A 288,358-nucleotide genomic window follows, 5' to 3' on the forward strand; every position below is an offset into this window, starting at 1 on the left:
GAGATCGAGGGTGGATTAACAAAAAGGAATTCGAATTCCTAAATCAAAGTGAGGGGAGGATTCCATGTTTTTATATCCTCCCGAAGATCCATAAAAACACAAAAAAACCACCAGGAAGACCAATAGTTTCCGCATGCGGCTCCATGTTGGAACCTCTTGCCCAATTTGTGGATGTATTTTTGAAACCGTTTGTATTGAAAACGCCAGTTTATGTTCGGGATTCTATGGACATCATTAATAAGCTTGAAAATCTAGCATACAGTGAGGACAACCAAATTTTAGTCACCTTTGATATAGAGTCCCCTTACACCAATATTCCACAGGACGAGGCATTAGAAATTATCAGACAGGTGTTAAATGATAACACAGAACCAGTCACCGTTCCTACGGATTTTCTTGTGGATTTGGCTTCATTATGTTTAAAAAGTAATTTTTAAAAATTTTATGAAAGACTTTATAGACAAGTAAAAGGAGTAGCAATGGGGTGCAGCTTTGCCCCGGAAATTGCAAATTTGGTTATGGATTTTTTTTAGCATAAATGGATCTATGAGCAATCTAACCCTTTTCAAATTTACATCTCCCAATGGTTTAGATATATAGACGACATCCTAATGATCTGGCAGGGGACAGAAGATATGTTGGATACTTTTTTTGAATGGCTCAACCAGCGAGCTGTTGATTTCAGGTTTACCATGAGTAAAGACAGAAGCAAAATCAATTTTTTGGACTTGTTGATCCTGTCCAGGAATGGTAGATTGGAAGTAAGTCTGTATAAAAAACCTACAGACCGGAATACACTTCTACACTTTTCTAGCGGTCATCCGAGAACTCTCAAAGAAAATCTTCCATACGGGCAGTTTCTCAGGATAAGAAGGAATTGTACAGATAGGAACGATTTTTATAATCATGCTGAAGAATTGACCACTAAATTAACAGCGAGAGGGTATCCAAAGAAGCTAGTTAAAAATGCCGCTAAAAGAGCCGGGTGTACCCCTAGGGAAACACTCCTGATACCCAAGAAACAAACGTCTGAGATTCCACTTACATGTGTGTTGACTTTTAGTCCGAAGGCTAATAAGGTACGCACAATTATAGAAAGAAATTGGCGAATCATTAAAGATCTAAATATTGAGAAACCATTGTTCTCCTTCAAGAGAGCAACGAGTCTGAGAGATCAGTTGGTACACGCTTCAGAAAAGAAAATAGATAAGAAAAATCTTAGGACAATGCTTCAGCTGCCAACTCCTCAGGGGCACTTTAGATGTGGTAAATGCACTGCATGCCAATTTACACAAGATTCAAAAAAAGTAATAATAAACGGAAGAAAGCATACACAGTCTGATTTTTCAAATTGTAACACAAAAAATGTCATTTACTGTATCTCGTGTCCATGTATGAGAACGTATATTGGTCAGACTTCACAAATAGTTAAAAGTCGTATCCTCCAGCATCGATCGAGAATTAAATGCGCCATAAAAGGTGCACCGCTAGTTGAACATTTTTTGGAACTGAAACACAAAGCAGATGACATCCAATGGACAGTGCTGGCTGTTATCCGACCGAAGATGGATGGTCCTCCAACTTTGATAAGGCTATTGAAGTTGGAAGCAAGATTGATCGAGAAATTTCAAACAGCCAAAATGGGACTCAATGACTGTGATGAAGCGTGGTCCCTGATTAGGTCACCCAACGTGCTAGGACATTGAATTTGCCGTGGGGTGAATATCATGGCCGCAAGACTTTGATTTATATTTATATCTTACAATTTGACCGGTTGTACTATGGTAGATTGAAATGTAAGTGTAGTTCAAATGATATTTGTTGATACACTGTATAATGGAATGCATTTTTGATTGTCGCAAGATGTTTCATAAGTACATACTGATGAGTTTCTCCAGATGTATTAGGGTAAAATTTACCTTAATCAGATGCCAAGAAATAATGAAATAATAGTTAAGAGCCAGGCATACGTTCTCTGATCGGGGTTTGAACAGTTCCAAGATGGCCGCCGCAGTGAAGTACATTAAGATCAGGGGCTGAGTATGTATCTATAAAGCTTGCTCTACTGGGCACGTCCCGTCTGAACAACAGTATTCTTTATTTCCCTGTCTATTGCTGTCACGGCAAGTAAGAAGCTAAGATCTAGACTTTTGGCGAGTCTGGTGACAGGTAAAAAGTAGCGCAGCACTCACAAGATGGCGCTTATACCACTCCATCCAAATAGTTAGACGCGGGCTAGCGGCAGCCTGATGCGTTACTTCAAAGGCTCTTTCCGGTGAGCCGTAGCTTCCATGACCCGCAAGAGAGTTTGATAGCGTCATACAGAGATCGCTCACTAGTGCTGACCGGCATAATACAGGAAGTAAGTGCACACAGTCCACGGTTATCGAGTTGTAGAGGTTTTCGAGTGTATGTGTAGACCTACTAAAAAAAACTTTGATCCTCCCTTCATTTTGTTGTTTATAGAACATTCCGTAAATAACATTCAGTTGCTCGTATTTAAAACGAGTGGCACAAGTAAATAGGTAAGATGAGAATCAAGTGTTTATAAAATCACTTTGGATGATAAAGCGTTTATGGAGCTATGGGCTAATAAATTTCGGTTTGTGTGTTCCCTTTGACATGGTTCACAGCACTCGGGAACTGGGTATCGTAGTTTGGATACTTGCTTCACAGATGGAAAGGTATGAATTATAACCCGGGTTTCGCACTGAGGTTGCATGTTTGCATGCTTTATAACTTGAACCATCTGGCTGGGCACCCTTGCTTTGTGTGCAATTTGGAAATGTTATAATGTGTAGAGTAATAACTAAGGCATGAATACTGGCGACTAAAGAACAATATTGAGTTGTGAATGAAAGATTTATAGGATTTTAGAAAAGGGAGTTTGGGACTGATATCTGTCACTTTTGGTGTGAATTGGTGATAAGGTGGGTTTGATGCGATTGTCTTTAATGTATTGTTTCAATTTTTAGAGTGATGCCAGCGTTCTCCGACAGTCCTGATGAGGCCTTGAGTTGTTAGGCCGAAACGTGTCGACATATTTTGAATGGGTCCAAGGAGTCTGAAAAAGTTAATTGATTTCCAATAAGTTGCATAGCACTACTTACTACCGTTCTCCCCAAAAAAAATTGAGCTAGCATACAGCTGGGTGCAAGACACTTGGTCACCATGTGATTTGTGATCACTACGTTCACTGTTTTGTTGTGACTATCTTACTAAATGTTGGAGTAGGGCACTTGGTTTTAGATAGTGTATGTATTGTTTGTTTCATAAGCTTTATATTTATGTATATGTGTATATATTACTGTATATAGGTTCACCTTAGTGTCATTAGTTTATAGATAGGGATTTGTCCTGTGACTCTGTTGCTGCTGCGTATGATTAAATGAAATAAATAAGGGAAATAGTTTTACCCTTTTTGAACCAAGAGTCACTATTGGTTTTGCATAATTATTTGAATTTGTCCCTTTCCTGCTAATATTTTGTGTGCGTATTGTTAAGTTGGTATCCTAAGCAGGCAAGGGTTATAGGATACTCCCCCCTCTTCTTCTCCAGTAGATTTGTGTACACCTGTTTAGGTGTGTGGGATCAGTTTTAAGAGCTGGTATACAGCAAGGTCTCTCGTGCAGCATGACCTAATTAAGTAAATGAGACTACAGCAGACGCTTCAGGGCAGAGGCAAATTGTCTTACAAGAAGAGCGCTTTACATTTGAGCAGCTCCAAGCACCAGTATGTCAGAATCCCAAGCAGTCTGTTATACAGAACAGATTGCCAAATTGTTGGAATTACCTTCACTTTTAAGTGGTGAATTACCACTGAGTGACACTCCTAAACTAGATAAAATCGAAAAACGTAAACAACTGAAAAAAAAGAACACTAGAACTCAATTGCATGCCCAGGTTCTATTGGAACATCTCAAGAATAACACCATTCCACAGGGTTTACAAGTTAAAAATATCCCTGTAATTTTCACAGGTGACCCTAAGTATTTGTCCCAATTTAGTGGGGTAGGGACTAAATGCTCAAGAGATTGGCTAGCACTCTCGGTTGAGACAGCACTGAGGATTAGCGAAGCTGAGTTAAGGGAAATTGCTGATTTAGAAAATGAAATTATCTCAGACAAAACAATACAGAATGCTCAACAATTGTTGGAATCCGTTAATAAAACAATTTTAGAGTGTAAAACAAACACGATTAACCAAAAAATCACAAAATTGTCACGAGATATAAAAAAAATTGACATCACCTGGGTTTATCCCTATCTGAAAGCAGATTTTTATAGGAATAACAACCCTAGTAATCTGAATTTACAGTACCAAACACGATCACGTAAAAGATTTATTACTTTTTCAGACACCTCTTCTGATTCAGAGTTAGAATCCCAAGCGATATCCCATCCGACATACCCTTTTTTAGGCAGAGGGAATCGGAGAGGGACAAGAGGAGGAGGGAACCCCAGGGGTCAATTCCAAGAGCAGAATTTTTTCAGAACAAGGAGATGAGCTTACAGGAGGCAATAATGCAACCAGAAGACTCCATCCCTATTTACAACCTATCAGCGTATTCCCTATCACAGGTAGAAAAACAGGTTTTGAGCAAGGGATTGTCCTTCGTGCCAATGAGAAATCAGGACCCCATAGATAGCAAAATAGAAGTACTGAACTTTTTGCGTAAAGTCAGATTGCGATCATTCTTCAGTTCAACTAGTCCATTGGAAGTCAGCTCAAATAGCGGGCTCAAACCAAAATCGACTTTTCTGCCCGACAGAAATGAGATGCCTAGAGAAATCAAAGTGTTCGAAGATTTAGTACTTAAGGAATTAGATCTTCTGAACTCTAAAAAAACGTATTTTAAAGATAACTGTTCTAAAACAGAAAAAGTAGCCATTGCCCATCTTGCTGACAACAAGGATATTGTAATTAAACCAGCAGACAAAGGTGGAGGAATTGTAATCTGGGGATCAGAACAGTATAATGAAGAAGTGATGAGGCAGTTGAGTAACAATATACATTACCGGATTTTGCCTGATAATACACCTAAACAAGTTCAGCATCAGGTTACTGAACTGACACAGACAGCCAGAGATCGAGGGTGGATTAACAAAAAGGAATTTGAATTCCTAAATCAAAGTGAGGGGAGGATTCCATGTTTTTATATCCTCCCGAAGATCCATAAAAAGACAAAAAAAACACCAGGATGACCAATAGTTTCCGCATGCGGCTCCATGTTGGAACCTCTTGCCCAATTTGTGGATGTATTTTTGAAACCGTTTGTATTGAAAACGCCAGCTTATGTTCGGGATTCTATGGACATCATTAATAAGCTTGAAAATCTAGCATACAGTGAGGACAACCACATTTTAGTCACCTTTGATATAGAGTCCCTTTACACCAATATTACACAGGACGAGGCATTAGAAATTATCGGACAGGTGTTAAATGATAACACAGAACCAGTCACCGTTCCTACGGATTTTCTTGTGGATTTGGCTTCATTATGTTTAAAAAGTAATTTTTTTAAATTTAATGAAAGACTTTATAGACAAGTAAAAGGAGTAGGAATGGGGTGCAGCTTTGCCCCAGAAATTGCAAATTTGGTTATGGATTTTTTTTAGCATTAATGGATCTATGAGCAATCTAACCCTTTTAAAATTTACATCTCCCAATGGTTTAGCTATATAGACGACATCCTAATGATCTGGCAGGGGACAGGAGATATGTTGGATGCTTTTTTTGAATGGCTCAACCAGCGAGCTGTTGATTTCAGGTTTACCATGAGTAAAGACAGAAGCAAAATTAATTTTTTGGACTTGTTGATCCTGTCCAGGAATGGTAGATTGGAAGTAAGTCTGTATAAAAAACCTACAGACCGGAATACACTTCTACACTTTTCTAGCGGTCATTCGAGAACTCTCAAAAAAAATCTTCCATACGGGCAGTTTCTCAGGATAAGAAGGAATTGTACAGATAGAAACGATTTTTATAATCATGCTGAAGAATTGACCACTAAATTAACAGCGAGAGGGTATCCAAAGAAGCTAGTTAAAAATGCTGCTAAAAGAGCCGGGTGTACCCCTAGGGAAACACTCCTGATACCCAAGAAACAAACGTCTGAGATTCCACTTACATGTGTGTTGACTTTTAGTCCGAAGGCTAATAAGGTACGCACAATTATAGAAAGAAATTGGCGAATCATTAAAGATCTAAATATTGAGAAACCATTGTTCTCCTTCAAGAGAGCAACGAGTCTGAGAGATCAGTTGGTACACGCTTCAGAAAAGAAAATAGATAAGAAAAATCTTAGGACAATGCTTCAGCTGCCAACTCTTCAGGGGCACTTTAGATGTGGTAAATGCACTGCATGCCAATTTACACAAGATTCAAAAGAAGTAATAATAAACGGAAGAAAGCATACACAGTCTGATTTTTCAAATTGTAACACAAAAAATGTCATTTACTGTATCTCGTGTCCATGTATAAGAACGTATATTGGTCAGACTTCACAAATAGTTAAAAGTCGTATCCTCCAGCATCGATCGAGAATTAAATGCGCCATAAAAGGTGCACCGCTAGTTGAACATTTTTTGGAACTGAAACACAAAGCAGATGACATCCAATGGACAGTGCTGGCTGTTATCCGACCGAAGATGGATGGTCCTCCAACTTTGATAAGGCTATTGAAGTTGGAAGCAAGATTGATCGAGAAATTTCAAACAGCCAAAATGGGACTCAATGACTGTGATGAAGCGTGGTCCCTGATTAGGTCACCCAACGTGCTAGGACATTGAATTTGCCGTGGGTGAATATCATGGCCGCAAGACTTTGATTTATATTTATATCTTACAATTTGACCGGTTGTACTATGGTAGATTGAAATGTAAGTGTAGTTCAAATGATATTTGTTGATACACTGTATAATGGAATGCATTTTTGATTGTCGCAAGATGTTTCATAAGTACATACTGATGAGTTTCTCCAGATGTATTAGGGTAAAATTGACCTTAATCAGATGCCAAGAAATAATGAAATAATAGTTAAGAGCCAGGCATACGTTCTCTGATCGGGGTTTGAACAGTTCCAAGATGGCCGCCGCAGTGAAGTACATTAAGATCAGGGGCTGAGTATGTATCTATAAAGCTTGCTCTACTGGGCACGTCCCGTCTGAACAACAGTATTGTTTATTTCCCTGTGTATTGCAGTCACGGCAAGTAAGAAGCCTAGATCTAGACTTTTGGCGAGTCTGGTGACAGGTAAAAAGTAGCGCAGCACTCACAAGATGGCGCCTATACCACTCCATCCAAATAGTTAGACGCGGGCTAGCGGCAGCCCGATGCGTTACTTCAAAGGCTCTTTCCGGTGAGCCGTAGCTTCCGTGACCCGCAAGAGAGTTTGAGCAGCGTGATACAGAGATCGCTCACTAGTGCTGACCGGCATAATACAGGAAGTAAGTGCACACAGTCCACGTTATCGAGTTGTAGAGGTTTTCGAGTGTAGGTGTAGACCTACTAAAAAAGACTTTGATCCTCCCTTCATTTTGTTGTTTATAGAACATTCTGTAAATAAAATTCAGTTGCTGGTATTTAAAAAGAGTGGCACAAGTAAATAGGTAAGATGAGAATCAAGTGTTTATAAAATCACTTTGGATGATAAAGCGTTTATGGAGCTATGGGCTAATAAATTTCGGTTTGTGTGTTCCCTTTGACATGGTTCACAGCACTCGGGAACTGAGTATCGTAGTTTGGATACTTGCTTCACAGATGGAAAGGTATGAATTATAACCCAGGTTTCGCACTGAGGTTGCATGTTTGCATGCTTTATAACTTGAACCATCTGGCTGGGCACCCTTGCTTTGTGTGCAATTTGGAAATGTTATAATGTGTAGAGCAATAACTAAGGCATGAATACTGGCGACTAAAGAACAATATTGAGTTGTGAATGAAAGATTTATAGGATTTTAGAAAAGGGAGTTTGGGACTGATATCTGTCACTTTTGGTGTGAATTGGTGATAAGGTGGGTTTGATGCGATTGTCTTTAATGTATTGTTTCAATTTTTAGAGTGATGCCAGCGTTCTCCGACAGTCCTGATGAGGCCTTGAGTTGTTAGGCCGAAACGTGTCGACATATTTTGAATGGGTCCAAGGAGTCTGAAAAAGTTAATTGATTTCCAATAAGTTGCATAGCACTACTTACTACCTTTCTCAAAAAAAAAATTGAGGTAGCATACAGCTGGGTGCAAGACAATTGGTCACCATGTGATTTGTGATCACTACGTTCACTGTTTTGTTGTGACTATCTTACTAAATGTTGGAGTAGGGCACTTGGTTTTAGATAGTGTATGTATTGTTTGTTTCATAAGCTTTATATTTATGTATATGTGTATATATTACTGTATATAGGTTCACCTTAGTGTCATTAGTTTATAGATAGGCATTTGTCCTGTGACTCTGTTGCTGCTGCGTATGATTAAATGAAATAAATAAGGGAAATAGTTTTACCCTTTTTGAACCAAGAGTCACTATTGGTTCTGCATAATTATTTGAATTTGTCCCTTTCCTGCTAATATTTTGTGTGCGTATTGTTAAGTTGGTATCCTAAGCAGGCAAGGGTTATAGGATACTCCCCCCTCTTCTTCTCCAGAGGAAATGTTTCAAAGCTTTAAAGAGTGCCCTAAGGGGAGATACATATATTCCAACGAGAATAGGAGAAATTACACCCACAGAAGGTACACCGGCCTATATTGTATTCGAAGAGCAGGGTGCTGTGGCATGTCTTTGGGTGAAACAATGGTGCAAAGTGACAGAGAAAAATGGGAGTTTAACATTTCCTGCCCATGGAACATTTAATTTGAGGAGCTTAGGGAATTTGAGGGGGTACCATATGATTTTAAACCTCCTCCGAGACCAGCACAGCTCAAATCGTTAGCTATTTGGGAACAAGTGGCTAGACAGCAACAGCAATTGAAATTCGAGAAAAGAATGAGAAAGGCTGAGAAGACACTAGCAGAGGGTAGATGGGATAGTGATCAGAAATTTTGAAGAACAGAAACTTTACGGGGAATTACGTTTTTTCCTGCAATTACACAAGAGAATGAGAATGAAGCTAGAAAAAGCACCAGAAAGAGGAATTCATATCCTTCAGACGACAACGAGCAGAAATCTACAGGATCTAGGTAGTCCTTGACACATGATGAAGAGTCAGATGATTATGAATTCAGTTTACAGTTATTTAGAAATCGTCACCCACCCTATGAGCACATGAGAGAAGTTCAAACACCAGTACAGCCCCAATATCAGTTGAATCACCTCAGCGCCAGATACAGGTTAGTCATAATTTTCCAGTTACTTCGGCAGGCCTATGCCGCAAATGAATATTTTCAGAATTTACCCTGATGTACCCATTGTAGATACTGCAACAAGCTTGATAGTGCCGACAGGACAAGTTTACCAGAAGCCAGCCCCGAATATGATGTCCCTGATACAGTCCCAGACAGTGCCACAATACACCCCCATAACAGGATCACAGACAGAAATGTTCACCTTGATAAATCAGAATACAGGAGTAGTGTACACACAATACCCAAATGTTAGACCAAGCACAGATGCAGTGTCGGTACCAGTTACCATAGGTCGAGTCATACTATTGTTTGCCCAGGGAAATAATGAGAACAGTTAGCAGAAATCTCTGAACCTGAGTGTAGAAAGGGAGATAAGCAATGTGAATGCTAGAATGACAACTCCCATCAGACCAACATTTGATGGGACAGGTCCATTAATTGATTTAAGTACTTTCAGGACTCCTCCAAACAATAAGGTGAAATCATATATAGGTCCAAATACAAGCATGGTGACACAAGAAACCCCGAATCTGACATTACAGCAAGTGCCAGGTGTAAGTCACAACAACGTTACGTTACAAGGGTTGACAGCTCAGCAATTAACTGACTGGATAGAGAAGTTGAGTAGCACTCAAGGAGATGCTAATGGAGGAAGTGCCCTTAATTTGACCAGACTTAAACTGGAGGCAGAAGACCTTATTGAGGGCACATGGGGTTAGACAGGATTGGTACACTCAAGGAAGACGAGTTGTGATAATTATGCAAGCTGATTACTAACAAAGCAGGATTAGTGCACTAGAAATTAGCAGACCTAGCAGAGAAATATGACATAAAGGTTGAGAAAATGAATGCAGGGACATTTTCTACAACAGCAGCAACAGGGAAACGTATTGTTTCAGAATCAAGCAAGAGGTAGAGGTTGTGGAGGAATTGGAAATGGGAATCGTAGTCCTTTTTTTAATACTGTGGTGGTTCAGAATGATGTGCAGGGAATGAAGAGATTGTTGCCATTTCATGCTTGCAGAGGGCTCGGACATTGGAAGCGGTAGTGTCCTCTGTTGGTAGAGGAAGGTGTTGTTCAGCAAATGAGTGACATCAATTCTTTTCAAAACATGAGAATACCGAGAATTAGAGGTCATAATCCAAATTTTCAAAGTAATACGAATCAGATGCAAGGTTTTCAGCCCATGCAACAAGTGCAAGTGCCACGTTTACAGATGCCCCAGTTGCAGTCAATACAATTGCAAGTTCAAGTGGTATCTAGACAGCAAATTCAAGTACCTCAAGCCCCAATGGAGCAGCAGCATGTGATGCTTCCTCAGCAGGTCACAGGTCAAAAGTTTAATCAAAGTATTAACACAGTGCACCAATTCCCATTACTCAGTGAAAATGGAATAAACGATGATTGGGTGAGTGAGAGTTCGGATGAAGAATAATGTGTGCTTGCAGCTTTCCTAGAAGTAGATTGGAAAGGTCCATATGTAAAGGGAAAGGTAATGGGTCACAACGTTTCATTCTTGGTTGACACAGGAACTACTAGCTCTACAGTAAGAACTGCAGAAGTTCCAAACTTGCCCCTTTCAAGTAAAACATTCCAGATTGTAGGAGTCATGAATCAATACTTGACCAACCCAATTACAGAACCAGTTCAGGTTAAAATTGGCAACTTTAAAGGATTACACAAACTCGTAGTTTGTGGCTCAAGTCCAGTATCCTGACTAGGAAGGAACTTGTTGTGTAAAACAAGATGTTAAATTATTTGCTCCAATGATGGAATTGAAATTCAGACAAACAGTGATGATGAGGATGACCCGACTCCAGAGACAGATTGTGAGATTGTGAATGAGGAGTACCCTTTGATTAGCTTCTTTCTGGTTTTCACAGTGAGAGATCTTCCTTTTGATTTAAAGGGAACAGTTAAGATGAAAGTGTGGGATTTTACAGGAAAAGACATTGGTCTGATAAAAGGAGTTGAGCCAGTTAAGGTCTCATTCAAGCCCAATGCGATTTTTCCCAAGATTCCTCAGTATCATATGGCGCAGGATACCATTGAAGGGATTGCACCTGTAATTGCAGAATTTGTAAACCAAGGAGTTTTGAAAGACGTGTTGAGCAGTCCATGTAATTCACCAATAATGGGTTTGCAAAAGCCCTGTGGGAAATCTCGAATTGTTTAGGATTTGAAAAAAGCGAATGACATCATAATTAAATGTTGCCCAGTAGTGCCAAATCCAGTAGTTATTTTGTTTCAGATCCCATACGATGCTGAATGGTTCACCATAATAGACCTGTCCCAAGTATTCTGTTCTGTACCTCTTCATGAGGATAGTCAGTTTCTTTTCTGTTTCAAATTTTTGGATAGAGTCTACTGTTGGTGTAGAATTCCTCAAGGGTTTTCAGAGTCACCTTCTATTTTCAACCAGATCTTTGAAAAGAATTTGGAGTCATTGGAAATGCCTTTCCAATCAACATTGGTGCAATACATTGATGATTTGTTAATCAAATACAAGATGAGAGAAGCATGCAAGTATGATACAATTGCCTAACTGAATCATTTAGGGAAGAATAGACATAAAGGCCCTCATTATGACCTTGGCGGTAAATACCAAATACTGCCGTGCTGACTCCCTATAGCATACCGCTGCGGAGTCAGACATCCGTTTGCCACATTATAACACACATTCAAAATCGACAGAAAACAGCCACAACCACAAATCTGCCAGATCCACTGAATGTGATAAACTGTCGGTACTACCATCCTTACCATTACACCACCAATACTACGCCCTCCAAATAATGTCCCACCAATCACCACAGTGGACATTCATCAACGGTAAACCATTGGCGGTGAACACCGCCACAGCAGATAAGGCCATCCAAAGACAAAACAAGAAAACATTGGCCAGAACAAAAAACCCACACCTGACACAAATACACACACCCAACCACAACAGCACTATAAAACAAACACCCACATCACCCACAATCCTTTGCTAACACGAAAAGACAGCAATAGCTAGCCACGCTAGCACCACAACCACCCATTCATCCGTCACGCACCACACCCCACACCCCACCAAATTGTACAACACCCTCTGCACAACACACACAACACCCATGTCCACACAAAGGCACCCCCATTTCACTGATGAAGAGTTGCGGGTCGTGGTTGAGGAAATAGTCAGGGTAGATCCACAACTTTCTGGAGCACAGATCCAGCAGATATCCATTACCAGGAAGATGGAGCTATGGCAGAGGATCGTGGACAGGGTAAACGGCGTGAGACAGCATCCACGAAGAAGGGACGACATCAGGAAGAGGTGGAACGACCTACAGGGAAGATGTGTTCCATAGCAGCAAGGCTGACGGTGGGCAAACCTCCACTCCTCCCCCACAGCTAACAGCATGGGAGGAGCAAGTCTCGGGAATCCTGCATCCCAAGGGACTCACTGGAGTTGCAGGAGGACTGGACATTGGTGAGTCAACATTTACTACCTATCATCCCCCCATACCTGCATGCCACCACCCCTCACCCTGACACCCATCACTCCACCCCATCTCACACAATGCACCACCACAATTAACAAACCTAAATGCCAAGCCCTGAATGCCATATCACTGCATGCACATCCCTTCCAGCCCTGCATGTACACCTACCCCCAATACATGGACAGCATGAAGAACTAACAATCCCACAATATATCACCACACACAAACAAAGGTGGCAGGGCAGCAACAACAATATAGGGGAAGCTAGGGATGCCAATTATGTCACATACATGTAGCATAATACACCACTTACTTCCCCACAGGTGCCCCAGCCAATCCCAGTGGCAAGGAGGTGCCACGACTAACCAGTCCCCCACCAGAAGATACCCCCAGAGATGACAGCAACTCTGGAGTTCTGGATCTGCATGAACTCCCTTGCCCATCAAGGACCACTTGTCAGTCGGCTACCCCAGCCCACCCAGCGTCCCCCCTCAGTAGCCAACACCACAGCAGCCACCCAATGTCCCCAGACCCCTGTCCTCAGGACATGTCAATCAGCAGTGTGCCCACCTGTACAGGGACCCCAGTCTCCACCTCACAGGCAAGACAATGAGGGTCCTGGGGTCAGTGGCAGTGGGCACACCGTTCAGGAGACACTTGCACAGGGGTCCAAGGACACTAAGAGGACAGCTGTGCACCAGGGGGAGGACAGGCCCAGGGAACCGACTGTCCAGGAGGCACTCACTAATGTCCTGGGGGCTTACCAATAATCCCAGGACAAGATGGGTCAGGTGATAGACATCATGCAGGAGAACCAGCAGCTGCAGGAGAAACACCACCAGGAGATCAAGAAAGAATTGCAGGCCCTGAACACCACCATGGCCTCCATTGCAGGGGTGCTGGGTGATGTGGTCAATATCATGAGGGAGTAAACATCACATCACCAGGCACCTTCCAGTAGCCAGTCAACTGACCAGCCCTCCACATCTGATGCAGATAGTGGACAGGAGGCCCTGCCACAGGGCCCACAGGGGACCAGCATCCCTCCCCCTGCAGAAGGTGAACCACCTTGCAAACGTTCCCTGCAATCCAGACAGACCCCAGAGTTAGTTGCCAAGACCAAGACTACTGCCAGGAAAAGAGCCCCTCCTGAATGTCCCTCTTGTGTTCCACTGTGTCACCTTGTCCACTTTGAACTGCCATTGCTCCCCTTCCTCTGGCCCTTTGGACACTGGACCTGTGCTACAAACAGACTGGCCCATTCACTGGACTATTCACAACCATCACCCCACTCTATTACACTTCCCATTGTAGAACAATTTTCAATAAACACCCTTGGACACAAATTGAGTAATAGTGCTTTATCTACAGCTAATGTACAATGTAATGAACTTCATGATCCTGTGCATATGTCCAGTAACATGCTGATCCATACAATAAATGTCTCTCAGCAGTCTGTACACATCACAGCAGTACACTGTTGGAACAACATCAACATCTGCAATAAGGGAAGGCATAGGTGACAGTCAGGTAGGATGCAAAGGGAATGACTGGCATTATGCTGCAGTCACACAGTACAACACTAAAATGTAGAAATGTTTAATTCAACAGTCTTACTTGAGTGTAATTGGAAGTACTGCTGGATCAAATGTGACCTGTTGTCCACATCCTCCTCCTCACTGTCCTCAGTGTCCACTGCTGCCACAGCTCCATTGTCACCCCCTCCTCCTGCAGATAGGGTACAGGCCGTCTGAGGGCCAAATTGACCTCCCCTTCAGCAACATGAGCCATGGTAGATTTGGGTAGCCAGAATCACCTGCAAGAAGTAAGGGATACACATTAGCCATGCACAATGGCATGGGATATGACTCCTGAAGGCATACACTCACATACATTGGGTGGGGACACAGGCTCACCTATTAGCCACACTCTGTGCCTCTGTAGTTGTGCTATCAGCTGTGAGACACTGCAAAGGCATTATGCACTGACCCTGGATACTTGGCAGTGATGTGGGAGATGTACTGGTCAGCCAGGCACACCATCTGGACATTGAGTGAGTGGAAACTCTTCTGATTCCTTTATATTTGTTCATTTGCCCTGGAGGGGGGAGCAGTGGGTTAAGGCAATATCGGTCCCGTTGATGGCCACTATAACATAAGGTATATGCCCCATTGCATAGAATCCAGCCTTCACAGTGGGTAAATCATCTACCTGGGGGAATGTGATGTAGATGCATATGTGTTTGAGCAAGGCAGACAAAACCCTTCCAAGCACAATTGAGAACATTGGCTGTGACATCCCTGCAGCCAAGCCCACTGTCACCTGGAAAGAGCCTGTTGCCAGGAAATGGAGCACTGAGAGTACTTGCACAAGAGGGGGATTGTTGTGGTGCTACGGATTGCAGGTAGCAGATCAGGCTCCAATTGTTCACACAGCTCTGTGATTGTGGCCCTGTCCAGACGATAGATGTGTCATAGTTTGGACTCTTGCTCTAGGCAAGACTACTGGTTAAAGGATGACAGTACTTATGTTTGTAGGCGACTACGTCTTTCCTACAACAAGTCGCAACTGTTGTCCCAACCTTACCGGCTCACTAGCAGCACCTCACCAGAAACACAATAATAAAAGGTGATTTGTGGCAGCCTTTACGCATGGACTCGAGAGTAAGACATCTCAGGGAGTGTCGTGGTTAAACGGAGATTGCCCCTTTCTCACAGATGTATCATGTCTCATACAAACACAGGCAATGACAAAGATGCAGTAAAGTTTCAATAGTTTTTATTCAACATAACTGCAATTTGCGATAAGTTGCATGGGCTGCAATGATTAGGATAATGAATAATGCAAGTAACAGAATTGTGAAGACGAGAGTCTTTATTACAAAGACCCCCACCATCTTGCAATGCATAGAAAAGACATCCGAGATGTAATATGCCCTAATAACCTAATGTGAAAGGCCTAGCTTCCTACCTAAAGGAGAGCTGGGTTTGTTAAACCTAATCTGCCAATGCCATGTCCATGAGAGGAGCCACCAACCCTTGTTACCTTGGAATGAGGTCTCTATCTCAGACTACGCAGGGACACAAAGACTGGGTCAGCATCAAGACGACTGCAGCATCGATATCAGCGATGGTGGCGATGCCCTCTGGTCAGAATCCCTCTGATTATCTGTCCAAAGAGCAATATATTAATACAGATCTTCAAGGACCCCTGACGTAGGTGTGTTCCCAAACAATAGATAACAGGCATGCTTGGGACGACAATTAATATAAACAATCCCTTAAAAGTATGGAGAGGGAAAATCCCTAAGTGTGAACGTCTACTGTTTTTTTGTCTTTGGAGCTTGTTATTGACGCCTTAGCGCGGTGACACTGATAATGTAACTCATAACAAGTGGCCTAACTCTAAACAAGGCAGCCATTTTAGAAGAAATAAATAATTAAATGTGCTAAGACAGAGCAAGCTAAGTAGGTTAAAAGTCACTAGGTGACGGGGGCACGAATCTGCAAGCCAAAGGCTAAGCTAACTCCTGTTATCCCATTAAAATGAAGTAGGATTCACTACACCCTCCCCATTGCCGTAACAGGTATGATGAAGGAATAGGAACCCGAACGCTAAAATTGCTCTGAACTAAAAGCTAAAAGCATAAAAAATCAGCTCAAAAAAAAAAAATCTTAAAAATGTGTTAAAAAGATAATAAAAACAATGTCACTAAAACACATACAGAGATGTTAATGTCAACCATGACAAGCACAGCGTGCCAAAGCAAGTTAATTGAAGTGTACAATTTTACACGGGAATGACAAACCAAATTATGTGATGTACGCATGATCTTGAAGAGTGTCACAAAGTCACCAACCAAGGACCTAAAAAATGAGTCAACATCATCTGATGTAAAATCGAGTGATGGGCAGACAAACGGATCCACAGAGCAATAGTGAGCAGTATTTCCTGGTGTAATGTTATCCGTTGCAGTGTCCCCATCCGTGGTAGATCTCAAAACGGAAGGCTCATAGGTGGCCTCGCGAAGCAACCTCAGTCTCAAGGGGCATGACCGTGTATGAACCCTCATCGGGGACATCAGCAGTGCGTGGTCCACAGGAGATGTCGGTGCAACAGCAAGACAGACCATAGGCAGCTGTTCAAAGAGACACCATTTGCAGCGGAAGACTGGTTGTACGCACCAGAGAAGGGGACGAAATGACAACGACCAGTCATGCTCCAATTCCACCAGCAAGGGTGCACCGAAGATCCGAACCATACGCTCACGGCACAGTGGAGTTGGTGGGAGCGGCTCCATTGCTCTGCGTAGCTGGAAAGAAACAACCACTGCAAATCAGAAGAAATAGCAGTAGTAGTCCGCCAACCAAAGCCAAAATAATTGGAAAGCCACCAAACACACTTGAAAAGAGCGAGTGGGTGGCTGACGAGATGACTCCGAAGACAGTCTGGAAGATGGATACGAAACCAGACCGACAGCCTTAAAGAAGTGAACAATCCCAGTAGTGCTTGAAGCATTGAATATTCTGGATACCAGCTCTCCAAAGTGCTTGGGGAAGTTGGTATTTAATAGGGATTTTATCTCGGCTGATGATCTCGCAATCTAGAGTGCATACGTCTCTTTTGCGGATGTCAAGGCGACCTGTTTTTGAAACAATAGTGCCTTTAGCCTGCTCAGCTTGTCATAGTTCAAATTAATAGTATCTATGTGGGGCCACATGTCAGATACTTTTATCTCTCGTGTGGGGGGAAACAAAGCATGTCCGCAACACGTAACGACCTTCGAGACCGAGATTGCGTAGGCAATTCCTGGTCGCATGCCGCAACAACTTTGATCATTCAGTACCACATAACTTCCATTGGAAAGTACATGAAATACCGGGCGAATCAAAGGGACGGGAGTACCTCTCAACAAGCAGGCCAAATTTGCGACCCCTGCATTGCAAAGACCGCGAAGAGACACCTGCTTGCATATCATTGAATGACGAACAGCAGTCTCACATTCGCTTCCGCTAAGAAAGACCTCTGTTTCGCTGTTCAGACATCTGTAGTCAAAGGGCAACTCCTACTCTTCCTTAATATAACTATCTCCTAGTTGCTCCTACCGTCCCACTGCAAAATGTTTCAGGCAGCTCGAGAAACGAAAGGTCGAAATCGGCAAATTAATTATGCCATGTAAGAGCCAGTTAGTTGAAGGACTCTCTGCTACCGTGAAGGGCAATTTATCTAACTTTTCTATGCGAAGCATGGTGAAACTAGCCCCTTTTTAGTCATTGTCTGTTGTTCCTTGGAAAAATTAAAAGCAGTGAATAATTCACTCCCGTTGATATACTTCCCTGAAATGCAGCCATTTTTCAGTGTCTGTAGTGACCAACCAAGCTGCATGATGGAACGTAGCTGTGTTTGCCCATGATATAACCGAGACAAATATGTCTGAGTGATATCAATAGCAGACGACACTATATTTGATAGTGAATATATCCTGTTGGACAGTGTATTCATGCCGTTGTCGACAACAGCTAATGCTTTTTGTAAATTTTCTTTATCCAATTGCCTTAAACACGCAGCAGCCTCAATCTGGGAAAGTTTCCAAATTTCATTGTACATAGCATATAAAAACCTTTTTGAGCGCTGTTTCCTAGGACCCAGCAGAACATCCTGCAGGTCTATATCTTCAGAAAGAGTGTTCAGATGTTTTTTAACTGCGGCTAACGTGTTGGTCTGTACCCATTGCTGGCAGAGCTTACCCACACTGTATGTCGTAACTATACCTGTATGTTGACCCGATACAAAGCAAGGGTCTGGCCTGTTAATTGAAAAAAACCCTGAAGAGTTAAAAAAACACGCTTGACACTCATTTGTGTTAGTGGGCCATATTAACTACCTGCCGGGACTGGAAAGTGAAGAATTATAAGTACCAGCCTTAACCATTGCATCTAGCTTGTCCTCGGTGATATTGAGGAAGTATTGCCAATCTTTAAACTTTGCCAGGGTGGGAATGCTGGGCGTATTCAAGTCTTTAATTTTTGCTAACCCCACACAGGATGTCTGCTGAGTTGTTTCATTTAAGAAAATCATTTGTACAGGAATCAGGCATGTTTGGAATAAAGCCTGCCTACCCTGTATCTGCCAATCTTGTGTTCCCCATACACTTTTCAAATCAATAGTGCTCTTCCAGTATTCGTAACCTTCAACTGTGAGCCGGGAAACAAAAGGATCTGAATAAATCAGTTTTGTATCAGTTAGCAACAATTTCCTAATTTGTGCCGGAGGTAACTTAAAATAATATGACTCTGCTTTTCTTGTGTCATGCCCAGAAAAGTATGTAAATGTATCACTATAATACTGTGGGCTCCCCACCAGTGGTGTAGAACAGTGTTCCCACTGTGTGTAGTTTAATTCTGGCCTGTATCTAGTGGCACAGTGTAGGTAGTAATGTCCCCATTTGTTATAGCAGAACATTTCCCCATAATTCATTGTATATTCATATACACCATCACTTTCAAAGCGGAATAGTCCTTCATTTCCGTTAGCATGGAATCAACTGTTTGGACATCCGAATCATCAGAGACAACATCAGGTGTAATTACATCAGTCATTGAAATTTTGAACACGTATGGTATTTGAATAATTTCAGTAGGCCCGTATATATCGAATGGAACTTTGTCCCACACAATCCAATCAGAAATCGGTATTGCTGTAATATTTACAGGGGACAAATCTCTCCGGACCTTATGTGAAGAATGATGTGGAGTTAAAACTTCATCAACAGGCGATCAGGAATATAGTGACCATTTATAAGCAAAAAGAAAACAGTCACAAAGCCAATCCATAAAAATAAAGAAAAAAATGTCAAACAGAACCATAAATAGTTCCATGGGTATTTCAAGCATTGATACAGCTGACTTCTTTTTGAACCATTGTCAATCACAGTAATGGATGAGTCTGAAGAAAAATCATCAATGTCAAAGAAATAGCCAGAGGCAGTCTCTGCAAACACGGGAGCTGGTGCACCATCCGTACTTTGGCCCACTTCACGTGGGGGTTCTTGATAGACAGGGTTGTTAGTCTGTGATGTGTTTGTGTAAAAAACAGCTAGATCTTGAACTGGGGTGGTCACTGAAGTAGTGACTGGAACCAACAAATGTTCATTTTCCACCCTCCCCATGGTCAAGGAGGCGTCTGGAACAGCAGTTGACATTGTTGCATAGTCTGTAGTAGTGATGTTCATCCTACCATGTAGATGTATGTCCTGTTGGGTAGTGAGAGGGGATCGGGAACCACCCAAGGGACCTCTTGTTCCACTGTGAAGGATCGGCCACATGGTGTAGTTTGATGTCATCAATGGAGATGAATCTGTTTTCTTAGAACCAGACAGTGGTGGTAAGATGACAGTCCTGGTGCCTTTTATTCCCAAGACCGGTACAGGTGCTCTGTATGATGGACCGAATTCTTTCTTCACTACGATCTTCTCACAAACCAGATCCCCGACTTTAGGAATCCAGCCAGTCGAAGTTTTCGCTAAATCCCGTGTTCCTAAGGTGGCAGCACTTGCAGATGATTTATCATCACGAAATTGCTGAAGCTCCTGTAAAACAGTGAGATGTTCATTTATGTCAAATAGTGTTTCTGCTGCCACCATACCAGGGTCATCAAGATCTCGGACATACATAGGTATCCCAAAGAGAACCTCATATGGAGTGTGTCCCCCCAAGGACAATCTTGGCAGAATTTCAGTGCTCTCTGGACCCCAAATAGGTGATGTAACCAACTGCGGCCTGAACCTAATACTCGAGCTGTTAAAGACTGCTTTAGATCACGATTCCGCCTCTCCATGACCGAATTTCCCTCGGGATGGTATGGTGAGGAGTAATGGAGTTCAACACCCATCGTCCCCATGGTATCCCTGAATGCCTTAGAGGCAAATGCAGGGCCCTGGTCCGAATGGAATGCTGCAACCGCATATGTACCGATAAAGATCAGCAAGTCTTTTATAACAGTCCGGGCGCCAGCCGACCGCTGTGGCCATACCCATAGGAATCTAGGACAAGAATCTACAGCGACTAAAATGTACTTGTATGCACCATCAGGCTGTAAGGGACCACAATGGTCCAGGTACACACACTGCAGTGGCCTGTTGGACACTAAGAGGGATGTCTGCGGTGGGCGTTTGATATTAGAACCCTTTATCTGCTGGCAAATGTCACAACAAAGGATATACTGCTTTGTTCATCTGCATAGACCAGGCCACCAGAAGCGTTTCTGTAGGAGTGTCATCGTGGCCTGTACACCAGCATGTGCAGAAGCGACACCCTCATGCGCTGCTCTAATTAGATCTAATCTCTGGTCTTCATTAGGAATCACTCGATCTCCAACCCCAGGAATTGTTGTGTAAGCAACATTCCGCGCACTGAAATGGTACGCATAGTTTATAGGGTACCCTTTAGGAAGGGGCTTGCATGCAGCCGAAGCTTTAACGGCAATCAATGTTTCATTATCCAATCTCATCTGAGAGCGAGTCACTGCAGCCACAGAAGCCGTAGCTACTGTTGGTTTGGCCACTTCATCAGCCAATGTATTATCGGCAACGTGTACTCCTACACGTTGGTGTCCCAATGTATGGACTACAATGGTTTCGGGGCCTAACCGCGGTTTGCGGTCTAGTGGTTTGGTCCCATCAAGGGGGGATAAATGTCGGCTCAAACACGGCCGCTTTGGACTGTGGTGAGCGCGTTTTTCGTAATTGCTGCAGTTTTTACCCACTGTTAGCCGAAAAGTTCCTGCTATCTTGCGATTTTACTGCTCTGTTTGAATCTGAATTGGCACTTATTAATCTAGCTTTTATGGAACTGGAAGTTACTGTTTGCTTGTTTTATAAAAATTTATAAAAGTTTTTTTGAACGTCAGAACTTATTTAATGTATTTTAACTTGAAGGGTTGGGATAAGCAACGCCCCTCCTTACCTGAGTAATACCTGATAGAGAAAGGGGTTTTCTTTAATTAATGGTGCTCTGAGACTCCGACCACTCTCTGTGCAGGAAGTTGGGACGCTTAGAGCCCACTTCCGGTTTCGGGGCCTAACCGCGGTTTGCGGTCTAGTGGTTTGGTCCCATCAAGGGGGGATAAATGTCGGCTCAAACACGGCCGCGCAGCGGACGCGCGCAGCGGGTGTGCCGCTGGCACGCCGAAGGCACGGAGGGCCAGGAAATTAGTTACACCATATGATGGGAAAGCAGAAAACCCAGGGTGTTTGGGGTGCTGGGGAGAACAATTTTGACCATGCTTTGGATGTAATTGTAAGGGAGGGCAGAGCGGGGGGCTCTCTCGCTCTTATAAATGTTAGATCCCTCCCTAAACACAAATTTGAAATTAATGAGCTCATTCTTACTCTCAACATTGACTGTCTCTTCCTAACAGAAACTTGGGCGAGGCCTGACTCGGACCCCGATTTTATTGAAGCAACTCCTACCGGCTTCTCCTTTTACAGGGTGGACAGGAACACAGGCAGAGGAGGAGGCTTGGCCATTATTTGTAGGTCTGAGCTCATCTGTACCTGGACTAGTGCCAGTCACACTCCAGAGGTCTGTGAAGCTATGGCCTTTAAACTACTCCGTGATAAATCTCTAGTTTGGGAAGGCCTGCTAATTTACCGCCCCCCCCGGCCCTGTTTCGAAGTTTCTTTCGATATGGTCCTCAGTATTGGAACCTCTAATCATGGCCCCTAAAGCCATCATATTGGGTGATTTCAATATCCATTTTGATAATACGCGTGACTCGCAGGTTGCGGAATTCCTCAATCTTATGATGGTTCTGGATTGGGTCCTAAAGGATGGGATGGCCACTCATAGAGCTGGGCATACCCTAGATGGGATTTTTACCCGTCCCGAGGAAGCATTATATCTTTCTACCACCCCATTAGAGTGGACAGATCATGCCCTCCTGACGTTCAAATTTCTGGCCAAGCAGCAGCCCATAATATCCATTCCCCAGAAAAAACTGCTAAGACCCTGGAGAAAAATTGTAGTAGAACCACCGAAAGCTACACTTCTACACAATTGGAATGATCCAAAGGTGTCCATGCTGTCTCCGCTTGCTAGATTCAATCTGGGCATTAAACAAGCAATGGACACGCTAGCACCGGCAAGAATCTCTGCTTCCCGTATTAGGAAGAAACTTAATCAAACTTGGTTCTCTCAAGCCCTCAAAATCCTACAGAGGAAATATCGGCAGAAGGAGCGAAGCCGAGAGGGTGGATCTCAAGCTCGCACTTAACACTTATAAAGAAGCTTGTCGGGTAGCCAAATCGGACTACTTCACATGTAAAATCAGCGAAGCAGCCAACTCTTCTAGAGAACTATTTAGAACTGTTAATGCTCTCACCACTCCTTTAGGCTCTCCCAAAGTAGAAAATTCCCAAGACTTCTGTAATAAAGTAGCCAAATATTTTGAATGTAAGGTTCTTGATATTTACTCCAGCTTTAGGCTGGAGAAGAAACTAGCTAGCCCGTCCCCCTGGCTGACTGTTCATCTGCACCCTGAGGTGACAATGAACGGGTCGCCAGACAAGCCACTCCTATTTTCAAAATTTAAGATGCCCTCTCACGAGGCTCTGTGTAAACTGCTCTTGGAGGGTAAATCTGGCTCCCCTATGGATCCCTGCCCCCCGGCTATCCTCCAATTACTACCAGAGCTAGTGGTTTCTATGCTGGCCCCTATTTTTCAGAAAGTGCTAGCATCGGGCTGTTACCCCAGGAAAGAAACTACCATTATTCCGCTAAAAAAGAAGGCAGGTGGTAAACCCGATGACTTGACGAATTTACGCCCAATAGCCCTTCTCCCCTTTGCGGCCAAAATCTTAGAAAAACATCTTAATAAAGAATTGGTTGATTTCCTGTCTGCCTCTAAAGGCTTGGACAACTCGCAACATGGTTTTCGGAAATCCCACAGCACTGAATCAGCTCTTATTGCATCATCGGACACCATACGCAGATTGGTGGATAAGGGGCAGGGGGTCTTTCTGGTGTTATTGGACCTGTCGGCAGCTTTTGACACCATTGCTCCCCATATCCTGCTTGACCGCTTATATCAGGCAGGCATTAGAGACCAGGCCCTTAAATTGATCGAATCTTTTCTATCTGACAGGTGGGCCACAGTTAGCAGTGGCGATTTTAGATCCTTTTCCTACCTTTTGCCGTGGGGTCCCTCAGGGCTCCTCTTTAAGCCCGACGCTATTTAACGTTTATGTGGCACCGCTGGCAGAGCTGGTTCGCTCCTTTGGCTTTATTCCCACTTCATATGCAGACGATACGCAAATTATTATCCCTATTGATAAAAATCTTGAAGAAGTGGCTATCCGTTTCAGCGCCTGCATGACAGCAGTCAATCACTGGATGAAGTCCAACTGGTTGAAACTCAACTGTGAAAAAACTGAGATTCTGTGCTTTGGAATTGAAAGGGTACATTGGTCTTCTAGCTGGTGGCCTGAGGAGTGTGGGACGCTTCCTGTTCCACGGTCTACCTCAAGAAATTTAGGAGTAGTATTTGATGAGCAACTGTCATTTAAACCTCAGGTCAATCTGACAGTTAAGTCCTGCCTGTGGATTATGAAGAAATCAAAAAAAATATTTCCTTTTATTCCACAGACCTGTAGAACCACTGTCATTTTGGCTTTAGTTATTTCCAGATTGGATTATGGAAATGCACTTTTTCTAAATCTGGATAAAGAATCTTTACACAAACCACAGTTGATGCAGAATACTGCTGCCAGGCTATTAATAAAATTGCCTCGTGGGGCCTCTGTTAAGAGCTGCCTTAAAGATCTACACTGGCTGCCGGTAATTCATCGGCTCTCTTTTAAGGCTCTCTGCATCACTCACAAGGCTGTCCATGGGATTGGGCCTATGACACTTACCACCAAGCTGCAATGGCACAGGCCGAATCGGCTGTTGCGCTCGGCCTATGCCTATCAAATTCAAATATCCCGCACTAAGAAAGTAAAGTGGGGAGACAGAGCATTTACCATTGCAGCTGCTAAAATCTGGAACTCTTTACCGCTGAATATAAGGCAAGAACATAACTATTTAACATTTAGGAAATTGGTCAAGACCTGGCTGTTTCCTCAATAAGTTTGGGAGATCTCCGGTCTAGTTACCCCGCCTCACCCAGTTAGCGCTTCGATGCCCTTGGGCCGGAATGCACTTTATAAATACTCAATACATACATACATACATGGACACACGGCAGCTTATCCTAAAGATCAGCCACCCTCCCCCACAGTATTTTGTGTTTAATGGGGCTCAGTATGTTAGAGCGCTAGAATAAGAGCTTTAAGCTCAGCCAACTGGGCTGTGCAGTCCCCTAAGGTCTGCGTGTAGGTATTGTGAGAGTGGAAAACTCCATCTTCCATGACTCCGCTCACGGCTGCGCAAGCTGCAGAGTATTGATGTTTAGGATCTACAGCCGGTTGTGCTGAACCATCAGTGTATACGACAGTATGGTAGTTGTCTAGTGGCAAAATATTTAGAGGTGCGCGGTACTCTTGTTCGTACTGGAGAAATTCTTGTGTCTGAAGTTTTGGATCAAAAATGTAATCAACATCAGTGGCGGTCAGAGACGCTGCCCATTGAATCCAACGTGGATGTAATGCTTTAGCATTGGGAACACTTGCTTTGGTGACAGCCTCTAGAGCCGGTACTGGGGAGACAACAATATTACGCTTCCCCTGGGCAAGTGGCCTCTCTATCATGACGGCCATCTGAACTGGCGTCAAAATCTTTTCTGTAGGTGCAAATCGCTGCTCACCATTGGAGTATAAATGTGATGTATATGCTATGGGTACCGTGTCATCCTCATTAAAGGTGACATAAGTAAATCCAATGGCACCAGCAATTATTCTGATGACCAAATTTATTTTATTGTCACGTGTGTGCAAGTGTTTAGCTTCTAGCATGTCCCGTTGCATTTCCCTAAGGATGTGCGTGTGTTCGATTGTCCAGTGTCTGCTAGAAAATTTGGGCTGAACCAAGTGGCTTGATCCATTGTGCATAATCTGGAATGTATGTTCTGCCAAAATTAAAGAAACCTAGTAATGACTGGAGTTTCTTCAGCGAGTTAGGATGGTGCAGTTGAGCGCATTTTTCTAGAAAGTGCGGGGCCAGGCTCTTTCCCTCGTTTGATAGCTCATATCCCAGGAATAATACACTAAGAAAGGCTATCTTGCTTTTCTTAAAATTGAATTTGTAACCGAGATCTGCAAATCCCAAAATGATCCGATCGACCCTCGCAAGATGAATGTCAAGGACATTGTCTGTGAGATATATGTCATCCACATAGGATAACGCCTCAGAATCGATATCGTTTAGTATCGATGTTACACGGGCTGAAAATAGCCCTGGGCTATTCTTATAGCCTTGAGGTAAACGACAAAAGCGTTTCTGCGAGTCAAATGAGAATGCACTCTGGTCCCGACTTTCATGTGCTAAATTCTGGCAGAAGAATCCATTAGAAATGTCCAATGTCGCTTTATATTTTTTATGCACTTAGGGCCAGATGTAGCAAAAGATTGCGAGTCGCAAATGGCCCGATTCGCTATTTGCGACAGTGCAAATTCGGAAATGGTATGCAAAAACCCCATTTCCGACTTGCAAAAAGCGATGGGAGCCGTTTGCGAGTCGCATCAGTTGCGACCCCATTTTGTGACCCGCAAATAGCAAGACGCAATTTGCGAGTCGCAAAGCTTATGCAATTGCAACTCGCAAATTGCGACTAGTCGCAAAAAGCCCAGTTTGCATGTCCCATTTACCACTCACTCAGAGCAGGTGGTAACCAATACCAAAGTATAAAAGGAGACCCAGAAAGCATCTGAGTTACTCAAGATGGCGGAGATATACCTGATAGCAGTGAGGAGGAGAGTCCACGCCGCACAGCAGAGGAGGAGGAGGGGCCACAGACAGGAGAAGATATATAGAACAAGGCAGACTCTTTTTCAGCAAACTGAGGATGAGATATACGATAAATACCACCTTAGCAGCGCAGCCATACTAGAATTAATTGAGTTACTGAAACCACAGCTAGAACACCAGACTCTGCGTGGCTGCGCCATCCCTACGCATGTGCAAGTGCTATGCTCACTGCACCTCTTGGCCTCAGGGAGCTATCAGGGGGTCATTGCTGTGGCAGGTGGGGTATCCCAAAGTGCAGTGTCAAGGTTCCTCAGGGCCTTCCTAGATGCCTTAGTCACGCACATGTCTCACTTCATATACCTACCAAGGAATGAGGCAGAAATAAACAGCACCAAGCTGGACTTTTACCGCATTGCCAACTTTCCCCATGTCATAGGGTGTGTAGATGGGACACACATTCAAATATGCCCCCCTGCAAATCTGGAACATATTTTCCGCAACAGAAAGTGTACCCACTCACTGAATATTCAGGTTGTTTGTGACGCCCATTATGTCATCACCGACATTGTAGCTACGTTTCCAGGCAGTACCCATGACTCATACATGTTTAGGCATAGTGGGATACATCAACGCCTGGAACGTGGGGAATTTGGAGACGGATACCTCCTAGGTAGAGCTACAGACACCTTGCAGACATACACACAGGTCACTGTGCACAACAATCAGGACTGCCTAACAGTGTACTTTTTGTGCCCAACAGGTGACAGTGCATATGCTCTAAGGCCATAGATTATGACTCCGTTTTTAACACCCAGCAATGAATGTGAGAGGCGATACAACAATGCACATAAGAGGACCAGGAATATGATAGAGCGCACCTTCGGACTCCTGAAAGCAAGATTCAGATGCCTCCACCGCAGTGGAGGTGCCCTCCAGTATACCCCCATTACAGCATTCAAAATTGTGGTCGCATGCGCCATCCTCCACAACATAGCCACCCGACGTGGGCTACCTCTCACCCCTGCAGACCCAGATCCTGATGATGAAGAGCAAGAACTACCACATCGCCATCATGGGGATAGGAGTATAGCTAATCAAGGCAGACTGAGACGGGAACACATCGCAACACAATACTTTGGAAGGTACGTGTCAACTCCAACCATACTCACCTATTGCCAAAATCTCCATTCGTTAAGTGGAACAAAAAAATATATTTTATTAGTGCAGAAATGAAACTATTTACAAGTACTGAAAGTCCATGGGCATGAAAATGCAAACCAGGCAAGTGGCACATTGGCGTCATGTGCCACTTCTAATGGTCCGGGGTAATCTCTATGACCTTCTGCCCCTCCTGCCAGCCTGGCTGGTCCCTGGTGCTTCCGTGGTGCTCTGCCTGCTACTCCTGAGCACCCTGCTGTCAGTGGCAGAGACACTGCTCACTGTCAAGCCCTCCTCACTGTCCTGGGGTGTTTCCCCTGTGCCCCTAGACATATTCTGTGCCTCCATCAAGTCAATTATGTGGGTGAGACGTCCCAGGCCCCTAGCCACATCCCCAGCGAAATGGCCCATTTCCACCTGCAGCCCAACTGTCCTCCTCAACAGGCCTGTGGTGTTCATGGCGAGCCTGCCGATGGATGTGGCCATCCTGTCCAGTCTGTGCAGGAGCTGACGGTCCCTGCGCCGCCCACCCTCGGCCTGGGCCAGTAGTCCTCCCGCCAGTTCCCTCATGTCTAGGGCAAGGTCCCCAGTGTTCGTGCAGATCATGTCCATCCTGGAGTTCAGTTGCTGCATGCTGGCCTGGTTATTGCGCACGAAGCTAATCCTCCCTAAAATTCGATTTTGCAGGCGCTGACTATGCAGCAGCTGTACCTCACTGGTGCTGGGAGGTAGTTGGCCGGATGCAGACTGCAGCCCTGATGTCCTGGACCTGCGACGCCTGCGCAGCAGTGGCTGCCCTGTGATTTCAACTGTCTCATCCCTGCCTGTTGCTGGGGCAGCCTCTTGGGATACTGTTGCAGCAGGTGTGGATACTGCAGGGATGCTGCTGACCGTGCAGGTGAGAGTGCTGGCGGGTCCTGAGGTGTCCTCATGGGGCTGGCTGATTGGAGTAGTGGTGGTGTCTTGTTGGAGACCTGTGGGACATGGGGAACAGACTGTCAGTGTCTACTATCTGTTGCACACTTCCTAATAAACATTTGCTTATGAACTGCCTACTTGACTACATTTCCTATAATGCATCATTCTGGCATTTGCTACCCTGAAATGGAGCTATCTTGGTTGTGCATGCCCCTGTGTACATGGTGGGTGGGGGTATGGCATTGATAGTGGTACAGGCATGTCACATGGTACTCACCGGTTGATATGCTGGGCTCTGAGGTGTCCAGGTCCCCAAATCCAGAAACTGCCTCCTGCTCCAAGGTTTCCTCCACCCTTTCTTCCAGGGGTGTGGGTGGTGGCACAGACGATGGTCCCCCTCCTGTGCCTCTCATCTCCCGGAGCCTTTCAGTCACCCTCTCCTTGGTCCGGGAGCGGAGGTCATACCACCTTTTTTTGATGTCATTTATGCTCCTGTGGCTCACCCCCAGGGAATTTATTTTGTCCTGGATGTCCTGCCACAGCTGTTTCTTGGTGGCTTCAGGAACATTGAGGGCTGATTTTCCAAACAATTCGTCATAGTGCTGACAGCATTCGTCTGTCAGCACCTCCAACTCCCTCTCAGAGAACTTCAGCTTCCTCTTCCTTGGAGTTCCTTCCATGGCAGCTGCTGTTTGTCCTGTGTGTAGTTCAGCAGTTATAAAAGAGTGTGGTCCTCCCTCCTCCCAGGTGTATTTGTAAACTTCCTGGCTGTGATGTCATCATCATGTGCCAGGAAGTGTTTCCAGAGTGTTCTGGAGTGGTTTCTGGAGTGTTCTGCTGCACCTGTAATCAATTAACAGGCTAATCGCAATTTGCGACATCCACTCGCTAATTGCGAGTTCGTTTTTTGCTCAGTCGCAAAAAGCGACCTCGCAATCGGCGGACTCGCACACTGCGTTGCGAGTCCGGGTGCGAGTCGCAATTTCGGCACTGTTTTTTTGCCTGCATTCCGATTTGCTACTCGCATTTTGCGAGTCGCACCAACTCGCAAATTCCGAGTCGCAAATTTTTTATTTGCTACATCTGGCCCTATATTATTTATTAGTGCTGTACTGTGTGAATTCTGTATAGCAAATGTACGTGTATGACTATTTAAGTGTCTATAATCAATGACTATTCTATATGAATGGTCCGGCTTTGCAACTGGGAATAACGGATTATTCATTGCAGATGTACAGGGCTCAATCACTCTCTAGTACTCAAGTTGGGTGAGTATTTCCCTCACCAGAGCTTTCGCTTCATGTTTGACAGGATATTGTGGCTGCGGTTGGGGTGTAGACCTAACGGGAATAACATGACAAGGAGACTCCTTGTCCCAACCTACATGATTGGGGTATAACGCAGGTGCTTGCACTAAAGCCCATTCAGAAGTATAGGCTTCTTTGTCTGCTTCCGGAACAAGATCGGAGAAAGAAGGCAAAATGACATCTTCCCCATGCGGGAGCTTGCGGATGTGTTCAGGTGGCCAGTCTCTTTCGGCCAATAGGATATCACTAATAAGTTCATCCCAAAATATCAAACTAATAATGCGCTCCACCTCTCCCTCTATCTGAATTTTTAAATCATAAACTCTATCGGGGGGAGTACCCGGCCATCCGCTGTTTCAACTACGATAAAATCGCTAGCTGCTTTCGCATCCAGATGATCTTTCAGACTCTGGAGACGTATCGCTGTCTAACAGAGTCACTGCCCACGTCTTGTTCTTCAACAGTGTTCTCAAGTATACTGGCCTTCTTAGCTGTCAGTGCTGCCACCTTCTTCTTTTTAAACTGTGGCTTTTGCTGAGGAGTCTTTTCTTCTTTTTTAATGGTAGACTGCGGAGAGTCTTTCTTTTCTTTCACGTACTCAGGATGTCGATCTTGACAGCCCCCTCTCTCGCTACGTCTATCCGGTGCGTCCTGAAACGAATGAGAGGGACGTGAATCAGTATATCTATCTGGAGTTTTTAATATTCTCCCTATTTCTGAGATTATGGCCCTCATTACAACTTTGACGGGCGGCGGAGGCCGCCCGCCAAAGTTGCGCCGCAGGAATACCGCACCGCGGTCTGAAGACCGCGGCCGGCATTCTGAGTTTCCCGCTGGGCAGGCGGGCGGCCGCCTTAAGGCCGCCCGCCAGCCCAGCGGGAAACAACCTTCCCACGAGGACGCCGGCTCGGAATCGAGCCGGCGGAGTGGGAAGGTGCGACGGGTGCTACTGCACCCGTCGCGTATTTCACTGTCTGCTATGCAGACAGTGAAATACAAGCGGGGCCCTCTTACGGGGGCCCCTGCAGTGCCCATGCCATTGGCATGGGCACTGCAGGGGCCCCCAGGGGCCCCGCGACACCCCCTACCGCCATCCTGTTCCTGGCGGGCGAACCGCCAGGAACAGGATGGCGGTAGGGGGTGTCAGAATCCCCAAGGCGGCGCAGCATGCTGCGCCGCCTTGGAGGATTCTGACGGGCAGCGGAAAACCGGCGGGAGACCGCCGGTTTTCCTGCACTGACCGCGGCCAAAGCGCCGCGGTCAGAATGCCCTAAGGGGCACCGCCAGGCTGTCGGCGGTGCTCCCGCCAACCGCGAGCCTGGCGGTCACAGACCGCCAGGCTCGTAATGAGGGCCTATATCTCCTTTCGGAGTTCTACGGGTGTGGAGAATCAGCTCTCTTATTTCTTCTTTCTTTGAAATCTTTTTGTTTGTCCCAGCGCTTCTTAGAGCCCTCTTGTGCCTGCTTTGTACCCTCCTTATGGGTGCTACCTTGTAATTCCAATTTCTTTGGTTTGGCTCCCAAACTATCCCATCCTATACTGGTATAGGTATCGGAAATAATTTTCGGTAGCTGTCTCTCTTGTTCCTGGTGTGGAGTTTCCCGGAGACGCTGGCGAATTGCCAGTGCTACTGCTTCCCCTTTAAAGTTACTGAGTATTATCAAGGATACAGCGTCAAAGTTACGCTTAATTTCATCCCCAAATCCAGGGCTGGTGCAGCCCCATGCTCATTTTGTATTTGTTTTAACACTTCTGGTAAACTGGCAAGTGTCGGCGTACCATGTGTGGTAGTATATATGGCAGCGAAGACTGTACCCCATGTGGCACAGTCATCCACCGAGGGAACCATCCCAAAGGGCAAGCAGATAGTGAGCAGTCTATGTTTTTCCTGTGATCCCGTATGGGGAAACACAGCTTCCAGCGGATTAGTTTTCTGGGCAATCCAGAACGGTATTTTTTCCCGTTCCACGGGTACTTTACCCATAATAGTACAGACTATTTACGGATTAATCCCAGTAGCCAATTGATAACCACCAGGTGCTGGCGGTGCTGGACCCGCTGGTGTTGTGTTTAATGTTCGCATTACGAACTGAACTAATCATCTACATAATGTCACTAATTCATTATATAAATCTCGCAGATCTGCTAGTGGCATATTCTGTATGCCTGGGTGAGGTGTGTATGTGGCAAACATAGGCTATGTAGGTCCGTCGTTACTTAAGGGACCTAACCTCACTCTTTGTAGTACATGTGGTAGGGCGCCTTCAAACCAGTTCTGATGCGCTTGGTATGTGAGCGATATTTCATGATACTGGTATGTTCGGTACCGCTGAGGTACGTTTGCAATTTCATATGTGTGGAATGTATGTGTTCTTTGGTCAACCTCAGGAAAGGTGACCCAACAGTAAAATGTTTCGGTTCGGTATGCTTCATTAGCTTCTATTCTGAGAGTAACATCCCCGCTCTCATCTGTAAGGTCATGCATTAATAAATGTTGTGTTAGTGCTTGTCTAGCATTTTTAAGAATGTCAATGGCGTTAGCCATCTTTGTATAGAAAAACGGAACACCAAAAATGGGGAGTAAAGTCCTTTTATGAGTTCGAGCTTGAACAACCTACAGCGTAATCAGGTGTTACCTTTTCAGCTGAGGAGGATTTTCCCAAAGACCACGAACGTCTCCGTATAACGGTACTTAGGGTACCTGTTGTCTGTGAGACAGTGATAGTCGGGGTATCCGTAAATTAGTGCCTAAACACCATCGTTGGTGGTGCCATGTCGTAGTTTGGACTCTTGCTCTAGGCAAGACTGCTGGTTAAAGGATGACAGTACTCTGAGGGCTCTGACTTTGAAGCACTTGGATGAACAGGGATGGGAAGTGGAATCAAAAAAATCTACAGTAATGTCTAACCAACTAATTCTGTCGATGGATGCAGTCCAGCCCTACTTAGTAAGCGTGGTAAATCCCTGACATCGATTTGTCCTTACAAGATTCCGCTTAAATATCTTCCATCGGCTAGTAACCTTTCCGATTATGTGCGACTGGAGTACAGTTTTAAGAGTATGTCCATGTGATGCAAAAGCTCCCCAATCTACAATGCATGTGGTCCTCTTTTGTAAATTTTATGATATTCCAAGAAAACGTATTTTATTGCCTTTTTTAAGATCGACTAATTTGCGTCAGTGCCGCGACGCGTATTTCAGCTTACAGATTTTATCCTCTATTGAAATGTGTGGAATTTTAGCAAACTTTTTATGTACAGTACTCTCTGTAAGGAAGTCTATGGGCGTACTGAACTAATTTTATTTGAAAAATTTGGAATTTCCGGTAAACTCCTCACTCTCCAGAAAATACTGTAATTGAACTCGATTTTGCACTGATGTAAATTTATCAAGTTTTATATACCTGTCCTTGAATGAATTAACGATGTGTTTTATTATCTTCCCTATTTATTTATAATTTTTCTTATACATATTTATCAATGTACTATTACTTGATACTTTTATGGCCTGTTGAAAGCCGAATAAAGTCTGTTTGATGATGATGATGATGATGATGACAGTACTTTTGTTTGTAGGCGACTACGTCTTTCCTACAAGAAGTCACAACTGTTGTCCCAACCTTACCGGCTCACTAGCAGCACCTCACCAGAAACACAATAATAAAAGGTGATTTGCAGCAGCCTTTATGCATGGACTTGAGAGTAAGACATCTCAGGGAGTGTTGTGGTTAAACGGAGATTACCCCTTTCTCACAGATGTATCATGTCTCATACAAACACAGGCAATGACAAAGATGCAGTAAAGTTTCAATAGTTTTTATTCAACATAACTGCAATTTGCAATAAGTTGCATTGGCTGCAATGACTAGGATAATGAATAATGCAAGTAACAGAATTGTGAAGACGAGAGTCATTATTACAAAGACCCCCACCATCTTGAAATGCATAGAAAAGACATACGAGATGTAATATGCCCTAACACCCTAATGTGAAAGGCCTAACCTCCTACCTAAAGGAGAGCTGGGTTTGTTAAACCTAATCTGCCAATGCCATGTCCATGAGAGGAGCCCCTAACCCTCGTTACCTTGGAATGAGGTCTCTATCTCAGACTCCGCAAGGACACAAAGACTGGGTCAGCGTCAAGACGACTGCAGCATCGATATCAGCGATGGTGGCGATGCCCTCTGGTCGGAATCCCTCTGATTATCTGTCCAAAGGGCGATATATTTATACGGATCTTCAAGGACCCTTGATGTAGGTGTGTTCCCAAACAATAGATAACAGACATGCTTGGGACGGCAATTAATATAAACAATCCCTCGAAAGTATGGAGAGGGAAAATCCCTAAGTGTGAACACCTACTGTTTGTTTGTCTTTGGTGCCTGTTCTTGACGCCTTAGCGCGGTGACACTGATGATGAAACTCATAACAAGTGGCCTAACTTTAAACAAGGCAGCCATTTTAGAAGAAATAAATAATTAAATGTGCTAAGACAGAGCAAGCTAAGTAGGTTAAAAGTCACTAGGTGACGGGAGAACGAGTCTGCAAGCCAAAGTCTAAGCTAACTCCTGTTATCCCATGAAAATGAAGTAGGATTCCCTACAGATGAGTATGATGTGCTGGTCCTCCAGTGTAGCCAAGTCCACAAGGGGTCTGTACACCGGTGTGTGCCTCTTCCTATTCCTCCACAGTGGTTGGTACCTAAGGGACCCAAATGTAAGAAAGGAGTGACAACAGGAACTATGAACACACTACAGCAGTGTACACAGAGCATGCTTGTATGCTGGACACTGGAATTGTGAAGGTGAGTACATTTGACTACAATGACGCACTAATTAATCTGTGCATGTGTACCAGCAGTAGAAAATGGCACCCACCTTTCCTGTATTCAGGGACAGGTGGAAGTGACCTCACTCTGCTGGTGTTCGGGTCGGGTCACATGACTGCCATTTCCTTTCTACCACTTCTCTTGATTCCCGACTTTCCACAGGATGACATCTCCACTGCGTGTGCTGCTGTGACCCGTGTCTGGAACCTGACATGGTTCATGCAACAGGGGAAAGGGCCACTTCCTTCACGTCGGAGGAGTAAGAGTGCCTCATGGACAGGGTCCTACCCCAGTATGGGCCTGCAGACCAACAGGTGAGTACATCATGGTTACGATGCATGCGACATGACTGCTTGGAGATGTGTGTGTGTGCTGGCAGGGTGTCAGGTGGGGGGTATGGCTGGTGGCAGCGTTAATACAGAGGTATGGGTTATGTGTGTGCCTTATAAGGGGAAATTATTTTTGTGGGCCATATGTGTGACAGGCTGGATTGTCAGGTTCATAGTTTCCCACCTTATGTGTTTCCTCTGCAGGTCAGCACCCATCAGAAGAAGGGGTTGTGGCGTGCCATCGCCAAGGACGTGCGGACCCTGGGGGTCTATAGCAGGTGGGGCACCCACTGCAGGAAACTGTGGGAGGACCTGAGATGCTGGGCCCGGAAGACCGCAGAGGCCCGAGATGGGGATGGCCTCCCAACGAGGGAGGGGTGCCTGTCGGAACATGACCCCCCTGATGACCCGCATACTGGTGTTGGCCTACCCAGAGCTGGATGCGACCTAGAGGGCATCACAGCAGCCACAAGGGGGAGGGTACAGTGTGTCTGTCAACCATTTCTGTTGCCTGGCATGGGATTTGGGAGCATGGTACTAGTCAGTGGATACCCCGATATGCCAGTTCAGACATTGCTGCGTGATCCAGCTCAGGTTAATAGGGTGGAAAGCATGTATTAGATAGCTAGGTAGGTGGCTTCCCATCTCAGACAGGGCTTAGCTGGTCCCAGTTGGTGTGTAGTTGGCAGTGTTTGGCTGCTACCTGCTGTAGTACTTAGCCAATGGTATTCCAGTGTGGTCCATACTGCCCATTCTCAGTCTCAATGTGTGACAGTGATGTGTCTGCCATCTGTTCTGTTGGTGCTGAGATTGACCCTGTGCTCCCTTTCTCTCTCCCCCCTCTATCTCCTTTTGTCATCCTGACCATGTGTGTATTAGCATCATCTGGCGAAGGAGCAGGGGCACTGGCAAGTGAGGGAGCTGCAGCGCACGGGGCCCAGGAGGCAGAGTCCACTGGCGCCAAGGAGACCAGTGGGACAGAGGGCGAGGGGAGCACCATGGCGGGGACAGGAGGTGACACCACTGACTCTAATTCGTCCTCTGATGGGAGCTTCCTGGCGCGACCATCCCAGCTACAGGTTCTACTGCCACCCCGTACCAGCACTGCCCTCCCAGTTGCCCCCCACCAAGTTGCCTGTGCCCGCTCACCCAGGAGGGTGGGCATCCCCTTTGCCCCAGGCACCTCAGGCCCTGCCCCGGTCAGCCTTGCGGAGGCTAATGACCTCCTGAGATCCATCTCAGTAGGGCAGTCAACCATAATGAATGCCATCCAGGGGATGGAGCAATGAAATGCCTTCCTGGAGGGCATCCACTGTGGGTTGGCGGCCCTACAGAGATCGTTTCAGGCTCTGGCCTCTTCACCGATGGCAGCCAGTGTCCCTGTTTCATCTGCCCCCCCTCCAAGTACCACTACCCAGTCCCAGTCTTCTCACCCCAACCCATCTCACGCACACATTCAGACAAGCATGCACCCAAAACAACACACAAGACTCTCGCAGACAAACACACGCATCACACTTCAGTCCACAAGCACTCACACAGCCAACACACAGTTGCACACACATCATCCACTGCCTCCACTGTCTACCCCTGCTCTCCTCCCTCACAGTCAAATCCACACTCATACCTGTATGCACTGCATCAACAGTCCCTGAACCTGCCACATGCACAGCCTTGCCAACAGTCACCACAACAGCAGACCTGCAGACATTCACCCCACACACCACATGCTCAGTCACCACCACCACCACCTCATGCAGCACACCCACCTCACTTGCAGGCACCCCCTCAACATACATCAACACGTCCTGTTTGTCCTCCCCACCCTGTCTGTCCCCCCCAGTGACACACACGCGCTCACACTCAGACCCCCCAACAGCTATCCACCTCACACACACACTGTCCATGCACCTGCACCCAAGTCCAGCACATCTCCTCCTCATACAACCACTCCCTCTACCTCCACACCCATGCCTCCTCCCACATCCGGCCCCATTGTTCCTAAGAAGCTTTTCCTTGCCCACCTTGATCTCCTCCCTACCCCTCTTCCCCGTCCTGCCCGGAAGAGGAAGGTCATACCAAGCCAGCCCAGTACCTCAAGCACCCAGTCTGACAGAGATCCACCCCCGAAGTCTCCAGCTGCCACTAAAGGGCATATGAGTGCAAAGCCGGCACTCCGCACCAAGGACACTCATCCCCCCAAAATGGAGGGCTAAAGTGCAGCTCCCTCCCAAACAGACTGGCAAGACCATAGGGCCACCTCCAAAACCTAGGGCCAAGGAGGTCCCACCCAAAACCTAGGACAATGAGGCCCCACAAAAATCCAAGGAGGCCTCACAGAAATCCCTGGCCAAGGGGGCCACAACAAAATCCCTAGACAAGGAGGCCCCACTCAAAACCATGGCCAAGGAGCCCCCACTAAAAATTGCACCCAGGGAGCCCCATCCAGAACCAGAGGCAATGAAGCAGCATCCGGTACCAGATTCCATGGAGCAGCATCTGGAACCAAAGGCCAAGGCACAGCATCCAGAACCAGAAGCCAAGGAGCAGCATCCAGGACCAGAGGCCAAGGAGCAGCATCGAGTACCAGGTACCATGGAGCAGCATCCTGAATCAGAGGCCAAGGGGCACCTTCACTAACCAGTGGGCAGGCAGCCCCCTCCCAAACCAGCTGGCAGGAAGCTCACTACAGAACTAGTGGGCAGGCAGCCCCCTCCAGAACCAGTGGACAGGCAGCCCCCTCCAAAACCAGTGGGCAGGCAGCCCCATCCTGAACCAGTGGGCAAGCAACTCCCTCCTGCACCAGTGGGCAGGCAGCTACTTCCAAAACCAGTGCGCAGGAAGCCCCGCTCCAGAACCAGTGGGCAAGCAGGCCCCTCCAGAACCAGTGGGCAGGAAGCCACCTCCCAATGGGTGCCCTCCCACCCCCTGAGGTGCCTACCCATTTCCAATATGATGCCCCAGAACAGTGGAGTCCCGTTGTTGTCAGGAGTCAGGTTGCTGCTTGGACTATGCCCTGTGGGCATTTGTGACTTTGGAATGGCCTTTGGGCCTGCATGTATGTATTTCTGCAGTTGTGCATGTTTTTGCATTTTACATACTCATACAAAAGGAATACAATGGTTGGAACTGGGTATGTGTCCTGGGTTTCTTTACTCCAGGGTTTTGTTACTGTTATCTTCCTGTGCATCTGGTTCTGGGTGTGTATATGGTGTGTCTTGTGGGGGTGTGTGTCACTCTCACTCTCCTCTCTCCCTCCCTTGTGTGCTAGGTGGCTTTACTTACCGTCTTCGTCGGCGCTCCAGGACTGCCTTGGCGTGGTACAGCATTGGGAAGACTTGCTTCTGGTTCCATGGTAGCCGCGGACTCCTGTGTGTCCCCGGAGGTGAGTGTTTCCTTTTAAATGATGTGTTTCCACCAGGGTTTTGGTGTTGTTGCTACCGCCCTGGAAATTGTGGCAGTGTGCTATGTCATAATATGGTGGGCGGATCCTTGTCTACGGCCTGCCTGTAGGTGGCTACCGCTGTGTTCAGTGTTTGTACCACGCTAGCGGTTGGTGTGGTGCATTGGGTGTCTATGGGAGGGATCACCGCCATGGTCATTATTTGACGGTCATTACCGCCAGCCTATTGGGGGTGATACCGCCACGTTAGCCCTGAAGGTCAGAAGACCCCTAGGGTCATATTGACCACGAAAGTATCCCCAGCGAAATTACAGTACTGTCAGAAAGAAGTGAAATATTTGGGTCACCTAATTAAGAAAGGAATTCGGAAAATATCGAGAGAAAGGGTCACAGCCATATTGCAGATGAGATGTCAGCATGTTTTTGGGAATGGTAAGCTATTGTCGCCAGTGGATTCCCAACTTTTCAGTCATTTTCGAAGCCATTGCAGATGCTGACTCACAAAGAAGTCACTGATCCCTTAGTGTTAGATCAAGCCTTTATGAATGCATTTCCGGAGTTAAGAGAAAGTGTGTGCAAAGCCCCGGTTTTGGTAATGCCTTATTACACAAAACCCTTTACGTTGTTTTGTCATGAGCGTGATGCATGTTCATTGTCTGTCTTGACTCAAGTCCATGGTGGTGTAAACCGCCCAGTAACATATTTTTCAGCTACTTTGGACCCAGTTGCATCAGCTTTACCAGGATGTCTGCGTTCAGTAGCCGCGGTTGGATTGACCCTCACTTAGAGTGAGAGCATTGTGATGGGACACCCTCTGATTGTTATTGTACCTCACTCCATTGAAGTTTTACTTACAAGGACCAAAATGAAGTACTTCATAGGTGCCAGGCTGACTTGCTATGAAATGAGCATCCTGGGGTCCCCCCTAATGTGTCATTTAAAAGGTGTTCAGTGCTTAACCCAGCAATCTTACTCCCGAAAGAGAATGCTGAAATTAACAAATTGGAAGAAGTTGAACGTGATTGTCTTGAAGTAACTGATCTGTGCACCAAACCGAGACCTGGTATTAGAGATGCCCGATTGGAGGAAAATGACCAAATTATTTTTTTCGATGGTTCCTGTTTAAAAGACAACACGGGAACACTGAGAGCATGATATGCTGTGTGCACAACTTCTGGTATACTTGAAGTATCCTGGCTTTGAGGAGTATATTCGGCACAAGTGTTGGAACTGGTAGCCCTTACTAGAGCATGCCATGTTTTTACACAGCTTAAAGTTACCATCTATGCAGACAGCCAGGATAGATTTGGAATAGTCCATGATTTTGGGCAGTTGTGGTCACAAAGAGGTTTCCTGACCTTTTCTGGTTCAGCAGTCAGAAATTGTGAAAGGATTCATGAATCGTTACAAGCTAATCAAATGCCTGACATTGCCGTGGTGAAATGCAGTTCACACCTGAAATCACAAGATTTTGTGTCAATGGGAAATGGATATGCGGATCAAATCGCAAGGTTTTGTGCATTGAACTGTATATCGTTCAAAGATAAATGGGAATTGTTATGTGATGAAGACGAGATGTCCCCAAGTTATGCATTACATGTTATAGATACCGTAGAAGAATTGAAAACATTTTAGGTTAATGTTGAAAGGGATGAAATAAAGACATGGATTAAATTGAAACGTGTCCAACGTGAAGATGAACTGTTGGTTTCAGAAGAGGGACAGTTGGTGTTGCCAAATAGTTGGTTGACTCAAATGGCAAGGTTTTACCATGGTCAAGCACATGTTGGGAGTGATGCTATGATTCAAGTGTTCAAACAAAATTGGTTCAATCCAAAGTTTAGACAGGTTGCCGAAGCAGTTTGCCATTGTTGCGTCATGTGCCAACAAATGAACATGGGCAAAGGGACAGTGGACAATTTGAGCCACATTGGAAAAGCAGGAGGTCCATTTAGCAGAATGCAGATGGATTTCATTAAGGTGACTGTATGTGGAGGATTGAGATATGTGTTGGTGATTGTCTGCATCATTAGCCATTGAATTGAAGCTTATCCTACACAAAGAAATGAAAGCCTTATAGAAGCGTAGTTACTACTTAGGAAACTGATACCAAGTTTTGGGTTTCTGGTCGTTTTAGAAGCAGAAAGAGGAAGTCACTTCAACAATGAAGTAATTAAATTACTATGATCAGCTTTAAGCATTGAGCAGAAGTTGCATTGTAGTTACCGCCCTGAAGCATCAGGACTTGTGGAACAGATGAATGGTACTTTGAAATCAAGAATGGCCAAAATGTGTGTGTCCACGAATCTGAAATGGCCAGACGAACTGCCATTAGTTCTGATAACTATGAGGAACACACCCGACAGGAAGACAGGACTGTCACCCCATGAGATCCTAATGGGCAGAGCAATGAGGTTGCCAGCAGTTTCTGCAAATGCTCTTGTGAATATAACAGATGATATTGTGTTGGACTACTATAAAGGTATGGCTGATGTGGTTCAATTTTTTTCTCATCAGGTGGAAGCTACCACACTGCAACTATGTCAAGATCAAGAGCACAACCTGAGAGCAGGTGATTGGGTTATGATCAGAAAGCACACGAGGAAGACGTGTCTGGAGCCTCTGTGGAAGGGTCCCTACCAGCTAGTGCTGATCACTACTACAGCTGTGAAATGTGATGGAGGTCTGACCTGGATCCACGCAAGCCATACAAGGAAAGTGGCATGTCCTTTTGGACAATGAAGAGGAGTTGTTGAGAGTACTAACAATGCCCAGACCAAATCCAGAATTGGAGATGGGAGAAGGAGAAACTGAGACCGAGTCTGAGCAAATTGAAAGCAGTTCAGCCACTCCTGTGAGAGACGAAGGAGAAGACCCACAGGAAAGTGAAAGTGAGCCAACCTCAACTGAGGCAGCAGGAGAGTCTAGTCAGAAGAGGGCTCTCACAGAAGCAGATGGTCCTGAGAGACAAACAGAGCAAATGACAGACCCCGAGGGGGAAAGAGTTGAGGCAGATCAATGCCCATCTGGCCTGACTCTTCCTGAACCAGTTGAAGATCTGTCAAGAGAAAATCCTGCAGAGCAAGGAGAAATTACAAGTCCAACACTGAAAAGAGCATTAACGAAAGGTCCACTGAAAGGAGATAAGTGGCCAAAGTCACAAGTAAGGAGAAAAGAAGCAATTAAAGAGACAACAATTGAGGAGGAAGTAGGCACAACAAGGAAATAAGATTTGAGTGATGGGCAGTTAAATGGAGATCGAAGATTTAAAAAAAAAAAAGAGATTGCAAGTCGAAGGTACGCTGGTCCTGAATGGGCATATGCAACAACAACTAAATGGCAGAGTGAATTTCTGTCTTTTTGTTTCGATCAAGACATTCAAGGTCAATATTTTGGCACTTGAAGGAAAGCAATGAACTGAACTGTTGAGAATTTTAAAGTGAGAAAAGTGCACGACAAGACTATAGAAAGCAACAGGAAAATATATATTTTTTGATACCCTGATGTGACAAGCTGCTAACCCGATTTTGACAACTTACTAATTTTTGACAGAAGGGTCCTGAAAGAAAGACTGAAAGCTGTAAATAATTGCTGGAGAAGATTGAAGATTTGTTTTTGATTTTTGCTGCATAGTTATAACTTTTCTCTTCTACTTTCTGATTCTTTACAGATCAAGAGTAACCTTAGCCAGCAGGGTAGGAAGAGTAGGTGCTGTAAATATACGAGTTCTGGTTTGGCGATTGTATGCATGATATTGTGTCTGGTGTTGATTGTGAGTATGACTGTTCTTGACAAGAATAAAGGCAACCATACCTCAGCTTCAAAGATTACTGCACTCACAGAAATGGAGAAGTGTAGGTTATATAAGAAATATCTGCATATAGATGGCACACAAGGAGAACTTTCTTCTATTCTTTTCTATCGCTTATTTAGTAAGTTAGTTGTGAAGATGGATGCGAGCGATTGTTATGTTTGCACACAGATTCCTCCATCAGTCGAGGAAGGGGTTACTTATCATAGTTTGCCTTTACTTACGGGATAAGTTGTAGTCTAACTAACAAGATTCTATAACCAGGAGTTAATTCAGTATTTCTATTCCAATTACGACCTTGTATTTTCGTTTGTCCCTATAATAAAGTACCTGAGTAGTGTAGCTAAGGAGAACACTATAGAATTAGTGAGAGGATTCTTTGAGCCTACGTTGACCTTTGGCACAGCTTACACACTCCGTAACAATTTAACATGCTTGCTTACCCCCCTAGAAAAGAGCCTCTTAAATCAGACAGATGATAGAAGAAAGGCATTAAAAGAGAAATTAGAAAAGTGCTTAGAGAAAAGGACATTTAGAAATGATTATGCAGTTAGTGAGATAAAGACAAAAGGAAGGTTAGCTTTAGATGCACAACATGTAGGAAAGCTTTGTGTATATAAGCCAAAATCTAGAAATGATGCATTGTTTGCGGGACAGAGTGCATGCAGACATATGTTTTTGTTTCAGAGTAAATGGACGTTCATGTTGAATGGACAGGATCTGGCAATTCCAGGAGTTTATTACATCTGTGGACCAAATGCATATTCCCGTCTCCCAAGAGGATGGTATGGCACATGTTACTTGGGGATAGTTTTCCCAGAGATATTTCAGATAAACACTTGGGTAAATTACCTAAAATGACTGAATTATATCATGTTAGACAAAAGCGAGAATCATACTCTGGCATAGATGGAGCCATATTTGGAGCAATCATTCCTTCAGTAGAAGTTGTTCTGAATTAATTGAAAATTTGGAAGCTGGCTACTATAGTGGATAACATGCTGATAACTTTTTCAGGGGCCATGATCCTGATGGATACAGAAATGGCTGCGGTAAGATGTATGATTCTTCAGAACCACCTTGCATTAGACATTCTTTTAGCAAAGGATGGCGGAGTTTGCAAATTGTTGAACTTGAAGCAATGTTGCTGATATATTCCTGATAATACTAAAGAAATTAGAAGCTTGATTAACAATCTGACTAATGACAGTGCTGATTTGAAAGAGCTGAAAGAACCAGGAGTTTAGGAAAAGGTTGGCAAAGGATTTGCTTCAGTGGGAAATTGGCTTGGCAATCTAGGAAAGGGGATAATATTGAAAATAATACAAGGGGTATTGATTATTGTGATTTGCATTATTGGAGCCTGGGTAAATTATATCATGTGATTAAACTGAAGAAAAGAAAAAATGATCAGAGGAGGCCAGAAATTAAGATGGAACAATTATTTAGGAAACATTTGAAAGGAGAAAGAAGTAGCAAGGACAAATTTTAGCAGAAAAAACTTTTGTGTGGGAAGAGGTAAGTGTGATGACATACTAGTCATCAGAGGAAGGATTGTGAAGGCTGAATTTTTTACTAATAAATATTCATGTATTCTGAATGATAAATCTGCATAGAAAATGAATTAATATAGAGACTAAATGCACAGCTTTGGAAATATGCCTACGTGAGTGGTCATCAGTAACCATGAAGTGTCCTTATTAACTGCTTATTAAAATGAAATGACGTGCTCATGTTTAGATTAACGTAGTAGGCTGTTATATTAATGAATGAAATGATGTGCTCATGTTTAGATTAATGTAGTAGGCTGTTATATTCATGATTACTTATTATGTATTTGCTTTATTAAATTGTAGGCCTTAAGTTAGTGAGGTCTCTGGCTTAGTTACAAAGCCTCGTGTTAAGCTGCGCTGTTAAAATAATACACATAAAATGGCTGTTTAGAGAAATGAATACTTGCATTGTTCCACGAAGTTGATCAAACGCTAGTAGATGGTTTCTTTTCCAATGAGAACTGCTTGTTAGAATATGCTGTATTAGTTATTGATACATTGTAAAGTTTAGTGTGTGAGAAAGCAATGTTCCCAAGAGCCAACAATGGATGCACTGACTGAAAGACAGAGAGATACAAAATTGTTACCTGATGAGTCCAAAGATGGAAACAGGAGAAGAAGAGCCAATCATTGACATGTGAAAGACAGTTTAGTTATATCTTAGATTTGAAATTTTACTTTCATTGGACTAACTGTAAACATGCGATTCTTTATTCAATAGCAACGTGGGAAGAGTTTTCGATGATTTTAACTTAGCACGAGACCACAGAGAGAGAGGTGCTCATTTTCGTAACCCCTTTGCTAAGAAGCGCGCCATTCCGATCATTCTCACCTGTTGTGATCATTCTTATTTGATTCCTTTACTTGAAGAATTCTTTCTTTAACTTTATTGCTTAGACTTTAGATGCCGAATGCTGATCCTTAAACCTTGCTTTGTAAATGGTTTGGATAGTTTAGAGTCCCCTGTTCTGAACCATTCCCTTTCATGGTCCGATGCTGATGCTGACCGAACAGATGTCCAATTGACGAAGACAGTCACAGTTTACTGATCCATACTGAGGAGAGGTATTAATCAAATTTTATTGTTTGATGTAATTTGTCTTTGGTTTCTAGGTACCAACTGCTAATTTTGATAGAGCCATAGCCAGATATTTTTTCCAAATTTGTGTTGACTAAATTGTTTTACATGAGACCCAAACATGCTAATCTAATTAGAAGGTTAGCTAGGAGACACACAGAAAATATTTGCAAATTAACAACAGTTGATGTTGTTTTCTGCTGAATCTAAATGTATGCTATTTCTGTTGCGCAGTTATTCTTGGTATTGATTTGTACTGTAACTCTAGCATGCGTAGTGATCCATGCATTGGTTATACTGAGTTTTCTTAGAAGATTTGGTCAACCAGTATTGTTTCTGTATGTGTATAATTTGATTCTGAGACTAAGTTATGTGATATTTGCATTGTTAATATAGGGAAATAAACATTCTAACGTTTACAAGAAATGTGTGGTTATTCATGGCCAAGGGGGTTATGGTGTGTGGAATTACTGACTCCAAAGATTATTGATACTATTGATTGATATTGTTATTGATTGGTATTGAAATTGAGTCCTATGGTGGGATTTACTCTAAGAGCAGTCGAAAGGTCCATCGAACCTCTAACATGCCTCCTTATGAATTAAAGATTCGAAACCAAATAAGGTCAGACATGCTCACACTACTAGTGATCACTGTACGATATGCTGCCACCAGTGCACTTGTGCAGTTTAGCTCCTCGTTGAGGTGTTAGCCTTCCACTATGAGGGTAGCTCAGTGGATGCCCCCCCTGGTCTAACAAGATCCGCAATCCAGGAGACAGGCCTATGTCATGGCGTGCACACACATGACCTCTGCTTGCCTATGACAAATAAATCAGCATTAGGGATCCAGACAACAGTATAGTTGGGCACTTAGGGTAGGGGTCCACATTTTACCATGCAGAGGACGTTTCCATCCCAATACTGCTTAAAAAAGACTGAGGGGTTGAGGGAGCAACAGAGATTCAAGTGGGGGGGGTAACAATAGGGCGTGAAGTCAATAATAAAATAAAAGCAAGCATTTGCAATGCAATAAGCCTCGCGTTTTCTTGAGTTAGAGCTATTAGCTTTGTAAATTTCTAACTGAACTTTTCTTGCCACATAAATTGAAAATGAAAAGTAAAACAGTTGACATAAGCGAACCGATTCAAATGCCATAGCCGCCATGAGCGCGAAGGAGAGAAACAAAAGGAAAAAGAAGTTTGCTCACAGTCAAATGTATCAGCAAACATGAAATTATCCATGTAACAGGGTTGATGCCCAAGGTGGTAACAAAATCACCCCAAGGAGCGCAAACGTAATGCATTTACCAATGATGATAAAGGATTTTTGAAAAGCAAGTACATGAATGAGTGATAGTAATGGGCGTACGGTGTGCATAGTTAAAAGCCCACAGATAGATTACAACAGGCCAGAGCGCTTATGCGCTCGACCTAAAGAACGGGAAACATATGTTGACGCATCATCATTAATTACCTGTAGGTTGTGTTAACCCTGTACATAAAATTTGTCAATGTTTCATGTACAATTAGTGCTCAAGAATTGCAGCATGAAGAAACCGGATAGGAAAGGAGAGATGTGATGAATATAATAGGAATATTTCATTTCTAACGGTATGAATCCATACAACATTGTTTTAAATCTGATTCCAGTGTAGAGCGTTACCGCTGGTAATGCAGGAAGTTATTTCACTTTCTGTAGCACATTGTATGCCTTGTCGGGAGAATGGGGAACTAAATAATGCTCTACAAGAGGACTCATAACTGGAACCTTGAGGAAAACAGCTTAGGACAAACGTGTGACCTTGAGCAAACTGCTCGATAGGCGCTCGATTTCCCAGATATAAACTTGTTGCACCTGGATGATGACAGTGAACAGTTTAACCACCCCCTCACTAATGGAGAAGGATTGCAGTGCTCTGACTTTTTGAGCACTCCAAATCTGCGCTCCCCATGGTGTCTTACTTCAGAGTTAGTCCTCCGATCCCCGCGTTAACTGCGCAGTGAGAGTGCATGCCTTCATGACCTCTGATAACCTATCCAAACTCTGTGTATTTCTGTAAAATGTTTTTTTTCAAAATGACAATCATTAGGGTAATTTTTGGAACAAAGACGGCTGTGGACTGTTTTCATTTCCGTACTTCATCGCTTTGGCTGCTAAACAGTGGAACTGTGACTGTAGCTGAGTAGAATCACTCTCAGACAAGCTCTATCATGGTGCATGCAAGGGGGCAGCCACTCCACGAGAGCGGAGGAGCGCTTCCCCACTAAGAACAAGCAACAGTGGAGAAAAGAGACAGCCTCGTCATGATGTAAATTACGTCTTTGCGCATGACGTGCATCAGCCATTTTGAATTGGAGAAATATACTTTAAATTAATTATCGTAACGGTAGCTATATTCTCTATACATCGGCAAAGCGTGAGAGAATCAACTGTCTTTGCACTGGGAGGCAGGGGGCAGAAATAGGCACCCACATAAAACAGCCTCTAACATTTGACCTCAGTCTTTAAATGCACAGCACATGTAAGCAGAGAAGAACATGATTTATATCCCTGTTGACAAAAACAGACTGGAGCCACTGGAAACATCCAGTGATCTGGTCAAATGCTCTTAGCTCCAGAAAAAAAGTAGTCCCCAAGCACATGCTATATTGGCACAAGTGGAAGGGTAGAAGTACTAGGGCCATGCTCCAGGGGAGTGTACAACTGTGGAAAAGGTGGGACAAACAGCAAGGACTGACCACTAGCAAGAAATGATTTTTTAAGAACACTGAAACAAACCAGTGAAAAAGCAGAGATCCCACAAAGAAGTATAGAAATGTATACTGAAGTATATACAAGAGGTCTCAAATGCTAGACCTAATAAAGCTGTGTGGGGTGTGGTGTTTTGTAGTGCGCGGGCCTTCTCACACTGCGTAGAATGCATGAACCACTCTGACACGTATGGTGAGATACTGGCTGTAGTGTCCTGCTAGACACGTTCTAGTGTTTTGCCTGCCACTCGGCTGAGGGCTGGCCTTCTATCTACACCCCACACCCACCCAACACAGGCGTCACCGGTCAGGTGACCCTGCCAATAAAAAGGGCCGGGCGCACGTGCCCAGGACCAGTTCTACCGACCATACAACTGTGTCTGCGTGACTTCTTTTAGTAGCATGAGGGCCTAGGGCCCCAACACTACATTGGCGACAAAGGTGTGTACAGCAACCCCATGTGGCCGCAGACTACTATTTCTCTCATAGAGGGAACAGGACAGTAACCCGGTGGAGAGACTGGTGCCTGCCGTGAACCCTGAAAAGATGAGAGAAACGGGAGCGCCGTCCGGCACTCCACCGAGAATCAGGTGAGCCCGAGGGTACCCTCCACATCGAGGTAGAAAATGGTGCTGCTACACACCACAGAAAAAATAAATGTGGTAATGCCCAAGGCCGCCCCCCTTTGGAAAATGCTTCTGGCAAACGCACGACCTGCAGCTTGTGAAGAACCGAAAAACCCATAAAACAATAGCCGGGGACGGCCGGCCCCGAAATGCTGGTGTGGCCGTGCGCAGAAGTTCTGAACTGCGCCAAAAACTAAAGAGAAGTGCCCAGTGCCGCCCCCCTTCACGGAGCATTGTGCAGTGTGCCTGCCTCTGACCACGAGGAACAGTAAAGAGCATGGCGGCCTGCAGCGCTAAGAAAGGACTGCTGTGGGCGCGAGGGAGAGAAGCACCGGTGGTGCTGATATGTCCCCTGCCCCCTTAGCAATATTCCAGGAATGGCCTTGGAAGGCACACACAGCCCGCAGCGCAAGAGAAGGCATGCTGCGGCCATCGTGTGAGGTGCAGAGGTGCTGCCTCGCACTAAAATGGAGTCCGGATTAGTGCCTGGGGACGCCCCCCCTGAACCTAGAAATGCTGCAGACCAGCTCGCAGGGTCCGGAATGGCTGCCCCAGCCCCAGAAGTGGAGGAAAGTGCGAGTGGTGCAGCCACGCACCAGAGTACAACAAAATGCCCAGGGCCACCCCCTCTGCAAGTGAATCAATCGAGCGGTGCTACCATTGCACCAGCAAAGGAAAAAAAATACAAATTTAAAGTGCCCAGAGCCCTCCCGACCTGCAACCTGCTAGACTCTTCCAACGAGGCTGCCTTTTGCCTGAAAAAAAAAAAGAAGAAAAGAATAAAGAAAACTGTAGAAGTAAGAAAAAGGCACTTACCTGCAGCTCTGGACACCAGCAAAAGCCCCCACCAGCCTGAAGAACTCTTCCCGCAGCATGGCTCTTCAGCATGGCTTCACCGGCGTCTGCTTCAAAACAAACAAGGCCGGTAGGAGGAAAGACTGTCTTTCAAGTTGGGAAAGAAGTGCACTAGTGGCATCCAGTGGCCAAAGTAGGTACTGCACCCTATTTCTATTTTAAAGTTGAAAAACAAGCTTTGTTGAAAGAAAGTCTACAGCAACACCCCAGAGAGTGATTGTGTCAGACCAGCAGCACGCCCACAGAGGAAAACGGCACAGAAGATGTAAACGGCGCAGAAGATGGATACGACACGTGCGCCACTGCACAGGGAAGGAGAGGACCGCAGCTGTCCCAGCCAAGCTGCAGCGATGAGGAATGGACATAAGTGCTCCGTGAGGCACAAAGAGAGCGCGCATGGCCTGCGCTACCCCTGGCAGCTGTCCGCCACCACCGCTGAAAGAATGCCACATGCCCCAGCAGTGATGGACATCACTGTAGGACAGACAGGGACATGCCAGGAAAAAAAAGAAACTATGTCACAGGTGTGCAGAGAGCTGCGCCATCAAAACGTGACGACACGGGCAACGCCCGCGAAGATGGAGAGAGCACCCGAGAGCGTGACGTAACGCACAGGACAAGAGGCCGTGCCAGCCGGCCTTTCTGCAACACAAGATGGCCACCGTTGGCCCATCACACAGCAGGTCGAGAGAAGCGACCAACCCCTGCAAAGCACACCCAGGTTCAAGCAGGACCCAGTGCCGAGAAGGCACTGCCTTAAGGCGCAAGCACTGCGCCCTCCAGTGAAGAGGAGGCAGGAAAGAAAGTGTCCCGCCGTCACTGCCCTGCAACAGGCCAGAGACTAACCAAGGAGTGTCCTCCCCACACTGCCTCAAGACGGAGTCAGCAGCAACTCACAAGAGACAAGAGGAGAGTAGCACACCCTGAGTGGCATGATGCCACCACTGCAACATGGGGAAGAGCCCCTAGTCCTTGCACAGGACAGGACTTTCGAAAGGTCCACACAAAAGGAAGACAGGTGGCCAGACGCCACAACAAAGGAGAAGAAAGCGTGGCACAGCACCACGCTATGAAGAAGGAAGAAAGGAGATTGTGTGACATCACTTGTCACACTGCAACACCTGACGACCATAGAAGAATAAGAACGGAAGATCAACAGTGTGGAGAGATGGAGGACTCCTGCCACAAAGGAAGAGTGCACACACAGACAAGACTGCCACCGGGGTGCGGTGACGTCACTGGAGACAGCTCAGCGGGAGTACCATATGTAATACGCCATGCGCAAACCACGTATTTGCCCCATGCTTCACAGTGTGACCGTCCAAGCCACCTGTCACCGGCTGCTTAAAGCAGATGGCATCACAGCTAGCATCTGCACATGAGGAAAAGAAATACTGCACTAGCTATGGCGAAGTCCCTCCAATCACCCTCACTCCAGCAACATCACTTGTCGTCCAGGTCTCCGAATGGCAAGCACCCTCATTGCCATGTGCATCACGGTATCCATCAACGGAGCAGTTAAACAACCAGACTGGAGTCCTACATCGTTGCTTTGATGCTATGAAGAACCAGTCAACCAATGATCACCTGCTCACCCTGCCTGTATCCTGCTCTTGGTGGCAAGAGCAAGTTGTGACCTAGATCCATCTACCCCTGTGATGGCACAAGTGACTAGGCAGTGGCTCCTAGGAGGTCTTGCAGCTGCCCTGATGTGGCACACAAGCAGCCCCTGCGCAGACCACAAGCAGTCCTGTGGCAACCCAGGCAAGGGACCTCCCAAGCGCGAGAGAGGACTTGACATTGCCCCACCGATGAAGTCAAGGAAACAGCAAGGCTGTGCAATGGAGACTCCAACAGGTCACAGCACACCAAGACTGTCTTCAGTGAATTAACACAACACCAACTAGACGTCCTCATGGCAACATGAGACAATTTCCCTGAGACCATCTGAGAGCCCAACTACACCTGGTCCATGTTGGCAAGCGCACTGACGGCAAAACATCCACCCTTGCGTTTGCACATATGACTTGACCGTGGCTTCTGTTGGAGAGCCTGCAGTGGCCCGGAGATGGCACACATGCAGCCCAGCACAGTCCACGCTAGTCCCGTGGCAAACCCATTGAAAAGGCCTCAAGGAAGTTCGAGAGTGAAGAATCCACAAACGAGAGGTGGTCTGGAAGCAGCTCTGTCAACAAAGTGTCAGGATGTACAAAGGTTTCAGAGGAGGACTTCACACCATCACAGATGTCATCCGTCTTCGAGGGATTAGACTTCATCAAGCCAGGATGTCTCAACAAGAGTATTCACAGCGGATTCCACGAATGCTCTTGATGCACCCAATTCGAATGACGCGCCCAATTCGACTGACACACCCAATTCGAATGATACGCCCAATTCGAACAAATTGAACTGTAAACACCACCAGCCTCGCCACGAGTGCCCACAGGACTGAACCACAGTGCATCAGTGGACACTTAACCATCTGACCGTCAGAGTCTGGACTTCTTCCACACAGTGTTCGTGCCCAGCTGTACCTGGTTAAATCATGGACTCGTGCGGAAATGTCTGTGTGCTCCCAGCTGCACTTGTCCACTGCAATCCTGCGGCCTGCCTTCTCGAGGCCGAGAGACTGATGGTGGTGTTTTTTGTTACTTTGTTTTCTTTTGCAGGTTGGACTTTGTTTCGTTCTTCAAAGTTTTGGAGGAATGTAGTGTCCTGCTGGACACGTTCTAGTGTTTTGCCAGCCACTCGGATGAGGGCTGGCCTTCTAGCTACACCCCACACCCACCCAATACAGGCGTCACCGTTCAGGTGACCCTGCCAATAAAAAGGGTTGGCGCACGTGCCCATGGCCAGTTCTACTAACCATGCCACTGTGTCTGCGTGACTTCTTTTAGTAGCATGAGGGCCTAGGGCCCCCAACACTACACTGGCCACGAGGATAACCTCTTCAGCCCCTTTATTCACTCTTGTTTTACGTCACAGGGCATACCATCTAGCTCTAGACCCACTGGGAGATTCACAGATAAGCCACTCCACGATCGTGCATCATAGATTAGCCCATGATAAACACAAAATGGGGGAGGATGGCAAAAGTAGCACACGCACAAGGGCTACTGAGCAGCATGTGAGGCAAGGAAACACACGGAGCCTGATTAGCATTAGATGCCGCCGGTGACTAAAAAGAAAACATGTCCAGGCGCTCTTTATTAACTCTCCAGCGTACGCCGGAGTGAACCCTTACAGTACAGGGCAAACTCTAAAAAAGTAGGGCAAGCTATAGAACAAGAATCAAGCAAATAAGACTGATAATAAAGCCAACCAAGGGTAAACCAGAATAGAGCTTTGGCAGCCAGACAGCTTGTGTTAATTGGAAGACGATATCTAAATACACAGACTGTCATTGAACAGCTTCCCATGGCGGAGACTCTTCTGCTGAATGCCCTCCCGCCTTCTTTTGTAGTGTACTGAATATTTATTTTCTTTTCCGGCACTTCTATGACACACCGTTCATTGGGGAAGATAAACACGCCCTCCTGCTTCTGAGGGCTGTATTTGTATTCAGGTTCTTTCTATAGCAAGTTGTGCTTCTTTTTTTCAGTAAGGCAAAGTGACAATCAGCTGTCATAAGATATTTCGAGCGGCAGCCGGGAAGCGACTGTGGAGAACGCACCATGTGGTTGATTCTGGGCTTCTGCTTGGCCCTCTTATTCTGCCTGCTGGACTGCTGGTACTGGCTGCGGACCACGTTTTCTGTGCTCAGAGCCCGGCGTCAGCCTGTGGTCCGGGACCTGCTGGAGGAGCAGACAGTACAGGGTCTGGTGATGCCCACGGACCTAGACTTCCTGCTGCACATGAACAACAGCCGATACCTGCGCGAGGCGGACTTCGCGCGCTTCTCGCACTTCACGCGCTGCGGGATCTTCGCGGCGCTGCGCGCGCTGGGAGCCGGCTTGGTCATGGGCTCGAACGTCGCGCGCTTCCGCCGCTCCTTGCGCCTGTTCGAACCCTTCGAGGTCCGCACGCGCCTGCTCTGCTGGGACGAGCGCGCCTTCTTCGTGGAGCAGCGCTTCGTGAGTCCCAAGGACGGCCGTGTGTGCGCCGTAGTCCTCAGCCGCCAGCACATTCTGGGCAGCTCTCCGGAGAAGATAGTGCAGCACTTATGCAAGCGCAAGGTAAGAATGGAGTACGGCTTCCTTCTTAAAGTGGTATCAAGAACTGTAGGGGATATTTGCAGGGGGCGAACACACGAGGCCAAGGACCTCTTCTGCACAGCGGGGCCGCGAAGTCCATAACAATTACGAGGCATGACCTATTTATTCTTTTGCACTTAATCTGTTACTGCTTGTTGTCCCTTAACTAAACTGAACTTTGCACTCTGACCTTGCTGGGATGTCGAAAGTGGATTAGAGCTACGTGTTATCACTAAGCGGAAGACATTCCGCCAGAGAACCGGGGGTTATGGCATTGAATCTGAAATAAGTGTGTGAGAAGCTGGCCTGGTTTGTAGTGGGTACCAGAGGTACCTACTTCTTATACCATGTCCAGTGATCCACCTTAGTGAAATGTAGGCAGTGTCTATCTAGCAGGTTAGGCTGTCTAGGGTTAGCTGTAGCAGAGCAGCCAAGGCTGAACTAGGAGACATGCAAAAGCTCTTGCAATACCACTATAGTCACACAGTACAGATACACAAGAAAGACAATACTCAGTGTTACCAAAAATAAAGGTACTTTATTTTAGTGACACAAGGCCAAAAATATTTTATAGGTAATACTCCTACTGGAGGTACGTATTATACACAATACATACACTAGTAACCAAAATCAGGAAACTAAACATGCATAGAAAAGTGCAAACAGTGAAAAATTGGGCCTAGGGGCAACACAAACCATATACTAAAATAGCGGAATGCGAATGTCAGATTTCCCCCCTAGGCAAGTGTAGTGTGTAGAAGGGCTCTGGGAGTGTGAGAAAACACCAAAGGTAAGTAAAATACCCCACCCCAGAGCCCAGGAAAATAGGAGTAAAGTACAGCAATTATCCTCAGAACACACTAGAATTTGTGGTAAAGGATTATGCAAGAACCAAGCAAGACTGCCAGAAACCAATGATGGATTCCTGGACCTGAAGACCTGTGGAGAGAGGATACCAAGACCAGAACTCAATGAAGAGTCCAGGAAGAACAGGAGCCCCTGTCAACCTGGATGAATGAGCAAAAGTGGATTGTCCGGTTAGAAGAAAAGTACAGAAATGCACCAAAGAAGACAGCTGCGGGTTCCTGCTTGGTACAAGAGATGTCCCCCGTTGAGTCGTTGGATGCAGGCTGTTTTTGTCGCTGGATTCTGCCAACAAGCCTTGGTTCACACAAAAATGTGTTTTGTGCCAAAGAGGCGCTGCCCGGGCCCAGGAGGGACCTGGGGGTCTCTATTTGGACTGAGGAGACAGCGGGGACTCTCAGTATTTCAGAGAGCCCTCAGAAGACCAGGCAACGCCCCCAGGCATCCCAGGAACGGGGACAAAGGAGTTGCAAATTGCGGTCGTCGCAGCACTACACAGAGGGATCCCACGCCGCCGGAGAACAACTCAGGGAGCTAAGCGTCGCCGGATAGAGTGCTCCAGACCTGAGCTACGCTGTACACAAAGAGCTTTTGGAAGAAGTGCACAGAAGCCGAAGGAGCTGCAGAAGACGTGGTGCACGGGGAGGCAAGCTCTTACATCCCCCAATTTTGGACAGCTGGACCTTTGGACAGTCAGGATCACTTCGGTCCACTACCTGTGTTCCAGGGATCAGGCTCGTCGACAGGAGAGGAGTCCCAGAGTACCGGTTGTCGTTGCAGAGAGGTGCCTGCTGAAGCAGGGAAGTGATTCCATCACTCCACGGAAGATTCCTTCGGTCCTTCTGGTGCAGAATGAAGTCAGGCAGTCCTCGGAGTGTGCGCAATCTGGAAACTGTTGCAGTTGCTGGCTGGAGCTGAAGTTGCAGGGTCACAGTAGCCTTTCTGGATACTTTGTTGCAGTTACAGCGGTTCCTGGAGCAGTCTGCGGTTGATCCGACGGTCAGAATCTGAAGCAGAGGATGCATAGGAGTCCTGGTGGAGTCTTGCAAACCGAATCTGAGGAAACACCCAGAGGAGAGACCCTAAATAACCCTGATAGAGGGATTGGCTACCTACCCAGGTATGCACCTATCAAGAGGGGTCTCTGACGTCACCTGCTGGTACTGGCCACTCAGATGCTCCCTGAGGGTCCCCACACCTTGGAATCCAAGATGGCTAACGTCAGGGCCAGTCTGGAGGAGCTCTGGGCACCACACCTGGGGTGGTGATGGACAGGGGAGTGGTCACTCCTCTTTGTCCAGTTTCGCACCAGAGCAGGGTCTGGGGTCCCTGAACTGGTGTAGACTGAATTATGCAAGGAGGGCACCGTTTGTGCCCTTCAAAGCATTTCAGAGGCTCTGGGAGGACACCCACCCATGCCTGTAACACCTATTTCCAATGGGAGAGGGTGTAACACCCCTCTCCTAAAGGAAATGCATTGTTCTGCCTTCCTGGGATTGAGCTGCTCAATCTCCAGGAGGACAGAAACCTGTCTGTGAGGTGGCAGCAGCTGCAGTGGAAACCTCAGAGAGCTGGGTGCATGGAATTGCCCCCCCAATACCAGATTTGGATTGGGGGATCAATTTTGCAATCTTAGACACACCTCACATGGCCATATTCGGAGTTACCATTATGAAGCTACATATATGTATTGACATATCTGTAGTGCATGCTTATAATGGTGTCCCAGCACACACGAAGTCTGGGAAATTGGTCCTGGACAACGTAGGGGCACCTTTGCTAGTGCAAGGGTGCCCTCACACACAGTAACTTTGCACCTAGTCTTCAGTAACTGAAGGTTAGACATATAGGTGACATAAGTTACCTCGTGCAGTGAAAGTAGCTGTGAAATAGTGTGTGGACTATTTCACGCAGGCTGCAGTGGCAGTCCTGAAGGAGTGTTTGTGTGAGCTCCTTATGGGTGGCAAAAGAAATGCTGCAGCCCATAAGGCTCTCATGGAACCTCAATGCCCTGGGTACCTAGGCACCATATACTAGGGACTTATAAGGGGGATCCAGTGTGCCAATGTGAATTGGAAGATGGAGTCACTAAACTATAGTGACAAATTTGGTAAACAGAGAGAGCATAAGCACTGGAGTTCTGGTTAGCAGAACTCCAGTGACACAGTCAAGCTACTGACAACACAGTAAAACACTGACATATAGGCCACAAACTATGAGCACTGGGATCCTGACTCGCAGGCTCCCAATGAAACAGTAAACACACAAGGACAAATGGTGTTAACCATGCTAGAAGAAAGCCACCTTCCTACAGAGAGTCTTCAATACTACGAACTGGAAAAGACCATGCCCAATAGTACTATCAAGACTTCTTGGATCTCTCCATTTTATATTTCACTGTCTGTCTTGTGTGCCTCACTACTATTCCCTTCTCTTTATGCTTCACTTTTCTATAATTTACTTCTGTATTTCAACTTCTATTTTGTTGTAGCTCATCTCTCGTTACCTCAGCAATCATTAATTTGCTCCCTTCTCTAGACCACAGTTCTCTATCAGGCTCATCCCTCTTCTTTTCTTCATATCTCTTTACTTCATCAAACCTGTTTGACCTCATCTGCTCTCTTTACCTTGCCCCCGTCCTATATTAACATCTCCTGTGCCCAGTCCTCCAATTTCTATAACTGTGCTCTCTCTACCTACTCTCTGTCTCAGTAAATCCATCTCTGACCTTCATCTCTCTTTCTCTCCTGACCCCACTTCTCTCTACCACACTATGCATATATCCACCTCTCTGTCTTGTCCCTCAACTATAACCCTCTATCCCACCTCTCTCTCTGCTCGTCGGGGCTCTTCTTCCTTCTCATCTCCCTGCATGTCTCCTCTCACTCAACAACTTCTCTCACTCCTTCTCTCTAAACCTCACCCCTTTTCCATCCTCACAAATTACCCTCCCCTCATTACACTTTATCTTAAATCTCCCTCCCTCATTTCTTTCTCTGTCACATTCCTCACTACCTAACCTCTCAATTTACCTTACTATTCATTTGTTGCCTTACCTCTCCATTTCCTTTTCCTTGCTTTCTACATGTTTCCTTGCGTTTATCGCACCTTAATCCTTTCTTGTTATCTCTTTCTCTACCACGTATGCTGTATCCCTACTTCCATTCTCTCTGTACTGTTGTCTCTCACCACACTGAACCTGTCTCCCTGCTCTACCTCACCTTTCTTTGTTCCTCTCTCTACCACACCACCTTCTCTTCTCACCCCTCAGTGTATCCCAACCCGCTCTCCTTGTTTTATTTGTTTCTCTCTAGCTCCCTCCACCAAAGTTCTTCAATCTGAAACCATACTTCTCTGTTTTTCCTCTTTCACTGCCTAGCACTCTTTCAACTACCATGGATCTTTCATCTCTCTTTTCTCTTTACTGTTTCTCCATGTCAATGCCTGTGAGAAATTGGGTTTTTGGTTGTGGGAGGTGAATTTCTACTGCAGCAACAACCATGATCCTTGTCAGGGTGAACCATTAAAAGTCACTAATGTAACCAGTGCTTTCCCCTTTGGTAGCTTGGTACAAAAGCAGTCAGTCAGGCTGAACTTAGAGGCAATGTGTAAAGTATTTTTTCAGCACACAAAAAGTAATAAAGTGAGAACACAACACGCACATTTAGAAAACGACACTACAACTTAATAAACAAGTTGAGACCCAAAACAACAAAACTCCAATCAGTAAAAACAGAGTTATACAGTGTCAGAAATTTCAGGGAAAATAGCACCTAGAAGCAAATAGCACCAATTATGGTTATCTTTTTGTGCTGGACAGGGTCAAAGTCACAAGTTCAAACCACCCATGATAGATTACAGGACCAAGGTGCTGTTGAAGCTGCTGATCAGGAACTATGATGCTGGCATCAGTTTGATGAAGCCACCGGTCCGGCGCTGCGTTGCAAAGACCTGCGTTGAGATGTGTTGTGCAGGTGAAGTCTTCGACCAGGAGCTGCTATGCAAGGTCTGGCATTGAGTTGCAGCGTCTGTTCCAATCAAGTGGCCAGACAGGAGCCTGTTGGGACTCTGTAGCTCAAAACAGGAGGCCAGTCGACTAACCCTTGAAGAGACACTGGTAGTACAGCGGTCAAGCAGAAAGGCAGGTCTCAGCATCACAGCAGTCCTCAAACAGTCAGATAGTCCTCAGTTAGCAGGGCAGTCCTCAGCAGCTGGGCAGTACTTCTTGAAGAGTCCGCAGATCTAGGAGTGTTCTGAAGAGTGGGTCTTGGGGTCCTATTTTTATACCTGTGCCAGCTTTAAAGAGGGAGAAACTTCCAGACCTCCTTGCATACCTGGTTCTGAAATTTACTTTCTTCCCCTGCCCAGGCCCAAAGTTCTCTGTGGCGACAAAAGGCTAATGTGATTTTCTGTGTGAGTGAATGAGGCGACCTCTATTGAAGTGTGCCTCCCCCACACATCCTGCCAACATCCAGTCCCCCTTTGTGACACTTTGCAAGGAATATACAAAGTCCGGTTGCCAACTACACCTTGTCCTGTGACCCAGGATATAGGCTGCAGGCCCCAAATGGTTAGGACAAGAAGGGGGCAACTTTCTAAAAGTGTCATTTTTAGTACTGTGACTTAAAACCCGACTGTAATATTAAAGAGGGGTTGAAGTTACAATTAATTTGAGTGTAACATGACATTTCTACCTACTCCCAAACAAGAGTTATCACTTATTAAATGTAATAATAGTAGTAGAAAGACTTTATTCGACTTTCAGCAAGTCATAAAAGTAACGATATTTTACATTTTAATATACAATATACAATAAATAAATACAATAAATAGGGTAAAATCTTAATGATTTACAATAATAAAAGGTCTAAAATAATTCAAGTTATGTTACTACCCCCATGCGCTTTCTTGTGCTTAGTACGGAGCATAGAAAATTGGCCAAGGTTCCGCACATCTCTATGGATGATAGAACCTGGAGGCTAGCGTACGCAGTACGACACTGAGGGAGGTTGATTAGCCTTAAGAGAGGGGCTACTAGGCGCTTTCTTTGCTTGGCGTACAGTTTGCAAAATAAAACCACGTGGATTGTGGTTTGTAGTGCCTTTGCGTCACAAGGGCAGGCCTTCAAGGTGGTGCTCCAATCATTCATGGTTGGGAAGGTCACTAAACAATGGAATGTATCCAGTCTCAGTCTGGTGAGCACAAAACGATGGCGGGGGTTTGTCACGTTCATCAGGTAAGGCTGGATAGCCTCCGTTGACAAGATTATATGATTGTGAATGACTGTGGGCTTTTTTGATTCAGCCTCCCATCGTAAATCTTCTAAATATTTTAATGCCAAAGCGCTCAGGTCCTTCCTAGAGATTGTTTCCAGGAGAGCTGGATTTGTGTAATAAGCTTTGTTGCCCATGTTTAAAAAAAAAAAGTCATAATGTATTTTAGCCAAGGCACCCTTGTTGCGTATATAGATTCCATACAGTCGGTCAAAATGGCCTTATTTAGTTCAGTATGTTCCGAGGGCCAGATTTTGTGCCATAACAGTAAGGGTTGAATCTTTATCAAGTCGGTAATAAAAGGGGATCCCAGTTCTGAATGAATTATGTATGATGATGTACCTTTTGGAACCATCAGTAAATATCTTAAAAAGTCGTTTTCAACCGTCTGTACCAGATTACAATCGGTGTATCCCCAGATACCGGACCCGTACGTGACTGCTGGGATGCACTTTGCTTTGTAAATTTTTATCATATTTGGCGGGGTAATCCCCCCTATTCTTTTAGAAAAAAACCTTAAGGCCATCGTTGTTTTTATAAGCTGGGCTTTTTTTGTCTTCCTACAATTGGCCCAAGAGCCCTGATTGTCAAACATTAAGCCCAGATAGGAAAAGGTGCGCGCAATTTCTACTCTCCCCTCCGCGGTTGTAATGTTATAGGATTTGCCGCATTTCCCACCACAGTTCATAATGAATGTTTTTGAGTGGTTGACAGTAAGACCCAATTGTGACATAAATGTGATACAAGTTGTTAATAATTTTTGTAAGGCTAACGGGGTCCTGGCCATTAAAACTGCATCATCTGCATAAAGTAGGACCGGGACAGCGCGATTGCCTATTTGGGGTAGATCGTTGCAGTTAGTAGCCAACACATTTTCTAAGTTGTTTATATACATCGAGAATAGGAATGGGGCGAGAACACAGCCCTGGCGCACACCTCTAAATATGCCAAAAGGGCGAGTACTCTCCCCCTTTAGGCCGTACCTCACTCTTGCTCTGCACCCTGAATACATGTCTCGTATAAACTGGATTATAGCTGGTTCTACCCCCAAGCTGGTTAAAATGTCCCATAACTTGTCGTGTAGTACACAGTCAAATGCTGACGATAGGTCAATAAAAGGCAGGTGCAGATTGCCTTCTTTGATCCTTGTATATTTTCCTATAATAATACTTAGATTCAGGCTTTGTTCCACTGTCCCAATGCCTTTCCGAAATCCGTATTGGACAGGGGATAAAACCCTATTTTCTTCTGCCCATGTTTGCAATCTATTCAAGATAATTCTCCCTGCTAATTTAGCTGTTGAGTCCAGCAGAGAGATGGGTCTATAACAGGCTGGGTTAAGACGGTCACCTTTTTTATATATAGGAATTATATTAGAATCTCGCCAAGATGGTAGGGGACCTTGTATGCAAATGGCCCTTAGTGACTGCGTTAATACAGGGCCCCATAGATGGATGTTGGCCTTGTATATATCTATCGGAACGCCATCGGGGCCCGGAGCTTTTCCTGATTTGCTTAGAGATATGGCTTCCTCTACCTCCTCAAGGCTAAATTGTGGGGTTATTAACAAGCGTGTGCCTTCCTGTAGGGCTTGATCATATACAGATAATGTAGGGTTCTCTACGCTGACTCGCGCATATGTTTTGGAAAAGTGTGCGATCCAGTCTTCTTCGGAGATCGCTATTTCCATTCTGGGGGGGTCTCTATCCCCAAGCATAGGTGAGTTAATTGTTTTCCAAAAAAGAATATTATCTTTTGTGCGGCTAGCTGTATGTAGAGTTTCCCACAAAGTTCTTTTTAGGGACAATTTCCTTCCCTTCATTGCTGCTTTATATTCTTGTCTACACTTACGTATCTCGGTTAAAGATCTTTTTGGGGCTTTTAAAGCTTTTTTCAGTTTCCTATGTGCTTGTGAGCAATTATAATCAAACCAACCAGTGGCCCTTTTTTTTTCCTGATTACCCCTTCTGGTGGTTAGGGCTTTCTTTATAGATTGCATGATCAATATAAAGGCGTTCAAACGTCGCCCTGGGTCTATGTTCTCACTTAAACAGTCTGCGAAAGCGTGCTTGCAGTTACTTAGTAGCTGTTTGAGGAGGAAGTCGGGGTCAATCTGTGACCATTTCCGGATGTATCCGTTACGCGGCGTTAACTCAGTGTCATCTAACAGGGTGAGCCTGTCATCTCTATCAGCTGTTGTGGGGGTTATTAGGAGGTTAAGGCTCTGGGGGTAGTGATCGCTAATTGCGATGTCGTGCAGAGTATATTTCTTGAGGTAGTGTGAGAAATGAGTTGACATTAAGACATAATCAATCACAGTATTTGCACCCCTTCCGTTGTATGTTGGATTAAACTTTGATTCAGCAGTGTGTAATTCATTTGCAAAGGATAAATTATGGGTTTGGGCCCACTGCCTCCTTATCTAACAATCCAAGTCGATAGGGAAAGAGCCAGAAAGAAGCCTAGTCTGATTGAGCAGCTCAGATACGTTCCAGCTCTATAAGTGGAACTATCGAAGGAGGGTTAACCCACCCCTCTTCTCCCTCCCCCTTATTATTTAGGAAGGGTCTCCCGTAACCATAAAACATGGGTAAAAGGAAGCACTCCAAAACACATAACACAACAAACTTAAAAGATAGCACATCTATATTAAAATATATCTCAGGGGCGATGGGCATGATAGACAAACAAATCACCGCTGTGGAAGAGAAAATGATGGGGTCTAAAGACCATTCCCTTGAATCATTAGTTTCCGTAGAATTAACTAACAACCCCCCGCAGAGCAAACATGGCGACGAGCACATAGAACCAAGATATATTAACGGATGTATTAAAGACACCTCTAATTTAATCTCCTCCTTGGACGATACTTCTCCTGTGGCCAAACGACCAAGGAAACCAGAGGTGGGCTTGGAGGATAAGAACCATATGAAACCCTCAGCGACAGGTACAACAATTACCCCAGCCACAAAGCTACCTAAGAAATCAGTTAGGAAGAAACCTACAAACAATGTAGGATATACGACTAGATCACTCCTTATAAACCTTAATGAGCTAGTAAATACTCTGAAATCATCCATAGGACTCACCCTTGACTCCATGTTGGAGCGCTTAAAGGGAGTGGAGAATAAACTCGAGGCAGGACTAGGACTAATAGAGGCCATACAACGAACAGACACACATTACGTACTAAAGGATCCTAATATACCATCTCCGACCCTAGCTCAGGGAAACAATACCCAATTTCTCCCGCAAAATAGGGCAAAAGATACACACCCGAACGTAGACCCCCTGAGAAAGATATCAACGCAGCCACAAGTATCCAATTCATATCCAACTCTCAGGCCTGTATTCCCTACTGCTACAGCTCAACTTTCCCAGCTTGATCAAGCAGTTTCAAAACCTAGACTAGCTAAGAGAACAGACAATAGCACATTGAGGACAATGACCTCTTACCCTCATGTAAACCCAGGGAGGAACATACAAAGTAGAATTGAATCCCCAAATACATGTTATCGCCCAAGTGATCTATTACATCTCCCTCCAGAGGCTACTCCTTATGTAGTAATTTTGGCCAACGTTCCATCCCTAAATGACCAACAGACAGAATCATGGATAGCTCTGAGAAATAAGGCCCTCAATTGGATAGGTGTCCGTCTGGGCTCAGGAATGGCGGGGCCTCTCTTTGAAAACATAAAAATGGTCAGGAGAATTAAGTGGATAGGTAGCAGCAGGAAAGTGCTGGAAGGTGACTGTGTGGTACTTTCATTCCGGTCAACAAATTTAGTGGACAAAATCATCCACAATCTAGGAGCCAAACAGGTTACTTCACAAGGAATCTCACTACTACCCTTAGGTTTCTTTTACCAAAGCCCAGAGGGACGTAACCCCATAGGCCCACAACCAGTAAGAGTACTCTCTAACACACCAGATTTCCCAACAGGGCGCAACAGATTTCATACCCTCACGGCCCTAGAAGACACTGATTGACTCAATAAGAATCAGACACCTCCAGATGAACAAGTCCAGATAGAACACAAATCAGGGCGGGCTTCAAACAAAGAACATACATCTCATACAACAGATTCCATAGCAAACAGGCCTCATATTTACCTAACCCAAAACAGTGTCCCCAGAATTTCACCCCAGTCATCAGATGACATCAAACCTCCCGGTACACCAGCGGACCAGCAAGGTATCTCTAAACAGAAAGCAGAGATTGCTTTACTATTCTGGAACATTGCAGGTTTAAATAATAAATTAGGCAATGAGGCTTGGATGAACTTTATAGAAAAATATTCATGCATATGTCTCCAAGAGACGTGGACGACGAGCCCCCTTCACATTAATGGTTATAAAACATTTCACTCACCAGCTGCCCCGTCTAGTCACGGCAGATCAAAAGGGGGTCTATGCACATACATCTCTAACAAGCTACGACTACAAAACTTAGAGATGAAATTCACGAGTCTATACTATCAAATGATAGAGGGCAACATGGATCACAAGACTCACCTAGTCCTCATTAACTTTTATAATAATGCAATCCCAGGAGAGTTTGCCAATATTCTAATGGAGATGGGTAATGATCTTAAAAAAATAACAAGCACTAACAGCCGGGAGATCTTTATGATCTGGGGAGGAGACTTCAACGTCCATCCCTGTAAAGAAACCTCAGATAAGGTTTGTGGTTGGGATTCTGAGGGCGTTGGCTTTAGTCTCCATTTTGCACACAACACCCAAGGAGACGCATTGAATTTACTGGCACAAACCCATAAATGTAATAAGGTAACCCAATGCTATCCTATTGCAGAGGCTGGCCTTGCAGCAGTGAAAAATGAATTTAAGCCTTTTTTTTATACCAGGACATGTAAACGTTAAAAGTACATGTCCACCTTTTTAGATATGATGCACTCTGCCCTACGGACTGTTTAGGGCCTACCCTAGAAGTGACATATGTATTAAAAAGATAGGTTTAGGCCTGACAAAAGGTTTATTTTGCCAGATTGAAATGCCAGTTTAAAACTGCACACAGGCTGGAGTGACTGGCCTAAGGCCTATTTTGAAGGAATGCTTACTTGAGTCACACACTAAATGTTGCAGACCCATAGGAAGCATTTAATTTACAGGACCTAGGTACATGTAGCACCACTCATCTAGGACTTACAAATAAATTAAATGTGCCAATTGGTTGCAAGCCAATTCTACCAGGTTTGAAGGAGTGAGCAGAAGCACTTTAGCACTGGTTAGCAGAGCTAAATTACACATAGAAGCCAATGAAAACGTAATTCAGAAAAACAGGAGGGGAGAAGGCAAAAAGTTAGTGGGAAGACCACCCTAAGGCTGATGGGTCTAACACCTATCTAGCTCTTTACCTCATCTCGATCTTCCTTCTCCCTCTACTTTACCTCTTGCGCTGTATTGTTCTTTTCCTAATGCCTCCATTCCCCTTCTATTTCTGTTAGAACCAGAGGTCACTGTCTGGCTAGAGAAGTACACCCATAGAAAGAGAAGGTTCGAGACAAGGCAGTGGAACAGAATTAAGGAGAAAATTGTCAGATTTCTCAAAAAGGAGTGATGAAATTCCTTGGAATAGGGATTCGATTTTCGCAGATGCTGCAAGAACACCAGTTTTAAAGGGAAATTAATGTATTTATGACTCTCCAGCAATGAAAGTACACATTTCAAGCACTATGTCCATAGGCTGTATTTTAGTATTATGTACCAGCTCAATCGGTCACCCTTTCTGTGTCTTTCCTTTATCAATGTTTGTTGGATTTGCTTTCTTTTGGTTCAGTTTAGCCGATGAGCTGTTGGGCTACTTGTGCGTTCATCTGTTTTGCATGCTCACCTTTCTTAAAATGTACTGCGTAGTAAAATATTGTAGGGCATTTTGAAGGCTTGAATTAGCTGAAAATAGGAAATCTTTTCTAAGTTGTTCCAAAAAGTAGCCCTGAAGTATGTTTTAGCCAGTCTCCAAAACTCAATAGGGTGGAATAGGATGGTCACTTGTCCACTGGGAGTTTAAGGGGATGGTTCTCCATGGCTTAGCTATACTGTAGGAAGTTGCTGTGTGTTGCAGCGCAACCTTCCACAAGTAAAGAATTGTTACAGTCAAACAAAGTCCTATTTGTCCTTCAAGTGCCCCTCCCTGCTCTTACAGACACACTGTTAGATGTCCCTTTCCTTGTGGTTGCTCTTTTCCAGTGCACCACTTAGGGCCATGCCTCATTGCCTCCTCCTTCTGCGGGAGCCTAAGTCCTCCTCCTTTCCTACCTTTACACCTCCTGCATGGAAGTGATAAAATCCTCTGTGCCATTTTGAGTAATGAGCATGTCTCTGCATTTAATGGTACAAGCAACAGGAAAACAGAATGAATGAAAATCTGATTTTAGTTGAAAGACAGTGCTCTATGTCACTGGTATATCTTTTTAAAAATCTTTAACCAAGTACGTTTATATGTGAATGTTACCAAGTACGTTTATATGTGAATGTTTGCTGAATATAGCGATATACAATGAAAACCGAATTACATAAACCTATTTTGACCTCTACTTGTGTCAATCATCCATTTACTTTTATATTATTGTTTGACTTGCGGATGTGTACATTAAATTTAATTTTGACAATTTGTCCTGAAGTTTAGGAGTCACTACCCATACTCCATGCCAAGTGGTCACCTTATCTGTACCACCTCCCATGTCCAAGGGGTTTTTAATTGGAACCCAGCTGTGCAGTTCGATTGCACCTGAGCTATAAACCCCCTCTGTGCAAATGTTTCCAGCTCAACATGTGACTGTGTCTCTTTATCATGTGGTCGTGATGAGACATGAATCCGTGTCTCACAGAATGGTACTGTCTGAGTTGGTAGGCCTGTTTAAGTATAGCAAGGTATTTTTGGGTAAAGGTGCTTGCGAGTTTTTCACTATTTACACATATTTGTTTTGCATACACTAAGTGTAAGAAGACAATGGAAGAATTTTTGGTTAACTTGTAAATGAAACAGTGGTAGGCAGTCTCCGTTTGTCAAAACTATACAAAAATATGATGCCTAACCAGTACTACTCCTGTGGAACATTGTTTTGTGCTTTGAAAGACTTTACTAGAGTAGTCAGGAAAATTAAAAGATCAGGAATGCTGTTTGAGGAACCAGAAGTGAAGTTCTGAAAATTATTCTATGAGGGGCAACCAGCCACAAGAAATAGGGAGCCGAAGAGTGACAAGTCAGCAGCAGCAGCCAGGAAATAAGTGTCGTAAAAAATATAGTGAGGATCTATAGCACCCACAGGCTTGTGGCCAGAAACATCCATAGAGAGAGACCATTATCACCCAGAGAGAAGGATCAACAGGTGAGGTGGGGGTAAATGACCATCAAGTTTGTAGCCCTAGAATAAAGTGCTGTTGCAAATGTGTTAGCTGGAGCCAACATAAAGGAAGTTTCAGTGTGTTGTATATTCAGTTCTTAATTCCTACCCTCTGCTACCTTTCCTTTTGTTTGCCATCTTCTTGGAACCCTCCTTCAAATCACAACTTATGATGGTGAAGTCAGATTTTAAATTCTAATGCTGAAAATGCCATCTTTTGAAAGTTGGCATTTTCTCACTAGAGTTTTAAGTATGGCCAAAATTATATGAGAGAAGAGACTTAGACTTTCTTGTGCTGGTGTATCTAGGTAATGTAAAATATCCTTTTTTTAAGGAAGAAAGAGAAAGAAGACATGAGCAAAAGTTTGGTATGTGTTGTAGATATTGGCATTTTATTTAAGACTGTTGGAGCAAACCTAGGATGGCCAAGTGTCTGACTTCTCCAACCTCACATTTAAGAAAGATACAGCTTGCGTAAAACTCAAGTCCCTGACCAAAGAGGAGAGATGCCTTGCCGAGCGAGGAAGCTTAAATCTGTTGCATAATGGGTAGGGAATAAAATCAGTTGCTTACATTGCAGTTCCTAAAAAAATACTTTGCCAACGAGTAGGAACAGATTGTTTCGGGATCTTTACATTCATGAGCTTCAGGGAATTTTATGGATACTATGTCTGCACAATCCTTACAGATACCTGTGATTAGGCAACGAGCTTACGGCAATAGATGGTTCTACCTTGTCTTCAGAGTCTTTCTCTACACCTATCTTTTCTATGTTTTGGAATGTCATGAAAAATAATTTCGATTTGTGTACTGAACTTCACTGTGAAGTGATTTTAGATATGTTGTTGTTGAAACTGCATAATCCTAGCATTGATTGGGCAGTGTTACAAGATAGGGTCTCTAGTTGTCAGTCAGTTTACACCCTGTCCAAGTAGGGACCCTCACTCTAATCGGGGTAAGGAAGTGTTAGACCTGACAGCCTTAGGGTGGTCACCCCTAACATTTTGCTTGCCTCCCTCCACTTTCTGGACACTGTTTTTGCTGGTTGTAGGACTTTGTGCACTTTACCACTGATAACCAGTGCTAAAGTGCATGTGCTCTCTCCCGGAAAAACATGGTGACATTGGTTTACACCCAATTGGCTTATTTGATCTACTTGTAAGTGCCCAGTAAAGTGCACTAGATGTGTCCAGGGTCTGTAGATTAAATGCTACTTGTGGGCCTGCAGCACTGATTGTGCCACCACCTAAGTAGCCCCTTGACTATGCCTCATGCCTGCCATTGCAGTGCCTGTGTGGGCAGTTTCACTGCCACTTCGATTTGGCATTTAAAAGTAACATATAAGTCACCCCTAAGGTAGGCCCAAGGTAACCCATAGGGCAGGGTGCTATGTAGGTAAAAGGTGACACATGTACCTGTGTAGTTTGTATGTCCTGGTAGTGTAAAACTCCTAAATTCGTTTTTACAGTGCTGCGAGGCCTGCTCCTTTCAAAGGGTTAACATTAGGGCTACCCTCCTATATTGTTTGAGTGGTAGATTCTGATCTGAAAGGAGTAACACAGTCATATTTAGTTTGGCCAGAATGGCAATACAAAATCCTGCTGACTGGTGAAGTTGGATTTAATATTACTATTTTAGAAATGCCACTTTTAGAAACTGAGCATTTCTCTGCACTTAAATCCTTCCGTGCCTTACAATCCATGTCTGGCTGGGTTAGTTGACAGCTCCCTTGTGCATTTCACTCAGACAACCCAAAACACAGGATGCTCAGTCACATCTGCATGCTGAATGAGTCTTCCCGGGATGGGAGGGTGGAGGGCCTGACACTTACATGCCAAAGGACAGTGGCCTGCCCTTGCACAATGGACTGCCACACACCCTACTGGGACCCTGGCAGACAGGATGGAACTGAAAGGGGACCTTGTTCACTTCTAAGCCACTCTTTGGAGTCTCCCCCACTTCAAAGGCATATTTGGGTATTTAAACAGGGCCTCTGACCCTACCAACTTAGACACTTCTGGACAAGATACCACTGGAGAAGAAACTCTGAACCAGAACCTGCAACCTGCCAAGAGGAACTGCCTGGCTGCCCAAAGGACCCACCTGACTGCTTTTCTGCAAAGGACTGCTGCCCTGCTGTTACCCTGCTGCCTTGCAGCCCTCTGGGTCTGATGAGAAGTGCTCTCCGAGGGCTTGGATAGAGCTTGCCTCCTGTTCCTTGAAGTTTCAGGACCAAAAAGACTTCATCCTGCAAAGATTCCCTTGTGCTGCGAAAATTCGACGCACAGCCTGCCAGAAACGACGCACACCCTGCATTGCGGTGAGAAAATCACTGCACGCCGAACCAGAACAATGTAGCCTTGCTCCCCAAGTGGAGATCGACGCAGCGCCAGCATTGCGACCCGAACTTCGCACGCCCCACGGAATTGACGCATAGCCGAGCCGGGATGACGCAGCCCAACTTCCTGCGAGGAACATCGACGCAGCGCCTGCCGTGGGACAGAAATTTCCCTGCAACCCCCACTGGATCGACGCAGCTCCTGTGACTTCTTCCTGCACGCCCAGGATTTCTCCACATCATCCCCAGGGCATCCAAATACCCTGCAACCCAAAGAGGATCCAAGTCTTGGCGCCGGAAATCGCCGCAAAGCCTGCCCTGCGTGAAAACTTATCGACGCATCGTCTTGTGTGCGAAATCGAGGCACGCCTCCCCGCTTTCAGCGCATCTCCTCTGCAGTCCCTTGCCGAGAATTTTAACGCAAACCAGGTACCTTGTGCTTGCAAGAGACACTTGTTGCTTTTTAAAGACTGAAAGACTCCTTTTATCATTTTCTAAAGTGATAATTCAACATCTACATTATTCTAAACTCTATGTGGTGTTATACTGTGTTATTGGGTGATTTATTGCACAAATACTTTACATATTGCCTTCTAAGTTAAGCCTGACTGCTCAGTGCCAAGCTACCAGAAGGTGGGCACAGGATAATTTGGATTGTGTGTGACTTACCCTGACTAGAGTGAGGGTCCTTGCTTGGACAGGGGGTAACCTGACTGCCAACCAAAGACCCCATTTCTAACAGGGAGTCACACACCTAAGATAACCCCTGCACACCCCCTTGGTAGCTTGGCTTAATCAGTCAGTCTTATCTCAGAGGCAATGTGTAAATTATTTGTACACACACAGTAACAAATGTACTCCACACCAGTTTAGAAAAATAGCCATTATTTATCTGAATAAAATAAGACCAAAACAACAAAAATCCAACATACACAAGCAATATCACCTTTAAAAATGTGCAAAGAGTCTTAATCTAGAGTAATCAATGGTTCTTTTTTTTTAACATACAGTACCTTGGATGCGTCAAAAATAAAGACGATGTGGGCCGCAAGGGAGGTGATATGTTGGAAAAGAAGAGGGAGGTGTTGGTTCCTCACTGGCAGGGGAGGTGATGCATTGGTCCTCTCCTTGCAGGAGAGGCGATACGTTGGTTCCGTACTGGCAGAGGAAATGATGCGTTGGTTCTTTACTGGCAGGGGAGGTGATGCGTCAGTTCTCTCCCCGCAGGAGACATGATTCCTCGGTTTCCAGTCAAGCAGCCTCAGTTCCTCACTGCGGTGCAGGGTTGATGCAAAAATAATGCCTAGGGAATATGTGTGGAAAATCCAGACGCACAGGGATGATAGAGCTATGGTGGAACAGGCGCTGCGTCCATCCTACAGGCACTGTGTCAGTTCTTCCACTGCAAGGCAGGCGATGCTTTGATTTGCAGCTGCAGCATTCAGATGCGTGGACACCAGTTTCCACTTCCATGGGCCCAGGGACTGGATTTGGCACCACTTGACAAGTCAAGGCTCTCAGCAGAAGAGCCCAGGCACTGGCAGATGAAGTCTTTGATGTCCCTGAGACGTCTTAATAGGAGGCAAACTCAGTTTAAGCCCTTAGAAAACCCTGGAAAGCAGGATGTAGAAAGCAAAGTTCAGTCCTTTTCACTCCTAGACAGAAGCAGCAGTCCACCTCAGCAAAGCAACAGGCAGAGTGGCAGTTCCTCCTACAGCATCCAGCTCTTCTTCCTGGCAGAATGTCCTCAGTCCAGAAGTGTTCTGAAGTGGTGGTCTAAGAGGCCCAATACCTACCCTCATTTCTGCCTTTGAACAAGGCAAACTTCAAAGGAAAGTCTTTGTAGTGCACAAGACCCTGCCTATCCTGCCCTTCCCCCAGACACTCTCCAGGGTGTTGAAGGCTGCTTTGTGTTAGGACAGGCACAGCCCTATTCAGGTGCAGGTGTCAGCTCCGCCCACCTCTCTAGCCCAGGAAGCCCCATCAGGATATGCAGGTCACACCTCAGCTCTCTATGTGTTACTGTCTAGAGTGAATTCACAAACAACCCAACTGTCATCTTGACGCAGGTGTGTATTCCAGCAGACAGACAGAGGCACAGAATGGCTAAGCAAGAAAATGCCCACTTTCTAAAAGTGGCATTTTCAAACTTACGGTCTAAAAACCAACTTCACCAAAATATGTAATTTTAAATTGTGAGTTCAGAGACCCCAAACTCCACATCTCTATCTGTTCCCAATGGGAAATTACACATAAAAGATATCTCAAGCAAATTCACATGTTAACCTATGGAAGAGATAGGCCTTGCAATAGTGAAAAACGAATATAGCAATATTTCACTAGCAAGACATGTAAAACATACCAGTACAGGTCCTACCTTTTAAATACACTGCACCCTGCCCATGAGGCTGCCTTGGGTCTACCTTAGGGGTGACTTACATGGAGTAAAAGGGGAATCTTGGGCCTGGCAAGTGGGAGATCTTGCCAGGTGGAAATGGCAGTTTAAAACTGCATACACAGACACTGCAGTGGCAGGTCTGAGACAGGTTTACAAGGCTACCCATGTGGGTGGCACAATTAGTGCTGCAGGCTCACTAGTAGCATTTGATTTAAAGGCCCTGGGCACACATGGTGCACTATACTAGGGACATTCTAGTAAATTAAATATGCCAATCATGGAGAAGCCAATCACCAGCACAATTTACACAGGGAGCACTTGCACTTTAGTACTGGTCAGCAGTGGTAATGTTCCCAGAGTCCTAAAACCAGCAAAAACTAAATTCAGCATAGGATCAAAACAAGAGGTCAGAAGCCAAAAAGACCAGAGCTATCACGCCAAGAGCTGACGGGTCTAACAGGCAGTAAGAACAATACAATTGATTCTATTAATTCTATGAACCCTTGTTTGATTCATGGTGAATCATCCCACAGTCACCCTATAATGACATTAGAAAGAATAATGACACATCATGTTATTGGTTGTGTGAGTATTTTGCCTTTTTGTTAAGAAACTTTCCATATTGTGTTTGATCAGAAAAATTTGGTGTATTGCCTCCTCATAGGAACTGTGATTGTAAGATAAACATGAGGCACCTACACCTTAAAGCCATTTTTATGTGCTCAAAGAGTGTGAGATAGAATATATTAGTCAGTATACAGATGCAAATTTAGTCACCGGATTTATCAGAGCATTACAGTCTCATGCCTTTTCTCCCTTAATTTGTTCCTTAATGTTTGTGTCCAAGAAGAGGGGTTAGCTGAGAAAATCTATTGCTTTATACAGGAATCAACCAATTTACAGTAAAAAAAAAAAAAAAAATACACACATTACCTTTAGTTGCACCACAGTCCGAAATAACTATAAATGAGAACTGTGTTGCAAGGTTTTCATTATTTGGGTGTTGCCCTTCAGACTGCACTCCAGTTGCCTTAACTACTAAGTTGATGAGGACCTGGATTATTGTTGGGGATCTGTTCTTTTCAGCGCTCGAAAAATCCACTCCACCACTCCCATTGTAATACTTACTCACACCTGTTCAGTTGAAAAGCAGAGATGTCTTTAAATCTTGCTCTTATGTCACTTTTGCTCTGTGTTCACAGACAGAGGTCAACAGTCAGTTTTTCTTCCAATTAAACTTCCTTTTGACTGCAGAGTTCCAGGACTTTGTAAGGTGAACTGTGTGACCTGCTGCTTAGAATGTAAAATAAAAGGATATAGGGCATCAGGTTTTTCCTAACACACAACGTTTAAATGACTAAGCCAATTGTGCAAACATTTCAAAATATATTTCTGTAGTTGTGAAAGCCCTTTTTTTATATTTTTGTGTGATGAAAAAATATTTTAATAGGATGAAAACAAAGCAGAATACTTTGTGTTTATGTGCAAAAGATATGTTTTCTGAAACCCAATTTTTAAAGAGTGTTAATACACTATATAGTTTTATCAGTAAAGCTGCAAGTTAGTTGAGAGGTTTTTAGACATTTCTTGGAAAGTTGCTGTGCGTAGATGACCATATGTTACCACATCATGCTTTAGTAATATATCAATTAAAATTGAGTGTTTAAACAAATTGAGAAACACTCCTGCCCTGATGTCAATGTTGTTAGTAAACTAAAAGAAGTCCTAGGTTGTGTGGGCTAGACGTCATGGGTATGTGGGCTAGATTCTTGTGATGCATGCAGCAAACTCTAGTCTACTTAATCAAACAAAAGAGGTTTTTTTGTGCTGCAGAAATTCTGAGCTCACATATTTGAAGGTGCAATCATATGTGAGAATGAAGAAAAAGGCAACTCTGTAAACTATTTGCCTAGGATCACACAATTTGAGACCCGTTTATGGGTCAAGTACATAACTGGTCTAGTAGATTAGTTAAGATACTCAACCTGCAGGTCTAGTAACACTTCATTGATTTGTTGAGCCCAGTGTTTGTCTAGATGACACTTGATTTACTCAGATCCCTTGGAGATATTGTACAACATGTTCAATGCAGAGATTAAGAGAATGCCATTTTTGCTAAATTAGACAGGCATGTGTTTGACATCACTTCAGTAGAATATGTAGGTTATATAATTAACCCTTAAAGTATTCAGATAAAAGTTACATTTGCAGCAATAATCCAGTAGCCTTCACAAATATCTTTATAGTCTGTAAAGGGTTTTCCAGGCCTCCTTCTCCTTTCTCTTTCTCTTCCTTTTTTCTTTTCTCTTTTCCTTTTTCTCTTTTCCTTCTTCTCCCACCCCCGCATCATGCAGTCGGAAGGGTTTGTCCCAAAGGAATCCCGCGACTGGACAGGTACATCCAGGGTCTAATTATCACTGAATTTTTCCCCAGCAGAAATAAATTATAAAGAGAAAAAGAACATTTGGCAATTAAGAAATCTTTTGCGAAAAATGAGACATCAGAAATTGGGGTATTAGTTGAAGGGGGTGAGAACTCACATCAAATGATAATCCCAATCCTTGTCAGGGTGAACTATAAAAGTCAAGTTACTAAACAAACTTGCCCTATACCTTCAGGTAGCTAGGCACAAAGCGGCCAAGCTTAACTTTGAGGCTATTTGTAAAGCATTTACGCAGCACTCAAACATTGACCAAGTGAAAACACAAGAGAAATCCCAAACTTGTTTAGAAAAACCGTCAATTTTAATAAATAAAATTACACCAAAACAACAAAAATCCAAAAATTGGCACCAGATTTATGAATTTATTAAATTTAAGCGTTCAAAATATCACCAAACAGCATTAACTGTGGTCATCTGGTTGTGCTAGACCGGGACAAGGTTAATATTAAAGGACATGTATGATGGAGTGCTGGTTGGAAACAGAGACCAGGTTCGTCCTGGTGAAAAGATGTAACTTCGGTGTGAGGTTATGGGATGGAAGTCAAACTTCTTCGGCAGGGCAAGCCAGCAGGCTGTGGATGAAGAGAGCACCATGTCATCAGATAGCAACTGAACCAGGTCATGTGAAGCTGTTGACATTTGGTGAGAAAGCTTGGAGTGGGGAAAATGTTAATTTTGCACCCAGAGGAAGTCCCTCACCAGCCAGATACTTTTGCGCCTTCACCCAGTTGCAGGGTAGGCACACTTATAAGTTCAGAAAGGGGGTAGGCACAGCCCGGGCCATCCTTCTCAAAAAGGAAAACCACCTTTTCACACGTTAGCCTTTTGCTCCTTGTCTGGGAGCAATCCACATTTCACCACAGGGAAGCCATTCAACCGTCAGATGACAATGGACACTGGCAGAAAGACATATGTGGCTTAGGAAAAATTACAACTATATACAAGTGTGATTTCCAAAATATTTATATAAATTCCAGCTTTTGCATTAAGTTGGATTTTAAATGACTAAATGAGTCCTTGGATCATCTTTCTGTTTCTAGCTGCTCCCAAAGTGAAATTAATCATTATAAGTTATAATGTAACCCAATGTTTCCCTATGCAAGAGCCAGCCTTGCTGTAGTGAAAAACATCTTTGGGGTTTTGTCACCATCAAGACACGTAAACCTTCAAATATACTACTTTTTAAATACCATGCACCCTGCCCTAGGGACGTTTAGGACCTAACCTTTGAGAGACATATAAATACTGAAAAAAGGAAAGTGTAGGCCTGGCAAAAGGTTTATTTTGCCTGCTCAAAATGGCAATTTTAAACTTCACAACCATGCCTGTAGATGTGTTACAGTGCTAATTTAGTAGAGTCACAATGAGGAATGCAGTCCACTTGTAGCATTTAATTTACAGACCCTGGGTAAATGTAGTACCATAAATGAGGGATTTTTAAGTAAATTAAATGTGCCAATTAGGAATATGTCAATTTGACCTTGTTTGAAGGAGAAAGCATGAGCACTTTACCAGAACTCGTGCCTTCAGAGACTCATGGCCAACAAAAAATCGTTGAGTAAAAGAAGGTGATAATTAAGGTGGTGATCCTATGGGGGAGGACACATTTAAACATGTGTCTAAAAGCAGTGAAACACAGAGTAGTTTGTACTGTTCTTGGGAAATTACAGTTTCTAAAATCCACTGGAATATTGGCTCACAGACAGTTTACATGGATTTGTTTTTGTTTGGTTGTGACAAATAAGGTTAGGCCTCACAAATGTAGGGTGGATGCCTTTTTTCAACAACATCAACCTGAAAATCAGAATAAGTTGTTAGTGAACCTCCATTGATTTTTGACAACTGAAATTCAAAGTAGTCATTCAATAGCTGTGATCAGTGTTGAAGCATAGTACACATAAAGTTACAGACAATAGACATATTTTTTATAGATCACATCTATGATCCAGCAATAACCAATATTCCCATTTTTGCTTTATTAAAAACATTATTTATTAGAAAACTTCTAAAAGTATTTCACAGAGATTTAGGCTTCATGATCAGATCATCTGTAATACAAAATTGTCCAATCAATCATAAGTAACCATTGTGTGTAACAAATAAAGATATTATGCAATTCATATTATTTTCAAATTCATTGAACAGAAAATAATCATCACAACACATTTAAATTGAGACACTGACCCCCCGCCAACCTCTCACTTCATTCATTCAACCATGCATACCTACAGACTGATTTGGTCATTAAAACGAGCGGCCTCAAACTTTCAGCCTTTCTTAGTGCACATTTTTCTCCAATCTTTTACTTCTGCACTTTTGGTTAGCACTTGGTCAGTCTAAAAACTTGGTTGAAGTAGCCCATGGAAAAATAAACTTGGCTGAGTAAACAAGAAGGTAGAAATGAGAAGGATGTTATTGTACCAAACGGATGCCTTGTATTTGCCCTGGGCTCAGTTAAAGCAGGCTATGAGTTGATTCTAAAACTGCTGCACATCCTGGAATAGCTAAAACATTAGTGAAGTTTGACATTATTTTTGATTGTCAATTCTGTTTGCAGATGTGCAGTGGGTTTTTCAGACCTGTCCTGTTAATGATCATCTGCGGCGTTCCCCAAGGTTCATCCCTCAGCCCTACACTTTTTAACGTCTACATGGCCCCCGCGTCGCCCGGCTGCACAACCTCAACATCATCTCCTACGCCGACGACACCCAAATGATCCTCTCCCTCACCAAGGACCCCCTCACCGCCAAATCCAACCTCCACGAAGGAATGAAGGCCATCACCGAATGGATGAGGAACAGCAAACTGAAGTTGAACTTAGATAAGACGGAGGTCCTCATCTTCAGCGCCAACCCCTCAGCCTGGGATGACTCCTGGTGGCCGACTGCTCTGGGAGCAGCCCCAACACCCACCAACCACGCATGCAACCTGGGCATCATCCTCGGCTTAACACTCTCCATTACCAAGCAAGTCAGCGCCGTCTCCTCAGCCTTCTTCAACACCCTCCGCATGCTCCGCAAGATCTACAGATGTATCCCCACAGATACAAGAAAAACAGTCACCCAAGCCCTCGTCAGCAGCAAACTTTACTATGGAAACACCCTCTACGCAGGAGCCCCAGCCAAACTCCTCAAACGACTGCAGCGTATACAAAAAGCCTCCGCGCGCCTGATCCTCGACGCCCACTGCCACAGCCACATCACTCCCCTTCTGAGAGACCTACACTGGCTCCCTGTCAACAAAAGGATAACCTTCAAGCTCCTCACCCACGCACACAAGGCGCTCCACAACACCGGTCCAGCCTACCTCAACAGACGACTCACCTTCTACACCCCGTCCCGCCAACTCTGCTCAGCCGACCTCGCCACCGTCCCCCGCATCCGAAGAGCGACTACCGGAGGCAGATCCTTCTCCCATCTCGCCGCCAAGACCTGGAACACCCTTCCCTTGCCCCTATGACAGACTGAAGACCTGCTGACTTTCAGGAAGCGTCTCAAAACCTGGCTATTTGAGCAGTAGCAGCACCCTCCCCCATAGCGCCTTGAGACCCTCACGGTTGGTAGTGCGCTCTACAAATACAATGATTGATTGAAGAGTTCACATAATGAACCTGAGTCTTTTCTGGGTCTTTTGAAACCATTACCTGTTCTGCCTAAGCCTTGGCATACAGACTTGATAATAGAGTCAGCCAAAAGTCAAAATTGTACTGTCGTTTTAGTAGTTGCCCATCATTGTACAAATATGGGGCATTCATGGCGTTAACTCGGAGGCCGCCTTCAAAATTGTACACTTTATTATTTTATTTTTTTACAAACCATATTAGTTGTTTACATAGGATTCCACAAGTTTTGTTAACTGAAAGGGGTTTTCCATTTACCTCTGAATTTTTGGTCTACATGATGTAAAAAAAACTAGAAATGGAAGCCAGTCTTTATAATAGTTATCCTCAGACAGACCAAAATGAATCAATGTGTTGAATAATATTTGATATATGGTGCCTTGTTACATGAAAAGGATTTGAATAAGACATTGTAGTTGGCAGAATTCATCTACAACAATACAAATCTCACTGCCTTTGGGATGCCACCTTTCTTTTGTAAGTATGGACATCATCCTGCAACATTGCTTAAGTTAGTTTACATCAGTTACCTCAATATAAAGATTAGTTGGACTCGACGAAATCCCTCAGTTTGCCTAAGTGGTGTTGGAATACAAAAGTCCAGAGCATGACGACAGACATGCACCCCTGCCCTCAATGCCTCAGGAGCATCTGGATCCACTGTACTGATTTGTTTTGCTTGATGGTGCACACAAATCATGTGTGCGCACCATGACCCAGGCCTGTCTCCTGTTAGGGCTAGTCTCCGTACCTGGAGTTAAGTGACACGAGCACGGTGGTGGCACCATACCTGTTTTGTGTTCAATAGAATCAGTAATGTAAACAGGCCTTATAACCTGTGTCACTGGAGCAGGGCCTATTGCTCACTTGTGTAAAGTTCTGTGATGGTGTACTTAACTCACCCTTGGCCAGTATGGAGTGTGTGCTTGCCATACAGTGTGATTCTTGGGTGTGCGTGCTGGGTTGCATGTGTATGCCTGTGGATGGTATATAACCTGCAGACCACTGTGTTCCGTTTTGGAAACCCTGGGCCTGGGAAGTTGGAGAGGTGAGAACTGCATTCCCTTAAACAGTAGATGTGTATTGCTGACATTTATGAGGGCTGTGGTGGACACACACACATTGAAGGGAGAGCAGCAGAGCAACCTCTATGTAAATCAGTAGGCTCTTTGATTCCAGGAAGAGCTACTGGTTGTTGGGACCTGGCCTCATTGTCAGCAGGAAGATGATGGGAGTGATGATCTTGGTAGTACGAGAGAAACTTGATTGAGAGGAAGGTTTGGTCCTCTGAACCTTTATGAGGCATATTTCAGTGAAGGCTGACCGGCCAAATTAGTTATCAGGATCACACCAGGCTATGTTGTGGGTCGTTCAGAATTGTATCTGCTCCTGTTGTAGAAAGCTGTCTTTTTGACATAGGGCAGTGCAGAGGAGAGATCACTTCAGAGGAACTGACACAACACGAATTTCAAAGGCCAGACACTAAATCAAAAGTGTCTGGATTTTGACTATAAAGGTAGGAGCATGAGCCCCACCATTTGTTGAACAGCACTGTTGCATTAGAAGAGGGATGATCGCCAAGACTTCTTGCTGCTGGAATGAGGACTGGGTGACAAGGTCTGCCAGTCTCCCTGATGGGTGAAGAGCTAGAACAATGCCACCATGTCCACGGTGGCGCCCAGCAGGCACACTAGAGTTGCCGGCTCCCTCACAAATAATGGTCTTGTATTCATGGTGGCCCTCTCATGGCACATGGGGTCACAGACTACAGCGTGCACCACACTTCATGGTTGCCCTTCAGGCACACAAGGTCATTGACTACAGCACTCACACACCAGAGTGGCGACCTTAGCTTCTGCGGGATTGGCTGGAAAACCTACACTCCTGCAATTTTCCCAACCAGAGAGGCAGTCTCACACTTCACTCATGTGATCTATTCAACAGAATCCTCACTGGGACTCACTCCCTCCAGGCACTCTCCTCCTCCTTACAGGATATTCTGGTCTTAGCAGACAGACCGACTCTATTTTGCTCACAGTAGGCCAATGTTCTTGGCAGGCAGGCAGGCAGGCAGAAGCTTGGTGCTCCAGGATCAGGGCAAGTGGTCTTGACTTCTGGATGATCTGAAAAGATCGGACTGGAAGAAGAGGGTAACTGATTGGCGTGGGTGTATTGGGAAGCCAAGCCTCTCCTGCACTACTAGTTGGGAAAGCAAAAGGAACCAAGTCCTTCTTGGCCATAAGAGGTAGATAGATTCACCAACACACTCTACACTTGAATCTTTCTGCCCCTTGTAGAGGAGGGGGGTGGGAGGAAAAGAATACAGGAAAACCTTTGACCACCTGAAGGACAGGACATCCATCTTTCAGCCTTTGTGGTGTCTGAACAGAAATTCTGTGGGACTGCATTGCTTGGGAAGCAGAGAGGTTTAATCAAGGGAAACCTCTCTTCTCCTCAGATTCATCAGAAGGGTAGTCAATCTGGTGGTAAAGTATGAGAGAGCTGTCTCTATAGCTGCCAACTCCTTGCAATTTGAAGCTTGAACTGCTTCCAAAGTCAACCAATCTCCTTTCACCTCTTTGAGGGTCGCAGGATGTATTTTATGTGAAAATATGCATGTTGACCCAGCGTCCTCATTGAATCTCCTTTTGTCATCAATGCAATCACTTCGTGAAGGGACAACATTCGAAATTGAATTTTTAGAACACGTCGGTTCAATCGTTTTAAATCCATCACTGAATAATCAGATTCTTGGTTTGGATCCAGGAACAACACTGAATAGAAACTTAGTTTTTTCCTCTGGTACAAGAACTTCCGTTATTGCACCTTTCAAAGAGTCTATTCCTTTTAGAAGATAGGGGTCAGAAAAAAAAAAATGAATAGGGAAGAAATTACTAGTGATGCACCTTGGGTGGACTTACAAGCAGGTTGGTGGCTATCTGGGCACCTTTAGCACCACAACCAAGGGTCAGGACTTGGCTTGGCCCAGGTGCGGGTACAAGATGGTGGGAGCCTTTTATGTCCCTGTGGCTCTGAACAGGAACCAACAAACTATCCCTTAGAGTCACTCTGGTAGCTGTGGGTTCACGTGAAGCTACAGGGCTCAAACAGTAGGGCTGCCCTCTGAGGGTTCAAGGCAGACTCCCGGCAGCCAAGCAGACCTTACAGGTGCAGAAAAGCAGTCTTGTGGAGTACACACCTGGCCACAGCAGCAGGCAGTCCTCGGAGTCCTCCTACAGGTCCAGGAAGTGAACTAAAGAGTGGGTCTGAGGTTTCCATTTTATACCTGCTGCCTTCTTTGAAATAGGAGAGGTTTCTGTTTGAAGTGCGTGGAATATCCTGACTCACCTATGGAGGTGACAAGCCCTTTGTGTGAAGGCAGAGAACCGCCTATTCAGTTTCATATGGGGCTGTGCCTGCTTCCAGCCCCCCATCCTTCCAGCATATGGCCCATTCAGGCACATCTAATAACTCTATTGAATGACTGTCTGAGAGGAATTCACAAAGGGCCCGATTTAGATCCTGGAGGAGGGAATACTCCATGACAAATGTGATGAATATCATGTCCACCATATTATGATCCCAATAGGCCAGGGTTCGGCAAAGCCGGTCCTGGAGAGCCGGGTCCATGCCAGATTTTTAGCATATCCACATTTAGAAAAAAGATGTTTCGGAAATCTACATTTTTCTAACTGTGGATATGCTAAAGATCTGGCATGGACCCAGCTCTCCAGGACCGACTTTGCAGAACCCTGCCATAGGCTATAATGTGATTGTAATAAGGCGGACAGGATATTCGTCAGTTGTGATGAAGTAACCCCTACCACCAGGATGTAAATCAGGCCAAAAGTCTAACTGTTGGTTACCCCGTCATGTGACCAAAGACAGGCTGCAGGCACCAAAAGGCTAAGGGCAAGAAAATGCTTTCTAGAGTGGCATTTTCTAAATTGTAATTCAAATTCCGACTTTCCCATTAAAGAGGATTTTTAAATACTATTTCATAGATGCCAATCATGAAATGCTTTTCTGTCCTCAATCAATATTTAATAATTCTTAAATGTAATATGGTCATCCAATGTTATCCTACGGGAGAGATAGGTCTCACAGTAGTGAAAAATAAATTAAGGAGTTTTTCACTACCAGTACATGTTAAATTTAAAAGTACATGTCCAACCTTTTAATTACAACGCACCCTACCCTATGGAATAACAACGGCCTACATTAGACGTGACTGATCTGCAATAAAATAAGTATCTATCTCCAAAACTGCAAGGGGACAAAAATGGTAAACAAAGACAGTTACCAGGCATGGAAACTGTCTCAGCCCAGCATATGGACACAGAATGCTGGAACAGCTTGGCTGCACATAATTATCCTTAGGAGTGTTGGACCTGGCCCCCTCTGCAGGTCCAGCTCCAAACTGTCTGGCTTTTATGGTGAGATTTATTTTGTGTTTGCATTTTGACTCTGTGCACTTTACCAATGTTGATCAGTGCTAAAGTGCTTGTGCTCACTCCCTTAAACATGGTTAAATTGGTTTACACCTGGTAAGCTCATTTAGTTTCCTTATAAGTCCCTAGTACAGTAGTATACCAAATACCCCTGGGTCGGTAAATGAAATGCTACCAGTGAGCCTGCAGCACTTATTGTGCCACCCTCTTAAGTAGCCCCTTAAAACATGTCTCAGGTCAACCTTTGCAGCCTGAATGTGTTCTTAAACTGCTAAGTTAACTTGGCAATATAACCCCTTGCTAAGCCTTAAACTCCCTTTTTGTTGCTGAAACTTTACCTTCTCAGACCATTTTTCTTAAATTCTTCTCAGTCTGAAGGTAAGTGCAGACGGGCCCAAACCAGTGCTTGTATTCGATCCCTGCTCCATTGCGGTTGGACATATTTTTCTACTTTGACCCGGTCTTGCGCGACTAGATGTCCGTGGTTGGCACTTCGATCTTGTAGGTGCTTGTTTTTACTAAAAACTTTAAAAAGTCATACCTCTGGTTCTACTGATTGGATATTTGTCATTTTGGTGTAAAATTATGTATTAAAGTGTACTCTATTTTTCTAAATTGGTGTGGGATTTTTCTTGTGTTGTGCTTTCACTTTATTACTGTTTGTGTGCTACACAAATACTTTAGACATTACCTCTAAGTTAAGCCTAACTGCTTTTTTGTGCCAATTTACCCAGGTTTAAGCACAGATTCATTTAATGACTTTTTGTGGCTCACCCTGCAGGGGTTTTTGGATGTTGCTTGACCAGGGCTCACACCCAGTCAACCACCAACCAAGTTTCTCACAGGCAGTAAGTATTATCAGGAAATACACACTGATGTTTAGATAAACAAACTTGCATAGAGTTAAGAGCGCTCAGATCTTTAAAATATAACCATAGCCTTAAGTCAGTAAACGTGTGCTCCCTTTTTATACATCCCCGCAGGCATTTAAGTGTTCAGGCAGTTGTAAAATAAACATTTGCCAAGACGTTATTTGAAATGCTAAATGTGTTTATAATTAAAACTTTTAAAGCTCACAATTTATACAATTCCGCTTACCTTTTTAAAGCAGGATCAGAAAATGTCTGAAACACAAACACGATGATAAAAGCATCAGAGCAAGGGTGCAGGAAGGGCAGCTATACGAGTGAATGAGGGGAGTGTTTCTGGAATAGATATTGTAGAAACACTTTTTAAGCCGACTGAGGAAGCACACCTACTCATAGAGTAAGACCTGGGACGATGTTAGATGTTTTTTGGGCTAATGTCCCGCTGTTTACCATTCACAGAGGCAGAAACAGGGAAATGCTACCTTGAGCAATTGAAGGACTTCTCTCTCCTCTTTCATGCTGTTATCTGAGAAGAGGTGGCTGTCGGCAGCCAGAGCCTTTTTACATGGTGGATGAGAAAGAGGAAGTGCAGTAGCAGGTGTGTCCTTCACAAGTATTAGAGATGTTACTAGAGAGGAATTCCAACACCTATTTTAAACTGGCCAAGATCCAACAGGATACACTACCAAAGCCTTTGTGGCAACCCCTAGTTATGTCTTAGTAAACATGAGTTAATGGTTAGTCTATTCAATGTACAACATTATCCTGAGGTAGTTAAGTTTGGTTTTGAGTTTTCACATAAAAGTTTAGGGTCTGTTGATAATGGGGAAAGTACGATTTACTGATGGTTAATTGGTTTGATAAAGTTGAACTGAGACTCTTGCTAGTGCTGCTTGCTTCCAAGGTGTAGCACAATTTGGTACACCATGGGACAAGGGACTGCCTCCCTGGCTAATATCCAGTAGGTGTTGAGGCCAAGGTTTATTTTTTTAATCACATGTTTACTAGTAGCTTTTTCTGTGATTTGTTGTGTGAGTCTTGCTAAAAAATTAATAGAATTCGTAGTTCAAACAGTCATTGCCTAAGAGCAAATAGTGCGGAAATGGTGTGTCTGGGATTCCACAGTTTCCAACCTGTCCACTGAACCACAGCTGGGGCTGAAGTGTGTCAGATGTTAAGGGTGAGGGACTACTATCCCAGTGATGTGTCTAGAGTTCCAGATGTGGTAAAGCCAGACACTTATGTACAGTATAGTGAACTTTTGTACAACCCTCTCAGGCAATGACTTGTTTGGGTCAGCCCCTTAAGCTAAAGCTTTGAGGCATTGTCAGTCACATCATTGATCTGCCCAGAGAAATATTTCTGTATCATCATCATCATTCTATTTTTTTGCCTCCTGTGGGGGGTGCTTTGTTTGAAGTGCAAGAGACGGGTAATTTTCAGGAATGACAGCAGTTGGAATGTACTACTTGCTAAACGCAGACCTCACCTCTAAAGAAGCTTCCAACCCACACTAGAAGCAACACATTCAAAGGGATAACCAAATGCTTACTTGGAGTAGAAACTAAGTGTTTACTTTTAAATTAGGTAATATCTTTCCAGAAAATGTTTTTGTGGCTAAGTGACCCTACACCACAAATTCCAAAGAAGTTCTTTGCATCTTAAAATGTAACTTCGTAAATATTATTATGGGTTTGCATACATATCTAGCATACATATCAAGTGAGCATTTGTGTTTTTTTTTTTTTCTTGTTCAGATTGCATTGGTTTCAGTAGGGAAAGCCATATTTTCAAGATTACGTTAGTGCATTTCTTGTTTTTGTGCCAGGCTACTAGAAGCAGTGGGTGCTCCCATTAAAATGCCCCAGTCTTTTTTTTAGTTCACCCAAATGGAAAGTTATCCTTACTTTTTACTTATTTCCATTAGTACACAACCACCGGGACCACCAAGAGTTTTCAAGAATAATATAAAAAAACACATACCACATTCTCATCTGTAATACATTCCATCCTTATTTTCCAAATCATGTGGATGTAGCGTTTGAAAATTCACAATAACCAGCACCCATTTTATTGCCTTGGCAGCATGTTGGTGGTAGAATGATGTCTGAATGCAGTTCACATGGAGATGTGCATATTCAGTTTTGAAATGGAAGCTGTGTTTAGTTTTAGCTGAGGCTTTCAGTTCTTTTTAGTTTTGCTCTTAATTATTTGTGGTGCTATATATAAGGTGAACACCGCACCTTCAGTGTTAAAGTGCTCTTAAACAATAAATAGCTTCAATAACAAAGTTTGAAAAGCTAATGGTAACAATAGGAAAACAAGAGAGCATAGTCAAAAATGTATAGCTGAAACGTGAGTGAATAAGAAATCATAACTATAAGTAAAAATCATAATCCGTTAATAATGTACTGTAATTCAGTTGAGAGTGAACCAGGTCTTGTACTAATGCGTTATGATCTTGCTCATGAACATACTGACCGACTCTCTATAGCAATCTAGGTTAGTAGTGTGTGATCTTGGTCATGGCATTAATTTGAATTTGTTAGTTGAGCTTAGTATTCGAGGATGAAACCCAAAGATTTAGCTTTAGCTACAAGTTCAGGTTTATGCAATAAGATACCGCAGCGGTCGATCCACAGCTGTAAGAGTAAGTTGTATTTCTTTTTGGAGAGATTAGCCAAAACGTAGGGCCTCATTACGACTTCGGTGGAGGGGATTACTCCGTCCCAAATGGGACGGATATCCCACCCGTCGAATTACGAGTCCATTATATCCTATGGAACTCGTAATACGGCAGGCGGGATGTCAGTCACATTTGGGACAGAGTAATCCATCCGCCAAGGTCGTAATCAAGCGTTTAGTTTCCAAGGAATTGAGTTTTAAATTATGAATAGCCTTCCATCTTTGAATGGTCTCCAGAGTACTGGAAAGGAGAGGGATATTGTTGGGAGAAGAGAATTTAAGATACACCTATTTATCATCCGCATATGGTTGATGGTAGATACCACAGTTCCTTAGGATAACCTCCAGTGGTGCCATGTATTTACAGTTTTAAAGCAGTCGGAGCACACTGTGTGCTAGAGAAGAATTGAGAAAAGTGGTTCTTTAGGCGAAGATCTTAATGGCTGAATCATTGGATATGTTTCCAGACACTGCAAAAAGTGTTTAGAAAAGGTTTACTTTGACTGTAGTGATGAGTAAATTAAACTCCATAATGTAACATCACACTCTATGGTATCTGTAAAGTGAGACCATATACTGTAGACTTTACAAGTTAAGTTGCGATTGACAGGCAAGTCTGACTCTAGAGGTAGACGGATCCCCCTGGAGTATACCTCTTGTGTTAGCAGCATCCAGGCTGCACTTCAGGTTCTGTTTGACAGCACCCAAACTCCTGCTACCAAGTCAGAGAAGGGCTTCTTTATGTGGTCTTGGAGACTAACGACAGCCATGTTACTCAATTAACATGAGCTGGACGTACCTTACAAGAAGGTGTTTGGCATTGGATACAACTTGGTTAACAAAGTTTAGACACATTTTCTGGTGATGAATGCGCCAACAAGAACTTGGAGACACGGGGCATTTGCTGACAGCACCATGTTATCTGTCTATGAACGGACGGATTTAAAATAATTCTTTCTCACGTGACCAAGACAGGGTCCAAGAGCAATTAGTTGAATGGTAGCAGGGGGTTAGGAGCTGTGGGTGACACAGTAGGCTTTCCCTCAAGATGTTGGACCTTGTCTGAACAGTTGGTATGTGCAATTAAACACCTCCACTGCTTCCTATAGCATAGGAATAAATGAACAAACTTCCTATAAAGGCAGGTAAGATGGGTATGAAATGTCACCCTATTGAGATGTACCACGTCCACTAATATTTTGAGGCCAGCATCTGGATGATGATGATGATGATGATGATGATGATGATGATGATGATGAGGTGGGAGGAGGTTGTCGGTCTATAAATCTTCTTCCTTACTGGGACTATGTTAGATATTGAGTTGATTGACTGGGGTGGAAATCTTAGTCAAGCAACAACCACAATTCTGTTCAGGGTAAGTGTCGGGCACATCCTAAATTAGCCTTTACCCACCCACTGGTAGCTTGGCACAGAGCAGTCGGGCTTAACGTAGAGGCAGTGTTTAAAGTGTTTGTGCAACACTTCAAATACTGAAAACACCACACAAAGTAAATACACACTGGTTTAGAAAATGGAGTAAGATTTAATAAATAAAACAAAAACGACAACAATCCAACAGGTGGAACTTGAGTTATGATTTTTTTAAAGATTAACTGTAAAATAGCACTTATAAGCAAGAAGAGCCTACCGTGGTTATCTGGTTGTGCAGGGACAAAGTCAGCATTTCATGCCGACTATGACCACACAGTAGAGGAGATGCGTCGTTTTCTCCTCTCCATGCAACAGTGGTGATGTGTCGATTCCAAGATTCAGCAGAATTAGGGTGTGAGCTCCTACTGTGTCGACATTTGGGATCCAGGTGCCGGGGCTTGAGATGCGAAAACCGTTGTCGGGGGATGCGTTATGCAGTTGAGGCGATGCTTTGGTTCCAATGAGCGCAGAGGCTGTGATGCAGAGTTTCATAGTTGAGGCTTCCATCGACGGGGATGCGAAGACCTTGCACCGAGAAATGCATCACAGTGACAGTTCTGCAGGTAATTCTGCTTCGACAGCAGAGATGTGTCTGTTTCGGTGGAGCAAACAACTTAGACCTAACGGGGGTAGCACCACTTGGCAGCGCAGACTCACAGATGGCAGAGTCCAGGAGCAGGGTGGTCGGAAATCTTTTATGTCGCTTAGACTTCAGATCAGGAGGCCGGCCAGCCAGCTCTTGAAGACACTGGGTTTGAGTGATGCAGATCCCGTCCTTTTCACCTAGGTAGGGGAGCAGAGCAGCAAAGCAGCAGTCCAGCAGCACAGCAGTCCTTCTTCCTGGCAAAGTATTCACAGGTCCAGCATTGTACTGCGTAAATAGTGTCTGAGGTACAGTACCTACACCCTTTTGGGCCTTTGAAGTGGGGGAGGCTTGAAAGACAGGCCTTTGAAGTGCGCAGAGGTCCTGTCCTTTCTGCCCTGGCCCCAGGCTCAATACAGGGGGTTATGCAGCTCTTTTGTGGTAACTTGACACACCCTATTCGGATGTAAGTGAGGCTGTGGCCAGTTCCTCCCTCCCATCCTGTCAGGATGGCCCATTTAGACCCATCAAGTCACACCTAAGCTCCCATTGTGCGTGGCTGTGTGGGGGAATACACACAGCCCAGCTGTCATCCAAGTGATTAGAGACAGGCAGCAGGTACCAAATCGCTAAAGTACGAAAATGCCAACTTTATAAAAGTGGCATTTTCAGAATTACAGCTTAGAATCTGACTACACCATAAATTGTGATTTTAAATTGTGATTCCAGAGACACCAAGCTCAAAACGTTTATCTCTTCCAAATTGTGAATTACACTTATAAAATATAATAAGATAATCCAAATGTTATCCTATGAGAGGGATAGGTCTTGCAGTAGTGAAAAACGACTCTGGGAGTTTTTCACTACCAAGACATTAAAAACTTGAATGTTCATGTCCTGCTTAATTAAGTACATTGCACCTTGCCCTCTGGGTTTGTCTAGGGCCTGCCTTAGGGATGACTTGTATGTATAGAAAGGGAAGGTTTAGGGATGGCAAAAGGGTTATTTTGTCATGGTGGCATGGAAGTGCAAAACTGCTCACACAGGCTCTGCAATGGCAGGCCTGAAACATAGTTAAAGTGCTACTAAAGTGGGTGGCACAGTCAGTGCTGCAGGCACTCTACTAGCAAAATAGGCTTTGGGCACAGGTAGTACCACTTTACTTGGGACTTATAAGTAAATTATTTAGGCCAATTGGGGAAGAGCCAATGTCACCATGTTTTAAGGAGAAAGCACAAACACTTTAGCACTGATTAACAGGGATAGAGTACACATAGTCCTAAAGCCAGTAGAAACAAGGTCAGAAAAGTGGAGGAGGTAGGCAAAACGTTGGGGGAAGACCAACCACCCTAAGGCTGTCTGGTCTAACAGACTACATTATCTTTTAGTCAGGTATGCAGGGGTGTGGAATTTATTAAAATATCTACTTGTCCAGGGGACAGGTTGCTTCTCAAATCTACTTGTCCTGTAAAAAGATCTACTTGTCCCTTTGGTGCCATGTAGTGTGGCGACAAATTATGGCAGCAATCTCATTATGTAAGAGCTCTGATAACAGCCTCTCTGATTATGCCAGGGCTACTACCATAATAGGGCTTGAATACTTGCAGTTTCAATCCCTACTGTAGCAATTTCCTTATTTTGCCACCTTTCTGCAGATCTGCATACTGGGGCTGGAGGAAGCAGTAAGCAATAGTTCCAGGGCTGGAATGCCTTTGAGTCTGCAAACCTACTAACCTGCACGTTTTAAAGATTTTCACCAGCTTCTCTCTAATATTTTCCCATAATAAGAAAGGTTGGACATTTACTCCGGACAATGGCAGAATTAGGACTTCTTCCAGGGTTGGGAAGAAAGTGGCCGGAGGGAAAATGAACTTGCAGATGCTCAATAGATTTTCACATGAGCAAATCTACACATGCGTATTTACCCATGCTAAAATACAGTTCACAAATATTTTATAGGGGTACGACATATACCATGGGTGCACTTTTGTGACTTTCGTTAAGAATTTGGGGCCACATGTAGGTAGGTTCAGATTTCCGACCTGCAAATTGCGAGTCGCAAATCCGAATGCAGGATGGTGTCCCTGACACCATCTGTGATTCGCAAGGGCTTCGCAAATGCCCACCTAGTGAATAATCATGAGGTGGGTCGCAATTTGCGACCCCCTTGCGAATAGCGGCCCTCACAGGGATGGTGGCCTGCTGGAGACAGCAGACCACCATGTCTGTGACTGCTTCCTTAAAGGAAAACGAGATGCATTACAAAAACGAAAAATGAAACGTTTTTGTTTCATTTTTTCAGAGCAGGCAGTGGTCCGCAGGACCACTCCCTGCTCTGAATTTTTTTTTACAGTGACATTCACAATGGGGAAGGGGTCCCTTGGGGACCCCTTCCCTTTTGCGAAAGTGTTAGCACCCATTTGAAATGGGTGCAAACTGCGATTGGTTTGCGCCCGCGTTCGTGGTCACAAAACAATCCTACATTGCACTGCGAGTCGCAATTAGGAAGGGAACACCCCTTCCTAATTGCGACTCGCAAACCCGTTTTGCGATTCGGTAACCAGGTTACTGAATCGCAAAACTGGGTTTGTGCATCGCAATGTGCTTTTTGCACGTCGCAAACAGCGAAAGTCGCTGTTTGTGACATGCAAAAAGCTACCTACATGTGGGTCTTGGTCCCTAATTAGGTCTGGTGTTAACAAAGACATTTTGTTTAATAAAAATTTCTATTTCTCTCTCTTTTGGCTGGCTTTACTGTGAGTGATTGCATTCTGCTCTTCCACAAGGAGCATATTGGCACACAAAGTAGTTTTGTTCAGTGTCAGGAACTACAGTGGCAATCAGTGACATAACGAAACTGGAGGTTGCCCCTTTGCAAAGAACATGGAGGAGCCCCCTCTCCAGACTCACTCAGGGCAGGTGCTGTGCTAAAGGGGCCCCCTGGAGGGCGGCTGCGGGGCCTTTGTTATGCCACTGGTGGCAACATGTGCTTTTAGAGTTCAAAAAATGTGTTTGTTTTTTTGGCAGTGTTTGTTACAATGTTGAGGGCCTGGTAGCTCCCACAACAATAAAGTGTTACAAAAGCCATGTCAAAACAAGACACGCATTGATGAAACTAAAAGACTTATAAAAATATGTCAGATCAGTTGGCTTTGTCAGTGTTTGTTTATTTTCATGCTTCCCATATTCGTGTTGAAAATTGTTACACTGATTTTCCATTAGAAATATTTTTGGGAAATACTAGCATGCATCAACACATTTTACTAAATGACACTTCATTTGCATCTAATCAGAGAGCATTCTGGGAGCATTATACTTAGCCTCATAGCCTAAAGTTTTCGAACATGTGTATACACAGCTGTTTTTTTTTGTACTGGAACCAACGTCAGTAGTGAAGTGTGACCTTAAAACATTTATTTACAGCACTCACCCTAATAATCAAGGCTTTCAAATAATGAACCATAAATACAAGTTCGAACAGCATTATCTATTGGAAACACATTACCTCAACTGCAGAGAGTTCCACTCTCTGTAAACAGGTAGCCAAAGGGTTTGTGCTGCAGAGGGTTGGGCCTACTTGTCCCAAGGACAAAGTAAACATAAAAACTTGTTGCCCTTGACCCCAAACAAGATGTGTCGGGCGATAGGAATTCCACATCCCTGGGTATGAGGTGTTATAATGTGATTAGAAGAGCTTCTCCGTTCAAGTGAATATGTGCTTTAAGGAGACATTGCACCAGGAACATGTCCCAAAGGGAGCAATGGACATTTTCTCTTTTTACTCTGATAATGTCAGCCAACTTAATTGGCTGTGGTTGAGTTGAGAATGGCTCTGAGGGCAGCAGTGAAAGGGACATCACCATAGCAGGAAAGGGCTTCTTCAGAAGCCATGCCAAAGCCAGTCATTGGAGAAACATAATTTGGTAACATCTGCTTTGGAGCCGTCAAAATTGCCAAACCTGAAGGATCAGGCCAGGCTTTGGGAAATGGTCTGAAGGATTGTGGGGCCATCCAACAAATGCAAAACATAGCCTGTCAAGAGACTTGGAGCTGGGAAGGCTCAGCATAAGGAGTCAGGAACTCTGGCTTCATGTTTTTCAGAACCGGAATGGGCTCCACTATTAAGTTAGAAACCAGTGCCCTAGTATGTTGCCAACAAATAAGAAGAGGACCTCTCTTTCCTGTGACGTTTTTTGTTAAAGTATTCCTTGGGGGGGGGAATCGCTCCTTGTCAGGGTACTAGCCTCAAGCAGAGGACAGCGGCCACTTTGGAGTATTCTTATGTTCCCAAGCTAAGAATAATTAGGCTTCTTGCATCCTGATAAACTTTGGGGGCATCACAGCAGTCACAGGCTGAGGGGCCTTGTTTGTATCCCAGGCAGCACATGCAGTTGTTTTGTGGATCCGCTAAGGAAATATTTCAACATAGTTGACAGGATTTAAACCTCACGACCTTAAGAGATGACTTTTTACCTAGTGCTCTGAGCCCATGTCAGACAGGCACAGAGAAATGGGAACTAATGCCAGTGCACCAGTCCGTGCCATACAACATGATATTGTCAAGTCCAGGATAAAAGGAGTTGCGACTTAAGGCTCGTGGATTCTCCTGTTGGCTCCGGAAAGCTATTGGTGTGGAAAACATTTTGTCTCAAGTCTGGCACCTGGATGATTTTCAGAAGGTGACAATGCAGGGAAGGGTATACCTCAGAATCTCTCATACCGAGGTTCACTAAGCAATTATGCTTCATCTTACAACATTCATTTTATTGTGAGATATATACATGTTAACTGCAACAAATGTTTTACCCCAAGTCCGACGTTCAAAAGTAAACTTTAGGTGTTCAGCCACAAAAAACCCTGAAAGTCAGTCCTTAGATTGAGATACTTGGCAATTCAAAGAGTTTGAAGTAGTGTCTGTTACAGGGTTAACAGTAATACTTGTTAAAAAAAAAAACTAAGCTACCTGTCCTTAAGCTTCCCAAATTGTGGAGTACTGGTCTAAAAGACATTGACAGAACTTCTCTTAAGTGACTGAGCTTATTGTTCCAAGACTGGACATTAATGGTGATAATAAAAGATTCAGATTTCACTCTTTTTTTGATAGGCCATTGTCTCTGTCATTGCTGTATCTTCTCCTGTCTATTGTTCTATACATACATCGGAGCCCGTTGGTGAGTCATTAGGATACTTCAACTTATTTAGAAGTCAATATTTTGATGGTACTCAACTTTGCCTCAAGGACACAACTTGACCTCCCTCCATGTGATGTAGAGTTTTATACTTGTTTATTATCCAAAATTTAACCTGAAAACATGGAATTTCGAATTCGTTCTTCATCACCATCTTACCTCTCCCATTCACATTGCAATAGGGGTTTTACTCGCCTCTCAATGTCTTCAACAGAAACTGCAGGTGCAATATCAGCAGGTTTTAGTCTTAATATTAGGTTGCAGTTTTTCTTCCACTTGAAAAATGGCCACATCCTTATAGATCGATTGTCATGGACAGCATGCTCCCGTTGCAAACCCACCTCACCCTCTACTACCTGCCAAGAAAAAAGGTCCAAGATACTGCAGGACTATTGGTTCCCAGCAGCAGCAGCCCCCTCCCCTACAAGTTCGGCCACAGCATAGGTACTTCATCCACATAGGCAGAATGATGAGGGCCACCCCTGCCAAGACATAAGGGATTTACCACAGACTTGTGGTAGGACACATAGTCAGATAAGAAGCAGGGAAGAAGTGCTCAGCAGTCCCCACTGCCCCCCTTCCCCCACCAGGGCACTCCCTTTGTCCTGCAAGACACACAGATCTTCTCCCTCGATCCTGATACATTCCCACTATCCTCCTCCTTCTCCTTGCAAGCCATACAGGCCACTCCTGCTTGCTCCCACCTTTCACAGGTGCTCTGGCTTGCTTCGTCTCTCCCTCCCCCCTGAGGCACTTCCACTTGCTCCTACTTCCAGGCCCACCAGAGACACTAGGGTTTGCCCTTCCCACCCTCTCAGATCAGGGCTGTGTGGTGGAGGGAACAGACAGCCTGGAGCACAAGCAGTCGTCAGCTTAGCATTCAAACGTAAATATTAAAAAGTCTTGAATGTGCACACATGTTTGTGTCCTTGTTTGAGAATGTGTGAGGAATGTGTATAAGTTTTGTACCCATTGCCAACCTGGTAGAATGCAGGCCATGGTATGATTATGGTTAGCAGGCTGTGGACATCTGGGAAGATACCCATGGCCTACTCCTGTTGGCAATACCATAATAGGGATAATTCTTGAAAATCTGTGGGCATTAATAGCATGAAGCTCATCCTGGATAAAAATACTGTTCCTGGCTTTATAGTAATTGCCGGCATATTGTGGGCACACTAAATTTGATGATGCCTAGTATAATGCTGGCCCTATAAGAATTAATCATTCCTGGCATGTTGTGTGCCTCTCCGGCACATTGGTGCCCACCCAGGCCATAACAGCAGGCCTAGGTCTATGGGGCTGATTTTTCTGGTTTTTTTACCATTTTGTGGTCATCCGTTGCACAATTTTACACTATTCATCTTGGCACATTGATGGAAGTTCCTGACATTTTATGGGTATCCATGACGATGCATAATGATGGCAAATTAAATTTGTAAATTCTTGTTTCTCAAGTTACTTTCTACTTTATGCTATGTGCTCTCTTCTTTGTCCTTATTACCTTGGTTATGTTGAAAATGTATGACTTTATTGTGGAGGTTGACTCGGCATCCCTCCATCCGTCGTTGCTGAAGGCTTATAGGCAGCTTCTTTTTCCTGTGTTCAGTATGTGAATGACTTCTCTGTGGCTGGTTGCTCCAAGGTGTATGCGCTCCTTGGGGGTGGCCAAATAGAAGGCTTGTTTGCCTTATCCGCTGTGCTGCTTCTCCTGTGTTTTACTGGAATGGCTTGCTTGCCCTTTGCCTCACTGAGCAAGTGCCCAACCTCCCTTACTAAATGTTCTTCCATCTTCCTTTATTTGTTAAATTGTTTATTCTTGTCCCTATTAGGAATTTTCTATACACAAACATTTTAGCTCAAATGTGGAATTGATCACTCATTGTTAGTGAACATATCCCTCATGCCTTCTTTCTGATAGTAGGACAGGAGGAAGATACCTTTGTCAAACTCTTTAAAAAGGTCTGCTGTTACAAATCTGCCAGTAACCAAAGAAGGCAAATGCTCTGTGAAACTGTGCTTACAATAATGGTTTATAATGTGCATATCATACTGGTGCTTATGCTATTGAACTTAGAAGGACGGAATTTACCTTAGCTCACCTGGTGTTTGTATAGGATTCTCCTGTGCAGGGTAACCTGGTGTTTTGCCCTTTCCCTGAGTGCCCAACTCCATGTATCTGTTATCCTGACTTGTTATTTAGGCCCTGGTGTCACACTAGTTTAGCATGTGCACAGAGGCCTAGGCCTGTCCTGGACTATGAGAGGTTCTGGACTTCCCCATGACCTGGAGGGGTGCACCAAGCATGCCCTCAGTTGTGACAAAGGACCATTGTCCCTGCCATTGGGCTTCGTTCGTAGAGCGGTGATCGCAGCATACATGTTTAACGATCAAGTGGAGTTGAAGCCTACAGGTGCACCAGTGTAAAATTCTGCCTCTATGTGCTTACCAAGTTCATTGTGCTAACATCCTGAGTGTGTGTAAAGCATATTGGTGTATATAGCCCATGTGGTACACACATGGTGTATGTGAGTGGGCCAGCGTAATGGAGGCTAGTGGGATCCTTTTTGTATAGATCTGGCTTCACCTTGCAGAAGATGGAGGATGAGGACAGTGCTTCCACACAGTCAATCAATCAATCAGTAGATATTTAGAGCGCTCTTGTCAACAGTGAGGTTATCCAGATACTGGAAAGGTCCAGTTGATTAGCTGAATAGCCACATCTTGAGGGACGTTTGGAACTCTGGAAGAGATGGGGCGGTCCGGAGATAAAAGGGTAGTTCATTCCATGACATCGCTGCTAGGTAGGAGAAGGAGCGACTTCCACTTCTGTGACGTCTGATGCGGAGGGTGAGGGTTTGAGAAAGGGAAGCAGAACAGAGGTGTCTGGTGGGCTGACGGACGTTCAGCAGTGGTTCAAGTAGGTGGGTCTGCAGTTGCATAGGGCCTTGTATGCATGGGTCAAGAGCTTGAAATGGCATATTTTATGTACAGGGAGCCAATGGAGATCCCTGAGTTAGAGGGTGATGTGGGTTCATCTAGGAAGATCCAAAACGAGTCTGACTGCAGTGTTCTGTATTTCTGTAGTCGTCAGAAGAGATGAGCTGCTATACCTGCCTAGAAAGCATTGCCATAGTCCAGTTGGCTGGAGATGAGGGACTTGGTGATTGTGTGTCTTGAGCTTTGGGGTAGTCATTTGAATATATATGCAGGGGATGAAGAAGCAGGAGGAAGTGACAGAGTTGACCTGAGTCGTCATAGTTAGCTTGTTGTTCAGAATGATACCTAGGTTCTTAGCATAGTAAGTTGGGTAGGAGTAGGTTTGAGTTCTGAGGGCCACCAGGATGTGTCCCACGGGGGGTTGTTTCTGAAGATCAGTACCTCTGTTTTGTCCTCGTTGAGCTTCAGGCAGTTTTCCTTCATGCAGTTGGCGACATCTGTCATGCAGTTGTGGAAGTTGGTCTTGGTGTTGGTGGTGGCACAGTGGCAGCGTATTGCTTGCATTTCTGCAGCTGAAGGGTGGAAACTTAGACACTGAAATGAGGGGAGTGGCAATAGTGCTCCTTCTCTGTGGCCCTTTGGTTAACGAGAAGCTGCTGATGAGTCTTCCTGAGCACTGCCATATAATGGAGGGTAGGGGCGAAGGGTGGGACGCAGACTCTGTTCTGAAAGGTGGCGATGCATTTAGGTGAGGTCTACCATCTTTTCTTTCCTGAATTACTCATTCAGTTGGGCTGATGACAGCCAGGTGCAGGAACCTCGCACCGCTTTGTGCCTCTGTTGTGGTTGCTGTATAATGAAGATAACTGTGCTGTAAGGCACATCACTCTACACACAGGCTGTCCGGAGAATAACCCGGAATGGGCACTTGAAATAAGAACCGTGCCAATCCAGTTATACAGTTTGAGATGGTGGATACACATCTCCTGTTTGCTAGTGATGTATGAAAGGGGGATCCAAATCACCCTAATATGCTCCAGTTCCAAGTCCTCTATGGCTTAGGAAGGTAATGCTCATCAAAGTGCTCAGAAGGCTGCTATGCAACCATGGTTTGGTGAGAGGATATCACGTGAAGTCTGATTCTCCTTCTGTAAGGGCTGTGTATATGTCCTAAAGCTCCTAGAAGCCTGCCTCACCGTCTAATCAGAGGATAAATGAAACTTCCTTGCCTTGCAGAAGAAACGACTGTCCTGTTAGGAGTGATGTCAAGCACCTCACTGGTGTCTGTGGGGTACCCAGAAGAATGAAGACCAATCACAAGGACCTTCGTGCCAAATGGCCTTCCAATCCCTTACATCTTCCCACCACCCCCTAACACTCATATCAATTCCAGGTAGAAACCGTGATTCTGTGATGTGATTGCCAAAGGCTCAGCCAGGGCTGTGAGTTGGTATCTGTGAATGGCCCTTGCAGGGCTGCATCTGCTGTATTGCCGAATGGACCGTGTGGGGCTGCACCTGGAAATATTGCTAAATGGCCCAGGGGTTGGATCTGCTAAGGGCCCAATCCTACGCTATACCTGCCGTCCAGTTGGTCCAGGTGTGGGCTACAACTGCACCTTCCTACTGTTTGATAGCGACTACATCATCTCAGAATGGCCATCCTAGGCGACAGCCTGCGTAGGTCACACTGCTGCTCCGTCTAGGCCACGGTGACTGCAAAATGAAGGTTAGGTGAGTGATGACAACTGTAGCCTTGTGCATTGTGCCAACGGAACGCCACTGAATAAAGCCAATAGGCTGCTGGTTTCGGGAGTGTTCTTATGAGATAATATTGGAGCTTTTTGGACACCTATGGTTGGGGGGCCAGGGCGCCAGATGACCCTGAAAACCCTGAGAGGGCTTGCTCTTCTCGCGAAGGGTTGAAATTACTAGGCTTAAGACTGAGCGCATATGTGATTGTACTGCGCGCAAACTTATTCATGCTACCTCCTAAATAACCCCCTGCAGGGAAAGGGTTTGTCCAGGATTAGAGTAGAGAGACTGGGAGACTGCTAACAGAGGGGAAAGGGGGTGGGTGCGCCCATAGACACTTACTTATTATGACTATTTTGGTGTGTGATATGAATGATGCTGCTAAATCTAATGAATTGCTCAATTCTAGAGGACCTCACAAAAATGTTTAAACTAATACTTTGTTGTAAATTCGAAGAATTGTTAGATTATCTTAATTTGCCTGCCAGTAGAGGACAATAGATCTCATTCAGATTGGATATGCCCCACTATTAACTTTCACAAGCAAATGGTTGATTGTCGATCCCAAGTCTGGACTATGATTTACATGTACCTTTACTGATGGAAAGGATGGGCATGTACTATTTTTCTGTGTTGCTTACAAGAGAACCAGACTAAAATGGATCAAACCACTATGTCCCATTTTGGGAATCGTGCTTTATTGGAAAGCATTGAGGATACGCAATACCGATACTAGTCCCCTTGTCACTTATTTAGTGTCAAATGTCTTGCAAGCTACCGGGTTTATATAAACGATCTTACTGAAAACTGTAAAAATATTGCACCCTTTACACTAATATTCGTTACCTTTCACTATATGTTAAATCAATTTAAGCTGTATTTTGATTTAAGCTGTATTTTAACGCGTCTTTCTTCATGCATGTACATTTATTTAGTTATATTCCTCATATTTTATTGTAACATGCCACATGATTTTCTCCTTTTTGACAGCACTGGTGTGGGGTTTTATTTTTCTGAACTAACAATAAATGAAAATGAATCATGGCGCTGTGTGACTACACCACTTTTGTCTTGTGAAGATAAGCCTTTACTTTATTGGGTCTATTGGTTATTGCGCTTTGAACTCGAGCATCCCCCACACTGTCTCCCTGAAAAGCCTGTGACTGCTTACCCTCAGCATCCTGAGGTTCAAGTGCAGAAGAAGTTTTACTTGGCCCAGTTTGCAGAGCTCTATTAGGACATGCCCCTAAAAATCCGAGGCAAATTACCTCAACCTTAGAGAGGTCTGATGCCTAGGACTTGCTCCTTTCACTGTTGGGTTGCACGCAGCAAGAGCTCAACCCGCCGAGTTATCTTCTTAGCTTAGTCATCGAATATAGATAACAAAGTGCCCAATCGGATTTACACACTGGTATTAGATTATAGTCATCAGTACTCTGGCACGCCCTCTGCAGTGACGTATCTTCTTGCTATTGACTATGCTGTGAGGCTCTTTGGGCGTCTGAAGAGGGTATTCCTAATACTTGTAAAAGCTTGAGACATGAGATCATATTACGTCTTGAAACTACATTTGTTCTTTACAAATATACCTTTTTGTTGGCTGCTTTATTTACAGATTTTTTTATTATAGTGATCCTTCGCACACCGCAGTCTGCCACACTGCAATTGCACACCACAGTCACACTACAGTGACCCCATTTAGGTTAAAAGGGTGATCCCAGGATTAAGGATCATTCAGTTTGGAGAAGTTTGCAAGTACATTTTCACTTCTCCCTGTGTTACACATTCCCCATACTTCTCTGCCTCTTTGAGAGTGGATGGACTGAACTGTTGTAGGCTGCCTGCGAGATGGAGTGAGCTGGGTGGGCAGGAGACATGGCTCCTCCAAATAAAATGTTCTTAGGAACACTATCCATCTAGTAACAATGTTTATTGTTTGCAGTAGTGGAATAAGGTCAGCTCAATTCGGTCACTGGCTCTCTTGCACTATGAGCGACAGCATTTTGCTCGGTCACATGTGAACATCTATGTAAAAAGATCATTTCAGTGGTGCTGCAGGCCATCTATGTACTTTGTCACAGTTCTATTCAGTATATTTTTCCTTTTTCATTTTAGGTGTCCCTGTGTGTCTAAGCTTATATCTTCAAGCTACAGTAATTTAAAGCCAATTGTAAGTTTGCTTTTGGTCAGTAAGCATCCTATTTTTCTGTTGTGTATTATTATGAAAAAAACCGGTTTTATACCTGTTCTAAGTACATATGTCTTATAGAAAGCATCAGTGCCCCTCTAGTAAAATTGTATGCAATTATGTTTTTTTTTTTTAATGTAGAAAACATAATTACAAGCATATAACCACCACATTAGGCCTGGTATGTTTTCTTTTTGTAATTCTTTATATTTTGTGCTATATCCATGCAAGTAAAAAAAATTGCACCATCTAGCCAAGACCAGCCCTGTTGGCTTTGCCACTGCTGTTCTCCACTAGATTCCACGACCCCCAAAATACACTTTATTAAAAACAAAAATAGCAAATGTAATCCCCGGATAAGTTTCCTGGTCCCTTCCCACCTGCAGTTGCATTTGAATAGAATCCGTACATGGTACTGAAAACTGCACAAGTTCCAGATATGAAAGATGATCTCTTACTCTCTGATTTATAGCCACGTTATGGCCATGCACGTTTTCAGTAGTAAAAGGAACACAAGCATTGTCAAAGTCAGCTGGTCCCGCCAGTGCGTCTTCACTGGTGCCATTGACTTTGAAAATGTTTGTAGAAATGAGGTACAATCATTTACCAAGCAAATAGTGTTGGACGGCGGTTCTCGATTGTTGCTTTGTGCACCTTCAAAATGGCTTTGAAGTTGCGTCTAGTAACCGCTTGAAGCCCATCTTGAATGATACAACAAACAACAAGCCGTCTTGCAAACGGGAGGCATCTGTCAGTTTAGCGTGTGGCGCAGGCAGTCCGTTGAGCTTGAGTACACTGCAGCCATTTATGGAAAGGGCGAATGTATAAATGCTCCGAGAATTCAGATGGAAAAAAATAAATGCTTATTTTAAATAGATTTTCCCCCCAACAAATTCCCTGGGGAGTCGAAATCCGAGTATGATGCCTGATTCCAGCTAAGTGCACGAGAAGCCCACAGGTGAGGCGTGCAATGCTCTGCACGGGGACAGGAGGCGAGCCTGGTGCCGAACTGCACTTCTGGGAACACTGCGGCTGTTCAGCAACAAAGTGACATTATGCATCTTCAATAACCACAATAGACCCTATGAAAGTGCATATTCCCAAGAAATATTCTATGTCCTTGGGCAAGTTATTGCAAACAGTTCTGTAGCAGTCAGAAGTAAAGGGCAGCAACTTAGCCACACTGATTAAAAAATGGCAGAAACCTTGATGAAAATGGCCGCGCTTTAGGTGTGTATATTGGCACTGATTTTTTTTTTTTTTATGCAATAACTCCTGCAAAGATTGTTCAATCTCAAATGCTCCGTGCAGTTACAATGAGATTTCAAGAGGTGTTAACACAAAGAGCCCGCGACACGCGGGGCTGCGCAAACATAGGAGACGCACAAGGAAGCCTGAAATCGCGGTGGTTCGGCATTTTGTGAGGTGCGACAGCGCGGTGAGGGCCGTCTTTCCTAATTCAAACACGCGTACCACTTGTTGATAAACTCCTCCTGACGTTGCACGTCTATTAATTTTCAGCCATGACCTTTTCACAGTTATAATTATCGAAAGAGTAGGTCTTTCAGCGATGTCCCTCTGAGCTCCGTGCTCTCGCCTTTCTGTAGTTGCTCGCCCAGTTTGTACGCAATTTAAAGACATTCCAGGTGATGGTTTACCGTACTGGTGGTAGACCTCTAACTTCGTGCCCCCATGTAAAACACGGGGGCGGGGAGGTGGGGAACATGATAGGCTTTGTGGCAAAATATTACCTTCCAGGCACTTTAGTGCGCTTAGAGACCCTACATTGATCGAAGACAAGCTAGACAATCTATGCTGTGTTGTGTGCGAGCAAGAGAAGTTTATTCATTTGTCTATTGTGCATTGCCAACATTTCACATTCTTACACTTAAGAGCTGGCCGCAGCCCTGGACATAAATCTTTAAGGTAAATGGGCCTACTCATTTATTATTCATTAGTGCTTAGTGTTTCCTTTGGGCTGATTAGACCTCTCCAAGACTCTGGGTGAGCAGATATGAATCATATACACATATTCACTTTACAAAGCACCAACATGTGCACCTTAGAACGCCTCGAGGTCTTAGAGTGAGAAAGGAAGAGCTGGGTATCATGCATAGATAGTCCCACGTGAATGATCCCTGCTCTGCACAGCACCTGCAGTTTGCCTTTGACAACTTAAGAGTTCCTCAAGGTGTAGGACAATGAGAAGAAATATTAGGGCTTCAGTAGTGTCTCTTAACCGTTTGACTTCTGTGGACCCTCATTTAATCATTACTGGAATTCGGGCACCCTGACTGAATCCTTATTGGAATCCAGTGATCCCGGCCTAAGCAACTTCAATGATTTGAACTGCAAAACAATACACAAAAATACAGTAATAAGCAGTCATTAAATAAATGCACAAATTATTAAATAGTTTCTGTAATTCATAAACAAATATTAAAAAGAAGAAAAGAAAACTCTGGGAATGTTGGAGATTTTCTCATTTCAATTGAGACCACTCGTTGTCAATGCTATATTCTATTGATACACTTGCATTGCTCCAACAAATCAATACAATACAACCTTAAATTTTTCTCCAATATTCAATTCCTTCACATTTACACAATTTGTTTTATTTTTTCAATTTTGTATTTTGTTTTCTTATTTTTATAGACCTTATTATTCTGTTAACACTATTTAATTTTCTGAGCAGTTGTGACCCTCCTGAGTATGCGTTGAAAGTTCTTTACACAAATGCTCATAGTTGCTCTACTGCCAAACCTTTTGTTGATACAATTTTTAGGGAAAAAAACTTATACGCAACACTTTCTCACATTTTTCAAAAACAACTTTTATTATAGTTTTTAAAAAATATTTGTGAGTACCTAGCAGCTCCTCAGATACTGCAGCTGGGCTCTTGCCGCTATTTGCACTGTGCCACATCCTGCAAGCACACTGCGTGTAACCGCCATTTTTTTAAATGGGCTTCCAATGCATACTAAAGTGGTTGTCCTTTTGTTCGCATGTTAACAGTTGGGTGGCTATATTTGCAAATGAGCTTCCAACCGATTCAGAGATTGTTGCCCTTATGCATGCGTGCAAGTGAGCTATTTAAAAAAAAATTGTTTTATAAATAAAAACAATTAAAAACTGAGGCCTGGTCGTGTGCCTGTGTATACTCATGGTCGCTTGGTTTTTTAAAAGTATTTTTGGAATAAAGATTTACAAGTTGTGATGTTCATTTCTAACGTGCTAGGCAACTTTCGCTTTTGCATGAGTTGTACATGGAGCCATGGAATGTTCAAAAGCGTGGCAGTTGCCCGGCCTTCTGATGATTTTGCTGAATGAGGTGATTGGTGCTTAATTGACCTGTGTCCTCAAAGTCGACCTTCTCAATCGATATTGAACTAAAATATACACTACTAATGACCTGGCTACGCACTCAAGAACAAAACCATTTATTAACATGGAGAGAACAACAATGCTAAGGGAAATGTACTCAAAGATACATTCAATGAAACAACAAAGTGCGCGGCTCAACAATATGCAAAAGAAACCAGTTATGTCATAAGAATATTTTTACACCAGTCCTCAGAAAGAGATTAAAACATCAAACTAGTTCTTAATGACATCAAATAAACTTGCTGTAGTGTGACTTCAGAGAGATTAGATTAGTTTACAAGAGACCTGCAGATGGTACAATGCAGGGACGGGAACATTTGAAAAGAGTTCTTCCCCAGCAGAAATCCCATACCGATTTAGGTTATTTTAGTTGCAACATTACAAGAGGAGTCTTCAAGACATTTAAGACAACATACCATGAACAAAGAAGAAACACAAACAATTCAACAGAGTAAACTCAATGAAGCATTTGCCAGAGCTGATAAGCGAAGGGGCAAGCACACCCAACCAGAAGCAGAGAAAGTGAGAGAACAAACCGCAGAATTTGGTACATATATGGAAGTATCACACACACATATAGCAGAACGTGCTTGGCTCATGATTAAAGGTAAATTGTAGTAGGTTTTGTTTTGTGTTTTGTGAATTTTTAACCGATTAGGTGCCTCTAAATACTTTACATCATTTCTTATGTTAAGCCTCTCTACTATGTGCCATAGGTTCCAGGGGTTGAGCTCAGGTTTAGTTTTCTGAAATCTTTAATTGGACCTAATAAGATAATGACCTTATTAATTGTGGTGGACTACCATCCACCCCAATTAATCCTCCACCCCCTGGTCCACAACTATAACTCACATGAAGCCAAGAAAGGGGCTTGCGATCAGCCAGAGACCTGCAAAAACAATGATGCCTGGATACCTGGACAGATTATGGATGATGACTTCCACTGCTGTCTAATGCGGTTGTGAACTTAATGTGAGAGTACTCTCTGCCAGCACGTCTCATTTCCATGAGAGATAGGGAGAGACAGTTGCATGCAATGAGACCCTGTCTTCATCGCCCAAGGAACAGACTACTCCCTGGTGAGGTGAGATAAATTTGGCATAACTGAGCACACCAACTCATAAGAGGGGTAACTCTGTTTCTGTGCTGGATACCTGCCCAAGAACAAACTCAAACCCTGGAGAAAGAGAGGGAGAAGGGAAGAGGTCCCTTGCTTTAGAGAAGCATTCGTATCTGTGACTTGTAGTGCATAGTATTGAGTTTTCTATCTGTAGTAAAGAGCTTTCTCTTTTTCAAAGCCAAGCACTGGGTTGATCAATCCGGTATTGATCCACTGGGTGATTGTTGAGCTCTGAACTTGAAGCCTCTCCTACATAACCTCCCTGAGAAATGTGTGGCTGCTCACCATCACCACTATCACTCAGAGTCAAGAGCTAGAGGGGCTGTACTTAACCCAGTTTACAGACCAATAGTATGAGGGGACCTGAGGTATTAGAAGCAAACTATCCCAGCCCCCATAGCTGCGGTCCAGCAGCCTGGACTTACCCTTTGACCCCTGAATGGGGTCTGATGCGAGATCCTGGTAAGCCCGTTCCAACTTTCAACAACAGAGCAATAAATTCAGCCTTCACACCTTAAAACCTACTCTGCAACACGTTAGGTAAACGGTTGGTTATGGTAGACCTTGACACCTTGTGATTTAACATTCGGGGGAATCTGTTTTGACAAGGGTGGAGGGTTCCCAGCAACAAGAAAATAGAGGCCCTTGTGCATTACATTAGAGACCAGTTAGAGAAACTGGAGTGGAGAAAAACATATGACCCTGGGGAAGGGTACCATGATAAGAAACAAAGGAGGGAGTGATGTAGTATCAGGCTCCAGAGACATATGTAGTTTGTATCCCCAGGTTTACATTCCGGTGTTTCCCCAAGACAGCCAGTACTGCCGATTTCTAGGATACCAGTGTCACTACTCCAAGAGTTATTCCTTTCCAAGGGCTACGACGACCCTGACCTTGCAGATGGTTCCCCAGAAAGGTAAGAATGAAGAGAAGGCAAAGGAGTTTGAACCAGAGAAGGTGAGATTAGCATGCTAGGAACAAGTGGAAGGGAGGAGGGAAACATAGGAAAAATGAACACATGAGGAGAGAAGAAGGGAAAGTGAATAGCAGGAAATGGAAATGTAGAAAGATGCAGGATACCTTTAATGACTCAAAATCTCAAGATGGCAGCGGAGACTGCTACATCTGAGAAGTAATTCCACTGCCAACTATTCAGGAGTCCCTGCCAAAGTTCCATTGTAGCTTGCACCCATGTATGTTAAGAGACAAAGTATTTTTAAATGATTTGTGAGTTTTGAAATTGGTGGTAGAGCTCAGGCTTTGAATGTGATTTGTTTGCCCATATACGGTATGGAAGTTATGGGAAGGATGCAAGTGAAATAACAACAATTAAGTACATTGAAGAGGTGTATAGTAGGAAGGAATACTACATGAAATAATCACTAACAAAGGTGTGCAAACAATTCATTTTGTAGCAAATATGAGAGAAAACGTAGAGTTTAAGGATGTAAAACACAAAACGACAACAACCTACTTCCCTCAAAGTAATGGGCTGGTTGATTCAATATATCCTAATGTAAAGGGGACCTTACAGATGGTATTCCCTTGAAGCTTAAATGTAGAAGTAACTACAATTTGTGCGAAAGTCATACAGAAGCAACGTCCGTGAGGTTAATGGCCTATTGCCCTTGGACATATGAATGAGTTCAAACCATGCCACAGCTTGAACACATGGTGGTCATAGGTGATAGCCAAAGAAATGTCACAATAAAGATCTAAGCTTAAGGATAAAAAAGAGCAATGAGAACACCGAGAGAATGTGGAAAAACTGAATCTCATCAAGGTAACGCTGAAAGGCACATACTGCTAAGATGCAGACAAGCATGGCACACCCAAGAGAGTATGAACGTGTGATGAGTCATAGAAAATGGATAAACGTGGAATGCATAAGCGAGCATTGTTTAGGCGAGTGGGATACAGTAAGCAAAATGCTGCTAGAAAAGATGATGTCAAAAATGAAAGCAGAATTGTAGTCCAACTTCGAGATGGGCAAGATGATTTGGCACTGACTTTTGCTATATACTATTACATTCCTATTGCTCCTCTTTATTTGCAGAATCGGGAATGCAATTTGATCCCGTTCATTTGTATTGTGCCACAGACCTCCCTCTAGGAAGCGTTAAGTGGGGTTGTGGATCATTCACGTCGGAGGCAGGCAAATTGCTTTTTGGTGGACAATGGTGAATTAGGTGTTTGGCGCCCTTAGACCTGCGCCCTTTGTGTTGGGCGCCTTGATTGATATTGAAGTAAAATAAAGCATAATAATCCCCCCCCAAAAAAAACTGTATGCTGCCTGTCGCTTTATTACATAAACATTAAAAAGTAGGCCTTGATAAGGCAAATAAGCTAAGAACCAACAAATATCCATTGACTTTAATAATGCTAGTTTATTATGTTTTTGTTTTATGAGTGTGGCGAGAAAAGGTCACACCTAAAATACTTTTTTTTCTACTATGGATTTGCACAATTTTGACTTGACAAAAAAATGATCACTTGTAAAATCTGTGTTAAATCATAATTTCATGCCTGATGGTAGGCACGTTAGGCGAATAGCACTTATTTTACTGTGATGGCTAGCGTACCTTGCGGTGTGCTTCGTATCAGTTGCAATTTTTTGTAAAAAAATAATTGCGAGTGTATGTAGCCAATTAAATCGCCTCCATTTAAATGCATGCATTATCATAACTGTTCTGAACCTGTTAGGGCTACATAATCTGCCATCCTCCCGTTTGGGAGCTGAATTTCAATTAAGCGTTTTTCTAGAGCAGGTTGCGCTTATTTTAGAACATCAGACATCGGTAACTGTCAAACTTGACTGCAGGTCTGAGCGAGCAGAAGGATGGATGCGGAGCTAAGCCAGTGGCTATCGGTGGGCCTGTGCTTGACAAGCTGTTTTTTCGCATTTATAGACGGCTGGTACTGGTTGCGGGTACCAACGGCTGTGCTTGCAGCGCGGCTGAAACCTGCCATGGAGGACCTGCTGGCGGTGCACACCGTGAAGGGCTGGGTGATGCCCTCGGACTTGGACTTCATGTTTCACATGAACAACGGACGCTACCTGCGCGAGGCAGACTTCGCGCGCTTCTCCTACCTGACGCGGTGCGGCATCCTCAAGGCGCTGCGCGCGCTGTGCGCCGACCTCGTCATGGCCTCGTGCGTCGCGCGCTTCCGCCGCTCCCTCCACCTCTTCGAGCCCTTCCAGCTTAGCACGCGCCTGCTCTGCTGGGACGAGCGCGCCTTCTTCATGGAGCAGCGCTTCGTCAGCCCAAAGGACGGCCGTGTGTGCGCCGTGCTGCTCAGCCGCCTGCACGTTCTGCGCTGTAGTCCGGACAAGGTTTTGCAGCACATCTTGAAGAAAGAGGTAAGGGCGGAACTCCCTTTGCAATTACAGGACACATGTTCATCCGTGACCTTTTCACTGGATGAGCAACATGACATCTTTTAGTACTTATTGTGCCTCTTTAATCGGATTCCTTAAGGGAATGGGTCACGTCCCATTGTATTATGTATCAATTAAATTATGCCTCATTGCATAACTCGTTAAGTCATACAAAAAGCATATGTCATATCATGCAGCTATTCGTTAAACTATGTGTTTGGCACATCAGACACTAAAGCAGTCACTCTAGTTTAGCAGCGCTCCCCTTCCTTCTACGTCTTTTAAAAATGCTCCACTAGGTCAGTAAAATGTTAATCGCTAATATATGCTCCGATTACAACTTCAGCAGGGTGGGGGATGCTGGCTCTTGTGGCGTGCTATTTGCATGCGTTTCAAATAAGCCTTTCTAAAGCCCATAGCTCTCGCCCATGCGAGAGCTATTGGCTTTCCAGTGTCTCTTCTACATGTTTTAGAGTGACATGGCTGTTGTGCAGGGCTAGTGCGCCTGGTCCTTAGTAAGTAAACTTACAAGGGGACGCGTATAGATCGATGAACCCTTTTGAATCGCATGGAGTATCCGAGTCATGCAGTGACCATTAAACAACAACATCAACAATCATGAAACAATTATAGTTAATCACCTTCAAAACCCATCTATTCATGAATAACCAAAACTCGGTAGAGAGTTAATAATTTTATTACCCTATTGCTTACAATTCTAAATCATCTTTTAGTTCAAACTTTATTCAGTCTGTTAATTCATTAATAAAACACCATCACTTATGAAAACTTATGCGAAAAGGTAATTCCATAAGCCACAACATTATCATTGATAATGAAGTTCAGCAATTAAGTTTGTCAGTCGATTGTCACTGTCAACGTCACCCTTCAATAGTCTACCTAACCAACATTAGCATGTGGGTCTTCATGCAAAAACAATTTGGAGAAAACATTAATTTGGAAAAATCTTCCTAAATGAGGATATTTATAATCAGCGCAGTTGGTACCTAGAAGAAAAGGCATAAACGTAGTCAGTCACATTTTCATAGCTACCTTATCCAGGATGGATCAGCAACAGATCAGTCTTCGTCTTCAGGTCATCAATTAGTCAGCTACGAATCAGGCCCACAGTATGAACCCAATATCAGCACCTCGGACAGCGTCTCCTGACGTCATCAGTTTTCTTCCCGCGACTCTCCTTAATTCTAAATTCTTAGCCACTTGTCATGACTTTTAGGGTCTCCCAGTTCATTCCCCTAATTGCTAATTGGTCAGTCAGTCAGCAGATATGACTTTAACCTATAGTTTTTGTTTACCAAATCTACTAATTGTCATATGTTCCAAGTCACAAGAAGCGGATTGGTTCTTTATGCGATGTCCTCATCATCCGGCCCTTCAGGTATCAAAATTGTTGCATATGTCTCTTCAGTCAGTGCCTCTATTGTTCAAGTCCTGGGAAAGTACATTTAGCCTGCTCTACGCATAATTGTAGCAAATTGTCTTTCTCATCTCCTGTCCGCCGGTACTGTTAGCGCATCAGAGCCCTAATAAGTAAACTTACAAGGAGTCGCAATCAGGTAGAAAAACCTTTGGACCACGTTTGGGGACTTCCCAGTACGGAAATATTCTAGAGGATGGTTTTTAACCATGCATACTAATTGAATTTCAGAGGATGGTTCTCTAAACCAGTAGCTAAAATAACATTACAAAGGATGGTTCAGTTTGGTAGGAGGCAAAGTATAGATGCAGAAAATGGAACAGAGGATGGTTCTTAATGAAAAGAACAACTCAAGGATGAGTCCGAGAATAAGTCTCTCGGCAAGAATGGCTACAAGCTAATAGCAAAATGGCATAAGTCAGCAGCGGAAAAGATAATGACAAAATGGCTACTGGACAAAAGGTATAATGGCTATATCTGATTTCTTTTTGTGCAACGCGGTTAAATTGAATCTATCAAGTTGCTTCCAAGTTCTCTATTGGCTAAATTTTGGTGCATCAATATCTCTGTCCAATAATTCACTATCAGGTTGCTAAAACTTTCGACAAGGTACAGTTCCCATGTCACGGATTGGTCCAGTTTATTGACGTCTTCAACGGTTTGGAATGTCAGGTGACAAATGTTACATTTCGGCTCCCTTCAGTGTCTTCATTGTCTTCTCCTAGCACAGTTAACCTTGCACCTGTTACGAATTACATTGTTGCAGACAAGTAGAACATCGCCTTCTCACCAGTCGGTTCTCATAAGAAAGAATTTACTACAATAGCACACACATAACTTCTGGAAAAGTACAGCCTCGCGTCCTGCAGCATGTCAAATGCATTAGAAATACAATTCAAATATGAGGCCAGGCTTCTAGGCCAAAGCTCTCACTAAGTTAGGCCTTTTATTATTAATGAAGCAAACTTTTAACATGAAACCTTAATTGTGATATACTACTACAAAATTAAAACCATATTGCATAACATTTCAACATTAATAAGTATTTTCATTAGTCTTCGTATATATTTGTAACCACTCCCCGTGGGCACATTTCAGATGCGTGCGTTATTTTTCTACGTTAAACACATTTTCTAAGCAGTTTTATCACACTGTATAAGCAACTTTTCATTAGTAAATCTTTAATAAAACACACTCTCCAACAGTACATTGCAAAAAATTCTAGCTAAGTAACTTGAAATTCGAACAGGTCAAGGTTGCATACAGCAGTTTCCAGTCCTTTGCAAGGTGTTCTGGTTTTCCATGTTCAGAGTGTGCGAGACCCAGTGGAACTAGGCCTTTAATCCAGCTAATTTAAGACTACAAATTAATGTAAAACATAGGTTATACATCTCATTATGACATATTATTAAATTTTTCTCATATTTTCATTATTGCATACAATTTCAGTCGTTTTAGTACACATGGTGATCATACCCTGAGGGCACATTTTTCAAACGTGCACATTATTTTTCTACAATTAATTTCTCTACACATTTTCTCATTAGGAATAACATATAAATCATTAATAATTTTCCTAATTAGCATATCTGCTTCAACAGCAGCATGACTAAAAATGATTAAAATAAAACCTGTGAATATTTCTTTACGTTCCTGTGTCATAGCTCTATTTAATAACTATAGCACTTTTTAATTAACTTTTAGCTATGCTGCACAGCAGCCAATCTGCTCCACAACATGGCTAAAAGACATTAGCAAAGCCTGTAGCTCTCACATAGGCAAGACCTATTTGCTTTGCCAGTGCCTATGAGTACAGACAAACAGCGCACAAGTCCTAAAATGATTTTTCATTGAGTGCAGGTCTATGCAGAAACATATCATACCAGATTTGTTAGGATCTATTACCACTGCTGTAACTAATTCAGAAGAGTTTGTTGTCTCTGTGAGAAAGTAGCCTCTTTCTAGCCTTGTTACCCCCACTTTTGGCCTGTTTGTGAGTGTATGTCAGGGTGTTTTCACTGTCTCACTGGGATCCTGCTAGCCAGGGCCCAGTGCTCATAGTGAAAACCCTATGTTTTCAGTATGTTTGTTATGTGTCACTGGGACCCTGCTAGTCAGGACCCCAGTGCTCATAAGTTTGTGGCCTATATGTATGTGTTCCCTGTGTGGTGCCTAACTGTCTCACTGAGGCTCTGCTAACCAGAACCTCAGTGGTTATGCTCTCTCATTTCTTTCCAAATTGTCACTAACAGGCTAGTGACCAATTTTACCAATTTACATTGGCTTACTGGAACACCCTTATAATTCCCTAGTATATGGTACTGAGGTACCAAGGGTATTGGGGTTCCAGGAGATCCCTATGGGCTGCAGCATTTCTTTTGCCACCCATAGGGAGCTCTGACAATTCTTCCTGCCACTGCAGCCTGAGTGAAATAACGTCCACGTTATTTCACAGCCATTTTACACTGCACTTAAGTAACTTATAAGTCACCTATATGTCTAACCTTTACCTGGTAAAGGTTAGGTGCAAAGTTACTTAGTGTGAGGGCACCCTGGCACTAGCCAAGGTGCCCCCACATTGTTCAGGGCCAATTCCCCGGACTTTGTGAGTGCGGGGACACCATTCCACGCGTGCACTACATATAGGTCACTACCTATATGTAGCTTCACAACGGTAACTCCGAATATGGCCATGTAACATGTCTATGATCATGGAATTGCCCCCTCTATGCCATCCTGGCATAGTTGGCACGATCCCATGATCCCAGTGGTCTGTAGCACAGACCCTAGTACTGCCAAACTGCCTTTCCTGGGGTTTCACTGCAGCTGCTGCCAACCCCTCAGACAGGTTTCTGCCCTCCTGGGGTCAAGCCAGGCTTGTCCCAGGATGGCAGAACAAAGGACTTCCTCTGAGAGAGGGTGTTACACCCTCTCCCTTTGGAAAATGGTGTGAAGGCAGGGGAGGAGTAGCCTCCCCCAGCCTCTGGAAATGCTTTCATGGGCACTTTTGGTGCCCATTTCTGCATAAGCCAGTCTACACAGGTTCAGGGACCCCTTAGCCCTGCTCTGGCGCGAAACTGGACAAAGGAAAGGGGAGTGACCACTCCCCTGACCTGCACCTCCCCTGGGAGGTGTCCAGAGCTCCTCCAGTGTGCTCCAGACCTCTGCCATCTTGGAAACAGAGGTGCTGCTGGCACACTGGACTGCTCTGAGTGGCCAGTGCCACCAGGTGACGTCAGAGACTCCTTCTGATAGGCTCCTTCAGGTGTTGCTAGCCTATCCTCTCTCCTAGGTAGCCAAACCCTCTTTTCTGGCTATTTAGGGTCTCTGTCTCTGGGGAAACTTCAGATAACGAATGCAAGAGCTCATCCGAGTTCCTCTGCATCTCTCTCTTCACCTTCTGCCAAGGAATCGACTGCTGACCACGCTGGAAGCTTGCAAAACTGCAACATAGTAGCTAAGACGACTACTGCAACTCTGTAACGCTGATCCTGCCGCCTTCTCGACTGTTTTCCTGGTGGTGCATGCTGTGGGGGTAGTCTGCCTCCTCTCTGCACTAGAAGCTCCGAAGAAATCTCCCGTGGGTCGACGGAATCATCCCCCTGCAACCGCAGGCACCAAAGAACTACATCACCGGTCCCTTGGGTCTCCTCTCAGCACGACAAGCGAGGTCCCTCGAATCCAGCAACTGTGTCCAAGTGGCCCCCACAGTCCAGTGACTCTTCAGTCCAAGTTTGGTGGAGGTAAGTCCTTGCCTCCCCACGCCAGACTGCATTGCTGGGAACCGCGACTTTTGCAGCTACTCCGGCCCCTGTGCACTTCCGGCGAAAATCCTTTGTGCACAGCCAAGCCTGGGTCCACGGCACTCTAACCTGCATTGCACGACTTTCTAAGTTGGTCTCCGGTGACTCCTTTGTGCAACTTCGGGTGAGCACCGTTTCACGCATCCTCGTAGTGCCTGTTTCTGGCACTTCTCCGGGTGCTACCTGCTGCTGAGAGGGCTCCTTGTCTTGCTCGACGTCCCCTCTGTCTCCTGGCGCAATTTGCGACATCCTGGTCCCTCCTGGGCCACAGCAGCGTCCAAAAACACTAACCGCACGATTTGCAGCTAGCAAGGCTTGTTGGCGGTCTTTCGGCGGGAAAACACTTCTGCACGACTCTCCACGACGTGAGAGATCCGTCCTCCAAAGGGGAAGTCTCTAGCCCTTGTCGTTCCTGCAGAAACCTTAGCTTCTCTTGTCCAGTAGAAGCTTCTTTGCACCCACAGCTGGCATTTCCTGGGCATATGCCCATCTCCGACTTGCTTGTGACTTTTGGACTTGGTCCCCTTGTTCCACAGGTACCCTCGACTGGAAATCCATCGTTGTTGCATTGCTGATTTGTCTTTCCTGCAGAATTCCCCTATCATGACTTCTATGTCCTTTGGGGAACTTTAGTGCACTTTGCACTCACTTTTCAGGGTCTTGGGGTGGGCTATTTTTCTAACCCTTACTATTTTCTAATAGTCTCAGCGACCCTCTACAAGGTCACATAGGTTTGGGGTCCATTCGTGGTTCGCATTCCACTTTTGGAGTATATGGTTTGTGTTGCCCCTATCCCTATGTGTCCTCATTGCATCCTATTGTAACTATACATTGTTTGCACTGTTTTCTAAGACTATACTGCATATTTTTGGTATTGTGTATATATATCTTGTGTATATTTCCTATCCTCTCACTGAGGGTACACTCTGAGATACTTTGGCATATTGTCATAAAAATAAAGTACCTTTATTTTTAGTATAACTGTGTATTGTGTTTTCTTATGATATCGTGCATATGACAGTAAGTGGTACTGTAGGAGCTTCACTCGTCTCCTAGTTCAGCCTAAGCTGCTCTGCTAAGCTACCATTATCTATCAGCCTATGCTGCTAGACACCCTATACCCTAATAAGGGATAACTGGGCCTGGTGCAAGGTGCAAGTACCCCTTGGTACTCACTACAAGCCAGTCCAGCCTCCTACAGTCTCTATAATACAGTTCGTACATCGATTGTCCAAATGTTCTTTTTAGCTTTCCATAATAGTCAAATGTATGGGCACACTTTATGTACTACGGGCATAGCATCATGTTTAATCTTACTTCTGTGTTCAGATCCCTTCACATATCAAATGTGAGGTTCAAAAACTATTTGTTTTTTCTTTCTAAATTTCATCAATACTCGTTACATCGCTGATGGTATACACATGGCAGGACTTCCCCAGGGGACAAAATCTCACTAGGTACCAGGAATATGGACAAAAAAGACAAAACATAGGGGTGGGGGCTGCCCACCATGGGTGAAAAGGGTGCAACAGTCTTACTGCCCCACCTCCCACACCAGGGGATGCAGATCAGAGGTCTGCCCCAGTCTCCCTCCTGGGGGAGGGAATGAAAGGGAGACCGCATAGTAGACCCGGGGATTTCAACTTGTGCCAAAACAAACAAAAAGATAGGGCTTACTCTGGAATCGAGCCATGCCCTTGCCTCAGTAGGGACAATAGTGCCTTTGAGCTGCCCCCCTCCCTGCAGGGTAGATAGGAGGTTTGTTCCAATGGGGGAGGTTGTCTTAAATCTGTCCCCAAGTGGGGCAGGGATAGACAACCAACTAGGCACCAGGGATTGGCATTTGGGGCAAAAGAAAGGGATGCAGGTGTTACACTCCGCCATTGGTCATACCCCCTCCATAAAATGGACAAACCAGTCTTTCTGCTCCACCAGGTCACACAGGAGTTTGTACGGATCCCATGACATGTTCTTACCCACAAATCTCTGTATACTTTAAACTCTGCCTAGAATCACACATTTCCTTGCATTTCTGTGATGTAAACTTCCAAAATACATAGGGATCCACAACATTCCTACTGCTCAGACTTCCATACTTGCTCTGATAAAAGCACTAGCCTTCTTGTATGAGTGGGCCTAGTGTCTGTGACACTAATTTGGAGATATCAAGATTTCATTAAAAAAAACAGACCTGAATTGGCAGGCTCAGCCCCCACGTAAGAAAACCTACCAAACCCAGACACTTCTGAAAATTCCCAGCAGATTCTAGAACTTCCATCACAGAAATGTGAGAAATATGTGAATTTTTAGCCAACATTTGAGGTGTGCAAGGGCTTCTGGGTAAGAAAACCTGGCGAGAGTTATACAAATCACCTCCCCCAGGATTCCCAATGGTATCTTGTTTTCAGCATTTTGAGCCCTTTCCTGTCAGTCGCTAGACCCACTCACACAAATGAGGTACTGTTTTTATCAGGAGACGTGGGGTAACGCTTTGTGGTAGTTAATTTGTGGCTCCCTGCAGATTGCAGAACTTTACCTCATGAAATTTGAGGTAAATGTGTGTTTTTAGCCAAAGTTAAAGGTTTTCAAGGGCTTCTGGGTTAAGACAAACCTTGGAAGACAAGTCACACCACCATGGAAATGCCCAGGAGTTTATTTTCCAGAAATGTCTAGGAATGGAAGGTGTTCTTGGGTGATGTTAGAAATGGGGTCTTTGGTTTACAGTCAGGTTTCCCCCTGTTCAAGCAAGGACCCTCACTCTAGTCAGGGTAAAAGAGAATCACCCTCAGCTAACCCCTGCTTAGCCCCTTGGTAGCTTGGCAGAGCAGTAGGCTTAACTTCAGAGTGCTAAGTGTAAAGTATTTGTACCAACACACACAGTAACTTAATGAAAACGCCACAAAATGACACAACACAGGTTTAGAAAAACAGGAAATATTTATCTAAACAAAACAAGACAAAATGACAAAAGTCCGACATGCATAAGTCAAGTTATGAATTTTTAAAGATTAAACTCAAAAATAGCGCTTAGAAACACAAAATGCTTCGAAGAGGTGTTAAAAGGGCGTCGTAACGGAGTAGTTCCCAACAATCCGGCACTAGCGGCGCCGGACGTGGAGTCGCGTAGACCCCCAGGTACAGTACTCCGGTGAAGAAATGAAAATGAGCCGATGCGCGAAGTCGGGGATTGAGGCATCTATGCGAAACGTTGAATGCGCGCACTTTGATCAGCGTCGGGCATGACGTGGTGCAGCGACTTCCACTGAGTCGCGGACTTCGGGGCTGCAGCGATGTCGGGCCTGCGAAGGTTGTCGCATTCCAGCGAAGACCACGGAGTCGGGTGCAGGTGGCGTCACCGGATTCAGCAGCGGCACCGGTCCGAAGTCGATTTCCTTGAATTTCCACCAGCTTTCCTTTCAAGGGCCTAGGGACTGGATATGGCACCATTTTTCAGAGCAGGAGTCTCTCCAGAGACTCCAGGTGTTGGCAGAGAGAAGTCTTTGCTGTCCCTGAGACTTCAAACAAAAGGTGGCAAGCTTTAAATCAAGCCCTTGTAAAGCAAGATCCAAAAATACTTACAAATGGATTTACAAAGGAGTTAGAAACGAGGGGTCGGAGTGAATAATCAAGACCGAGGTCTTATTTATTATGCTGCAGCAAAGAGGACAGATTTACAACAGGCATCCCCAGCCCGAAGTAAAGTGTGCTAACTTGGTGTATCTAACTGCAATATTTATACTCATACATCAAAGGAAAATAAGTAAATGATGATACATGTCATACAGGAATTTAAGGAGGGAATCAGTTTACACACACTGGTTCCCGTCCTTGCTCTGTTCTCGACTCCCTTCTGCAGCTGTCTGGCCTTGCACATTCTTGGAACATTTCAAAAGGATTTCATGGTTCAAAGATACAGATATCACATTCAGGCCTTCCTGACATATATTATCCTCCTTTCCCTCCCCAGAACACGACAGTCAAGGGCAGTCAGTTTATATTTACCACACAAATATAATGAGTAATGTATCCCAAATAGGGAAAGAAACCAGCTGCAAGCCCGTTGTAGAACCAGGCTTTTTACTAAACGAATATATAGTAATAAAACATGCTATATGTTGTGCGTTTAGAGAGAGGACTCAAACGAAATGTCACTTATAAGAAAAGAAACAATACAAAATAGATTTGTACACCCTTGGAGATTTCTTGGAAGGCACACAAAATCCAGTCTTTGCTCTCTTACTCTGGCAGAGGCAGCAACTGCAGGATAGCCCCACAAAGCACAGTCACAGGCAGGGCAGCTCTTCTTCCTCAGCTCCTCAGCTCTTCTCCAGGCAGAGGTTCCTCTTGTTTCCAGAAGTGTTCTAAAGTCTGTGGTTTTGGGTGCCCTACTTATACCCAATTTCTCCTTTGAAGTAGGCCTACTTCAAAGCAAAGTCTCTTGTGAATGTGAAATCCTGACTTGCCCAGGCCAGGCCCCAGATACTCACCAGGGGTTTGGAGACTGCATTGTGTGAGGGCAGGCACAGCCCTTTCAGGTGTGAGTGACCACCCCTCCCCTCCCTCCTAGCACAGATGGCTCATCAAGGTATGCAGGCTACACCCCAGCTCCCTTTGTGTCACTGTCTAGTGTGAGGTGCAACCAGACTAACTGTCAAACTGACCCAGACAGGGAATCCACAAACAGGCAGAGTCGCAGAAATGGTATAAGCAAGAAAATGCTCAATTTCTAAAAGTGGCATTTTCAAACACACAATCTTAAAATCAGCTTTACTAAAAGATGTATTTTTAAATTGTGAGATCAGAGACCCCAAACTCCATATGTCCATCCGCTCCCAAAGGGAATCTACACTTTTATCATATTTAAAGGTAGCCCCCATGTTAACCTATGAGAGGGACAGGCCTTGCAACAGTGAAAAACGAATTTAGCAATATTTCACTGTCAGGACATATAAAACACATTACTGTATGTCCTACCTTAACCATACACTGTACCCTGCCCTTGGGGCTGCCTTAGGGGTGCCTTACATGTAAGAAAAGGGAAGGTTTACACCTTGCCAAGTCGAATTTCCAGTTAAAACTGCACACACAGACACTACAATGGCACGTCTGAGACATGATTACAGAGCTACTTACGTGGGTGGCACAACCAGTGCTGCAGGCCCACTAGTAGCATTTGATTTACAGGCCTTGGCACCTCTAGTGCACTTTACTAGGGACTTACTAGTAAATCAAATATGCCAATCATGGATAAGCCAATTACATACACATTTTGTAAAGGAGCACTTGCACTTTAGCACTGGTTAGCAGTGATAAAGTGCCCAGAGTAACAAAAACAGAAAAATCAGGGTCCAGCACACATCAACAACCTGGGGAACAGAGGCAAAAAATTAAGGGAGACCACACCAAGGATGAAAAGTCTAACGCGTGGCTGCTAAGCAAGGGCACAAAATCTCCAGCTAACCAGGTAAAAAAAAAAAAGTGTGAATTTTGCTGGGTGAAATCTGATGTCTCCATGTCGGGTTTTGGGGCTTTTTGGGTCACAAGCTCTAGGCCCAGCTGTGGCTCATTGTTTTATCGGGACATGTGTAGGAACAAGGAATAGAAGAACGTTTGTTAAATAGAAATTGGATTTATATACATTTGTGGTGTCCAAATGTAAACCACTGTGCAAGAAAGAAAACATTTTACAAAATGCCCTCTGAATCACATGATATAATTGGGCAATCCCCAAATCAGAGGTGTATAACTAACCACTGTTCCTAAACTCAGTATCTTGTGCACATTTCAGAAATACACAGGTTTCCTTTAAACCCATTTTTCATACTTTATAGTTTGCCATATAAATTGCTGAATAGTCTGTACACTATGAAAAATCATTGTAAGGTGCAGCGCAGTTGCTGGCTCTGAGTATTGCAGGGTCTTGGAAAACTTACAAATCCTATATATATATTTCAGTGGTGACCAGAAAGGTCTGTCAGATGTAGTGGTGCATTGCTTTTGTGAATCCGCCATTGTGAAAAGATGTTATAGATGAAAATGTTGACACAAATGACAGCTTTTTCCTACTAGTTAATTTTTTTTCTGTCAACAGTTAGTTTATTTGTGAAAACTTTGAGAATGTTGTCTACTTTTCAGAAATGTATAGCTTTCCAAGATCACCCATGGGTTTCACACCAGTTTCCACCACAAACTGGAAGAAGTTTGGTAGTACAATGGGCCACCTCTTAGAAAAAGAGCAAAACTGTGTTTTTTGTTTTCTTTTTGTATTCAGCTCTGATTGTTTTTTAAACCTGGGAAAATGATGATTTTAGCAGAGCAAGCCTTTCGTTAATGTAATTTGTCGGAAAAAACAGACATTTTCTTGAGCAGCACTCTTATTCACATTGTTGGCCAAAAAACAAAAGTTAGCTATATTTTAGCTATTTTCTTCAGTCCCCTTCAGGGGAATCCACAAAACCCATGTACTTTTAGATTCCCCATTATGGTAGGGGGAAAAGAACGCACGTTTGTTATGGATACCTTATGTGGGGAAAAAAGTTATGGCGGTCTCTTTTATGAAAGTTGCCTCCTTTGATTGATGTTTTTCACCCTCTATTTGTGATTTCTTTTTTTTTTTTTTTTTTTTTTTTTTTTTAAAAGGCTGTTGTCTTGATATTGTTTAATTCTAATTATAGTTTCAGCTATCTTGCCACAGTTAAGAATATGATTTCTCACCCTAATCTTGTGCAGTGGTTGGAAAAGTAATTTTAGGTTAGCTCCTATTATACTTATTATCAGAGCAGTTTGGAGCGGACCGTGATCATACATCTTAGAAGGAAATTTGTTTCATGAGTCAGATACCACTAGATCTACTGGCGTAGTTACACTTTGTACATTAGTTGTACCTCATGGTTGAACTATCTTCTGTAATTCTTCTCTATATTGACACTGAGCACTGAGCGTTTCAGTTGTTCTGCCTGCATACTTTCGTGGTATACTTTTCTTGGCCAGCTCCTTTATCTACTTGGTTCACTGCTTTATTACTAACTGAAGTAGTTTGGAGATTGTGGTGTGATATCTGCTCAAATGGGAGTACTTGTCGGGAGGGGTTATGCCCTTCAGTTTGCTCTATCTATGTGTCAGTTTCAATTTGCTGATCCTACTGCTGAAATGTTAGAGTTTTTTCCGGAATATTATTTTGAGCAATCTCTACCACAGGTTGCTTTTTCCATATATCAAAAATAGGGAAGCTTTTTACAGTAGCTAGTTGGTGCCCCTCTTACTATGTTATTGATAGTTTAATCTTCTTATTTTGTTCTTTATTCAGCCTTCTCAACTTTGTCTTATTTGTCCTTGTTAAAGGTGGTGACAGAATTCTGAATCATCCATTTCAAAAGACGCTATTTTCTTTTTCTTCTGTAGGTTGTAGGATTTAGTTCCCTCATTGCCCTAGGGCGCTGTAGGAATGTGGCCATTCTGAGCAGTTTGCTAGGAAAGTTGTCTGCATTGTGACGAGAAATTATAGGTGAAAATGTTGACAAAATGACAGGTTTTTCCTACAAAGTTTTCAATATTTGTTTTATAGCAGCTGTTAGTTTCTTTGTGAAAACTATGAGGGATCTATAGAATGTTGTCTACTTTTCAGAAATGTATAGCTTTTCGAGATCATTCATGGGTTTCACACCAGTTTCCCCCTGTAGGAAGTTGGCTCTGTATGTACTATTTCAAAGTAAGAAATAGCCTGGACAGAGTCCAAGGGTTCCCCTTAGAGGTAAGATAGTGGCAAAAAGAGATAATTCTAATGCTGTATTTTGTGGTAGTGTGGTCGAGCAGTAGGCTTATCAGAGGGTAGTGTTAGGTATTTGTTGTACACACACAGGCAGTAAATGGGGAACACACACTCAGACAATTCCAGGCCAATAGGTTTTTAAATAGAAAAATATCTTTTCTTAGTTTATTTAAAGAACCACAGGTTCAAGATTTACAAACAATACTTTAAATGAAAGGTATTTCGCTTAGGAACTTTAGGAACTTTGAATTAGCAAAATAGCATATACAGTTGCCACACAAATGGCAATAAGCTATTTTAAAACTGGACACTTAGTGCAATTTTCAACAGTTCCTGGGGAAGGTAAGTGTTTGTTAGTTTTGCAGGTAAGTAAACCACCTACAGGGTTCAAAGTTGGGTCCAAGGTAGCCCACCGTTGGGGGGTTCAGAGCAACCCCAAAGTTACCACACCAGCAGCTCAGGGCCGGTCAGGTACAGAGGTCAAAGTGGTGCCCAAAACACATAGGCTACAATGGAGAAGGGGGTGCCTCGGTTACAGTCTGCCAGCAGGTAAGTACCCGCGTCTTCGGAGGGCAGACCAGGGGGGTTTTGTAGGGCACCGGGGGGGGGGCACAAATCAGCACAAAAAGTACACCCTCAGCAGCACGGGGGCGGCCGGGTGCAGTGTGCAAACAGGCGTCGGGCGTGCAATGTAGTTCAATGGGAGACCCAGGGATCTCTTCAGCTATGAAGGCAGGCAAGGAGGGGGCTCCTCGGGGTAGCCACCACCTGGGCAAGGGAGAGGGCCACCTGGGGGGGTCGCTCCTGCACTGGAGGTCGGATCCTTCAGGTCCTGGGGGCTGCGGGTGCAGTGTCCTTACCAGGCGTCGGGTTCTTAGAAGCAGGCAGTCGCGGTCAGGGGGAGCCTCTGGATTCCCTCTGCAGGCGTCGCTGTGGGGGCTCGGGGGGGATCAACTCTGCCTACTCACAGGCTCGCAGTTGCTGAGGAGTCCTCCCTGTAGTGTTGGTTCTCCACAAGTCGAGCCGGGGGCTTCTGATGGATACAACTACCTGTGGATTCCTCACCTCATGAATACTCCCATGGCGCCAGCATTCTACGGAAATCTTCTTACTAGTCTCTGCACGTCGACGAGGACGTCACTATCTCGCACGCGACGCCGTCTGACGTCATACAGGCAATAAGAGGTCCTCGACGACGTGCGGACGTCAGTTCCCTTTTTTCCGTGCATTCGAAACGGTTATCTTCGAGGGAGCAACTGTTACTCTTGCGGTTACAGTGTATATCTTGCTGCGTACTCTTTCTCTGTGGAAATAATGTCGCAGAGAAAGTCTGGATTTAAGCCTTGTCGTGAGTGTGGAGGCAAGATGTCGGTGACGGATCCTCATTCCGATTGCCTTTGGTGTTTGAGCTCCGACCACGACGTCTCGACTTGTGATTCGTGTCAGCACATGAATCCGAAGGCCATTAAAGAACGCGAGGCGAAGCTGTTTATGGCCAAGTCAAAGGAGAAGCATCACAAGAAAAAGTCTTCTCCAAGACATCGGCGTCATCGAGACTCCCGGCGCCGTAGAGAATCTCGGCGTCATTCAAGGGAGGCTCGTTCCAGGTCTCCGGATCGGCGCCGGAGGACATGGGAGGTCAGCCCCACGGTGACGCCGCATCCTTCGACGCCGTTGCTCTCTCCGACGTCTCCAACTTCGCCTGGACAGGCGTCGGTGATTGAGGTATTGGAGCCTCAGGTGTTTTCTCCGGCGCAGACGCCGAGGCCGGCGTCGGGGTCGCCTCCGAGTCAGGCACCCCAGTATCCGGCTTTTCCCACCCCTGGAGCCGATAGTTCCGCATTCTTGAATGCGATGTATGCCATCTTCCAACAGATGGCTCCGGGGGGTGCTCCGGCTGGGCCTTTGGCCTTTTCTTTGGGTGATCCTGCGCCTCTTCGGCCGGCACCCTTTATGCCCTTTCTCCCGTTTGGGAACGTGGGCTCGGCGCCAGTGTCGGCGCCGGTGGCCGCTCCGATGGCTTCGGAGGGATTGGCCCCAGGGATTTCCATCCCGTCGACGTCGAGATTTCGGCCTGTGACTCCGGTGGGTCCATCCGTTTCATCTGCTCTTCAGTCGGCGCCGAAGTTACCTGTGGCGCCGGATGCGGCGTCGGTGGCTTCGGAAGATCGGCGCCGATCTCCGACTTCGGCGGAGGTGTTGTCGACTCCGCGGATTGAGCAACGACTGCATTCAAGGAGGCGTGCTCTCCGGGTACTAGAGGAGCAGGAGTACCAACGAGCCCTAGAGGAAGGAGAGCTAGAGGACTCGGGTGATGGGCTGCGTGGACTGGAGTCGGCCAGTGGGCTGGACACTTCCCCTGAGTGGGACCTTTCGTCCCCGGGGGAATATACAGAGGAAGCTGCTTCCTTTCATACAGTGGTACGGAAGGCAGCTAGTTTTTTGGACCTGCCTTTGCCGGTGGTGGAGGCGAAACAAAACCTTTTGACAGAGGTGTTGCATCCGGCCTCAGCCGCGGCGGAGCCTCTATTACCTTTTAATGACGCTCTGCTGGATCCGGTTTTAGAGGTGTGGAAGAAGCCGGCATCTTCCCCAGCAGTTCACAGAGCCGTGGCCAGGAGGTATCGGACGGCTCCAACTGATCCTGGTTTCCTATCTAGGCACCCTACGCCGGAGAGCTTGGTTGTGCAGGCCTCCTGTTCGTCCAAATCAGCGCCTGGTTCTTTCCCGACGGTGCCTGGGGACAGAGACTCAAAAAAGCTAGAGGCGCAGTCGAAGAAGATTTTTTCGTCCTGCAGTCTGGCGTTAAAAGCCACTAATGCGACCTGTATCCTGGGGCGGTATATTCATGATCTGATGGATGACATCTCCTCTTCGTTTACAGAGCTTCCCCAGGGTCTTTTGGATCTTGTCTCTGATGCCCAGGCTGCTGCGACCCAAATTATCCAGACGGGACTGGATACCACCGACTCGGTAGCCAGAGCAATGGGCACAACTGTGGTGGAAAGGAGACAGGGCTGGCTACGTAACTCGGGCTTTTCGGCAGATGTACAGTCCACATTGTTGGATCTCCCGTTTGATGGGGACAAACTGTTTGGGGCTAAGGCTGATTCGGCCTTGGAACGTTTTAAGGAGAGCAGGGCCACGGCTAAGTCGTTGGGATTCCAAGCTCCTTCTTCCACGGCCTCTTCCAGATTCTTCAGGAGGTTTCGTGGATTTGGGCGTGGCTCTTCCTCCTCTTCCTTTCGGGGAAGATATCAGCAACCTGCCTCTTCCCACCCCTATAGATCTTTTAGGGGGAGGGGTAGGGTCCGCACCAGGGGAGCCTCTCAGCAGCACTCTGCCTCTTCCTCATCCTCTGGCGGGGTGCAGCAGGGGAAGCAGCCTTAGGCTTCCACCATTTCCCACTCACTCCTCTCCTGTAGGGGGAAGATTACAGCATTTTCTCACCAAATGGGAGACTGTTACGTCGGACACTTGGGTTCTCAGTGTTGTGGGAAAAGGCTACACCCTTCCCTTTCGGGAGTTTCCGCCCCTCATCCCGCCCCGCCCTTCGTATTGTTCACAAGAACACCTCCTGTTGCTAGAACAGGAGGTGGAAGTCCTCCTTTTAAAGGGCGCGGTGGAGTTGGTCCCGGAGCAGGAAAGGGGTCAAGGAGTTTACTCAAGGTATTTCCTGATTCCCAAGAAGGATGGTCGTTTGAGACCAATTCTGGACCTGAGGATCTTGAATTGGTTCCTCAAGCAGGAAAAGTTCAAGATGCTGACCCTAGCACAGGTGCTTTTGGCGTTGAACATGGAAGACTGGATGGTGTCTGTCGACTTGCAGGATGCTTACTTTCATATCCCGATACTCAAGTCACACAGGAAGTATCTCCGGTTTGTGGTGGGATCGCAACACTACCAGTTTGCGGTCCTTCCGTTTGGTCTTACTTCAGCACCTCGAGTCTTCACGAAGGTGATGTCGGTGGTTGCGGCAGAGCTCAGAAGGAAGGGGATAGCAGTATTCCCTTACTTGGACGATTGGTTGATCAAAGCCAAGTCCCCGGAGCTTGTGTTGCGTCATCTGCAGTCAACAACCCAGTTGTTGTTCGACCTGGGCTTTTCGGTGAACGAGCCCAAATCTCACCTGGAGCCCTCTCAGTGCCTCCTGTTCATAGGGGCAGTACTGGATACGACATTGGGTCAGGCCTTTCCTCCGCCTCAGCGGATTCAAGATATTCAGGATTTGGTTCCAATGTTTCGAAACGGAGCGGTAGTTCCAGTCCTCAAGGTCCTTCGTCTGCTCGGTCTTTTTGCCTCCTGCATTCTGTTGGTCACGCATGCTCGCTGGCACATGAGGGCTCTTCAGTGGTGCCTCCGAAGGCAGTGGTCTCAACACAGAGGGGATCTAGAGGGTACTGTCAAGATCTCCAGAGATGCTGCTGTGGATTTGAAGTGGTGGATTGCAAGCAACAATCTTTCACAAGGAAAACCGTTCCAGCAGTCGCCACCAGTGGCCACAGTCATAACGGATGCTTCCACTCTAGGGTGGGGAGCTCATCTGGGGGATCTGGAGATCAAAGGTCTTTGGTCTCCAGAGGAACAGATTTTTCACATCAATCTGTTAGAGTTACGGGCTGTACGTCTGGCTCTCAAGGCCTTCCTCCCTTCCCTTCGTGGTCAGTCGGTACAGGTCCTAACGGACAATACTACCACGATGTGGTACATAAACAAGCAGGGAGGAGTGGGGTCGTACCTTCTCTGCAGAGAAGCTCTTCGACTATGGTCCTGGGCAAAGGACCATCGGATTTGCTTGATAGCAAACCATCTGGCCGGAGTCTTGAACGTGCGTGCGGACAGTCTCAGTCGCCACTTCTCGGCAGACCACGAGTGGCGTCTCCATCCAGATCAAGTCCGTTTAATCTTCCAGAAGTGGGGGTTTCCTCGGGTAGATCTGTTCGCCACTCGAGAGAACGCGCATTGTCCGTTGTTCTGCAGCCTTCAGTATCCGATGCAGGAAGCATTGGGGGACGCGTTTCAAATGACCTGGTGCGGCCAGTTGCTTTACGCGTTTCCTCCCATACCCTTGATTCCTCGAGTATTGAGGAAGATTCGCCAAGACCGGGCTCTAGTAATCGTAATAGCTCCGGATTGGCCAAGGAGGGTGTGGTACTCCGACCTTCTCCAACTCTCAACGTGCCCGCCGCTCCGTCTCCCTTTCAGGGCAGACCTCCTCTCGCAGTCGCAGGGGCAGGTTCTACACCCCAACCTCCAGAGTCTGCACCTACATGCCTGGAGATTGAACGGGGCAACCTGAGTTCCTTCTCTCTCCCGCCTGAGGTAGTGGATGTTATATTAGCGGCCAGGCGACACTCCACTAAATCTATCTACGCTAATAGGTGGTCTAAATTTGTTGCGTGGTGTGGAGAGAGGCAGATTGATCCTTTACAAGCTCATCTATCTGACGTTTTGTCTTTTGCTCTATCTCTGGCGCAGAAAGGTTGTGCAGTGGCTACCATTAAAGGTTATTTATCGGCCTTGTCAGCCTTCATATGTCTTCCAGACCAACCATCTTTATTTAAATCCCCTATTGTTATCAGATTCTTGAAAGGTCTTCTAAATCAATATCCTCCAAAGCCATTCGTTATGCCGCAATGGGATTTGTCCTTAGTCCTGACTTTCCTTATGGGGTCCCCTTTTGAACCTATGCATTCTTGCCCCTTAAAGTATTTGTTTTTAAAAACAGTCTTCCTGATAGCTATAACATCAGCAAGGAGAGTGAGTGAGTTGCAGGCCTTATCAGTAAAACCCCCTTATACAACTTTTTATGGGGATAAGGTGGTGTTGAGGACCAAGGCTGCTTTCCTCCCGAAGGTTGTTTCACCCTTCCATTTGGCTCAGGCAATTACTTTGTCCACGTTCTATCCTCCGCCTCATCCTTCCAAAGAGGAAGAAAGACTGCACCGTCTGGATCCAAAGAGAGCGTTGAGCTTCTTTATCAATAGAACAAAGGATTTCAGGCTGGAGGATCAGCTGTTTATTGGATACGTGGGCAAGAGGAGAGGAAAGGCAGTCCACAAGAGAACACTATCCAGGTGGGTTGTTCTTTGCATTAAAATATGTTACTCTTTGGCAAAGAAGGATCCTCCTGAGGGCATTAGAGCTCATTCCACCAGAGCTAAGTCGGCCACTTCGGCCTTAGCCAGAGGTGTTCCTGTGGTCGACATCTGCAAGGCCGCAACTTGGTCGTCCCTTCACACTTTTGCAAAACATTACTGTTTAGATTCTGAGGTTAGAAGGGACGGCCATTTTGCACGGTCAGTGCTGCAGGATTTCTTGGTTTGACCATTTAGGCACCCACCGCCGGGCGTGGTACTGCTTTGGGACTCTATTCATGAGGTGAGGAATCCACAGGTAGTTGTATCCATCAGAAGAACGAGTTACTTACCTTCGGTAACGACTTTTCTGGTGGATACATTAGCTACCTGTGGATTCCTCACGGTCCCACCCGCCTCCCCGTTGCCTTTATGGTCTTGCCAAGTAATCCTTGAGTGCGCTCCTCTTGATCTTTGAGGGTGCAATAGATGTATATATATAATATATTTATATATATATATGGGTATATGTGTATATATCTTTATGTATATACTTGGTGTGTGTATATATTTTTAAAAGAAAGAGTTTTATATATATATATATATATATATATATGTACATAAAAAAGATTTACAGTTATTCATACAATGTGGTGTATTTTTACAATATAATGGATGTTGCTTTGTTCTTTCATTGCATTGCCTGGTTGTTCTCATGCACGTAAAAAATGATTGGTACTGACGTCCGCACGTCGTCGAGGACCTCTTATTGCCTGTATGACGTCAGACGGCGTCGCGTGCGAGACAGTGACGTCCTCGTCGACGTGCAGAGACTAGTAAGAAGATTTCCGTAGAATGCTGGCGCCATGGGAGTATTCATGAGGTGAGGAATCCACAGGTAGCTAATGTATCCACCAGAAAAGTCGTTACCGAAGGTAAGTAACTCGTTCGTCGGGTGTAGAGTGCAAAGTCTCACGCTTCCGGCGGGAAACGTGTGTTCTTTCAAAGTTGCTTCTTTGTTGCAAAGATGCTTCTTCCTTGGAGCAGAACCGCTGTCCTCGGGAGTTCTTGTTCCTTTTAGATGCAGGGTAGTCCTCTGAGGCTTCAGAGGTCGCTGGACCCTGTGGAACGCGTCGCTGTAGCAGTTCTTTTGAAGTGGGGAGACAGGCCGGTAGAGCTGGGGCCAAAGCAGTTGGTGTCTCCGTCTTCTCTGCAGGTTTTTCAGCTCAGCAGTCCTTCTTCGTCTTAGGTTGCAGGAATCTAGTTACCTAGGTTCTGGGAGCCCCTAAATATTAGATTTAGGGGTGTGTTTAGGTCTGGGGGGTTAGTAGCCAATGGCTACTAGCCCTGAGGGTGGCTACACCCTCTTTGTGCCTCCTCCCTGAGGCCTCCTCCCGCTCTGGGCCCCCGGCGGTGGTCTGCCTTGGACACGGGCTTGAACCCCGTGGGTGGTTTGCTTGCCTGCAGGGGCTGGCAGACTCTTGCTCCCCCCGGGAGCTGTTGAGGGTTGCAGTGGGTGTCTAGTTTTGAAGTGGCTATGTGTCATTTATGTGAAGACTGTATGTGCTGTTTTGCTAATTCAAGGTTCCTGGGGTGCCTGCCTGCGGTGCCTTTCATTTGAAGTATTACATGTAAATCCTATTGGCCTGGAGTTGTCTTTGGGTGTGTTTTCCTCATTTGTTGCCTGTGTGTCTGCGGCGGGTGCTTGGCACTGCTCCTTTGGTGGGCCTGCTGCTCGGCCGCGCTGCCACGGAGTGGAGCGTTGGTGTTGTCTCTTTTTGCCACTGTCTTGCCTATGGGGGGGCCCTTGGACTCTGTGCGTGCTGTTCCTTGCTTTGGGGTGGTGCATGCAGAGCCAACTTCCTACACAGGTAAAACACACAAGAGAAATAAACGTACATTTTATATGGCTCCCTTAGCTGACCAACTTTGTGAACAGGCTTTTCAAAATGCTTTATTTGCTGCAAAAACAAGGTTGTTTCTGCTGCTGTGACGTAACAGAAACCAATTCGGACGTTTGCTTCCATCAGTCTAATTTGTGTGTGAAATACGCAGTTTGCAAATTATCTTCATAATAGTGGGTAGGTTTAGAGCCAATATTTAAGATAAGATATATCGATATAAATTAGAATGCACCGGTCAAATTTAGCCCTACTAGTCACAGTTACCACAACTACAGACCAATCACAAATGGACCTTTCCTGGGCAAATTGATAGAAAGAGCAGCATTCGCCCAGATGTCACAATTCATTGAAGACAATTCTATACTTTCAGACTTCCAAACTGGATTCTGCCCAGGAAGAAGCACTGTATCGGCACTCATGGCAATCTGGGACGATCTTAAAAACACAGTCGACCGAAATGGAGTTGCTGCACTACTTCTCTTGGACCTCTCAGCTGCCTTTGATACAGTTGACCATGACATCCTAACTCAAAGACTCCACAAAGCCGGCATACAAGGGATTGCTCTCGACTGGATTACTTCCTAGCTTCAAAAAAGATCGAATATCATCCACTTGCCCCCCTTCTCGTCCGAACCCTACCTCACAAAAGCAGGGGTCCCCCAAGGGTCAATCATTTCACCTTTGCTTTTCAACATCTACATGATATCTTTACCAGAACTGATACAATGATTTCCATCTCACATGCTACAACTATGCAGATGACACACAAATACTACTTAAATTAGAATGCCCCAATAACATTGAAAACTCACAAATCTTCAGTTGCCTCAGAGCCGTTGATCAGTGAATGACCTGGAGCCATCTCAAACTAAATACCTCCAAAGTGGTGACTTGAAAAATTATGACCCTCTGTGCGTCTGACCTGACGATCTCGGACCACCTCCTCAATTATCCAAGGCAGTTAAAAACCTAAGTTAACTATGAATGCCCAAGTAGACAAATTAGCACGCACAAGCTTCATCACCTTGAAGACTTTACGACGCATCTTCCCCACATCTCCCCTGCCTTGAGAGCACTACACTGGTTACCCGTTGCCAGAAGATGCACTTTCAAACTGCTTTGTATCACCCACAAAGCTATACATGGAACAGGACCTCTTTTAATCAGAAAGAAAATTACCAAATACATCCAACAAAGAACCCTCCGCTCAAGATTGGCACCCTGCCTTAGAACGCCACCATACAAGAAAGGCTATAGGTGGTACATCCTTCTCCGTCCACGCAGCCAAACTATGGAATTCATTACCCCCAACTATAAGAGCCACAGATAACTTTCTTGTCTTCAGAAAACTACTCAAGAGTTGGCTCTTTCCTTCATAACCACCATATTCAAACAACTATGAACTGCATATGCCTATGTTGATAAATATTTTTTCAGATTATATGTATATTTCTATTTATTTATAGTTTCTTTAGAAAATATGTATTGCTACTATGTCATAACAATAAAATACACACACACTCTTTAAACCTGTTTGACTAAGTATTTTTTACCCATGGTTCTAATTATGTATTGTGTGTGTGTGTGTATATATATATATATATGTGTGTGTGTGTGTATATATATGTGTGTGTGTGTGTGTATATATATGTGTGTGTGTGTGTGTATATATATGTGTGTGTGTGTGTATATATATGTGTGTGTGTGTGTGTATATATATGTGTGTGTGTGCATATATATATATATATATATATATGTGTGTGTGTGTGCATATATATATGTGTGTGTGTGTGCATATATATATATATATGTGTGTGTGTGCATATATATATATATGTGTGTATGTGCATATATATATATATGTGTGTATGTGTATATATATATATATGTATATATATATATGTGTGTGTATATATGTTTCTGTGCTTGGCATGTTCGTGGATCATTGCATGGCTCCTGGGTGGGTTGTTATACTAGATATCTATGAATTCCTGCTCTCATCTTATCACACTTATCATCATATGTCAAGTCTCTATCAAACTATCCTCCATTCTCGCTCTGACTCATCCCAAATCCCTTCTACTACTTTCATCTCCTAAATAACTCTGCCTAAGCTCTTCCCTCCGCTTCCACATCTAACTCACCAAACCTCACTCTACTACTGTTACCTCCCACACAACCCTACTAAATTCTCCTGCATTTATCTCACCCTGCTACTATGCTCTCCCTAACCCTTTCACATACTCTTCCCTCCTCCATCCCCCTTTACTCATCCCAAGCCTTTGGGTTGAGTAAATGAAGGATATACTCCCAATTAACACTTCTGGATTTCTTTCCTCCTCCATTACTCCAGTAATTCTAACTAACAAACTCTCAGATCCACGGCTCAAATTAAGTCATAATAATACTAAAACTGTACTTATTATTTAACGATATTAATCCATCACTAATTCTTGTTGGGTTCCAGAGTAGCGTGCTCATCGAAAAGCGCTTTGATGCCTCGTCAGGGGTAGTAAGCGCTATATAAATATGATTACAATACAATACATCCCTAATCCTATTGGGGGAATCCTCCATCTGCAAGATGGAGGATTTCTAAAAGTCAGAGTCACCTCAGCTCAGGACATCTTAGGGGCTGTCCTGACTGGCCAGTGACTCCTCCTTGTTTTTCTCATTATCTCCTCCGGCCTTGCCGCCAAAAGTAGGGCCGTGGCCGTAGGGGGCGGGCAACTCCACTAGCTGGAGTGCCCTGGGGTGCTGTAACAAAGGGGGTGAGCCTTTGAGGCTCACCGCCAGGTGTTACAGTGCCTGCAGGGGGCGGTGAGCGGCACCTCTACCCAGTACAGGCTTTGTTACTAGCCACAGAGTGACAAAGGCACTCTCCCCATGTGGCCAGCAACATGTCTGGTGTGTGGCAGGCTGCTAAAACTAGTCAGCCCACACTGGACGTCGGGTATGGTTTCAGGGGGCATCTCTAAGATGCCCTCTGGGTTGTATGTTACAATAAAATGTACACTGGCATCAGTGTGCATTTATTTTGCTGAGAAGTTTGATACCAAACTTCCCAGTTTTCAGTGTAGCCATTATGGTGCTGTGGAGTTCGTGCTTGACAGACTCCCAGACCATATACTCTTATGGCTACCCTGCACTTACAATGTCTAAGGTTTTGCTTAGACACTGTAGGGGCATAGTGCTCATGCACCTATGCCCTCACCTATGGTATAGTGCACCCTGCCTTAGGGCTGTAAGGCCTGCTAGAGGGGTGACTTATCTATACCTATAGGCAATGTGAGGTTGGCATGGCACCCTGAGGGGAGTGCCATGTCGACTTAGTCATTTTATCCCCACCAGCACACACAAGCTGGCAAGCAGTGTGTCTGTGCTGAGTGAGGGGTCTCCAGGGTGGCATAAGACATGCTGCAGCCCTTAGAGACCTTCCCTGGCATCAGGGCCCTTGGTACCAGGGGTACCAGTTACAAGGGACTTACCTGGATGCCAAGGTGTGCCAATTGTGGAAACAAAGGTACAGGTTAGGGAAAGAACACTGGTGCTGGGGCCTGGTTAGCAGGCCTCAGCACACTTTCAAATCATAACTTGGCATCAGCAAAGGCAAAAAGTCAGGGGGTAACCATGCCAAGGAGGCATTTCCTTACACCCCCCCAAAGTGAAAGACGTTTGGTAGCACAGTTAGGAAAAGTGGGCCACCTCTTAGTAAAAGATCAAAACTGTGGTGATTTTTTTAGTTTTTTTTGTTTGTTTTAATGCCTGCATCATATAACTGACTCCACCGATTAAATTCTAAGCATCAGGAAGACAAAACAACATTCTATGCACTCAGCAATGTGCTATATTCAGACAGCTTTGCAATGTTCCATAGAAATCGAATTAACCATATGTTAAAGTTGGGAGATACTTGCTAGCCACAACTTTGATAGCTGCACAGCGTGCCGGACTGGATAGTTTGTTGAGCAACCAGCCTAGAATCTGGTCTCCTCTTCTCCTTTATTATTGCTTCCTTTAATGGCAGTCCCTTTTGTTGTTTCTCCTTCCCCTTTGTCTGCTTACTTCTGGGCAAGCTGTTGTTGTCCATTGCTTTCTTTAGGTCTAGTATCAAAGTTGACATCATCTCCGGTAGTGTTGCTGGTTTATCTATTAACACTACTGGTTTATCTATTAAGAGGGCACATATACAATTTCCTTCCATCGCATTATTTCTTTTATAACGCAGTGTGTTAAATTGTTCAGTCATTTTGTGTCGGTCACTAGAGCAGTGTTTTCCAAACTGGCTCTCGCAGGCCGATTTTGGTGAGCCGCGAAAGTCCAACCACGAAATAAAGAAGCCTTAAAATTTTGTATTTTTCTGATGGATACAACTACCTGTGGATTCCTCACCTAATGAATACTCCCATGGCGCCAGCATTCGACGGAAATCTTCTTACTAGTCTCTGCACGTCGACGAGGACGTCACTCTAGCCCACGCGACGCCGTCTGACGTCATACAGGCAATAAGAGGTCCTCGACGACGTGCGGACGTCAGTTCCCTTTTTTCCGTGCATTCGAAACGGTTATCTTCGAGGGAGCAACTGTTACTTTTTTGGTTACAGTGTATTTTTGCTGCGTAGTCTTTCGCTGTGGTAATAATGTCGCAGAGAAAGTCTGGATTTAAGCCTTGTCGTGAGTGTGGAGGCAAGATGTCGGTGACGGATCCTCATTCCGATTGCCTTTGGTGTTTGAGCTCCGACCACGACGTCTCGACTTGTGATTCATGCCAGCACATGAATCCAAAGGCCCTCAAGGAACGTGAGGCGAAGCTGTTTATGGCTAAATCGAAGGAGAAGCATCACAAGAAGTCTTCTTCTCCAAGACATCGGCGTCATCGAGACTCCCGGCGCCGTAGAGAATCTCGGCGTCATTCGAAGGAGACTCGTTCCAGGTCTTCGGATCGGCGCCGAAGGACATGGGAGATCAGTCCCACGGTTAGGCCGCATCCTTCGACGCCGTTGCCCTCTCCGGCATCTCCGACTTCACCTGGACAGGCGTCGGTGATTGAGGTATTGGAGCCTCAGGTGTTTTCTCCGGCGCAGACGCCGAGGCCGGCGTCGGGGTCGCCTCCGAGACAGGCACCTCAGTATCCGGCTTTTCCCACACCTGGAGCCGATAGTTCCGCATTCTTGAATGCGATGTATGCCATCTTCCAACAGATGGCTCCAGGGGGTGCTCCGGCTGGGCCTTTGGCCTTTTCTTTGGGTGATCCTGCGCCTCTTCGGCCGGCACCCTTTATGCCCTTTCTCCCTTTTGGGAACGTGGGCTCGGCGCCAGTGTCGGTGCCGGTGGCCGCTCCGGTGGCTTCAGAAGGATTGGCCCCGGGGATTTCCATCCCGTCGACGTCGAAGTCGGGATTTCGGCCTGTGACTCCGGTGGGTCCATCTGCTTCAGCTGCTCTTTTGTCGGCGCCGAAGTTACCTGTGGCGCCGGACGCGGCGTCGGTGGCTTCTGAAGATCGGCGCCGATCTTCGACTTCGGCAGAGGCATTGTCGACTCCGCGTATTGAACAGCGACTTCATTCCAGGAGACGTGCTCTCCGTGTATTAGAAGAGCAGGAGTACCAACGAGCCCTGGAGGAAGGAGAGCTAGAGGACTCGGGTGATGGGCTGCGTGGACTGGAGTCGGCCAGTGGGCTGGACACTTCCCCTGAGTGGGATCTTTCGTCCCCGGGGGAGTATACTGAGGAGGCTGCTTCCTTTCATGCAGTGGTACGGAAGGCAGCTAGTTTTTTGGACCTGCCTTTGCCGGTGGTGGAGGCTAAACAAAACCTTTTAACAGAGGTGCTACATCCGGCCTCAGCTGCGGCGGAGCCTCTGTTGCCATTTAATGACGCTCTGCTGGATCCGGTGATAGAGGTGTGGAAGAGGCCGGCATCTTCCCCAGCAGTTCACAGAGCCGTGGCCAGGAGGTATCGGGCGGCTCCGACTGACCCTGGGTTTCTATCTAGGCACCCTACGCCGGAGAGCTTGGTGGTGCAGGCCTCCTGTTCAGCCAAGTCAGCGCCTGGTTCTTTCCCGACGGTGCCTGGGGACAGAGATCCAAAGAAGCTAGAGGCGCAGTCGAAGAACATTTTTTTGTACTGCAGTCTGGTGTTAAAAGCCACCAATGCAACCTGTATCCTGGGGAGGTATATTCATGCTCTGATGGATGACATTTCCTCATCGTTTACAGAGCTTCCCCAGGGTCTTTTGGATCTTGTCTCAAATGCCCAGGCTGCTGCGACCCAGATTATCCAGACGGGACTGGATACCACCGACTCGGTAGCCAGAGCAATGGGCACAACTGTGGTGGCAAGGAGACAGGCCTGGCTCCGTAACTCAGGCTTTTCTGCAGATGTACAGTCCACATTGTTGGATCTCCCGTTTGATGGGGACAAACTGTTTGGAGCCAAGGCTGATTCGGCCTTGGAACGTTTTAAGGAAAGCAGGGCCACGGCTAAGTCGTTAGGGCTCCAAGCTCCTTCTTCCACGGCCTCTACCAGATTTTTCAGGAGGTTTCGTGGATTTGGGCGTGGCTCTTCCTCCTCTTCCTTTCGGGGAAGATATCAGCAACCTGCCTCTTCCCATCCCTATAGATCTTTCAGGGGGAGAGGTAGGGTCCGCACCAGAGGAGCCTCTCAGCAGCACTCTGCCTCTTCCTCATCCTCTGGCGGGGTGCAGCAGGGGAAGCAGCCTTAGGCTTCCACCGTTTCCCACTCACTCCTCTCCTGTAGGGGGAAGATTACAGCATTTTCTCACCAAATGGAAGACTGTTACAACGGACACTTGTGTTCTCAGTATTGTGGGAAAAGGCTACACCCTTCCCTTTCGGGAGTTCCCGCCCCTCATCCCGCCCCGCCCTTCTTATTGTTCAGAAGAACACCTCCTGTTGCTAGAACAGGAGGTACAAGCCCTCCTTTCCAAGGGCGCGGTGGAGTTGGTCCCAGAGCAGGAAAGGGGTCGAGGATGTTACTCAAGGTATTTCCTGATTCCCAAGAAGGATGGTCGTTTGAGACCAATTCTGGACCTGAGGATCTTGAATTGGTTCCTCAAGCAGGAAAAATTCAAGATGCTGACCCTAGCACAGGTGCTTTTGGCGTTGAACAAGGAAGACTGGATGGTGTCTGTCGACTTGCAGGATGCTTACTTTCATATCCCGATACTCAAGTCACACAGGAAGTATCTCCGGTTTGTGGTGGGATCGCAACACTATCAGTTTGCGGTCCTTCCGTTTGGTCTTACTTCAGCACCTCGAGTCTTCACGAAGGTGATGTCGGTGGTTGCGGCAGAACTCAGAAGGAAGGGGATAGCAGTATTCCCTTACTTGGACGACTGGTTGATCAAAGCCAAGTCCCTGGAGCTTGTGTCGCATCATCTGCAGTCAACAACCCAGTTGTTGTTCGACCTGGGTTTTTCGGTGAACGAGCCCAAATCTCACCTAGAGCCCTCTCAGCGCCTCCTGTTCATAGGGGCAGTACTGGATACAACATTGGGTCGGGCCTTTCCTCCGCCTCAGCGGATTCAAGATATTCAGGATTTGGTTCCAATGTTTCGAAATGGAGCGGTAGTTCCAGTCCTCAAGGTCCTTCGTCTGCTCGGTCTGTTTGCCTCCTGCATTCTGTTGGTCACGCATGCTCGCTGGCACATGAGGGCTCTTCAGTGGTGCCTCCGAAGGCAGTGGTCTCAACACAAAGGGGATCTAGAGAGTACTGTCAAGATCTCCAGAGATGCTGCTGTGGATTTGAAGTGGTGGATTGCAAGCAACAATCTTTCACAAGGAAAGCCGTTCCAGCAATCGCCACCAGTGGCCACAGTCATAACGGATGCTTCCACTCTAGGGTGGGGAGCTCATCTGGGGGATCTGGAGATCAAAGGTCTTTGGTCTCCAGAGGAACAGATGTTTCACATCAATCTGTTAGAGTTACGGGCTGTACGTCTGGCTCTCAAGGCCTTCCTCCCTTCCCTTCGTGGTCAGTCGGTACAGGTCCTAACGGACAATACTACCACGATGTGGTACATAAACAAGCAGGGAGGAGTGGGGTCGTACCTTCTCTGCAGAGAAGCTCTTCGACTATGGTCCTGGGCAAAGGACCATCAGATTTGCTTGATAGCAAATCATCTGGCCGGAGTCTTGAACGTGCGTGCGGACAGTCTCAGTCGCCAATTCTCGGCAGACCACGAGTGGCGTCTCCATCCAGATCAAGTCCGTTTAATCTTCCAGAGGTGGGGGTTTCCTCGGGTAGATCTGTTTGCCACTCGAGAGAACGCGCATTGTCCGTTATTCTGCATCCTCCAGTATCCGATGCAGGGAGCGTTGGGGGACGCGTTTCAAATAACCTGGTGCGGCCAGTTGCTTTACGCGTTTCCTCCCATACCCTTGATTCCTCGAGTATTGAGGAAGATTCGCCAGGACCGGGCTCTAGTCATCCTAATAGCTCCGGATTGGCCAAGGAGGGTATGGTACTCCGACCTTCTCCAACTCTCAATGTGCCCTCCGCTCCATCTCCCTTTCAGGGCAGACCTCCTCTCGCAGTCGCAGGGGCAGGTTCTACACCCCAACCTCCAGAGTCTGCACCTACATGCCTGGAGATTGAACGGGGCAACCTGAGTTCCTTCTCTCTCCCGCCTGAGGTAGTGGATGTTATATTAGCGGCCAGGCGACACTCCACTAAATCTATCTACGCTAATAGGTGGTCTAAATTTGTTGCGTGGTGTGGAGAGAGGCAGATTGATCCTTTGCATGCTCATCTATCGGACGTTTTGTCTTTTGCTCTGTCTCTAGCGCAGAAAGGTTGTGCAGTGGCTACCATTAAGGGTTATTTATCGGCCTTGTCAGCCTTCATATGTCTTCCAGACCAACCATCTTTATTTAAGTCCCCTATTGTTATCAGATTCCTGAAAGGTCTTCTAAATAAATATCCTCCAAAGCCATTCGTTATGCCGCAATGGGATTTGTCCTTGGTCCTGACTTTCCTTATGGGGTCCCCTTTTGAACCTATGCATTCTTGCCCCTTAAGGTATTTGGTTTTAAAAACAGTCTTCCTGATAGCTATAACATCAGCAAGGAGAGTGAGTTGCAGGCCTTATCAGTAAAGCCCCCTTATACAACTTTTTATGGGGATAAGGTGGTGTTGAGGACCAAGGCTGCTTTCCTCCCGAAGGTTGTTTCACCCTTCCATTTGGCTCAGGCAATTACTTTGTCCACGTTCTATCCTCCGCCTCATCCTTCCAAAGAGGAAGAAAGACTGCACCGTCTGGACCCAAAGAGAGCGTTGAGCTTCTTTATTGATAGAACAAAGGATTTCAGGCTGGAGGATCAGCTGTTTATTGGATACGTGGGCAAGAGGAGAGGAAAGGCAGTCCACAAGAGAACACTATCCAGGTGGGTTGTTCTTTGCATTAAAATCTGTTACTCTTTGGCAAAGAAGGATCCTCCTGAGGGCATTAGAGCTCATTCCACCAGAGCTAAGTCGGCCACTTCGGCCTTGGCCAGGGGTGTTCCTGTGGTTGACATCTGCAAGGCCGCAACTTGGTCGTCCCTTCACACTTTTGCAAAACATTACTGTTTGGATTCTGAGGTTAGAAGGGACGGCCCTTTTGCACGGTCAGTGCTGCAGGATTTCTTGGTTTGACCATTTAGGCACCCACCGCCGGGCGTGGTACTGCTTTGGGCCTCTATTCATTAGGTGAGGAATCCACAGGTAGTTGTATCCATCAGAAGAACGAGTTACTTACCTTCGGTAACGACTTTTCTGGTGGATACATTAGCTACCTGTGGATTCCTCACGGTCCCACCCGCCTCCCCGTTGCCTTTCTGGTCTTTCCAAGTAATCCTTGAGTGCGCTCCTCTTGGTCTTTGAGGGTGCAATAGATGTTGTATATAATATATTTATATATATATGTATATATCTTTGTGTATATACTTGATGTGTGTGTATATATTTAAAAAAAAAAAAAAAAAAAGAGAGAGTTATATATATATATATATATATATATATATATATATATATATATATATATATATATATAAAAGATTTACAGTTATTCATGCAATGTTGTGTATTTTTACAATATAATGGGATGTTGCCTTGCTCTTTCATTGCATTGCCTGGTTGTTCTCATGCACGTAAAAAATTATTGGTACTGACGTCCGCACGTCGTCGAGGACCTCTTATTGCCTGTATGACGTCAGACGGCGTCGCGTGGGCTAGAGTGACGTCCTCGTCGACGTGCAGAGACTAGTAAGAAGATTTCCGTCGAATGCTGGCGCCATGGGAGTATTCATTAGGTGAGGAATCCACAGGTAGCTAATGTATCCACCAGAAAAGTCGTTACCGAAGGTAAGTAACTCGTTCGTCTTGTCACAAAGACAGAGGTCAAATATCGGGCTTTGTCTTCCGACAAACTGTTGCTTTTTAACATGGGGATTAGTGTTTACAACTCCCTTACTATGCAGTCAGAGAAAGAAAAGTGAATTATGTGACAATCTTGCTGTGGTACAGGGAATTGACAAGGCTACAGGATGTCATTTCTTGTAACACAACAAAATGTAAATACCTATAAATGAACTGTGCACATTCAACAAGCTGGAAAGCAAAAATTAACCACTTTTCTTTGTCTAAATCTGTAGTATGATGGAAACCAACATTTAAATAGGATCAAAACAAGCAAGGTGCTTGACTTGGTGATGCACAAATCATACGTTTTTGCTGAAACCCGATTTCCACTTATTAACATTTGTGCGCAGTATAGATTTATTAGTAAATCTGTATGTGTGTGCAAATGTAGTGGCCGTTTCAATGGAAAATGTGTTGTCAGTTAATGAGGCTGCCATATGAGACTTTAGTTACATTACAATTGGCCTGCCTCATCTACATTAAGGCTAGGTGGGTCACAAACGTTTGTTGTTCTCAAAATTGGGTTGTGGTTCTTAAGTTTGGGAAGCATTTTACTTGAGTATAGGTTACTAGACACTGCAGCAGGTCCACGTGAACCTTCATTTTGTCAGCATGAAGATGTACTTCTCTGAAAACTGCGTATGGTGCTTTATTTATGCCAATTTACAGCTGTGGTAGATTATTCAACATTGCTTTAGAAATCCCCTCCCTTGAGGGTTTCTATATGGATTCCCATAGCTGAGACAGCTGGATGCTACTGTACATTTCTTTGGAGTTATTATTAAAAAGCGTCTTGCTGGATTATTATGCACTCTGCTGAATAGGTGCTGTTATTTAATTTCTTAGTTTCTGTCTCAAAATCAATAAAAGGTTCTATTTTGGCACCATAATGTGAATTCGATTGGGTGCAAAGTTTGGTGCCCTGTGTTTGTGCTTTCAGATTTATGTTTTGCTTGTTGACAATAATATATTGTGCGAGAGGAGGGGCCCTTTTCTGTTGCATTTGTTTCCTAGTGCTGGTGTGTTTTTGCTATTTGGCAAGAGATCCTATGGGGTTCTTATGCCGCTGAGTTCTGTCAATTCTACTCCTACTTTAGGCATACGCTTGAGCTACTGGCATTGATTGTTCGTCCTTGCTTAGAGGTGCTGTTGTTGCTCTTTGTATCTAACAGTTACATGCTGACATGCTTTCCTCTTTGCTGTTGTTGTCACTTTCGTTTAGATTAGAAATTTGCTGTTTTCACAGGAACCTCTAGAAATATTATCAAATGTGAAATTCATTTAACTTCCACGATCTTGTCTGAAAGTGGAGTTTAGCTAACTATGAGAAGGACATTTCTCCAAAGTTCAAATTTCAGGTCCTGAGAATAGCCACAAAGGTTTAAAAAAATAAATAAAAAAATTAAGATGGCATTTCCTCACCTCCTCTAGACACCTCTAGGCACTATATTGTGCTTGTTACTATCACTCCTCCTTATTTACTTTCTTCCATTTCTTCCACCACTTTACACTAACTTTAATTCGAATGTAATAAGAAATAAGGAAACTTTTTTTATTCTGGGTAACTTAGCTGATGACTGTACTCTGTCACTGTACTCTATGGACAGTGTTACTCTGCACTTCTAATCTCCGTCACCCCCCTCACTCTCAGTCTCCCTAATATCTGCCATCAGGCCTAGATTATAATGGGAAAATAAATGTAAGACACCACTAGACATCTCAAAAACAAGTTAGTTCCTGCTTGGTATTACCAGGCCTTCTGCTGACCAGCAGTACCACTTGTTGTTCATTATGCCCAAGTCAAAAGCATTACACTACAGGGCATGGAGTTCTAACAATCGAGATTTATGTCACAGTGTGAAGGCGGCTATTGTATGTTTCTAGTAAAATTGGCACAAGAAGTTGACCGTGTTCTTGTCTGATGTGCTGCTCGGTGCTACCGGATCTGCTAGTAAATAGTTGTGCTATTGGCTATTGCGCCTCGGTTCTGTGCCTGAAATACTTAAACTGGTGGAAAGGGTTTTAAAAGGTGATTCCTTAGTCAGTATCCAGTGGATGGGGCCAACTGTGTCCCAATATGGCCAGGCTTCTGTATAGCTACCAATCGAGGCGGTAGGTCTTTGCCTGTTCTGATGGCTGGGTGTGCAGAAGTTAGCTAAGATGCCTGGACCTTTACAGAAGTATCCCTTTGTCAGGTTGGGAAGTGGGATGGGGACTATAGAGGTGGGCACTGGGATATCCGTCAGGGAAGATTAAAGCTGTAACACTGTGTGTGTCGCACCCCTGCCATACTATTGCAGTTCTTAGTATGTCTGGTGGTGGAGAACTCCACTCTCTCTGATCCTGGAGTTGAGTCGCTGGTAGACCTGGAGTTTTCCGGTGCTCGTAGCCTTGCCATGTAACCAGAACAGCGGGTGTACACACAGCTCTTGCTGCCTTTGTGTGAGGGGAGGAAAGAGCTGAACAAATCTATTACCCTGAGGATGCAGCACCAGGACTCTTCCCAAAAGACTATGCAGAGCCCCCAAATGTGCATTCTTCTAATTATCTCTCACACTGTAAGTTTACCATATGGAAAGCAAGAAGCATAACTGCTCCTACAAGGTCCTTTTGGTGTCCTGCTCTGCTTCCATCCATTTTAAAGATAAACATGGCTGGGAAGACGTCCAAGCAAAGTAAGATTTTTGTTCAAACCATCTGCATCTTCAGTGGTGCAAGAGTGACAGAGATACTGGTAGGTGAATGGGGACTATAACTGAGAGGGTCCAAAGACCTATAGCAAGACAATGCTTGAAATAAATGAATTCAAGTAGATAAAATAAAGCTTGTTATTTCATGAGAGAATTAAAGGGGTGAAAGAGTGAAGTCTACGGAAGACAGAGGAGCATCTGGAGTGACAGAAAATGCCCTGTACAAAGATGCTGGATTCAAAAGATATGCTTTTGAAAACACAGGGAAACAAGAGCACAACTGCACATTTGGTGATTGATTCCGTGAGTTCTAGCAGGGGTCTTTGCTGAGTATTTACATGCTAAGTAGGGTGGGATGTTTGTTCTTTGTGTCGTTATAAATGGTGGAGATTTTTGTCTGGTACATTCATCCTACTATCTCCAACAAGATGCCGTAAAACTGCTAAGCAGGATGGCTTGGTAATGATGGTATAATTGTTGGCCTCTGCACTAAGTGACAACATGTTGACCACTGACCTACTAGTTTTCATTCTGTTCCATTGTCAGGGAAGCAAGCCCTTCTTAAAAGGAAACATGATTGGAATTGATTGTTATTTACTGTGTTGCTGGGTTTCCCCCAACTTACACAGATTAAAGTGGCTCACATGTATTTGTCTACCATGAAAGGTAAGGCTACATGACTTGGTCCCTCTTCTAAAGGATTGGTATAGCATGGGCCGGTAAGATGGTAGGTTGCCGGGCTTTTGTCACCAAACCTTGGGGGGTGCTCTCCTGGGGGAGATGGCATGAGAGCTGGGTTTAGAGCTGTGGTATGGTATTTACGCTGTTCATTTTCACTTCTATCCACTGACCTTCATTTTATACCTGTTTGCAGCTAGCTCCCAGTTCTTTGAGAAATGCAGCCTGATGCAGGCAGAGGCCATCTAGTAGTGGAAGGCATAGCTCTTCATGTTGCTGGCCGGCGACAAACATGAAGCCCTTCACCACTCCAGGTGTGACTGCAGGTCTTGTCACAAAGGTTCACACTGAACAGGTAAGCCTTTGAAGCAGGCAGTTTCCAAAGACAAGTCATGATGTTGATTCCCGCCTGTGGAGAGGACTTCCATTTTGTTGTGTTGTACCCAACTCTGGTTCTGACATCTTTAGAGTCTCTCTTGGTGAACATAACCGCCACAGGAATGGGCTTGGAGCACAGCAATCCCTTTAGGAGTTTCCACTGCCTGGAGTTGATGGTGCTCAGATTGCTACCTTCACCAGTTCTCTGCTTGCCATCTTCGACTCCATTTTAGCTCCCCTTGGTGTGTCTTCAGTCAATAAAGAGCCTTCAAAACCTGTGACTCCGTTTACACCAGTGACTCCTACCCCAATTACGGTGAGCTGTATTCTGCCTCATTCTGATGCCACCCAGGCAACAATAGCTCTGAATCTACCATCTTAAATATTACTGGCTGGGGTTCCGGCACCCAGTTTCAGATCCAATGCAAAATGTGTAGAACTTTCTGAAAAGGAAAGCCATTTTGACTGGCTCATGATGTATGGTTTAGAAGGCATCAGAGTCTGAAAACAGCCCCTTACTTCTTGATGAGTACTTTGTTCAGTTGGGTGAGATCTTTGGCTATGAATCTGATCACATCCAGATGCCATTCATAGCTTACTGTGAGGATCATAGCAGTAAGGTGTGTAGTCTTCTCCCCCCTGCTGGCACAGACGTTGGGAACTAGATGGACTTGCAGGTACTTCTCCTGAAGTGGACCTGAAGTGTCTTTCAGGGTCCCCCAGTGAAGAGGTGGCTCTTTTTCGACTGTTTTACACAAGACTGCTGAAGTCATGAAATTGTGTTTGATGGTGGAAGAAAACAAAGCAAGACTTCTCATAGATATCCTGCAGCATACCACCTCTTCCTTGAAGCCATTGCTTCAGTTCAGCAAAGATTTTGTGGGTTCCACCTTGGCCGCATGTGGCAAACCAGCTTCCACTCCTTCAGTGAAGAACCACCTTGCCAGTCTCCATTGTTCAGTACCGAGTGATCCAGAGTTCTTGGCAGATCACTTTTCCACGGAACGTCTTGTGCGTGCTGATATAGAATCTAGGCATATTGAAGTAATGGGTAAAAAGGTCTTATCTTCAGGCAGTCTGGACCTTTGTTCCACTAACCCAACATATTTTCTGGCCTTTTATTCCTGTGCCTTGTGGGAGATGGCACAGTTCCCAATCATCCTGACCAACCTCTTCGTTATTTCATAAATTGAAATGTGAGGGCCGGATACGGTCATATAGATCCTCCACTCTGACCTGAATACAGTGGACCTAATGACTAAGTTAATTGCTTCATCTATGGCTATCCCTCACCATTGGCTATAGGACCGTAGTTTTAAAGCTGTCATTAGCCAAAGCATCATTGTACTAGAAGAAGTAACAATAAGTAGAATAAAGGAACTAGCTGGCAAATTATAATATAAATGTCTTGAAGTTTCTTAAAGTGTAATGGATTAGGTTCCACTTTGTGAAGCAATGTAGTTCTAAGTTGTTGCAGCAGTAACTGAGAAAGTTCTGTCTCCATAGGTCACCATGCAAGTTGAGCGAAGAGTTTGATTGGGGACAAATAAACATCTTTGCTAGGAAGGTAGGGCATCCTTGGCAAGTGCCTGTCTAAAATCACCATGACTTTGAAGATAACACTGGCTATAATATATAGCCAGTATGGGTTACATATGTGAGTGTTTAGGCATATGAGAGATCCGCCGAACAGCAGTATTCTGCTGAAGCTGCCGTAGAAGAATGTCAGGAACCGCTAAACATGTAGCATTATTATAGCTCGACCTAGACTAGACTAAGATGTTGACTACCGTCACCTTATGAGAAGAGTCAATAAAGGGTAATGGGGTCTTCAGGGTTCTAAGCTGCCCAAACCAGTTTTAAATACCTTAATAACCTGACTCTTCAGCCAGGGGTTAGAATACAAATTGGTATTGATGAGGCCTTCTGCGGACTGATGCTCCCAAGGAAGGTCAAGGGCTCATTGTGTCAGGGCCAAATCAGGGATCCAAATGTTAATGTATTTTGGGCCAAATAGGGAGCTTAGTTTTAGCAGAGTTAAGTTTCAGAAAGTTAGCAGCCATTCACCGATAAGTGATGGAAAGACACAGACACCTCGCGTGAGCCAGTTGAGTTGACAAGACTGAAAATCAAAATCAAGTGTGTCATTGACATTTATGTTGAATTCCTCTCCCAGCTGATGGACTGGTTTAGCTGAAGGCACCATATAGATATTACACAGAATGGGTTATCAGATGGAGATCTGGGGGATACCACAAGTGAGCGAATCGTGTAGTCGACTTGAAGTTGAAAGGTCTCTGTTTAGTTATCACCTTCCAGCAACATCTTGATCAATTTTAAGACTGGTCTTGTGATGTCTACGTCTGAATGTGAGGAGATAAATTCAGGGTGGTGGGTGGTGTGGAAAGAAAATCAGTGCCTGACCTACATCCACTATTCTTTGCAAATCATGCAGGACAGGCATAACGAGATCCATGCTTCTGCATGTGCAAAAGCCTGCTTGGAAACAGTCCAGGACGGTATTACTTTTCAACATGATTTTGCAGTTAGGATAAAATGACTTTCTTCATTATTCAGAAAAGGCAGGAATGAGAGAGCTCTGTAGTTACTCAGGCTTTCTGATGGATACAAACTACCTGTGGATTCCTCACCTTATGAATTCGTCCTTGCGGTAGCATCTGACGGAAAGTCTTCTTCCTAGCTCTCTGCGTCGATGAGGACGTCACCATTGCACGGCTCCACGCAACTCCATCTGACGTCACTGTGCCAATAAGAGGTCCTCGCCGGCGTGCTGACGTCCGTTTCCTTTTTTCCGTGCCTTTGACGCTAACGGTTTTTTGCTGGCTCATTGGGTAGTGTGTAGCTTTAGTAGTTACAATATCTCCCCAGAGAAAATTGGGTTTCAAGCCTTGTAATGAATGTGGCGGTCGAATGTTGATCACTGATCCACATGGGGACTGCCTTTGGTGTCTTAGCTCTGAGCACGATGTCGAAGGGTGTGGATCGTGCCAGAGCATGAACCCTAAGGCACTAAAAGAGAGGCCAAGCTTTTCTTAGCGAAGGCTAAGAAGAAGGGTCATAAGAGGGCTTCATCTCACGCTTCTTCCAAGAGGCACAAGAAGCGTCGTCGTCATGACTCATGGCGCCGATCGACACGGAGCTGGTCGAGGTCTCCATCTGTTAGACGTTGAAGTAATTGGGGGTAGAGACCTACTGTGACTCCGCAGCCCCAGAGTCCAGAAGTATCTCCGACGCCGTCAGTCTATGAGGTGGCTCCTCACAGCCCTCAGTTTTCACCGGCGCCGCAAGAGCCTGATGTGCAGCAGCAGGATCAAGATCAGAGATATCCTGCCTTCCCGGCTCCGGTAGCGGATCCGGCTGCATTTTTAAATGCCATGTATGCTGTTTTCAAGTCTATGGCCCCTGCTGGTGCACCTGTGGGTCCATTAGCATTTTCACTGGGCCGCTCGGCTCCATATAAGATGTGGCCGTTTATGCCGTTTTGCCCGGTTGCGGGTGCCGGGTCGACACCGATGATGTCTCCATGAGGTATGGCTTCACCATCTAGATCCGTGGCGCCGCTGCCATTACCTGCGTGCCAGCCGACTACGAAGAAGGCGCCGTTGCAGTCAGTGTCGGCGCCAGGTCCGAGTGATTCTCGGATCCATCCATCTTCTTCTATGCCCGGTCGGGACTCGGAAGCGGTGGCTTCGGCGTCGGTGGATTCGATGTCGACGCCAAGGCTAGAATCCCGTTTGAGATCTCGGAGGAAGGCCTTGCGTCTCCTTGAAGAAGAAGAATACCGGCAGTTGGAAGAGGGCAAGCTTGTAGAGCCTTCTGATGAATACCAAGGACTGGGGTCAGCCAGTGGGCTGGATACTTCCCCGGAATGGGACATTTCATCTCCAGGGGAGTTTACGGAGGAGGCAGTGTCATTCCATTCGGTCATTAGAAAGGCAGCGGACTATTTAGACCTACCTTTATCTGCAGCAGAGGTGAAGACAAATCTGTTAACTGAGGTGCTGCATCCCTCTACATCCTCGGCTGATCCTTTGCTGCCCTTCAACGAGGCATTGTTGGAGCCTATTATGGACTTGTGGAGGAAACCAGTTTCGTCTCCGACTGTGTATAGAGCTGTAGCAAGGAGGCATAGGGGAGCACCCGGGGATCCTGGGTTCCTTTGACGCCATCCAACCCCAGAGAGTTTAGTGGTTCAAGCGTCTTGCTCCACAGAGTCTGCTCCTGGTTCGTTCCCTGTAGCCCCGTCTGATAGAGAGTCCAAACGAATGGAACAGTCTTCAAAAAAGATCTTTTCGTCTTGCAGCATGGTCCTCAAGGCTGCAAACGCTACCTGTGTGCTGGGCAGATATGTCCATGCCCTTATGGTCTCAGCCAAGGCTATGGTCGGGGATCTGCCACAGGATGCACAGAGACCTTTTGGAACACTTTTTTCAGACGCACAGGCTGCGGCGCAGCAGATTATACAGTCTGGCCTTGATACAACAGACTCAGTTGCCAGGGCGATGTGGACATCTGGTGCTACAAGGAGGCACGCTTGGCTGAGGTCCTCCAGATTCTCCTCGGATGTTCAGACCACCTTACTAGACATGCCCTTCGATGGTGAAAGGCTGTTAGGGGAGAAAGCAGACTCTGCCCTTGAACATTTTAAGGAGAGACGGGCTACAGCAAAGTCCTTAGGCTTACAGGCTAACCCTGCTGACCCTTATAGGTCTTTTCGCAGGTTCAGAGGGTTTGGTTGTGGAGCAGTTTTTCGGAGGCCCCAGTACTCGGCCCAACAACCTGCCAATCCCTCTTATTGATCCTTTAGAGGGTGTGGGAGGGCTAGAGCTAGAGGGGGAAGCACAGCAGCACCCTTCATCATCATCCTCTTACTCTGGTGGACAACAGTAGTTTTCCCCACTCTATCGAACATGCCTCTCCTGTAGGACAAAGGCTTCATCTTTTTCTCCGCGAGTGGGAGTTGATAACAGACTCCTGGGTGTTGAATATTGTGGAAAAAGGATGTGCTCTCCCCTTTCAGGAGTCCCTCCCCCCCCACCCCCCCCCGTCCCTCGTTTTGTTCAGAAGACCATCTCCTGTTGTTACAACAGGAGGTTCTGGCCATGTTATCAAAGGGTGCGTAGAGTTGGTTCTAGAGCAGGAAAGGGGTCAGGGTTGTTATTCAAGATATCTCCTGATCCCCAAGAAGGACGGTTGCCTGAGACCGATCCTAGACCTGAGGATTTTGAATGGGTTCCTCAAGCAGGAGAAATTCAAAATGCTGACTCTAGCGCAGATACTTATGGCGTTGAACAAAGAGGATTGGATGGTGTCTGTCGACTTGCAGGATGCGTACTTTCATATCCCTATACTCAAGTCGCACAGGACGTATCTCCGGTTTGTGGTGGGGTCGCAACACTACCAGTTTACGGTCCTTCCGTTTGGGCTTACTTCAGCACCTCGAGTCTTCACAAAGGTGATGGCGGTGGTTGCAGCACATCTCAGGCGGAAGGGAATAGCGGTATTCCCCTACCTGGACGATTGGTTGGCCAAAGCCAAGTCTCCAGAGCTGGTGCTGCATCACCTGCAGGTGACAACCCAGTTGTTGTTCGATCTGGGGTTTTTGGGAAACGTGCCCAAGTCTCACCTGGAGCCCTCTCAATGCCTCCTGTTCATAGGGGCAGTACTGGACACAACATTGTATCAGGCCTATCCTCCACCTCAGCGGATTCGGGACATAAAGGCGCTGATTCCAATGTTTCGAAATGGAGTGGTTTTTCCGGTCCTCAAGGTCTTACGCCTGCTTGGTCTGTTTGCTTCTTGCATTCTGTTGGTCACTCATGCGCGCTGGCATATGAGGGCTCTTCAGTGGTGCCTCCGCAGGCAGGGGTTTCAGCACAAAGGAGATCTTGAGGATTCGATAAAGATCTCCAAGGACACTGCAGCGGATCTCCAATGGTGGGCAGTAGACACCAACTTTTCCCAAGGAAGGCCGTTCTCACTACCACCTCCAGTGGCCACAGTTGTTACAGATGCCTCCACTCTAGGGTGGGGTGCTCATCTGGGGTATCTGGAGATCAAGGGTCATTGGTCTCTGGTGGAACAGATGTTTCCTATCAATCTGTTGGAACTACGGCCGATACGTCTGGCTCTCAAGGCCCTCCTCCCTTCCCTTTGCGGTCAGTCGGTTCAAGTCCTCATGGACAACACTACTGCGATGTGCTACGTAAACAAGCAGGGAGGAGTAGGGTTGTACCTTCTTTGCAGAGAAGCTCTACGGCTCTAGTCCTGGGATCAGGACCATCTGATTTGCTTGATAGCAAGTTATTTGGCCGGGGTTCTGAACGTACGTGCGGACAGTCTCAGTCGGCATTTCTCGGCGATCACGAGTGGCGTCTTCATCCAGACCTAGTCCGGTATATCTTCTAGATGTGGGGGTCTCTGCAGGTAGATCTATTCGCCTCTCGGGAGAACGCGCACTGCCTTTTGTTCTGCAGTCTCCAGTATTCGTTGCAAGGAGCGTTGGGGGACGTGTTTCAAATACCCTGGGATGGCCAGTTGCTTTACGCATTCCCCCACCCCCATACCCTTGATTCCTCGGGTCCTGAGGAAGATTCGCCAAGACAGGGCCCAAGTCATCTTGGTGGCACCGGATTGGCCGAGAAGGGTGTGGTACACAGACCTTCTGCAACTCTCAAAGTGCCCTCCACTCCGTCTCCCGCTCAGGGCAGACCTCCTCTCGCAGTCGCAGGGGCAGGTTCTACACCCCCACCTCCAGAGCCTGCACCTTCATGCCTGGAGATTGAACGGGCCAACCTGAGTTCCTTTTCTCTCCCACCGAAAGTAGTGGATGTTATTCTATCGTCCAGGCGACACTGCACTAAATCTATTTATGCTGGTAGGTGGGCTAAATTTGTGATTTGGTGCGGAGAGAAACAGAAAGATCCCTTGAATGCCCACCTTTCAGATGTTTTGTTATTTGCTCTTGATTTAGCAAAGAAAGGCTGTTCAGTGGCTACAGTTAAAGGTTATTTGGCTGCTCTATCAGCTTTTCTTTGCCTCCCGGACCAGCCCTCTTTATTTAAATCTCCGATTGTAAATAGATTTATTAAGGGCTTGCTTAATAAGTTTCTTCCCACACCCTTTCAAATGCCTCAGTTGGATTTAAATATTGTTTTAACATTTCTGATGGGTTCACCGTTCAAGCCCATGCATTCATGTCCTTTAAGGTATCTGGTCCTTAAGACTGTCTTCCTAATTGCTGTAACTTCTGCTAGGAGGGTTGGTGAGCTTTAAGCCCTTTTCGTAAAGCCCCCTTTTACCTTGTTTTTCCCTGTTAAAGTGGTACTGAAAACCAGGGCAGCTTTCCTGCCAAATGTTGTCACTCGTTTTCAAATAGGGCAAACTATTACCCTTCCCTCTTTCTACCCTCCTCCCCACCCCTCTAAAGAGGAAGAGATTGGACCCTAGAAGGGCTCTAAGTTTTTATATGGAGAGGACGAAAGACTTTCGCCTGGAGGATCATCTGTTCGTGGGGTATGTTGGTCAGCGGAAGGGCAGAGCAGTCCATAAAAGAACAATCTCCAGGTGAGTCATTCCTTGTATAAAAGTTTGCTACTCACTGGCAAAGAAAGTTCCTCCTGAGGGTATCAGGGCCCACTCCACCAGGGCTAAGTCGGCCACTTCGTCCAAGTGGTGGACATTTGCAAGGCGGCAACTTGGGTGTCCCTCCATACCTTTACAGTGCATTACTGCTTGGATGCTGAGGTTCGGAGGGACGGCCATTTTGCACGATCTGTCTTACAGGATTTCTTGGTGTAATCAGATGGGCACCCACCTCTGAGTGCGGTACTGCTTTGGGACTCTATTCATAAGGTGAGGAATCCACAGGTAGTTTGTATCCATCAGAAGAACAAGTTAGTTACCTTCGTTGTCTGTCTGATTGCACTACGATATGTGGTTGTATAGATATATGTGTATATTTATATTTTGTTTCTGTATATATAAATGATGGTTTTTGATTATGTTGCATCATGAAGGTTTTATGTATATATGTATTTATTGGAAGTCGGTTCTCACCTGTTCGCCTCAAAGGCACGTAAAAAATGGGTGAAACTGACGTCAGCACGCCGGCGAGAACCTCTTATTGGCACAGTGACGTCAGACGGAGTCGTGTGGAGCTGTGCAATTGTGACGTCTTCGTCGACGTGGAGAGTTAGGAAGAAGACTTTCCGTCGGTTGCTGGCGCAAGGACGAATTCATAAGGTGAGGATTCCACAGGTAGCTATTGTATCCACCAGAAAAAGCGTTACCAAAGGTAAGTAATTTGTTCTTCTGGATTTGATGTAGGCTTTTTTTCTGAAGTTTTTTCACAACTTTTGTTTTCCACAAGGCTGGCAATATGCAAGCCTCAAAAGAGTGATCAGAATTTCCAGGAGTGATGCCATGTCAATATTTGTGGGTGATGTCCAGAAGAGATTGATGGTCCTCATCTCTTTACTTAAAAGGCTGATTCGGCTGTGGAGCTTTTCAGGCCACTGTCTGCTCCTTGGGACTGACTTCTACTGCTCAGCAGTTTCACCAGCAATTGCACAAATTCGCAGGTTATTCCCAGTGCTTGACTGTTCGTCCATTTCTGCCAAATTGCATTAGTTTGACAGGAGGTTCTCATGTTGTTGAGCAAGCAGGCCTTAAAGTCCTTTCCAGAAATGGAGTCCGCATGAATGTTACAATTTTTTTTCCAGCTCACAGGAAGGATGAGGGTCTTTGCCACATACTGGGTCTTTATGTCTTGAACTCTTTCCTTTGGAAAGAGAAATCCAAGATGGTTTCCTCTGTGCAGGTCCGCTTTGCTCTTGAGCAAGAAGGCAGGAAGACTGAATGGTGTTCATCGACTTGCAGAGTTTCTTGTACCAATCCTACAGTCGCACACAATGTTCCTGTGTTTTGTGATGGACTCCACCAACTATCACTTTTCAGTCCTTTCCTTCGGGCTGACACCTGCACCTCATGGCCTTTGGGTCATAGTGTCTCCCCCTAATCTCACATAGTCCAGTTAGTCTCTTTATCAGGGCAGGTTGAGTTCTCCACTGCCAGAAATGGCAGGAACTGCAATAGTGTGGCGGAGGGGTGACACGAGTTACAGCTCCAGCCTTCCATGATGCATTTCCCTGGTGTTCCTCTGTTGGATATTTGTCGAGCTGTAAGGTGGACTTTGGTCCACTTTCACCACAAATTACTGTACTGACTGATACGTTCACTTACAGTCATTTTGGCAGATCCATGCAGGACTTCTTAGTTTGGGCATCCTCCTGGGAGATTCTGCCTGGTTGTTGTTGGAGGCGGCACAGTCTGGTTGGCTGAGATAAGGCCCTAATCAGTGGTGGGTGATTACACTCACTGTGTAACCTGTGCTCACCCTTGGGTAGCTTGGCACTGAACAGTTAAGCTTATCGCAGGGGCAATATGCAAAGCATTGGCACAGCACACTTGCACAACAAATACACTGAGTATCACAAAAAAGACTTCATACGTGGTATGTGTAAAGAAGATTTGTATTGAACATACACAGTAATTAACACAACCTGAACATGATGTAAATCTGGGCATAAATCACACATTCAGAAAGATCACTAGCAGTGCTAGTACCAGCTGTGTCAAGAACAATATTAGCAATATGTACACTTGGGGAAAATCCCAGCACCCTCATGCGGTGCAAACCGTTGTCGGCACAAGACCCACCCCAGCAATTATCCAAATTCTGTATCACACAGTTTTAGGGTGCACCCCGGTTCACAACGTTAGCAGCAATGTGTACACATAGATAATTCCAGCACTTTTAAATACCTCCTCGGCGTAGGCTACACAGGTAAAAAAACAATGTCAACTGTGTAATCTTTTGGTAAGAAAAACAATGTGTATTGCAACACTGCAGTCCGGTTGGTCACAGGCAGCCACTCCCATACACTCACTCCACGCCTCTACACAGTGCTAAGGATATCAGGCAGACTCGAATAGCATGCACTCGCACACATTCGCTCCTAGCATCCTAATGCAATGCACTGATAATCCAGCAGGTCAGTTGCCACTGTACTCTCAGACCCCGTGGGCCCAAACCTTCCTTCTCCATCTTTCAACCCAATACCTACTACCCCGCCCCTATGGGATGGAGGTGAAAAACACCTTTCCCCAAGTATTAGGCTGAACACGGCCAGAGTCACAATTATTCAGGGTCCCGGGGAGAAGAGAATAGATAACAGGCTGATAATCCGTCAGTCGCCAAATGGAGGTTTGGCCCCAGTCAGGGAATTTGCTCAAAGGTCTCCGCTCCGTGCCTTCTGGCACAAGGCCCAGTCTGCAAAGCTGGTCACCATGACACACTCTGTTTATAGGAGAGCTCAACCAGGCCTGGTACTCCAGTACACAAATAGTTACCCATTCCGTACCTCCCTGGGATGAGGCACAACGTTGGGTGTGCAATGACTTGAGTCCCACCAGAAAATTCCATTCGCACACGAAAAGTGCTCGATGCCATTCATACCAGGAAGGAGGCACAACGTCTGGTGTGCGATGATTTGTCGCACCAGACCAATCCGATCACACACACCCAAGTTCAGCAGTGCCACACGAGGTAGGATGCAGCACCACTATGGGTACACCCCCACCTACGAGAGTTGCAACCTGTGAATCGGACACCGCACACAATGAGCGTGCAGTTGCTGTGTCGCACAAGATAAATTCAGCACGATCGATGAAGCGGGCCACATGGGTTCCTGCAACCGGTGAGTCCACTCACTACCAACAAGACGCTTAGGCGTGTCATGGCCCCATGATGAGTGGCAACACTACTTGAATGTAGACAGTACTTTGCAGGATCCGCACCAGGCAATCCGGTCTCCAGGCACAATACTTGGTTCCACGCTCACACCACTGCTACCAGATGGAACTAGCAGACAATGTGAGCACTTCAGAGGACACCGCTCTCCAGATGTCACGGGTAGAAGGTGTAGGTAGGTCCCTCGTGGGAGGTCTTTGATGTCCCTGAGGCCTCCACCAAAAGAACAGGTGCCAAGCCAACAAGCCCTTGAAGAGCACACTTCGGAGTGACACACAGCAGCAGGCCATCAGTCCAGGTCAGCCACGATTTAGGCAGAGTGCGCGGTCCCTCCCCTGGGCAGTAATTACTCCTGGTGCACAACACATTGCTCTGGCAGTGTGCACAATGCCGTCTGGAACTCTGGTTCTGTGTCTCTGCAAGCGTATCTCTAGTTTGCTGCAGTATGGCACCAGTACTTACACTGTAGTGTGCCTTTGAAGTTGGAGGAGGTTCAGAGGGTTCCCCTTTCACTCACAGATGTCTCCCCTGAATTTGAGCCCTGTCTGCCATGGGGCTGTGGAATGCAGATCTTGATCTTTAGTGGGGCCATGATGTGGGTCCGAGAGGCCAAGCGTCAAACTCTCCCTACAATCTATCCAGCCAGGCCCACAAATGGCAGATGTCTTCAGTCCAGTTGCATGTCCAAGTTTTACACAGTTTAGTTCTGTGGGGAATATTGGGTTACCCTGTTTATTTGTAACAGGTTTTATAGCTGTAATTGGGGAATGCACAGATGTGCTCCCACCCTCCTCCAGTGTGGACTCAAGTCGAATTAAAAGGCACACAAAGTGTTTCAGGGCAGAGAAATGCCCACTTCCTAGTAGTGGGATTGCTCAGTGATTATTGACAAGGATGAATCCAGTTATTGTTAACATTATGAGGCTGCTCTGCTACAATACACTGTTGCTGCTTGAAGTAATTGTAACACTTCCCCTATGTTAACCTATGGGTAAGAGCAGCTCTCGTATGCAGTGAAAACACACATGGGTATTCTTCACTCCCTGGGCATACATGCCCTTGCGCATACACAAGCCTGAATTGGCAGGCTGGACACCTGTTTAAAAGCACAATAGGTGCAGGTGCGCACACAGTCCTGCAATGACTGGCTGGATACATGTTTAAACACCAGTGGGCATGTGTGCGCACACAGGCCAGCGCCACATCCTAACTTATGTATGAGTGCACGTGTGCACTTTCAAACTGTACTTACAGTGGGAAAGTGCCCAGGGCAACTCAGGGAAAATCAGCAGAATCTTCTAGAAAAAAAGCAAAAAACTTTGGGTATACTACCTTAGCTTGTCAGGTCTAACAGTTGTTGATTCAGGAGGTGAGGAATCCGCAGGAAGATGGATTCAATAAAAGAGCCTTCAGTAATGATCTTCTTGTGTATACTCCAGATACCTGCAAATTCCTTACTGGAACTGTATACCTCCATATTCTAAGGAGTGACCTTGCAATTTTAATAATAATTTGTTCCTGCGCTTTGCATTACCTGCCAGCCTTGCATCCTCATCTATGCTTTGGGAGTGGGGAAATAGTCCCAGTTGGAATGGAGCCATACACTACTTTGTGGAGCCTTGTCCAGTGTTGGTCCCTGAGCCACGTTTCAGCCAAAGGGCCACCTGTTTTCTCAGCAGAGGTATTTTAGCTTTTCCAGATCCTATCTAGTGCCTGCAGGAGGCTCAAGAGATGAAGAACCTGCAGGAACATGTTTGCAGGGAATGTCCTCGCTTACACAGCAAGTTGAACTTTACGTGTACACTCTCTGTGCAGCTAAGAGGGACAAAACGTAGTCTTGGTTATTAATGGCCTGATTTATTAACTGTTAGTTAATGTCATAATTCACCTACCAATATTTGGGTAAAAATGATGTCTCATTTTGGTCATACTGATCGTAAATCGGAGCACGTTTTCAATAAAGCAATTGCCACATGTTGTTGTTTCATGAAATGTGGTTGACTAGCATACAAGAACATCTAATTTTGAAATCTTAGTGTGTCCAGCAATAGAAGTGTAGCCCAGAATATGGTTGTATTGGGATTTGCTTGAGAGCTGTGCAAGTTGTTTGCCACCTATTCTTCATTTTCACTCTTTCTATTACTGTTGCTTTGCCAAGCGGTGGTTATTATTTATATAAATTTTGTTAACTCTTATTTCCATCAATGGAACAAGGCAGACACTACTTTTTCAAATAAATTAGCATAGCTATGTAAAAATCTATTGCTCCTTATTATTGTGAAATTTGCATTTGGGCAGACAACGTTAGCCACTTGGTTGCCCTGCAAGTATTTATGCTAGTTATTAAAGGGTACCTATAGGACATTCTTATGTTATGTAGATATATATGTCAGTGGCAGCCAAGCACCACCATGCCCTTGCCCACTGTAGCTTTTTATGCCCCTGATTGGGGACAATCTCCTTGTGCAGGGGTGGGGGAAAGAGGTTTGCTAGAGCCTTATCATTCTTGGACACCAGCAAACTCTCTAATGAGGGAGACCAGTGCTTGCTTCTGGACCTCTTCATTAACGTGTGTCATTAGTAGTGTAACACACACAATGGATGGACCTTTGAGAGATTCCTTAGCCCTTTCAGGATAGCAATTGAAAGGATTCTAGATCCAATCTGGTGCATGGGCATATTCAACAGGTGAGGGATCTACAGGTCAAAACAACTAGCAACATAAAATAAAAGAAACCCTGTAGCTTTTTTTAATTGACTATAAAAGTTACGTCATCATCAAGTTCTGATGGATACAACTACCTGTGGATTCCTCACCTAATGAATACTCCCATGGCGCCAGCATTCAACGGAAATCTTCTTCCTAGTCTCTGCACGTCGACGAGGACGTCACTCTAGCCCACGCGACGCCGTCTGACGTCATACAGGCAATAAGAGGTCCTCGACGACGTGCCGACGTCAGTTCCCTTTTTTCCGTGCATTCGAAACGGTTATCTTCGAGGGAGCAACTGTTACTTTCGTGGTTACAGTGTATTTTTTGCTGCGTAGTCCTTTGCTGCGGTAATAATGTCGCAGAGAAAGTCGGGTTTTAAGCCTTGTCGTGAGTGTGGGGGCAAGATGTCAGTTACGGATCCTCACTCCGACTGTCTTTGGTGTTTAAGCTCCGACCACGACGTCTCGACTTGCGATTCATGCCAGCACATGAATCCAAAGGCCCTCAAGGAACGTGAGGCGAAGTTGTTTATGGCGAAGTCGAAGAAAGAAAAATATCATAAGAAGTCTTCTTCGCCAAGGCATCGCGTCATCGAGACTCCCGGCGCCGTAGAGAATCACGGCGCCATTCGAGCAAGGAGACTCGTTCCAGGTCTTCGGATCGGCGCCGGAGGACTTGGGAGGTCAGTCCCACGGTCACGCCGCATCCATCGACGCGTTGCCCTCTCCGGCGTCACCGACTTCACCTGGACAGGCGTCGGTGATTGAAGTGGTGCAGCCTCTGGTGTTGTCCCCGGCGTCGCAGACGTCGAGGCCGGCGTCGGGGTCGCCTTCGATACAGGCACCCCAGTATCCGGCTTTTCCCACCCCTGGAGCCGATAGTACCGCATTCCTAAATGCGATGTATACCATCTTCCAACAGATGGCTCCAGGGGGTGCTCCGGCTGGCCCTTTGGCCTTTTCATTGGGTGATCCTGCACCTCTACGGCCGGCACCCTTTATGCCCTTTCTCCCTTTTGGGAACGTGGGCTCGGCGCCGGTGTCGGCGCCGGTGGCCGCACCGGTGGCTTCGGAGGGATTGGCCCCGGAGATTTCCATCCCGTTGACGTCGGGATTTCGTCCTGTGACTCCGGTGGGTCCATCCGCTCCGAGTGCTCTTTCATCGGCGCCGAAGTTACCTGTGGCGCCGGACGCGGCGACGGTGGCTTCTGAAGATCGGCGCCGATCTTCGGCTTCGGCGGAGGCATTGTCGACTCCGCGTATCGAGCAGAGGCTTCATTCGAGGAGACGTGCTCTCCGTTTATTACAGGAGCAGGAGTACCAACGAGTCCTGGAAGAAGGAGAACTAGAGGACTCGGGTGATGGACTGCATGGTCTAGATACAGCCAGTGGGCTGGACACTTCCCCTGAGTGGGATCTTTCGTCTCCAGGGGAATACACGGAGGAGGCTGCTTCCTTTCACGCAGTGGTACGGAAGGCAGCTAGTTTTCTGGACCTGCCTTTGCCGGTAGCAGAGACAAAACAGAACCTTCTGACAGAGGTGCTTCATCCGGCCTCAGCTGCGGCAGAGCCTCTATTGCCCTTTAATGACGCTTTGCTGGATCCGGTGCTAGAGGTGTGGAAGAGACCAGTATCTTCCCCAGCGGTTCATAGAGCCGTAGCCAGGAGGTATCGAGCTGCACCAACTGACCCTGGCTTTCTTTCTAGGCACCCTACACCGGAGAGCTTGGTGGTGCAGGCCTCCTGTTCATCCAAATCAGCGCCTGGTTCTTTCCCGACGGTGCCTGGGGACAGAGACTCGAAGAAACTGGATGCGCAGTCCAAGAAAATCTTTTCGTCCTGCAGTCTGGCGTTGAAGGCCACCAACGCAACTTGTATCCTGGGGAGATATATTCATGCTCTTATGGATGACATTTCCTCATCATTTACGGAGCTTCCCCAGGGTCTTTTGGATGTTGTTTCAGATGCCCAGGCTGCTGCGACCCAGATTATTCAGGCTGGGCTGGATACGACCGACTCGGTGGCCAGAGCAATGGGCACGACTGTGGTGGCAAGGAGACAGGCCTGGCTCCGTAATTCGGGGTTTTCTGCAGATGTGCAGTCAACCCTATTGGATCTCCCTTTTGATGGGGACAAGCTGTTTGGCGCCAAGGCAGATTCGGCCTTGGAACGTTTTAAGGAGAGCAGGGCCACAGCCAAATCGCTAGGACTCCAAGCTCCTTCTTCCTCTGCCTCTTCCAGGATTTTCAGGAGGTTTCGGGGATTTGGGCGTGGCTCTTCCTCCTCTTCCTTTCGGGGGAGATTCCAGCAACCTGCCTCTTCCCATCCCTATAGATCTTTTAGAGGGAGAGGGAGGGCCCGCACCAGAGGAGCCTCTCAGCAGCACTCTGCCTCTTCCTCGTCCTCTGGAGGGGTGCAGCCTTAGGCTTCCACCATTTCCCACTCACTCCTCTCCTGTAGGGGGAAGATTACAGCATTTTCTCCGCAAGTGGAAGACTATTACAACGGACACTTGGGTTCTCAGTATTGTGGGAAAAGGCTACACCCTTCCCTTTCGGGAGTTCCCGCCCCTCATCCCGCCCCGCCCATCTTATTGTTCAGAAGAACACCTCCTGTTGCTAGAACAGGAGGTACAAGTCCTCCTTTCAAAGGGCGCGGTAGAGTTGGTCCCAGAGCAGGAAAGGGGTCGAGGTTGTTACTCAAGGTATTTCCTGATTCCCAAGAAGGATGGTCGGTTGAGACCAATCCTGGACCTGAGGATCTTGAATTGGTTCCTCAAACAGGAAAAGTTCAAGATGCTGACCCTAGCTCAGGTGCTTTTGGCGTTGAACAAGAAAGATTGGATGGTGTCTGTCGACTTTCAGGATGCTTACTTTCATATCCCGATACTCAAGTCACACAGGAAGTATCTCCGGTTTATGGTGGGATCGCAGCACTATCAGTTTGCGGTCCTTCCGTTTGGTCTTACTTCAGCACCTCGAGTCTTCACGAAGGTGATGTCGGTGGTTGCGGCAGAGCTCAGAAGGAAGGGGATAGCAGTATTCCCTTACTTGGACGACTGGTTGATCAAAGCCAAGTCGCCGGAGCTTGTGTCGCATCATCTGCAGTCAACGACTCAGTTGTTGTTCGACCTGGGTTTTTCGGTGAACGAGCCCAAATCTCACCTGGAGCCCTCTCAGCGCCTCCTGTTCATAGGGGCAGTACTGGGTACAACATTGAGTCGAGCCTTTCCTCCGCCTCAGCGGATTCTAGATATTCAGGAATTGGTTCCAATGTTTCTAAATGGAGCGGTAGTTCCAGTCCTCAAGGTCCTTCGTCTGCTCGGTCTGTTTGCCTCCTGCCTTCTGTTGGTCACGCATGCTCGCTGGCACATGAGGGCTCTTCAGTGGTGCCTCCGAAGGCAGTGGTCTCAACACAAAGGAGATCTAGAAGGTGCTGTCAAGATCTCCAGAGATGCTGCTGTGGACTTGAAGTGGTGGATTGCGAGCAACAATCTTTCACAAGGAAAGCCGTTCGCGCAGTCGCCACCAGTGGTCACGGTCATAACGGATGCTTCCACTCTAGGGTGGGGAGCTCATCTGGGGGATCTGGAGATCAAAGGCCTTTGGTCTCCAGAGGAGCAGATGTTTCATATCAATCTGTTAGAGTTACGTCTGGCTCTCAAGGCCTTCCTCCCTTCCCTTCGTGGTCAGTCGGTACAGGTCCTGACGGACAATACTACCACGATGTGGTACATAAACAAACAGGGAGGAGTAGGGTCGTACCTTCTCTGCAGAGAAGCTCTTAGACTATGGTCCTGGGCAAAGGACCATCAGATTTGCTTGGTAGCAAATCATCTGGCCGGGGTCTTGAATGTACTTGCGGACGGTCTCAGTCGCCAATTCTCGGCAGACCACGAGTGGCGTCTCCATCCAGATCAAGCCCGTTTGATCTTCCAAAGGTGGGGGTTTCCTCGGGTAGATCTGTTTGCCACTCTGGAGAACGCGCATTGTCCGTTATTCTGCAGCCTCCAGTATCCGATGCAGGGAGCGTTAGGGGACGCGTTTCAAATAACCTGGTGCGGCCAGTTGCTTTACGCGTTTCCTCCCATACCCTTGATTCCTCGAGTATTGAGGAAGATTCGCCAAAACCGGGCGCTAGTCATCTTAATAGCTCCGGATTGGCCAAGGAGGGTGTGGTACTCCGACCTTCTCCAACTCTCAATGTGCACTCCGCTCCGTCTCCCTTTCAGGGCAGACCTCCTCTCACAGTCACAGGGGCAGGTTTTACACCCCAACCTCCAGAGTCTGCACCTACATGCCTGGAGATTGAACGGGGCAACCTGAGTTCCTTCTCTCTCCCGCCTGATGTAGTGGATGTTATATTAGCGGCCAGGCGACACTCCACTAAATCTATCTACGCTAATAGGTGGTCTAAATTTGTTGCGTGGTGTGGAGAGAGGCAGATTGATCCTTTGCATGCTCATCTATCGGACGTTTTGTCTTTTGCTCTCTCTCTAGCGCAGAAAGGTTGCGCAGTGGCTACCATTAAGGGTTATTTGTCGGCCTTGTCAGCCTTCATTTGTCTTCCAGACCAACCATCGTTATTTAAATCCCCTATTGTTATCAGATTCTTGAAAGGTCTTCTAAATAAGTATCCTCCAAAACCATTTGTTATGCCGCAATGGGATTTGTCCTTGGTCCTGACTTTCCTTATGGGGTCCCCTTTTGAGCCTATGCATTCTTGCTCCTTAAGGTATTTGGTTATAAAAACAGTTTTCCTGGTGGCTATAACATCTGCAAGGAGAGTGAGTGAGTTGCAGGCCTTATCGGTAAAGCCCCCTTATACAACTTTTTATGAGGATAAGGTGGTGTTGAGGACCAAGGCTGCTTTCCTCCCGAAGGTTGTTTCACCCTTCCATTTGGCTCAGACAATTACTTTGTCCACGTTCTATCCTCCGCCTCATCCTTCTAAAGAGGAAGAAAGACTGCACCGTCTGGACCCAAAGAGGGCGTTGAGCTTCTTTATTGATAGAACAAAGGATTTCAGGCTGGAGGATCAGCTCTTCATCGGGTACGTGGGCAAGAGGAGAGGAAAGGCAGTCCACAAGAGAACACTCTCCAGGTGGGTGGTTCTTTGCATTAAAATCTGTTACTCTTTGGCAAAGAAGGACCCTCCTGAGGGCATTAGAGCTCATTCCACCAGAGCTAAGTCGGCCACTTCGGCCTTGGCCAGGGGTGTTCCTGTGGTTGACATCTGCAAGGCCGCAACTTGGTCGTCCCTTCACACTTTTGCGAAACATTACTGTTTGGACTCTGAGGTCAGAAGGGACGGCCATTTTGCACGGTCAGTGCTGCAGGATTTCTTGGTTTGACCATTTAGGCACCCGCCACCGGGCGTGGTACTGCTTTGGGACTCTATTCATTAGGTGAGGAATCCACAGGTAGTTGTATCCATCAGAAGAACGAGTTACTTACCTTCGGTAACGACTTTTCTGGTGGATACATTAGCTACCTGTGGATTCCTCACGGTCCCACCCGCCTCCCCGTTGCCTTTCTGGTCTTACCAAGTAATCCTTGAGTGCGCTCCTCTTGGTCTTCAAGGTTGCAAAAGACGTTGTATATATGGATACGTGTGTATATTATCTGTGTATATATGTATATATCTTTGTGTACATACATGATTTGCATATATTTGTTCGTTATATTAAATTTACAGCTATTCATTGCAATATTGTGTATTTTACAAGGTTATGGGATGTTGCCTTGCTCTTTCATTGCATTGGGTGGTTGTTCTCATGCACGTAAAAAATGTTGGTACTGACGTCGGCACGTCGTCGAGGACCTCTTATTGCCTGTATGACGTCAGACGGCGTCGCGTGGGCTAGAGTGACGTCCTCGTCGACGTGCAGAGACTAGGAAGAAGATTTCCGTCGAATGCTGGCGCCATGGGAGTATTCATTAGGTGAGGAATCCACAGGTAGCTAATGTATCCACCAGAAAAGTCGTTACCGAAGGTAAGTAACTCGTTCATCTGGAATGCTAAGTTACAGGGCATTGAAATTAATAATGTAGTAAAGCATGTTTGCGGAAGAGGCATTTATCAGCCCTAGTAATCTGTCAACAAGCCTGAAGAAATTTGGGTTAACTGTCACTTAGTTATAGGGTGCTCTCATGAGTGGACTTTAATTCTTTGACGCTTTTGAGCTGCAATAACCTCATCCTGTATTTATCGATTGATAGTGAAACTTATTCAGGAAAGCCTTCTGTGTCTGTCCAAAATGATTACTGAACACTGGCCTAAAGTTAAATCTGTTATGGTGGACAATCATCATAATATCACTCATTTTTTTCTGCATCAAGTGCCTTTACCTCACAGCTAGTTTAGAAGAGTATTGTTTTGATCCTTGAAGCTATGCAGAAAATAAAGGAAACACCCTTAAAATTCTATGGTTTTAAGGCATACCTGACCTGGAGGTAGTGCTCACCAAGTCCTAAAATTAGATAAATGGTTAACAAATAACGCACACAAATGTCAGCTTATCATTATTTATAGCCCAGCATTTTGAAACTCCTGAAAAAGCAAGTGTACCCTCACTGAGTGTATATAAATTAAGAAAGTAATTAGAAGCAGGTACTACTGTTGAAGTATGCATATGTACTGGATCATGGGAAGTGCTGCCACCTTTGTTAAAAGTCCGAAACTGTGACTTTAGTCTGGAACTTCCAGGTTTGGTCTGCAGCATCCATGCTTGTGGCGACTTCTGGTGTCTAGCTCACCTTTATCCGTGACAATAAAAAATCATTGCTGCTAATTTCTATGGGAAACTTAATATTGTTTACAAACAATATGAGACCATCATTCCACAGTGAGAAATGTTATTTAGGCATAATTTAGTTAATTGTTTTGTCAGTGTACCCAAGAGCAGGTGTCCCAACAAATTTACTGAAAGATTAGATTAGATGAGACGAGATCACAAGTAGCCTTAAAACTACACCAACGGATGTATGGGTCTGTCACTTAAGTTAACAGTAGAGTTCAAGATTCGGCTTTTACAAACTATTGAGAAGGTACGACTTTTATGGTAGGGTGGTCAGGGTCAAACAACTGTGCTCCAAAAATAGCATTGGTGAATGGCTTAGGTTTGCACAAAATCACAGAAATGAACCACAAGAATTCTAGAACAGCGCCCTTTGAACAGATAAAACCTAAGTGGAATTGTGTAGCAGTAGTGCACAATGACATAGGCAAAACCAAAAAGCTGCTTATTAACACAAAATCTAATGTGAGCCATCAAGTGCACTGATGGATGTTTAAGGATTTGGATTTGGCTTTGCTTTGTGGCGACAGGACCTGTATGCCTCACAATCATTTAGTCCAACCTAAAACTTCTTTACCAGCATAGAGAAAAATGTGAGATCATTTATCAAGCAGTTAAACCTTAACCGAAAGTGACTCAAGCAACAGAACAGTTAACCAAAGCAGACCATTAAATCTATGACTGAATAGCTGTAAAAGAACTAAAAATAGGATTTTAAAATTGCTGTATCAAAACCCACAACTCTGCATCATTGAAATTTCCTGGAGGGATCTAAAGAGACCTAGATATTCTACGTCACTGAGCTTAGACATTTTTGTAGGGAATGGCTTTCCTCACAGGGAGTTTGAGAGACTGAAACTCTTGCAGAAAACTTTTACTTAAACTTATTAAACCACCAGGCGGGTTTATTTATTCTCAGAAGGCTACTGAATGTTCGTAGTTTATTAAAAAATGATAAAGTATACTTTATATGGTCTGGCGTGTCCGGGACTTGGTTGGGAACACTTGTAAGGCAGCACTGGCTTCACATGTAAACCCATGTAATCGTAAAATGTAATTTATTTTTCATATCACTGTATATTCATGAAAGGCGGCTAGTCCAATTTGCCATATTACTGTATCTGCGCAATGTTATGCTCCCTATCAAATAATTTGCCAAGATGTTCTGGGATGAGCTGAATAGGTGGTTTGCTAAGAGTGTACATCCAACTATGCAGACGGGATTTCTAAGTGGTATATCAACAATGTACAGTGCCATGATAACGCTTGCTAGCAAAGCACTAGTTTAGGGTACTGTACCATTGCATTGTTGCTTTTTTGACTTATCCATGCTATTTGATAGTATAAAGCAGGCACCACTATAGAAACAAGCATTTGCAATGCACTAGGGTCTCACATTACTCCGAGTTACAGCTATTAGCAGTTGTAAACTCCCTACCGGATATTTCCTTCCACATTGAAAGAAACACTAATGTTATGCAAAGCGCTCGACTTCTGCCAAGCGAGATCGCACTGTTAACAAAAGATAAAAAGTAGTCCACAAACTGGACGGGAAACAGCGAGCCTCACATGTTTTCAGTACTTGGTCGCTGCGCTCGAGGAGGGCTAACCACCGGAAAAGACATGACGTATGCGTGCCTTCAACTAATGAAAGCAAGCAGATTTAAACGGGCAATCCCACGAACCAATGAAAGACAACTGACGTGACGTGAACAGGGCTCCGGGCCCTTTTCTAACTCCTAAAGCATCTCGCGAGCGAAACACATGCGCAAGTGCATGCGACGCAGGCTCGACCCTAAAAACATCTGGACTAATGGATCACTGAACCATTACTGTCCATACTAGGAAAGCTGCACTTCAGTATTTTGGACATGTGTTCTAATGGCTGTCCCTTTTCAAGTATGGTTATACTTCGTCTTATGACCATAGTGTACCAAGCCTGTGTACTTTCCAAATGCTTTTCAGTATTTACTTAAGCGATTTCCACACTGCTCAAGGTGATCTCTACTATTCTCATTACTATGTGTTCTAGCAAAATTCCTTATGTTATGTCGACAACTGTGATACTGAATCCCTCCCATTTTGGTATGAGCGATCACTTGATGCCCTCCGTATGCAGAAGGATGCTCTGTTCTGATCTTAGCACAGCCCAGAGAGTAATTGGCACTTTGGAGGAATATGCCTCAGAAAACATGAGAGCACTCCAATTTGGGAATATATTCTGATCATTCATAATATAACTTGTGGGGTGGGGGGCTGAGGGGGCCGAGTCCTCACTGTGTTTCTCATAAGAATTTGTTTGGCGTTTTGATATATGCTATGGAGTTTCTTCGCAAAGACCACTCGTTTGTGTGTGCATTGCAAGATGGCTGCTGTTCATAGTTATAGTTCTCTGCTGTGGTTCCTTGTTCTTCCATCCTTGCCGCTGTGGTTAAAGGTCCTGCATGTCCGAAACTCCTGGCTTAAGAGGAAATCTACAAGTGTGAAATTGATAAAACTGAAATTATGGCTAAAGTCCAGTTGTGCTGTTGCACACGCACCGGTATTGCACTGGCTTTTCATTGGATACTGTTATCCTATCGGGCGTGGGCTGCGCTTGATGCCGTTGTTGAATGCAATTCATTTTAAGTGCCTTGGCTTCTGTATGAGTCAGGTTGCCTACCTCACCGTCTTTTTTTCTCAAGCCTTAATTTTGACTAAAGCTATTAGTGTTGCCACAAAAAAATGAGTGTATAAACTATCAATTAATGCCGACTTTCAGGAATAGTGATGCCGACTTTGAGGCCATAAGCAAGAAAATTGTTTGTGGCGAATATGGTGATTGTTCTGAGGATAACTATTGTCTTGCATACTTCATATGATTTGTGTTTTTTTAATTGCTTGTGCTGGTAAGTTTTTATGAACGATACTAAAAAAATATGTTTCTGATGGATACAACTACCTGTGGATTCCTCACCTCATGAATACTCCCATGGCGCCAGCATTTGACGGAAATCTTCTTACTAGTCTCTGCACGTCGACGAGGACGTCACTCTAGCCCACGCGACGCCGTCTGACGTCATACAGGCAATAAGAAGTCCTCGCCGACGTGCCGATGACAGTTCCCTTTTTTCCGTGCATTCGAAACGGTTATCTTCGAGGGAGTTACTGTTACCTTCGTGGTTACAGTGTATTGTCTGCTGCGTAGTCTTCTCTGCGGTAACAATGTCTCAGAGGAAGTCGGGTTTCAAGCCCTGTCGAGAGTGTGGGGGCAAGATGTCAGTTACAGATCCTCACTCCGACTGTCTATGGTGTTTGAGCTCCGACCACGACGTCTCGACTTGCGATTCATGTCAACACATGAATCCGAAGGCCCTCAAAGAGCGCGAGGCCAAGTTATTCATGGCAAAGTCAAAGAAGAAGGAGAAACATCATAAGAAGTCTTCTTCGCCAAGGTCTCACCGGCGTCATCGAGACTCCCGGCGCCGTAGAGACTCACGACGTCACTCCAGCAAGGAGTCTCATTCGAGGTCACCTTCGGCTCGGCGTCGGAGGACTTGGGAGGTCAGCCCCACGGTCACGCCGCATCCATCGACGCCGTTGCCCTCTCCGGCGTCACCGACTTCACCTGGTCAGGCGTCAGTGATTGAGGTGGTGCAGCCTCTTGTGTTTTCTCCGGCGTCGCAGACGTCGAGGCCGGCGTCGGGGTCGCCTTCGATCCAGGCACCCCAGTATCCGGCTTTTCCCACTCCTGGAGCCGATAGTACCGCGTTTCTTAATGCGATGTATACCATCTTTCAGCAGATGGCTCCAGGAGCTGCTCCGGCTGGTCCTTCGGGGCCCTTGGCCTTTTCGTTGGGTGATCCTGCGCCTCTTCGGCCGGCACCCTTTATGCCCTTTCTCCCTTTTGGGAATGTGGGCTCGGCGCCGGTGCCGGCGTCGGTGGCCGCTCCGGTGGCTTCGGATGTTTCGGCCCCGGAGGTTGCCCCTCCGTCGAAGTCAGGATTTTGCCCTGTGACTCCGGTTGGTCCATCGGCTCCAAGACCTCGTCCTCCGGCTCCTGCCTCGGCGCCGAAGCTGCCTGTGGCGCCGGACGCGGCGTCAGATGCTTCTGGAGATCGGCGCCGTTCTTCGACGTCGGCGGAGGCCATGTCGACTCCGCGTATCGAGGAGAGACTTCATTCGAGGAGGCGTGCTCTCCGTCTTTTAGAAGAGCAAGAGTACCAGCGAGTCCTAGAGGAGGGAGAGATTGAGGACTCTGGAGACGGACTGCATGGTCTGGATACAGCCAGTGGGCTGGACACTTCCCCTGAGTGGGACCTTTCATCTCCAGGGGAATATACGGAGGAGGCTGCTTCCTTTCATGCTGTGGTGAGGAAGGCAGCGAGCTTTTTGGACCTGCCTTTGCCGGTGGCAGAGGCAAAGCAGAATTTGCTGACAGAGGTATTGCATCCGGCCTCTGCTGCAGCTGAGCCTCTCTTGCCATTTAATGAGGCTTTGCTGGATCCGGTGTTGGAGGTGTGGAAGAAGCCGGTGTCTTCCTCGGCCGTTCATAGGGCTGTGGCCAGGAGGTATCGAGCTGCACCATCTGACCCTGGCTTTCTCTCTAGACACCCTACGCCGGAGAGCTTGGTGGTGCAAGCCTCCTGTTCCTCAAAGTCAGCGCCTGGTTCCTTCCCGACGGTGCCTGGAGACAGAGACTCCAAGAAACTGGATGCGCAGTCCAAGAAAATATTTTCGTCATGCAGTTTGGCGTTGAAGGCCACCAACGCCACGTGCATTCTGGGGAGGTACATCCATGCGCTGATGGATGATATTTCGTCTTCATTCACGGAGCTTCCCCAGGGTCTTTTGGATGTGGTCTCGGACGCCCAGGCTGCCGCGACCCAGATTATCCAGTCTGGGCTGGACACGACCGACTCGGTGGCCAGGGCGATGGGCACGGCTGTGGTGGCAAGAAGACAGGCCTGGCTCCGAAACTCAGGGTTCTCTGCGGATGTGCAGTCGACCCTGCTGGACCTCCCGTTTGATGGGGACAGACTGTTTGGAGCCAAGGCAGATTCGGCCTTGGAACGATTTAAGGAGAGCAGAGCCACAGCCAAATCGTTAGGACTGCAAGCTCCTTCTTCCTCTGCCTCTTCTAGAATTTTCAGGAGGTTTCGGGGATTTGGGCGTGGCTCTTATTCCTCTTCCTTTCGGGGGAGGTTCCAGCAACCCGCCTCTTCCCTCCCCTATAGGTCATTTAGAGGGAGGGGGAGGGGTGGGGTCCGTACCAGAGGAGCCTCTCAACAGCACTCTGCCTCTTCCTCGTCCTCTGGAGGGGTGCAGCAGGGGAAGCAGCCTTAGGCTTCCACCGTTTCCCACTCACTCCTCTCCTGTAGGGGGAAGATTACAGCGTTTTCTCCACAAGTGGAGGTCTATCACAACGGACACTTGGGTTCTCGGCATTGTGGGAAAAGGCTACGCCCTTCCCTTTCGGGAGTTCCCGCCCCTCATCCCGCCCCGCCCATCTTATTGTTCAGAAGAACACCTCCTGTTGCTAGAACAGGAGGTTCAAGTCCTCCTTTCAAAGGGCGCGGTAGAGTTGGTCCCAGAGCAGGAAAAGGGTCGAGGTTGTTACTCAAGATACTTCCTGATTCCCAAAAAGGATGGTCAGTTGAGACCAATCCTGGATCTGAGGATCTTGAATTGGTTCCTCAAACAGGAAAAGTTCAAGATGCTGACCCTAGCACAGGTGCTTTTGGCGTTGAACAAGGAAGATTGGATGGTGTCTGTCGACTTGCAGGATGCTTACTTTCATATCCCGATACTCAAGTCGCACAGGAAGTATCTCCGGTTTGTGGTAGGGTCGCAGCACTATCAGTTTGCGGTCCTCCCGTTTGGTCTTACTTCAGCACCTCGAGTCTTCACAAAGGTGATGTCAGTGGTTGCGGCGGAGCTCAGAAGGAAGGGGATAGCAGTATTCCCTTACTTGGACGACTGGTTAATCAAAGCCAAGTCCCCGGAGCTTGTGTCGCATCATCTGCAGTCAACAACCCAGTTGTTGTTCGACCTGGGCTTTTCGGTGAACGTGCCCAAATCTCACCTGGAGCCCTCTCAGCGCCTCCTGTTCATAGGGGCAGTACTGGATACAACATTGAGTCGAGCCTTTCCTCCGCCTCAGCGGATTCAAGATATTCAGGAATTGGTTCCAATGTTTCGAAATGGAGCGGTAGTTCCAGTCCTCAAGGTCCTTCGTCTGCTCGGTTTGTTCGCCTCCTGCATTCTGTTGGTCACGCATGCTCGCTGGCACATGAGGGCTCTTCAGTGGTGCCTCCGAAGGCAGTGGTCTCAACACAAGGGAGATTTAGAAGGTACTGTCAAGATCTCCAGAGATGCTGCTGTGGAATTGAAGTGGTGGATTGCGGGCAACAATCTTTCACAGGGGAAGCCGTTCGCGCAGTCGCCACCAGTGGCCACGGTAATAACGGATGCCTCCACCCTAGGATGGGGAGCTCATCTGGGGGATCTGGAGATCAAAGGGCTTTGGTCTCCAGAGGAACAGGTGTTTCATATCAATCTGTTGGAGTTACGGGCTGTACGTTTGGCTCTCAAGGCCTTCCTCCCATCCCTTCGTGGTCAGTCGGTACAGGTCCTGACGGACAATACTACCACGATGTGGTACATAAACAAACAGGGAGGAGTAGGGTCGTACCTTCTCTGCAGAGAAGCTCTTCGGCTATGGTCCTGGGCAAAGGACCATCAGATTTGCTTGGTGGCAAATCATCTGGCCGGGGTCTTGAATGTACGTGCGGACAGTCTCAGTCGCCAATTCTCGGCAGACCACGAGTGGCGTCTCCATCCAGATCAAGTCTGTTTAATCTTCCAGATGTGGGGGTTTCCTCGGATAGATCTGTTTGCCACTCGGGAGAACGCGCATTGCCCGTTATTCTGCAGCCTCCAGTATCCGATGCAGGGAGCGTTGGGGGACGCGTTTCAGATAACCTGGTGCGACCAGTTGCTTTACGCGTTTCCCCCCATACCCTTGATTCCTCGAGTGTTGAGGAAAATTCGCCAAGACCGGGCCCAAGTCATCTTAATAGCTCCGGATTGGCCAAGGAGGGTATGGTACTCCGACCTTCTCCAACTCTCACTGTGCCCTCCGCTCCGTCTCCCTCTCAGGGCAGACCTCCTCTCGCAGTCGCAGGGGCAGGTTTTACACCCCAACCTCCAGAGTCTGCACCTACATGCTTGGAGATTGAACGGGGCAACCTGAGTTCCTTCTCTCTCCCGCCTGATGTAGTGGATGTTATCTTAGCGGCCAGGCGACACTCCACTAAATCTATCTACGCTAATAGGTGGTCTAAATTTGTTATGTGGTGTGGAGAGAGACAGATTGATCCCTTACAGGCTCGTCTGTCACATGTTTTGTCTTTTGCACTGTCTCTAGCGCAGAAAGGTTGTGCAGTAGCTACCATTAAGGGTTATTTGTCGGCCTTGTCAGCCTTCATTTGTCTTCCAGACCAACCATCGTTATTTAAATCCCCTATTGTTCTCAGATTCTTGAAAGGTCTTCTGAATCAATATCCTCCAAAACCATTCGTTATGCCTCAATGGGATTTGTCCTTGGTCCTGACTTTCCTTATAGGGTCCCCTTTTGAGCCTATGCATTCTTGCCCCTTAAGGTATTTGGTTATTAAAACAGTATTCCTGGTAGCTATAACATCTGCAAGGAGAGTGAGTGAGTTGCAGGCCTTATCGGTTAAACCCCCTTATATAACGTTTTATGGGGATAAGGTGGTGTTGAGGACCAAGGCTGCTTTCCTTCCGAAGGTTGTTTCACCCTTCCATTTGGCTCAGACAATCACTTTGTCCACGTTTTATCCTCCGCCTCATCCTTCAAAGGAGGAAGAAAGACTACATCGCCTGGACCCAAAAAGGGCGTTGAGCTTCTATATCGACAGAATGAAGGATATCAGGCTGGAGGATCAGCTGTTTGTCGGATACGTGGGCAAGAGGAGAGGAAAGGCAGTCCACAAGAGAACACTCTCCAGGTGGGTTGTTCTTTGCATTAAAATCTGTTACTCTTTGGCAAAGAAGGATCCGCCTGAGGGCATTAGAGCTCACTCCACCAGAGCTAAGTCGGCCTCTTCGGCCTTGGCCAGGGGTGTTCCTGTGGTTGACATCTGCAAGGCCGCAACTTGGTCGTCCCTTCACACTTTTGTGAAACATTACTGTTTGGACTCTGAGGTCAGAAGGGACGGTCATTTTGCACGGTCAGTGCTGCAGGATTTCTTGGTTTGACCATTTAGGCACCCACCGCCGGGCGTGGTACTGCTTTGGGACTCTATTCATGAGGTGAGGAATCCACAGGTAGTTGTATCCATCAGAAGAACGAGTTACTTACCTTCGGTAACGACTTTTCTGGTGGATACATTAGCTACCTGTGGATTCCTCACGGTCCCACCCGCCTCCCCGTTGCCTTTTTGGTCTCTCCAAGCAATCCTTGAGGGTGCTCCTTTTGGTCTTCAAAGTTGCAATACATTTTGCATGTATGATATTTGTATATATGTGTATATGTATATATAAATCTATATATATATTGGGTATATACATGATTCGTATGTATAAATATATTTATTTGTTTAAAAAAAAAAAAAAAAAAAAAAAAGGTTATATTAAATCTACAGCTATTTTATTGCAATGTTGTGTGATTTACAATATTAAGAGATGTTGCTTTGCTCTTTCATTGCATTGGGTTATTATTATTATTCTCATGCACGTAAAAAATGTTGGTACTGTCATCGGCACGTCGGCGAGGACTTCTTATTGCCTGTATGACGTCAGACGGCGTCGCGTGGGCTAGAGTGACGTCCTCGTCGACGTGCAGAGACTAGTAAGAAGATTTCCGTCAAATGCTGGCGCCATGGGAGTATTCATGAGGTGAGGAATCCACAGGTAGCTAATGTATCCACCAGAAAAGTCGTTACCGAAGGTAAGTAACTCGTTCATTACCATTGCTTAGATGTCCTGCGACAATAGTAAAGTATATGAGAAATGTATTTGGTCATCTGACTATTACATTTGACGTGTGCAGAGGCTAACGCTCCTATTTTTAATAACGTGTCAATTTCATGTCTCTTAAGTCGCTTCAGCATTTGTTCTCATTTGACATTTTGCAGTGAATTTGGATGAGTTATGACGATCACCTATTTCACCTGTTAGGATAGCGTAGCCAAGTGTGCATGATTTCAGATAACAAATTGGTAATTATTTTATTGACTGCAGTGATACGTTACAACATGAATTATTTATTTACTTGATTTACACATTATTTGCTAGATTTACACATTACAGTTTCAATATTTTTTCTTAACTACATAAAAATAGTTTATTACTATTGGACAGACAGAGTTAACATACACTGGTAGTGCAGGAAATGGGCAAGGACTAGACATTTCGGGAATACTGCCTAGGTGTGATATCTTCACGAGCGAGTTCAGAACCTTATACTTGGCTTTCATTGTTTTAGTCTTACCGTTTGTGATTCAAATGTCAGTCTGCATCGGCCTCCTGTGTCTTTGGTCACTCGTAGGCGTAGTGGTTCCATAGGGGCAGCTGTTACAAAAGAGCAAACAGCTGAAGATGGCTAGCAAAGGTGTTTGCGGTTGCTGGAACACACTTGGCTGCAGTTCTTGGGTGAAGAAGAGCACACTGCATTTTTGAACCACAACGGGGAGTTATGGGGTCTAACTTGCTCGAATTGAAATCTGCAGTCATTCAGGGCAGCACACGTGAGCAATGTACAATCATAGCAAATTCCGCACACAACCTGGGAAAACCCAAATGGGGGAAGGGCGCGTGGCTGAGGGTTGAAAAAGAGGAGTCTTGGGTAACACACTTTTTGGCAGCAGTTTGCACCACCTGCTGTTAGTAGTGGTACCCTTGAGGCTGAGGCTCACTCTCTCCCCAATAAAGGAGACCAACGGACATTGCTCACAATCAACGTACTGACATATTCATATGCCTTCAGTTACGCAGGCATGCTGGGTGGCCCCCACTTTTAGTAGCCCTGCTTCATACATTAGGGTACACTGAGTGCCCCTTCACCTCCTGTGACCGTGTATCACGGTCTCAATTGTACAGCTGACATGCTTTATTCCCTTCAGTTGACCAGGCTTGCCAGGTGGCCATCCACTTCCAGTAGCTCTGCCTCAGACCTGCAGGCACAGAGTGTGAGCCATCACTTCTGCTGGCTGTGCTTCAACTGTCTCCTGCAAGCATATGTTCTCTTTCATTTGGCTTCATGCAGCCAGGCATGCTGGGTGGCTGTCCACTTCTGGTAGCCATTTTTCAGGCAGTGAAGTGCTCTGGGTGGCCTTCCAGTGTGCTGTACCTCACTAGCCTTCACTTTGAACAGGGCTATTCTGATGGATACAACTACCTGTGGATTCCTCACCTCATGAATACTCCCATGGCGCCAGCATTCGACGGAAATCTTCTTACTAGTCTCTGCACGTCGACGAGGACGTCACTGTCTCGCACGCGACGCCGTCTGACGTCATACAGGCAATAAGAGGTCCTCGACGACGTGCAGACGTCAGTTCCCTTTTTTCCGTGCATTCGAAACGGTTATCTTCGAGGGAGCAACTGTTACTCTTGCGGTTACAGTGTATATCTTGCTGCGTACTCTTTCTCTGTGGAAATAATGTCGCAGAGAAAGTCTGGATTTAAGCCTTGTCGTGAGTGTGGAGGCAAGATGTCGGTGACGGATCCTCATTCCGATTGCCTTTGGTGTTTGAGCTCCGACCACGACGTCTCGACTTGTGATTCGTGTCAGCACATGAATCCGAAGGCCCTTAAAGAACGCGAGGCGAAGCTGTTTATGGCCAAGTCAAAGGAGAAGCATCACAAGAAAAAGTCTTCTCCAAGACATCGGCGTCATCGAGACTCCCGGCGCCGTAGAGAATCTCGGCGTCATTCAAGGGAGGCTCGTTCCAGGTCTCCGGATCGGCGCCGGAGGACATGGGAGGTCAGCCCCACGGTGACGCCGCATCCTTCGACGCCGTTGCTCTCTCCGGCGTCTCCAACTTCGCCTGGACAGGCGTCGGTGATTGAGGTATTGGAGCCTCAAGTGTTTTCTCCGGCGCAGACGCCGAGGCCGGCGTCGGGGTCGCCTCCGAGTCAGGCACCCCAGTATCCGGCTTTTCCCACCCCTGGAGCCGATAGTTCCGCATTCTTGAATGCGATGTATGCCATCTTCCAACAGATGGCTCCAGGGGGTGCTCCGGCTGGGCCTTTGGCCTTTTCTTTGGGTGATCCTGCGCCTCTTCGGCCGGCACCCTTTATGCCCTTTCTCCCGTTTGGGAACGTGGGCTCGGCGCCAGTGTCGGCGCCGGTGGCCGCTCCGATGGCTTCGGAGGGATTGGCCCCAGGGATTTCCATCCCGTCGACGTCGAGATTTCGGCCTGTGACTCCGGTGGGTCCATCCGTTTCATCTGCTCTTCAGTCGGCGCCGAAGTTACCTGTGGCGCCGGATGCGGCGTCGGTGGCTTCGGAAGATCGGCGCCGATCTCCGACTTCAGCGGAGGTATTGTCGACTCCGCGGATTGAGCAACGACTGCATTCAAGGAGGCGTGCTCTCCGGGTACTAGAGGAGCAGGAGTACCAACGAGCCCTAGAGGAAGGAGAGCTAGAGGACTCGGGTGATGGGCTGCGTGGACTGGAGTCGGCCAGTGGGCTGGACACTTCCCCTGAGTGGGACCTTTCGTCCCCGGGGGAATATACCGAGGAAGCTGCTTCCTTTCATACAGTGGTACGGAAGGCAGCTAGTTTTTTGGACCTGCCTTTGCCGGTGGTGGAGGCTAAACAAAACCTTTTGACAGAGGTGTTGCATCCGGCCTCAGCCGCGGCGGAGCCTCTATTACCTTTTAATGACGCTCTGCTGGATCCGGTTTTAGAGGTGTGGAAGAAGCCGGCATCTTCCCCAGCAGTTCACAGAGCCGTGGCCAGGAGGTATCGGACGGCTCCAACTGATCCTGGTTTCCTATCTAGGCACCCTACGCCGGAGAGCTTGGTTGTGCAGGCCTCCTGTTCGTCCAAGTCAGCGCCTGGTTCTTTTCCGACGGTGCCGGGGGACAGAGATTCAAAAAAGCTGGAGGCGCAGTCGAAGAAGATTTTTTCGTCCTGCAGTCTGGCTTTAAAAGCCACCAATGCAACCTGTATCCTGGGGAGGTATATTCATGCTCTGATGGATGACATCTCCTCTTCGTTTACAGAGCTTCCCCAGGGTCTTTTGGATCTTGTCTCTGATGCTCAGGCTGCTGCGACCCAAATTATCCAGACGGGACTGGATACCACCGACTCGGTAGCCAGAGCAATGGGCACAACTGTGGTGGAAAGGAGACAGGCCTGGCTCTGTAACTCGGGCTTTTCGGCAGATGTACAGTCCACATTGTTGGATCTCCCGTTTGATGGGGACAAACTGTTTGGGGCTAAGGCTGATTCGGCCTTGGAACGGTTTAAGGAGAGCAGGGCCACGGCTAAGTCGCTGGGACTCCAAGCTCCTTCTTCCACGGCCTCTTCCAGATTCTTCAGGAGGTTTCGTGGATTTGGGCGTGGCTCTTCCTCCTCTTCCTTTCGGGGAAGATATCAGCAACCTGCCTCTTCCCATCCCTATAGATCTTTTAGGGGGAGGGGTAGGGTCCGCACCAGGGGAGCTTCTCAGCAGCACTCTGCCTCTTCCTCATCCTCTGGCGGGGTGCAGCAGGGGAAGCAGCCTTAGGCTTCCACCATTTCCCACTCACTCCTCTCCTGTAGGGGGAAGATTACAGCATTTTCTCACCAAATGGGAGACTGTTACGTCGGACACTTGGGTTCTCAGTGTTGTGGGAAAAGGCTAAACCCTTCCCTTTCGGGAGTTTCCGCCCCTCATCCCGCCCCGCCCTTCGTATTGTTCACAAGAACACCTCCTGTTGCTAGAACAGGAGGTAGAAGTCCTCCTTTTAAAGGGCGCGGTGGAGTTGGTCCCGGAGCAGGAAAGGGGTCAAGGAGTTTACTCAAGGTATTTCCTGATTCCCAAGAAGGATGGTCGTTTGAGACCAATTCTGGACCTGAGGATCTTGAATTGGTTCCTCAAGCAGGAAAAGTTCAAGATGCTGACCCTAGCACAGGTGCTTTTGGCGTTGAACATGGAAGACTGGATGGTGTCTGTCGACTTGCAGGATGCTTACTTTCATATCCCGATACTCAAGTCACACAGGAAGTATCTCCGGTTTGTGGTGGGATCGCAACACTACCAGTTTGCGGTCCTTCCGTTTGGTCTTACTTCAGCACCTCGAGTCTTCACGAAGGTGATGTCGGTGGTTGCGGCAGAGCTCAGAAGGAAGGGGATAGCAGTATTCCCTTACTTGGACGATTGGTTAATCAAAGCCAAGTCCCCGGAGCTTGTGTTGCGTCATCTGCAGTCAACAACCCAGTTGTTGTTCGACCTGGGCTTTTCGGTGAACGAGCCCAAATCTCACCTAGAGCCCTCTCAGCGCCTCCTGTTCATAGGGGCAGTACTGGATACAACATTGGGTCGGGCCTTTCCTCCGCCTCAGCGGATTCTAGATATTCAGGATTTGGTTCCAATGTTTCGAAATGGAGCGGTAGTTCCAGTCCTCAAGGTCCTTCGTCTGCTCGGTCTTTTTGCCTCCTGCATTCTGTTGGTCACGCATGCTCGCTGGCACATGAGGGCTCTTCAGTGGTGCCTCCGAAGGCAGTGGTCTCAACACAGAGGGGATCTAGAGGGTACTGTCAAGATCTCCAGAGATGCTGCTGTGGATTTGAAGTGGTGGATTGCAAGCAACAATCTTTCACAAGGAAAGCCGTTCCAGCAGTCGCCACCAGTGACAACAGTCATAACGGATGCTTCCACTCTAGGGTGGGGAGCTCATCTGGGGGATCTGGAGATCAAAGGTCTTTGGTCTCCAGAGGAACAGATTTTTCACATCAATCTGTTAGAGTTACGGGCTGTACGTCTGGCTCTCAAGGCCTTCCTCCCTTCCCTTCGTGGTCAGTCGGTACAGGTCCTAACGGACAATACTACCACGATGTGGTACATAAACAAGCAGGGAGGAGTGGGGTCGTACCTTCTCTGCAGAGAAGCTCTTCGACTATGGTCCTGGGCAAAGGACCATCGGATTTGCTTGATAGCAAACCATCTGGCCGGAGTTTTGAACGTGCGTGCGGACAGTCTCAGTCGCCACTTCTCGGCAGACCACGAGTGGCGTCTCCATCCAGATCAAGTCCGTTTAATCTTCCAGAAGTGGGGGTTTCCTCGGGTAGATCTGTTCGCCACTCGAGAGAACGCGCATTGTCCGTTGTTCTGCAGCCTTCAGTATCCGATGCAGGAAGCGTTGGGGGACGCGTTTCAAATGACCTGGTGCGGCCAGTTGCTTTACGCGTTTCCTCCCATACCCTTGATTCCTCGAGTATTGAGGAAGATTCGCCAAGACCGGGCTCTAGTAATCTTAATAGCTCCGGATTGGCCAAGGAGGGTGTGGTACTCCGACCTTCTCCAACTCTCAACGTGCCCGCCGCTCCGTCTCCCTTTCAGGGCAGACCTCCTCTCGCAGTCGCAGGGGCAGGTTCTACACCCCAACCTCCAGAGTCTGCACCTACATGCCTGGAGATTGAACGGGGCAACCTGAGTTCCTTCTCTCTCCCGCCTGAGGTAGTGGATGTTATATTAGCGGCCAGGCGACACTCCACTAAATCTATCTACGCTAATAGGTGGTCTAAATTTGTTGCGTGGTGTGGAGAGAGGCAGATTGATCCCTTACATGCTCATCTATCGAACATTTTGTCTTTTGCTCTATCTCTGGCGCAAAAAGGTTGTGCAGTGGCTACCATTAAAGGTTATTTATCGGCCTTGTCAGCCTTCATATGTCTTCCAGACCAACCATCTTTATTTAAATCCCCTATTGTTATCAGATTCTTGAAAGGTCTTCTAAATCAATATCCTCCAAAGCCATTCGTTATGCCGCAATGGGATTTGTCCTTAGTCCTGACTTTCCTTATGGGGTCCCCTTTTGAACCTATGCATTCTTGCCCCTTGAGGTATTTGGTTTTAAAAACAGTCTTCCTGATAGCTATAACATCAGCAAGGAGAGTGAGTGAGTTGCAGGCCTTATCAGTAAAACCCCCTTATACAACTTTTTATGGGGATAAGGTGGTGTTGAGGACCAAGGCTGCTTTCCTCCCGAAGGTTGTTTCACCCTTCCATTTGGCTCAGGCAATTACTTTGTCCACGTTCTATCCTCCGCCTCATCCTTCCAAAGAGGAAGAAAGACTGCACCGTCTGGACCCAAAGAGAGCGTTGAGCTTCTTTATCGATAGAACAAGGGATTTCAGGCTGGAGGATCAGCTGTTTATTGGATACGTGGGCAAGAGGAGAGGAAAGGCAGTCCACAAGAGAACACTATCCAGGTGGGTTGTTCTTTGCATTAAAATATGTTACTCTTTGGCAAAGAAGGATCCTCCTGAGGGCATTAGAGCTCATTCCACCAGAGCTAAGTCGGCCACTTCGGCCTTAGCCAGAGGTGTTCCTGTGGTCGACATCTGCAAGGCCGCAACTTGGTCGTCCCTTCACACTTTTGCAAAACATTACTGTTTAGATTCTGAGGTTAGAAGGGACGGCCATTTTGCACGGTCAGTGCTGCAGGATTTCTTGGTTTGACCATTTAGGCACCCACCGCCGGGCGTGGTACTGCTTTGGGACTCTATTCATGAGGTGAGGAATCCACAGGTAGTTGTATCCATCAGAAGAACGAGTTACTTACCTTCGGTAACGACTTTTCTGGTGGATACATTAGCTACCTGTGGATTCCTCACGGTCCCACCCGCCTCCCCGTTGCCTTTATGGTCTTGCCAAGTAATCCTTGAGTGCGCTCCTCTTGGTCCTTGAGGGTGCAATAGATGTATATATATAATATATTTGTATATATATATGTGTATATGTGTATATATCTTTATGTATATACTTGGTGTGTGTATATATTTTAAAAGAGAGAGTTTTATATATATATATATATATACAGGGAGTGCAGAATTATTAGGCAAATGAGTATTTTGACCACATTATCCTCTTTATGCATGTTGTCTTACTCCAAGCTGTATAGGCTCGAAAGCCTACTACCAATTAAGCATATTAGGTGATGTGCATCTCTCTAATGAGAAGGGGTGTGGTCTAATGACATCAACACCCTATATCAGGTGTGCATAATTATTAGGCAACTTCCTTTCCTTTGGCAAAATGGGTCAAAAGAAGTACTTGACAGGCTCAGAAAAGTCAAAAATAGTGAGATATCTTGCAGAGGGATGCAGCACTCTTAAAATTGCAAAGCTTCTGAAGCGTGATCATCGAACAATCAAGCGTTTCATTCAAAATAGTCAACAGGGTCGCAAGAAGCGTGTGGAAAAACCAAGGCGCAAAATAACTGCCCATGAACTGAGAAAAGTCAAGCGTGCAGCTGCCACGATGCCACTTGCCACCAGTTTGGCCATATTTCAGAGCTGCAACATCACTGGAGTGCCCAAAAGCACAAGGTGTGCAATACTCAGAGACATGGCCAAGGTAAGAAAGGCTGAAAGACGACCACCACTGAACAAGACACACAAGCTGAAACGTCAAGACTGGGCCAAGAAATATCTCAAGACTGATTTTTCTAAGGTTTTATGGACTGATGAAATGAGAGTGAGTCTTGATGGGCCAGATGGATGGGCCCGTGGCTGGATTGGTAAAGGGCAGAGAGCTCCAGTCCGACTCAGACGCCAGCAAGGTGGAGGTGGAGTACTGGTTTGGGCTGGTATCATCAAAGATGAGCTTGTGGGGCCTTTTCGGTTGAGGATGGAGTCAAGCTCAACTCCCAGTCCTACTGCCAGTTCCTGGAAGACACCTTCTTCAAGCAGTGGTACAGGAAGAAGTCTGCATCCTTCAAGAAAAACATGATTTTCATGCAGGACAATGCTCCATCACACGCGTCCAAGTACTCCACAGCGTGGCTGGCAAGAAAGGGTATAAAAGAAGGAAATCTAATGACATGGCCTCCTTGTTCACCTGATCTGAACCCCATTGAGAACCCGTGGTCCATCATCAAATGTGAGATTTACAAGGAGGGAAAACAGTACACCTCTCTGAACAGTGTCTGGGAGGCTGTGGTTGCTGCTGCACGCAATGTTGATGGTGAACAGATCAAAACACTGACAGAATCCATGGATGGCAGGCTTTTGAGTGTCCTTGCAAAGAAAGGTGGCTATATTGGTCACTGATTTGTTTTTGTTTTGTTTTTGAATGTCAGAAATGTATATTTGTGAATGTTGAGATGTTATATTGGTTTCACTGGTAATAATAAATAATTGAAATGGGTATATATTTGTTTTTTGCTAAGTTGCCTAATAATTATGCACAGTAATAGTCACCTGCACACACAGATATCCACCTAACATAGCTAAAACTAAAAACAAACTAAAAACTACTTCCAAAAATATTCAGCTTTGATATTAATGAGTTTTTTGGGTTCATTGAGAACATGGTTGTTGTTCAATAATAAAATTAATCCTCAAAAATACAACTTGCCTAATAATTCTGCACTCCCTGTATGTACATAAAAAGATTTACAGTTATTCATACAATGTGGTGTATTTTACAATATAATGGATGTTGCCTTGCTCTTTCATTGCATTGCCTGGTTGTTCTCATGCACGTAAAAAATGATTGGTACTGACGTCTGCACGTCGTCGAGGACCTCTTATTGCCTGTATGACGTCAGACGGCGTCGCGTGCGAGACAGTGACGTCCTCGTCGACGTGCAGAGACTAGTAAGAAGATTTCCGTCGAATGCTGGCGCCATGGGAGTATTCATGAGGTGAGGAATCCACAGGTAGCTAATGTATCCACCAGAAAAGTCGTTACCGAAGGTAAGTAACTCGTTCTTCTAGGGCCATACCACTCTCTAGCCACGCTTGCCCTTACAGCTGAATGTTTACTGACAACATTAAATCCCTTGCTCCATCATTTCTGTTGTTGTTCCCTTGTGGGTGTCGTAGTGATTCATTGTATGACTAGGGTTCCTGATGCCTCCTTCCCCCCTGGCTGACGGCTGGGCTTGCTGCTACAGTGGATCGCTTGTCGGTTTCGCCATGTCTAATGGGTGGCTTCCAGCACCAGCCATGCCCTCATACCGGGCCTATACTCTTCCAAAGTCTATCTACAACCTATCTTTGTTAGAACGTTCTGTATGTTCTGAATGAACAGTTCCATACCCATGTTGGAAAGGTGAACACCATCGGGACCATAAGTTGAAGGGACCCTCAAGTTAATTAGGCTATGTTTTAAATAACCCATCCCCACAGTGTTTGAAAAATTTTAACATCGCTCATTTAAGTTTCTCCTTTAGTCCTCAACTTTTTATTGTAATCTTGCCCAAACCCAATAGTGCATAATAATCCCAGACCATAGTAATTCTGATGGCTACATCTACCTGCGGATTTCTCGCCTTTTTAATATCCCTATGCGCCAGCATTCCACAGAAACTTTCCTGATGGCTCTCCCATTCGACAAGGGTTTAAGAATCTTCACGACTCCGCAAACAACACCGCTTGATGTCACTGGAACCATAAGAAGCCCTCGTTGACGTCTGTTCCCTTTTTTCCGCACCTTCAACGCGTAACGTTTTTTGTCGGCTTTCCATTAGGGGTTGGTTGAAGTCTTTTGATGTTTTTTTGAAAATTGATACATTTTAGCAAAAAAAATTCTCCACCTCGGAAGTCAGGGTTTAAGCCCTGTATGGATTGTGAGGGTCAGATGTCTATCAATGACCGTCATGATATTTGTCTTTGGTATTTGGGGTCTGATCATGATGAAGCATCGTTTTTCTTGTCAAAAGATTAATTGGAAGGCATTGAAGGAAAGGGAGGCAAAGCTGTTCATGGCTAAAGCGAGGCATGAGAAGAGAGGTCATCCGAAGTCTTATCCTTTTTCAAACTCTCCATCCCCCCCCCATTCGTCAAAGTTTGCAAGAAAGAAGCAGAAGAAGAAACCACGTCATAGTTCTTGATGTCGTTCTTCCAGAGATGAGTCACCAAAGTCAGTGTCTTCAATCTAGCTTTGGATGAAGGTCAAGGAGAAGTTACTCTGGTGCCGTAAGAAATGCTTTTCTCTGCATCCTCTTTGGTTCTGGTGTCGTGGCCAACTTCGTCTGAACAGCCAGAAGCAACGCCGGTCTTTGATCCAGTGCCTCAGCTTCAGCAGGAGCAGATGTATCCAGCTTTTCCTACTTGAGGAGTGGATCTTTCCCACTCTTTAAAGGCTGTGTTTAGGTTCCATGGATCCACAATTTTATTCTTTGGGAGGGTTTCCAGCAGTTTATCAGCAGGCACTTTTTATACCCTTTATGCTGATGGCCCAGGTTTCCTGGCCAACTCTGGCGCCAAGGATAACAACTCCTTCTCCTATTCAGATGTCACCAACACTGATCATGCCTTTGCTGGTTCTGGTGGCTCCGTTCCGCCATCACATGATTTGACTCCGGTGCCTATTCTCACCTCTCCAGTGCATATTCCAAGGTCGCTGTTGCCGAAATCGCCAACACTGTTGCCGACATCACCATCGTCGAGGTATAGATCAAGAAGGGAGATGCTAAGATTTCTTGTGGAGCAGCAATATTTCTTTGAGGAAAAAGATCCTCCAGAAGTGGAAGAGGGTGAGATTGTGTCTTTACTGGATACAGACTTTGAGGGGTTAAGAGGGGCAAGTGGCTTGGACACATCCCCAGAATGGGAGTTATCACCAAAAAGGTATTCCACCACCAGAGGTCACTTCCTATCATTCAGTTATCAGAAAGGCAGCTGACGTGTTGAATTTGCCTCTTCTACCTACTGATCTTAAATCATACCTATTAACTGAGGTGTTTCACTCTTCCTCGTAGACCTCAGCACCCTTGTTGTCTTTTAATGATGCCTTAGCTGTGCCAATTTTGAAGATTTGGAAGAACCCATGATGAGCTCTGCAGTTTCTAGTCTAATTCCTAGGAGATAGAAGCCGGCTCCGGGGGATCCACTCTTTTGTCCTCTCACCCTTCACCTGAGCCTTTGGTGGTTCAAGCTTCATGTTGATCAAAGCTAACCTCTGGATCTTTTCCTTCTTCCCCAGTGGATAGAGAGTCTAAAAAGTAGAGCAATCTGCAAAGAGGTTGTTTTCATCTGGCAGCATGTCATTGAAGTCCATGAATGCAACCTGCTTTTTGGCTTGTTATACACATGTTTTAGTGGACTGTGCTAAGGCTGTGGTTCCAAAGCTCACAGATGATGATCAGGGATACTTTTCTGCACTCTTGAATGATGGACAAGCTGCAGCCCGTCCGATTTGGATTCTGTGGCCAGAGTGATGGACCCTTCAGTAACCATCAGAAGGCATGCTTGGTTGAGGTGTTCTGGATTTTCCCAAGATCTGCAGAATGCCTTGATGGAGTTGCCCTTTAATGGGGCTAGACTGTTTGGTGCAAAAGTGGTTTCTGTCTTAGAAAAGTTTAAGGAAAGTAAGGCGACAGCTCGTTCCCTGGGTTTTCAGCTCATCCCAAAGATTACAGACCGTTTACAAAGTTTCAGGTTTTTGCTAGAAGCTTTTTGTTTTGTGGACAGCAGCAATATCGACAGCAGCAACAGCAGTAATCCAACCCCCTTTATAGAAGTTCCTGAAGGTTTAGGATGGGTAGACAGTGAGCAATTCCCCTTCTCCCATTTTCCTCCTCATCCTCTTCTGCCTCTCACAGGAAAGCAGTCCTAGTTTTTCTATCATAGACCGTGCTTTACCGGTGGGAGGACGGATGTCCCAGTTCTGCAGCAGTGAAGGTCCATAACATCAGATCATTGGGTGTTAAATATTGTGGAAAAGGTGTATGTCCTACCCTGCAGGAGTTCCACCTCCCTCCCTCACCCTTTCCGCCTCAGTAAAATTTGATTCCCACAGAGCATCTTCAAGTCCTCCAATAGGAGGACCAGTCCTTGCTTCAAAAGTGTGCAGTGGAGATCAGGAACGGGGTCAGGGATTTTATTCATGCTATTTCTTGAATTCCAAGAATGACAGTTATTTGTGTTCGAACCTAGACCTCAGGATTTTGAACTGGTTTCTCAGGCAGGAAATGTTCATGATGCTGACCCTAGCTCAGATGCTTCTTGCACTGAAGAAAAAAGAGTGGATGGTGTCAATCAACTTGCAGTATGCCTGATTTCACATCCCTATTTTGCAGTCGCCCAGGAGGTATATCTCCTTTACCATGGGATCTCAGCATTATTCTTCACAAAGATGATGATAGTGGTCGCATCTCATCTCAGAAGATTTGAGACAGCTGTATTTCCTTACCTGGACAATTGGCTCATCAGAGCTAAATCTCAGAAGTTGGTGTTCCATCACTTGGGGCTGACGACCTAGTGGTTATTCAACTTTTTTTTTTTCCATCAACACGCCCAAATCTCACCTAAAGCCCTCTCAGTGCACCCTGTTCATATGGGCAGTACTGGACACTACGGTGAGTCGGGCCTTCCCTCCTCCTTAGAGGATTCTAGATATTCAGGCTATGACTGATGTTTCAGAATTGAGCAATGATTCTAGTCCTGAAGGTCTGGCACCTCTTAGGTCTGTTAGCCTCCTGCATTCTGTTAGTCAACCATGCACGCTAGCACATAAGGGCCCTCAAGTGGTGCCTCCACCGGCAGTGGTTTCAATACAACGGGGATCTCCAGGCCACTGTCAAGGTCTTCAGAGACACTGCAGTGGTTCTTCCATAGTGGAATGTGTCCAGCAAAGTGTCTCAAGGGAAGCCGTGTCACCCACCTCCTCCAGTGGCCACAGTTATGAGGATGCCTCCACCTTGTGGTGGGGAGCTCATCTGGAGATCAAGGGACTTTGTTATCCAGAGGAACAGTTGTTTCATATCAGTCTGTTGGACTTGCGGGCGATGCGTCTGGCTCTCAAGGCATTTCTCCCTTCCATTCGCATTCCCTCAGTACAGACAATATTATTGCGATGTGGCCCATCACCAAGCAGAGGGAAGTAGGGTTGTATCCTTCCTGCAAGGAAGCTCTGTGACTCAGGTCCTGGGCTCAGAATCAGATTTGTGTGATGGCAGATCACTTGGCCTGAGTTCTCAATGTGCGTGCAGAGAGTCTGAGTTGGCATTTTTCAGCTCACCACAAGTGGTGTCTCTATCCAGAAGTATTCTACTCATTTTGCTGTTATGGGGGACTCCTCAGATAGAACTTTTTGCCACTCGAGAAAACGCACCCTGCCCATCATTCTGCAGCCTTCTGTATCTGGCACAGGTGGCATTGGTGGATGCGTTTCAATTGGACTTGGACTCCAAACTACTTTACGTGTTTCCTCCCCAATAACCTTAATTCCTCAAGTGTTGAGGAAAGTCTGCCTAGACCGGGGCCTGAGTCATATTAATAGCCCCGGATTGGTCACTAACAGTGTGATACACAGACCTTCTTAACCTTTCCCTGTGCCCCTGTCTCCATCTCAGGGCAGAACTCCTCTCCCAATCTCTTTGCCAGGTTCTACACCCCCCGCCAGAGCCTGCATCTACATGCCTGGAGATTGAACGGGACCACCTGAGTTCATTTTCACTATCTGATGTAGTTGGATGTTATTTCTTCGTCCAGAAGAAACTACTAAATCCGTTTATGCTGGAAGATGGTTAAGATTTGTTCAGTGGTGTAATAGCAATTCTTTAGATTCTTTTAAAGGCTCATTTGTCTATGCTTTAAGTTTTTCTTTTTCTTTGGTGCAGCAAGGCTGTGCAATTGCTACAGTTAAGGGATATTTGTCTTCCCTTATGACGTTTCTATGTTTAACAGATCAGTCTTCTTTTTTTTAAGTGTCCTATAGTGTTATGTTTTTTTACGGGACTTATGAATAGATTCCCTCCCACGCCGTTCATTATGCTTTAGTGGGATCTTAATTTGGTTCTTACGTATTTAATGTGTTCTCCACCTTTATACAGTTGTCCTTTGAGATTTCTTACTTTTAAGGCAGTTTTCCTTCCCAGATAAGTTGGTTTTGAGAACCCGGGCGGCTGCCTTTCTGCCTAAAGTGGTTACCCACTTCCATTTGGGTCAGTCCACTGCTCTTCCTACTTTCTCCTCCTCCCATCCATCTCAAGAGGAGAGAAAACTTAATTGTTTGGATCCAAAAAGGGCTGGTAGCTTTTTGTGGGATACCTAAGTGAAATGAAACGAAAGATGATGGATCATCCTTTGTATTAAGATCTGCTACGCCATGGCACACAAGGAACCTCCAGAAGGTATTCATGCTCTTTCTACTAGATCTAAATCTTCCACATCTGCTTTAGCTAATGGAGTCCCTGTGGCAAAAATTTGTAAAGCAGCGACTTGGGCCTCCCGTCACACTTTTGTAAAGCACAGTTGTTTATACTTGGAAGTGAGGAGGGACAGTCACTTTGCTTGTTCTGTTTTACAGGATTTTTTGGTATGGCAGACATGCACCCACTTCCGAGTGTCGGACTCCTTCCTTACTCTAGTCAGAAGGTGAGGAATCCCCAGGTAGCTGTAACAATCAGAAGAGCTTACCATGGTTATGCTTTTTCTAGTGGATGCAGTATCTTCCTGAGGATTAGTCACCGACCGACCTGACTCCCTGTTGCTTGTCTGCATATACCAATAGAGTTTTCACTGTGTTGTGCATATGTATTTGAATTTTATATGTAAACCTTTGATTTAGAATTTTATTAACTATAATTGCATTTCTGGAGTTGGTTCCATCCATTCTCCTCAAATGCACATAAATAATGGGTGGAAACTGACGTCGGCAGGCTGGCAAGGGCTCTTTATAGCTCCAGTAACGTCATACGGTGTCACGTGTAGTAGTGAAGATTCTGAAACCCTTGTCCATGTGTGAGAGCCATCAAAAAGGTTTCTGTGGAATGCTGGTGCATGGGGTATTCAGAAGGTGAGGAATACCCAGAGATACTGTATCCACCAGAAAATGCATTATCAAAGGTAAATAACTTGTTCTTCTGTACTCTGCTCAAAGCAACCAGGGTGCACCTCATCTTCTGCAGCAGTGAATCCCCTCCCTTCTGCAGTGAGGTCATTGTCACCTAGGTGTATTACTGGAATGTCTAGTGCTGTTAGAGTGACTTGATTGTAACTTGATAAATTGCTCCACCTGTATGCCTGGCCTCCCCATCCATGCTATATCTGTGCAGGCGAAGCCAGGCACTCCATGGCTGTTGATCCTGAGGGTGTGCTGAAATGCTCTGGATGCAAGCATGTGCCCCATCACCCATATCCTCTTGACTGCAAGTAAAGAAAATAGACTTAGCATAAATAAAATTGCAACCAAATACCTGTTTCTTTCTTTCCTTTCTTTTTTTTTTATTTTTTATTTACTAGCTCACAATAAAACCCACAGTAAAATCAACATCAAGGTAGTGCCCCATTGCAAAGCTTTACAATTCGAAAATCTGTAATACAACATTCTACATACCATTGCCTAAAAAATGTACAGAAGGCAAACAGCAGTTTTATTAACGCGCATAGAAGAGTTCCAGACAGAAATGTTTGCTGAATACCATGGGTCTTGCCCCTGTGGTCGAATATGGCTCTAAAGTGGTCAGATTCCCACGTTCTACTTTTTTATGCTGACTTCCAACAGGCCTTCTTTGAATGCTGTGGTTGCTGCCAAAATTCTGAGTAATGAGTAAATGAATTGCCCTTGTCCAGTAAGCTCATCCTTTGCCAATACCATGGCAAGCACCCTTTTGTACTGGTGCATCGTCAGTGTCTACCCTTCTTTGTGGATAATCATGTAGCCCTCTGAATTGTGCATCCGGGTACAAAGCTAACAGTGCTACAGGGCAATAATGGTCATCAGCCCTTAATCTGCGTAGAGTCACAACCCTCCCCTTACTTTCTCGATCAGTTTTTGTTTTGCGCTCCAGTAAATTGGTGTAAAGGTTATTCTCTCTAACATCCTTGATACCCAAGGCCTTGAAAGTGCAGTCATTCCTCGAGCAAGCCACCAGTTCTGATGCCCGGAAAGCCCCAAAAATTGTCAATGTAAATGCTGCCTTGAAGAGGATGGTCTCATATTGCGAGTTGCACACCGCTGATGTCTGATCTAAAATTATTTTTAGTGAGGTGAATTCTATCGTGGCTCGGTTGTCTCTGACTTTGGGCTTGGTTCCAGTCCAGCCCTTCATACTTGGTGTAGTGGAAAACTTTAGGTGGGATCAGACTTTACTTGGAGTTTGTAGTGGTACACTATGGCTACATTGTGTTCAGTGACCCATGAACTTGATTTTCCCATGTCCGTCGCCCACAAGATGAAAAACGTTATCCTACCCTCCCCAGAGCTGTAGGCATCCTCGCAGGTACCAGTTTTACCAACTTTTGGTAACAACTGCAGTGCTTGGGACCAGAGCTATCTATGCTATGTCCTTCAGTCTCTCCTCCATCGAACCAACTTCCACAGCTATGAGTGGAACAGGGACATGCAAGTGTCTCCTTCAGGCTTAAATAAGCCAAGTTCTCCGTACATAGACCTGTCTGTCTCTTTCACCCTCTTTGCAATAGCTACCTGTTTTTTCAGCTACTAAATCGGATCCTTGTGTAGGAAGACAGACAGGTTTCCTGACCTTGGGCCAGTACTTTGAGCTACTGCCAAAACCGCTACTTGAAATCAAGATGAACTGCAGTTTCTGGCACACTGGGCCTACTTGAATTCCCAAACAGCACTAGTGGATGTCAAACTAAACAGTCACTCCCAAAGGCTGTAGGTCTTGGAGGTTTTGAAGGGTCCAAAACTAAGTACATATTTCTTCTGGTACATATCTATCTCATAATAACGCTGATACTGATTTGTTTTCTGCAAATTTCTTTATTTCACCGTTAAATTTGGTATCACGTTTTTCACTTGCATTATTTCTGTGTGCTACACTAATAGTAATAAAAAATGTTTAAAAATGTTTTTAACTGCGTACAAAAGGCTTCATTATTTATCTTAATCAAATTCTCTACTTGTTTTGATAGCATTCTTAAGTGCTTCAATTCCACTGTTCACCAGAATTTTTCCACAAACTTTTTGGCATCCATCAGGCCATAATTGCTTTCTGGTTTGCACCCAAACAATATTTTTAAAGCTATTTTTAATTGGCAATGTATTATGCAAATAATGTTTTAATATTCTTTTCATGTGTATATGATAAATCAAATATCCTCGTCGTGTCTACATTCTAAAATAGTTGTGACTTTTTCATGTAGTGATCCCTCTCGTGTACACGTATTTGAAAAATGTAATAGCTTTAATTGTATTCAGCTCTTCAACACACACAAATTTTACTCACGTATGCCTCAAAACCAAAGTAAAAACTCTGTTAGAGCTGGGGAGTGGCAACACTATTGAAATAGAACAATAGGGTATAGTGCATTGAAGCTAAAACCTAGATGAAATAGAAACTCAATTAAAACAGTTTCCCCGATAAGTCAAAAATTTGAATATCCGGTACCTGAACTGCCCAAAAAATAAAGTTGTATTTTTATCAAGTTATAAAGAAGAAAATGCAAGCTTAGTTACCGAGACATGGCTTTATGAGAACATCTACCTTGAAGAAGGCATGATTGATCAGCCACTCTGCGGGAAGTGTTGCGCTACTTTTGAGAGCGCTCTACATCACTTCAATAATATAAACAGACTCATGGAGTTTCCTACACAGCGTGATCTTCACAGCATTTCCCTCCTATGATTCATCAGCGGATGTACAAAGTGAACCAGGAGTTAAAATAGGTAGCGAAGAGCCTCCCAACAGTGCAGTGGTTTTAGAAGTGAACATAGAAAGGGGTTTTCCTTCTCTTAAAGGGAGAAGTTAAAAAAAAATGAATAAGGAGGTTTACAGTGAATAACCCGTCTTCTGTTTAGCCTTATTAATGTGTTATGTTCTACTTTAACAGTGCATTTTTTTCAGGTTCTTCACTGTGATGTTGGTGTGCTCATTTTTGCTTCTTGATTTTATTTACATTTCACTTATTGTTAGCATAATGGAGAACGTGTTGCCGCCCCATTCTTTCTGCCCTAGCCATAGGACCCTCTTCTTCCGTGTCCGAATGGAAGAAGGTGTTTATTAACTATTTAAAGGTGTGTGGCTCTAATATGACACCAGACAAGAAGACCTCTATACTACTCCACTGTCTGGGGGCAATAGGTTTTTGAAAATGTGCCAGAGCGTGAAACTTTTGATGAGTGTGTTGTCTCTTATGCACTTAATTAATTTGAGCAAGCTATCAAACGTTTGGATGAACACCATTTACATGTGTCTGTTATTTTGCAAATGTTTCATTTTGGCAAAAGAAAGCAGAGTGATAGTGAGTCCGTCGTAAACTTTGTCACTGGTTTACGCAAGTAAGCCTTGACCTGTAACTAAGGAAACACTACTTAGAAAGAGATAATAAACCAGATTGGAATGTCTGATAAAGTTTCTGAAGAACTTTAGTCGAAAGATGACCCTGCATTATCATATGTTCTGGCCGTGGCTAAGAGGATACAGCATTCAATGCTATCAGGCCTCGAAAATTTCACTCGCCCACTGGCTATGGCACGTCAGAGTTTCAGTTCGAGCTATATTTAGCACCTACTTGTCCGTTCTGGCGAGTGAACTTAACCCCTTTGCTGCCAGGCCTTTTCTCCCTCAGGTGCCAGGCCTTTATTTTTGGCTGTTTGGAGCAGTTCGTGCTTAGGCCCTCATAACGTTTTGTCCACATATGATACCCACGCCATATTTGCGTCCTTTTCCCCCAACATTCTAGGGATTCTGTAGGTACCCAGATTTTGTTGGTTCCCCTGAAGGAGACCAAGAAATTACCCAAAATACAGCGAATTGTTTTTTGTTTTTTTTTCTTTTCTTTTCAATGGGGAAAAAAGGGCTGCAGAAGAATGCTTGTGTTTTTTCCCCTGAAAATGGCATCAACAAAGGGTTTGCGGTGCTAAAATCACCAGCTTCTCAGCTTTCAGGAACAGGCAGAATGAGAGAACCCAATTTTTCAACACAATTGTGGCATTTTTCTGGGACATACCCCATTTTTAGGTTGAGCATGGCAGCGCGAAAGCGCTGCTCTTCTGACGTGTTATGTATCTGGGCTTTTAACCACACCCACCTCACGCCCATCAGTACTATTGGTTCGAGGGCTTGCCCTTTAACAAAGCTTTGATGACATTGGTAAATGGTTCATGTTTGTCCCTCCTTGGGGAGGTTTTGTTACTGCCTTGGCCATCACCCCTGTTACACGGCTAATTGCCGATAAGTTTGACTGCGAGCAAACTTGCTTTTACCTTTTGTGTGTCTCTTCAGGCTGATGCCCATGGCGGCCGTGGCGCTGTTCGTCGCCTCGCTTATGTGAAACTGTTTTACTTTTATTTTTCAATTTATGTGGCAAGTCTGGTTAGGAGTTTACAACGCTAATAGCTCTAACTTGAGCAAATGCAAGAGCCGTTGCATTGCAAATGCTTGTTACTATTTTATGTGCTTCCAGTTAGTGACAGAAATGGGTGTGAAATCAAATCCCAGAAAACTAAACATTTCTGAAAGGTAGATAAAATTCTGAATTCAGCAAGGGATCATTTGTGTAGATCCTACAAGACTTTCCTACAGAAAATAACAGCTGAAATAAAAAAAATATTGAAATTGAGGTTAAAAAAACAGCAATTTTTCTCAACGTTTTACTCTGTAACTTTTTTCGGCGATGTCAGATTTTTTAATGCAATATACCGTTAAGTCTGCTGAACTCTTCTGGTTGCGGGGATATATAGGGCTTGTAGGTTCATCAAGAACCCTTGGTACCCAGAGCCAATAAATTAGCTGCACCTTGCAATAGGTTTTCATTCTATACCGGGTATACAGCAATTCATTTGCTGAAATATAAAGAGTGAAAAATAGGTATCGAGAAAGCCTTTGTATTTCCAAAATGGGCACAAGATAAGGTGTTGAGAAGCAGTGGTTAACTGCACATCTCTGAATTTCGGGGTGTTTCTCAAATACAAGTGTTTTTTACACACTGTCTTACATTTGGAAGGGAAAAATGTAGAGAAAGACAAGGGGCAATAACACTTGTTTTGCTATTCTGTGTTCCCCCAAATCTCCCGATAAAAATGGTACCTCACTTGCTTGGGTTGGTCTTATGATCGCGACAGGAAACGCAACATGGACACATCACATTTTTACATTGAAATGTGATGTATTTTTTGCAAAGTGCCTAGCTGTAGATTTTGGCCGCTAGCTCAGCCAGCACCTAAGGAAACCTACCAAACCTGTGCATTTTTGAAAACTAGACACCTAGGGGAATCCAAGATGGGGTGAACTTTTTCCTCACACTTCGGTGACAGAAAGTTCTGGAATCTGAGAAGAGCCACAAATTTCCTTCCACCCAGCGTTCCCCCAAGTCTCCAGTTTAAATATGATACCTCACTTGTGTGGGTAGGCCTAGTGCCCCCGAAAGGAAATGCCCCAAAACACTATGTGGCACATCAAAATTTATCAAATACTAAACTACCTGTTTTTGCGGGGGGAGGGGACCTGCGTTTTTGGACCTGGGCTCAGCAGCCATATAGGGAAACCTACCAAACCCAAACATTTCTGAAAACGAGACACCCAAGGGAATCCTGGGAGGTGTGCCTTGCGTGGATCCCCCAACGTTTTCTTACTCGGAATCCTCAGTACACCTCAAATTTAGCTAAAAAAAAATTTTTTCCCCACATTTCTGTGTGGGATCACTGGATCGGGAACATTTTTCTACCACCCAACGTTCCACTCAGTCTCCCGGTAAAAATGATACCTCACTTGTGTAGGTGGGCCAAGTGCCTGTGACAGGGAACAGCTAAAAACATGTAGAAATTGAGGGGGAACCAAAGCGGGTCCACAAGGGCAGTTTGAACAAAAACATTTTTCGGCTGACAAGTGGGGCAGAATTTTTATCGATATAGATGAGACAATGCTGGGTGGTAGGAATTGTGTGGATTCCTGCAGATTCCGGAAGGTTCCATCACAAAAATATGGGAAAAATGTGTGACTTCCAGCAAAGTTGGAGGTTTGCAGGGCGTTGTAGGTAAGAGGTGCGGGTTGCATGTGAAGCACACCACCCTGGAATCACCCAGATGTATCTAGGTCTTGTGGGCTTTTCGACATGGCAGCGTCCAAAAGTCCAAAAAGTCCAGCCCTCACCATTCCAAGTGGGACGATTTTGAGAGTTAGCCAAGCTCTCATGGCCCAAATGTAAAACCAAAACCCAAAATAATCAAATGTCCTTTTGCTTGCCGAGAGATAAGATGTTTTAGTGTGCGGGGGGAGAGCTGAAAGATTATAACAGGCCGATTTGCACTCCCTCCCTCCCCCCCCCCCCGGGGGGCAGATCGACCTAAAAATATTTTGCCCCCCAGGAGAGCATCCCTTGCCCAAGGGGCCGCTCCCCTTATGCGTAAGTATAATAAAAAATTTAAAAAATCCCTGGTGTCTAGTGGACATTTTTGCTGCCTGATCGCAGCAGAAATGCTTGCCTCTGCCTTCCCCCTCCTCCCGAGCGGAAGAGAAATGTGACGTCACTGGAAGGGTGGAAGGGGAGCTGGTCTCGTCTTCGGCACACAAGCGCCGTTGCCATGGGCGAGACCAGCTTTTCCAAGGCACCCAAGGGGTTAAGCTGAAAGGAACAGTTGTTCTTTTAATTCAGGAAGTGAATAAGCAATAAAGATGCCTTTTAATCTTGTTTTTATCTCAACACATTTGCTGTCTATCAAGGACAGAGGTCCAAACGTCACATCATTTAAACATCTTGTAAATGAATATTACAAGTATTTCAAAGTATTTTAAAATATATCAGGAATGAACAAAATTTTTTGTAATTCAGAAGTGTGATGCAAAAAAGATTTAAATAGGAGCAAAACAATCTGAATACTTTACTTGGTTTTCTGCAAATGGCAAATATTTGCAGAAACTCGATTCCCAAACATTATAAACTATCTAGTTTTATCAGTGAAACACGTCAGTGCGGAATGATATGACCATTTCAGTGGAAAATCTGCTGTTTGCAAATAAGTGTGCTGCCTCTTCATGCTTAGGGTGTGACTTTATTGAAAGTGATGGTGTTTAAACATGATTTATGAAACATTCCTGCCCCGCCCTGATGAAAATTTGATTAATTAGGCAAGTCACCGGTCATGTATATCCAGAGTGTGGTTATATTTGTAATATATATGGAGTAAAAGTTTAATATATTAAATCAAACAAAAGTATTTTTTGTACAGCAGACATGCTGCACTTGTGTACTCGAGGAGTGCTGTCATATGTGATAAAGAAGAAAATGGCGACCCAGTGAATTAAATAATTTTCCCATGTTCACATAATTTGAAACCAGTTTATGGGTCAAGAGCATTATATTTAGGTCAAGTAGATTATTTGTCATTAGACCTTCAGGTCTAGTAACGTTATTATGATTTTTCGAGGCCTTGCTATGTGTCCAGAATTTGCAAAAGACCAAGGAAAACTCCTCCCAGATAAACCAAATATCGTCATCTAGCCAGAAAACAAATGTTATGCTAGCAATTCCAAAACTAAAAATCTTTGTTTTAGGTGTTGAAGCCCCAACCACTTGGCCAATTCTAAGGATTGTCCTGTAGTTAAGTAATGTGCAGGAAATGTGGGAAAAGCGGTCATTTTGCCAAATGTTGTAAATCTGACTCCACGAAAGATAAACTGTATGAAATAGGCATGGATCCTCCTGAGATTGTCTTACAAGTGTTAGAAATGGGGTCTTTGGTTGAAAGTAAGGTCACCCCCTGTCCAAGCAAGGATCCTCACTCTAGTCAAGGTAAAGGAGAATCACCCTCAGTTAGCCCCCGCTCAACCCTTGGTAGCTTGGCACAAGCAGGCAGGCTTAACTTCAGAAGTAAGGTGTAAAGTATTTGTACCAACACACACAGTAACTCAGTGAAAACACTACAAAATGACACAACACAGGTTTATAAAAATAGGTGATATTTATCAGAACAAAACAAGACCAAAATGACAAAAATCCAACATACCCAAGTCAAGTTATGAATTTTTAAAATAAGAGTCTTAAACCCTTTAGGAAACAGTGAGAACACTGTTGGCGTGTAAAAGTACCTGGGTAGCGTCAAAATAACACTGCATGGGCGAGTGTGCATCGGCAAAGGCCAGCGATGCGTTGATTTGTCACTCGCAAGCGAGAGCGTGCGTCGTTCCTCCTCTGGTCGGGTCGGCGTGCGTTGGTTTTCCTCTCCTGCAAGAGAGCAATGTGTTGATCCGGACAGGCACCTCGGGTCCGGGCAGGCTTTGCGTTGTTTTTCCGTGCCTAGCGATGTTGGGTTGAAAATCCGGTCGCTCGGTATCACAAAATCGTGCTGCTTGGGGTTTTCGTTGTTATCAGCCTCCAATAGCGGGTGTTGCGCGTTGTTTCTCCAGCCGCGTTGCATTGATCTTCCAGCCGCGATGCAGGTGGAGCGTTGATTTCAGCCGCAAAGCAGGCGGCGCGTCATTTCTCAACTGCGTCACGGAAGGTGGGTCGAAAATATCCCCGCACGGCGGTCTGTGCATGGATTTTCAGTCTTGGTCTGCCAGCTTCATCTTTCAAGGGCCCAGGAACTGGATAGGGCTCCACTTGGCAGGGCAGGAGTCTCAGCAGTCCAGGTGCTGGCAGGGGAAGTCTTTGATGGCCCTGAGACTTCAACAACAGAAAGCCAGCTCAGTTGAAGCCCTTGGAGATTCTTCAAAAGCAGGAACGCACAACAAAGTCCAGTCTTTGTCCCATTTTACAGGCAGAAGCAACAATTGCAGGGTAGCTCCACGAAGCACAGTGCCAGGCAGGGCAGCATTTCTCCTCAGCTCTTCAGCTCTTCTCCTTGGCAGAGGTTCCTCTTGATTCAGAAGTGATCTAATTTTCAGTGGTTTGGGTGCTTTTCTTATACACCTTTCTGCCTTTGAAGTAGGCCCACTTCAAAGGAAAGTCTCTCTTGTTTGTGAGATCCTGCCTTGCCCAGACCAGGCCCTAGACACACACCATGGGGTTGTAGACTGCATTGTGTGAGGGCAGGCACAGCCCTTTCAGGTGTGAGTGACCACTTCTCCCCTCCCTCCTAGCACAGATGGCTTATCAGGATATGCAGGCTACACCCAGCTCCCTTTGTGCCTCTGTCTAGAGAGAGGTGCAAACAGCCCAACTGTCAAACTAACCCAGACAGAGAGTCACAGAATGGTTTAAGCAAGAAAATGCCTACTTTCTAAAAGTGGCATTTTCTAACACACAATCTCAAAACCAACTTTACTAAAAGATGTATTTTTAAATTATGAGTTCAGAGACCCCACACTCCAGATGTCTATCTTCTCCCAAAGGGAATCTATGCTTTAATCCCATGTTAACCTATGAGAGAGATAGGCCTTGCAACAGTGAAAACCGAATTTCGCAGTATTTCACTGTCAGGACATATGAAACACATTAGTATATGTCATACCTTAAACATACACTGCACCTGCCCATGGAGCTACCTAGGGCCTACCTTAGGGGTGTCTTACATGTAAGAAAAGGGAACGTCTATGCCTGGCAAGTGCCAAGTCGAATTGGCAGTTTAAAACTGCACTCACAGACACTGCAGTGGCAGGTCTGAGCCATGTTTACAGGGCTACTAATGTGGGTGGCACAACCAGTGCTGCATGCCCACTAGTAGCATTTGACTTACAGGCCCAGGGCACCTCAAGTGCACTTTACTAGGGACTTGCCAGTAAATCAAATATGCCAATCATGGATAAGACAATGTACACATATAATTTATACAGGGAACACTTATACTTTATCACTGGTCAGCAGTGGTAAAGTGTCCAGAGCAACCAAAACAGCAAAAACAGAGTCCATGCACACAGAAACAACCTGGGAAGTAGAGGCAAAAAAGTTAGGGGGGACCATGCCAATGATGCCAGGTCTAACAACAAGTAATAAATGATGTAAGTTGTGTTTACACTAACTGTGAACACCCTTCTGATGAGGACTCAGTGGAATTTTAGTTAACATGATGATGGATTCTGGGGCAAGACTGTGTCTAATTTTAGATTCTGACTTTGCCAAGGTTTTTTGAGGGAAAGTTTATCTTAAAGATCCTGATGCCACTCTTTACAGCTATTGGGGTAAACTCACTGGGATTTTTTGTTGCCAAAATTCAGTTTAGGGGTAATATAATAGAAAGAAAAATTCTGATGGATACAACTACCTGTGGATTCCCTACCTAATGAATTCTCCCCATGTGTATCATTCGACAGAAACTTCTCTCCAGCTCTGCACGTCGGCGAGGACGTCACAATTGCCCGACTCCACACAGCTTCGCCTGACGTCCTCGAGACAATAAGAGGCCCTCGCCGGGGTGCTGACGTCAGTTCCCTTTTTTCCGTGCCTTCGGTAACGGTTACTTTTCCAGCTACCTGTACCGTTTGCTGTTCGTAGGGATACTTTGTGTTTTTGTCGACATATCGGACCCGAAGAGGTCAGGCTTCAAGCCTTGCAGGGAGTGCCGAGGTCTGATGTCGGTTACTGCCCCCCATAACAACTGTTCAGAGTTCAGACCACGACGTCCAGGAATGCCAAAATATGAACCCAAAAGCCTTGAAAGACCGTGAGGCTAGATTGTTCTTAGCAAAAGCAAAGAAGGAGAGAAAAAGGCACCATAGATCATCGTCGGGAAAGTCTAGTCACAAGAAGCGGCATCACCGTGACTCCAGGTGTAGATCCAGAGGAAGCCGGTCGGAGTCGAGGTCTCCGTCACCCCGACGCCATAAGTCCCGGGAGATCAGCCCGACTGTGTCTCCTCAACCGTTGACTCCACAATCTTCTCTGACGCCTTCGGTCTTTGAGGTGGTGGAGCCTCAGAGTCAACATGCCTCTCCGGCGCATCCAAGCGGTCAGGATGCGAGTCCGGCTCTGGCTCCTCAAGACTATCCTGCATTCCCGACTCCGGGTACGGATCCGGTGGCATTTCTTAATGCCATGTTTACTATTTTCCAGAACATGGCTCCGGGAGGTGGTGCGCCGGCTGACCCCACTGGTCCCCTGGCATTTAACTTAGGCGTTCCAGCTCCGTACAGGCCGACGCTGTTTATGCCGTTCTGTCCGGCAGGAGAAACTAGCCCGGCACCGGTGCCGGCGGTACAGCCGTCGACGTCGAGGGAGAGGCCTTCGACGCCGGTGTCCGTTGAGTTGGAGGAGTCCCGAAGCCGAATGGCGTCGATGGGTGCAGGTCGTGTGTCCACGGTGCCGTATGTATCCATCTACGGCGTCGGGAGGATCCGGAGATCCTGTGATGACGCCTTCTCGGCGCCACTCTCTGACGTTGTTACACTCCATGTCTACGCCAGGGTTGGAGGCCAAATTGCGGTCCAGGAGAAAGGCCCTCAGGTTGTTGGAGGAGAGAGAGTACCAGAGGCAGCTCCTTGAGGAAGGGGAGATTGCGGTGCCCCAGAGTGAGTTTCTGGGGGTTGGATACGGCCAGTGGACTGAATACTTCCCCTGAGTGGGATCTGGCCTCGCCAGGGGAACATACAGAGGAAGCAGCCACGTTCCATTCTGTCATCAGGAAGGCTGCTGATTTCCTGGAACTCCCCCTTCCTATGGCACAAGTTAAAACCAATATCTTGATGGAGGTGCTTCATCCTGCCACAGCCATTGTGGATCCACTGTTTACCATTCAATGAAGCTCTCACGGATCCCATAGGAGAGGTGTGGAAGAAACCTGTTTCTTCGTCGGCAGTGAGCAGGTCGGTGGCCAGACGGTATAGGGCTGCACCTGGAGACCCCGAATTTCTTTCTGAACCTCTGTCTCCAGAGAGTCTGGTCGTACAGGCATCCTGTTCTTCACGATCTGCTCCTGGCTCCTTTCCTGGTGTGCCACCTGACCGGGAGTCCAAGCGCATGGAGCAGTCGGCCAAGAAGGTTTTCTCCTTGTGCAGCATGGCATTGAAATCTGCTAATGCTACGTGTATCCTTGGCAGATACATTCACGCAATAATGAATGCGGCAAAGACAGCGTTACCGAACATGCCCCAAGACTTGCATGGTCTCCACTTGGATGCCCAGGCAGCGGCTACGCAAGTCATACAGTCGGGGCAGGACACCACGGACTCTGTTGCTAGAGCCATGGGGACCTCTATTGCCACCAGGCGCCATGCTTGGTTGCGCACATCTGGATTCTCATCGAATGTTCAGGCCACGCTCTTGGACTTGCCTTTTGAAGGGGCTAAATTATTTGGCACTAAAGCTGACTCTGCGTTAGAGCGCTTTAAGGAGTGTAGAGCCACTGCTCAATCCTTGGGCCTGCAGGCTGTTTCGACCCCCTTTAGGTCCTTTAGGCGGCTGCAAGTTTTTGGACGAGGGGCTTCCTTTCGTGGGAGATCACAGCAGGCAGGCCAGCAGTCTTCAAGCCTCCCTTATAGATCATTTAGGGGGCGGGGTAGGGTCTGCACTAGAGGGGCCACCCAGCAGCACCATTCCTCTTCCTCTGGGGGGATGCAACAGGGGAAGCAGCCCTAGTCCTCTCACCATCGCATCCCATGCCTCTCCGGTAGGGGGAAGGTTGTCTCTTTTTCTTCCCATGTGGGAGTCCATAACATCCAATTCCTGGGTCATCAGCGTGGTAAGGAAAGGCTATGCCCTTCCCTTTCGGGAGATTCCTCCCCCCTTCGCTCCCCATCCTTCCTTTTTGTTCAGAAGATCATCTCCTGTTGCTAGAACAGGAGGTTCTGTCCCCATTGTCAAAAGGTGCAGTGGAGTTGGTTCCCGAGCAGGAGAGGGGTCAGGGATGTTATTCAAGGTACTTTCTGATCCCCAAAAAGGATGGTCGTTTGAGACCTATCCTGGACCTGAGAATTTTGAATTGGTTCCTCAAGCAGGAGAAATTCAAATGCTGACTCTAGCACAGGCACTTATGGCGTTGAACAAGGAGGATTGGATGGTGTATGTCGACTACTTGCAGGATGCTTATTTCCATATTCCCATTCTCAAGTCACACAGGAAGTATCTCCGTTTTGTGGTAGGGTCGCAACACTACCAGTTTGCGGTCCTGCCTTTTGGTCTTACTTCCGCACCTCGGGTCTTCACAAAGGTGATGGCAATTGTTGCAGCAGACCTCCAGAAGGAAAGGGGTAGCGGTATTCCCGTACCTGGACGATTGGTTGATCAAAGCCAAGTCTCCGGAGCTTGTGTTGCATCATCTGCAGCTGGCAACCCAGTTGTTGTTCAGTCTGGGCTTTTCAATAAATGTGCCCAAGTCTCACCTGGAGCCCTCTCGACGCCTCCTGTTCATAGGGGCAGTACTGGACACTACATTGAATCGGGCCTTTCCTCCACGACAGCGGATTCAGGACATTCAGGTGTTGATTCCAATGGTTCAAGAAGGAGCGGTTGTTCCAGTCCTCAAGGTCCTTCATTTGCTCGGTTTGTTTGCTTCTTGCATTCTGTTGGTCACTCATGCACGCTGGCACATGAGGGCTCTTCAGTGGTGCCTCCGCAGGCAGTGGTTTCAACACAAAGGGGATCTCGAGGAGCCGATAAAGATCTCCAGAGACACTGCAGCGGATCTACAATGGTGGGCTGCGGGCGGCAACCTGTCTCAAGGAAAGCCGTTTTTGCTGCCTCCTCCAGTGACCACAGTGATAACGGATGCCTCCACTTTGGGGTGGGGAGCTCCTCTGGGGGACCTGGAGATCAAGGGTCGTTGGTCTCCAGTGGAGCAGATGTTTCATATCAATCTGCTGGAACTGCAGGCGATTCGTTTGGCCCTCAAGGCCTTCCTCCCTTCGCGGTCAGTCGGTCCAAGTCCTGACGGACAACACGACCGCGATGGTGTACATCAACAAGCAGGGAGGAGTAGGGTCGTTCCTTCTCTGCAGAAAGGCTCTGGTCCTGGGCACAGGACCATTGGCTTTGCGTAATGGCAAACCATCTGCCGGGGTTCAAAACTTGCGTGCGGACAGTCTCAGTCGGCTCTTCTCAGACGATCTCAGTCTCAGTGGCGTCTTCATCCGGATCTGGTTCTTTACATCTTTCGGATGTGGGGTTTTCCCTGGATAGACCTATTTGCCACTCGGGAGAACTCGCACTGCCCGTTGTTCTGTAGCCTTCAGTATCCGATGCAGGGAGCGTTGGGGGACGCGTTTCAGATGTCCTGGTGGGGCCAGTTGCTTTACGAGTTGCCCTCCATACCCTTGATTCCTCGGGTTCTGAGGAAGATTCGCCAAGGCCGGGCCCAAGTCATTCTAATACCTCCGGATTGGCCACAAAGGGTGTGGTACGCAGACCTACTCCAACTCTCACTGTGCCCTCCGCTCCATCTCCCTCACAGGGCAGACCTCTTCTTGCAGTCGCAGGGGCAGGTTCTACACCCCCACCTCCAGAGCCTGCACCTTCATGCCAGGAGATTTAACGGGGCAACCTGAGTGCTTTTTCTCTCCCATCGAATGTAGGGGAAGTTATTTTATCGGCCTGAAGACACTCCACCAAGTCTGTTTATGTGGGCAGATGGGCTACATTTGTTCATTGGTGTGGAGAGCGACAAATTAATCCCTTAAGTGCCCATCTGTCAGATATATTGATGTTTGCTTTGGCGCGGCGAGGTTGCGCTGTGGCCACTGTCAAAGGCTCTCTCTCAGCTTTGTCGGCCTTCTTATGTCTTCCTGACCAACCCTCTTTGTTTAAATCTCCTTTAGTGTTAAGGTTTTTGAAGGGGCTTACCAATAGGTTTCCTCCCACTCAGTTTATCATGCCCCAGTGGGATTTAAATCTGGGGTTAACCTTTTTGATAGGCTCTCCTTTTGAGCCTCTTCATTCTTGCCCTTTAAGGTTTTTAGTTCTAAAGACTGTGTTTCTGACGGCCATCACGTCTGCTAGCCGTGTGAGTGAGCTTCAGGCTTTTATTGTTCACCCACCTTTTACAACCTTTCATAAGGACAAAGTGGTTCTGAGGACCAGGGAGGCTTTCCTCTCCAAGGTAGTGACTCAGTTTCATTTGGGACAATCCATCACTCTCGACATTCTACCCTCCTCCGCATCCATCTAAGGAGGAGGAGAGACTCCTTCGACTGGACCCTAGGAGGGCTCTCAGCTTTTACATAGACAGGCAGAGAGAGTTCCGCTTGGACGACCAACTCTTTATCGGATACGTGGGGAAGAGGAAGGGGAAGGCCGTCCACAAACGAACGCTATCCAGGTGGGTCGTTCTTTGTATTAAGATATGTTATTCATTGGTGAAGAAAGATCCTCCTGAGGGGATCAGCGCCCATTCCACCAGGGCTAAGTCGACCACATCGGCCCTGGCTAGAGGTGTTCCGGTGGCGGATATTTGTAAGACCGTGACTTGGTCTTCCCTCCACACCTTTGTTAGGCATTATTGCTTGGATTCGGAGGTGAGGAGGGATGGCTATTTTGCGCGGTCTGTGCTGCAGGAGTTCTGGTATGACCAGACGGACACCCTCCTCCGAGGTGGTACTGCTTTAGGACTCTATTCATTAGGTGAGGAATCCACAGGTAGTTGTATCCATTAGAAGAGCAAGTTACTTACCTTCGGTAACGCTTTTTCTGGTGGCTACACTAGCTACCTGTGGATTCCTCACTGTCCCTCCCGCCTTCCCGTTGTCTGTCTGGTCATACTGAGGTTTCCTTGGATATGCATATGTGTATTTTATTCTTTCTGTATTATGAGGTTATACATATATATTTGTATTTATGTTTATTTTGTAAGTTCTGATATTTGTTCATAATTGTGCAGAACTTTTACGAATGTGCATTGGTATCGTTTCTATTATTGGCTTTTGCTTTTTCCATAAAGGTTTATTGGATACAGTTATGAAGTGTTTGGGATGTCAATGTTTATCTATTTGTCTCAAAGGCACTTCAAAAATGGCGTAAACTGACGTCAGCACGCCGGCGAGGGCCTCTTATTGCCTTGATGACGTCAGGCGAAGCCGCGTGGAGTCGGGCAATTGTGACGTCCTCGCCGACGTGCAGAGCTGGAGAGAAGTTTCCGTCGAATGCTACGCATGGGGAGAATTAATTAGGTGAGGAATCCACAGGTAGCTAGTGTATCCACCAGAAAAAGCGTTACCGAAGGTAAGTAACTTGCTCATCTGTGTCCCAGTGAAAGGTGATACCATGGCCTCATCAGAAGCTTTTAGAAATGTTTTTGGACCCCAGTGCTTTTCCTCAAGTACAAGTAAGGAAAGTCAATATGTGGGTAGTAGCATTAACCGGTCCCAAGATTGATTTCTCACAAGAATTTTCTGAGGTTTTTGCTAAAAGGGTATAGGATGTGCAAAAGGGTATTGTTGGAAATGGCCTTTACAGGATCGCCCGCCAACTTTTTACCTTCCTCCTCCTATTTTTGCTTGATGTTTGCTTTTGTTGGCCATAGGACGCTGTGCACTTTACTACTGCCAACCAGTGCTAAAGTGATTGTGCTCTCTCCCTAAAACATGTTCTTTTTTTGGGTTTATACTCATTTGGCATATTTCATTTACTTGTAAGTTCCTTGTAGAGTGGAATACCATAACCCCAGACCTGTAAATTAAATGCTACCAGTTGGAGTGCACCACTTATTGTGCCACTTAAGCAGCCCTCCAAACATGTCCCAGGTCTGCCAATGCAGCCTGAATGCAGTGTCACATTGCCATGTTGACTCTGTTTCTAAATTGGAATTGTCTTGTGTTTTAACTTTGTTACTGCTGCATAAATATTTTACATATTGCCACTAAGTTACGCCTGACTGCTTTTTGTGCCAAGCTATCCAGGGTTAAGCACAACTTAATATAGTGACTTTTTGTGGTTCACTCTGCAAGAGATTTTGGCTGTTGCTTGACCAGGGCTCCCACCCCAGTTAACCAACACTCAATTTCTTACATTGGTGTTCAGTGGTGTAGATCAAGACTTGCTTGTGCAGTACCATACAGTGAGTTGTGCTACACAAAAATCCCAGCTAAATAGTCTGGCATCGGTTACCTTTTTTAAAATTGTTCTTGATTGACCCTATTTTGCCAAATTTGATTCCTGCCTCATTTTTAGGTTGAGCGTAAGCGTGCGACCTCATGCATACTTTAGTATACATGTCTGTGTTTAGCCATCCCCCTGCTATTGATTTGTTTGTATTAGTGTCCTTTACAAATCCTTGTTTGCTAGTGTTCATTCCTGCCTCCTTGTCCCTCCTCATTCCTCCCACGGAGCAGGGACCAAATACTGCGTCATTCTGCTTTGTCTGTTTATCTCGTCTTTTGTAGCTGCTTACATTTTTACATAGGATTCTTCCCTCCCACCTTCTCTTAATGCCACAGGTGTGTTTGTGTCATTTGTACAGTGCGTCTTTCTGGGCGATAAGTCGGGTGGAAGCAAGGACTGCATATATTTTGTGAATGTAGTAGTGTTTATTTCTACATACAAACGGGAGGAGACACCGTACCTTCCCTAGGTTTTTTTGTTTACAAAATTATGTCCATTAATTCCACCCTACTTTCTCATGCTGTTAATAACCGTATCTTTTAGCGAAGTTTACAAACAATACATTGGTTGTTTAATAGTTTAATTTTTCTTCCTGCTTTGAAGATTTGTATCCTTGTACAAAAGAATATGTTGCAAGCACTAACTGTAGACAGATGCCAACATAGTGAATTTTTAAACAGTTCAGAGCAAAAAATGGATGTTACCATATATTATGTTATAAAACAAAAACGCAAATGTATTTTTTTCATGTTTAATCAAACCTCAAATTCATTTGTGTATGCACATGCCCCGTTTATCTACCTATTCGTGCATGAATGTATCCACACTCATTAAGCTATTGACCCATCAGCCTACTTCTTCATGTTCACGTGTACTTGTATGTGTGTTTATCAAGGCTTGTGTTATCAGTCTGTGATTGAATGTGTGTTGATAAGTATCTGTGCATCTATGTGTCGATTGGTCAGTGTGGATGGCAGCCTCCATCTATGTTGATTCATGTATATTCGTGTCAGATTATGTGCTGGTCTGCGTGTGCACATATTCCTTTGTATATGCATGTGTGCACATGTCCACTTAATCATTGGTTCGGTATGATTGTATTACATTATGCTGGCTTTATCAATCATTTTTCTCGCTGTTAATAAAAGTGCTGCATGCTGAAAAGAAAAGGTGTATTCCATAAAGGGCATCATTTTCTTTGTGGATTAGCGATGCTCGGTGGTTATTTGAAATCACATTCCATATGTGCCCTGTGCCGTTTGTTGCTTCCCTCTGTACTGTTTTCGCCTCGAGCACTGTTTAATCAGTGGAGCAGCACACAGTTCCATGATTCTCTACCACAGTGGTTCCCAACCTGTGATCCGGGGACCCCTGAGGGTCCGCGACTGCTTAAAAATTTGAATAATATTAACAGATTAGGTCCCCAGCTTTAGTAATGACTCAGTGGGGGCGTCCCCGGCAGATTCCAATAATGATTAAGTGGGGGCCCCGGAGTTCCAGTACTGATAAAGTGGGGGGTCCACAGAAGTCAAAAGGTTGGGAACCACTGCCTACCACTAATAGCCAGCTGTAGGTTATACTGTGAAATACACAATGAGCAATCCATATCATTATGAATAACTTTTGCATGCCATGTCAGCACAATGAGCGTATCAAAGTAAACTAACCTGTTCCCAAAGTCAAATCCAGTCAGGGTACTGTACGCCACTGGTTGGGTGGATGACCTAAACGTTGGTGTCCAACACTTTTTAATTTGCAAATTAAGTATTGGTATTGCTGCAGACCATAATGTGATTCCCCCATCTTTGTACTATTGCTTTAGACCTGTATGTGTTGCACTACGTGTGAGGCATTGCTGCTCATCATAATCTGTTCCACTACGTGTGCCACTGGTGCAGACATAATATGATCCACCACATTTCTGTCATTGCTGCTGGTGAACTATTCCGCTACAGGTGCTGCATTGCTACAGACAGAATGTGTTCTACTGCATGTATGCTATTGCTGCAGACCATTTTGTGCTGTATTTGTGAGCTGTTGCCACAGGCCATAACGTTAACGGCTACATGTTAGCTATTGTAACCGCTCTTAAAGACTTTCCTTACCTGTGTGCTTTTTCTGATGGCCATAATGTTCCACAATATTTTTGTAACCATGTGTTCCACTACTTATGTACTACTGCATGAAAATTTAGGAAAATATGGTTAATATTATTAAATGATTGAAGTGGTGCATTTTACAGCTGAGTCCTATATTTCAATACATAATATTTCATGCCTCTGATCTCCCCGTGGCTCATTTAAGCTACAGTTCCTGAAAACCCACATTAACACCAGTGACTAACCCTGCCCATTGTCTTTACAAGCTGGGGCTCTGCCGCCTTTTTCCCTAGGCCACAGTGGTCAACTAACAAATACAGCACTGCTAAACTGGCAATCACAACCTCCCCACCACCCACCCACCCCCTCCCCCAAATGTGTTTATATTGGCTTGTTAGAAATCCTGCCCTGTATGCTGCCTGGAAAGGATGGAGTGCATTTGAAAGATAATTTACAGGGGTGAGGAATGTAATAAAAATCTACTTGTCCATTTGGTGCCATGTAGTGCGGCAACAAATTGACATCAAACTCTTTATATTAAGAGCTCCGATAATAGCCTTTGTATTTTTGGTTGGATACTAGCAATTTCCTTATTTTGCCACCTTTCCGCAGAGGGCTTGAGGTAGTGGTAAGCAATAGTTCCAGGGTTGGAATGCCCTCTTGAGTCTGTGCAAACCTACTAACTTGCATGTTTAAAGGGTTTTCACCAACTCTTCTGTAAAGTTTTCTCATACTGAGAAAGACTGGAAATTTACTACTGACCAGTGTCAAAAGTAAGACTTCCTCCAAGTAAACTTGTAAATCCTCAACAGATCTTATCATGAGTAAATCTAAACATGAATATGCTAAAATACAGTTCACATATATTTTCTAGGAGTATGACTCTTTAAGAAGTGGCCCCTAATAACGTCTGGTGTTAACCAAGACCTTTTTAGGTTGAGCATAGCAGCGCGGAAGCACTGCTTATCAGACGTGTTGGTATGTATCTGGGCTTTTAACCACGCCCATCAATATCAGCTGTTCATGGGCTTGCCGTTCAAAAATCCTTTTGTTTTCGTTGGTAGCTTCTTTACATTTGTCCCTCCTTAGGGTGGTTTTGTTACCGCCTTGGTCATCGACCCAGTTACATGGATAATTGCACTTTTGTCGATAACTTTGACTGTGAGCAAACTTCTTTTTCCTTTTGTCTTTCTCGTCGCATTCACGGTGGCACTTTGAATCGGCTCACTTATGTCAACTGTTTTACTTTTTATTTTCAGTTTGTGTGGCAAGAAAAGTCCAGTTAGGAATTTACAACACTAATAGCTCTACCTCGAGCAAACGCAAGACCCATTGCATTGCAAATGCGCTCTCTCTCTCTCTCTCTTTTCATCTATCAGCTGGCTTCACTGTAAATAATTACAATCTGCTCTATCACAAGGAGTGTATTGGCAAACAAATAGTTTTGTTCAGTGCTAGGAACTACTATGGCAATGTGTCCTTTTTGAGACCAAAATTATTTTTGATTTTTGCTAGTGTGCTTTACAATAGTGAGTGCCCAGAAGCTACCACAACAATAAAGGTTTACAGAAGTCATGTCAAAACAAGATGTACATTGACAAAAAGATTTACCACCAATGTCGGACCTACTGTTTTTGCCAATGCTTGTTTATTTTCATGTTTCCCACAATTTCATTGAAACTGGTTACACTGACTTTCTATTATGAATATTTTTGGGGGATACTTGCATCCATCAACACATTTTAACAAATGATGCTTCAAAGAAATGGTACTTAAGATTTCACAATATTTTCGCAAAACGTTTTTTTTATCCAGTTGCATTTTTTTTGTGTCAACATTTTATTTTTAGAGCTAGGAATCATCTCAAGCTACTGCAAATATCTGCATTGAATCACAGAGCATTCTGGGAGTATACATAGCCTTATATTGCTAAACTTTGCAAACAAGTCTGTTTGTTTTTTGTTTATTTACTGGTACCACTGTGTCTAGTGGAGTCTGAGCTTGCAACATTTATTTAGAGAATGCACCCTAATAAAAAAAGGCTTTACATTAATTAACAATACATACAAGTTCGAACAGCGGTCACATACAGACACAAATATTACCTCAACTGCAGTCAGTTCCATTCCCTGTTCCATAATGTGGTACAGTAAATTGGCAGCCAAAAGGTTTGTGCTGCAGGTGTTGGGCCTGCTTGTCCCAAGTAAACGTGAAAACTCTTTGTCCTTGACCCCAAGCAATATGCCCTGGGCTTCGGGCTATAGGACTTCCACACCCTTGATTTAAATGCTTGTATATGCTTGCATCCACAGACAGATTGTATGATGTAGTCATGCTGTGTTACTGGTGCAGACTAACCACCCAATTTTGCTATGGCAAACGGAGCCTGCCTTTGAATCAATTTCAGAGTCATTTTAATTGGAAACAGAAAACCATTAACAGCAAAGTGAAATAACAGTTGCCTCATAACTTAATGTTCTCCTACGACAAAGACTGCTGGTTACATTCTGTGTTTCAGTTTAGGTAATGATTTAGGAAATCAAATGGTGCTGCCTTTTATCCCTGATTGCTATCTTTCCCCAAAAGAGGAAAGAGCACTTGTAACAAAGGTGTTATCACAGTCTGCATATGGTGATGTGATATAATCAAAAGAGCAGTAATTTAAATTATGTATTTCAAGACTTTTGTGATATTTACATGTTCAGCCCCAGACACCAGAATATATTGATTTTTGGAGAGAAAAGTTCAACTCACCAGGCATCTGGGAACTATAAAAAGCTTTTTAAATTGTGAATTGGTGAAGGGAGGCCGAGGCCTATTGCCGCACTAATAGTGACCCCACCCTTGCCCCCTTGCACTTCTGAGGCTGAGGCAGTCAGAGGGAGGGGGGCAAATGGGCTGCAAACCTGCTGCTGTTACAGCAGTTCTGCATTTCAGCCCCATGCGAAAACAAATGTTACAGGCAGGACAAAATGTAATCAGTAGCAATACCAGTCATAAAAGCAACTGATCTTAAACATCTCACCACACGTGTTCTCCACTCCTTCAGACCACTTTAAAGGGCCGGAACAAGCTACTGGAATCCTCCCCCAACCTCTCTCCCTCAGCACCACCCTCTCCAACACTGCTAGAAAGGGAGCTCTGCCCATTTGCTTGTATGGAGCATTGCTGACTCCACCCTGGGCCACAGCAATAGCGCCCAGGGCAGACTTACGCTGCATGAGTAAAACAGGCCATGCCACCACTCCTGACATCACTGCACTGATTTGGACCACAGATGTCCGAGACCCGTGGATGGCCTGGATCATCGTTGTTGACACTGACATCTGTCAGTGGCCTCTGTTGGTTGTTATCCTTATGGACAGAGTTTTCATTGGGTTGGGGACGGAAGCCTGATCCCAGGGATGGAATGGGGGCATCAATTTGTTGGCCATGGTGGTATTGTCTGCCTACTGGGATGCATCTGTGAGCAAATTAAGGTTAGGTGCTGCACATATGGGATACCTAGGAGAGGAGAAGGGTTCCCTATTGGTCAGTTCAGTAGCTCAGGAGAGTGTAGACAGAGGGGTCCAACTGAATTGAGAGAGGTGTAGAACTGACGAGTGCCCCTGCAGTAGAGGGCCATTATCCATGTTCTACCACATAAGCAGGAAAATCCATCAAGGTATTGATAAGTCTACCCTTGCTTTAGGGTGCAGGCAGGTCATGTTGGAAATGGCCCTCTCTACAGAGTCACCCTCAGATGTTTTGCCTTCCTCCTCCTATTTTTGCAGGTTTTTTTGTTTTTGTTGGCCTTAGGACTCTAACCAGTGTGAAAGTGCTTGTGATCTCTTCCTAAAAAATTGTTTAATTGGCTTATACCCAAATGACATATTCAATTTACTTGTAAGTCCCTTGTAGAGTGTTATACTATGTACCCAGGGCCTGTAAATTAAAGTGTGGCATCTGCGCAACCCAGGATGTACTGTCCTGGCCACTCCCAATATGGCAGGACCCCTCCCCTGGCATGTGGAGTTCCCTAGTTCAACCCAGAGGTGTAGCTATCAAGGGGGCTACATGACCCTGCAAACAGGTTTGCCATCTGGTTTCCCCTCTCCTATCTCAAGTGCCAGCCAGCCAGCCTGATCAATTGAACAGCCCCTCTTCCAAGTATTTCCTATTTGCCTTTCAAAGACAGTTTATTCTTTGAAGCTAGCCTTATGGGCAAACACCTGTTTGCTTCCTACAGGTCAGAGGTGGCACCTCTTTCCAGAGCAGGCCCCTATTGTATCCTTTTCTGGCAGCTGTTAGCACATCTCCTCAGGGGGCAGAAATCTATTTCGACTACAGGAGCCCATGCTCCACCAGTATGGTCACAGGGGACTTAAGGCAACAAAGTGACAACTTTGCTAAAGTTGCACACTGCAACTTGTTACATTAATTTCGACCTGAGAATCAAGTTGGGCTTGTTGCAGTGCTTTAAATGGGCCAGTACTCACAGGTACTGAGCACCAGCACTTTTTATTTTTAACCTCCTGCGTACCAGCACTTTTTCACTGCCAAGCTGAGTACCGGTACTCAAACTGGTAGGCTCAGTGATACACCTGTTACTAAGGATGAGGCTGTCGTAGTATAGCCTGTCTGAATACCACTCTGACAGCCAAAGTGCCAATGTAGCCCTGTGCTGTTCTACTGCTGAATTATTCTGCAGTGGCTCATTTGCATTATGTCAGGGTGTCCACATGCTGGAAATCTCAGTATCATTCTGCGATAGACAGAACCAGGTCCAATCAGGCCCTGCACTGTAAATCACAGGTTTAAAGTTGTGAACGCAGTGGAAATCCATGCACCCGGCTCAGAGTCTGAAAGAAGAAAACTGTGGGAGCTATGTATTATAAAAACAAGCTTTTCAGTTTGTGTGAGTGAATGTCTACTTTTGTGTGAGAGTGGCGGAGCGACCGAGAAAGAGGACATTCTCTTAGGTATTTTAAAGATAATGTGAGGAGTGCTTTGTGTGTGCATGTCTATGCAGCGGGCTGCTTACATGTTTAAGAGGGTCATAGTTGGAGACAGGCTATTAATTGCCTTTATATGCTTTCTGCCACGTGTGCAGAAGGAATTTGCATATACAGGGAATTTGAGACCATTAACTAGGGTAATGCATGTGCAAATGAATACCTGACAGATGGCAGAAGTGTCTTTATATTATCATGTCTTGCCTTTAACCCCTGCCCCTTAGATCAAATTGATGAATACCTGCACTTATTTGTTTCCATTTAAAGCACTGGCTTAATGTAACAAGTTGTTTGATACCTTGGATGACCCACTTTGGTTGCACTGTTGCAGAGTTTGCACAGCGGACTGGCCAGCGTGTACCTATGCACTTGCCAATGGGGCGACCAGGTCGTTTCCATAATAAAAATGACAGTTTATCGATTTTACTACCAAACATAAAAAAATACATGTTCTGCCCATGAGTTATGTTGCACCCTACCTTAGAAATCACCAGCCTGCCATAGGGGTGAGGTATGCATATACCAAGGGGAAGTATGGTTTTGCCATTGCTTTACAAGGCAAAGTCGGGCTAGCAGTCAGTTAACCTGCTCTTCATGCTGCAAATGGTGGCCTGGGAGTCTTGTTTTACTTGTGTCCCATCCAGGGTGGAACAGGTGCTCCAATCCCTGGGGGAACTCTCTAGCTCACATGCCCTGGGTACCACCTACTAGGGATTTACAGGTAAGCTAGCTCTGTCACTAGGGTAGAAGCAAGTTTGACATATTAGTTTAAGGGTAAGGGCAGAGGCCTGCTAACCAGACCTCGGCATACTCTCATAGTCACAAAACCAGCAGCAGTATTCCTAAAACTTGGGGGTGGCCATACAAAAAGAGGCTTTTCCTTACAGATAGGTAGCCACTTTATATTGTTCCTGCTGATTGCAAATTGTGGTGGTTCTACTGCGTATATTGATGGTCCCTCCTAACAGTGACTATGGGTAACTTAATTTTGTGTTACTTTCAAGGTAATTTTGAAATTAGTGTGTGTTGAGTGCATGTATACATGGTGGATTCCTTCTCTACTTGTATTTAAAGAGTATAGTGGAGTTTGAAAAGTCTTGCAGCTGTTTAGTCCTCCTTGCCCTCAGTTAATTCTGGCAAGTCCATTAGTGACCAGGCACTCTTCTCCAGTGACCTGATATACAGCTTATCACCATACACGCACTGGTGTCTTGCTACTGCATTCTGCTATTTCAGGTTGATCAAGCGCCCCTGCACATCTTTGCATCTAATTTAGTGAATCAGTCCATGTTTGTTATATGCAGGCACTTTGTGTGTCAAGTGAATGTGGCTTGTATGACTAATCTTCTGTTTGCTGTTTCTTGTTTGCAGGTGGAGTCCCCAGAATTTCCAGATGAAGTGGTGCACTTGATCAGCTTTAATGATGCCAGTAGCAAGAGGTTGAGAGTTGAAAGTGGGATTTGCGATGATGAGAAATCAAAGTAAATTCACTGCTTCACCAGTCTTCAAATGGGAGTTTCAACTATATAGTCCTTCACTCCTAGAAGCAACGCATAAAACTTAACCCCTGCTGCATGTTAGGGTCTTTCTGTGCTTCCAACTGTTGTTTAGGGTCCTTCTTCTGTGGTTCCAGCCGATGTCTGCACAGGGCGGGACTGGGAAACCAGAGCAGCCGTGGCATTTTTATCAGACCAGCCCCCGGGTATGGAGGTCGGGGTGAGGGAAGCCCTGCTGCTTCTGTTCTTTTGCTACTGGGGCCCATATTGAAGAACTGCTGCAAAACGGGCCCCCAGTAGCAAAACCGGGCCCCAGCCTCCCGTGGAAACACCCGATGCCCACTATTGCCAGTCCGGCCCTGTGTCTGCAGCAAAGCCCGCATTGGATACCTTTTCAGGGCCTGCATACTGAATACACATTTATAAGATTAAATACAAACCCCAAGTCCGCCGAAGGGCTAATTTCAGATGCTTGGACAAACTGCTATTTGCATCAGATAAAAACGTCTTCGTTTTTGGAAATTTCTGCACGCTATACTTATGGGGTGCAGTAAACATCGTATGGTAGTTTTCTCCCGATCATTTTCAGCAGATCAAACTGGCCAAATATTTCCTATGGGGAAAAAGGCCTCATAATTACAGATATGTGGAACCATTTTCAGGATGTTGTGGCTCTTTGTAGAATTGAAACTCCGAATAAGAAGTATTTACTACTCCCAGTAAATACCTACACCTGGGGTGCTGATGTTTACTAGGTTGAAAAAATACCTTATTACTCTGGCACTTCCAATGCAGGCTTTCGACTTAAATGCATGCCCAAGTGTAAACTGCCCATGTTTAATTAGAACTAGACATAAGAGTAATTGGTGGAAATGTGAGGTACTTTTCTATCCCAGTCACTGAAATAAATCGGCGAAGGTAGTACCCCGACCCAAAGTACCTGTTGTGAGGTATCTGGTATAGGTCGCCTTAGGGCGTAACGATTCTGTCTTCAGGTGTGACAGTCTAAACTTGAAAAATTATATGATTTGCACGGTTCTAGTCTGTGGCTTGCTGTACTGCGCACTTAATCTATTGACTTTCTCAGTAATTTGCAAACGAAACCCGTTCATGTGCCTGGTAGACACAAGGCTTGTTGCGTCATAGTTTTCAAACTATGCAAACGGTAATTCCTTTTTGTGGGTTTGTGGTCAAACTAGTTGTAGTGTTTTTATTGTGCAAGGAAAACCATATTGTGTAATGTAACTTACAATAAAAAACAGACATATCTAGCAAATCTTTTCTGCTAGAAAATTTTAAATTAGTGTTCGAATACGAGAGCTCTGGAAAAAAGTATGCCGTGTCTTTCCATTTTTTTTAATTTGTTCTGCTCGAAGCCCGGTGTAGGTTTGCCCGCTCTATGCTGTAGCCTTGTTGTATAACCTTATTAAATGGTTTGAAAATGTTAAAGTGTTATGTTTGCACATAAAATCAGAAAGGGAAAAATATTTTTGTAGCAACCACCACAGTTTAGTTTAAAACTGGGCGATCTTTATAATACAGACCTTCAGTCTGTAAATGCTATGATGTTTAAGTCATGCTAATTGTTTTAAACATATGTTATAGGAATTGGTCAACAAATCCTTTTTCTTTCATGTACATTCTAACTTGACTAAAAGGATGTCTATCAAAAGCACAAGTGACCTTTCCACGCTTACCTCCAAGACAACAAAGATTATGATCTACTATATGTGTAAGCCTCTCTATGCAATTAGCTGTACACTTTCTGAAAATATATCAGTCACTCCTAAACTCCAGGGGCTCGATTTCTGAAAGGGTTTACTGTGAGTCAGTGTTTCATAGTACTCCAGGCTCATTTCTAATATCCATGAGTACTGCAATAGTAAGTTACAACAAGATCTTTGTGAAACAGACCGTCATCTTCATTTGTCCTGGATCACTAAGGAGGAAGCTCTCTATTTTCCATAAGATGGTCCAAACTGTTGGGATTGTGTGCATGTAAGCCCTGCAAATTTTGGCAGAGAAAATGAACTTTGACACATAACAATAATAAGATGAGATAATTTTAAGTGGGGAAGAAGAGATTAGGGCCATGGCGTTTCTCGTCTAACTCCCAAATATACTTTCACTGGATCACATTTCTCTAATGGTTTCAGTTGGCCAACAAAATAAGAACAAGATTTTTCATAAGTTAGTGCTTTTATGTTTTTAGTGCCCTGATATTTGCACTACTAAAAATGTAAAAGCTCAGACCTTTTAGGCATCCCCGTACTTCACCATTGAAGTGCTGGTTGGAATTGGTTAGATGAGGCTTACATTTCCTGCCCCTAACTTCACTGGACGTGGCATAATGAACGATCACGATTTCTGTAAATTAAGTGCACAAAAAAGTTATGTAGAACCTGCTGGTTACATATTCTCTTATCTTTCTATGGCATAAAGATGCAGTGATGTGTTTTTGTCTTCCATCTTATCTCTGTGATGCTTTGTTTGTGTAGTCCATCTCCTCTGCACAGCTTGATCTTTTTTTGAAAGTCTTAACATACTTCTTAGAGCAAATGTGTGTCTGTCTTCTGTACCGACCTCATGAAACCAGAAGTGAAATTCTACATATCGGATGAAGGGAACCTTAGTTAAGTAAATCTATAGTGCTGTGAATATTAGCACTACCATGGGCCAACCACTAAAGATTGTCTTAGGTTTGAACAATTTACAAAATGAGCATCCTCATTCATAGTGCTGGGTAGATCTGCAGTTTCTGATATTTATTCCAATTTCTAGCCATGAATCGGGGACAGAATTGTAACTGAGAGTTCTGCACACTGTAGCCATAAAACATAAAGTAAAATATAAAAATGAAATAGGCAAGGGTATCTATGGTTAGAAAACTCACATTGGCGATATGATTAGTTGGCTTGTAACCTTTATTGTCTCTTTTCTGTGAATAAGAAGTTAGCTTCAGAGAGAACAATTTTAACTCATGGCTGCATGCTGAGACTTATTGCTCCCATTTTTTCAGTTTTTACTATTGGTGGTTCTCAAAACTCAGTAAATGACTAATCTTTTCTTCCATCTTTCCATGATTGATTAGAGCATGGATCACAAATGAGGTGGACGAAAAATATTTTCTTTTCCTTGAGTCGTGTAATTTATTAGACATCAGTTTACAGTTTCTTCGAATGGAAGTTATATGAAAAAGCATAACATTTGAGGTGGGGAAATAGTTATGTAAATTGGGCATAGGACTTATACCAAATGTTCTTCCCATTATAAAAATTTGCCATATGTCTACTAGTAAAATTATGGTTATTGTCACATGTTTTCTAACAGTATGATTTTCCCCTTCAAAAGTATTTCTGGAATGTTGGTAGAGTACCTCCCAAATATTGTAATTTCCTTGATTTGTCGACTTATTGATTTTAAATGCCTTGAGCTAAAGATATCGCTCATGTCTGATAAGTTTGGCACTGGCCAAAGTGTCCCTGCTAATGTGGACAGCTTTATGCCCCACTCTTGAGTACACCTCCAGGCTTCAAGCCTAACTAATGTCTTACTCTTCGTAGCAGGCTTCAGGATGCATCTTCTAACCTATTACAGTCAGCCATCAAAAATAGGTTAACAGATTGGACAAATACATTTAAAAATATTTGTTTTGTGTGCTCTTATACGGTTTGGTTGCTTCTTTAACGAATTTTATTGATTTATGAACATTGTTGGTTTTTGTAAGTGTGCCAGTATTATTTAGAACTAGTACAATACATCAGTGCACATTCACGCTGATCAGTTTGTGATGGTCTAATTTATCATCCTCACAGGTTCATTGGGGTGCAACAGTAATAGCGCAACCTTGCTTAGGTACATAAGCCGGGACCATTAATGCATGCGTTTCAAACCTCTGCCTCGTTTTATACAAACTGAACTATTTTTATTTTTTAAATGTCTTGGTTCGAAAAATGAATGCAGTAGAGGTCTTTACATATCCCATCATTGCTGCTTAATCTACCAAACAGTGCAGTTCTTGAACACCTGCCACCCGTCAGCTATCGGGTTGCATTGCACAGAAACTAATCTAAACAGGTTCACAAGATTCTGGTTCTTTGGATTCTTAGTACTGCATTGCTTAGGAGATGAGGCATGTCCTGTTTGTGCCTCTGCCCTCTTTTTTCATTTGTGCGGAGACATGCCTTTCTGCAGTGCATCAATGTTCATATGCACATTAGTGAAACACTCAGCCCACTCAGGCAGTTTATACTTCACGCAATAGTGTTTAGCTGGGGAACACATATGATTTTGCACCTGCGAAGTACAAAAAAATGAATAGACTCACAGAGTTCATCTGACCAAATCTAAAATATAGCTTTGCTTCAAGGGTGGTGCATATAGCATTTCTTTCGGTATAGAACACCACATAGTTTATTTTCAGCTATTGTTGCCTTTAGGAACCAAATACTCCTGTGTGTGTCAGGTGTCAACCTAATATTTATAATGAAAATATGCAACTATTTGTTCAGGGACTCGTTAGTTGTCTCCCATCATAAAGGAAACATTAAAAAGGGGGCTGAATGTTTTAACTGTCATGTGACTGTTTTACATCTTAGATGAGGGTGAACAAGTTTATACATAATGTTTTTTTACTTTATTACGGGTAACTATTACTTGAAACATCTTTATTATTTATAGTTAGAAAAATGTTTTACGCACAGTAGCTTATCTAAGGAGAATACATAGTGTTACTGTTAACTTAAAGTGCAATATAAGCATCTATTTATTGTCAACGATGTGGCCTAGGGAATGTACAATTTCACCATCTCTGTACCATGTTAGCTGAATTATAGATTGTGAAAAATTCTTATTGTTTGTGCTGGCTACCTGTCAAAATTAAATGTTGTATTTCAGATGATGTTTCCACTAGTGGCCTTTTCCTGTTCTGTGATAGTATGTGAGTTTTTTGAGCTTGCTAAGTGGGGTCAGACAATCTTACTAAACCCTGTAAATCAAACAAAGACATCATTGCAGAGTAAATAAAGGCGCCAAACAATACAAAAATTATTGTGTCGATTTTTTTCAAATATGAAAACCACACAAGCTGCAAACTAGTAAAATAAACAACATCACCGGAGACTAACACCATAGAGTGATAAGTGTAATGCTAAAGGAAGAAATAGAGTAATAACATACAGAACAGGGATAACTAAACGTATTACACACTCAATTACTCAGTAGTAGCACTCGAAGGAGGGGAGAAAGTAACACTCTGCACTATAAGATATGATAAATCTACCGAGTAGAAACTAAATGTTGGGTGAAAAGCAGACGCTAAGACAGCCGTATTGACAGCACATGCCCCGGAAAATCCTCAAAGGCATATGATCTATGCAAGACAATGACAGCACACGCTTGTATATGTCCTAGAACAAAACAGCCCAGCTTAGGAGAGGAAGCGAACGCACAAGCTTTAATGGTCACAGACATAATGTGCATTAGTGCAAGTCAAATAACAAGATTTCAGTGCTGGGAAGAGTGGGATTGACCATCTATGGGCTTCTGGTTCACAGACGCCTAATTCCTTGGACCTTGACAACTGAATCTGGTTGAAACACACACGAGAAGGGCACAGTCGCTGAGTAATCATTATCCCTGATGATGTGATGTGTGCAGTGTGATGTGTACTGCACACAGTTGCTGAGTCCCCATTAGTCCTTTTATTAGTGATATAGTAAAGTCTGGCAATTCCAAAGGGCCCTTGTAAACATGCTAAACGATAGAGGAAAGGTGTAAACTACATTACTGTTTTCCCAAATGGGACACAGGTTATGCAGTAGACAGCTGTATAAAGTTGGTGACCTGACTTGTGGCCTAAAGATGGAGTGTTAGTCGTGTAGAAGATAGTGAGAGAACATTTTACACCCTTACTCCAGGCTTTCATGGCAACAGCTACAGTTTCAGTGCTCCATACTGTTGTGAATCCTAGTGGGTTATCTAAGACCAATTCATTCTGAATAGATACTTCTAGTTTACAGATTCCTCATATTTTGAATATTCCCCAGTCATGAGACTGAATCTGGAAATTTTCAGTTGTGCATTTGTGCGCTGAAAGGTGGCGCCTTGGTTCTGCACTGACTTCTTTCCACTCCGGAAATGCTGTATGGGGCCTATATAGGCACCATTCCTTTCTGCTAATTTCAGTTTATTTATTTCTGCGTTTTACAAACACGGATGCGGAGCGTCCCACATCTCTCAGCGATGGCTTTGTGCAACTTTCTTCCAAATTCATAACAGCTTGCAAGAGATGTCACCCCCTAAGGCAACAGGTTTTAAACCCTGCAAGGACTGTCACAAGCAGATGTCTGTGACAGATCCCCACCAGATCTGTCTATGGTGTCTGGGGGTGGATTATGACTCCAAGACCTGCAGAGACTGTGCGTCGATCAAAACGAAGGTCATCCGGGTAAGCAAGATGAAACTTTGTCATAAAACACAAGACGATGTATTGTTCGGAGCGCTCCAAGTTGAAGGTCCGTTCCCGCTCCTGGAGAAGATGAAGCCATTCTCGAGGCCAGTCTTCATCATGCTTTAAGTCCTCAGGTAAGCACAAAAAATATAGATAGTTGAAGCAGAGTTCGCTTCTCGCCATTCCTACTGATATGATCAAACTCATGGGCGGCATCAACAGTCCCACTCCTAAAGACTCAATTTTGCAGCCAATTCCAGAGCTGGTTCCCTCACAACTCGTATGTTCTGGGCCTTTAGCCATGCTGCGCCAGATCGAAGAGTTCAGTGCAAATATGCTCTGGCTATTCAGATCCCTACATACTCCCTTTAGGTCCCCTCCAAGCCCCACAGACCCATCACCCTCTGAGCCACGTATGTCTTCAGCTGCATTAATGATGCCACACCTGGCACCCACGCCAGGCCCAGGCATATTGATGGCGACTTCGGAACTCAAACAGGTGGCCCCTATTGTCCTTTGACTGGACGCTGGTCCGACTTCAACCAGTGTCACAACCAAATCTGACTGAGATTTCTCCACTCGCCTTACCTCAAGACAGACAACATTAATTATATTCCCTCTTTGGTATGGACTGATAATGACTATGATCAGGATCATGAGTTTGCTCAGCCCTATGCCAATAATAATTTGTATGAAGACTTACAAGAGCCTGGTGGCCTCTGTACTTACCCGGACTGCCCTCTTTTCGACTCCTGACCCAGGAAATGAAGACTCTGCCTCCTACACTATTGTCATGTGTAGGGCAGTCAAAGTTGTCAATCTTCAACTCCTTACCAGGGAGGCCAAAACAAATGCCTTTACCAAAGTCCTGCAGCCTGGCCAGACTGCTTCTGAACTGTTCCTCCTCTTCAGTGATGTCGTGACAGTTACTCTTCTAGGGGCCTGGACTAAATCCAGTAGCGGCCCTCCAGTTCACCAGCAAATTGCCAGGTGCCACAGCCCAGCCCCATGCAACCAGGCCTTTTCTCTCTCAGTAGCCCTCTCAAAAAGGTCTTGTGGTGCAGGTGCCAATAGGAAGACAAACCCTAACAATGTCCCTACTACTCCTACTGACGGAATCTGAGTGGAGACGTTTGGAAAATGCTTGTTCTCCACCGCCAGTTTGGCTTTGTAGTCAAACAAAACTTCCTGGGCCATTATACTCCCACTGTCTGGAACTCGGTAGCACAAGTCCTTTCCATTGTTTCAGAAGTCCTTAGCTATGTTCTCTCACTGGCCGTTAAGCAGTATAGTTCATGAGTGTAGGAAAGTACCATCTTGCCTGGCATGTTACCCCCATATTTCACTGTATATATGTTGTTTTAGTGTATATGTCACTGGGACCCTGCCAGCCAGGGCCCCAGTGCTCATAAGTGTGCCCTGTATGTGTTCCCTGTGTGATGACTAACTGTCTCACTGAGGCTCTGCTAACCAGAACCTCAGTGGTTATGCTTTCTCTGCTTTCTAAATTGTCAGGCTAGTGACCAATTTCACCAATTCACATTGGCATACTGGAACACCCTTATAATTCCCTAGTATATGGTACTGAGGTACCCAGGGTATTGGGGTTCCAGGAGATCCCTATGGGCTGCAGCATTTCTTTTGCCACCCATAGGGAGCTCTGACAATTCTTACACAGACCTGCCACTGCTGTGAAATAACGTCCACGTTATTTCACAGCCATTTACCACTGCACTTAAGTAACTTACAAATCACCTATATGTCTAACCTTCACCTGGCGAAGGTTGGGTGCTAAGTTACTTAGGGTGTGGGCACCCTGGCACTAGCCAAGGTGCCCCCACATCGTTCAGGGCAAAGTCCCCGGACTTTGAGTGCGGGGACACCATTACACGCGTGCACTGTACATAGGTCACTACCTATGTACAGCGTCACAATGGTAACTCCGAACATGGCCATGTAACATGTTTAAGATCATGGAATTGTAACCCCAATGCCATTCTGGCATTGGGGAGACAATTCCATGATCCCCCGAGTCTCTAGCACAGACCCGGGTACTGCCAAACTGCCTTTCCCGGGGTTTCACTGCAGCTGCTGCTGCTGCCAACCCCTCAGACAGGTTTCTGCCCTCCTGGGGTCCAGCCAGGCCTGTCCCAGGAAGGCAGAACAAAGGACTTCCTCAGAGAGAGGGTGTTACACCCTCTCCCTTTGGAAAAAGGTGTCAGGGCTGGGGAGGAGTAGCCTCCCCAAGCCTCTGGAAATGCTTTGATGGGCACAGATGGTGCCCATCTCTACATAAGCCAGTCTACACCGGTTCAGGGATCCCCAGCCCTACTCTGGCGCGAAACTGAACAAAGGAAAGGGGAGTGACCACTCCCCTGACCTGCACCTCCCAGGGGAGGTGCCCAGAGCTCCTCCAGTGTGCTCCAGACCTCTGCCATTTTGGAAACAGAGGTGCTGCTGGCACACTGGACTGCTCTGAGTGGCCAGTGCCAGCAGGTGACGTCAGAGACTCCTTCTGATAGGCTCTTACCTGTGTTGCTAGCCTATCCTCCTTCCTAGGTAGCCAAACCTCCTTTTCTGGCTATTTAGGGTCTCTGCTTTGGGGAATTCTTTAGATAACGAATGCAAGAGCTCATCAGAGTTCCTCTGCATCTCTCTCTTCACCTTCTGCCAAAGGATTGACCGCTGACTGCTCAGGACGCCTGCAAAACCGCAACAAAGTAGCAAAGACGACTACTGCAACCTTGTATCGCTGATCCTGCCGCCTTCTCGACTGTTTCCTGGTGGTGCATGCTCTGGGGGTAGCCTGCCTCCTCTCTGCACTAGGAGCTCTGAAGAAATCTCCCGTGGGACGACGGAATCCTCTCCCTGCAACCGCAGGCAACAAAAGACTGCATCACCGGTCCTCTGGGTCCCCTCTCAGCACGACGAGCGTGGTCCCTGGAACTCAGCAACTCTGTCCAAGTGACTCCCACAGTCCAGTGACTCTTCAGTCCAATTTGGTGGAGGTAAGTCCTTGCCTCCGCACGCTAGACTGCATTGCTGGGTACCACGTGATTTGCAGCTTCTCCAGCTCCTGTGCACTCTTCCAGGATTTCCTTCATGCACAGCCAAGCCTGGGTCCCCGACACTCTAACCTGCAGTGCACAACCTCCTGAGTTGTCCTCCGGCGTCGCGGGACTCCCTTTTGTGTCTTCGGGTGAGCTCCGGTTCACTCCTCTTCCAAGTGCCTGTTTCGGTACTTCTGCGGGTGCTGCCTGCGTCTGTGAGGGCTCCCTGACCTGCTGGGCGCCCCCTCCGTCTCCTCATCCAAGTGGCGACATCCAGGTCCCTCCTGGGCCACAGCAGCATCCAAAAACCCTAACCGCGACCCTTGCAGCTAGCAAGGCTTGTTTGCAGTCTTTCTGCGTGGGAACTCCTCTGCAAGCTTCTACACGACGTGGGACATCCATCCTCCAAAGGGGAAGTTTCTAGCCCTCTTCGTTCTTGCAGAATCCACAGCTTCTACCATCCGGTGGCAGCTCCTTTGCACCCTCAGCTGGCATTTCCTGGGCATCTGCCCAATCTCGACTTTGTCGCGACTCTTGGACTTGGTCCCCTTGTTCCACAGGTACTCTCGTCCGGAAATCCACTTTGGTTGCTTTGCTGGTGTTGGTCTTCCTTGCAGAATTCCCCTATCACGACTTCTGTGCTCTCTGGGGAATATAGGTGCACTTTACACCTACTTTTCAGGGTCTTGGGGTGGGCTATTTTTCTAACCCTCACTGTTTTCTTACAGCCCAAGCGACCCTCTACAAGCTCACATAGGTTTGGGGTCCATTCGTGGTTCGCATTCCACTTTTGGAGTATATGGTTTGTGTTGCCCCTATACCTATGTGCTCCTACTGCAATCTACGGTAACTTTACATTGCTTGCATTACTTCCTTTTACTATTACTGCATATTTTTGGTATTGTGTACATATATCTTGTGTAGATTTGGCATCCTCATACTGAGGGTACTCACTGAGATACTTTTGGCATATTGTCATAAAAATAAAGTACCTTTATTTTTAGTATATCTGTGTATTGTGTTTTCTTATGATATTGTGCATATGACACCAGTGGTATAGTAGGAGCTTTGCATGTCTCCTAGTTCAGCCTAAGCTGCTCTGCTATAGCTACCTTCTATCAGCCTAAGCTGCTAGAAACACCTCTTCTACACTAATAAGGGATAACTGGACCTGGTACAGAGTGTAAGTACCCCTTGGTACCCACTACAAGCCAGGCCAGCCTCCTACATTGGCTGTGCAGCGGTGGGATAAGTACTTGTAACTACTTACCACTTTGTCATTATGTACTTTTCATAAGAGAATAATATACAAAACAAGTTCAGTATATGTACACCTAACCAAAAAATTTTGCTTTTCTTCTCTTACACTATCTGATAAGTGCTGAAAAGTACTCCTAAACTTTAAAAAAGTTTCTAAAAAGTTGAAAACGTTTTTTTTCTGTTTCCTTAAAAAGTCCTGAAACTTTTTCTCTCTTTTATCTGTCCCTAAAACTTTCTTCTATCATGTCTGATGTAGGAACTTCTCTTAATCTGGTCAGCTCAGCTTATGACCACCTTAACTGGAAAGGTTTAAGGAGTCTCTGCATTGATAGAGGTTTAGGGGTGGGAAAGAATCCCTCTAGAGAATTGTTATCTAACATGCTTATTGAGAATGATAAGGCCTTAGCTGGCACATCCATTGAGAAGTTAGGAGATGGTTCACACTCTGACTCAGGGGCACCCCTAGTAAGAGTGTTAGACGGTGACATTCCCAACCTGCCCCTTAGCAGACCACCTAGCATAGCTGGTACTAATGTGAGCTCACATCACAGTAGGGATGTTATTCCTGCAGGCCAGGTTGTTAGGGTGCCAACTTAGGGACAGGTCTCCCTCTGTTCATTCACATCATTCTTCGGTGTCAAAGCATGCCCAACCCACCCACCCTGATGACCGAATGTTAGAAAGGGAACTCAATAGATTGAGAGTGGAAGAGTCCAGGCTGAAGCTTAAACAGCAACAGCTGGCTCTAGACAGGGAATCTTTAGACTTAGAAAAAGAGAGACAGAGGTTGGGGTTTGGACCCCATGGTGGCAGCAGCAGTATTCCAGATAGTAATCCTGTGAAAGAGCATGATTCTAGGAATCTGCATAAGATAGTTCCCCCTTACAAGGAGGGGGATGACATTAACAAGTGGTTTGCTGCACTTGAGAGGGCCTGTGTTGTACAGGGGGTCCCTCAAAGGCAGTGGGCTGCTATCCTATGGCTATCTTTCAGTGGAAAGGGTAGGGATAGGCTCCTTACTGTGAAGGAAAGTGATGCCAATAATTTTACAGTTTTGAAGAATGCACTCTTGGATGGATTTGGCTTAACCACTGAACAATACAGGATTAAGTTCAGAGAAAACAGAAAAGAGTCCACACAAGACTGGGTAGACTTTGTTGACTATTCAGTGAAGGCCTTGGAGGGGTGGTTACATGGCAGTAAAGTTTCTAACTATGAAGGCCTGTATAATCTGATCCTGAGAGAGCATATTCAGAATAACTGTGTGTCTGATTTGTTAAACCAATATCTAGTGGACTCAGATCTGACTTCTCCCCAAGAATTGGGAAAGAAGGCAGACAAATGGGTCAGAACAAGAGTGAACAGAAAAGTTCATACAGGGGGTGACAAGGATGGCAAGAAGAAGGATGGTAAGTCTTCAGACAAGGGTGGGGACAAATCTAAAAATGAGTCTTCATCAGGCCCACAAAAACACTCTGGTAGGGGTGGTGGGTCCAAATCCTCTTCTAATCAAGTAAAGAAACCATGGTGCTATTTATGTAAAGTAAAAGGCCATTGGACAACTGATGCCAGTTTTCCAAAGAAAAGCACCAAGCCTCCCACTACCACAACCCCTACTGCAACCTCTAGTACCCCTAGTAATAGCAGTGGTGGTGGGAGCAAACCTACTAATAGCCAACCCAAGGGAGTAGCTGGGCTCACTTTTGGTAATTTAGTTGGGGTTGGTCTTGTTAGGGAGACCACAGAGGCTGTGATAGTCTCTGAAGGTGCCATTGATTTGGCCACCTTGGTTGCTTGTCCCCTTAATATGGATAAGTACAAGCAACTTCCCCTAATAAATGGTGTTGAGGTTCAGGCCTACAGGGACACAGGTGCCAGTGTTACCATGGTAATAGAGAAACTGGTACACCCTGAACAACACCTACTTGGTCTCCAGTACCAAGTGACAGACGCTCATAACAACACTCTTAGACACCCCATGGCTGTTGTGAATCTCAACTGGGGGGGGGGGTTACTGGTCCAAGGAAAGTTGTGGTTGCCTCAGATTTACCTGTAGACTGTCTACTAGGGAACGATTTAGAGACATCAGCTTGGGCAGAAGTGGAGTTAGAGGCTCATGCAGCAATGATGGGCATTCCTGAGCATATTTTTGCTTTGACAAGGGCTCAGGCCAAAAAGCAAAAAGGACAGGGTGACTTGGATCCTGGAACAATGGACCAAGTGCTCCCTAAAGCTAGGGTTAGTAAGGGTAAATCCCTACCCACTATCCCTCCCTCTACAGATGATTCTACTTCTGAGGAAGAATAATTTCCCCCCTGTGCAGAACCTTCACCAGAGGAGCTGGAAGTAGACACTGCTGAGCTTTTGGGTGGAGGGGGGCCTGCCAGGGAGGAGCTGAGTGTGGCACAGCAATCCTGTCCCACATTAGAGGGTCTAAGACAGCAAGCTGTCAAACAGCAAAATGGGGATGTCAGTGACTCACATAGAGTTTACTGGGAGGACAACCTCTTGTATACAGAGGCAAGGGACCCAAAACCTGGAGCAACCAGAAGATTGGTCATTCCCCTGCAATACAGAGAGTTCCTCCTAACTCTGGCACACGATATTCCCTTGGCTGGACATTTAGGTCAAATTAAAACATGGGAAAGGCTTGTCCCCCTGTTTCATTGGCCTAGGATGTCAGAGGACACAAAATACTTTTGTTAGTCCTGTGTGACCTGCCAAGCCAGTGGCAAGACTGGTGGCACACCAAAGGCTCCCCTTATTCCACTGCCTGTGGTTGGGGGTTCCCTTTCAAAGGGTAGGGGTTGACATAGTTGGCCCCCTTGACCCTCCTACTGCTTCAGGCAATAGGTTTATCTTGGTGGTAGTGGACCATGCCACAAGATATCCTGAAGCAATTCCTCTAAGGACCACTACAGTACCTGCAGTGGCAAAAGCCCTCCTGGGAATCTTTTCCAGGGTGGGTTTCCCAAAAGAGGTTGTATCAGACAGGGGTAGCAACTTTATGTCTGCATACTTGAAGGCCATGTGGAAGGAATGTGGTGTAACATACAAATTCACCACGCCTTATCATCCACAAACAAATGGACTGGTAGAGAGGTTTAATAAAACTCTCAAAGGAATGATAATGGGACTCCCTGAAAAACTCAGGAGGAGATGGGATGTCCTGTTACCTTGCCTCCTTTTTGCTTACAGGGAGGTACCCCAGAAAGGAGTGGGCTTCAGCCCCTTTGAACTCCTATTTGGACACACTGTTAGAGGTCCGCTAACACTTGTGAAGGAGGGTTGGGAACAACCTTTAAAAGCTCCTAAGCAAGACATAGTGGACTATGTACTCGGCCTAAGATCCAGAATGGCTGAGTACATGAAAAAGGCCAGTAAAAACCTTCAGGCCAGCCAAGAGCTCCAAAAGCAATGGCATGACCAGAAGGCTGTTCTGATTCAGTACCAACCAGGACAGAAGGTATGCGTCTTGGAGCCTGTGGCCCCAAGAGCACTCCAAGACAAATGGAGTGGACCCCTCATCATTGTTGAAAAGAAGGGAGAAGTCACCTACTTAGTTGACTTGGGCACTGCCAGGAGTCCCCTTCGGGTGCTCCATGTCAGTCGCCTAAAACCCTACTATGACACTGCTGATCTCACCCTGCTCATGGCAACAGATGAATTACAGGAAGAAGAGAGTGACCCTCTCCGTGATCTCTCCTCTTTCACAGAACAAGATGCTCTAGTGGAAGGTGTAGTTCTGGCAGACTGTCTGACTGCTGAGCAGAAAGACAACTGCATAAATCTCCTGGGTCAGTTTTCTGAACTCTTTTCTACTGTGCCAGGCACCACTTCTTGGTTTGAGCACACTATAGATACTGGAGACCGCATGCCTGTCAAAAGTAAGATCTATAGGCAGCCTGACCATGTCAGGGACTGCATAAAACAAGAGGTTCAGAAAATGCTTGAACTGGGAGTGGATGAACATTCTGAAAGCCCATGGGCCTCTCCTGTGGTGCTTGTACCAAAGCCTCACTCTAAAGATCGGAAAAGAGAGATGAGGTTTTGTGTAGATTACAGAGGTCTCAACCAGGTAACTAAAACTGATGCTCACCCTATACCCAGGGCAGATGAGCTCATAGATACACTGGCATCTGGCAAGTATCTAAGCACCTTTGATTTGACTGCAGGGTATTGGCAGATCAAGTTATCAGAGGATGCTAAAGCAAAAACTGCATTTTCGACTATTGGAGGGCACTACCAATTCACAGTAATGCCCTTTGGTTTGAAAAATGCACCTGCCACTTTTCAGAGGTTGGTGAATACAGTACTGCAAGGGTTGGAGGCTTTTAGTGCAGCATATCTAGATGATATAGCTGTCTTTAGCTCCACCTGGGATGATCACCTGGTCCACCTGTGGAAAGTTTTGGAGACCCTGCAAAAGGCAGGCCCTAATATCAAGGCTTCAAAGTGCCAGATAGGGCAGGGGAAAGTGGTTTATCTGGGACACCTGGTAGGTGGAGAACAGATTGCACCACTTCAGGGGAAAATCCAAACTATCATAGATTGGGTTCCCCCTACAGCTCAGACCCAGGTGAGAGCCTTCTTAGGCCTCACTGGGTATTACAGGAGGTTCATAAAGAACTATGGCTCCATTGCAGCCCCACTTAATGACGTCACTTCCAAGAAAATGCCTAAAAAGGTATTGTGGACAGCTAGCTGTCAGAAAGCTTTTGAGGAGCTGAAACAGGCCATGTGCACTGCACCTGTCCTAAAAAGCCCATGTTACTCCAAGAAATTCATTGTTCAAACTGATGTTTCTGAATTAGGGGTAGGGGCAGTTTTATCCCAACTCAATTCTGAGGGCCAGGATCAACCTGTTGCTTTTATCAGCAGGAGGTTGACCCCTAGAGAAAAGCGTTGGTCTGCCATAGAGAGGGAGGCCTTTGCTGTGGTCTGGGCACTGAAGAAGTTGAGGCCATACCTGTTTGGCACTCACTTCATTGTTCAGACAGACCACAAACCTCTACTTTGGCTAAAACAAATGAAAGGTGAAAACCCTAAATTGTTGAGGTGGTCCATATCTCTACAGGGAATGGACTATACAGTGGAACATAGACCTGGGAGTACCCACTCCAATGCAGATGGACTCTCCAGATATTTCCACTTAGACAATGAAGACTCATCAGGTCATGGCTAGTCTTAATTTCCTTCGTTTGGGGGGGGTGGGGGGCTGTGTAGGAAAGTACCATCTTGCCTGGCATGTTACCCCCATATTTCACTGTATATATGCTGTTTTAGTTGTATGTGTCACTGGGACCTTGCCAGCCAGGGCCCCAGTGCCCATAAGTGTGCCCTGTATGTGTTCCCTGTGTGATGACTAACTGTCTCACTGAGGCTCTGCTAACCAGAACCTCAGTGGTTATGCTCTCTCTGCTTTCTAAATTGTCACTAACAGGCTAGTGACCAATTTCTCCAATTCACATTGGCATACTGGAACACCCTTATAATTCCCTAGTATATGGTACTGAGGTACCCAGGGTATTGGGGTTCCAGGAGATCCCTATGGGCTGCAGCATTTCTTTTGCCACCCATAGGGAGCTCTGACGATTCTTACACAGGCCTGCCACTGCAGCCTGAGTGAAATAACGTCCACGTTATTTCACAGCCATTTACCACTGCACTTAAGTAACTTATAAGTCACCTATATGTCTAACCTTCACCTGGTGAAGGTTGGGTGCTAAGTTACTTAGGGTATGGGCACCCTGGCACTAGCCATGGTGCCCCCACATCGTTCAGGGCAAATTCCCCGGACTTTGTGAGTGCGGGGACACCATTACACACGTGCACTGTATAGGTCACTACCTATGTACAGCGTCACAATGGTAACTCCGAACATGGCCATGTAACTTGTCTAAGATCATGGAATTGTCACCCCAATGCCATTCTGGCATTGGGGAGACAATTCCATGATCCCCCGAGTCTCTAGCACTGCCTTTCCCGGGGTTTCACTGCAGCTGCTGCTGCTGCCAACCCCTCAGACAGGTTTCTGCCCTCCTGGGGTCCAGCCAGGCCTGGCCCAGGAAGGCAGAACAAAGGACTTCCTCAGAGAGAGGGTGTTACACCCTCTCCCTTTGGAAAAAGGTGTCAGGGCTGGGGAGGAGTAGCCTCCCCCAGCCTCTGGAAATGCTTTGATGGGCACAGATGGTGCCCATCTCTGCATAAGCCAGTCTACACCGGTTCAGGGATCCCCCAGCCCTGCTCTGGCGCGAAACTGGACAAAGGAAAGGGGAGTGACCACTCCCCTGACCTGCACCTCCCAGGGGAGGTGCCCAGAGCTCCTCCAGTATGCTCCAGACCTCTGCCATCTTGGAAACAGAGGTGCTGCTAGCACACTGGACTGCTCTGAGTGGCCAGTGCCAGCAGGTGACGTCAGAGACTCCTTCTGATAGGCTTTTACCTGTGTTGCTAGCCTATCCTCCTTCCTAGGTAGCCAAACCTCCTTTTCTGGCTATTTAGGGTCTCTGCTTTGGGGAATTCTTTAGATAACGAATGCAAGAGCTCATCAGAGTTCCTCTGCATCTCTCTCTTCACCTTCTGCCAAAGGATCGACCGCTGACTGCTCAGGACGCCTGCAAAACCGCAACAAAGTAGCAAAGACGACTAGTGCAACCTTGTATCACTGATCCTGCCGCCTTCTCGACTGTTTCCTGGTGGTGCATGCTCTGGGGGTAGCCTGCCTCCTCTCTGCACTAGGAGCTCTGAAGAAATCTCCCGTGGGACGACGGAATCCTGCCCCTGCAACCTCAGGCAACAAAAGACTGCATCACCGGTCCTCTGGGTCCCCTCTCAGCACGACGAGCGTGGTCCCTGGAACTCAGCAACTCTGTCCAAGTGACTCCCACAGTCCAGTGACTCTTCAGTCCAAGTTTGGTGGATGCAAGTCCTTGCCTCCCCACGCTAGACTGCATTGCTGGGTACCGCGTGATTTGCAGCTGCTCCGGCTCCTGTGCACTCTTCCAGGATTTCCTTCGTGCACAGCCAAGCCTGGGTCCCCGACACTCTAACCTGCAGTGCAAAACCTCCTGAGTTGTCCTCCGGCGTCGTGGGACTCCCTTTTGTGTCTTCGGGTGAGCTCCGGTTCACTCCTTTTCCAAGTGCCTGTTCCGGTACTTCTGCGGGTGCTGCCTGCGTCTGTGAGGGCTCCCTGACCTGCTGGGCGCCCCCTCTGTCTCCTCATCCAAGTGACGACATCCTGGTCCCTCCTGGGCCACAGCAGCATCCAAAAACCCTAACCGCGACCCTTGCAGCTAGCAAGGCTTGTTTGTGGTCTTTCTGCGTGGGAACACCTCTGCAAGCTTCTACACGACGTGGGACATCCATCCTCCAAAGGGGAAGTTTCTAGCCCTCTTCGTTCTTGCAGAATCCACAGCTTCTACCATCGGGTGGCAGCTCCTTTGCACCCTCCGCTGGCATTTCCTGGGCAACTGTCCACTCTCGACTTTGTCGCGACTCTTGGACTTGGTCCCCTTGTTCCACAGGTACTCTCGTCCGGAAATCCACGTTGGTTGCTTTGCTGGTGTTGGTCTTCCTTGCAGAATTCCCCTATCACGACTTCTGTGCTCTCTGGGGAATATAGGTGCACTTTACACCTACTTTTCAGGGTCTTGGGGTGGGCTATTTTTCTAACCCTCACTGTTTTCTTACAGCCCCAGCGACCCTCCTAAAGCTCACATAGGTTTGGGGTCCATTCGTGGTTCGCATTCCACTTTTGGAGTATATGGTTTGTGTTGCCCCTATACCTATGTGCTCCTATTGCAATCTACGGTAACTTTACATTGCTTGCATTACTTCCTTTTGCTATTACTGCATATTTTTGGTATTGTGTACATATATCTTGTGTATATTTGGCATCCTCATACTGAGGGTACTCACTGAGATACTTTTGGCATATTGTCATAAAAATAAAGTACCTTTATTTTTAGTTTATCTGTGTATTGTGTTTTCTTATGATATTATTGTGCATATGACACCAGTGGTATAGTAGGAGCTTTGCATGTCTCCTAGTTCAGCCTAAGCTGCTCTGCTATAGCTACCTTCTATCAGCCTAAGCTGCTAGAAACACCTCTTCTACACTAATAAAGGATAACTGGACCTGGTACAGAGTGTAAGTACCCCTTGGTACCCACTACAAGCCAGGCCAGCCTCCTACAATGAGTCCTTGTGGCTTAGACACCACTGACTTCAGTGGCCATGCCATAGTCACTGGTGTCTGCATTCATTGCTATGCGTAGCTATGAATCACTGGGTTCACACATGTACATGGCCTGCCTTTTAACTACATAGCACCCCACCCTGTGGGTTGCCTAGGGCCTACCTTAGGGGTGACTTATATGTAGAAAAATGGGAGTTTAGGGATTGGCAAGTACCTTTAAATGCCAAGTCAAAGTGGCAGTGAAACTGCACACACAGGCCTTGTGATGGCAGGCATGAGACATGGTTAAGGGGCTACTTATGTGGGTGGCACAACCAGGGCTGCAGGCCCAATAGTAGCATTAAATTTACAGGCCCTGGGCACTTGCAGTGCGCTTTACTAGGGACTTAAAGTAAATCAAATATGCCAATTGGGTATGAACCAATGTTACCATGTTTGTAGGGAGAGAGAGTATGCACTTTAGCACTGGTTAGCAGTAGTAAAGTGCGCAGAGTCCTAAAACCAGCAAAAGCAGTGTCAGAAATGTGGAGGGAGGCAGGCAAAAAGTTGGGGGATGACCACCCTAAGGCTGTCAGGTCTAACAATGTTTCCCCTGTCTCTTTTTGTGATGTCCCAATAGGACTTCAATCTTGTCCTTACTTATCTGATGTGTACTCAATTTGAACCGCTACACAGTTGTCCTTTACAGCTTCTGACCTTCAAAACTGTGTTCCTGGTTGCCATCACTTCAGCATAGCTTGTAAGGGAGCTTCCGGTTTTCTGTGTTCATCCACCATTCAGCACCTTCTTCTCAAACAAGCTGGTCCTGTGTACTCTGGCATCCTTTCTTCCAAAAGTTGTGACACCATGTCATGTCAGCCAGTCCATCACTCTACTGGCGTTATATGTTGCACCTCATTCCTCTAAGGAGGAGGAAAGGCTCCATCACTTGGACCTTAAGTGTGGGGTTCACCAGAGCGAAAAAAGGGAAATGCTGTACAGAAGAGTGCCATTTCACGTTGGATCGTGCTCTGCATTAAAATCTGCAAAACACTGGTGAAGAAGCAGCCTCTAGACGGACTGATCGCCCATTCCATCAGAGCCAAAGCTGCTACCACTGCATGAGCCTGCGAAATCCCTGTCCTGGACATCTGCAAGGCAGCTGCATGTGCGTCCCTCTTTACGTTCACGACTCACTATTGTCTGGATAGCCAAGTCCGCCAGGAAGGGGACTTTGCTTACTTGTTTGCATAGGACTTCCTGGTTTGGGTCCATCCACAGCGATCCTCCCTTGGCTACTGCTCTGGTATCTATTCAAACGGCGAGGAATCTGTGGCTAGAAGTCTATATGGGAAGAACAAGCTACTTTTTCTTCAGTAATGCTCTTTCTGTTAGAGAGACTAAATAGCAGTAGATTCCTTACTGATCTTCCATGTTCTCTGGTTGGCTCTCAATACGATCCTTACTGCACACTATCAATTTCCTTTTGGGGGCTCCGCATCTGGGGGCGCAGACAGTCTAGAAAGCAACAGATGTCAGTGAGCGTGTAATTTCTTGAGCTGATCAGCATTAGTTTGCAGCCGAAAAGTGCCACCTTTGGGCTTGCTGAGCATTGTTGAAAAGTTGAAAGAACATTACCAAAGGTAAGTAACTTGGTCTTCGGGGGCTTGCACTCATCAGTAGCTCTTTTTAATGAAGAACAACATTTTGCTCATCTAAAACCAGGTTGGGGTTCCAGAAAACTTGGTTGCCTCTCTCAGATTTAGTCCCAGAGAGGCACTGGGCATCTTATAAAGCATAAATTACTACAGTGGCTAATCTGTAGCCAAACTTCTGCTTAGGTTGCCTGTAAATCACTGAGACCCTATTTAACTCGTATTTTGTCTAGATATCAAGCAGAGTCTTTTTTTTTTTGTAACTTTTATTTTTACTACAAAAGAAGTGTGTTTTCCCTGAATGATTTTCTCTGTGACTTAAATTTCTTACATTGTGACTGGGCTTAGAAGAACGCAAAACTTTATTGTCTAGTGTATAGCAAGTTCATAACTAGGAGTTAAAAGAATAAGGCTTTTTTGACTGAAGACTGCACCAAAGTCCTCTTTAGAAAGTGAGCCACTCGGTCATGATTTCACCCTAGCTAGCCAGAGCAGAACTGGCATATTTGTGTTAAAAGGTGACACCCAAAAACCACATCAGGACTGGATGTCCTCCCCTCCTCCCCACAGCCTTAAGCCCCAACTGCACCTCATCGCCCTGCATGCTGTCTTTGCATACTGTACATTCCTATGGTATTTTGTTGGAGCCTTTATCACGTGGTATCTGAAAGACACTTCTAGCCACAGATTCCTTACCCTAGAATATTCCCCAGGTGACTTTTGGGAAGAGGATGTTCTTTTCTGCCAGCCTGGCGCTGCGGTCGGTGAACATCGCATGCCTCTTGGGCGGATACTCTCATACGATCTGGGACTTGGTTGTGCAAGTGCCACCCATGGTCTTGGAGGAGGTCCAAGCCATACTATCTCAAGCAATTGCTGTTGGGAGGGATGCAGCCAAGTTCATTATCAGATGTGGGCTGGACATGACAGACTTGCTGGTCAGAGCGGTTTCAGTTAATTCTCTGTGGTCCTTGGGCACCACGCTTGGTTGAAACCATGAGCTTTTTGGGGGATGTCCAGGCTTCACTCATCGACATGCCCTTTGATGTCTCCTGTCTCTTTAGACTTGGTGCTGGTGTGGTTTAAGGGCAGCAAGGCTATGGCCAGGTTAGTGGGCCTTTCTGTGGCTCCTTGCCAACCTCAGTCCGCCTTCCACCCCTTTTTTGGCCAATGAGTTTTTTAAATTATTTTTTTAACACCGTCTGTACACTCCCAGTCACCACAGCCAGCAAGCTGTGCAGTCTTTTCGAGCCTGAGAATGTGATTCCCATAGACCACATGCGACAGATAGTCAGAAGTCAGGCCAGCCAACCACTTCCCCTCCCTGGCAGCCACAGTCTCCAAAACCCTTTAATTTGCTTTCTGACCACCATGGCATCTAGTGGGGGAAGTGGAGTCAGGATACGCAATATCATGCACCACTGGAGGTGAATAACATTGGACTGTTGGGTTTTTCATTCCATCCAAAGGGGCTACTTTTTCCCCTTTGTGATCACCCCTCTTTCCATGTCACCATTATGACAAGCTGGCGGAGGACCACCTCTCTTAGCTCCATCAGGAAGTGGTAGCTCCTTTGGCAAAGGGAGCTATGGAGCGAGTGCCAGCATCAGAAGTAGGCCGTGGTTGCTATTCCCTCAATTTCCTGATGCCCAAGAATGACGGAGGCATTCGTCCTAGTCTAGTCCTTCGCCTTCTCAACCTCTTCCTGAAAAAGGAGAAATTCAAGATGCTCACACTTGTGCAAGTCCTATCTGCCCTGGACCCGGGAGACTGGATGGTGGCACGTTTCCACATTCCTGTCCTGCCTTCCTACAGACTTCCTGCATTTCAAGGTGGGCCAAGAGCACTTTCAATTTTCTGTGCTCCCTTTTGGCCTTATCAGCGCCCTTCGGGTGCCCACCAAGGTGATGGTGATTTTTGCAGTTCATCTGTGAAAGTCAGAGGTCCCAGTCTTTTCTAACCTGTATTAATTGCTTTTGAAGGCGAACTTGCCACAGGCAGTTGTCTCCCACCTTCTGACTACGGCAAACCTTCCGCACTCGCTGTGGTTCACTATCAATTTGCGGAAGTCACACCTGACTCCCTCTGAGATGGTCTGTTTCATCAGAGCTGTTCTTGACACAGTACAGATTCTGGCCTATCCTCCCTAGCGGCGAGTCCAGGATATTCAGGCTATGATACCAATAGTTACGTCTGTATCCTGGATTTCTTTGACAATGACCCTGAGGTTGTTGGGCCTCATGCTGTCCTGCATCCTGCTTGTAACATATGTCATAACACATGCCAGTTATATTTGAGCTGTGCAGAGGGACCTGAAGTTCCATTGGGCGAAGCAGCAGGAAATATCTCCGGCATGGTCCAGATCTCAGTGGTTCAATCAATCAAGCATGGTTCTTATAATGCATGGATAATCACCAGTGAGGGTCTCAAGGCGCTAGGGTTCAATTGAAGAGCCAGGTCTTGAGAAACTTCTTGAATTGAGGTAGGGCACTTGCCTGAGGTGTAGCTGAATAGCGTTCCAGGTTTTTGCCGCAGGGTAAGAGAAGGATCTTCCTCTAGCTGAGTTCTTGCTTATCCTTGGGATAGTGGTGAGGGCCAGTTGGGCGAATCTGAGGTGTCTGGTGGACATGTGGAATGTCAGGCGGTTGTTGAGGTCCGATGTTGTGAAGGGCCTTGAATGCATGCACGAGCAGATTGAAGGTGATTCTTTTGTTAATCGGGAGTCAGTGAAGGTCCCTCAGGTGACCGGAGATGTGGCTGTGGCAGGGGATGTCAAAGATGAGTCTGGCCGAGGCGTTCTGGATTCTCTGCAGTTTCTTTTGGAGTGCTTGGGTGGTGCTGGCATAGAGTGCATTGCCGTAGTCTAATTTGCTGATGATGAACGCTTGGGTAACTGTTATCCTGGACGCAATCTGGATCCATTCGAAGATCTTTAGAAGCAGGCATGATGGCATTGAGTTGGCGGTTCATTGATAGCGAGGAGTCGAGGATGATGCTGAGGTTGCGTGCATGGTTGGTGGGTGGGGGGGGTTTTCTGAGGGCTACTAGGAGTTGTCCCAGGTCGAGGGGGTGGAACCCTGAACGAGGGTCTTGTCAGAGTTGAGTTTCTAGCAGCTGTCCTTCATCCAGGCAGCGACTTCCTTCATTCCATTGTGAAGGTTCCTTTTTGCGTTAGTGGGCTTATTGGTGAGGGAGAGGATCAGTTGGGTATTGTCGGTGTAGGAGACTATGTTGAGTGTGTGGTTTCTTATGATGTTAACAAGTATGGCCATGTAGATGTTGAAGGGGGTGGGGCTCAGAGCGGAGCCCTGAGAAACTCTACAGTTGATCTCTGTTGATTGTGAGGAGAATGGTAGGATCCTGACTCTCTGGATTCAGTTCATGAGGAAGGAGTGAATCCACCATAAGGCTTTACTGTGGATACCGGCGTCGTGGAGTCTAGTGCAGAGGGTGTGGTGGGAGACTGTGTCGAAGGTGGAGGAGAGGTCCAGGAGGATGAGGGCTGCATTTTTGCCTCAGTTGAGGAGAGTGCGGATGTCATCCGTTGCTGCGAGGAATGCGGTCTCGGTGCTTTGGTTGCTTCTGAAGCCTAATTGGGATGGGTCTAAGGTGTGGTTGGTCTAGAATTTGGTGAGTTGGGCATTGATAGCCTTCTGGATGACTTTGGCTGGGAAGGAGAGAAGCGAGATGGGTCTTTAAGTTCTTGAGGCCCGTCAGGTCGGCCGAGGGTTTTTCCAGCAGTGGGTTGATTTCTGTGGGCTTCCAGTCTTCCGGGAAGGTGGCAAACTCGATGAAGCAGTTGATGGTGCTGCATAGTTCGGGCTGATGGTGGTGCTGGCTCATTTGAAGATGTGGTGGGGGCATGGGTCCGACGAGGCTCCGGAGTGAATGGCTTTCATGATCTTCAGGGTGTCGTCAGTGGAGAGAGTGGTCCAGTTGTGCAGGGTCAGATGGGAACTGGATTCTTTGGGTGCGGAGGGGTGGGAGGTTCTTGGGTGGCGAAGCTGCTGAAGATGTCTAATATCTTGCAGTGGAAGAAAGTGGCAAGGTTGTCACAGAGGTCATAGGAGAAGGGGATATATGTGGAATCCGAGCTGAGTTTCTTGAATTATTTGATCACAGTGAAGATTTCTTTGTTGTTGTGTGTGTTGGCGTTGATGCATTCCTGAATGGCCATTTTCTTTGTGGTTTCGATGAGGTGGTGGTGAGCGGTGACGGGGGTGTTGAAGGCTGCGTGGTCGGCTGGAGTATCACTGCTCCTCCATCTTTTCTCGAGCCATCTGCAGGTGCACTTGGACTCTTGGAGGGTGGGGGAGAACCAGTTGGCTTTCTTGGGAGGGTTGCTTGTCAGAGGGTTTCTTGAGGGGGCCCCCAAATTTTGGCACAGTCGGAGATCCATTGGTGGAGGTTCCATGCTGATGAGTTGGCGTCCGTGGTGGTCAGTGGCAGACCCATCTCCCTTCCCCAGCCACAGATGGCTGTAGTGACAGATGCACCACTCCTGGGCTGATGTGGCCATCTGGGAGAGGTGTGGATCAGAGGGCTCTGGTCTTCAGCGGAATCTAGGCTCCACATCAATCTGTTGGAGCTTTGGGCAATACAGTTTGCATTGAAGGCCTATTTTCCTTCAGTCGGGTGAAGGCTGGTACAGGTGTTAAAGGACAACACCACCACCATGTGGTATTGCAACACACAGGGCAGAGGGTGTCATGGACCCTCTGTGAAGAGGCTTTGCGTCTCTGAGCATGGCGCGAACACCAGGGCATATCAAAAGTGGTTCAACACCTGGCAGGCTTTCTGAATGCTGGAGCAGACAAACTCAGCAGTCGATGCCTATTGAATCATGAATAACATCTTCAGCCAGAGGTAGCACAAGGTCTCTTCCAAGAGTGGAGAGATCATTGGTTGGATCTGTTCGCCTCTGCCGAGGACGCACAAGGTTAAGAGTTTTGCGTGGTGGAGTTTCCAAGGCAGCTCTCGCTTGGAGATGCTTTTTGTCTCAAGTGGAGTTCCAGCCTTCAGGACGCCTGTCTGCCAATACCACTCCTGCCAAGAGTTCTCAATAAGATCAAGAACCACCAGGCCCAAGTCTTTCTTGTGGCTACAGATTGGGCACAGAGAGCTTGGTATCCTGAGCTGTTGAGCATGAACATTGGTCCTTTGATCAGGCTGCCTTTTTGGGTGGATCTTCTGTTACAGCAGCAGGGTTCTCCATCCGAACTTGAAAAAGCTTCACCTTCATTCGTGGAGGTTGAGCAGCAGTAGTTTACAGCTTTTGACCTTCTGGCCGAAATCTGCATTGTTGTCTTGGCAGCCAGGCGTCCCTCCACCAAGGCGGTATACGTCTTCCGTTGGAGCAAGTTCATGGCATGGTGTTCAGATGAACATGTTGACCCTCTTTCTGCACCCCTTTTCTAGGTTCTCTTGTTTATCCATACCTTAGCCCAGCAGGGCTCTGTTTTGGACTTTCCTCATTTTTGTGGCTGCCACATGAGCCATCTCTTTTCAGATCCCCTTTGCACATAGGTTTCCAAAAGGTCTTCAACACATGTTCCCATCAACACCTTTTACTAAAACCCAGTGTGACCTCAACCTGGTTCCCACTTTTCTGATGTGCGCTCCCTTTGATCCGCTCCCCAACTATCCACTCAGGTTTTTAACCATCAAAACAGCCTTCTTGCTAGCAAAACCAAATAACAGAGCAGTATAAAGGCTTTCTGATGGATACAACTACCTGTGGATTCCTCACCTAAAGAATTTTCCCCTCGCGCCAGCATTCAATGGAAATTTTCTTCTAGCTCTGCACGTCGATGATGACGACACAATTGCCCGACTCCCACGCGATGCTGTATGACGTAATCCAGGCAATAAGATGTCCTCGTCGACGTGCAGACGTCAGTTCCCTTTTTTCCCATGCCTTCGAGTAACGTTTTTTTCTTCGAGGCTACCAGGGAGCTACTGTTTCACATCATGTGTAACAGTGTCGCAGCCAAGGAAGTCTGGTTTTAAACCCTGTAGGGAGTGTGGAGGTCGAATGTCGGTCACAGACCCACACAAGAATAGTTTGTGGTGTCTGAGCTCTGACCATGAGGTTGAAGCGTGCGGTTCATGTCAGCGCATGAATCCAAAGGCTCTTAAGGAGCGGGAGACCAAGTTGTTCCTGGCAAGGTCTAAGAAAAAGGAGAAACATCATCGCCGTGAGTCTTCTTCCAAGTCCTCGAAATCTCACAGGCGTCATTGAGACTCCTGGTGCCTGCATGAATCACGGCGTCGGTCAAGTAAGGACCGTTCCAGCTCGAGGTCACCGTTGGCTCGGCGTCGAACGACTTGGGAAGTTAGTCCAACTGTGACACCTCCGACGACTCCAACTTCTCCGACGTCTCCTGTCGGTCTTCGAAGTCGATCCTCACCAGGAGCCGACGGTCTCTCCGGCGCAGACGGAGATGCCCGAGCCGATGCCGGCTTTGCCTCATGCACCGGCTCCGCAAGGTTATCCGGCGTTCCCGGCGCCAGGCACAGACCCTGCTGCATTTCTTAATGCGATGTTCAACATCTTTTCCGCCATGGCTCCGGGAGGTGTTCATTCGGGACCTTCGGGTCCATTGGCCTATGACATGGGTGTTCCGGGTTCATTCAGACTGACGCCCTTCATGCCTTTCCTTCCTTCGCCAAGTTCTGGTTCGGCGCCAGTATCAATGGCATTGCCTAGAAGACCGATGACGCCAACGGCGTCTACTGCCCCAGCGCCGCAGCTTCAATCTACTCTAAAGAAGCCTACGGCGCCGATGGATCTGGCGTCGGATGAATCTGATGGTCGACGCCGTCTGAGGTTTTCGGCGTCGGCAGATGCGTTATCGACACCAAGGATTGAATCCAGGCTCCGCTCCAGGAGGTTGGCTCTGAGACTGCTAGAGGAGCAGGAGTATGAGAAGCAGCTCTTGGAGGAGGGTGAGATTGTGGAGCCACTGGGAGACCTGCAAGGCTTGGACACGGCTAGTGGTTTGGACACTTCTCCGGAGTGAGACTTAGCTTCTCCGGGGGAGTACACTGAGGAGGCTGCCTCTTTCCATTCGGTGGTCAGGAAGGCGGCGGATTTTCTTGACCTTCCTCTTCCAGCTGCGGATGTTAAGACAAACATTCCCACAGAGGTTTTTCATCCTTCATCAGCTGTGGCAGAGACGCTTCTTCCGTTTATTAAGGCGCTTATTGACCCAATAATGGAGGTGTGGAAGAAGCCTGTGACTTCGGCAGTAAACACGTCTGTGGCGAGGAGGTATCGGGTCGCCCCTGGAGATCCAGCGTTCTTGTCCAGACACCCGACTCCGGAGAGTTTGGTAGTGAAGGCTTCATGCTCCTCACGCTATGCTCCGGGATCTTTTCCAGGGGTTCCCACGGACAGGGAGTCCAAGAGAATGGACCAATCGGCTAAGAAGGCGTTCTCTTCATGTAGCATGGCCCTCAAGTCTACGAATGCTACCTGTATCCTGGGAAGGTACATTTATTCTCTCATGGACGAGGCCAAGACACACTCTGCATTGCCTCAGGAGGTGCTTAACCTTTTGGCGGATGCTAATCTGGGCTTGACACATCGGACTCTGTGGCCAGGGCTATGCGCACGTCCATAGCGACAAAACGACATGCCTGGCTTCGGTCCTCAGGATTCTCTCCCGATATGCAGACAACCCTACCCGACCTGCCCTTTGATGGGGATAAACTATTTGGGGCAAAAGCTGACTCTGCCTTGGAGCTGTTCAAGGAGAGTAGGGCCACGGCAAGATCCTTGGGACTGCGAGCATCCACCTCCACTACCTTAAGATTATTTAGGAGGTTTAGGGGGTTTGGGCGTGGCTCTTCCTTTCAAGGGAGATTCCAGACAGCAGGACAGCAACCTTCGGCAGCTCACCCTTATAGATCATTCAGGGGCATGGGTAGAGTTCATACTAGAGGGGCCACCCAGCAGCACTCTGCCTCTTCCTCGTGAGGGGTTCAGCAAGGAAAGTAGCCTTAGTCCTCCATCACTCCCTTTACATGCATCTCCTGTAGGGCGGAGACTGTCTCAATTTCTTCACATGTGGGAGTCAATAACATCGGACTCATGGGTCACCGATATTGTGGGGAAAGGTTATACTCTTCCCTTTTGGGAGTTTCCCCCTCCCATCCCTCCCCGCCCATCCTTCTGTTCGGAAGACCATCTTCTTTTACTACAACAGGAAGTACTAATCCTTTTGTCGAAAGGTGCAGTAGAGTTGGTTCCAGAGCAGGAGAGGGGTCAGGGTTGTTATTCGAGATATTGCCTGATCCCCAAAAAGGATGGTCGGTTGAAGCCAATCCTGGACCTGAGGATTTTGAATTGGTTCCTCAAGCAGGAGAAGTTCAAAATGCTGACCCTAGCACAGGTTCTTTTGGCGTTGAACGAAGGAGATTGGATGGTGTCTGTCGACTTGCAGGATGCTTACTTTCATATCCCGATCCTCAAGTCGCACAGGAAGTATCTCCGGTTTGTGGTGGGGTCGCAACACTATCAGTTTGCGGTCCTTCCATTTGGTCTTACTTCGGCACCTCGAAGGTGATGGCGGTGGTTGCAGCAGAGCTCAGAAGAAGGGGGATAGCAGTATTCCCTTATCTGGACGATTGGTTGATCAAAGCCAAGTCTCCAGAGCTCCTGCGGCGTCACCTGCAGTCGACAACTCAGTTATTGTTCGACCTGGGCTTTTCGGTTAACATGCCCAAATCTCACTTGGAGCCCTCTCAGCGCCTCCTGTTCATAGGGGCAGTACTGGACACAACATTGAATCGGGCCTTTCCTCCGCCGCAGCGGATTCAGGACATTCAGGTGTTGATTCCAATGTTCCAGAATGGAGCGGTCGTTCCAGTCCTCAAGGTCCTTCGTCTGCTCGGTCTGTTCGCTTCTTGCATTCTGCTGGTCACTCATGCACTCTGGCACATGAGGGCTCTTCAGTGGTGCATCCGCAGGCAATGGTTTCAACACAAAGGAGATCTCGAGGAATCGATAAAGATCTCCAGAGATGCTGCAGCGGATCTTCAGTGGTGGGCTGCGGACGGCAACCTTTCTCAAGGAAAGCCGTTGTCGCTGCCACCTCCATTGGCCACAGTGATAACGGATGCCTCCACTCTAGGGTGGGGAGCTCATCTGGGGGACCTGGAGGTCAAAGGTCTTTGGTCTCCAGTGGAACAGAGGTTTCACATCAATCTGTTGGAATTGCGGGCGATACGCCTGGCTCTCAAGGCCTTCCTCCCTTCCCTTCACGGTCGGTCGGTTCACTACCGCGATGTGGTATATAAACAAACAGGGAGGAGTGGGGTCGTACCTTCTCTGCAGAGAAGCTCTACGGCTCTGGTCCTGGGTTCAGGACCATCGGATTTGCTTGGTAGCAAACCATTTGGCCGGAGTTCTGAACGTGCGTGCGGACAGTCTTAGTAGGCGCATCTCGACCAATCACGATTGGTGTCTTCATCCGAACCTGGTCCTTTACATCTTCCAGGTGTGGGGGTATCTACAGATAGATCTTTTGCCACTCGGGAGAACGCGCACTGCCCGTCATTCTGCAGCCTCTAGTATCCGATGCAAGGAGCTTTGGGGGATGCATTTCAGATGTCCTGGAAGGGTCAGTTGCTTTACGCATTTCCCCCCATACCCTTGATTCCTCGAGTCTTGAGGAAGATCCGCCAAGACCGGGCCCAAGTCATGTTAATAGCTCTGGATTGGCCAAGAACGGTATGGTATTCGGACCTCCTCCAACTCTGTGTGCCCTCTGTTTCGTCTCCCTTACAGGGCAGACCTCCTCTCACAGTCAATGGTTTGGCCATTCAGGCACCCACCACCGAGTGCGGTACTGCTTTGGGACTCTATTCTTTAGGTGAGGAATCCACAGGTAGTTGTATCCATCAGAAGAACAAGTTACTTACCTTCGGTAACGCCTTTTCTGGTGGATACATTAGCTACCTGTGGATTCCTCACGGTCCCACCCGCCTCCCCGTTGCCTGACTGGTCTTACCAAGAATTCCTTGGGTGGGTACCCGTATGTTGTACATATGTATATACTGATGCATTGATACATATATGTGTATATATTTGTTTATGTATATATATTTTTTTTTTAAAAAGACGCGTGTATATGTATATATTTATGCATATATTTCGTATTGTAGGATTGTATATAGTGGATTGTTTATTTCTATTGGTTATGTTTCATATTGGTGGAAATAAATGTTGGTATATAAGTTTGATTGATGTGTTCATATCACATCTGTCGTGTCAATGTTCTCCTGTTTGCCTCAAAGGCACATAAACAATGGTGATCACTGACGTCTGCACGTCGACGAGGACCTCTTATTGCCTGGATGACGTCATACGGCGTCAGGTGGGAGTCGGGCAATTGTGACGTCATCGTCGATGTGCAGAGCTACAAGAAAATTTCCGTTGAATGCTGGCGCGTGGGGAAAATTCTTTAGGTGAGGGATCCACAGGTAGCTAATGTATCCACCAGAAAAGGTGTTACCGAAGGTAAGTAACTTGTTCTACTGCACCATTGTTAGTATGTATATCTTAAAGCTACACCTTCAACGGGCCCTACTGCTTTCTGATCTCACCTTCTCACAGAACAATCTCAACAGCGAAGGGAGTGCTATCATATCACACTGGGGGACCTGGGTAATTCTGTTATATAGCCATAAACTAGGACATTCAGTTCAACAAGATGGCAAGTTCTTCATTCAGTCCATAGATACACAGGAGCTGTATTGTAGTCTCTTCAACACACTTTTATTATTCAGTTAAAAAATCCAGCCCAGCCAACATGTTTCATCCCTCCAAAACGGGTTCACCAGGGCTGTGAAACAAATATATACAATGCTAACTTTAAAAAACACTCATAAAAATAAAGTACAATTTCCATGGCTCCCCAACCCACCTCAAACTTCCTTTTAGGACAAAGACTTAGAAACCATCTTGACTTCAAAACCCACAGCACATACAACATTTACAGACTGAATCCTATTTGTTTTATCACATTGTCAAAACGTGCCCCAAATGTCTCAGTTACCATATTCTAGCCCATAAATATCAATAAAAAATTAAATGATGGATCAGTCAGTATTTCCTATTATACTCTAACAATGCCCTGTGTAATATATACCAACTAGAATCACAAAAGTAAACCTTACTAGAAAGGACAGTATGTTACTAATTCTGTTATTTCTCACAAACTACCTTCCACGCAAATGTGGAGGAACCCGTTACCACCACCCTGCAATTAATGGCCGCCAGTAAGCCATCCTAGAAGGAGGACAGAATATATGTTCTGATGGATACATCTACCTGTGGATTCCTCACCTTTTGAATACTCCCATGGCACCAGCAATCAAAGGAAATGTTTTCATGTGGACTAGGAGTCACAAAGGAATAGCTCCACACTCGACTGTCTGATGTCATCAGAGCCATAAGAAGTCCTTGCCGGCGTGCTGACGTCAGTTCCCTTTTCTCCATGCCTTCGAGGCTAACGTTTTTTTCTACTTCTCCAGGTGGTTACACTGTATCAAAGAGCTTCTTTGTCAAGTTTTTTCTTCTTTCAACAGTGTCTCTGCCGAAGAAGTCGGGCTTTAAGCCTTGTAGTGTGTGTGGGGGGTCACGTCTGTTACTGACCCTCACGAAAACTGTCTGGTGCCTAAGTTCTGACCATAACGTCGGGGATGTGCTTCATGCCAATGCTTTCGGGCACTTAAGGAAAGAGAGGCAAAGCTGTTCCTAGCCAAAGCTAAAAAGGAGCAGCGGGGATGTTGAAGATCCAGGCCTCGAGAGGAGTCTTCGTCCCACAGGTCTTCGAGGTCGCACAAGAAGTGGCGTCGCCACAGCTCACAGCGTCGCTCATCCCAAGATGCCAGCCCTTGGTCTTTGTCTCCAGCTTCAGTCTCGGCGCCATGTGACATGGGAAGTAAGTCACACTCTATTGCCTCCTCAACGGAAGTCACCGGAGAAGTCACCAGCGCCTTCTTTGGTGGAAATCTCGGCACTGCCATTGAGTCCTGCAGTGCAGTTTTCTCCTGTAACTCCATCAGCTCAGAAGCTGGAAGAACAGACCTCAACTCAGGCCCAGCTTCCACAACAGGAGCAGGAGTATCCAACTTTTTCAGCCCTGGGGACGGACCCATCCAACTTCTTAAATGCTATGTATAACATTTTTAATAGAGCAATGGCCCCCTCTGGTGCGCCTGCGGACCCCACAGGTCTTTTGGCCTTTAACATTGGAGGCTTCCCAGCACCATATAGGCAGGCTCTCTTCATGCCTTTCCTGCCTACGACTCCTATCAATGGCCGGAGACAGCGCTGAGAAAGGTACCATCTCCTTTGGGGTTGTTGGCACAGGCAGTGTCGATACCAACGTCGGACAGATCTCGGGTCCAGCATCGGGTCAGTCTACACCTCCCACGAGCAAGCTCCCAGCACTGGTCCTGGCTTCATCAACGCTGCAACAGGCTTTCTCGAGGTCAGCGCATTCACTGAAGACTGCGGCTAGAATCCAGGTTAAGGTCGAGGAGGGAAGCCTTGAGGCTCTTGGAGGAGCAGCAGTACTTGGGAGAGCAGGAGGACCTTGAGGAGGAGAGATTCCTTTGTCTCCCACAAGTTTGAAGGTATTGAGGTTGCGAGTGGGTTGGGCATTTCTCCTGAGTGGGAACTGTTGTACCCTGGGGGTATACCACCTCCGGAGGTCACCTTATATCATGGAGTAATTAGGAAGGCAGCAGAACTTCTGGGCTTACCTCTGCCCACTATAGAACTAAAATCGAACATTCTGACTGAGGTGCTTCACTCTTCTTCTGCTATATCAGGATCTCTCCTGCCATTTAATGAAGCTTTGTCGAAGCCAGTCTTGGATCTGTGGTGGAAGCCTGTTTCTACTCTTGCAGTTTCCAAGATTATTGCCAGGAGGTATAGAGCTGCACCAGGTGACCCACAGTTTGAGTTGGCATCCAACACCTGAAAGCTTGGTGGTGCAGGCTTCATGTTCACTAAAAGCTGCACCTGGTTCCTTCCCCACGGCTCCTACAGACAGGGAATCAAAACACATGGAGGAGTCAGCAAAGAAGATTTTTTCATCAGGAAGTATGGCGTTCGATTCAGTGAATTCTACGTGTCTGTTAAGCAGGTATATGCATTCACTGATTAATTCAGCCAAGGAGGTTATTCCCAAATGGTAATTTTATGGAGCGTCTGCAGGACAGTCAGGCAGCAGAAAAAACGGTTATTCATTTGGGCCTGGATACTGCAGACTCTATGCCAGAGCCATGGGGACTTTAATTGCAAACAGAAAACATGCATGGCTTAGAGGATCAGGGTTCTCCCACTGATATACAGTACTCTAATGGATCTTCTATTTGATGGATCTAGATTGTTTGGAGCCAAGGCAGATTATACCTTGTAGAGGTTAAAGGAGAGTAAGGCTACCACTAAGTCTCCAGGACTTCAGTCTCTCTCTTCGACCTACCGGCCTTCCCATAGGTTTTGGGAGTTTGGTCGCAGCTCCTCCTATCGCTGGAGGCAGCATTTCAAAAGTCAACAGTCTGCCAACCCCCTTTATAAATCCTACAGAGGTCATGGAAGACCTATGCAGCGTGGTACTATCCATCAGCCTTCCTCCTCCTCCACTTCATCATCCACTGGAAACCTTTCAGGGAAGCAACCTTAGTTCTCCCTCTTTTCAAGAGTATGTGTTACCCATGGGGGGAGGTTAATTCATTTCCTCTAAAAGAGGGAGTCAATAACAACAGACAGTTGGGTTTTAGAAATGAATATGCCCTTCCCTTTCTGATGGATACAACTACCTGTGGATTCCTCACCTAATGAATACTCCCATGGCGCCAGCATTCGACGGAAATCTTCTTCCTAGCTTCTGCACGTCGACGAGGACGTCACTCTAGCCCGCGCGACGCCGTCTGACGTCATACAGGCAATAAGAGGTCCTCGCCGACGTGCCGACATCAGTTCCCTTTTTTCCGTGCATTCGAAACGGTTATCTCCGAGGGAGCTACTGTTACTTTCGTAGTTGCAGTATATTTTCTGCTGCGTAGTTCTTCTCTGCGGTAATAATGTCTCAGAGGAAGTCGGGTTTCAAGCCCTGTCGAGAGTGTGGGGGCAAGATGTCAGTTACAGATCCTCAGTCCGACTGTCTATGGTGTTTGAGCTCCGACCACGACGTCGTGACTTGCGATTCATGTCAGCACATGAACCCGAAGGCCCTCAAAGAACGTGAGGCTAAACTATTCATGGCGAAGTCGAAGAGAAAGGAAAAACATCATAAAAAGTCTTCTTCGCCAAGGTCTCATCGGTGTCATCGAGACTCCCGGCGCCGTAGAGATTCACGGCGTCATTCCAGCAAGGAGACTCGTTCGAGGTCGCCTTCGGTTCAGCGTCGGAGAACTTGGGAGGTCAGTCCCACGGTCACGCCGCATCCATCAACGCCGTTGCCCTCTCCGGCGTCACCGACTTCGCTTGGACAGGCGTCTGTGATTGAGGTGATGCAGCCTCTGGTGTTGTCTCCGGCGTCGCAGACGTCGAGGCCGGTGTCAGGGTTGCATTCGATCCAGGCACCCCAGTATCCGGCTTTTCCCACCCCTGGAGCCGATAGTACTGCATTCCTGAATGCGATGTATACCATCTTTCAACAGATGGCTCCAGGGGGTGCTCCGGCTGATCCTTCGGGGCCTTTGGCCTTTTCATTGGGTGATCCTGCGCCTCTACGGCCGGCACCCTTTATGCCCTTTCTCCCTTTTGGGAATGTGGGCTCGGCGCCGGTGGCTTCAGAGGGATTGGCCCTGGAGGTTTCCATCCCGTCGACGTCAGGATTTCGTCCTGGGACTCCGGTGGGTCCATCGGCTCCAAGATCTCTTCGTCCTGCTCCTTCAACGGCGCCGAAGCTGCCTGTGGCGCCGGACACGGCGTCGGATACTGCTGGAGATCGGCGCCGATCTTCGGCGGAGGCCATGTCGACTCCGCGTATCGAGCAGAGACTACATTCGAGGAGGCGTGCTCTCCGTCTTTTGGAAGAGCAGGAGTACCAACGAGTCCTGGAGGAAGGAGAGGTTGAGGACTCTGGTGATGGATTGCATGGTCTGGATACGGCCAGTGGGTTGGATACTTCCCCTGAGTGGGACCTTTCATCTCCAGGGGAGTATACGGAGGAGGCTGCTACCTTTCACGCTGTGGTAACAAAGGCAGCTAACTTTCTGGACCTGCCTTTGCCGGTGGCAGAGGCGAAGCAGAATTTATTGACGGGGGTGTTGCATCCGGCCTCTGCTGCAGCGGAGCCTCTCTTGCCGTTTAATGAGGCTTTGCTTGATCCGGTGTTAGAGGTGTGGAAGAAGCCAGTATCTTCCTCGGCGGTTCATAGGGCTGTGGCCAGGAGATATCGAGCTGCACCATCTGACCCTGGCTTTCTTTCTAGACACCCTACGCCGGAGAGCTTGGTGGTGCAAGCCTCCTGTTCATCGAAGTCAGCGCCTGGATCTTTCCCGACGGTACCTGGAGACAGGGACTCCAAAAAGCTGGATGCACAATCCAAGAAAATATTTTCATCTTGCAGTTTGGCGTTGAAGGCCACCAACGCAACTTGCATTCTGGGGAGATACATCCATGCTCTTATGGACGATATTTCATCTTCATTTACGGAGCTTCCCCAGGGACTCTTGGATGTTGTCTCGGACGCCCAGGCTGCCGCAACCCAGATTATCCAGTCTGGGCTGGACACGACCGACTCGCTGGCTAGGGCGATGGACACGGCTGTGGTGGCAAGGAGACAGGCCTGGCTCCGTAATTCAGGGTTTTCTGCGGACGTGCAGTCGACCCTATTGGACCTCCCGTTTGATGGGGACAAACTGTTTGGAGCCAAGGCAGATTCGGCCTTGGAGCGATTTAAAGAGAGCAGGGCCACAGCCAAATCATTAGGGCTGCAAGCTCATTCTTCCTCTGCCTCTTCCAGGTTTTTCAGGAGGTTTCGTGGATTTGGGCGTGGCTCTTCCTCTTCCTTTCGGGGGAGATTCCAGCAACCCGCCTCTTCCCACCCCTATAGATCATTTAGAGGGAGAGGTAGGGCCCGCACCAGAGGAGCCTCTCAACAGCACTCTGCCTCTTCCTCGTCCTCTGGAGGGGTGCAGCAGGGAAAGCAGCCTTAGGCTTCCACCATTTCCCACTCACTCCTCTCCTGTAGGGGGAAGGTTACGGCATTTTCTCCACAAGTGGGAGACTATTACAACGGACACTTGGGTTATCAGTGTTGTGGGAAAAGGCTACACCCTTCCCTTTCGGGAGTTTCCGCCCCCCATCCCGCCCATCTTATTGTTCAGAAGAACACCTCCTGTTGCTAGAACAGGATGTTCAAGTCCTCCTTTCAAAGGGCGCGGTCGAGTTGGTCCCAGAGCAGGAAAGGGGTCGAGGTTGTTACTCAAGGTACTTCCTGATTCCCAAGAAGGATGGTCGGTTGAGACCGATCCTGGATCTGAGGATCTTGAATTGGTTCCTCAAACAGGAAAAGTTCAAGATGCTGACCCTAGCACAGGTGCTTTTGGCATTGAACAAAGAAGATTGGATGGTGTCTGTCGACTTGCAGGACGCTTATTTTCATATCCCGATACTCAAGTCGCACAGGAAGTATCTCCGGTTTGTGGTAGGGTCGCAGCACTATCAGTTTGCGGTCCTCCCGTTTGGTCTTACTTCAGCACCTCGAGTTTTCACGAAGGTGATGTCGGTGGTTGCGGCAGAGCTCAGAAGGAAGGGGATAGCAGTATTCCCTTACTTGGACGACTGGTTGATTAAAGCCAAGACTCCGGAGCTTGTGTTGCATCATCTGCAGTCAACAACCCAGTTGTTGTTCGACCTGGGCTTTTCGGTGAACGTGCCCAAATCTCACCTGGAGCCCTCTCAGCGCCTCCTGTTCATAGGGACAGTACTGGATACAACATTGAATCGAGCCTTTCCTCCGCCTTAGCGGATTCAAGACATTCAGGCGTTGGTTTCAAGGTGGAGCGGTCATTCCAGTCCTCAAGGTCCTTCGTCTGCTCGGTCTGTTTGCCTCCTGCATACTGTTGGTCACGCATGCTCGCTGGCACATGAGGGCTCTTCAGTGGTGCCTCCGAAGGCAGTGGTCTCAACACAAAGGAGATCTCGAAGGTGTGGTCAAGATCTCCAGAGATGCTACTGTGGACTTGAAGTGGTGGATTGCGAGCAACAATCTTTCACAAGGAAAGCCGTTCGCGCAGTCGCCACCACTGGCCACGGTCATAACGGATGCTTCCACTCTAGAGTGGGGAGCTCATCTGGGGGATCTGGAGATCAAAGGACTTTGGTCTCCAGAGGAACAGATGTTTCATATCAATCTGTTAGAGTTACGGGCTGTATGTCTGGCTCTCAAGGCCTTCCTCCCTTCCCTTCGTGGTCAGTCGGTACAGGTCCTGACGGACAATACTACCACGATGTGGTACATAAACAAACAGGGAGGAGTAGGGTCGTACCTTCTCTGCAGAGAAGCTCTTCGACTATGGTCCTGGGCAAAGGACCATCAGATTTGCTTGGTAGCAAATCATCTGGCCTGGGTCTTGAATGTACGTGCGGACAGTCTCAGTCGCCAATTCTCGGCCGACCACGAGTGGCGTCTCCATCCAGATCAAGTCCGTTTAATCTTCCAGATGTGGGGGTTTCCTCGGATAGATCTGTTTGCCACTCTGGAGAACGTGCATTGTCCATTATTCTGCAGCCTCCAGTATCCGGTGCAGGGAGCATTGGGGGACGCGTTTCTGATAACCTGGTGCGACCAGTTGCTTTACGCGTTTCCCCCCATACCCTTGATTCCTCGAGTGTTGAGGAAGATTCGACAAGACCGGGCCCAAGTCATCTTAATAGCTCCGGATTGGCCAAGGAGGGTGTGGTACTCCGACCTTCTCCAACTCTCGCTGTGCCCTCCGCTCCGTCTCCCTCTCAGGGCAGACCTCCTCTCGCAGTCGCAGGGGCAGGTTTTACCCCCCAACCTCCAGAGTCTACACCTACATGCCTGGAGATTGAACGGGGCAACCTGAGTTCCTTCTCTCTCCCGCCTGATGTAGTGGATGTTATATTAGCGGCCAGCCGACACTCCACTAAATCTATCTACGCTAATAGGTGGTCTAAATTTGTTATGTGGTGTGGAGAGAGACCGATTGATCCCTTACATGCTCATCTGTCGGACGTTTTGTGTTTTGCTCTGTCTCTAGCGCAGAAAGGTTGTGCAGTGGCTACCATTAAGGGTTATTTGTCGGCTTTGTCAGCCTTCATTTGTCTTCCAGACCAACCATCGTTATTTAAATCCCCTATTGTTCTCAGATTCTTGAAAGGTCTTCTAAATAAATATCCTCCAAAACCATTCGTTATGCCTCAATGGGATTTGTCCTTGGTCCTTACTTTCCTTATGGGGTCCCCTTTTGAGCCTATGCATTCTTGCCCCTTAAGGTATTTAGGGCCAGATGTAGCAAAATGCAAAATTGCGACTTGCAATTTGCGAGTCCATCCGACTCGCAAATTGCAAGTCGCAATTTGCTATGCAGTACGGTGTCTCAGACACCGACTGCGACTCGCAATGGGGTCGCAATGACCCACCTCATCAATATTCATGAGGTGGGTCGCAAATTGCGGCCCCATTGCGAGTATAGGCACTCGCAAACATGGAGGCCTGCTGTAGTCAGCAGACCTCCGTGTTCGTGACTGCTTTAAATAAAGCAGTTTTTTTTTTTTTAAGTGTAGCCCGTTTTCCTTAAAGGAAAACGAGCTGCACTTAAAAAAAAAAAACGAAACCTTTAGTTTCGGTATTTTTTCAGGGCAGGGAGTGGTCCCTTAGACCACTCCCTGCCCTGAAAAAATATTTTTGGGTCCATTCACAAAGTGGAAGGGATCCCATGGGGACCCCTTCCAATTTGCGAGTGGGTTACCATCCACTTGAAGTGGATGGTAACTGCGAGTCCATTTGCGACCGCATACGCGGTCGCAAATGGAATTGCATCCCACTGCGAGTCGCAAATAGGAAGGGAACACCCCTTCCTATTTGCGAGTCGGAAATGCATTTTGCGAGTCGGAGCCGACTTGCAAAATGCATTTCTGAATAGAAAAGTGGCTTTTGCGCCTCGCAAACTGCGATTTTCGCCGTTTGCGAGGCGCAAACACTTTGCTTCATCTGGCCCTTAGTTATTAAAACGGTCTTCCTGGTGGCTATAACATCTGCAAGGAGAGTGAGTGAGTTGCAAGCCTTATCGGTAAAGCCCCCTTATACAACTTTTTATGGGGATAAGGTGGTGTTGAGGACCAAGGCTGCTTTCCTCCCGAAGGTTGTTTCACCTTTCCATTTGGACCAGACAATTACTTTGTCCACGTTCTATCCTCCGCCTCATCCTTCTAAGGAGGAAGAGAGACTACATCGCTTGGACCCAAATAGGGCGTTAAGCTTCTTCATTGATAGAACGAAGGATTTCAGGCTGGAGGATCAGCTGTTCATCGGATACGTGGGCAAGAGGAAAGGAAAGGCAGTCCACAAGAGAACACTCTCCAGGTGGGTGGTTCTTTGCATTAAAATCTGTTACTCCTTGGCAAAGAAGGATCCTCCTGATGGCATTAGAGCTCATTCCACCAGAGCTAAGTCGGCCACTTCGGCCTTGGCCAGGGGTGTTCCTGTGGTCGACATCTGCAAGGCCGCAACTTGGTCGTCCCTTCACACTTTTGCGAAACATTACTGTCTGGACTCTGAGGTCAGAAGGGATGGCCATTTTGCACTGTCAGTGCTGCAGGATTTCTTGGTTTGACCATTTCGGCACCCACCACCGGGCGTGGTACTGCTTTGGGACTCTATTCATTAGGTGAGGAATCCACAGGTAGTTGTATCCATCAGAAGAACGAGTTACTTACCTTCGGTAACGACTTTTCTGGTGGATACATTAGCTACCTGTGGATTCCTTACGGTCCCACCCGCCTCCCCGTTGCCTTTCTGGTCTTACCAAGTAATCCTTGAGTGCGCTCCTCTTGGTCTTCAAGGCTGCAATAGATTTTGTATATATGGATACTTGTGTATATATATATATGTATATATCTTTTTGTATATACATGATTTGCATATATTTGTTTGTTTGATGTAAAAAAAAAAAAAAAAAGGAAAGTTATATTAAATCTACAGCCATTTTATTGCAATGATGTGTGATTTACAATGTTATGGGATGTTGCCTTGCTCTTTCATTGCATTGGGTTATTATTCTCATGCACGTAAAAAAATGTTGGTACTGACGTCGGCGAGGACCTCTTATTGCCTGTATGACGTCAGACGGTGTCGCGTGGGCTAGAGTGACGTCCTCGTCGACATGCAGAAGCTAGGAAGAAGATTTCCGTTGAATGCTGGCGCCATGGGAGTATTCATTAGGTGAGGAATCCACAGGTAGCTAATGTATCCACGCTAAAGTCGTTACCGAAGGTAAGTAACTCGTTCTTTGGGAGTTTTCCCTACCCAGCAGACTTTGTGTTCAGAAAAATATCTGCTGCTGGTTCAGCAAGAGGTGCAAAAACTGCTTTCAAAGGGTGCAGTGGAGCTAGTTCCGGAGCACGAAAGAAGTCAGGGATATTATTCAAGATATATTCTGATCCCCAAAAAGGATGGTAGTTTGAGCCCCAGCCTGGACCTGAGGATTTTGAATTGGTTTGTCAAACAGGAGAAATTCAAAATGCTGACCCTAACACAGGTGCTTCTTGCGCTGGGCAAGAAAGACTGGATGGTTTCTATCGACTTGCAGGATGCATATTTTCACATCCCCTTTCTGCAGTCACACAAGATGGATCTCATATCTTCATCTCAATGTATTGGAGTTGCAGGCGATACATCTGGCTCTCAAAGTCTTCCTTCCTTCCATTCGTGGTCAATCGGTACAGTTCTTGACAGACAAAACTACCATGATGTGGTACATCAACAAACAGGGAGGAGTAAGGTCGTATCTTCTCTGCAGAGAGGCTCTACGACTCTGTTCCTGGCTCAGGATCATCGTATTTGCATTGTAGCAAACCATTTGGCCAGAGCTCTCAACATACGTGTGGACAGTCTTTTCAACCAACCATGAGTGGCGACTACATCCAGAGGTGGTTGTAGGAAGGTAGCCTCTTTCTAGCCTTGTTACCCCCACTTTTAGCCTGTTTGTGAGTATATGTCAGGGTGTTTTCACTGTCTCAGTGGGATCCTGCTAGCCAGGGCCCAGTGCTCATAGTGAAAACCCTATGTTGTCAGTGTTTTTGATATGTGTCACTGGGATCCTGCTAGCAAGGACCCCGGTGCTCATAAGTTTGTGGCCTATATGTGTTCCCTGTGTGGTGCCTAACTGTATCACTGAGGCTCTGCTAACCAGAACCTCAGTGTTTATGCTCTCTCTGCTTCTAAAATTGTCAGTGCAGGCTAGTGACTAATTTTACCAATTCTTAATGGCACACTGGAACACCCTTATAATTCCCTTGTATATGGTACCTAGGTACCCAGGGTATTGGGGTTTCAGGAGATTCCTATGGGCTGCAGCATTTCTTTTGCCACCCATAGGGAGCTCGGACAATTCTTACACAGGACTGCCACTGCAGCCTGAGTGAAATAACATCCACGTTATTTCACAACCTTTTTTCACTGCACATAAGTAACTTATAAGTCACCTATATGTCTAACCCTCACTTGGTGAAGGTTAGGTGCCAAGTTACTTAGTGTGTGGGGACCCTGGCACTAGCCAAGGTGCCCCCACATTGTTCAGGGCAAATTCCCCGAACTTTGTGAGTGTGGGGACACCATTACACGCGTGCACTACACATAGGTCACTACCTATGTGTAGCGTCACAACGGTAACTACGAACATGGCCATGTAACATGTCTAAGATCATGGAATTGTCACCCCAATACATTCTGGTATTGGGGGGACAATTCCATGATCCCCCGGGTCTCTAGCACAGAACCCTGGTACTGCCAATAGATCAATAAACAAAGGGATAGGGAGGATTATTGGGCCAGTGTATAGCCTCCCAGTAGCTACGTGAATAAAGATAATGCACTGTTCCAGTTGACAAAGGAGAGGATACTAGGTAGGGAGTCCTAATCTTTAGGAGCAAAAACCTCACACACCCAAGAGGGTGTCATGCTTCATCATCGGAGTTGCTCCTCGTCAGACTGGCACTGCAATGTCTGACGAGCACCACACCAAATGGGGGGGGCTCTTTGCCGGAGATCTTAATAGATGATGCCACAACCCTACATAAGAGCGTGAGGGGAGGAGATCAAAGAGATTTGGAAAAAGGTATAAGATTGACTCTCTGAAATCGGAAAAAATAATCTATTTAATAGTCTGCACGAAATTCAGAGGCCAAGATTAAAAATAGTGAGAGTGAAACAGAGGCAATGGTCAATCACTCTATGATAAAAAAGAGAAAAGAGGGCGGGGAATTTCCAAGCCATCCCTCGTCAGGGTCAACATGTTTCACGTCGCTAGTGGCCCAGATGGGTCCGGTGACGCTTCTTCAGGACCAATTAGCTATATGTATCTCCTAATCATAAATACCATGGATAATTACACACTGAAATTGTCAGTACAAGAGTATCCAGTCACTTACACTAGTATGTGGAGGAAATACTACTCCTATCTGTCGCCCTGTAATACAGAAGTTAAAACAGGTGAAGTATCAATAAATATATATATAATGACATATTCATCAGCATCAAAAAAGGAAACGAATGGTATCTGACCAACGATGGGGGCACAGTGATAGTGGTAACACGTGACTGTGCGAGTGCATGCACAAAAGTAAGGGCAAGCTTACCATCCCCGTTTAAGGAACGTGCTACATGGGACAACTCGGACCAGTCATCAGGTTCACAATTTGTCTGGAGTAAAAGTGTGAAAAATGGTGAAATAAAAAATACACCAATTAGTAACAGGTATGTTCTACATACATCAAGTACCCAATATCCATATAAGAACGAGACACAAATGTTAGAGATGTCTCTATAAACACGTATTGAGGTTCTACATAACAGATAACTACTGAGTAGAGAACAGGGTCCGTCACTTTGAAATGACCCTCAAGAGGTATACAGTTAGGCAAGAGTATCGCCATCCTATTCACAAAATAACACAAAATAAGGTCACCAATGTCCTAAAAGCGGGACTCAATAAAAAACAGTGCTCGGCCAGCTCGAGTCTGGGTAGCGGAGCGTGATATTGTCAGAACAAAACGGAGTAGGTAAAGAGGAGCACTTACTGATTGTGGGTGCTCCTGGCTGTGAGCAACCTACCCGGGTCTGCGTCTCCCGTCAGGATGGGGAGGAGCGGGGAAGCCCGGTTAAGAGGGCACCAGGGCCGAAAGTCGGACCTACGGGATTCAGAAAACGAGTCACGTGGTACTTCAGAATTTGTAATAAAAAGTAAAAACAGACTCGCGCCTCGGGGTCTTAGAATAATAAACATCAAAAACTGACTCTTAGAGTAGGATTTACGAGACTCGGGGCAATAAACGAGTCACGTGATACTACGGGATTTATGATGAAAAGTGAAAACAGACTCGCAAATCGGAGTCCGAAAATAATAAACATCAAAAACGGACTCTTAGAGTAGTCGAGAGTCACAAGTAATCATCGCTGATACGATTACATAGAGAAGGGAGATCTCCTCTCAATCAAAGGGTAATAACACAGATTAACAAACAATCTGTCAGTGAAATACAGGGAGAGGTGTAGTCAACCTCATTTCAATCAGCGGACAATGCCACCAGAGATTAGTACAAACTGTCAATGGAATCCAGGTGGGTGGAAGATAGAAAATTTAGTGAAACTAAGAAGGGGGACTGCAAGCTAATGGACGAAGCTGGTCCAAGGGATGTCATCATTAAGACCACTGATGTGAGTGCGCAATTTAAACACCCAACGTTGTTCTAACTCAAAAAGAGAATTGGTATTAATGTGTGAGTTGGTTTGGAGGATGATCCACCACATGTCGTCTGGTCTGTGTTGGGCTTCCAGAAGTGCATGCTCAATTTTGTGGAAGCGCGGCCATATCTAATGTTACTACGATGTTCATTGATGCGTAGTTTAACCGCGCGTGTGGTCATCCCCACATATTGTAGTCCGCAGGGGCAAGTGATCAGATATATGCAATTGCGAGTATTGCAATTGGTGTGTTTAAGGAGGTTCCAAGTGCCTATAGGTTCAAGGACCAGGGACTTAAGTCGTTGTGTCAGGTAGCATACATTACAGCTACCGCAAGGGAAATGCCCGGTTACTGGAGGAATGTCCCACAGGGACGGCTGACTAGGTGGGCGAGAGGTCGCGGGAGGTCTCGTATGGGCCAATAGATCTTTGATATTGGTGGTGCGTTTGTAAGCAAAGAGAGGTTTAGGGATCTGCAGACCTCCACTACATAAAATGGACCACCTCTTATTGACCACTTTTTTGATAGAATTAGACAAAGGGGTAAAGGTGGACACACAAGTGAGTTTGGTGTCGGCCGTGCGTGGAGTACTGGAAAGTAATGTATCTCGATTGCAAAATTTGGCGCGCTTGAAAGCCGCCCGCACCACCGAATTGGGGTAATGGCGGTTCTCAAGTTTAACAGACAGGTCGTTGGCTTGAGAGGTAAACGTATGTATATTGCTACTATTACGCCGTAGCCTAAGGAATTGTCCATATGGTAAGTTGTCTCTCAATGCTATTGGATGGTGACTTTCATATAACAAGAGACTATTGCGGTCAGTTGTTTTATGGTACGTGCTCGTATGTAACTGGCCGTCCTCAATCTTAATCAGTAAGTCCAAGAAGGGTATCTCAGTACAAGATACTGAAGATGTAAAGTTCAGAAAAGGGTCCAAAGTATTAACCCAGACAGTAAATTAATTAACCTCTGTAGGAGTCCCCTACCACACTATTAAAATGTCGTCGATATATCTGCGCCAGCGTTTGATATTATCAAAAAATGGATTACTGGGTGGCAGGATGTTTCTGATGGATACAACTACCTGTGGATTCCTCACCTCATGAATACTCCCATGGCGCCAGCATTCTACGGAAATCTTCTTACTAGTCTCTGCACGTCGACGAGGACGTCACTGTCTCGCACGCGACGCCGTCTGACGTCATACAGGCAATAAGAGGTCCTCGACGACGTGCGGACGTCAGTTCCCTTTTTTCCGTGCATTCGAAACGGTTATCTTCGAGGGAGCAACTGTTACTCTTGCGGTTACAGTGTATATCTTGCTGCGTACTCTTTCTCTGTGGAAATAATGTCGCAGAGAAAGTCTGGATTTAAGCCTTGTCGTGAGTGTGGAGGCAAGATGTCGGTGACGGATCCTCATTCCGATTGCCTTTGGTGTTTGAGCTCCGACCACGACGTCTCGACTTGTGATTCGTGTCAGCACATGAATCCGAAGGCCATTAAAGAACGCGAGGCGAAGCTGTTTATGGCCAAGTCAAAGGAGAAGCATCACAAGAAAAAGTCTTCTCCAAGACATCGGCGTCATCGAGACTCCCGGCGCCGTAGAGAATCTCGGCGTCATTCAAGGGAGGCTCGTTCCAGGTCTCCGGATCGGCGCCGGAGGACATGGGAGGTCAGCCCCACGGTGACGCCGCATCCTTCGACGCCGTTGCTCTCTCCGACGTCTCCAACTTCGCCTGGACAGGCGTCGGTGATTGAGGTATTGGAGCCTCAGGTGTTTTCTCCGGCGCAGACGCCGAGGCCGGCGTCGGGGTCGCCTCCGAGTCAGGCACCCCAGTATCCGGCTTTTCCCACCCCTGGAGCCGATAGTTCCGCATTCTTGAATGCGATGTATGCCATCTTCCAACAGATGGCTCCAGGGGGTGCTCCGGCTGGGCCTTTGGCCTTTTCTTTGGGTGATCCTGCGCCTCTTCGGCCGGCACCCTTTATGCCCTTTCTCCCGTTTGGGAACGTGGGCTCGGCGCCAGTGTCGGCGCCGGTGGCCGCTCCGATGGCTTCGGAGGGATTGGCCCCAGGGATTTCCATCCCGTCGACGTCGAGATTTCGGCCTGTGACTCCGGTGGGTCCATCCGTTTCATCTGCTCTTCAGTCGGCGCCGAAGTTACCTGTGGCGCCGGATGCGGCGTCGGTGGCTTCGGAAGATCGGCGCCGATCTCCGACTTCGGCGGAGGTGTTGTCGACTCCGCGGATTGAGCAACGACTGCATTCAAGGAGGCGTGCTCTCCGGGTACTAGAGGAGCAGGAGTACCAACGAGCCCTAGAGGAAGGAGAGCTAGAGGACTCGGGTGATGGGCTGCGTGGACTGGAGTCGGCCAGTGGGCTGGACACTTCCCCTGAGTGGGACCTTTCGTCCCCGGGGGAATATACCGAGGAAGCTGCTTCCTTTCATACAGTGGTACGGAAGGCAGCTAGTTTTTTGGACCTGCCTTTGCCGGTGGTGGAGGCGAAACAAAACCTTTTGACAGAGGTGTTGCATCCGGCCTCAGCCGCGGCGGAGCCTCTATTACCTTTTAATGACGCTCTGCTGGATCCGGTTTTAGAGGTGTGGAAGAAGCCGGCATCTTCCCCAGCAATTCACAGAGCCGTGGCCAGGAGGTATCGGACGGCTCCAACTGATCCTGGTTTCCTATCTAGGCACCCTACGCCGGAGAGCTTGGTTGTGCAGGCCTCCTGTTCGTCCAAATCAGCGCCTGGTTCTTTCCCGACGGTGCCTGGGGACAGAGACTCAAAAAAGCTAGAGGCGCAGTCGAAGAAGATTTTTTCGTCCTGCAGTCTGGCGTTAAAAGCCACTAATGCGACCTGTATCCTGGGGAGGTATATTCATGCTCTGATGGATGACATCTCCTCTTCGTTTACAGAGCTTCCCCAGGGTCTTTTGGATCTTGTCTCTGATGCCCAGGCTGCTGCGACCCAAATTATCCAGACGGGACTGGATACCACCGACTCGGTAGCCAGAGCAATGGGCACAACTGTGGTGGAAAGGAGACAGGCCTGGCTACGTAACTCGGGCTTTTCGGCAGATGTACAGTCCACATTGTTGGATCTCCCGTTTGATGGGGACAAACTGTTTGGGGCTAAGGCTGATTCGGCCTTGGAACGTTTTAAGGAGAGCAGGGCCACGGCTAAGTCGTTGGGACTCCAAGCTCCTTCTTCCACGGCCTCTTCCAGATTCTTCAGGAGGTTTCGTGGATTTGGGCGTGGCTCTTCCTCCTCTTCCTTTCGGGGAAGATATCAGCAACCTGCCTCTTCCCACCCCTATAGATCTTTTAGGGGGAGGGGTAGGGTCCGCACCAGGGGAGCCTCTCAGCAGCACTCTGCCTCTTCCTCATCCTCTGGCGGGGTGCAGCAGGGGAAGCAGCCTTAGGCTTCCACCATTTCCCACTCACTCCTCTCCTGTAGGGGGAAGATTACAGCATTTTCTCACCAAATGGGAGACTGTTACGTCGGACACTTGGGTTCTCAGTGTTGTGGGAAAAGGCTACACCCTTCCCTTTCGGGAGTTTCCGCCCCTCATCCCGCCCCGCCCTTCGTATTGTTCACAAGAACACTTCCTGTTGCTAGAACAGGAGGTGGAAGTCCTCCTTTTAAAGGGCGCGGTGGAGTTGGTCCCGGAGCAGGAAAGGGGTCAAGGATTTTACTCAAGGTATTTCCTGATTCCCAAGAAGGATGGTCGTTTGAGACCAATTCTGGACCTGAGGATCTTGAATTGGTTCCTCAAGCAGGAAAAGTTCAAGATGCTGACCCTAGCACAGGTGCTTTTGGCGTTGAACATGGAAGACTGGATGGTGTCTGTCGACTTGCAGGATGCTTACTTTCATATCCCGATACTCAAGTCACACAGGAAGTATCTCCGGTTTGTGGTGGGATCGCAACACTACCAGTTTGCGGTCCTTCCGTTTGGTCTTACTTCAGCACCTCGAGTCTTCACGAAGGTGATGTCGGTGGTTGCGGCAGAGCTCAGAAGGAAGGGGATAGCAGTATTCCCTTACTTGGACGATTGGTTGATCAAAGCCAAGTCCCCGGAGCTTGTGTTGCGTCATCTGCAGTCAACAACCCAGTTGTTGTTCGACCTGGGCTTTTCGGTGAACGAGCCCAAATCTCACCTGGAGCCCTCTCAGCGCCTCCTGTTCATAGGGGCAGTACTGGATACGACATTGGGTCGGGCCTTTCCTCCGCCTCAGCGGATTCAAGATATTCAGGATTTGGTTCCAATGTTTCGAAACGGAGCGGTAGTTCCAGTCCTCAAGGTCCTTCGTCTGCTCGGTCTTTTTGCCTCCTGCATTCTGTTGGTCACGCATGCTCGCTGGCACATGAGGGCTCTTCAGTGGTGCCTCCGAAGGCAGTGGTCTCAACACAGAGGGGATCTAGAGGGTACTGTCAAGATCTCCAGAGATGCTGCTGTGGATTTGAAGTGGTGGATTGCAAGCAACAATCTTTCACAAGGAAAACCGTTCCAGCAGTCGCCACCAGTGGCCACAGTCATAACGGATGCTTCCACTCTAGGGTGGGGAGCTCATCTGGGGGATCTGGAGATCAAAGGTCTTTGGTCTCCAGAGGAACAGATTTTTCACATCAATCTGTTAGAGTTACGGGCTGTACGTCTGGCTCTCAAGGCCTTCCTCCCTTCCCTTCGTGGTCAGTCGGTACAGGTCCTAACGGACAATACTACCACGATGTGGTACATAAACAAGCAGGGAGGAGTGGGGTCGTACCTTCTCTGCAGAGAAGCTCTTCGACTATGGTCCTGGGCAAAGGACCATCGGATTTGCTTGATAGCAAACCATCTGGCCGGAGTCTTGAACGTGCGTGCGGACAGTCTCAGTCGCCACTTCTCGGCAGACCACGAGTGGCGTCTCCATCCAGATCAAGTCCGTTTAATCTTCCAGAAGTGGGGGTTTCCTCGGGTAGATCTGTTCGCCACTCGAGAGAACGCGCATTGTCCGTTGTTCTGCAGCCTTCAGTATCCGATGCAGGAAGCATTGGGGGACGCGTTTCAAATGACCTGGTGCGGCCAGTTGCTTTACGCGTTTCCTCCCATACCCTTGATTCCTCGAGTATTGAGGAAGATTCGCCAAGACCGGGCTCTAGTAATCGTAATAGCTCCGGATTGGCCAAGGAGGGTGTGGTACTCCGACCTTCTCCAACTCTCAACGTGCCCGCCGCTCCGTCTCCCTTTCAGGGCAGACCTCCTCTCGCAGTCGCAGGGGCAGGTTCTACACCCCAACCTCCAGAGTCTGCACCTACATGCCTGGAGATTGAACGGGGCAACCTGAGTTCCTTCTCTCTCCCGCCTGAGGTAGTGGATGTTATATTAGCGGCCAGGCGACACTCCACTAAATCTATCTACGCTAATAGGTGGTCTAAATTTGTTGCGTGGTGTGGAGAGAGACAGATTGATCCTTTACAAGCTCATCTATCGGACGTTTTGTCTTTTGCTCTATCTCTGGCGCAGAAAGGTTGTGCAGTGGCTACCATTAAAGGTTATTTATCGGCCTTGTCAGCCTTCATATGTCTTCCAGACCAACCATCTTTATTTAAATCCCCTATTGTTATCAGATTCTTGAAAGGTCTTCTAAATCAATATCCTCCAAAGCGATTCGTTATGCCGCAATGGGATTTGTCCTTAGTCCTGACTTTCCTTATGGGGTCCCCTTTTGAACCTATGCATTCTTGCCCCTTAAGGTATTTGTTTTTAAAAACAGTCTTCCTGATAGCTATAACATCAGCAAGGAGAGTGAGTGAGTTGCAGGCCTTATCAGTAAAACCCCCTTATACAACTTTTTATGGGGATAAGGTGGTGTTGAGGACCAAGGCTGCTTTCCTCCCGAAGGTTGTTTCACCCTTCCATTTGGCTCAGGCAATTACTTTGTCCACGTTCTATCCTCCGCCTCATCCTTCCAAAGAGGAAGAAAGACTGCACCGTCTGGATCCAAAGAGAGCGTTGAGCTTCTTTATCAATAGAACAAAGGATTTCAGGCTGGAGGATCAGCTGTTTATTGGATACGTGGGCAAGAGGAGAGGAAAGGCAGTCCACAAGAGAACACTATCCAGGTGGGTTGTTCTTTGCATTAAAATATGTTACTCTTTGGCAAAGAAGGATCCTCCTGAGGGCATTAGAGCTCATTCCACCAGAGCTAAGTCGGCCACTTCGGCCTTAGCCAGAGGTGTTCCTGTGGTCGACATCTGCAAGGCCGCAACTTGGTCGTCCCTTCACACTTTTGCAAAACATTACTGTTTAGATTCTGAGGTTAGAAGGGACGGCCATTTTGCACGGTCAGTGCTGCAGGATTTCTTGGTTTGACCATTTAGGCACCCACCGCCGGGCGTGGTACTGCTTTGGGACTCTATTCATGAGGTGAGGAATCCACAGGTAGTTGTATCCATCAGAAGAACGAGTTACTTACCTTCGGTAACGACTTTTCTGGTGGATACATTAGCTACCTGTGGATTCCTCACGGTCCCACCCGCCTCCCCGTTGCCTTTATGGTCTTGCCAAGTAATCCTTGAGTGCGCTCCTCTTGATCTTTGAGGGTGCAATAGATGTATATATATAATATATTTATATATATATATGGGTATATGTGTATATATCTTTATGTATATACTTGGTGTGTGTATATATTTTTAAAAGAAAGAGTTTTATATATATATATATATATATATATATATATATGTACATAAAAAAAAAATTAAAAAAAAGATTTACAGTTATTCATACAATGTGGTGTATTTTTACAATATAATGGATGTTGCTTTGTTCTTTCATTGCATTGCCTGGTTGTTCTCATGCACGTAAAAAATGATTGGTACTGACGTCCGCACGTCGTCGAGGACCTCTTATTGCCTGTATGACGTCAGACGGCGTCGCGTGCGAGACAGTGACGTCCTCGTCGACGTGCAGAGACTAGTAAGAAGATTTCCGTAGAATGCTGGCGCCATGGGAGTATTCATGAGGTGAGGAATCCACAGGTAGCTAATGTATCCACCAGAAAAGTCGTTACCGAAGGTAAGTAACTCGTTCATCGTGACTCAAAATCGAACATGTAGAGACAAGCGAGGCTCGGAGCGAAAGTACTGCCCATCGAAGTCCCTCGAATTTGGTGAAAAAGGAGGTCCTCAAACTGAAAGAAGTTTTCTTTCATAGCCAATGCAGCACAGTGCATGATAAAATGCGTGGGAGTGGTGAGCGGTAGATCAGTAGAAAGAAGGGCAGATTCGACCACCTTCAATGTAGCCTCTTGAGGGATATTTGTATATAAAGCCTCAACGTCCAAGGTAATTAAGGCATGAACATGAGCAGTGGCATTGATGGACTCAATCAGGTTAAGGACATCATTGGTGTCTTTTAAGTAGGTGGCAGATGCCTGTACTATCGGTTGTAGAAAATGGTCACAAAAAGTGGACAATGGTTCAAGGACGGAACCTATCCCAGATACTATCGGGCGACCAGGTGGAGGTACTCTGCCCTTATGAATCTTGGGGAGGCAGTAGAAATAGGGGATGCGACGATTGACAGTATCCAAGAACTCAGCTTCTTTGCGTGAGATCCATGAGTTAGCAAGGGCCTCCTCTATCATCCCACGTATTTCAATTTGAAGTCGTTCAGTAGGGTCATTGGTAATCTGAGTGTAGTAAGAAGAATCCCCAAGGAGGCGCAGGCACTCCTGTCTATAGTCCGTGGCATCCATCACAAGGGGCACGGGAAGAGGCAGAAGGAGAGGAAGAGGCAGAAGGGTACATTGGGCTCAGGAAGAACTGCAAATGGTGACCCGCAGCCAAGGGAAGAACCTTCCCAACCGGATCTAGTGGTTAACCTCTCATCCAGAACACTTTCCTCCGTGGAGTCATTGGTCTTAAACAAAGGACTGGGTTTTGTACCTACACCCCATGAAGACTCCTTCCGACTCCACTGTGAGATCTCTCAGCTCTTTAGGAAGGTGAGACTACAGTGTTTCTTCAACGACAGACCTAATATGGATCAATCGGTGGACTCTGGTCTTAAGAGACCATCCAAGTTTATGCCTCCATCCTCGGCAATGCCTTGTGAAGTATTGGCATTTGAGAAAGCGGTTCTCTCTGACATCGCCGCGCTTCAACCTAAACAGAATTTCCACAACACTTCGAGAATTGAAAAAAATGCCCTTAAGACCTTGGCATCTGATACGAGTATAATCATTAAACCTGCAGACAAAGGTGGAGCTATAGTTGTGATGAATGCCACGGACTATAGACAGGAGTGCCTGCGCCTCCTTGGGGATTCTTCTTACTACACTCAGATTACCAATGACCCTACTGAACGACTTCAAATTGAAATACGTGGGATGATAGAGGAGGCCCTTGCTAACTCATGGATCTCACGCAAAGAAGCTGAGTTCTTGGATACTGTCAATCCTCGCATCCCCTATTTCTACTGCCTCCCCAAGATTCATAAGGGCAGAGTACCTCCACCTGGTCGCACCGATAGTATCTGGGATAGGTTCCGTCCTTGAACCATTGTCCACTTTTTGTGACCATTTTCTACAACCGATAGTACAGGCATCTGCCACCTACTTAAAAGACACCAATGATGTCCTTAACCTGATTGAGTCCAACAATGCCACTGCTCATGTTCATGCCTTAATTACCTTGGACGTTGAGGCTTTATATACAAATATCCCTCAAGAGGCTACATTGAAGGTAGTCGAATCTGCCCTTCTTTCTACTGATCTACCGCTCACCACTCCCACGCACTTTATCATGCACTGTGCTGCATTGGCTATGAAAGAAAACTTCTTTCAGTTTGAGGACCTCCTTTTTCACCAAATTCGAGGGACTTCGATGGGCAGTACTTTCGCTCCGAGCCTCGCTTGTCTCTACATGTTCGATTTTGAGTCACGATACATCCTGCCACCCAGTAATCAATTTTTTGATAATATCAAACTCTGGCGCAGATATATCGACGACATTTTAATAGTGTGGCAGGGGACTCCTACAGAGGATAATCAATTTACTGTCTGGGTTAATACTTTGGACCCTTTTCTGAACTTTACATCTTCAGTATCTTGTACTGAGATACCCTTCTTGGACTTGCTGATTAAGATTGAGGACAGCCAGTTACATACGAGCACATACCATAAAACAACTGACCGCAATAGTCTCTTGTTATATGAAAGTCACCATCCAAGAGCATTGAGAGACAACTTACCATATGGACAATTCCTTAGGCTATGGCGTAATAGTAGCAATATACATACGTTTACCTCTCAAGCCAACGACCTGTCTGTTAAACTTGAGAACCGCCATTACCCCAATTCGGTGGTGCGGGCGGCTTTCAGGCGCGCCAAATTTTGCAATCGAGATACATTACTTTCCAGTACTCCACGCACGGCCGACACCAAACTCACTTGTGTGTCCACCTTTACCCCTTTGTCTAATTCTATCAAAAAAGTGGTCAATAAGAGGTGGTCCATTTTATGTAGTGGAGGTCTGCAGATCCCTAAACCTCTCTTTGCTTACAAACGCACCACCAATATCAAAGATCTATTGGTCCATACGAGACCTCCTGCGACCTCTCGCCCACCTAGTCAGCCGTCCCTGTGGGACATTCCTCCAGTAACCGGGCATTTCCCTTGCAGTAGCTGTAATGTATGTAACCTGACAAAACGACTTAAGTCCCTGGTCCTTGAACCTATAGGCACTTGGAACCTCCTTAAACACACCAATTGCAATACTCGCAATTGCATATATCTGATCACTTGCCCCTGCGGACTACAATATGTGGGGATGACCACACGCGCGGTTAAACTACACATCAATGAACATCGTAGTAACATTAGATGTGGCCGCGCTTCCACAAAATTGAGCATGCACTTTCTGGAAGCCCAACACAGACCAGACGACATGTGGTGGATCGTCCTCCAAACCAACTCACACATTAATACCAATTCTCTTTTTGAGTTAGAACAACGTTGGGTGTTTAAATTGCGCACTCACATCAGTGGTCTTAATGATGACATCCCTTGGACCAGCTTCGTCCATTAGCTTGCTGTAGGAAAGTACCATCTTGCCTGGCATGTTACCCCCATTTTTCACTGTATATATGTTGTTTTAGTTGTATGTGTCACTGGGACCCTGCCAGCCAGGGCCCCAGTGCTCATAAGTGTGCCTGAATGTGTTACCTGTGTTATGACTAACTGTCTCACTGAGGCTCTGCTAATCAGAACCTCAGTGGTTATGCTCTCTCATTTCTTTCAAATTGTCACTAACAGGCTAGTGACCAATTTTACCAATTTTCATTGGCATACTGGAACACTCTTATAATTCCCTAGTATATGGTACTGAGGTACCCAGGGTATTGGGGTTCCAGGAGATCCCTATGGGCAGCAGCATTTCTTTTGCCACCCATAGGGAGCTCTGACAATTCTTACACAGGCCTGCCACTGCAGCCTGAGTGAAATAACGTCCACGTTATTTCACAGCCATTTTACACTGCACTTAAGTAACTTATAAGTCACCTATATGTCTAACCTTTACCTGGTAAAGGTTGGGTGCTAAGTTACTTAGTGTGTGGGCACCCTGGCACTAGCATTACTGTGAATTGGTAATGGCCTCCAATGGTTGAAAATGCAGTTTTTGCATCTTCAGATAATTTGATCTGCCAATACCCTGTCCCCTGACGCAATTGGCGACATCCTGGTCCCTCCTGGGCCACAGCAGCATCCAAAAACCCTAACCGCATGACTTGCAGCTAGCAAGGCTTGTTTGCGGTCTTTCTTCCGGAAAACACGTCTGCACGACTCTCCACGGCGTGGGACATCCATCCTCCAAAGGGGAAGTCTCTAGCCCTTGTCGTTCCCGCAGAATCTTCAGCTTCTACAGTCCAGTAGCAGCTTCTTTGCACCCACAGCTGGCATTTCCTGGACATCTGCCCATCTCCGACTTGCTTGTGACTTTTGGACTTGGTCCCCTTGTTCCACAGGTACCCTCGTTTGGAAATCCATCGTTGTTGCATTGCTGATTTGTGTCTTTCCTGCAGAATTCCCCTATCACGACTTCTGTGCTCTTTGGGGAACTTTAGTGCACTTTGCACTCACTTTTCAGGGTCTTGGGGTGGGCTATTTTTCTAACCCTCACTGTTTTCTTACAGTCCCAGCGACCCTCTACAAGGTCACATAGGTTTGGGGTCCATTTGTGGTTCGCATTCCACTTTTGGAGTATATGGTTTGTGTTGCCCCTATCCCTATGTGTCCCCATTGCATCCTATTGTAACTATACATTGTTTGCACTGTTTTCTAATACTATACTACATATTTTTGGTATTGTGTACATATATCTTGTGTATATTTGCTATCCTCATACTGAGGGTACTCACTGAGATACTTTTGGCATATTGTCATAAAAATAAAGTACCTTTATTTTTAGTATATCTGTGTATTGTGTTTTCTTATGATATTGTGCATGTGACACTAGTGGTACTGTAGGAGCTTCACTCGTCTCCTAGTTCAGCCTAAGCTGCTCTGCTAAGCTACCATTATCTATCAGCCTAAGCTGCTAGACACCCTATACACTAATAAGGGATAACTGGGCCTGGTGCAAGGTGTAAGTACCCCTTGGTACTCACTACAAGCCAGTCCAGCCTCCTACACTTGCAGTCCCCCTTCTTAGTTTCACTAAATTTTCTATCTTCCACCCACCTGGATTCCATTGACAGTTTGTACTAATCTCTGGTGACATTGTCCGCTGATTGAGATGAGGTTGACTACACCTCTCCCTGTATTTCACTGACAGATTGTTAATCTGTGTTGATATTACCCTTTGATTGAGAGGAGATCTCCCTTCTCTATGTAATCGTATCAGCGATGATTACTTGTGACTCTCGACTACTCTAAGAGTCCGTTTTTGATGTTTATTATTTTCGGACTCCGATTTGCGAGTCTGTTTTCACTTTTCATCATAAATCCCGTAGTATCACGTGACTCGTTTATTGCCTGAGTCTCGTAAATCCTACTCTGAGTCAGTTTTTGATGTTTATTATTCTAAGTCCCCGAGGCGCGAGTCTGTTTTTACTTTTTATTACAAATTCTGAAGTACCACGTGACTCGTTTTCCGAATTCCGTAGGTCCGGCTTCCGGCCCTGGTGCCCTCTTAACCGGGCTTCCCCGCTCCTCCCCATCCTGATGGGAGACATGGACCCAGGTAGGTTGCTCGCAGCCAGGAGCACCCACAACCAGTAAGTGCTCCTCTTTACCTACTCCGTTTTGTTCTGACAATATCACGCTCCGCTACCCAGACTCGAGCTGGCCGAGCACTGGTTTTTATTGAGTTCCCGCTTTTAGGACATTGGTGACCTTATTTTGTTATTTTGTGAATAGGATGGCGATACTCTTGCCTAACTGTATACCTCTTGAGGGTCATTTCAAAGTGACGGACCCTGTTCTCTACTCAGTAGTTATCTGTTATGTAGAACCTCAATATGTGTTTATAGAGACATCTCTAACATTTGTGTCTCGTTCTTATATGGATGTTGGGTACTTGATGTATGTAGAACATACCTGTTACTAATTGGTGTATTTTTTATTTCACCATTTTTCACACTTTTACTCCAGACAAATTGTGAACCTGATGACTGGTCCGAGTTGTCCCATGTAGCACGTTCCTTAAACGGGGATGGTAAGCTTGCCCTTACTTTTGTGCATGCACTCGCACAGTCACGTGTTACCACTATCACTGTGCCCCCACCGTTGGTCAGATACCATTCGTTCCCTTTTTTGATGCTGATGAATATGTCATTATATATATATTTATTGATACTTCACCTGTTTTAACTTCTGTATTACAGGGCGACAGATAGGAGTAGTATTTCCTCCACATACTAGTGTAAGTGACTGGATACTCTTGTACTGACAATTTCAGTGTGTAATTATCCATGGTATTTATGATTAGGAGATACATATAGCTAATTGGTCCTGAAGAAGCGTCACCGGACCCATCTGGGCCACTACCGACGCAAAACATGTTGACCCTGACGAGGGATGGCTTGGAAATTCCCCGCCCTCTTTTCTCTTTTTTATCATAGAGTGATTGACCATTGCCTCTGTTTCACTCTCACTATTTTTAATCTTGGCCTCTGAATTTCGTGCAGACTATTAAATAGATTATTTTTTCCGATTTCAGAGAGTCAATCTTATACCTTTTTCCAACTCTCTTTGATCTCCTCCCCTCACGCTCTTATGTAGGGTTGTGGCATCATGTATTAAGATCTCCGGCAAAGAGCCCCCCCGTTTGGGGTGGTGCCCGTCAGACATTGCAGTGACAGTCTGACGAGGAGCAACTCCGATGATGAAGCATGACACCCTCTTGGGTGTGTGAGGTTTTTGCTCCTAAAGATTAGGACTCCCTACCTAGTATCCTCTCCTTCGTCAACTGGAACAGTGTATTATCTTTATTCCCCTGGTACTGCCAAACTGCCTTTCTGATGGATACAACTACCTGTGGATTCCTCACCTATTGAATACTCCCCTTCCGCCAGCATCCGACGGAAATCTTCTTCCTAGCTTCTGCACGTCGACGAGGACGTCACAATTGCCCACGCGACGCCGTCTGACGTCATACAGGCAATAAGAGGTCCTCGCCGACGTGCCAACGTCAGTTCCCTTTTTTCTGATGGATACAACTACCTGTGGATTCCTCACCTATTGAATACTCCCCTTGCGCCAGCATCCAGTGGAAATCTTCTTCCTAGCTTCTGCACGTCGACGAGGACGTCACAATTGCCCACGCGACGCCATCTGATGTCATACAGGCAATAAGAGGTCCTCGCAGACGTCAGTTCCCTTTTTTCCGTGGCATTCGAACAACGGTTATTCTTCAAGGGAGCTACTGTTACTACTCGACGTAGTTACAGTTATTTTTGCTGTTTTCTCTTTGAGACAAGTTAAAATGTCGCAAAGAAAATCTGGATTCAAGCCCTGCAATGAGTGCGGTGTCAAAATGTCGGTTACGGACCCACATTCTGACTGTTTGTGGTGTCTTAGCTCCGACCACGACGTTGACAAATGTGACTCTTGTCAACGAATTAATCCAAAGGCCTTAAAGGAGCGTGAGGCTAAGCTTTTTTTGGCAAAGTCAAAGAAAAAGGAGAAAAGACATCATCGCAAGTCATCTTCTCCGAAGTCGCATCGGCGTCATCGTGACTCCCGGCGCCATCGAAAATCTCAACGCCGGTCGAGTAGGGAGAGATCGCGATCGAGGTCGCCTTCAACTCGACGCCGGAAGACATGGGAAGTGAGTCCCACCATCTCTCCCCAACCACAGACGCCGTTGGCATCTCCGACATCCCCGACTTTGCCGATGTCGCCTGTGAATCCTCCTTCTGTATTCGAGGTTTCTCGGCGTCAGGAGTTTTCTCCAGCTTTGCAGACGTCGGGACCGGCGTCGATGTCGCCTCCAACCCAGGCTCCTCAGTACCCAGCTTTCCCGGCCCCTGGAGCCGACAGTTCCGCATTCTTGAATGCGATGTTCTCGATTTTTCAGCAGATGGTTCCAGGTGGTGGACCGGCTGGTCCTACGGGCCCTTTGGCCTTCAATATGGGTGCTCCGGCTCCGTTACGACTGGCACCTTTTATGCCCTTCCTTCCCATGGGAAATGTGGGCTCAGTCTTCTGTCCGCCCTTCTCCTCGTTCGGCGCCAAAGAAATCCATGGCACCGTTGGATCCGGCGTCTGATGGATCCGAGGAGCGGCGTCAAGCTTCGATGTCTGCTGAAGCCATGACGACGCCGAGGATTGAGGAAAGATTACATTCGAGGAGGCTTGCTCTTCGCCTCTTTGAGGAACAAGAATATCGGAGACAGGCATTAGAGGAAGGAGAGATTGAGGAATCTCGAGAAGATCTCCATGGGTTAGACACGGCTAGTGGTCTGGACACCTCTCCAGAATGGGACTTGTCATCACCTGGAGAGTATACGGAGGAGGCTGCAACATTTCATTCAGTCATCAAGAAAGCAGCTGACTTTTTAGACCTCCCTTTGCCGGTGTCTGAGCCGAACATTTTAACGGAAGTGTTGCATCCTGCCTCAACTACTGCAGAGCCACTTCTGCCTTTTAATGAGGCTCTGTTGGATCCAATCATGGAAATTTGGAAGAAGCCAGTGTCATCTTCGGCAGTGAACAGATCTGTGGCTCAAAGATATAGAGTGGCTCCTGCTGACCCAGCCTTCCTCTCCAAGCACCCAACTCCTGAAAGCCTAGTGGTTCAGGCTTCATGTTCAGCCTGGTCTGCCCCAGGATCATTTCCAGCTGTGCCCTCGGACAGAGACTCTAAGAAAATGGACATTTCATCAAAAAAGGCTTTTTCGTCATGTAGCATGGCTTTAAAATCCACTAATGCTACCTGTATTTTATGGAGATACATTTACGCTCTGATGGACGAAATAAAGTCGTCTCATACTGAGGTGCCCCAAGGGGTTATGAGCCTAGTTTCTGATGCTCAAGCAGCGGCAACCCAAGTTATTCAATCTGGACTAGATACGACTGACTCTGTAGCCAGGGCTATGGGTACTGCTGTTGCTACAAGGAGGCAAGCCTGGCTTCGTAGCTCTGGTTTCTCGTCCGATGTACAGTCAACCCTCTTGGACCTTCCCTTCGATGGCGATAAACTTTTTGGCTCCAAGGCGGACTCTGCACTAGAGAGGTTTAAGGAGAGTAGGGCCACGGCGAAGTCTTTAGGCTTGCAGGCCTCCTCTTCTGTTTCCTCCAGACTTTTTAGGAGGTTTCGAGGATTTGGTCGTGGTTCCTCCTCCTCCTTTCGAGGGAGATTCCAGCAACAACCCGCCTCTGCTCTCTCCTATAGATCTTACAGGGGGAGGGGTAGGGTCCGAACCAGGGGAGCCGCCCAGCAGCACTCTGCCTCTTCCGCTTCCTCTGGAGGGGTGCAGCATGGGAAGCAGCCTTAGCCTTCCACTAATTCCTTCTCACACCACTCCTGTAGGGGGGAGGTTATTGAACTTTCTCCACAAGTGGGAGGTTATAACATCAGACTCCTGGGTCACCAGTATTGTGGGGAAAGGCTATGCCCTTCCCTTTTGGGAGTTTCCTCCCCCCATCCCGCCCCGCCCCGCCCATCCTACTGTTCAGAAGAGCATCTCCTGTTATTAGAACAGGAGGTTCAAGTCCTCCTTTCAAAAGGTGTGGTGGAGTTGGTTCCAGAGCAGGAGAGGGGTCAGGGTTGTTACTCAAGATACTTCCTGATCCCCAAGAAGGATGGTCGGTTGAGGCCAATCCTGGACCTGAGGATCTTGAATTGGTTCCTCAAACAGGAGAAGTTCAAGATGCTGACCCTAGCTCAGGTGCTTTTGGCGCTGAATGATGGAGATTGGATGGTGTCTATCGACTTACAGGATGCTTATTTTCATATCCCGATACTCAAGTCGCAAAGGAAGTATCTCCGGTTTGTGGTGGGGTCGCAGCACTATCAGTTTGCGGTCCTTCCGTTTTGTCTTACTTCAGCACCCCGAGTCTTCACAAAGGTGATGTTGGTGGTTGCGGCAGAGCTCAGAAGGAAGGGGATAGCAGTATTTCCTTACCTAGACGACTGGTTGATCAAAGCCAAGTCTCCGGAGCTGGTGTTGCATCACCTTCAGTCGACAACCCAGTTGTTGTTCGACCTGGGTTTTTCAGTGAATGTGCCCAAATCTCACCTGGAGCCCTCTCAGTGCCTACTGTTCATAGGGGCAGTATTGGATACAACATTGAATCGTGCCTTTCCTCCGCCTCAGCGGATTCAGGACATTCAGGCGTTGGTTCCAATGTTTCAAAGTGGAGCGGTCGTTCCAGTCCTCAAGGTCCTACGCCTCCTCGGTCTGTTTGCTTCTTGCATTCTGCTGGTCACTCACGCTCGCTGGCACATGAGGGCTCTTCAGTGGTGCCTCCGGACGCAGTGGTCTCAACACAAAGGGGATCTCGAGGGTTCAGTGAAGATCTCCAGAGATGCTGCTGCGGATTTAAAATGGTGGATTGCGGACGGCAGTCTTTCCCGAGGAAGGCCGTTCTCGCAAACTCCGCCGGTGGCCACAGTAATAACGGATGCTTCCACTCTAGGGTGGGGAGCTCATCTGGGGGACCTGGAGATCAAAGTTCATTAGACTTCAGTGGAACAGATGTTGCACATAAATCTGTTGGAATTGCGGGCGATACGTCTGGCTCTCAAGGCCTTCCTCCCTTCCCTTCGCGGTCAGTCAGTTCATGTCCTGACGGATAGCACTACAGCGATGTGGTATATAAACAAACAGGGAGGAGTAGGGTCGTAGCTTCTCTGCAGAGAAGCTCTACGGCTTTGGTCCTGGGCAAGGGACCATCAGATTTGCTTGGTAGCAAATCATCTTGCCGGAGTCTTGAACGTGCGTGCGGACGGTCTGTCGTCATTTCTCGACCGATCACGAGTGGCGTCTCCATCCAGATCAAGTCCGTCAAATCTTCCAGATGTGGGGGATCCCTCGGATAGATCTGTTTGCCACTCGGGAGAACTCGCACTGCCCGTTATTCTGCAGCCTCCAGTATCCGGTACAAGGGGCGTTGGGGGATGCGTTTCAGATGTCTTGGTGCGACCAGTTGCTTTATGCGTTTCCCCCCATACCTTTGATTCCTCGAGTTTTGAGGAAAATTCGCCAAAACCGGGCTCAAGTCATCTTAATAGCTCCGGTTTGGCCAAGGAGGGTATGGTATTCGGATCTTCTCCAACTCTCTCTGTGCCCCCCGCTCCGTCTCCCTCTCAGGGCAGACCTCCTCTCACAGTCGCAGGGGCAGGTTTTACACCCCCACCTCCAGAGCCAGCACCTTAATGCCTGGAGATTGAACGGGGCAACCTGAGTTCCTTTTCTCTCCCACCTGACGTAGTGGATGTTATTTTATGGGCCAGGCGACACTCCACTAAATCTATCTACGCTAATTGGTGGGCTAAATTTGTGAATTGGTGTGGAGAGAAGCAAATTGACCCCCTACGTGCCCACTTATCGGATATCTTGTCTTTTGCGTTGTCCCTGGCACAGAGGGGTTGTGCAGTGGCTACAGTCAAGCGATATTTATCTGCCCTGTCAGCATTTCTATGTCTTCTGGACCAGCCTTCTCTATTTAAATCTCCCATAGTGCTAAGATTTTTAAAAGGTCTCATTAACAAATTTCCTCCCACTCCTTTCATTATGCCTCAGTGGGATCTAAACCTAGTCTTGACTTTCATTATGGGTTCACCATTTGAGCCTATGCATTCTTGCCCTTTAAGGTTATTGGTTCTAAAGACTGTTTTCCTTGTTGCAATTACTTCCGCAAGAAGAGTGAGTGAGCTGCAGGCTCTATCTGTTAAACCCCCTTTCACATCTTTTTATGGGGATAAGGTGGTGTTGAGGACCAAGGCTGCTTTCCTACCGAAGGTTGTTTCACCCTTTCATATGGCCCAAACAATTACTCTTTCCTCGTTTTATCCTCCGCCTCATCCTTCGAAAGAAGAAGAAAGACTACACCGCTTAGACCTGAGGAGAGCGCTGAGCTTCTATGTGAACAGAACAAAGGATTTCAGGTTGGAGGATCAACTCTTCATCGGGTACGTGGGAAAGAGGAGAGGAAGGGCAGTCCACAAGAGAACACTCTTCAGGTGGGTCATTCTTTGCATTAAACTGTGTTACTCTCTAGCAAAGAAAGAACCCCCTGATGGAAAAAGAGCTCATTCCACCAGAGCTAAGTTGGCCTCTTCGGCCTTGGCTAGGGGCCTTCCTGTGGTCGACATCTGCAAGGCTGCAACTTGGTCATCCCTCCACACTTTTACGAAGCATTATTGCTTGGATTCTGAGGTTAGGAGGGATGGCCATTTTGCACAGTCAGTGCTGCAGGATTTCTTGGTTTGACCATTCAGGCACCCTCCACCGAGTGCGGTACTGCTTTGGGACTCTATTCAATAGGTGAGGAATCCACAGGTAGTTGTATCCATCAGAAGAACGAGTTACTTACCTTCGGTAACGACTTTTCTGGTGGATACATTAGCTACCTGTGGATTCCTCACGGTAACACCCGCCTCCCCGTTGCCTGTCTGGTCTAACCAAGTTATTCTTGGGTGTGCTCCTCTTGGTATTTGAGGGCTTGTACATATACTGTATATATTTATTTATGTATTTATTTAAAAAAAACAAAATCTTGAGTTTTTGGAATGATTTTTTTATCTTGAATGTTATTAAATATTGTTATTTGATTGATTGTCTCAATGGCCTATTGGTCTCAGGCACATAAAAAATGTTGGTACTGACGTCGGCATGTCGGCGAGGACCTCTTATTGCCTGTATGACGTCAGACGGCGTCGCGTGGGCAATTGTGACGTCCTCGTCGACGTGCAGAAGCTAGGAAGAAGATTTCCGTCGGATGCTGGCGCAAGGGGAGTATTCAATAGGTGTGGAATCCACAGGTAGCTAATGTATCCACCAGAAAAGTCGTTACCGAAGGTAAGTAACTCGTTCTTCTGGGGTTTCCACTGCAGCTGCTGCTGCCAACCCCTCAGACAGGATTCTGCCCTCCAGGGGTCTGGGCAGCCCAGTCCCAGGAAGGCAGAACAAAGGATTTCCTCTGAGAGAGGGTGTTACACCCTCTCCCTTTGGAAATAGGTGTGAAGGGCTGGGGAAGAGTAGCCTCCCCAGCCTCTGGAAATGCTTTGATGGGCACAGATGGTGCCCATCTCTACATAAGTCAGTCTACACCATTTCAGGGATCCCCCAGCCCTGCTATGGCGCAAAACTAGACAAAGGAAAGGGGAGTGACCACTCCCCTGACCTGCACCTCCCAGGGGAGGTGCCCAGAGCTCCTCCAGTGTGTCCCAGACCTCTGTCATCTTGGATTCATAGGTGTTGGGGCACCATGGACTGCTCTGAGTTGCCAGTGCCAGCAGGTGACGTCAGAGACCCCTCCTGATAGGTTCTTACCTCTCTTGGTAGCAAAACCTCCTTTTCTGGCTATTTAGGGTCTCTCCTCTGGGCTATTCCTCAGATAACGAATGCAAGAGCTCACCAGAGTTCCTCTGCACTTCCCTCTTCGACTTCTGCCAAGGATCGACCGCTGACTGCTCCAGGACGCCTGCAAAACCGCAACAAAGTAGCAAGACGACTACCAGCAACATTGTAGCGCCTCATCCTGCCGGCTTTCTCGACTGTTTCCTGGTGGTGCATGCTCTGAGGGCTGTCTGCCTTCACCCTGCACTGGAAGCCAAGAAGAAATCTCCTGTTGGTCGACGGAATCTTCCCCATGCTAACTCAGGCACCAAAAGACTGCATCACCAGTCCTCTGGGTCCCCTCTCATCCTGACGAGCACGGTCCCTGGAACACAGGAGCTGGGTCCAAGTGTCTCCCACAGTCCAGTGGCCCTTCTGTCCAAATTTGGTGGAGGCAAGACCTTGCCTCTCCACACCAGACAGCAAACCTGTGTACTGCGTGATTTGCAGCTGCTTCGGCTTCTGTGCACTTCTCCAAGGATTCCTTTGTGCACAGCCTAGCCTGGGTCCCCAGCACTCTGTCCTACAGTGCTCAACCCGCTGAGTTGGACTCCGACATCGTGGGACCCTCCTTTTGTGACTCTGAGTTCACAGATCTTCTAAGTGCCTGCTCTGGTACTTCTGCGGGTGCTGCCTGCTTCTGCGGGGGCTCTCTGAGTTGCTGAGTGCCCCCTCTGTCTCCTCCTCCAAGGGGTGACGTCCTGGTCCGTCCTGTGCCCCAGCAGCACCCAAAAACCTCTACCGCGACCCTTGCAGCTAGCAAGGCTTGTTTGCGGTATTTCTGCGTGGAAACTTCTGCAACATCCAGCACGCTGTGGGACATCTTCCATCCAAAGGAGAAGTCCCTAGCCCTTTTCGTTGTTGCAGAACCTTCGGCTTCTTCCACCCGGAGGCAGCCCTTTTGCACCTTCATCCGGGGTTTTCTGGGCTCCTGCCCCCCCTGGACACGATCACGACTCTTGGACTTGGTCCCCTTCCTTTTCAGGTCCTCAGGTCCAGGAATCCATCTTCAGTGTTTTGCTGGTGCTTGTGGTTCTTGCAGAATCCCCTATCACGACTATTGTGTCCTTCTGGGGCAGTAGGGTAACTTTACTCCTACTTTCTAGGGTCTTGGGGTGGGGTATCTTGGACTCCCTTACTGTTTTTCTACAGTCCCAGCGACCCTCTACAAGCTCCCATAGGTCTGGGGTCCATTCGTGATTCGCATTCCACTTTTGGAGGATATGGTTTGTGTTGCCCCTAGACCTTTGTTCACCTATTGCATCCTATTGTGATTCTACATTGTTTGCACTACTTTTCTTACTGTTACTTACCTGTTTTGGGTTTGTGTACATATAATTTGTGTATATTACTTACCTACTAAGTGAGGGTATCCTCTGAGATACTTTTGGCATATTGTCACTAAAATAAAGTACCTTTATTTTTAGTAACTCTGAGTATTGTGTTTTCTTATGATATTGTGCTATATGATATAAGTGGTATAGTAGGAACTTTGCATGTCTCCTAGTTCAGCCTAAGCTGCTTTGTCATAGCTACCTTCTATCAGCATAAGCTGCTAGAAACACCTCTATTCTACTAATAAGGGAAAACTGGACCTGGCACAGGGTGTAAGTACCACAAGGTACCCACTATAAGCCAGGCCAGCCTCCTACAGTGGTTCTTCACATCTTCCACTTATGGGGGACGCCTCAGATAGACATGTTTGCCACGCATGAGAACGTGCACTGCCCGTTGTGCTGCAGCCTCCAGTATCCGATGAAGGAAACGCTGGGAGACGCATTTCAGTTGAACTTGTACAACCTGCTGCTTTACGCGTTTTCCCCCCCATACTCTCATGCCCTTGATTTCTCTATTTCTGAGGAAGATTCACCAAGACCAGGCCCACGTCATATTGATAGCTCCAGATTGGCCAAAAAGGGTGTGGTACACAGACCTTCAGCTAGCTCTGTGCCTTCTGCTCAGTCTCCCCTACGGGCAGACCTCCTCTCGCAGTTGCAGGTTCTGCACCCCACCTTCAGAGCTTGGAGTTTGAATGGGGTAACTTGATTTCCTTTTCTCTTCCCTCTGAAGTGATGGGTGTTATTTTATCGGCCAGGCGACACTCCAAGACTATCTATGCTAGTAGATAGGCCAAGTTTATCAAATGGTGTGAGGACAGGCACTTGGATCTGTTAAAGGCCCACTTGTCGAATGTTTTACAGTTTAACATTTCCTTGGTACAGCAAGGTTGTGCAGTTGCAACAGTAAAGGGATCTCTCTGCACTGTCGGCATTTATTTGTTTACCTGACCAACCCTCTTTGTTTAAGTCCCCTATAGTTTAAAGGTTTTGACTAATGTGTTTCCTCCCACCCCTTTTACAATGCCTCAGTGGGATTTAAATTGAGTTTTAACGTACCTGATGGGCTCGCCGTTTGAACCGTTACATAGTTGCCCGTCAAGCCTCCTTACATTTAAAACAGTTTTTCTCCCAACAATCACGTTGTCTAGACGTGTTAGTGAGCTGATAGCTCTGAGTGTTAAATCCCCGTGTACCACTTTCCATGCCAACAAGGTGGTTTTGAGAACCAGAGTGGCTTTATTGCCAAAGGTAGTTATTCCTTTTCATTTAGGGGTGTCCATCACCCTTCCGTCCTTTTACCCTCCTCCCAATCCCTCTAAGGAGGAGGAGGAGGAAAGGCTGCATCGTCTGGATCCAAAGAGAGCCTTGAGCTTCTACATGGATAGGATGAGCAAATTTAGGGCGTTCAATCAGCTGTTTGTCAGCTATATGGGCAAAATGAAGGGCAAAGCCGTCCAGAAAATAACTTTGTCAAGGTGTGTCATTGCATTACAATATGTTATGCATTGGCAAAGAAAGATCCTCCTGAGGGCATTAGGCCTCATTCAACCAGAGCTAAGGCTACTACTTTGGTGTTAGCCAGAGGTATACCAGTTGTTAACATGTGCAAGGCAGCAACCTGGACTTCCCTCCACACGTTCTCAAAACATTACTGTTTGGACTCAGAAGTGAGGAGGGACAGCCAATTTGCTTGTTCGGTGCTTCAGGATTTCTTGGTATAAGCAGACAAGCACCCACCTCAGAGTGCGGGACTGCTTTGGGACTCTATTCAAAAGGTGAGGAATCCACATGTAGATGTATCCATCAGAAGAACAAGTTACTTGCCTTTGGTAACGCTTTTTCTGGTGGATACAGTATCTACCTGTGGTTTCCTCACTGACCCACCCGCCTCCCCGTTGCCTGTCTGAATATGCCAAGAAGGAAGTTATTTATGTATATTACATATGTATATTGCAAATTATGTCTATATCATACAGAATGTATTTTGTTATATAAATGTATATACATTTTTTAAGTTGAGCTCGCACATGTTGTTCTTGTGATGTTGGTGTTCACCCGTTAACCTTAAAGGCATGGAAAAAAGTGGGTGATACTGACATCAGCACGCCGGCGAGGACTTCTTATGACTCCAATGATGTCTGACGGAGTTGCGTGCAGAGCTGTTCTATTGTGACGTCCTCGTTGACATGGAATCCTAGAAAGAAACATTTTCCGTTGATTGCTGGTGCAATGGGAGTATTCAAAAGGTGAGGAATCCACAGGTAGATACTATATCCACTAGAAAAAGCGTTACCGAAGATAAGAAACTTGTTCATTTGCACCATTCCCATTTTCGGAATCCCCATTTATCCAAGTCCAACTTAAATTATCAAGTGTTGCAAATCTCATGTATCTCACTTATTATCATATCCAAACCATTCCACCACTCCACTTGTAAAACCTACTGCATTCCCTTCATTATTTATTTGTCAACAACCTATCATGTCTCTCCATTACATATACCACTCAAAACCTTAAAAACCGAATCCAAAAAAACGCACCGTTATCCCACAGAATTGCCATATACAATGAGCCCTCCACGTTCCTCACTGTCAAAAACGTTCCATCTTCATGTTTGGAAACCTTCCATAGCCAGAATAAAACACCCTGAGCAGAATCCTCTAATTTGTACTAAACACCATCCAATCACACAAGCAGGAATTTCACCAATCACCAAAAGTTACTTAACATACCATTTTACTGGTTCCCTCTTGACTGGTTGCCCACCTATTGTGGTGAATCCTAGTTTGTTTTAGCGGGATAACAGGAGTTAGCTTAGCCGTAGGCTTGTAAACTCGTGCCCCCGTCACCCAGTGACTTTTAACCTACTTAGCTTGCTCTGTCTTAGATCATTTAATTATTTATTTCCTTTAAAATGGCGGGCTTGTTTATAGTTAGGCCACTTGTTATGGGTTCTGTTATCAGTGTCACTGCGCCAAGGCGTCAAGATCAAGCACAAAAGACAAACATACAGTAGGCATTCACACTTAGGGATTTTCCCTCTCTATACTTTCGAGGGATTGTTGATATTAATTGCCGTCCCAAGCATGCCTGTTATCTATTGTTATGAATAACACTTATGTCAGGGGACCTTGTAAATCTGTATAAATACAACACACTTTTAGACAGATAATCAGAGGGATTCCGACCAGAGGGCATCGCCACCATCGCTGATACCAATGCTAAAGTCATCTTGACGCTGACCCAGTCTTCGTGTCCCTGCGGAGTCTGAGATAGAGACCTCATTCCAAGGTAACGAGGGTTGGGGGCTCCTCTCATGGACACGGCTTTGGCAGATTAGGTTTAAAGAACCCAGCTCTCATTTTATAGGTAGGAGGTTAGACTTACTCTCCTTAGGGTATTAGGGCTTATTCCATTTCTTTTACATATTCATATATTGCATAATGGTGGGGGTCTTTATAACAATGACTCTCCTCTTCACAATACTGTTGCTTGGTATATTCATTATCCTAATCATTGCAGTTCATGCAACTTATCGCAAATTGCAGTTATGTTGAATAAAAACTATTATAACTTCACTGCATCTGTGTTATTGCCTTTGTTTGTATGAGACATAATAAATCTGTGAGAAAAGGGTAATTTCCGTTTAACCACGACAACCCTGAGAGATCTTACTTTGAGTCCATGCGTAAGCGACTGCTACAAATCACCTTTTACTATTGTGTTTCTGGTGAGGTACTGCTAGTAAGCCGGTAAGGTTTGGACAACAGTTACAACTAGTTGTAGGAAGGAACTTAGTCACCTACAAACGAAAATACTGTCATCCTGAGACCAGCAGTCTTGCTCAGAGCAAGAGTCCAAACTACGACATGGCGCCACCAACGATGGTGTTTAGGCACTAATTTACGGATACCCTGACTATCACTGTCTCACAGACAACAGGTACCCTCAGTACCATTATACGGAGACGTCCGTGGTCTTTGGGAGAATCCTCCTCAGCCGAACGGGTAACCCCTAATTAGGCTGTAAGTTGTTCGAGCTCGAACTCACAAAAGGAAAAACTTCCCCTATTTTGGTGTTCCGTTTCTCTAAACAACTATGGCTAATACCATAGACATTCCTGCAAATGCTAGACATGCACTTACACAACATTTATTAGCGCATGGCCTTACAGAAGAGTGCGGGGAGGTTACTTTGATTATAGAAGCAACTGAAGCATACCAAACTGAAACATTTTACTGTTGGGTTGCCTTTCCTGGGGCTGACCAACGAACGCACACATTTCACACATATGACATTGCGGACGTTCCAGTACGATATGAAACATACCAGTATCATGAAATATCGCTCACATATCAAGAGCATCAAAACTGGTTTGAAGGCGCCCTACCACATGTACTACGACGAGTGAGGCTAGGTCCTTTAAGTAATGAAGGGCCTACATGGCCCATGTTTGCCACATATACACCTCACCCGGGCATACAGAATATGCCGGTTGTAGATTTAAGAATATTATATAATGAATTAGTGGCATTATATAGACGACTAGTTCAGTTCGTAATGCGAACATTAAACACTACACCAGCGCGTCCAGCACCGCCAGTCGCTGGGGGATATCAATTGGCTACTGGGATTAATCCACAAACAGTACATACCATCATGGGTAAAGTGCCCTCGGAACGGGAAAAAATACCGTTCTGGATTGCTCAGAAAACAAATCAGCTAGAAGCTGTGTTTCCCCCATACGGGGCCACAGGAAAAACATAGATTGCTCACTATGTGCTTGCCATTTGGGATGGTTCCCTCGGTGGATGATTGTGCCACTTGGGGTACAGTCTTCGCTGCTGTTTATACTACCACACATGGGACCCCTACACTTGCCAATTTACCGGAAGTGTTAAAACAAATACAAAATGAGCATGGGGCTGCACCGGCCCTGGATCTGGGGATGAAATTAATGTGTAACTTTGAAGCTGTCTCCTCGATAATATTAAGTAATATTAAAGGGGAAGCAGTAGCACTGGCAATACGCCAACGTCTCCGAGAAACTCCACATGTGGAACAGGAGAGGCAGCTACCGAAAATAATATCAGATACCTATACTAGTATAGGACGGGATGGATTGGGGGCCAAGCCTAAAAAATTGGACATACCAAGTACTACCCATAAGGAAGGTACAAAGCAAGCACAAGAGGGCTCTAAGAAGCGCTGGGACAAACAAAAAGATTTCAAAGACAGGAGAAATAAAAGAGCTGATTCTCCACATCCGGAGTACTCCGAAAGGAGGTATAATCTCAGAAATAGGGATAACATTAGAACTCCAGACAGATATACTGATTGACGTCCTTCTCGTTCCTTTCAGGACGCACCGGATAGACGTAGCGAGAGAGGGGGCCGTCAAGATCGACGTCCGGAATACGTGAAAGAAAAGAAAGACTCACCGCAGTCTACCATTAAAAAAGAAGAAAAGACTGCTCAACAAAAGCCACAATTTAAAAAGAAGAAAGTGGCAGCACTGACTATTAAAAATGCCAGTAATATTGAGAACGCTGTTGAGGAACAAGAGGTGGGCAGTGACTCTGTTGGACAGCACGGCAGAGGTCACGATATGTCGCCAGAGTCTGAAAGATCATCTGGATGCGACAGCAACTAGCGATTACATCGCAGTTGAAACAGCGGATGGCCGCGTTCTTCCGCCCGATCGGGTTTATGATTTAACAATTCAGATAGAGGGAGACGTGGAACGAATTATTAGTGTAATATTCTGGGGTGAACTAACAAGTCATATCCTGTTGGCCGAGAGAGATTGGCCACCTGAACATGTCCGCAAGCTCCCGCATGGGGAAGATGTCATTTTGCCTTCTTTCTCCGATCTTGTTCCAGAGGCTGACAAAAAAGGTTATGCTGCTGAATGGGCTTTAGCGCAGGCACCTGCATTATACCGTAATCATGTAGGTTGGGACAAGGACTCTCCTTGTCATGTTATTCCCGTCCGATCTACACCTCACCCGCAGCCGCAATACCCTGTTAAACATGAAGTGAAAGCTCCGGTGACGGAGATACTCTCACAACTTGAATACCAGGGAGTAATAGAGCCCTGTACATCGGCAATGAATAATCCGCTATTTCCCGTTGCGAAACCTGATCATTCATATAGAATAGTGGTGGATTACAGACACTTGAATAGTCATACACGTACATTTGCTATACAAAATTCGCACAGCACAGCGCTGATTAATAATATAGTGCGTAAAAAATACAAAACTACTTTGGATATCTCGAATGGATTTTTCTGCCAGAATTTAGCACATGAAAGTAGGGACTTAAGTGCATTCTCCTTAGGCTCTCAGAAACGCTTTTGTCGTTTACCACAAGGCTATAAAAACAGCCCAGGGCTGTTTTCGGCCCGTGTAACATCAATATTGCAGGAGCTAGATCCCGAGGCATTGTCTTATGTAGACGATATCTATCTCACAGATGATACCCTTGACATTCATCTTGCAAGGGTCGATCGGATAATTGTGGGATTTGCTGCCTTCGGATATAAATTTAATTTTAGGAAAAGCAAGATAACTTATCTTAGTGTATTGTTCCTGGGATATGAACTATCAAATGAGGGAAAGAGCCTAGCCCCGCACTTTCTAGAAAAATGTGCTCAGCTACAGCCTCCAAACACGCTTAAGAAATTACAGTCATTACTGGGTTTCTTTAATTTTGGCAGAACCTACATTCCAGATTATGCTGAACGCATCAAACCACTATATGACCTAATACAACAAAAGTTTTCTAGCAGGCGATGGACAATTGAACACACACACACATCCTTAGGGATATTCAACGTGACATGCTGGAAGCTAGACACTTATACACATGTGATAACAAAACAAACTTGGTCATCAGAGTAATAGCTGGTGCCCTTGGATTTACATATGTCACCTTTAATGAGGGTGACACAGTGCCTATTGCATACAAATCACATTTATACTCCAATGCAGAGAAACGTTTTGCTCCTACTGAAAAAATTCTGACAGCAGTTCAGATGGCCGTCATAAAGGAGAGACCGCTTGCCCAGGGGAAACGCATAATTGTTGTCTCCCCAGTGCCGGCCTTAGAGGCTGTCACTAAAGCAAGCGTTCCAAACGCTAAAGCATTACATCCACGCTGGATTCAATGGGCAACGTCTCTGACCGCCACTGATGTTGATTATGTGTTTGATCCAAGACTTCAGACGCAAGAATTTCTCCAGTATGAACAGGAGTACCCCGCTCCCATACACATATTGCCAATTGACAGTTATGATACGATCATTTATACGGACGGTTCGGCCCAACCGGCTGTGGGTACTAAACATCAATACTCAGCAGCTTGCGCCGCTGTGTGCGGGACAATGGAAGACGGCGTTTTCCATCCTCATAATACCTACACTCAGACCTTAGGGGACTGCACAGCCCAGTTGGCCGAGCTTAAGGCTCTACTTCTAGCGCTCGAACATTCAGAGCCAGGAACACTGACATTAATTGTCTGTGATTCATATTACTGCGTCCAGTCGTACAATGAATACCTCAATCATTGGAAACTGAACAAGTTTAGAGATTCTAAAGGGAACACCATTAAACACAAAATGTTGTGGGGAAGGGTGGCTGATCTTAAGGATAAGCTGCCATGTGTCCATGTAGTTCATACATTGGGGCACCAGCGTGTAGGAATACATGTTGCCGGTAATACATTGGCTGATGAGGCGGCCAAAGCAACAGTAGCTACGGCTTCTGTAGCTGCAGTGACTCGTTCTCGGACGAGGTTGGATAATGAAATATTGCTTGCCGCTAAAGCATCGGCTGCAGGCAAGACCCTTCCGAAAGGATACCCTACGAACTATACCTATCATATCAGTGCACAGAATGTTGCTTTTGCAACAATTCCTGATGTTGGTGATCGAGTGATCCCAAATGAAGACCAAAGATTGGAGCTGATTACAGCTGCACATGAGGGTGCCGCTTCTGCACATGCTGGTATACAGGCCACTATCACCATTTTACAACAACGATACTGGTGGCCTGGTCTATGCAGACGGACTAAACAGTATGTCCTTTGCTGTGACATTTGTCAGCAAATTAAGGGTTCTAATATCAAACGCCCTCCGCAGACATCTCTCTTAGTGTCAGACAAGCCACTTCATTGTGTGTACCTGGATCATTGTGGTCCCTTACAACCTGATGGTGCATACAAATACATTTTAGTGGCTGTTGATTCCTGTTCTAGATTCCTGTGGGTATGGCCACAGCGGTCGGCTGACGCCCGGACTGTTATAAAAGATTTGCTGATCTTTATTAGTACATATGCGGTTGCAGCATTCCATTCGGACCAGGGCCCTGCATTCGCCTCTAAGGCTTTCAGGGACACCATGAGGACGATGGGTGTTGAACTCCATTACTCCTCACCATACCATCCCGAGGGAAATTCGGTCGTGGAGAGGCGGAATCGTGATCTAAAGCAGTCCTTAACAGCTCGAGTTTAAGGTTCAGGCCGCAGTTGGTTACATCACCTATATGGGGTCCAGAGAGCACTGAATAATCTGCCAAGACGGTCCTTGGGGGGTAAGTCTCCATATGAGGTTCTCTTTGGGACACCTATGTATGTCCCCGATCTTGATGCCCCTGGTATGGTGGCAGCAGAAACACCATTTGACATAAAAGAACGTCTCGCTGTTTTACAGGAGCTTCAACAATTCTGTGATGATAAATCATCTGCAAGTGCTGCCACCTTGGGAATAAGGGACTTGGCGAAAACTTCGACTGGCTGGATTCCTAACGTTGGGGATCTGGTTCGTGAGAAGATCGCTGTGAAAAAAGAGTTTGGTCCGTCATACAGAGCACCTGTACCGGTCTTGGGAATAAAAGGCACCAGGACTGTCATCCTTCCACCATTGTCTGGTTCTAAATCAAACAGGTTCATCTCCATTGATGACATCAAATTACACCATGTGGCCAATTCTTCACAGTAGACCAGGAGGTCCCTTGGGTAGTTCCCGATCCCCTCTCACTACCCAACAGGACATCCCTCTACATAGTAGGATGACTATCGCTACTACTGATTATGCAACTATGTCAGCTGCTGTTCCGGACACTTCCTCGACCATGGGGAGGGCAGAAAATGAACTTTTGTTGGTTCCAGTAACAACTTCAGAGAACCCCCCGATTCAGGATTTGGCTGTATTTTACCCGAACACTTCCACCACTAATACCGTTGTCTATCAAGAACTTCCAACAACAGTGGATGAGAATTTGATGGGTCCTGTATTTGCGGAGACTTCCTCTGGCTATTTTGTAGACATTGATGATTTTTCTTCAGATTCATCCTCATCTGTGACTGACACACTTTAGACAGGTAGCAAATTCTATTGATGGCTTCAAAAGAACTATTTGATATATCCTTGGAACTATCTCTGGTTCTGTTTGACATTTATTG

The 288,358-nt window shown here is 46.1% G+C and overlaps 1 protein-coding gene across 2 annotated transcripts; it reads left to right on the forward strand.

Moving 5' to 3' along the window:
• Positions 1–52,941: 52,941 nt before the first annotated feature.
• THEM6 (thioesterase superfamily member 6) lies at positions 52,942–217,973 on the forward strand. 2 transcript variants are annotated; one of them, XM_069220866.1, is made up of 2 exons: positions 52,942–53,521; positions 212,817–217,973. In XM_069220866.1, exons 1-2 carry the CDS (start codon positions 53,021–53,023, stop codon positions 212,928–212,930), a joined length of 615 nt encoding a protein of 204 aa, XP_069076967.1. In that variant the 5' UTR covers positions 52,942–53,020; the 3' UTR covers positions 212,931–217,973. The 2 variants fall into 2 exon arrangements, with proteins under 2 accessions (XP_069076967.1, XP_069076966.1); XM_069220865.1 differs by lacking the exon at positions 52,942–53,521 and adding an exon at positions 107,206–107,793.
• Positions 217,974–288,358: the final 70,385 nt, after the last annotated feature.

Source organism: Pleurodeles waltl, chromosome 2_2, assembly GCF_031143425.1.
Source record: "Pleurodeles waltl isolate 20211129_DDA chromosome 2_2, aPleWal1.hap1.20221129, whole genome shotgun sequence".
In the NCBI taxonomy this organism is placed as follows: domain Eukaryota; kingdom Metazoa; phylum Chordata; class Amphibia; order Caudata; family Salamandridae; genus Pleurodeles; species Pleurodeles waltl.

What these genes read in the sequence shown, in the direction of transcription:
- THEM6 (XM_069220865.1), top strand. Translation starts at nt 107,272, where the DNA reads ATGGATGCGGAGCTAAGCCAGTGGCTATCGGTGGGCCTGTGCTTGACA. An exon ending in AGCACATCTTGAAGAAAGAG is followed by an intron (nt 107,794 to 212,816) that starts GTAAGGGCGGAA and finishes TCTTGTTTGCAG; the next exon opens with GTGGAGTCCCCAGAATTTCC.